We start from the raw sequence: 288358 nt of genomic DNA, 5'->3' as shown, positions 1-288358 counted from the left end.
ACTCGCGGTGTCCTTAAATGTTCGTACATAAACAAAATGGGGGTGTCCTGAGGACGCTGTCCGTATTGTACTCTGGCAAGTTGAATGTGTTCTAAGAACACTCGCGGTGTCCTGAAATGCTCTGATTACTTATCGGTTATCTTCATTACTCCTACTCCTACTCTTACTCGTCACAGTACTGACGACCCTCCTCACCCTCCCTGCGGGGAAGGTCCCATGCTCCGGCTTGCTAATATGAAACTGAGTGATGTGGATGTGGGGGAGGAGTTATAGGAATTTAAAGAAATAGAAGAAGGTCCTGTGTCGGAGGCAGGGGCCTCATGAAGTAAGTACTGGGACGAGGAAGAGTGGACGTGGAGGTAATGTTTGCAATTAAACAAAATGGGGGTGTTCTGAGAACGCTGTTCGTATTGTTCGTTGTCAGGTTGAAAGTGTTCTAAGAACCCTCCTTATGTCCGTTGACATTACAATTTCCTATGGGCCTTATTCGACTTTTTGTCCACTAAGCAAACGATAAATCAGGCTGCTATGCGCCGACATTATGTGATAATCCTATCACTTGCCCCATCGACCTGGCTGACCTGCTTTTGCGACACTAAATCATATCTCTCGCCCTTAAGCCTGACATTATCAAAGCATTCATATTCCCCGTCTCTCTCCGTGACGGTACAGGGTGCGTAACCAAACGCGCCCAGTCATCTCCAGTCCTATGCGACTTTACACAGAACTCGGAAAACAACACAGATCATCTCACAACACAGCAGGCCACAATTCGGAATATGAAACTGTGATTTAAAAGCAAACAGCAAAATTGTACATTTTGTAAAGTACTTTTATTTGAGATCAAATGTTTAGAAAACATTCAGCGATTTGCATTTGTCTTTGCTGTCGATCCGCAAAAGTTCATCTTGAGTCACGCGCTGTTCCTTTGCGGTACACAGGGTGTTGGTTTATGATAAAAGAAGCACTATGGTCGCACTGATAATCAGAAGGCTGTTCCAACAACGAGGCATTAGACCCCCATAATGGTTGGTGTGTTGCTTCTAGCTGCCAGTACAGCGTAAGGGATTGCCCCATAAAATGGTGAGGGTCATGAAGTTGTTTAGAAGTAGCTGCACCTGGCAGTTAAAAAATCCATCGGCCGGGGTCTGAAAATCATGGCATGGACAGTACGGAAGGACGTACCTGTTTTAAAAAACAAATTAATCTCACCAGCCGATCTTCATTAAAAATATTAATTTTATTTATTGGGGCATGAAACTATATGCTAGTGAGGATAGTGCAATGGAGTATGTTAACTTATTCCTATTAACCCACCCTCTGTCCTCTGCCTTTTTCAGAGCCCTCTAAGCGACAGGGGACCAATTCGGCGGTGATAGTGCGCGGTAGAAAACACTATGCCACATTGACCGAACAAGTACAACTTAACCGGGCTTTAACGCCACACTATTGTTATTATATTCAGTATAAAATAATCTAAAGGGTTACTTACATTATAGTGGCATTTTCCATTGTCTAAGCGTAGTGCAGTCCCAAAATACGACTCCGTCTGTGCCAACGATCTTTCTCATAGTGATGTAATATATAAAAGTGGTTTTGTTTCAGAAATTTCATCCTTATCGTGTCTTACGTTTTTGCAGCACTCCTTCAAAAGAAGTCTTTTAGCACGATCCCTGTCTGTCAAGGTCAAAAAACAATAGAACCTTATAGTGCGAGGCGTGGGCCTCTCCGGCACGCAAGCAAAAAATGGAAGCAGCTGACCTTCACTGTAAACGACCATAAATTCTTAGTTTGCAACATTCTGTGTACAGCCATCTCTGAGAAAGTGCTTTTACACTCCATCTTTGTATATTGTTTGCGTGCTAATAAAAAAACTTTGTTAAAGGGATGTTATGGTTCCAAGTAAAACCGAAAAACCCCTGAAATTCGCCAGTTATGGTAAGCTAAGCAACCATAACTCGTGCCACCACTATGCACTGCTAAGACTAACACCCACGACATCAAAGATGACATCACAAATCTCATTGATGACATCACTGATGACATCACATGTATATGTACTTTTCATGAAATATGTGTACAAGGGATTCTTATTATAATGTTGCGAAAAAAGTGTCAAGGATCATTGCAATAAATATCATACCCTAATTAGTGCTTTGAACGATGCATTGATATAAATAGCATTCTATTATGGGTTTCTATCTAGTATACTAAGCTACTAATGCAGAAACATAGCACTGTGTGCAGCGTACAAGATGAAGGTATAATATTTGTAATGTTAATATGTTGAATAATGAAATGATAATTGTTTTCTTAATAGATTTTTGTGTACTGTGAAATATGTAATAAGTAGCTAATAAAACCCATGTATTACATAATTGCATTACTATAGAGAAAACACAAAGAGACAAGAACACATACCAATATACATATACATAGGGTAAATAGCAGCTTTGGAACAGAGAAATCATCATTTATTTGCTTGAAAATAATGCTGTCTTTAAAGCTTGTGTCTTCCCCTATGTATATGTTTCATATGATGTGACTGGACTCTAAGGGAATTACTATAAGAACCTACTTGTAGGATACGTCTACAAATAAAATACAATTTTTAGTTTCTGACTGTTACTGAAGAAAACCATGTGGCCTAGATATGTCAGCAAAAGAAAAAAGAATGAGCCAGAAGAACACTTGCGGTGTCCTGAAATGTTCGTACATAAAGAAAATGGGGGTGTTCTGACGACATTGTCCGTATTGTTCGCTGGCAAGTTGCATGTGTTATAAGAACACTCGCGGTGTCCTGGAATTTGTGATGTCATCTTTGATGTCCTGGGTGTTAGTGTTAGCAGTGCAAGGTGGCGCGAGTTATGGTTGCTTATCTTACCATATCTGCCGAATTTCAGGGGTTTTTCAGTTTTACTTTGAACCATAACGTCCCTTTAACAAAGTTTTTTCACTGATATTTATATATATATATATATTGCCGCTTACTGCAATCTATTCACTACATAGCTAGCCTCAAGAATATGTTACTTATCATTGATACTTTCTTTGGTGCTTATAGGATAACTACGTTCTTTTGTCTCTGCATCTCTTCTGGGTGTGTCAGTCTTGCTTCGTGTGATGTCACCAATCTGTTCTTTTACTCATTTTTCACACCTCTTATGATATTTCTTTCAGATGACCATCATACTGTTGTGTGCGCGATATGTATTTCTTAATGGGAATCTTGCTTCTAGGATTCTCCTCGTATTGGTGTTATCACTGGTATTGCACGTACTTCACATTCTGGTTCCCAACATATAGGCAACATGGGCGAGACACTTAAGGTGGGGGTATTTAGCTCCTTCTCTATAAGAGAGTGGTGGTTGTTCCCTTTCTTCGGCTCACTCCCTCCTTTGGAACAGCTTCTGTAACGTTCACCTGGTATCCACGGGGTCGTCACTCAGCCTGTTCTGACCTCTTACAACCTCGAACCCTTCCCTGGAGTCTACTCGACTGGAGACTGGGCCTGAAACACAGGATTGGTAGAGTTTAACTCCCTATTGTCTCTGTGTGCTTGAACCCCTTCTTCCCCAGGGTCCAACCCTTCGCTTTGATCCACAGCTCACCTTGTTTTCTTGGAAAGTGTGCTCTCCGTCCTGTTTCAGCGCAGGGGCATGTTGATTGATGCGGGCTCGTTGCTGCCTAGTTACTTCACTGGCAAGAGTCTGACAGGTAAGTATAATGAGTCTTTTGAACAGTTCTCTAACTTCATTCCTTTCCTTCCTTAGATGATGGCCGGTGTCCGGGGATGGCGACGTGCTGCTGAGACGAGTAGCGCTGAAGGTGAGTGAGAGCGCGATGTGCGATGTGACCCTTTTGTATTTGTATTGAACTGAGTTCTTTTTCTGTGTCTTTTAGGTGTCGCGACATTTTCAGCGTGGATGCCGGTTATGAAGAAGAAATGCGGCGAGTAAGCGCAGTATGCGGCGCCTCTAGATGTTTCCACGCTAACCTGGAGTGTCTTTTTCCTCTTGCAGATGGATGAGAAGTTCCAGAGACAGAGTTCCCCCAGAGCGGCTGGGATTCAGGTAAGCGTTTGAAGCTCGTACAGTCTTTAAAAATAAGCGAAGATTTGCTGAATGCTAACTAATGCCTTTTTTCTGTTCTTTTCCCTTTTCCTTAGGAAGCGGCGTGCCAGGATGGGAATGACACCGCCGAAGATGCCCGCAGAACAGAAGGAGTGATGAATGATGGGCAGAAGCGCCGCAAGGTAAGGCTGTTCCTAACGGTGTTCTTGTTCTTGCAGGAGCTGAGCGCAGAAGAAAGATGCAGGCCTGCTGGAGACCAATCCAAACACGGTGAGTGTCACGCTGCAGGTGCAGAAAACACAAAGCATGTTTCTCAGCGGGCGTGGCTTAAATAGTCTCTGGGTATCCCAGGTGTCTCTGGGCTGAACTACACCCAAAAGACTAGACTGCACATGCAGTTCTGGGAACTGAAATATGTGGGGGCATCCATCTTGTCCCCATCAATGCACTACAAGTCCAATCCCCAATGTTATTCTATGGGAGTGAGTGAGTCTGGTGCCACAAGCGCCAAGTCTGACTCAAAGTGGGTGTTTGGAGGGATGGAGAGGCCCTTGAGGGCCATGTAGGTGATCGTAGCCGGGCTCCAGCCTGACATCTTGGAGGGCTGGGGACATAACGGGCAGGCATCATGACAGCATTCCCCCCCCCGTGGCCTCTCTCAAGGTGGCTCTTCTGATGGTCCTGGTTTGTTTGGATGGTTTTGATGAGATCGTCTAAGCAAGTGAGGTGCATGGATGTACTCACAAAGCTCCCATGTCCTGTCTTGTGGACCATACCCCTTCCAGTCTACTAAGTAGTATAATTTGGATCTGACGTACTTTGAATCCAGGATTCCTTGACTTCGAATTCTGGCTCCCCGGCGAATACTACTGGCTGCGGTGGCGTTGCTACCTGGGTCCCAGGCTGAACAGGTTTAAAGAGAGACACGTGGAACACAGGATGAATCTGCATGTTTGATGGCAAAGGTACTCTGACCGCGACAGGATTTATCACGGAGGTGACGGTGAATGGACCCAGGTATCTTGGACGGAAAGTTTGGGTTCCTTTAATGGACACGTGTTTAGACGCCAGCCAGACTTTGTCTCCCACTTGGTAGTTGGGGGCCTTTGCTCGGTGTTGATCAGCAAACTTCGTTTGGCGATTCTTAGCTTGAAGTAGATGTTCAGCTGCCCTTTTAAAGGTTTGAGAAATGGTTGTGTGCAAGGTTTTCACTGCTGGCATTTCCAGGGTTGTAGGAACGTCCAACTCAGAAGTACGTGGGTGTCTGCCATACATGGTATAAAAGGGTGTCTGCCCAGTGCTGGTGTGTAGGGAATTATTATAAGCATATTCAGCAATCCATAATAGGTCGAACCAGCTTTCTTCAGCTTGGTGTAATATGCAACACAGATACTGCTTGAGCGTCTGATTTGTCCTCTCAGTTTGACCATCCGTTTGGGGATGGTGACTGGTGGATAGCCGGATGTCGATCTGGGCCATAGAGCAGCATTTTCTCCAGAAGTTAGATACAAATTGAGTGCCTCGGTATGAGATTAAAACTGAAGGAAACCCATGGAGCCGTACGATGCCTTCAAGAAATACCTTTGCCAGAGTGGAAGCATTTGGAAGCCCCTTAAGAGGAATGAAATGTGCCATTTTTGAAAATAGGTCCACGACCACAAGAATAGTGTTAAACCCTTGACTGGGTGGTAAGTCAGTAATAAAATCGAGGGACAACGTGTGCCAGGGTGCTGGTGGGATTTCCAATGGTTGGAATAGCCCAGCCGGTTTCTGCTTGGATGACTTGTTTTGAGCACACACTCCACAAGATAGGATGAATTGGATAATGTCTTTACGCCACGTGGGCCACCAATAATTTTGTTTTACCTTGGCTAGGGTTTTAGCGATTCCTGGGTGGCCCTCGATCAAGGAATCATGATAACCGGACATGACTTGTTCTCGTAGTTCTTACTTTGGTAAGAATAAACGATTCCTGAAGTAGGGCAAATTATCTTTTATCTTGTAATGTTCTCCTTGTGCACTCCACGCTTGTAATTGCTCTGGATCAGGTTTTGGATTTCTTCATGTAATTCTTTCTGAGTTATGGTTGCTGTGATTCCTAGGAGCTTGTCACTCGGGATGATTGCTATTGGGTCAGGGCTCTGATACCCTTGCTCTTCCACCCCCATACGGGAAAGGGCATCGGCCTTCCCGCTTTTCACCCTTGGTCGAAATGTAATCACGTAGTCATATTAAGCAAAAATAAGAGCCCGACATAGCTGTCGTGAGGATTGGGCCTTTGCCATTTTTAGGTACTGAAGGTTCCGGTGGTCAGTTATTACGGTGATTGTGTGTCTGGCGCCCAAGAGGTAGTGCCGCCATGCCTTAAATGCTGACTTAATGGCCAGGAGTTCTTTGTCTGTGATTGCGTAATTGAGTTCAGGGGGGGTGAATTTACGCGACAGAAGGCAACAGGGTGTAACTGGCCCGTTTCGGGGTCCTTTTGTGAGAGGACGGCTCCCATAGCCATGCTTGAGGCATCCGTTTCCACCAGGTATGGGAGATCAGGGCGAGGGTGGCGTAAAATTGGGGCAGATGTGAATCTTGCTTTGAGTTCCTGGAAAGCTTCATCAGCTTCTGTTGTCCACTGGAACTTTTTGTTGATTTTCATTAGCAATGACGTGATGGGATGCACGATTTGTGAAACTCCTGGGATGATCCGGCAGTAGAAGTTTGCGAAACCCAGCATACTTTTAACCTTCTTGAATGAATTTGGGGATGGCCAGTTCAGGATAGAATCTACCTTGTGTACATCCATTCGGATTCCATTTGGGCTGAGAATAAAGCCCAGGAATTCCACCTCAGAGATGTGGAATGAGCACTTTTTGAGCTTGGCGTAGAACTGGTGTTGACAGAGTTTCTCCAATACGGATCGGACGTGTTTAACGTGGTCCTGCTTTGATGCGGTATATACTAGAATATCGTTGATGTACACTAGAGCACAGACATCAATTAATTCCCGTAGGACATCGTTCATGAAGTATTGAAATGCTGCAGGAGCGTTGCAAAGGCCAAAGGGCATTACTTGATATATGTACAAGCCGTGTTTGGTGCGAAAAGCGGTTTTCCATTCGTCCACCTGTTTTACACGAACAAGGTGATATGCCCCCCTCACGTCTAGTTTTGTGTAGATTTGGGCATCTTTGACTTGATCAAGCAATTCAGGGATCAGTGCCAGGGGGTAGCGGTTTTTTACAGTAATCTGGTTCAGTGCGCGATAGTCGATGCACGTTCTCAAGTCCCCCTCCTTTTTCAGTACGAAGAATAGCAGAGTGGCTGCTGGAGACTTCGAGGGACGGATGAACCCGTTGGCCAGGTATTGGTCAAGATAGGCCTTCAGGTGCTGGTTTTCTGGTTCCATGAGTGCGTAAATTTGCCCACAAGGGATTTGTGCGCCGGGTATCAGGTCGATTTGGCAATCGTATGGTCTATGCGGTGGCAGGATATTAGCCTGTTCTTTCTGAAAGACATCTTGAAAGTCCTGGTATTCACTTGGTAGGGTGCCGATTGCCACAGTCGCAAGCGTGGAGGTTCTGGTGTCTATTGGTTGTTTCTCTTGGCGATAACATGTGTGGGCACAAGTTTCGGGAAAGGCCAATTCTTTTGCTTGCCAATCGATTCGAGGATTGTGAGCTACCATCCATGGCATACCCAAAATCAACCGGAACTGTGGTGCCTTAATGAGGTCGAAAACGATAGATTCTTGGTGTCCATCCTGGCACAGAAGGGTTAAAGCTGCAGTGCATTGGGATACTGGACCAGAAGCTATTTCCGTGCTGTCGACAGTGGTAACAGTGTCGGTGGTTGATTTAGGGCGTAACGGAAGCCCCATCTTTGCCGCAAGATCCTGGTCGATGTAATTCCCAACGGCTCCACTGTCAATGTGCGCTCTTACTGCGTGCATCCAAGATGGTTGTTGGTGATTGATCAAGACCACAGATAGTGTAAAATGGGAGGTCTGTAGTTCACTTTCTTCGCTCGACAAGTGGACCCCTACACTTGCCGGGCTGGGGAGTTTTCCAATTCCTTGATGGTATCTTCCTTGTCCGTGGCCCCTACCGTCCTCCTCGGTGGCTTCACAGGGCACTCTTTAAGGAAATGACCTGAACTTCCACAGTACAGACATAACTGCTGCTGTCTCCTTTTATCCCTTTCTGCTTTAGTCAAGGGGGATCTGACCCCCCCCGATTTGCATTGGTTCTCCTGAACCCTCCATTGTGGGGGCAATATTGTCCTTTCAACGCACATACATAGAGCGAGGGTCCGGTATGGTTCGATCTGCTCTTAGGTCCTGCAACCTATGATTCAGTTGAACAACAAGGTCGATGAATTCTGAGCAGTCTTTTGGGGGGTTCACTGCTTGTGCGAGAACATCCTTGAGCTCCCCCCGCAACCCCCGATTAATAATGTGGTTCTCTTCTCCATTGGCCATTCTGCTTCAACTACGAGTCTATTGAACGTGGCTATGTATGTCAATAGGTCTTGATTCCCTTGGCGTAGGTACAGAAGTTCGTTGTCTAATGCCTGCCCATGAGTACGACGGGCGAACAGCTTTTCTATCTCCTGCTGAAAGCCCCTGAAGTCATGCAGCAAAGGATCATCTTGGGCCACAAAGGGTACAGTCCAGTCCGCGGTGCTACCACTCAGGTAGGATAGCACAAAAGCGCCCTGTGATTGGTCATTCGGAAAGGCCCCTGGACTACAAAGGAAGTGCAGGCGGCACTGGTTCATGAACGTTGCAAACATCTTGGGATCCCCCGTAAATCGTTCGGGCGGGGCCAAGGTAACTGCCCCAGGAAGGGTTATCTGAACGGGATTGGCTGATGGTGCTGGCATCGAGGGCACGCTTCCCAGCAATGGTGCATGCCCTGCTTGTGACTGGAGAAGTTGCCGGCTTAAATCATCAGTGCGTTCTTTGGCTACTATCAGCTCTCTCCTCAGGGTGTTGGTCTCCTGCCTGGCTGCATGTACTTCGGAATGTAGCTGCCCCAACATGTGGGCTAACTGGTCGGTTTCTGATGTTTCCATGACACCCAGGTGGATTTTAATGTGAGGCGTTGTGTTCTGTAACGCTCACCTGATATCCACGGGGACGTTACTCAGCCTGTTCTGACCTCTTACGACCTCGAACCCTTCCCTGGGGTCTACTCGACTGGAGACTGGGCCTGAAACACAGGATTGGTAGAGTTTAACTCCCTATTGTCTCTGTGTGTTTGAACCCCTTCTTCCCCGGGGTCCAACCCTTCCCTTTGATCCACAGCTCACCTTTTTTTCTTGGAAAGTGTGCTCTCCATCCTGCTTTCAGCGCAGGGGCGCGTTGATTGATGCAGGCTCGTTGCTGCCTAGTTACTTCACTGGCAAGAGTCCGACAGGTAAGTATAATGAGTCTTTTGAACAGTTCTCTAACTTCGTTCCTTTCCTTGCTTAGATGATGGCCGGCATCCGGGGATGGTGACGTGCTGCTGAGATGAGTAGCGCTGAAGGTGAGTGAGAGCGCGATGCACGATGCAACCCTTTCGTATTTGTATTGAACTGAGTTATTTTTCTGTGTCTTTTAGGTGCCGCACCGTTTTCAGCGTGGATGCCGGTTATGAAGAAGAAATGCGGTGAGTAAGCGCGGTATGTGGCGCCTCTAGATGTTTCCACGCTAACCTGGAGTGTCTTTTTCCTCTTGCAGATGGATGAGAAGTTCCGGATACAGAGTTCCCCCAGATTGGCTGGGATTCAGGTAAGCGTTTGAAGCTCGTACAGTCTTTAAAAATAAGCGAAGATTTGCTGAATGCTTACTAATGCCTTTTTTCTGTTCTTTTCCCTTTCCTTAGGAAGCGGTGTGCCGGGATGGGAATGACACTGCCCGCAGAACAGAAGGAGCGATGAATGATGGGCAGAAGCGCTGCAAGATAAGGCTGTTCCTAACGGTGTTCTTATTCTTGCAGGAGTTGAGCGCAGAAGATGCAGGCCTACTGGAGACCGATCCGAACATGGTGAGTGTCATGCTGCAGGTGCAGAAAACACAAAGCATGTTTCTCAGCGGGTGTGGCTTAAATAGTCTCTGATTATCCCAGGTGTCTCTGGGCTGACCCACACCCAAAAGACTAGACTGCACATGCAGTTCATGGAACCGAAATATATGGGGGCATTCATCTTGTCCCCATCAATGCACTACAAGTCCAAACCCCAATGTTATCCTATGGGAGTGAGTGAATCTGGTGCCACAAGCGCCAAGTCTGACTCCAAGTGGGTCTTTGGAGGGATGGAGAGGCCCTTGAGGGCCATGTAGGTGATTGTGGCCTGGCTCAAGCCTGACATCTTGGAGGGCTGGGGACATGAGGGGCAGGAATCATGACAGCTTCCCCCTCTTCTTCCGTCTTGAGTCAGTTCTCTTCAAGTTCTGCAAACACTTCAGACTTTCCTTCCCTCTTCTTCCTTTTCTCTCTCCTGCCTGTGCTAATCTCCCACAGTCGCTGTGATTGGCGGCCTGGGCCCTTAAGAGTCCTATTGGGTCCTGGTCTTCCGCCCAATCGCCAACTGCATCCGCTCTACCTTGCATTTTCCTTCGGGCCGTTTCTGCCCAGTGGTGTTCCTTAGGTCTGCACTTTTTGATTTGGCTGCTGACCTTCCTCTTAACAGGTGGTCATAGCTTCACACTTACCTGTTGCCACTGCAATGGGCATTCTGGCACTACCCCCCCTGGGGAGGCCCTCCTACACTTACCCCAACCCCTTTCCTTTCTCTCTCTCTTTCTCTCTGCACTTGCACACTCTGAATGTCACAAGGCCTAGTAGGACCGCTGTTGTAATTTGTTTTTCATTGTCATTTTCTTCCATTGTCAAGTTTTGCTCCCTTGTCCCTTTCCCTTTTGACTTGTGGCGCTTTGAAACACTTGCCTAAGTGTAAGAGCACCTATAAATGCCCAATGAAATAAATACAATGCCAGCACTTCACTACTTCTGAAGGTGGCGGGCGGGGTATGCCCCAGTGGAATACCCATTCTATCCTTGGCCTTGCTGTCCTATCCCTGAACCGCCTGTTAGCCCTGACCTCCTATCCCCCCAGGCCTGTGCATCCAGCCTGACTCTCCCCGAAGGAAAGTAGAAACTCTAAGCTAGGGCCAAACACGTGAGAGCAACAAGGGCCCCCATCTCCAATTACTGCCCTGCTTTTACTCAAACTATTTTACATGCCTCTGACTAAATGTGAGTGGCGATACAGGTGAAAGACTACTCAGACCAATTCTCAAATTACCTGAATACTCTGGGCCCTGAAGTGACATCCCAGTCTGATGATGTCATCGACCCCAGCACCATGAGCATCAGGTGAAGGGGCCGCCCCACCCACTTCACCACCGCACCCGATCTGCCCAATGACAATGCAGCTTGTCATTGGATGGGGCTTTAGTGCCACCTATATGCGAAACTATTGTATTAAGGTAAATGAAGTGAGAAATGTCATTTGAGGAGGGACACAAAACCTATAGGCATTGTTTAGGTATTTGCCCATCCATTGACTGCCCATAATCATTCTAATCCCTATGGCCATTCCCACCCAGTTCCTGCCCCTCCCCGCCCAAAATACCTCCTCATGGGAACTCTTTGAGCTCACTTTATTCAAGCCTTACCATCAAACTTTGCAATCGAAGGGCCTGCTAGTGGTTTTTCAAAGTAGTCTTCTAAGAGTTAATGTCTTAATTGAAGTTGTAAACACCCTACTGATGTACTAAAATGTCTTGACGAGGTCCAGATTTACCCACTCTATTTGTAAGCACTATGCGTGTCCATCACAGAAGTCTTGTTTAAACAAGCATTGGCAAATCCAACAGTTTTGACTTGTGTTTAAATATTTTCCAGGCACTGCTATTAGAAGCCCATGTACTTACACCATTTTGCATCAACATAAAGGTGTACCTCTGTGTGTTTCTCAAGGAAATAAGCTTTGGGATAGATCCTTCAATTATGGCTGTCTTTCTCTTGGTACTGGGCCTTCTCAGTTATAGATCCCAGAGGTAACCACGTGTATGTACTCCAAAACTTGCACATTTAAACAACTAGTCTAAACATAAGGGGGTGGGGCTATATATGTATAGGGTATGACATATGGTAACTGTCCAAAAAAAACTCAAACTAAGAGTTAACCATGATTTTGATATCTACTTTTGGGGATATCATAAAACTTACACTTTTCTGAACTTGACAAACAATGAAAATACATGAAATTACATAAAATAGTCTTGAAAAAATTATTCATAAATATGCATAAGGTAAATCAAAAAATCCTGATTAAATTAATCCAAAGCAATACATACCATGCATAATGAACGTGTGCAAACAAATGTACAAAATAAAAAACAATGAAAGCAAAAGAAAGCCAGTGGTTGTATCAGTCGTTCAGTACCTTCTCTTGTATAGGAGAGGTTCTTTAAGCCTGTACTAACCATTTATCCAAATGTCTCCTAATCTCCCATCACCTGAGTTGAATTGTTCAGGTGCTGGGCGACTGTAGCCTTAATGTATGCCACAGGTCGCTGATCCTAAAATTCCCAAAATAGGATAGGGGAGACTGTTGAAACCTGTAACCTGTCTTAGTTAGTCTAAAGAAGGTTGCCAGGAGCGTTCATTAATCCTGTAAACTGCCTATGTTAGTGCAGAGAAAGTTGTCCGGGTCTTTGTGCTTCCTTCACGGAGGTCCAGTTAAAGACAAGCTTTGGCAAAGCCAACAGTTTTGGCTTGTGTATAGTTGCCAGACGCTGCTATTAGAAGCCCATGTACTTACAACATTGTGCACCTACCACCATCAATATTTAGTTAATACAACTTCTGGAGTGCCTGGTAAGTGCCTTTCCCATGCCTACCCAAAGCCCAACCTGTTGGCATTGCCAATGCCTGTTTTCAGTGCTGTGAGAGCCACACCATTCTGACATGCTCGTTGTGGCCCTTTGAGGCGGCTAAATCAAGCATTCTACTCGGTTCTTAATAACATAAATCCATTGGCCCGTGGTTCTGAAAAGCTGCTGATTCAGTTCGCAGATGAAGGCCTCTCCCTCCCTTCCCCATCCTCCCCCCTGCTTGCTAGTGGGCTGGCGAGCTGTCTTTCTCCTCCTCATTCCTCCCAACTGCCTATCACAGGGGGGAGGCCCTTTTCTCCTCTACTCATCCTCAAACACTGCCTGCCACAGGTATTGAAGGGCTATCTCTCCCATCCTCATCCTCGCTGTCTATCACAGGGATTTGGAGGGCTGTTTCTCCTGTACACATCCTCAAACACTGCCTGCCACAGGGATTGGAGGGCTCTCTCTCCCATCCTCATCCTCAAACACTGCCTGTCACAGGATCAGGAGGGCTATCTCTCCTACCCTCATCCTGAAACACTGCGTGTCACAGGGATTTGGAGGGCTATCTCTCCTTTCTCATCCTCAAATACTGCCTGTTCCAGGGATTTGGAGGGCTATCTCTCCTATCCTCATCCTCAAACACTGCTGTCACAGGGATTTGGAGGGCTATCTCCCCTTTCTCATCCTAAAACACTGCCTGTCACAGGGATTTGGAGGGCTATCTCTCCAATCCTCATCCTCAAACACTGCCTGTCGCCTGTCACAGGGATTTGGAGGGCTATCTCTACCATCCTCAAATACTGCCTGTCACAGGATCAGGAGGGCTATCTCTCCTACCCTCATCCTCAAACACTGCCTTTCACAGGGATTTGGAGGGCTATCTCTCCTATCCTCAAACACTGTCTGTCACTAAGTCGCAGTCTTCAAACCAGCGACTGTATTCCGAGATGTGATTAAAATGTGCCGACAACGCATGATATGCCCTGTAGTGCGCCTGCGTCCAGGAGTCGCCATGACAACGGCGCCACGGCCGCCCTGCCCTGTTGGCCCGTGCACCATTGGGGAACCTATTAGACAATTCGGGGTCCGTTGTCACTCTTCCTAAGAGTCCCATGGGTGGCGGAGGAGGTGAACGGGTCACTCTCTAAAACAATCCGAGAGTGACCCACGGGCAACGCCCTTCGTCTCAGTGCCCTTCGGGTATCGGGGCACAGACCCCTGACTCCACACGGCTGGTGGTGAGGGTCAGGGGAGCTAGGCCCCTCCCTTAGAGAGAAATCTTGTATGGAACACAAGGCATCGGGCCAGGCCCCCACTGACCTTCTGTGCCCCCTCGAGCCCTCCAAGGCCCTGCCAGGGCTGGAACTGTCAGTCAGCGCATCTGAAGGCCCCCTCTCTACCGCCTTGGGGTAATTGGGAGGTGGGTTTGCTCTCTGGAGACCCGTCACCTCCCGCCTTCATTGGATCAGAGACACGCACAGAGTGACGCGGACAGAGGGCCGGCGGTGTGGTCATCGCCCCCACCTAATCCACATACCCAGATCCTGGGTGGTCTCCAGCCCAATCTGGGCTTACCCCACTAATGGCCTACGTACACGTATTTAACTAGGAATATACAGTTGTGTTATGTTATTTTTAAATATGGTACCATCAAAATCAGGACGGGTAAAAGTCCTTCATTCAATGACTAAAGACCCACGACACATAGACTCCCCCACCCCCACCAGGAGAATACACGGCTTGAATTCGAAAGTGCATTTTATTTACACAGCTCGACTTTGTCACAGCATTGCGGTTGTTGTCTATAATGCACCTGTAATTTTTGTTGTTGTAATACTCTGCCTTTTCTTTTCATTTTATTTGTATACAGTTGTACAACTTTTAAAAAGAATTCAGTTCATCCATTCACATCTCAAAACAGTACATCTAATAGTAATCAAACTATTCCTATAAGATGTTCCTTAATGAAAACAGTACATCAAGAATGGCAACCATCTTCTCCCAAATGGTGATTGCAGCCTTCCTGATTCCCATCCATGACAATGACCCACACCTCAGCAGGCGAAAGTGAGGATTGAAGGCCTGCCCCCTCACTGCAGCGAGACAAGAGCCTCACAGTCCTCACAGTCCATTGGCAAGTGTTTGCTGGATTCGGTACAGCCTCCTCCACATAATCCGCGAGATCGGTCACAGCGAGGAATATTAGACCAGGCCCCAGTGATTTCAAGAGATTTTACACTATTGATATGATATGGCATTTATAACGCGCCTATACACAAGTGTCTCAAGGCGCGACGGGGCAAGGAAGGGGGAACAGAGGGAGGACAGAGACAACAATCTTACTAGGCCAGGTGACATTGAGATCGCACAAGTGCAGGGCAGGGTGAGGGGAAAAGTGCCAGGGAAATGGTGTGGGGAGAAGTGCTGTACATGGGACCACATAAATAACAAGAAGTGCGGCCAATGGGTGGCAGGTGCAAGGATAAGTGCAGACAGCAAGTGTCCAAAGTGCTGGTAATGGGTCTGTAGGGATGCAGATACAGATCCAAGTGCAAGCGATGCCGGGGGGCAGTGCGGGTGTGTAATTGAGCCGGCAGGGACCTGGGCCCGAGATCAGAGGGTAGCCAGGTGACCAGTGCAGTTTCAGGCAGGAATCAGCAGGGGAGAGGAAGAGAGAAGGCAGAAGCAAAGAGGAAGGTCTTGCGGCACTTCCGGAACCAGAGATGGTTCTCCTCAAGTTTCGGAAAGGCAGGGAGGCTGTTCCAGACAGAAGCCCCAGTTGAAGAAAGAGATCTACCACCAACTCGTTGCTTGGAGAAGCAACTGACCCTGAGGGAGTTGGAGGCGGTGGAGCAAAGAGCTCGAGTAGGAAGGTATTTACGAAGAGAGAGTGGGAGGTATTGAGGCCCCAGGCCCCAGAAGGCCTTGTGGACAATGCAGAGGGTCTTGCACTTAATCCTTGCAGCCACTGAGAGCCAATGCAGAGATTTGAGAGCTGAAGAGATACGATACCAGGGCTTGAGGCCAAGGACAAGTCTCGCAGTCCTGTTCTGGATGAGTTGCAGAGGGCGGAGCGTAGAAGCAGGCAGATTTAGAAAGAGGCTGTTGCAGTAGTCCAGCCTAGAGAGAACCAGAGCTCTGGAGACAGTGAGCTTCTGGTGGAAGCTGAGGAAAGGGAGAATACCTCTGAGGAGGTGCAGCTGGTAGTGTGACTTCTAAGAAACGTCAGAGATGTGAGGAGAGCAGGAGAGTGTGGAATTGAAGATGAACCTGAGGTTCTTAGCCTCACAGGTGGGAGCAGGAAGAGGGCCAAGGGAGGCCTGCCAGAGAGTGACAGGGAAGGAGGGTGCAGGTGTGACGATGCGGCACATCACTCCTGGATAGCAGACAGACATTCAGAGATGAGAGAAGGAGAGGAAGTGGCAGAAGGGAGCTGAGTATCATTCGCTTAGCACTGGAAATTGGAGCAGAGAGCTGCAATGCGGTGTGCAAGAGGTGCCAGGTATTGGTTGAACAGCCAGGGAGAGAGTGTAGACCCCTGGGGAACACCTCAGGTAGAGAGTGAGATAGAGGAAAGGAAGGACCTGAGTTGTACCAGGGAGGGTCGATCAGAGAGGAAAGAGGTCAGCCAGACCAGGGTCTGATTGAAACCCAGGTTATCACTGAGACGATTGAGCATGATGACATGGTTGACCGTGTCAAAGAAGAGAGATCGAGTAAGATGAGGACAGAGGGGAGATTAGAATCGAGGTTAGAGAGCAGATCTATACAGATATTCAGGAGAGTAGTTCACGTGGTTCTGGCAGCTCTAAAGCCAGACTGATGGTCCTGGAGACAACCAACAGATTCAGTATGAAGATTAAGCTGGGAGATGGCCAGCTTTTCCAGGCGTTTTCCCAGGAAAGGAGTGATGGAGATCAGGCGATAGCTGGGCAGGAGGGGTCAGCTGAGGGTTTCTTGAGAAGAGGGTGCACAAGAGAGTGCTTCAGGGGGGAAGGGAAGGCTCCAGGGTGAAGGAGCGGTTGCAGAAGTCAGTCAGGGCAGGAGCAAGGGTGTCAATGTGGTCCTTGATGATTTTGAAAGAACAGGGAAGAACCTGTTTTGACGAGACATAGATCAGACTTGTCTAGAATCCTCATCAGGGGAGAAAAGAGGAAAGGCAGAGAAGGAGGGATGAGAGGTGGCCAAAGGGTAGCCAGAGGTAGAGCAGAGAGAAGGGGAGGAGGAGGAGAGGATGAGAGAGTGGACAGGATGTCCTGAGTGTTAGAGATGAAATGAGAAGCCAGGGCCGTGCAAAGGGCCTGGGAGGGGACAGGAGAGTTAGAGACTGCAGCAGGATTGGCCAGCTCCTTGCAGATTTTAAAGAGTTCGGCCGAGATGTTAGATGCCGCATAGACGCGGGCTTGGATGTGGGCTCTCTTCTTGGTGCAGACAGAGAGCTCGTATTTCCTTTGGAGCAGGCGGCTGGCCAGTTTGTCAGAGGATGCACAAGAAGCATGCAATTTCCTCTCAGCCATCCTGCACTTGCGTTTAAGGGTGACAAGCTCTGAGTCGTACAAGGAGTTGCAATTGGCTTTGGGCTTCAAGCGGATCCTCATGTCAGGGGCAAGGATATCAAGAGTATCAGAGATAGAAGAGTGGAGCATGAAGAGGGCTGTGTCAGGGTGTGAGTCAGCCAGCGGAGGAGGAGGGAGAGAATAAGTGGCAGCAAACATGCTTCATAGGTCGGATGACCGAGAAGGTAGGTGGCAGTGCTGGAATTTGCTTGGCCTGAGGGTTACAGCGGGAGAGATGGGAGGAGAGGAGAAAGTGATCACTCCAGGAGAGCTCAGTGGTGAGAGGGATAGTGAGAGGGAGGTCTGAGGAGATCAAATCAACCATAGTGTGCCCTGCAGAGTGAGTTGGGCAAGAGGGGAGAATAGAAATAGAGAGAAACAGTTGCAGGGGTCGCGAAAGAGTCCAGAGGAAGGACTGGAAGCATCCAGGTGGATGTTCAAGTCCCCAAGAAGGACGAGTTGAGTGGTCGAGGCCAGGAGGGAAGAGGAGAGGTGTGCCCACTCAGAGAGGAAGGAGGTGATCTGTCCAGGTGGGCAATAGATAGTAGCCATGGTAAGTGATTGGCCAGGAGAGAGAGAAAGCCTGCAGACAAGGCATTCGAAAGAGGAGTAGGCCTGCGTAGAAATGACAGAGGCAGAAATCGGGAAGATCAGGGCTACACCCCCTCTGGAACGGTTGGATCTGGGCGCAGAGAAGATCTTGTAGCCATCAGGGAGAAGAGTGTCAAAGCTCATGACAGAGTTTGCCGTGAACCATGTCTCAGGACATTGAGGTCAATTTCTTCCAGGAGGCGTCCGATGTCAGAGGAGTGTTTGAGAGCTCAGCGAGAGTTGAGAGTGGCAATATGGAGAAGGTTGCTATCCTTGAAAGACTTCCGGGGAGGGGTACAATCAGAGGTATGCCCTGCAGAGGTGTAGAAGGAGCCAGAGGGGGGGCAGACGAGGAATGATGAGAGGGCAAGGTAGCCAAGGAAGAGAAAGAGGGGGTAGGCAAGGAAGCCGAGGAAGGGAGAGAAGGGACAGCAGGGGAAGAAAGGAAATTGATTAGGCGCGGGAAGCATCTATCAAAGAGCAGAAGGTTGGCCTGAGGGCCTTGGACATCACGGTACCATTCAATTCAGGTATACATTAATGATGACCTTAGAGGAGTGGAAGGGGGCCAGGAGGGCCTCCCATCTGGTGCCACCATTAATGGGAGAAGTGAAAGGAGAAAGCACAGAGACCATATGAAGAGTCCATAGGTCTGGCGAGGGAAAGGCAATAAGGATGTTGGTGAGGGTCTGTTTGCAGGAAGCACTGGTATAGTTGTCAGCGATAGGGAGGCCTGTGTTGGAGACCAGGATGTCCTTTTTAAACTTCTTCCTTCCAGATTTAGTGAGGAGAGCAGGATAGTCGATAGAGAAGCAGTTTGAAAAGGTATGAGAAACAGAGAGCACCATGGAGTAGGTTGGGGGAGAGGAGAGAGGAAGAGGGGTGGAGGGGAAAAGTGGGGGGAGACACTAGGGGAAGACAAAAGGACGGGTGCAAGCAGATGAGATGAGAGAGAGGGACAAGACAATAGTAGACAATTTACTAAGGAGACAAGCGCTCAGATGCAAGAGCGGCAGAAACAATGCAGTCCGATAACAATCAGGTTACCAGGGCATCAAGAACAGAGCAGTAGCTAAAAAAGAGTACCTAGAGGAGGGTGGAGCACAGCATAACACTGAACAATGTGAAAAAGGACAGAGCGATCAGCAAATGTAAATCTGTAGGAAGGGAGAGTGCAGCGGAACACACAGCAATACAATGTAAGACAGGGCAGTCAGTGAGGAAAAAGTACAAAAACAATACAAAGCGCAGAGTACTGGACAAATGATGACCTAGAGGAGGGCAGAATACAACTGAACAAAAAGCAGTACAATGCAAACAGGGCAGTCAGAGCAATGTACAAGAGCAGAGCAGTTGACTATTGAATTTAATCTTAATGTACTCCCAAATCACATGATTTCCTACACAGCACTTGATGTAGCCAGGAACCATACTACGTGAGAGGTGAAATTCAAGAAAACCACCTGCCCGAGATTTACCCGCCGCCTATTCTTACAGTGCTCAACTGCCTCTAAGTCTAGGACTGATTTTATGTGGTTTTTACATTTGGGAAAAGGGCAATCTAAGATGTCATTAGGTTCTCTAGTCAATCATGTATTACCAAAACTCAACGTGTTCAATACATTGCTAGCTTGCATAAATGTTGTTCTGGATTAAGTGGTCTTATTTAAAAGACCCAACGCGGAGTCATCCATAGCAATATGCATTTTTCAGATAAGACATAAACAGCGTGTTCTCAGTTTAACATGAATAGAGGTGACGTTAAATTCTAGATACAGCATTTCAACAGGTACATCCCCACCTAATCGACGTAATCTTCTGAGATATTTCCCATGAAGCCTTATCATGCTCTCCACACAATTCAGCGCCCAGATCTCAGCACCGTAGAGAATAGATATGCTATCCATTTTTTGTATTACCAATATTACTTTGTTGTTAATTAGACTCATTTAATTTCAGTGCACTTGGAATATTTCGATCAAGGTTAGAACTGGGACGTATGTATCCAATCAAAGGGCATCCCTGGTGATGTACGGTGATATGTATCCAATCATAGGGTCTCCCTAGAGATGTACGGTGATATGTATCCAATCAGAGGGTGTCCCTTGAGATGTACTGTGATATTTATCCAATCAGATGGTCTCCGTGCAGATGTATGGTGATATGTATCCAATCAGAGGGTCTCCCTGGAGATGTACAGTGATATGTATCCAATTAGAGATTTGCCCTCGTAGTGTTTGGTGACATGTATCAACCAGAGGCTCTCACTGGAGGGGAGGTGTGTGGCCATATCTATCAATTAAACAGTCATCCTAGTGGTGCATGGTGATGTTTACCCATTCAGAGAGTCGTCCTGGTAGTGTATGGTGATGATTTTTTCCAATCAGCGAATCTCCGAAGACGTTTCTGGCAATGTTTAAGCAATCTAATGGTCTCTGTGGTAGTGTGTGGCTATGTGGACCAATCAGAGGTTCCCCATTGGGGTTTATGGCAATACTAATCAGATCAGAGAGGCAACCTGCCGGGTTTATGTCGATATCTAGCAATCAGAGGGTTTCCTAGATATGTGTGGTGATTTCTAGCAAATCTGAGACTCGTACTGGTGGTGTGTGGTGAAATGTATCAATCAGTGTCTCCCTAAAGATTTACAATGATATGTATCTAACCAGGGGGTCTCCATGGTGGTGTATTTTGATATGTATCAAATGAGAGGTTTTCACTGGAGGTATATGGTGATGTGTGTCAATCACAGGACCTCCCTAGTGGGATATAAAGACGTGCAAACAGAGAGTCGCCCTGGTGGTGTATAGTTATATTAGCCAATCAGAGGGTCTCTCTGGTGGAATATAGAGAGTCACCTTGGTGTTCTATAGTGATATGTGCCAATTTGAGAAGTGCTAGTATGCGTCTGGGCATAACAGCGGGTACAAAGATATGAATGGGGGCCATGTATTACACTTTAATATGATGGCTACGAAGGCTACCCATTGGATTTCTCTTAGAACAATTGTGAAGGTTAGTCAGTGTTTCGCACTTTAAAGAATCTGTTATTGTTAGCCCATGTACTACACATAGAAGAATGGTAAAGTTAATCCCTCTATTACACTTGAACTTATTGCAATTCTTCTATGTGTATTACATGGGCCAACCATAGTTGATTCTGCTAAGTGCGAGGCATTCGCTAACCTTCACAGATCTTCTAAGAGCAATACAGTAGCTAGCCTTCGCAATACTTTAAAGTGTGGGTAGCGGCTTCCTGGTGGTGTATAGTGATATGTGTGAATCAGAGAGTCACCCCGGCGGTCTATAGTGGACAGTATCAATCAGATGGTCTCCCTGGTGGTGTATAATGATGTGTGTCAATGAGCGAGTCTCTACAGAGGTGCATAGGGTTATGTTTGTTTGTTTGTTTGTTTATTCACTTTTTATGTGCACCAGACCCGTAGGTAACAGGGCACAGCAGTAGGAAAATGCAAGGCTTACATGGTTACAAAATATTCAAAATATACAATAAAGGCTTATATGATTAAAAAAATATGCAATGTACAAATATACAAGTTACAAAGAGACACAGAATTTAAATGAAAATATTAGGCGAGTGGGACTAAGCTGATCTAGGTACGGAGTTAGCCCAAAGGCTAGGAGACTAGGGGTCATTAGAGATGAGGTGTTTGATAGCATTTTTTCTGAAGTGTGGGTAGGGTTGGTCTGCTCTTAGGTCTTTAGTGGCAGTAGGTTCCCAAATTTAGCAGCCTTCACTGGGAAACTATTACCACCAATTGTGATAAGCCTGTATCTGGGTATAGCCAAGCAATTAACATTGCCAGCTCTAGTTGGTGTTACACTTCAGGCTTCCCCGTGGGCCTCCTTACAGAATACGTCTTCTTTACAAGCTCCTCTATGGACCAGATACAGGCTGCCATGGCACTTGTACAAACTGCGACGGATTCTGGGTCAGCTGACACGTCTTGTACGTGGAAGACGTACGGCAAGACACACCACCTTACGACTATAAAACCACTGTCTTCCAAGGGGCTTGTTGCTGCTAATTAGCGTTACAAGCTACACGCGGTTACGTCCGTTACCTATTCGTGTCTTCCCACACGATTCCTCATCTGAACTCCTGGTTTTGACCCTTGCCTGACTACTGGATTGGCTTGTCTCCTCCTCTATTCCTGTCGTACTCGTCTGGCCTTTTTGACTCGGAACGTTACTGGATCCGGCTCCCTTCTGTCTCTTGCGGTACTTCATTCCAGGTTGCCGCTTCTGCATACAGAACCAAAGCTGAGAACTTGCTGTCAACTATTCGTAACTTATTCTACATCTACTCTGGATACATGTATCCTCAGGTACATACTTAATTGGTAATTCCCATTTCTACTGCTATTTCTCTCCATGACTTGTTTGGATAATTGTCTCCTGTTGGATTCTGGGACATTGAGTGCTATCCTGTGAACTTGTCTTCAAGTGCATATAAACGCTCTGCAGAAACTGCACCAACCCGGCACTAGTGTGACCCTCGTGCCGTCCGGGGCTACTTCCCTATACTAACATTCCTGTTTGTTATTTTCTCCTTTCGTTGTCTTCTGTGTCCTGGATTCCTTTCCTCAAAATATCCTTTTTCAGGTTAGTTGTTTCTTTCCAATTCGATATATATATATATATAAGTTGGAACTGATACCTTAAAGGCTCTTTAGACCATTCCCACTCATTTTGTGTTATATTCCTTGTAGATCCACCCCGGGGAAGCTCCACTCCAATACCTGTCTAGGTAGTTTCCCATTTAATTCAACTGTTCTGATTATTTGCCTAAACTTCAACACTGTCTAATATCTTTGTATTCCTTTGCAGCATTGGTATTGGCGGTGTGTGTTCTCCCCGCTCTTTTATTCAATTGACACCTCTGTCTGTCCCAACTGAAACAGCAGAGAGGTATATTGTAGAAAAGAGCCCCTCTTTGAGGAAGCCTGAGTCTTGTACTCAGGGGAGCTGGGATGGAAGGCTGAATATCGATTCTTGTACCACCATCTTCTCCAAGGTCACTCCTCCTCATCTTCGGCCTATTTCAGAGTGGTGAGTAACAGAATTAGCAGCCACGTAAAATGTCCACGGAGGCCAGTGATGCTTTGACTCAAATCGTGCAAATGGCCACGGATCTACGGACCGACTTGACCAATGCACAAGAGGCACTGCGCCAACGTATGAACGCCATTCAGGCCTTGGTTACCACACCAGCGCCACAGATGGCCGGTGCTGGTGTTACAGCATCAGGTTCAGGGTTTCAACCTCCACAGCAGGAATCAAATCCGATCATGCTTACAACCCAGTTCCCACTAGCTCCTCCTGAAGCTTCCTAGGCGATCCTAAACAATACCGAACATTCATTAACCAATGCAAATTGCATTTTTTGTGCCGTCCCGCTTCTTTTCCAACCTCTACAACTAAAGCGGCTTTTGTCTTGTCACATTTAGGAGGCACTGCAGCCGCATGGGCTAACCCATTGTTAGAATTCAATAATCATGTTCTCTACAATTGTGATGCCCTTCTTGCTATGATGAGTAAAGTATTTGATACACGTTATACTACTCACGCTACTGACTTGGAACTCTTAAAGCATCGACAAGGGAACAATTCTTTATTGGTTTATTTGGCCCGGTTCAATCAGTTGGCAGCAGAGACTGACTGGCCTGAATAAAAGAAAACAGCCGTCTTCTATCAAGGCCTCTCAGATGAACTAAAGGACATCCTCTCCACTGTTCCTGTAGTCCCCACGGCATTCGGGGAACTGCTAGATTTAGTCCTTCAGATTGATGCCCGTAAATCCGAAAGACGTGGTGAAAAGAAACTAGCATTGTTTAGCATGGTTTCAGCCGAGGCCTCGTCTTCTTTACTTCCTGCGCCAGAGCCTATGCAGATTGGTGTGGTTGGACCACTTACCTCTGCTCAACAAGAATATCGTAGATCACACAATCTCTGCATGTACTGTGGGGCCTCTGATCACTTATTGCCTGAATGTCCCAAAAAGCCCAAAAGAAAGGCGGGAAATGCCAGATCCCAACAGTAGATAGAGTACATATGTCGGGAAATTCACCTTTGGACTCTACATTACAGAATCCAAGTCATCAAGTCCGCCTACCTGTTACATTTTCAATAAATCAAGGTGTTTCATTCCAGACAACAACCGTGATTGATTCAGGTGCAACAGGTAATTATGTTGATCAATGCTTTGCCTCTATGTCAAGAATACTACTGGTTCACAAAGCTATACCTGAAACAGTGAATGCAGTGGACGGTTCAATTCTTGTTTCAGGAATGGTAACTCACCAAACGGTTCCATTACATATGAGTACCAATGAAGGCCATACTGAAGAGATATCATTCGATATTATCAAAGCACCAGCCTACAAAGTCATTCTGGGTATCCCATGGTTGAAGCTTCATAACCCTGCCATCGACTGTTCGACATCTCACATTCAGTTCCCTTCCAATCCAATATATGCAATACCCAATGTACTACATTACTTGGTATTACCCAGGATAGTCCGGTCAGGGCACTGGTTTCTCCTACTATGCATATTGAAACTGTTTCTAAAAATGTTGTCCCTGTGGTACCCTCTCAATATGCAGATTACGCAGATGTCTTTGACAAAGGGATGGCGGAGACTCTACCTCCACATAGAGCCTATGATTGCCCAATAGACCTAATACCAGGAGTAAAGATACCATCCAGCAGAGTGTATTCCCTCACTCTCAAAGAAGATGAAGTACTTAAAGATTATATAGACAAGGCCTTAGCCATGGGATTCATTCGTCCATCCAAATCACCAATTGCATCACCACTTTTCTTCGTTCCTAAGAAGGAAGGAGATTTACGTCCCTGTATTGATTATCGTGCTTTCAATGCAGCAACCATTAAACACCAGTACCCTCTTTCTCTGATCTCTGTCCTCCTTGATCAATTGGGATCTTCCAAAGTATTTACTAAACTCTATCTCAGAGGAGCTTATAATCTCGTCCGTATGAGAGAGGGGTTGAATGGAAGACCGCTTTCAAAACACGTTACGGTCTATTTGAATACCTTGTCATGCCCTTTGGGTTATGTAATGCCCCTGCCACCTTTCAGGCATTCATGAATGATTTGTTTTATGACATCCTTGATCATTTTGTTGTGGTCTACCTGGATGACATTTTGATCTATTCACAAAACCAGGAAGATCACGAAAAACATGTCAAAACAGTGCTCCAACGCCTGAGAGATAACAAATTGTTTGTAAAAGCCAAAAAGTGCATATTTCATGCCTCAGAGGCGTAATTTCTGGGATATGATCTTACCAACCATGGGGTGCGCATGAGGCAGTCCAAAATTAGTGCTATCCAGGAATGGCCTGTGCCCAATTCAGTCAAGTCTTTACAATCATTCCTGGGATTTGCAAACTTTTATAGACGCTTCATCAATGGTTTTTCTGAAATCTCTGTACCTCTTGCCTCTCTGACAAGTGCCAAGGCGCCATTTGTATGGTCTTCAGAAGCTCAGAAAGCTTTTGATCAATTAAAATCAGCCTTCACTTCCGCCCCTGTCCTCAAACATCCTGATCCCGAGCTTCCTTTTTTTGTTGAAGCTGACGCTTCGGGTTATGCTCTTGGGGCGGTGTTGTCACAAACCTGTCCTCATTCGGGCGAGATCCATCCTATTGCCTACTTCTCTCGTTAATTGACAGCTTATGAAAGAAATGATTCCATCACGGAACGCAAACTCTTAGCCATCAGAGACGCGTTCTTGGAATGGAGACATCTTCTTCTGGGGGCTAAACACCTTGTAACAGTATACTCGGATCACTGCAGTCTGTTGGCCTTCAAATCTATGAAATGTCTTACAGCTAGACAGGCGCGGTGGCATTTATTCTTTTCACAGTATCAATTTATTATCACTTACCGTCCTGCTAAAGCTCAAGTTTCGGCTGATACTCTCTCTCGCCTGCATGCGGATGGCCAGTCCCAACAGATCGAAGCACTTCCTCTCCTACCGAACAAAGTTGTTTGTGGTTGTTCGGTTCAGCCCTCTTTGCGTTCAATCATCCTTGATTGGGTCTCAACCCATCCAAAAGAGATCACTGACTTCAATCTGGAAGTAATTCAGGGAATGCCATTCATTCAAGGGCGCATCTATATACCCTCAGGTCAAGCTAGAGCTTTAGCGCTCCAGTGGTCTCACGATTCTTTGATTGCTGCACATCCAGGAAGTCAAAAGACTCTTGAAGCTTTACGGCGTTGGGTCTGGTGGTCTTCCATGGTTCGTGATGTAAAGGACCACATTTTGACTTGTTCCATATGCACTCAGTGTAAAACCTCTAGAGCCAAACAAGTAGGCTTGTTACAACCTCTTCCTGTTCCGTACAAACCTTGGCAGATGCTGTCAATGGATTTCATTGTGGAACTTCCTGATGTTCAGGGCCTTGACACCATTTGGGTGATTGTTGATTATTTCACAAAATATGCATTGTTCATACCTTGCTCTGGCTTGCCTGTGGCTCCGGAATTGGCGAGACTGTTCTTGACGAATGTGTTCCGTTTCTTTGGATTACCCTCGGTTATTGTTTCCGACCGTGGTACACAATTTACGTCACAATTCTGGAAGGCTCTTACAGTTTCTCTCGGTATTGAGGATAGGTACTCCTCGGCTTACCATCCTCAGACGGATGGGCAGACTGAGAGAACTAACGCTACTATCGAACAGTACCTACGCTGTTTATGCCTTCAGTTCCAACAGTCTTGGTTTACTTCTCTGCCTTATGCAGAGTTTGCATATAACAACTCTATGCATACATCAACTGGGGTTTCTCCCTTTTTTGCCCTGTATGGTGGTAATCCTAGGGCACTCCCACTTGATCCGGTATTGCCGGCCGTTAATCCAGCAGCAAGAGATTTTATATGAGATCTCGATAAGATTCATCGGGATGTACGCTGTAATTTACTCCGAGCTCAAGATCGTGCCAAGAAGTATGCCGATGTGCATCGATCACCTGCACCAGTCTATCGGAGTGGCATGAAGGTGTGGTTGTCGTCCCGTAATTTGCGAATTGCAGGCAAACACTTGCTTCTGCCCAAATACGTGGGACACGATGCCATTATTGATGTTATCAATCCCGTGGTGGTCAAGCTCTCCCTGCCGCTCTCATGGCGGATACATCCAGTCTTTCACGTCTCCCTGGTCAAGCCTTTCATCCAAGGGACCCGTCTGCCTACACGTCCCTCACCAATCTTGGTGGATGGAGAGGAGGAGTATGAGGTCTCGTGTATCCTGACTGCAGAGTATGTAGGGGTACGTTGTTCTACCTTGTGGATTGGAAGGGGTATGGGCCTCAGGACCGTACATGGGAGCCTCTATCCAATTTACATTGTCTGGATCTTCTGAGGAGTTTCCATTCCGCCAGGGGGTTGCCGGAGTCTTTGGGGGAGGATGCTGTTACACTTCAGGCTTCCCCGCGGGCCTCCGTACAGAATACGACTTCTTTACAAGCTCCTCTATGGACCAGATACAGGCTGCTATGGCGCTTGTACAAAACTGCGATGGACACCGGGTCAGCTGACACATCTTGTACATGGAAGATGTACGGCAAGACACGCCCCCTTACGACTATAAAACCACCGTCTTCCAAGGGGCTCGTTGCTGCAAATTAGCGTTACAAGCTACACGCGGTTACGTCCGTTACCTCTTCGTGTCTTCCCACACGATTCCTCATCTGAACTCCTGGTTTTGACCCTTGCCTGACTACTGGATTGGCTTGTCTCCTCCTCTATTCTTGTAGTACTCGCCTGGCCTTTTTGACTCAGAAGGTTACTGGATCCGGCTCCCTTCTGTCTCTTGCGGTACTTCATTCCAGGTTGCCGCTTCTGCATACGGAACCAAAGCCGAGAACTTGCTGTCAACTATTCGGAACTTATTCTACATCTACTCTGGATACATGTTTACTCAGGTACATACTTAATTGGTAATTCCCATTTCTACTACTATTTCTCTCCACGACTTGTTTGGATATTTGTCTCCTGTTGGATTCTGGGACATTGAGTGCTATCCTGTGAACTTGTCTTCAAGTGCATAAAAACGCTCTGTTGAAACTGCACCAACCTGGCACTAGTGCGACCCTCGTGCCGTCCGGGGCTACTTCCCTATACTAACATTCCTGTTTGTTATTTTCTCCTTTCGTTGTCTTCTGTGTCCTGGATTCCTTTCCTCAAAATATCCTTATTCAGGTTAGTTGTTTCTTTCCAATTCGATATATATATATAAGTTGGAACTGATACCTTAAAGGCTCTTTAGACCATTCCCACTCATTTTGTGTTATATTCCTTGTAGATCCACCCCGGGGAAGCTCCACTCCAATACCTGTCTAGGTAGTTTCCCATTTAATTCAACTGTTCTGATTATTTGCCTAAACTTCAACACTGTCTAATATCTTTGTATTCCTTTGCAGCATTGGTATTGGCGGTGTGTGTTCTCCCCACTCTTTTATTCAATTGACACCTCTGTCTGTCCCAACTGAAACAGCAGAGAGGTACATTGTAGAAAAGAGCCCCTCTTTGAGGAAGCCTGAGTCTTGTACTCAGGGGAGCTGGGATGGAAGGCTGAATATCGATTCTTGTACCACCATCATCTCCAAGGTCACTCCTCCGCATCTTCGGCATATTTTGAAGTGGTGAGTAACAGTTGGTCTGAGAGAGATTCTTCTATGAAGTTTATCTGTAAGGTAGCTGGGGGCAGCGTTATTTAGAGCTTTGTGGGTCAGTGATAGCGTCTTTAGCTATATTTTGTTACCAGTAGACAGCCATTTATGTTGGCGTCTAATGGAGTAGATACGGGTTCTTTTGTTTATGCCGAGTGCTGCTCTCAAGGCATTATTTTGTAATGTTTGGAGCCTCCTGATGGTGATTTTATTAGCACCACTGTATAGGGCATTACAGTAGTCAATTCTGGATAGTATTAAGGCTCTGGCCAGGATCAAACAGCTGTCGTTAGAGAGGAATGGCTTGCCAGCTCTTATCAGCTTGCAAGTGTAGGCCGTGGTGGAGGCCAGGGATTTTACATGTGTCAATCAGAGGGTCTCCCTAAAGGTGCATAGGGTCATGTGTCAATCGGAGGGTCTCTCTGGAGGTGCATGATGATTTCCAATCAGAGGCTATCCCTGGTGGTTTATTGTGCTTTCCTTCTGGAGGGTAGCTGCATTTTTATAGGGTGCCTTCCACGTTTTTAAGCCGTATTTCCGTTCTAGTCTTCCGGCTACATTATAATCTATAGCCCCTCCCCTGCCAACCGCATACACTTGCAGACATAAGATGGGCCATCATAGGTAGCTGCTGTGTAGAAATAACACACCTAGAGTCAAGGCTCTCTTTCTACAAAAGAGGCCCAGCAATGTCCTATACTTATACCGTTAGTATTGCAATCATCCAGCTTCTGCATGCTACACTGAGCAAGCTTCATCCACTGCAAGGCACAGTTATGCATTTCCCCCCAACTATCTGGTATATGTACCCGAAGGCAGAGGAACGAGAGATGCACTTCACTCCTAGACCCTTCCTCACCATGGTTGAAGCATCGCAGATGTGAGAAACGTCACTCGCTCAGACAGCCATTTAAACCGTACCTGATCGACAACATGGAGGAGATGCAGTTTTTGTCAATTAAACACGTTGACGGACTGTAACCTCCAAGAAACTGATGACATCACCACTGACATCACCATCATCACTGACATCATGCGTTAGACATGAAGCATATAGACATACATGCACGAAGCTACACAAACACTTTGAGTGTATTGTAGTTTATTGTAGATAGATACGAAACAAATGCTTATGACTCACTACTGTTAGAGGACCGACATACTTACACCAGTAAATGTTAAGCTACACTGAAACAGCAAGACGTCTAAGAATACGTACAACTAGCCTGCTCATGCTTAATTGCGACTAACATGAACAGCCATAAGAACAAAGATGGATGCCATAGGTGTATTGTAGTGAAGGGAGAAGCAAGGTGAATCTCAGAATACAGGGGAAGGCAGACAGCCTGCTCCAGCTAAAGCAGACAGACAGCGCTTTCAGTGCAGACACTGTGTGCAGCTTTTCCAAGGATGATCAGAGACTGAACGTTTCCAGTTTACCCCGGCGATAAGACACTTGCAAGGAATATGGTCTAAAAATCCTCAAAATTACAAGCAGGAGAGCTCCATTTTGTTTTCCCTACACACGTGACCTGGAAGAGTAGGACAATGCCTTTTCCATCAGGATAAATGGAGGGAAGCTGTTCCCATTGATCCAGAGGTGGGAAGATACAATTACTATACAGGTTCAAAAGCTGGATGTTCGTTCACAGGGCTTAGGCAATCAGAGATGACAACATGTTGGGAACATACCGCAACTTGATGATCGTTCCCATTACCTTGAATTGTTTCACTGAGCATGGTAGCTGTGCAGGGTCTGAACTCTGGGAAAACAGAATCTGTCCAATCCTTAGCTCTTTTATTTTAAGGCACACTATGTTGCAGGGACCAATCATGTCTCTACTAACCCCTATGCATTACATATATAGTTTTCCTAAACAGACTATTTCCGTTCCTTGATAGGTTTTGGGCATGCAACTTGTTTTTGTGATGTCATTTACAGTTAAATCGATGTGACACACGTTGGGAGGATGAGCGCTTTCGGAGACGAGATGCTCTTCAATTGCGATCCCTATCATTTTGATTGATAATAAAGACAGTTAACTCTGCCCTATGGCTGAGTCTTGCGTTCTTGCGGCTGGGATTTTTTGGGGACCCAAGCCCTCCTTCTGGTAATCGGGGTAGCTGCTAAGAGAGCCCCTGGTGCTCCCTTATGGTATGCAGTTCACTGTCACTATCTGCATGCTTCACAGAGCAAGTTTCATCCCCTGCCAGCCACAGTAAGTAGCTCCTTGCCACTATCTAGTAAATGTAGAATGCAGCTTCTGCATGCTACACGGATCAAGCCTCATCCCGTGCCAGGCACAATAAGCAGTTCCCTGCCATTATCTGGTATATGCAGGGCCGGACTGGGAACCAAAAGAGGCCCTGGAAAATGTTGTCAAAGTGGCCCAATAATTTGCTGAACGAGCGAGCATAGCGCGTGAGCCCAACACACTGTGCATTAGACAGGCCACGAGACACCCGGTCCCGCACCAAAAGGGTGTTAGGAAACCTGCTATTATTAAGAGTAGGAGATTGAAATTAACAGGAAGAAGGAACACCTGCCCTCCCCTGCTTCCAAGATGGTGCCAACTGAAGGGTATTTCTAGGCACTTTAAAAGGGCTAGGGTCAATCCCCAGGCCATGAACAAGTCCGGTGTTGTCTTCCCCTGGACCTTCCTCTGGTTCTGTGTTAACTGACTCGTAGCTTGGGTCCTTTGTTGGGCCAAAGCACAGGTAGGCAAATACGAGCTGAGGCTGTTAGGGAAAATGGGCACCGTGAAATCAATGCCAACTGCTTAGTGCTTCTGGGGCCCCTGGCCATGGCACGGTTGTCCCCCATCCCCTCTCCAAGCCTAGCCCTGGGCTCTGGCAGATGTAGGCCCCCAGGGTGTGTGGTAGTCACTAGTCACATTCTGTGAAGATTTTCATTGGATCTGCTATTTGCTCTCACTCTAACTGGCTTTGTGAGGGAAGATGAAAACTCTGTACACTTTTCCCTGCACATGCTTTCTGTGCCCCAATGTGTGCAAACAGATAGGAACTATGTGAACATGATTCTGAGGGCCCTCTCAATGGGTTAACGTGTGCAAGGGATAGGAGCTATGTGTAAAGGCTTCTGAGAGTGCTATCAATAGCACAGGGTGTGCACAGAGATAGAGGCTGTGTGTACAGGCCCCTGAGAGCACTCATACAACAGTACCATGTGTACAGGGTGATGGGGGCTATGTGTAGGCGTCTGAGAGCACTCTCAATAGCCCTGGGTTAGTAGGGAGGTAAGCGCTATGTGTGCTCCCCTGAGAACGCTCTCAATGGCCGTGTGTCTTTATAGAGGTAGGTGCTATGTTCACAGGCATGAGAGACAGCTCTCAAGTGATCTGTATGAATGTAGGAGCTATGCACACATGTAAGTGCTCTTGTGGGTGAAGGGAGGTAGTAGACATGCATAGAGGTGTGGGACTGCTTGCATGGGGTCTGGGTATGAAGGGATGTAAACAGAGTCCTGGGGTGGTTTCCTAGTGACCCTGTGTGTGCACGCTTGTAGGAGTCATGTGCACAGGCCACTAATAACTCTGTGTTGTGGGGTATGCATGGCAGTAGGTGCTATGTACACAGCAGGACAGCTGCTTGAACACATTGTACCCTAGAGGCAGGCAGGCCAAGGGCCAGTGCCACGCCTGTTTGCCCACAATCCACAGTGCACAACGTGCAGGAAACTGGTATGAAACACACATGACGTGATTTAGGCTTGGTGCCCCAGCCAGCTCCTGAGGGTGTTTGGGGGGAGCTTCTGTGCTATTAATTCCCACCAGGCTTTGTGGATGTGCTGCAGGGACAGGGCACTGGGCACGCGCATTAGACAGGTCCCTGGATTTGAAACACAGCAGGCAAAGTTTGTGTGACAGGGCAGTGTGCAAAGAACGGGCAGACAATGTGCCCAAAGGCCTGCCTCAGGGCACGCAATGCAAAGTGCATGGGAGGGAAACTAAAGTGCAATTATGCAATCCTCACTGTGCAAGGATTGGTCAAAGAGATCACACTGTGGAAAGAAAGATGTAGGGACACTGAGTAGGTCATTGGTACAGGAAACGTAACCAAATGTGTAAAGTGCATCCACTGAATACATACTATGTTCAAGGGCCAAGAACAATTTGGGCCTGTACCCATTAAAAAACGTTTTGTGATGAATCATTCCCATTGCGTAATAAACAGACTTTGGGACACTGTGTAATGCTAATGCCCACCCATTACTTAGTTATGTAATGCCAACGCATGAATTGCAAAATATACACGCAGGGGGCGCGTCTCCCGTGATTTGCACCATGCACACAGTGGAAATACACTCCTCCCATATAATTTGCAAAATGTGCATTTCGGAAACACACTTAGTAAGTGCATATGATATGACTGGTGATATACACGGACTTCAGGAATACACGGACTCCACACCCTCATGGCCAGTTGCACCCACGTGCCCTAGTTTCACTGGACCAAGTTGGTACATTTTACTGTTGGCTCTAGAAAATAGACTGTGGGGGCATGGGAAGGATCCAGAAGAGAGGAGGGCAGGTAAGCCTGGAGAGGAGAGGAAAGAAGGAGGTAAAAGTACCAGAGAAGAACTAGCAAGTGATGGTCACTCAGCAGTGTTACCCAAAATACTCATCCGAGTCTATCTGTCGTCACCACTGCGACCTTGGCATGAACAGGCGTGTGCTCCTTCAAGGAGCTGACTTTGACACTCCCTTCTGACAGCTGTGGCTCTCCTCTGCCCCATTTCAAAATGTGCTCTGCGGAAACTCTTTCAATAACTCTAACAACTCAAGGACACCACTACAACACGTGACTGTGTGGATTGCAAGTTAGAGCCACGAAAATTGTCTACCAAACCCCGACTAACAATATAACATTATGTCAAAAAACGAAAGTCAGGAAAACACAGCCAAAATGTGCACATCAGTGAAAACCACAAACAAGTAAAAATGAACCTACAAGTACGTTTTAACTATTATTTTACATTGGATAACATGGCAATGCACCCATTCATTTAACAAAGAATGTATGCGAGGATCAATCTAACCTGGTGTGATACCTCAGTCAAGCAAATGGTGGCCTGATTTGAATCGGTGTCAGTGAATTGGCCATTGTGGATACAGGTGGTGTATCCACAATGATGCTGAAGCAAGATAAGCAGATATTACGCATATTTCAAGCTTGTTAACATGTCTCCACGAATAACAGCAGCTGTACACTTATGTTTCCCATGTGCTTAGGTTTGTGTTAAGTGTAAATGGTCTGGGTATTCCATGTACTTGTGTTGTAGGTTCTTTTGTGAAGGGTGTGGTTGATTACTTTTCTCCATGTGGAAAGTAGGTCTTGTTTAAAGTGTTCTTAATGTGACACCAGCCTTGTATCAATCAGTGGTATCGTCGGGGGCTTCATTGAACTCTCAACCTTAATTACACTCGTCCAGAGTTCGAAAATGTAACGTCCAGTCACTTATGTGAAGTATTGACTCGGATTAGTGTTTTTTAGATTTCAGTTTTTTTTCTTCCCTTTTTTAGCCAGTGCTTCAGTGAAACGTGCCATTCAGTAAGTTACACTACATCCATATCTTAATATGAGGATAGACCCCGCGTTAAGCCTGCGGGCAGTGGCATTACATTGCCCCTTGTGTGCAACTACACTCAGCAGAAGATACAATGGGAGAGTGGGGCACTCGGCACGCAAAAATAATTCTTACCTTTCAGTCGGCAGTCTGGCTGCTGCCCTCAGCTACAGCCTCCCTCGAGTCGCCTCCTGCTTCTGCTGTCTGCTGATGGATTAGGGTGACCAGATTTCCAAAACAAAAAACTGGGACGACCAACAACATAAAAGAGGGAGTAACACGTTGCAGCCCACCAATTACCGCCCCTCCCCAACCAGTGGCGTAACACATGGTCTGGGGGCCCCCCTGCAAGCCATGCTGAGGGCCCCCCCCCAACTCGGCAACAAATCACGGGTCGCTCCACACGCTGGGCCGGCCTAGATTACCACGCCTGCGCAATACGCACAAACGTGTTGATGAAGGGGTATACCACACACTGCACTAGAAGAAAGATATAAATATGTGTTTTAATGCTATATACAGCACACTTTCTGAGAAAAATTGGCTAAAAAGCCACAGTGTTTGGTATTGTTGTGTAGGGTAACAGCAATCCAAAACATGCAAGTCACCAACAGTGTACATGAACATTAGTGCTTTGCTATTAAAAATGCCATGCCACAATGAAAACATGTCCAACTGGCTGCACAATGTAGACCAGTGTAGACACACAATAACATTACAGTAAAGCATGCCAGGCCACATTAAGACATGCCTAGACTGGTTGCACCAAAATGCCAGTCGAAGCAGGAAGACTCAAAGAAGAGAGCACACATTCAAGCCTGCGCCTCTGCGGCCTCTAACAACACAGCCAAACTCTTTAAAATCTGCAAGGAACTGGCCAATCCTGTTGCGGTTTCTACCTCTCCTGTTCCCTCAACAGGTCCTCTGTACAGCTTTGGCCTCTCGCTCTCCGCTAAAACTCAGAACATCCTGTCCACTATCTCCTCTTCCTCTCCCTCTTCCTCTCTCGGCCCTCTTTGGCCATCTCTCCCTCTCCTCCTCCTTTCTCCTCTTTCTCTCCAACACCTGACTAGGTTTCTAGACAAATCCCACCTATGGAATTGTCGGCGAAACAGGTGCTCGCCTGCTCCTCCAGAACCATTAAGGACCACATTGACACCCTTCATCCATTTCTGTAATCATACTTTTGCCACCGGAACTTTCCCCTCTCCCAAACTCTTGGAAAAGCTGGCCAACTGCCAGCTTACACTCCAAACTGAATCTGTTGGTTTTCTCCATGACCATCAGTCTGGCTTCAGAGCTGCCAGAGACACTGAAACTGCTCTCCTGAACACCTGTGAAGATCTGATCTCTAACCTTGATTCCAGCATTCCTTCTGTCCTCATTATCCTGGAACTTTCCTCTGCTTTCTACACGGTCAACCATGCCATCCTGATCAATTGACTCTGTGAGAACCTGGGCATCCTGGATCAGGCCCTGGAGTGGCTGACCTCCTTCCTCTTGGACCTCCCATCCCAGGTCCAACTTGGTCCCTTTCACTCTGTCACTTCTCTCTACATGTAGCGTTCTCCTGGGCTTTATCCTCTCACCCTGGTTTTTCAACCTCTACTTGGCCCCTTTGACCCACCTAATCACTACCTTGTCCTCTAATTTACAGTGTTATGCGGATGACACACAGCTTTCCTCAGGCTCCCCTCAGCCTCTCCTCTCTCGCTCATTCCTGTTGTCATCTTCAACTCCACTCTCTCTCTCTCCTCACATCTCGGACGTAGCCATGAAATCCGACTACCAGCTGCACCTCCTCAACTGGACTGTTACATTTTTCACTTTCCCCCAGAAGCTCACTGTCTCCAGAGCTCTGGTTCTCTCTAGGGTGGGCTACTGCAACAGACACTTTCTCAATCTGCCTTCCTCTACTCTCCGCCCTCTGCAACTAATCCACAACAGGACTGCGAGACTTATCCTTGGCCTCAAGCCCAGGGACTGTATCTCTCCAGCCATGAAATCTCTCCACTGGCTCTCGGTGGCTGCAAGGATCAAGTTCAAGACCCTTTTCATTGTCCACAAGGCTTTCTGGGGCTGGGATACGCACTTCATCCAACGCTATCTGCCAAAATACCTTCCTTCTCGAGCCCTAAGGGTTAGATGCTTCTCCAGGCAGAAAGTGGGGGGGGGTAGATCCTTCTCCCCTGCAGGTGCCTCCCTCTGAAATGGCCTCCCTGACCCTCCCAAACTTGAGCCGGACCACCTGACGCTCTGGAAGCAGCTCAAAATGTTCCTCTTCTCCTCTGCTTTCTCTCTATGCCTCCCCTGCTGACCTACCTGTCCGCTGTGCCAACTGGTTGCTTGGCTACCATCTGTCTCACTGAGTCCAGGCTATTTCTTGATCAGTCACCCTTGCACTGCCTCCAGGCCTACCACGCATTTAGGGGCTGTAACTGTAACCCTACAGTCCCTTGTTCTCCTTGCACTACCCAGAACCATGCTGCCCTGGCGGCACTTACTCAGAGCATTGCTGCCGTGTTTTCCCCTCCCCTCTCCCTTGCACTTCCCCCCTCCCTTTCCCCTTGCACTTCTCGTTCTCACACTTGCACGATCTGAATGACACAAGGCTTAGTAAGATCATTTGTCTTGTCCTCCCTCAGTTTTCCTTCCCTTGTCTTGTCGTGCCTAAAAACACTTGTGTACAGGTGTGTTATATATGACTTATCATATTATAACATATCATTTTATCACAGATGCCCAGAAAAATATACAGTGCCGCAGTAAGAAACTGCTAGACTGGCAGAACCCAAATGTCAGTCTAGCCAGGAATTACACTTAGCAGGAATGCTCTATCAGAAATGCCCAGTTAAAAAAAAGTCATACCAAACTGAGGAATGACTAGACTGGCTGCACCAAAATGCCTCTCTAGCCACTAATACCACATATCATGCCTGCATTGCATGGACATGGGCGACCATTATGATTTATTGCACAACCCCACTCCCCACACATACCTTCTCCCTTCCAATCCTCTACCCTAACCTTCAAAAGCAGCTCATTGGCCCAGAATTACCTGCATGTCCCTCTTCCTTGTCCCAGTGCTAACGTATGAGGCTCCTTGCCTCACTGGTAAGTACTGGGATGGGGCAGAGTGGGACTAGGAATAATGAAGATTACAGGTAGCTAAGTCAGGCATTACCTTCATGTACCTCTACCTTATCCCAGTACTTGTGCATGAGGCATAGTGCCTCATGCACAAGTACTGGAATGAGGAAGAATAGGCATAGGTGAAAGATGATTACCAATAATTAATTAATTAATCAAGGCATTAAACACAAGTAGTGGTGCAACACCATTGAGCTGACTGGGTTTCAGCACTCCCTCCCCCCACTGAAATTGTGGGCTATGTTGACTTGACCTGGCTGACCTACAGAGCAGTTGCCGGACAGAAAAGGACACAGATGTTAAACGGCACCTGGGTCTTGCCGTTAACAAGGACCCGGCCCAGCAATTACTAATGTACAGCATTTCACTGTTAGTACCTGCATTCAAATACCAATTTTTTTAAGCAATTGAAATTGTGATGTGGGTTTAGTACTTGCTTGCCAGGGGAGTGATTGGAAGGGTAGAGAGGAAACAGGAGACCAGTCATTCTCACAGCAGCCCATAAGTGGGTGCTTTCAGACCTAAAGGAGAGATTTAACTGCTTGTAACATTGAAGCTGCACTACAATAGTCTCATTAAAATGCGTAAAGAAGTTAGATGCCGCCACATAAATACGTTTTCTCCTCCCCACCACACGTGAAGTTAGCGCCTCTCCAAACATTTGAAGGGTTAGCCTCCCTGAAATGTAGGTTTTGTTGTGCCCCTGAACACAAGCACACACACCATTCACCATATATACACACACCCAGCCATCCATATATTTAAGAGTGCACTCTTTCACCATACAAGCACGCCGAGGCAGCCACCCGTACATTTAAGTGTTCTCCCTTTCACCACACAGCCACACACACCCAGCCACCTGCCCATACATTTAAGTGTGCACCCTTTCACCATACAGGCACACCCAGGCAGCCACCCATACATTTAAGTGTAAGTTTGCATCCTTTCACCATACATGCACACCCAGCCACCCATACATTTGTGTGCACCCTTTCAGCATACCCTCACACAGTCAACTATACATTTAGGTGTGGACACTTTCACCATACAGGCACACCCAGGCAGCCACGCATACATTTAAGTGTACATACTTTCACTGTACACACACACACACACACATAACCAGCCACCCATACATTTGTGTGCACTCTTTCACCATACACTCACACATGCACACGTCATGGGTTGAGGGGAGCCATAATGCTTCAAAAATTCATTTGACCTCATTAGGACCCTGGCGGTGACGGTATGAACGGTGGCGGTAGGGCACCGGCACCGTTCATACTGTCCCGCCGCATTATGAGTTCTGCTCGCAGGTTCCCGACCTGTGTGGCACCAGCGAGCATAACTCGTAATTGCGCCGTCACCGTTAACAACGGTGCCGGCACAACCATGCTCCCCACCCCCATTCTGCCCTATAGGGGGATCGTGAGCCCGGCAATACCGCCACCCGCGAATGGGAAATTACCGGGCCATTCAGCTTGTAATGGGCCGGTTATTGCCTATTCGCAGGAGGCGGTGCCATGCTCGTAATGAGGCCGATTGTTTCTTTTTGAAGTCACTCTGACTTCATAAAGAAATTATTTCTGTTAAGGACTAAACCATAATGGAAATAATTTCTTTATGAAGGCAGCGTGACTTCAAAAATAAACTATTTATTTTTGAAGTCATAGGCTTCCCCCACCCCATGACATGGAGGCCTCCAGCCTAGGGTCTTCATGTCATGGGGTGGGGGTAGCCACCAGACTTTTTGTATTCACTCTACCCTTAATGCAGAGTGAATTAAAAAGAAAATGTAAAAAAAAAGGTAAAAAAAAAAAGTAGACATTTTTTTTTTTTTTTTTTTTTAACATAAGTGGGGCCCCCTTCCAGAACATGTGGTCGTGGCCCACAGGGGCACCGCGGAGGTTGCGGGGGCCCCTGTAATGCCAGTGTCCCCAACAACCCCCACAACCACCACCCAATCATATTTCCAGCACTTCTCGTTTTTATAAACTGTATATGATCTGATTTGTGCCGTTTTGTCTGTGAATCTTGGCATGTTAATTCAAAACAAGCGTTTGCTCTCAATCATATTATATGGCTTGCTGTACAGCCATTTTCAATGCAGTCTCGGTGGCACAGTTAATAAGTGCTGTGACTTATACCTGAAAGGTTGGGGGTTCCAGACAAACTTCCAGCTCCAACATTCTGAAGTGTTAACTACAATTTTAATTACCATAGTCGCGGCGCTTCCACGCCAAAGAGGCCCTGCAGACAGAGGCTTACTGGTCCAGCCCTGGGTATATGTAGCATGCAGCTTCTGTATACTAAATGGAGCTAACCACATCCCCTGCATGGCGCATTAAGCAGTCCCCTGCCACTATCTGGTATATGTAGCATGCATATTCTGCATGCTACATGGAGCAAGCCTCATCCCATGCAAGGCACAGTAAGCAGTTCCCCGCCACATTCTGGTATATGTAGCATGCAGCTTCTTCATGCTACATGGAGCAAGCCTCATCCCATGCAAGGCACAGTAAGCAGTTCTCCACCACATTCTGGTATATGCAGCATGCAGTTTCTGCATGCCTCATGTAGCAAGCCTTAAACCCTGCCAAGAACATTAAGCCCTTCCCTGCCACTATCTCATATTTGCAACTTGCAGCTTCTGCATGCTACATGCTACATGGAGCAGGCCACAGCCCCTGCAAGGCGCAGTAAGCAGTGCCCCTGCCACTATCTGGTATATGCAGCATGCAGCTTCTGCATGCTACATGGAGCAAGCCTCATCCCATGCAAGGCGCAGTGAGCAGTGCCCCTGCCACTATCTGGTATATGCAGCATGCAGCTTCTGCATGCTACATGGAGCAAGCCTCATCCCATGCAAGGCGCAGTGAGCAGTGCCCCTGCCACTATCTGGTATATGCAGCATGCAGCTTCTGCATGCCTCATGTAGCAAGCCTTATACACTGCCAAGAACAGTAAGCCCTTCCCTGCCACTATCTCACAGCTTCTGCAGGCTACATGCTACATGGAGCAGGCCACAGCCCCTGCAAGGCACAGTAAGCAGTGCCCTGCCACTTTCTGGTATATGTAGCATGTGCCTTCTACAAGCTACACAGAGAAATCTTTAGCCCCTGCAAGGCACAGCAAACAGTTCCCAGCTCCTATCTCATATATGCAGCTTGCATATTCTGCATGCTACATGGATCAAGCCTTAGCCCCTGCAAGGCACAGTAAGCAGTCCCCAGCTCCTATCAGTAGGGTGCACCTTGCGCATGCCACATGGAGCAAGCCTCAGACCCTACAGAGTGCAGTGCACAGTGTCACGCTCCTGTGTGCTATATATAGTGTGCACTGTCGCCATGCACACTAAGGCGGCCCAGACTCTGCCTGGTATAAGAAGGCCCAGCTTGTTCCTGATAAGCACCTACAGATTGGAATGGCCCATGTTGGCAACTACGATTATATTGACCAGGTATCAGCCTCTGCCAGGCACCCCGAATAGCCCACCCCTTTAAGGCAGTAAGCGGCAGTCCTAATTTAGTACATGTAAAAGGTTTCCACACCTGCCTGATACACTGACCAGACTTAATATCTGGCAGGCGGGCCTCCGTCCCTCGTTACTACATGGACCGGATGCCAGTTCTCGCCTGGCACCCTGAGAAGCCTGGCCCAGTCCTTGCCTGCTATATGGAAGAGGCCTCAGCCCCTGCCTGGCACACTCAGCAGGTTTAACCTCAGGCAGGCCGAGCCTCAGTCCCCCCATGCTGTATGGACCGGATGCCAATTCTCGCCTGGCACCCTGAGAAGCCTGCCCCAGTCCTTGCCCGCTATATGGAAGAGGCCTCAGCCCCTGCCTGGCACACTCAGCAGGCTTAACCTCAGGCAGGCAGGCAGGCAGGCCGAGCCTCAGTCCCCCCATGCTGTATGGACCGGATGCCAGTTCTCGCCTGGCACCCTGAGAAGCCTGCCCCAGTCCTTGCCCGCTATATGGAAGATGCCTCAGCCCCTGCCTGGCACACTCAGCAGGCTTAACCTCTGGCTGGCAGGCAGGCCGGGCCTCAGTCCCTCGCTGCTGTATGGATCGGATGCCAGTTCTCGCCTGGCACCCTGAGAAGCCTGGCCCAGTCCTTGCCTGCTATATGGAAGAGGCCTCAGCCCCTGCCTGGCACACTCACCAGGCTTAACCTCTGGCTGGCAGGCAGGCAGGCCGAGCCTCAGTCCTCCCATGCTGTATGGACCGGATGCCAGTTCTCCCCTGGCACCCTGAGAAGCCTGCCACAGTCCTTGCCTGCAATATGGAAGATGCCTCAGCCCCTGCCTGGCACACTCAGCAGGCTTAACCTCAGGCAGGCCGGGCCTCAGTCCCTCGCTGCTGTATGGACCGGATGCCAGTTCTCGCCTGGCACCCTGAGAAGCCTGGCCCAGTCTTTGCCTGCTATATGGAAGAGGCCTCAGCCCCTGCCTGGCACACTCAGCAGGCTTAACCACTGGCTGGCAGGCAGGCAGGCCGAGCCTCAGTCCTCCCATGCTGTATGGACCGGATGCCAGTTCTCGCCGGCACCCTGAGAAGCCTGGCCCAGTCCTTGCCTGCTATATGGAAGAGGCCTCAGCCCCTGGCTGGCACACTCAGCAGTCTTAACCTCAGGCAGGCAGGCCGAGTCTCAGTCCCCCCATGCTGTATGGACCGGATGCCAGTTCTCGCCTGGCACCCTGAGAAGCCTGCCCCAGTCCGTGCCCGCTATATGGAAGAGGCCTCAGCCCCTGCCAGGCACACTCACTTAACCTCTGGCTGGCAGGCAGGCCGAGCCTCAGTTCCCCCATGCTGTATGGACCGGATGCCAGTTCTCACCTGGCACCCTGAGAAGCCTGGCCAGTCCTTGCCTGCTATATGGAAGAGGCCTCAGCCCCTGGCTGGCACACTCAGCAGGCTTAACCTCTGGCAGGCAGGCAGGCCGAGCCTCAGTCCCCCCATGCTGTATGGACCGGATGCCAGTTCTCGCCTGGCACCCTGAGAAGCCTGCCCCAGTCTGTGCCCGCTATATGCAAGAGGCCTCAGCCCCTGCCTGGCACACAAAGCAGTCTTAACCTCTGGCAGGCAGGCAGGCCGGGCCTCAGTCCCCCCTTGCTGTGTGGACCGGATGCCAGTTCTCGCCTGGCACCCTGAGAAGCCTGGCCCAGCCCTTGTCTGCTATATGGAAGAGGCCTCAGCCCCTGCCTGGCGCACAGAGCAGGCCCCTACCGCCGCCGCCGCCACTCTCCATCACCCGCTCTGCGCCATCCGCCGCGGAGCTCCGCGAGTTCCGGGAAGCGGGCACTTAGCCGTGTTAATGGCCGTCTCGGGCGGAGGTTACAAGAAATGGATCTTCACAGCCAGCTCGATAAGAGGCACGTGGGGAAGGAGGAGGGGAGGGGGCCTGTGGGGCGCGGAGGGTGCCTGGGTGTCATCGGTGCGCCTCTGCTTTCCTGGGTACGGATCCCCCCCCTCCTACCAGAGGAGAGCGCCACAGACGCGGTGGTGGGTCGAGGATCGATAGCAAACGCCCCCCGGCCCCCCTCTAAAATAATGCTGAGACTGGGGTGTAGGAGGGACAGCCACCTGCGCACAATTTCATCACATTAAAGGCCAGCATGCAGTTTGCCATGTTACATATGAATAATGCTATGTTTGATCTGCCGCCTGGTGACGTCATAATGAGCACAGGAGCTCAGGCGATAGGCAGTGTTTGCCCAAGGTCACAAGGCTGCACTGCAGGGAATCTGGCGCCGAACGCTTCCTTCTCTGGCGAGACAGCTGCTGCGGTTGCCTCTGTGGGGCTGTGCACGTACAGCATCACTCTGACAGCACACATCTTAATCCCATCCCGCTGGGCAAGCGCCTCGAAGCTACTATAAGAACACAACAGATCTGACCTCTCACTCTCTATAACCCCGATTATCGGTCACAGGAAGTTACACGGCCTATTTCCGGGTCGCAAGTCCTAAAATAAAGTGGCTGTTCAACTCAGACTTGCGCTATGGGAAATGACGTCACGGAACTGACATGTCCCAAAGTCACATATGCACCTGTCATCCATTTTAGCTGTCCCAATTGAAAAAAAGTGCACGGGATAAATACGCATTTGCACAGAGAACAGGTTTTCCAATATCAGGAGTCTGCAACCTATGGCTCTCCAGATGTGTTGAACTACAACAGCTGTGGACCCTCACCATAAACTATGCTGGGCAAGGATGCTGGATTTTTATTCCAAAACATCTGGACAGTGAAAGGTTGCAAACCCCTATCCCATAACATTGCTGGCTAAGTATAAAACGAGTGCACCTTTTATATCGAATAACCTGCAACAATCCATGTCCTGTACAGCAACAAGTCAATATGAGCCTTTTTAGTCTCCCGGCGATAGATTCATGTGGTCACGTGGCTAAGTCTGCCTTGACAGCGCACCTGGGTTCGAATCCCGGCCGCAGCACTGTTAACTTCCTGCGGATGAAGCAAACTATTATGATATATTTGTTTAATGCTTTAAAACACACGGGGGCCCGCCGTCCTTCCTATGAAGAAAGTTGTACCCTGGCTGGATCCCCAGCCATACAGTGTGAACCTATAATACACCTGGAAATGCAAACGCATCCTTTAATGTATGTCTCTCTTGCTGCCTCCCCTTCTTACCCAACTACCCCTCAAGATATCTTTTGTGAGTTTCGATCTATAAATTGCTATAGATGAATACAAAAAAATCTCGGTTTTCATATGGTAGTGAAAACAGAGGTAAGGACCCTCCGACTGAAGGGGTGACCGGGTTGGGCATGCAGGGGCACCCGGAGCGGAGGAACAATGGCGTCCCTGGCACCCTGGGCCTGCGGCCATCCCCTCCTCCCCTCGCGGTGCAAAATGATGCCATCACGATGCCAGGACCTCGGCACCTGGGTGCGCCGCAAGAGGAGGCGGGAAGGCTGTGGCTTGGGGGTGGCGCTGACTTGCGCAGGCTTGGCTGTGGCTGAGAGGGGGTCAGCGGTGTAAGGGACCACCATTTATGGGCTGCCAGAGGCGGGTGAGGACATTGACTGCCTCCTTCTCGAAAGCCCTGCCGCTGGCCCAACTCCTTGTCGCACATGCCGAGTCCCGCCAGGAAGCTAAACCTGCCCCCATCTTGCAAGGTATACTCACTTGGCAGATTGCTCCGGAAGTAAAAGATCTGGAAGGAAAAGTGTGTGGATTTGTTCGCTTTGTTTGACCAATCAGTCCCAGATGAGTCTAAAGATAATATGGGGAGAGTAAAGATACGGAGGTCCCTGTGGAAAGAACAGGACTGAATTGGGCAACAGGCCTTGCAATTTCTTTGGCAACAATGGTGGACAGGTATCCCGAGCTGCATCCCAAACTGTATGCATACCTACACTTGTTTTTGCCCATGAATCGTGAGTATGTTCTTGGAGCATGGCTAATGTATGATGAAAGATTCAAGTGGCACCAAGGCTGGTGGCGTTAACTTAGACCGGGCCACTAAGTCAGCTGCTCAATGCGAGAACACACACCCCAAGGGTCAGGGTTTTCCACATTCGGACAGCCCAATCGAGCAGCTTCTCAAACAGCCAATAATGAGGGGAACTGTTGTGCCAACAACAGTGTGACGATATATTAGGCGACAATCTCAACTCAGGGGTTTCCTTTTCCCCTAAGCAAGGTGGTGTGCACCCAAAGCCCTTATACTGATTCAACTTTAATGAGGCCTCCAACCCGTCTCACACCACCCCAACAAATACCCTCTGTACCACCAATGAGCTAGGAACCAGGCCGGTGTATAGCAAGAACATATATTAATTTAAGGTTTGACAAAATTGAATAGCAACCAAAACATCAGCCACCAATGCTGTGGCACTACACAATATCAAAATTCTAATTTCTTGCACCAATTGACTGACTTATATTTCTAATGAACCTACAGATACTACAACACACAGGTACAATTTAGAGATGGACAGTTATCGCTTTTCATCAGATTTCTTGCAATTTCACCCACAAACAATATAACTCACCCAGTGATTTCTCAGTCTGTTATCAAGCTCTTTTCTCCCAGCAACCCCTACCCCAGACATCAGTTATATATGACCCCTTAAGTTGAAGGCAAGGGACAGGCAATGGGAATACAGTAGCACAATCGTTTTGGGCTTTTATTTGCATGAAATGCACGGCTTTGGGGAATCGTTTTGGGATGCAAGTAAATAAATGGAACATTTTGTTTTGCACCCTCTACGTTCACTTGAATAGCAGCCATTTATGGTTAATTATTTTAGGATTATGGACACCCACCTTCAGTACAGAAGACAGGGGTTTCAGAAAGGTGGAGTCACCCAAATACTTATTTTTTTATTTTTTTATTTTTTATTTGAACTTTTACTTATTTACAGTAAGTTTTATCACAATTTCGCCTCATCTGCAGCCAAAAGAAGAGAAAGAAAAAAAGAAAAAAAAACTTCACCAACTACATAAACCTCCCACACTAACTGGTACGTAGCAGTGGCTGTTATATGAGAACAAGGAACTAAAAAATAGCCTTTTAAAATCGACGCCCTATGCCACACCACCCTCGGGCCCCTGGCGATTTATCTGTTCGAATAGTTTGACCAGTGCAATGGTCCATCTCGTTTTTTCGCCAGAGATCAGTCTGTTCCACATATTGTCAGATTTGAATATCCATAGGTTTTCCACCAGCGATGGGAGGTAGATGTTTCTGTTTGCGTTGGTTTTAGAGCAATCAATCACCATGTGTTTAAGTGTTTCAACAGATGAATCCTCCTTACATAGGCGACATCTCTTGTCGGTTGTGGTTCCTCGAGTTCCTATGATCTCTCGGGTCAACAAAAGGTTCAATCTTGCTTTCATGGCGTATATTCTCATCTTCTTGTCCGGAAATTTTTGGCAATAGTTCATCGGTAAAAGCCGGTGGCAGGTGGCTTAAGGGTTTGTTCCCCACCGCTTTCTCTATTGTCAGGATCCAGTCCATCTCTTCCATTTTTCTTTTGATTCGATGTGGGTTTTCCTTCAGCTCTACTTCTGTGCATACTATTAGTGCTAGATCGGCCTTTCTGGCCATGACCCATTTTTTTAAAGCCTCACAATTGCCTGTTTCAATTTCCTCCTTCATGAAGTTAAAAATGGGTAACGTATCCAACTTGATTATTCTCCTGTACAGTCTCATGGCGCTTTGATCTACCATCGACGCTAGTGAGACTAGCCCCAGCTCTCTCCTGATGGCCGGCATGGCAGTTGATTTCGGAAGGCCCAAAAGTGTTTTCCAAACATAGCCCTCTAGTTTGCTCCAGAGATGGTGTGGTATGTACAAAGAAGCTTCCATTCCATATGTCATCGCGGGAATGACTTTAGCCTTATAGAAGGTTATCGCTGGTATTAAGGAGAACTTTCCAAACTTGGAGTCAACCACTCTTGTCTGGGAGGTTAGACATCTCACTTTTTCCCACAGTTGGTTTTGCGCACTCATATCTGTTCTTGAGCTGTCCATCTGGACCCCTAGATATTTGATATTTTTAACAATTTCAATTTTGGTCTTGTCGAGAAACCAATTTAGTTTTTTCGTTGCTTTGTTGGTTACTTTTTCAACTACCAAAATTGAGGTCTTTGTTTTATTTATCTCCAATTGGTTTTCAGTGATGTATTTCTCCAGGTTTGCTAGTTTTCTTTGAAGCCCCACTTTGGTCTGATCTATTAAGATGACGTCATCGGTGTACAGAAGATGTGGGATTTCCATTTTCCCGATTTTAGGAGGAAAAGATCTTATTTTACTTTCTGAGAGCTGGTAATCGGATAGAAATGCTATGAACAGGGCCGGGGCCAAAGGGCACCCCTGCTTGACCTCGCTAGTCACCACTATCTCCTCGGAAAGTGCGCCTTGGAGGTTTAGTTAAACTCTGATTTTTGTGTGCGAATGAAGAGTTTTTATGGGGTTGAGTATTTTTTTTGGACAATTCCAACCTTGAAGTTTGAACCACAATCTGTTCCTGTCGATCCTATCAAAAGCTTTCGATAAGTCAACAAAAGCCAAGTAGATCTTTGGTGCACCTTCTTTGACTTTGGCTTTCAAGATGTTTATTATCATTAGGTTGATTGTTGTACAGCCATTTTTTTGAAAGCCCGTTTGTAGATGGTCTTTGGAAGGGCCGTCTTTTTCCCAAATTCTGAAGTGAGCTAACAGGAGGGTTGCTTAGATTTTCCCTATTATGTCCAATAGGGCTATTGGCCTGTAACTCTCAGGTTCGTTTCTAGCTCCTTTTGTGTAAATCGGGACTATCACAGCTTTCTTCCATGACTCAGGGATCATCTTTGTTCTACCGCTTTCGGCGAAAATCTTGCTAATCATTTCCGACCATTGCTTTGGGAACATTTTTAAGTCCACATTCGTCAACCCATCAGGACCTGGGGCTCTCGATGTTTTAAGTTTCCTTATGGCTACTTCGATGTTTTCTGCGTTCGACAGGTCTTCCCAGGGTGTATTGAAAACCTGGTTGATCATTGCTGGGTCTTGATTTATGCCTTCAAATTCCGTTGTAAAATAGTTGATCCACCTTACTTGCGCCACGGCATTACACTGGACTGCACTTGAGGGCTATTCTTTGCTTTTATCAGAGTCCAAAATGTGTTGGATCTTTTTGTTTGAAATTTGCTCATCATATTCTCGGCATCGTTTTGATATTGAGCTGCTCTGCGTTCTTTGCACCAGGTGTTAAAGCTTTTCACTTCCAGGTGCCATTTTTCCCAATCCTCAGGGGCATTTGATTTCTTTGCTATTCTTTTCGATCTGCGGCCCACCTTTCTTTTCGCAACCAAGTGTTTGTCATAGGTATGGTTCATATGCTCAGGTTTTGTTAATTTCTTCTTGCCCCTTACTTGGAATGACAATAGTAGAGGCAGGTAGTTCAGTCTATCCTTCGTTGCATTCAAGACGTCACCGTTGACCCTCTGCTCCCAGGCCTGTTTAATTAGCACAATATCTTGTTCAGTCAATCGTAGCCGGGTCTGTTGGAGATTTGTTTCAATGGCCAGATCGTAAGAGCTTGGCTTCAAAATTCTTGTTTGCCACGTACACATCAATAAGTTATGATCACTGTGCACCGTTTCTTGCACCTTGAAGCCCATCAGGTCTTGAATCAACCCGTTAGAGACAAAAATATAATCAAGAGTTGCTTTTGAAGAATCACTCTCCCATGTCGGGATGTTCACTTGGTTTGGGAACAAGGAGGCGACATTTTGGATGTTTCTTGAGGCAATAACTTCGTCCCACGCCTTGCCTCTCTTGATGGTACGATCAGAGCCTCCCTGTGGTTGGACAGGTCTTTTGTTGGTCGACCGCCGTAACCGAGCATTTGGCGTTGAAATCACCACAGATGATAAGCTCAATTTTGTCAAATTCAACGTAAAGCTGGTCTATCATTGCACTCATTTTGGAACAGAATGTTTTTATCGACATCCGCTGTGGATTCCAATAGAAATTGGCTATAGCCAAGGGATTTCGCAGACCGTTTTGGTTCTTGTCGTTCAATTCTGGCTGCGAGGTCAGGATGATCAGCATTTCTTAGGACTCTTTCCACTTTATGGGTTCACTCAGACCCGTTCCTGTTTTGATAGCAGTTAAAAGACCCGATGATGGTCGGGTCTTTTCACTGCTGGTTATATCGTCACTGTGAAGCCATCGAGAGCTGGTTGGTTCAACAACCAGGTCTCTTGCAGACAAACTATGTCGAAAAGACCCAGATTGACATCTCCAGGTGTTGTGAGGTGAACATGTCCTCTCGTATTCCATGAGCCCAGACTATACTTTTCCTTTACGGGTCGCTCGATTTCTCTCTTGCAGATGTTGTTGTCGAGTCGGGCTAACCCTGGTCGTTGCTATTTGCCAGTATTTTTGTTCCAGTTTGACATTAGCCACTTCCAGGGCCCTTTAGGTTGTCTCAATCCTGATGTCTCTTGAGTATGTCCATATGAATTTCTCTTCTTTTCTGAGTATTTGGGACCTAATTCTGTACGGGGAGAGGGCTGCTGGTATTCCTCTCTTTGGGATCTAGGTCCCTTGCAACCCGATTCAGGATGCTCCTGGTTGCTAGGGCTTTGCCTTTGTTTTTTTTTTGGAGAGTCCTTCTTAGTTGCCTCAAACCAACGCTTCTCAGCCCCACCCTTCCAATGAGATCTTCTGCTGGATTCATCAGACTCCTGAGACCTGTAACATCGATTATTGCGGTACAGGTCCTCCGTTTTTGATCGATAGTGCTTTTGGATTTTGTTCCTTTCTTTTTTTTCAACTTCATAATCTTGTCTATCAGTCTTTTTATTTCCGTCAGACGGAAGCCCAAAGATTCAAGCTCTTCATAGGCGCACTCATCAATATATTGAATACCTGTCGATTTCATATGTAGAAAGGCTTTTGCCTTAATTTCCCGTTGGTATGGTTCCACAAGCTCAGAGTCCTCTCTTCTGATTTTTTCAATGTTTTTGTTTTCCGTGTTATTTGCAATACTGTCGGTCTCTTCAATATTATGAAGTTTTTATCTGCTTCCATTTGCTCCAATTTAAAAACTCGTGTCTCTTCTTTTCCATTTTTTTTTATGGTTCTCCACTTCAACCCTTTCAGCTCGGTATTTCCACGAGTTTCCTCGTTTGTCTGCCTCCTTTCGTTCATATCGGGGTTTCGATGGACACCTTCTTGCTCTACCCTCATAGCTTTTTTCCTGCTTTTCTTCACAGCTTCGATGAGGTTTGGTTTTGAGCCGGGCCTCATTTGAATCCGGCTGGGAGGGACCGCTCTTGTTATTCCAGACGTCTCCCTCTTTGGCCACTTTATCCGTGTCTATAAAGGAAACATCCTGATCCTTGCGTCTCCTTTTTTCGTTACCTTCTGTTTGGTCCTCCTTGATCTCCTTCCTCTCCTTTTCTGAGTGTATAGAAATATTCATTAAGTCCGAGCAGACTAAAAAATCTTCCGCTGTTCTTGGCGATCTGGGTGCGTTGTTTTCTTCAGGCTGTATCAGTGGCTCAAGTTGGTTGACCTTTATTAGGGGCGCTCCAGTTCTACCGTCTGATTTAACCAACGTTTCAATGGTGTTCTTGAAATTAGCGTTTATCTCAATCTGGGGGGTTATCGGCAGCGGGGTCTTTTTAGGTTTTGCGGAATGGCTCCCTTCATTTGACACTTGAGGGAGCTTTGGCACACTTTTATGCTTTCCCTTTGGCTGCACCTGAACCTCTTGAACTATTTCCTCGTGCACCAGTGTTGTTGATTTTTGAATTCTGTTTTGTGTGTCCATAAATTCAATCTTTTTTTCCAGGGCTAAAATGTTCCTTTCCCAACAGGTTTTCTGATTGTGCGCTTTATCTTCAATTGCTGTTATATAACTTTCTATCTTGGCTAATTTCCCTATTATATTCGAAAGGATTGCAGTGTTGTCATGCACATTTTCTTTTATAGCTTCATTTAATTTTCAGAAGGGTGCTAACACGATGGTCATGGCCGACATGATAGCTATCATGTCAGGTTTTTAATTTGGCGATTAATTTTGCATAGCCACTACAATGTCCACTAAGTCGTCTCTTTTTAGGCGATACTTAGGTCTTTTTGGATCGCCTTGCGGGTATTGATGAGTCCAAAACCAAGCCTTCCACTGGGGATCTTATGTTCCAATCCGAATTCACCCGGTTTCTTAATGGTTCATTTTTTAAATGAGGGTTGTCCCAATTTGCTTTTAACTCTTGTCCTTTCGTAGTCAGAGAAGAGATCAAATGGCCCGTGGACAGATGGGGCTTTGTCCATGCAAGACAGAGCTTTTTTTCCGGCGGAGTGATGGACTCACGATTTGAGTCCCGGGCTATTTGTTCAAATTTCTCCCTATCCTCCTCCCGTTCATCCTCCAGTATCTCAATCTCCTCTATAGTTGCCGGAATCCCCTTCGATGCCTTTTGAGTCTGGGCGGTGGGGGCCATCCCTCTTGATAGGTCTTTTAGACTCAGTACCGATGTACCCAGAGCCGATGTATCCAGACTCCCTGCTGCCGTTGGCTTTTCTGTATCATTGCTCAGTTCTTTAGTAGCTGTATTCTTTTTCTCCTTGGGGCTTCCGGCCTCTCGTGCTTCAGTTTTCCTCTGCTTTAGAGCTGGCTGTGTTTCATTTGCTATTTCAAGCATTTCCGCATCTGATACTTCCGTCTCTATACTGTTTCCTTTTATGTTGTTGGGTAAAAAACGCCTTTAACGGGCAAGACAGAAGTGGATTAGGCAGTCCTTTAGATGTTTGCCCCCGTCTTCTGATGCTTTTTTTTCTTTCGATTCTCCCATGGAAAGTTTATTGAGGGCTCTCATGTTTGCCGTGTTTTTTGTCCCTTGTTGCCTTGCTTTGGCCGGGGTATTGCTTTTGTTTCTCTTTTTTCTTTTCACTGCGTAACCAATTTTAAGTTGCTCCCCATCCATCTCCTTGTCCTCCGGCTCTCCCTCCGTTTGTTTTTCACTTTCTGAGCCAAATTCATCTGATTCCTCCTCTTTGCTTAGGTCAGTGTTTCTCTCATTTTCACTGATCTCTATAACGGGTCTGGAGACCATTGATTGCCTTTTACCCTGCCTTTGTATGGGATCATCGCCTTCATGGTATGTATCATGGAGCATAACTTGGATGCGCACCGTATTTAGGGCTAATTCGCTGTCTTCAGCTCTACCTGGTGGATAAGTCAGCACTACGGTGCTATGCTGACGGGACAGCCCCTCTCCTGCCAAATGCTGTTCTGGTGTCTCGGAAGTTTCAAGACCTACTGCCGACTCTATGGTCCCCAGTTCGAACCCGCTGCGCGGGTCCTGTCCCCGGGTGGACACCGCATCGTTTCCAGCTGGTTTCTCCAAGAGTATGCGTGCCTCCCGATCCTCCGGTCCCTCTAGTTCGGGACTCTCCTCCACTCTGCCGCCCGGCGGCCACTTCGAGTCAGGCGGGCGCAGTCCTCCGACCGCGCCCGGACGAACTCCACTCACCACCTCCGGTGACGGCGGACCGCTCCCAGTTTGGTGTACTATAGCCGAGGTAGGCGGGCGCTGCCCCTCCTGAGCCCCCTCTGCCTCCTTCTCTTGGGCGGGTAACTCCTCCTGCTCAACTGCAGATGCCGTGGACTTTTTCACTCCAGCGGACTCCCGCCCATTACTTCGTGGTTCAGGTAGGAAATTATTTTCTTTTTTGCTTCTTTTGCCAAGTCCATGAACCGGTACCTGTGGACATGTCTGTCCGGGCGCTGTCGATAGAAGGTCCACCATTGTTGATGTTAAGGACGGTCTTGGTGCTGAATCAGACTTACTCCTCCTGCTGTCCATTGATCCCGGGGCCATCGCCCCCTCCGGCTTGGTTATTTTGGTTGACAGCGAATTTCTTAGGAGTGGTCTCAAGAGTGGTTTCAGTGAATTTAGAGGTCGAACCTCCGGCTCCATACGGCTCCGAATTCACGTCTGCAGCAGACTGCTGCAGACTGGCTCTCCACCTCAGGCTCTCCAACTCGGCTCACCACTCCGTGGTGTATTGAGGCACTTATAGGCACCTCCTGCAGAATAGCGTGGATGGGCTGCACAACACTGCAGACTGGCTCTCCACCTCAGGCTCTCCAACTCTACTCACCGCTCCGCGGTGTATTGAGGCACTTATAGGCACCTCCTGCACAATAGCGTGGATGGGCTGCACAATGCTGCAGACTGGCTCTCCACCTCAGGCTCTCCAACTCCGCTCCTTTATTGTCTATACCGGCTCTAACACACTGGGCATGTAGTTTCAAACTCTAACAACACTCATCCCATGATTTTCTATTTGGAAATTAACTGATTGAACTTCAATTCAATGCACCAAAGCTCTACACAGCTCCCCCTCCCCACAATTGAAGGGGAAGGATTAAGGCAGGCAGTTCCCAACACAATTATATTTAAATGAATAGGGTGATTTTCTATAGTTGAATTCATTTCAAGTACCACCCCCTACCCGCTATCCGAGATGGAGATTAAGGCTGGCAGATTACTCCATTAGAATTTGTGTTATTTACTTTCTATCATAGGTAGAGATGAATCTACAAGCTTGTTTTTCTGTACATTTTAACATACACCACTTCTTATCACAGGGTCACGCCACTAAAGGGTTTCTGCTATCCCTGTGTTTTGTTTTAGATACTTAAAGTCTTTTGCATAGTCAGGTAAACGATTCATTTTCCTCCATTAAATATAGACAAAGCTTTATTTAGCAGTGATGGCTGGAGCTCATAGTGATGACATATCCTCATATGTCTTCATACTGATTTTACTGTCTTTTCAACTTGTTTGTGTGAACAACATGTGTGGAGTATGTATTGATTTTTGATTTATATTTACTTTCATGTTCCATATTTTGATGTGCTATCACATGGTGATGTAATATCATATGTATAGTGTCCAGCCCTGAAGATGGACTAAGTTCCGAAATGCATTGGCAAAAACTATTGGGACACACATTTCTTGGATGCACACTGCATTTTATGCAATTACAATCATTGGGAAACTTTAACTGAAGGAAATATGCACTATCATTTCTGAAATGTTAATAACATTACGTGGATAATTGACATACAGCTGCAACGTATCATAAGGACAGTATGAGAGCGTACCACGGACTAGGGATTTTTTCCTAGTTCTTTTCAGGGTTTGACAGGCACAAGGAAAAGAAAAATCAGTTTGCTTTTTTATTTGAAAGGCAAAGTCAAGAAAGGAACTCAATGGGAACATGGTCTTGGGCTTTTAATTTGCATGAAATGCAGGGCTATGGGAAAATCATTTTGGGATGCAAGTAAATAAATGGTAAATTTCGTTTTGCACCCTCTACATTCACTTGAATAACAGCATTTTAGGGTTACTTATTTTGGGATTATGGACACTCCACTTTGGTACAGAAGACAAGGGTTTCAGAAAGGTGGAGTCACCCAAGTACTTTATGGTCTATACCGGCTCTAACACACTATGCATTCACTTTGCTAGTTTTGTACTCCGACAACAATCAACCTTGTGATTTCTATATGGGAATTAATTGATTTCATTTCAATTCAATGCACTAAGGATCTTCACAACTTTCCCTCTCACCACAATTTAATGGAAAGGATTAAGGCAGATTAGATCCCAACACAATTCAATTTAAATGGATAGGGTGATTTTCTACAGTGAAATTAATTTGAATTGGATTTAATAAAATGTGCCAAGGGTCTCCTCAGTACTAGCCCCTACCTGCTATGTGAGATGGAGATTAATGCTGGTAGATTACCCACCACACTTTTGATTGCTTTGGGATATATCTACTTACATCGGAAGCCTTAATTTTGGGGCATCCAGGGAAACAGTTGGGCTCCTCTGAGGACAGCACAGATCTGGTCAAAGGCTTCGGTCAAGGGTAGTCCCCAGCACCCAGAATTATTCTGGCTCCACAAACGGCAGACCCAGCTAGCTTCTAAATGCCCCAGTCTCTCTCTGCCACGCAATGTTTAAGGCCCAGCAATAGAGTGGGAAAGACAAGGGTAAAATCAAAAGTCCAAAGAAAGATCAGCAAGCCTGTCCATCTCAGATAGAAAAGTCCTCTCTTATGGAGCTGGTGACACTCCATTATTATCATATTTCCCACACTACGGATTGGCCAGCTGTCTCCCTTTCCCTCCCCCCAATACACCCACTGCCTGGTAATAGGACAAGGAGTTAGGAGGAGTGAATGATGGAGGCTGAGGGAGGAGAAAGATTCATCATCCCAAAATGACAAGTTGCTTTAACTTCTTCATTGTCTTTAAAATCTAACAACATGACAGCTAACCCCATTTTTCAGATAATTGCAGGCACATACTTATTTTTGAATTCTATGGCAAGTCGGAAAATACAAATTTGTTTTATTTTGACACGCCTTTCCTGGGCAGAGCTACAGTTTTTTTTTGCGATTTGCTCCTGAGCCGAAATAGTCACGATTCTGCAACATCCTGATTCAAACCTTACTTTCATAACCTATCACCACAACAACTTTCTATTCCCTCAGAATTACGAGAAAGCTGGAATCATAATTTGTATCAGAATTCAAGTTGTATCCATCACATGGGCTTTCTATTCCCTGTAATATGAGTCCTGGCTGAGCACACTTGGACACACGGTTCTCTTTTTATTTAAGAAAAGGGAGCTGAAAGTTAAACGTATTGCACTGCATTATTTGAGAACTAGTTTCATATCTGGCCCCCATCTTTACCCCCTTAAGTTGTCCTTTCTCTTTGGGCATGTGACCAGGCCATCTGTTCACGCCAATGTTTTTTCTACCTTCTTCTTCCTTGGCTTCAAAGGACCCTGTTCAGCTAATGTTCAGTTATTGGGAACATTTGACCTTAAGGGTCATTTCTGCCTGCAGGTTTATCTGTAATCTCCCTCGCAACATTTCCTTATATTTTTAACCAGTTATATGCACAATTCTTAGAAATAGCATTTAAATCTAAGAAACATATTTACACATGACATTTTGTATTGCACCCAGGGTTGCTGGCAAGAAATAAACTCTTTCTGTACAGAATACTGTCCACTCCTGGTATTATTTACACAGATAGGCCATTGTTAACATAGGAAATCAGTGTTCACTTTTAGAAAAAAGGAATTATGCCTTTCTCTTTACAGGCTGTCATGTTATGTGTTGGAAATGAAGTCTCTTTATTCCTGATGAACGCAATCTGTCACTTGACATTATTTCTTAAATGTCCGGCACCATTCCTCCATTTTATCTTCGAAATACGCAGTGTTTCAAATGTGTCCTTTCTTTCCACGTGCAGTGCTGCAGTTTTGCATCATTTCTTTCCATTACACTAGGCCTTATGTCGGAAATCACTGTTTTGTACTGGCTTTTATATTTCAATGAAACTCTGCATTAGCTAGCTTCACTCTCACAATAGGAACCTAGCATGGCCTCTCCATCTCTGTTGCTCTGGGGCTGTCTTTTCACCCCGCAACAGGAAAGCCTTCATTAGGTCAACCTACACATTTGAGCACACATGGGCATTATGCAGGGTTAACTGGCACCCACAGCTGCAATGCATCAAGTGTGCAAAAGAGAAGGAGAATACGTGAGGGATGGTTTGGGCAGGTGGGCTCCCCAAAGGAAAAAAGGATCCCCAAACCAGTGCGGGTGGATTTGTTGTGGTTGTGGGTGTATGAATTGCCTAAGGGTGATGACACTATATTTATATAGTAAACGGCTTCTCTTTCAGTTTTTCGTATTCCGACTCAAGGTTTGGCCATTCCAGGTGTGCCAAGGAATAATGTTTCTGCCCTCAGGTCTGAAGTGGTGAGGGAGAAGGTGGAGAAGGGGCAGTGGTCAAAGTGTGCAAAAAGAGGTAGTGACTATGTTCTCTGCTGGCCTGCCCCCGCTCCCCACAAATCCCATTGCCACACCCGCTCCCACATGCAAATCAAAACCCCAAACAAACACCTGCTGTTTAAGGGTATGTCTAGTGCAGTGCAATCAAGTGCTAGTTTCAACTTCTTCTTACACTTATTTTAAAACAAAGTAATTCCTGAAATATTTATTTTTAAAATTAATGTATTGGAGCAATAAAACTTTTTTTAAAAAACTAGAGGGGCTCTGCTCCCAATCGCCACCCCCCTACCGACGTCGACCACTGGGAAGGGATGGGCACTGGGGAGGGTGGCAGAGACCTTTTTTACACCCCTTATGCTGAATTCTTATTCTCGCCTCTGAGCTTAGTACCAATGAAAGAGATGGGGACATTTCGGCTGATGCATAACATATCTTTCCCAACAAGGGCTTCAGTAAATTATGCTATTGGTGAGCCTGCTTGTTCTGTGTGCTATGCAACATTTGAACGGGGCATTGGAACAGCCGTGAAAGCTGGGTAAAGGGGCTCCCTTGGCCAAGGCAGATAACGTGGCAGCCTTTTGGTTACTGCCGGTGCACCCGGTTGACTACCCCATATTGGGCTCTCAGGTGGAAGGGCTCTAATATTACGATAAGTGTATGCCTATCGGATGTTCCGTGTTGTGTAGTTACTTCGAGAAGTTCAGCACTTTCTTGGAATTAGCTACTGTGAAGGGATCTATGTGATCACTGCGCCGCCCATAACTGCGACGGCCGAAATGCTGACGCCAGTTACGATGCGGCGCAGTGATCACATAGATCATTGTGCCCGCTTCCCCGGCCTGCTTTTCCCTTCACGGCGGCACACTTCTGTGTGTGTCGCCTGCACTCTGCTATCCCTGCGGCATCAGCTCCTCCCACTAAGGTGGGTTAGAACTGATGCCGCAGGGTGCTTTTCTTTTTTTCTGTCTTTCGTGTCCGGGGGACACCCCGCAACTCCGACTCCTGTTACGGCACCCAAGTAGAGTAGGGGACACCCCCTCAACTCCTGCTCTGCTTCGGTGCAGTAAATGTCACCCTCATTTTGTGCGCCCCCAAAGTCGCAGTAACTGCAGGGGCACACAAATGAGGGTGACATTTTTATACGATTCCCTGTGAAGGCATGCAAGGCTGCCAGGGTACTACACTAGCTGGACGACTTTCTGTTTCTGGGGCAGCCAGGCATGAGGGAATGTGAGTTGGCATTGAAGGCCTTTCAGGAGGTAAGGGATATGCTAGGGGTCCCATTGGTCAAAGATATGACTGAGGGTCCGGTGACCACATTGACCTTTCTGGGCATTAAAATAGTCTCCCCCCTAGGGGAAAGAAGTCTGCCGATGGGTAAGGTGCAGGAGTTCAAGGACTCAGTAGAGTTGTGCTTGCACACAAAGAAGGTCACGCAGGGACAGCTGCCGAGGCTGGTGGGCCACTTGAACATCGCCCTCTGTGTAACTCCTATGGCTAGGCCCTTCGGCAGGCCTATTGCGGGGGCTATGAGGGGTTTGAAGGAGAAACATCACCACACGAGGCTCTCACCGGAGGTGAGGGAGGACCTCAGGATATGGGCGGCATTCTTGTCAGACTTTTACGCGGTGATGGTTTGGCCCGCAGAAGAGTACTCCAGTGTGCAATTGGGGCTCCACACAGATGCAGTGTGGGTTTTGGGGCCATTCTAGTTAACAAATGGGGCAGGGCTCAGAGGCCTGGTGATGCTTAGAATGTGGTTTAGTGCGCAATAAAGCATTCCTGGAACTCTTCGTGATAGTGCTGGCCATCAGGATTTGGGAGGGCGAGTTGCAGGGAAGATCTTCTGACCGACAGTATGTCCGTGGTGCATGCTGTCAACAGGCAGAGGGCAGCTTGTCCCGTGGTGTTACGGTTGCTGAAACAGCTGATTTGGCTGAGTCTAAACTCAACATTCGCCTTCATGCTAGACCTGTGCCAGGTGTAGATAATAACGCTGCTGATGCCTTATCTCATTTCAAGATGCAGGCCTTATGGTGGTGGCTCCAGGAGCAGAGCATAGGATGACTGCATTCCCGGAGATTCTGTGGCGGTTCGGTGCCCAGCCGTCTCCCTTATGAATGGGGGCTCCAAAACAGTGCATACGAAAAGGCTTTGAGGCAGTTCAGGGGTCCTGCAGGGAACTGGGACCCTTATCTAATTTTCATACTGAGTGGCTCATCTGTTACTTAGGACATCTGCATGCGCAGGGGGCGTCCAGTGGCTTGGCCCGCAGGCGTGCAGCCGCATTACAGGATTGCAAGGGGTGGCCAGTCCATCAGTGGACTTTGCTGTGCGGAAGGACATGTCAGGGTGGAGGAAGATGCAAGTTCACGAATGGACGGTAGGTGACCCCTGGATCCAGCGAAATTGGGGCTTATGGTGCAGGGTTTGAGGGTGGTTTGTTGGGACAGCTATGAGGAAATATTGTTCAGGGTTGTATTTATAACCACTTTCTTTCAGGTGTTGAGGATTGGTGAACTTGTAGGGCCTTCCACTGCAGATCGCAAAGGGGGGTTGTCACGTGCAGGTGTCAGTCATTAATGGTACATTAGATCAGTTGTGGGATCAGCATTCAAAAATGGATCAGGAGGGACGGACTGCTAGAGTAACATTGCATGATATGATATGAGATGGTATTTATAACGCACCTGACCTCTTGGCAATAAGGGGGGGCTATAAGGGAGAGGGTGCGGGCCATTGTTTATCCACCAGGACAGTTCCAGTTTGTCCTGTTCCCAGTTTATAACATTTTTTGAGAGCACTCTGGTGGCAACAGGGTTGGACGGTCTGCGGTACGCCCTGCGGAGAAGTCTTTTAGGATAGGGGTAGTCATGAAGTTGAGATAATGGAAATCAAATGCCTTTAAGGGTTGCATATGCCCACATTTGGCATGTTGAGGGGTGCAGGCGGTGATGGGGACCCAAGGAGGGGTGTAGCACTTGGGCCGGGTGTCGCTATTCGGTGGGAGATGGGGCAAAGGGGGTATACCAATGTCATGTTATCCCACGTGTGTCTCTTTGTTTCCCTGTAGTGAATGGCGGCAACGAGAGTGGTGTGGGTCGTCGGCCACTCTTTTATCACAAGAATGGGGCGGTGTGTTCACTCTCGGCCAGCTGCACTGGCGACCGCTGGAGTCTCTACCTCCAGGGGGGGTGAGGTGGTCAGCGTTTGCAGCAAGTGTGTAAGGTGTTAGTCGAGGAGAGCGTGCAGCGGCGGCTGCCGGAGCCAGACCTGGTGATTGTGCACATTGGGGGAAACGGCTTGGTTCCCGCGGGGAGGAAAGAACTGAAGGAGGGGTTAGGGTTCCTCTTCTCTTGGTGGCCAGATACTACTCGTGTGCAATTGTGGCTTGCACACTGATCATCACGCCAGCTAGGTGGGGATCGTACAAGGAAGCTCTCCCCTTGAACATTTCAGCCACAAAATTGAACAATGAACTGCTCGGGTGGCATCACGCCATGGGCGCTTGAGGATTATTGCAATTGGACTGGTGATGGTGAGCATCACATTTTCACTCGGATCGGGTGCCTCTGTCCAAACAGGGAACAGAACTCTTGTGGAAGAATTCTACGGCTTTTATGAACTTGGCTTTGGTTGGGGGGAGTGGCCCAAACCGGGGAATGGTTCAGGTCCTTATGGCAGGTGGCAGAGGTCCAGGAGAATGCTGATTCGCCCCTTTGGGGCCCCCAGGGAGTTACTGGCTGGCATGGGTGTTGCTAGGTCTGGACAAGACCTGGGGCTATGCTGATGTTGAAACTATTGGGCCTGGGGGCTAGCTAGCCTTTTGGCTGTAGCTCCTGAGATTCTATCCGGGGCTACAACCAAAAGACCAGGGGCTATAACCCTCTAAGCCCCCCCTAGCAACACCTCTGCTGGCTGGTGATGAAGGCAGGTGACCTCTCAGCAGAGAGTTTCGGGATGTTAGGGGTCATAGAGCTGCTGGGTGGGATCAGGAGACAGTCAGTATAGGTACGGTATATGGGGCTTCCTGGTACCACCCCCCAAAAGGCCATGATGGGTTGGCTGGGGGTCACCTCATCACCAGGCACCGCTCACGTGGGGCGGATGGTCTACTCGCTGCAGGGTGAAGGAATTCATGGCAATGTTGTATTGTTTTATTTGAAATGTTAAGTGATTGCATAACTCTTTCTTGGGACACATTCGTGGGTTTGCGGTTACTGTGAATACATATGGTCTTTTACTTCCAAAATGGACTATGGTGTGTTGCATTGCTATTGCGCGCTGCCCTCTGCTCAGCCCACTGAGCACTCTTAATGATGACTGATAAAGAAATGAACCCCACAGAGAGGAAATGATATGCTCCGGATCACACCGTCCGGACAAGCGTGAAAACACGGCCCACAATGTGAATGAATGTCTCCCTGATCCACTTCTGACCAATGAGCGACTAGATCACTTTTCCTCTCTTCTTTGCATCACTGATTCTGCTTCTTCAAACGCAGCTCTTCCAGGACACCTCTGTCCCATGTAATAGCTCCCGCTCATATTCGAGTCAAGGGAGCCACAGCCAGCTCTGCTAATGCAGCTCTATCCAGATGGGCAGCACCAACCGATCCTCCAGTTATGGGACGACCAGGCAGCTCCAGCAATGCACCTCCTCTTTGGCAGGCTTCCTCCCTGTGATCCTGTTCTGCTGCATGCACATTCTGACATGCACCCCCTGCGAACCTGCAAAACAGCGGGACCTGCACAGCTCTGCCAATGCACTGAAAAACGCTCATGCAGTACCCCAGGCTTTCCAGTAAGCCTGGGTGAACATTTTCGTGCACAAACAGAAAGACCAGCACTGTGAGCATTTCTGACAAATCATGCTGCTGTTCCGAGCATTATCAGTGGTTTGAGTACATTGTTTCAGGTGGTGTTGGTTAGAATAGAAGAGTAGAACATGTGTGTTTCATGTTCAGCATCAGTCTTCTTGGAACGAAGCAGGTGGTTGCCGGAGCAGTTATGGGAATAGGAGGAGAACAACCTTCAAATAGGACTCAGATGAGAAGGAGGTAAGACATTCAAATAGGACATTAAAACTAAATCTCTGTGACTACCCTGCATGACATCAACACACCACACGTGCCGGTTCTTGTCATTGTGAATCTTTGCTTGGGGGCAGGGAGGGCAGTACATTCAGTGGCAGTACATCAGTATGCTATTTTCTCCTGGCCAGACAAACTACAGGTTGCTTGTGAAATTGCAAATAACAAATCTTCGAATTTTATTCAGGCAAGAAGCCACTCAGTTTCTGTAAGTGAGCACCCCATATTTTGAAGCAAGACACAACACTGCCTGTCGAGAAACAACCTATTGTACCGGTAGGCAGGAGCCATGCACCGTCTCTTAGTGGCCAGGCCAAATCGATGTCACAAGTTGTGAAGGTGAAAATAGGAAATGTAAAAAGTGTTGACAGTCAAAAGAGCGCATTTAGTATCTGTAACTGAGTGAATCGTCTTTTTGCGGCCAGACCATATACTAGTTGCAGAGAATTTCTTTTATAATTCTTGGTAGCCAGGAATAGATTATGTTGAGTGCCTGTAAATTAGTGCACGGTCTTTTGGAGGCTAGACCAAACACCTGTCGCAATTCGGGAAGTTGCAACTAATACATCTTAGAGTTTATTTTGGACAGGCGGTGCTTTCAGTGGCTGTAACTGAGTCGGCAGCATGCCATCTTCTTGCGGCTGCACACAAGTGGTCCTTCTGAATGCCAACATGTCAGGAATACGGGCAGAGTGAGGCATGCAGAGGGGATTCGGCTCACTGTCTCTTGGGCAGAAGGGAGCCAGAGGCTACAGACTATACCCAAAGATAGGCCAGGAGAGCCAAGGGCAGGGGCACCGGATGTGGGGTGTCCCTGGCCTCCCTCACTGCTGCCCACAATCCTTGATAATGAGTCTGAGAATAATGATGAGGAAGCTGATGATGAAGAAGATGCTCAAGGCAAAAGTAATGACCATTCTGAGTCGAGGCAGGAACGCATTGGGCCTCATTATGAGTCCGGCGGTAGCCGTGGCGGTAAAAATTGCACAGCTGCCGCTGGAGTCATGTTTGTTCGAGCGCCCGGCAATGGGGACTTACCGGGGCATTACAGCCCCGGTGGTCCCTGTAATTGCCCATTGCCGGGCACCAGAAAATATTACACCCATTCCCATTTGAGTCCCATTGGACTCAATGGGAATGGGGAGGACGGATGCACCGGCACCGTTCATGAATGGTGCCGGTGCCTCCGTCAAGTGCAGCGGGCGTGTGCCGTTCAACCCGCCAGGTCAGACATGGTGTGGAAAGGCACCCAGCCACAGACCTCATAGTTTGCTGGTCCGGTAGCAATGGTGCCGGTAGCTTACAGGCACCATTGGTACTGGACCAGCAACCTTGCAATGACCCCCATTGAATTGGAAACCAGTAACGAAGAGAAACGAAAGGGGTAGGATAATCAATTTTTCATAACACGCTTAACACCGGAGTGCAGTCTCTAAGCACCAACCGGGATTCAAGAATTGTGTTGCTCTGCAGTGTCTTGCTTTCAAGACAATCGCGTTGCCCCTGAGCTCTGCTCCCAGCTCACAGCAACAGAGAGATACGGAAAGGATAAAAGCTACACTTCCTTCTTTGAAAAGAGTCTTTACAATACAGCCTGTCAGATATGCAAGCACAGAACCCTGCCACCATCCGCACCTTTGTGCCTGGAAGAGTGCAGACTGGCATGTTTGCTTCTGCTAGCAAGACAGTCCAAGGTGTTTACTCCCATCATACTACTGCAGGCCAAAGTGCAGCAGTATCTCAGCACCTATAAGCTGTGAGAAAAAATTGTGCCGGAGGGTGAGTTTGCATCCAAGATGGATACCGGCTTTGGGGTGCTATATATGGCAACCCCATGCTCAGGACTGGGGATAACCCAGAAGACGTTTACTGCAGCCTTCCCACAAGTAATCAGTCACTACACTCCCACAGTATGTATTGTCCCCCAAAAAATAGTGCTGCTGTTGTGCCTTCGCTCCAATGACTTACTGCAGATGTGCTGTGGACTGACTAGTTATAGTTGTGATTAGTATTTTTGCTGCAACTGTTTAGTTATTTTTCCATGTGCCTCCCTCTTCTTTGACATCTGCAGTAATGACATCTTCCAAAAGGGCGCTCGGTAGAACCCCATGTCTTTTCTTCATCAAAGACTTCAACCTGGCAAATGCTCAGACCTGACCACGTGTGATCTTCCAGCAGTCGTGCTAGCCTACCCGTTGTGTATTATCACCTCCCCTTTGGCTTTGGCGTGTACTTCAGTGGTGGCTTGATCCACTGGCATACAACCCACCATCTCAAATCCAGATTCTCCATTATTTAATTCATGACATACATTTGAATAATGCAAGGGTCTGGACATATGTAAAGTAGTAACAGTTGCAATATAATGAAATGGATTTCTACCATCCGAGGGTTTATAACAGTGCACGTTTTCAAATCACAACCAGGTGCTTTCACAAGCCAACCTCTGAACCAGTCATTGTGTTCCCATCTGGACTAGCTCACGTCACCCCAGTTACCTCATTGACTAATTTCTCAACATGTTCACCTACGTGGCTACTGCGATGCATGTTGATCATATTGCAGAACTCCTGCTATATTTGTGGGCTATCACTCCTGCTCTTACTCCGAGGGTAGCCACTAATCCTGCGCTTGCCCAATCCTCTTGCCCAAAAGCAGTCGCCACCTACTAGAGGATAAGGTGGCCTTCAAGCATTTGCCCATCCATGGCTTCCTTCGCTGCCACAGAGGATCAACACTCATCAACCGGCGTGCATATGGACATAGTGTGTGCCACCGTGGGGCATAATTGGGCCCATCTCTGCCTACCCAAATAGTGGCACACCCAGAGAGCTACCTGCACCCACAACAAGGTGTCTGCAGTTATAAGGGTGCTGCTGGTTGTTGGTGACACTGGTGCCATAGGCAGAGAGGGCAGAGGTGCTTTGCAGGACGAGACGAAGGGGGCAGTGTGCTGCGTATGCCAGTTTTTCAAGAACCAGAAACGGAAAAAGGTGTCCTCCTGTGTGGACACGCCCTCATTGGCATTCCCACCGCTGGGGGGTTACTGTAATCTGGTTTCCACTCATGAGGGCAAGCCAGGCCCTGTGTTAGTTTTGTGAGCCTGTGCATCGCCTTGGTCCACCAGGTGCAACAGTTCTATAATGTACGCCACTTCACTTGGGTCTTGTATATGTTGCATATTACTTTGCCCTTCCCCTTCCACAAGCTAAACTGTTCTCATCTGGACCTGGGGCTGAGATGTCCCCTGTCCCTACAACAAACACCTTGGGGGAGGTAAGAGGATTGTTAGCCCGGTTCTAAGCACATCCTCAAACAGTTTAGGTGAATCCTTGAACAAGAAACATAATAGTGTTAAGGGGCTTATCTGTTCCCTTATCGGTATGAGTCCCGGTGCCTAGAGCATCAATCAACAATTACAGCTAAGCAAAGCAAAAAATGTGTTCACAATGTCAACAAATATTAAAAGATTCAATATCCAGATCATTGGAAACAGTGCAAGTACAAATAACAGGCACCCCTAAAGGTCATAAGATAAACCGGCAGAGTGAATACCAAACAAGATACAAAAAATAATAAATTGTGTGTAAACCAAGAGTAATCCAAAACTAAGGTCGCTCTGAGGTAGTGTTGTGCAAGTGCCACCAAAATCATCAACTTATTTCTACACTACATTCATTCCAATTTCAATTCAAGCATACTCATTCTCTCATCACATTCCCAACATGTTTCTTTCTGATCGTGTGTGTGAACAGTGTAAACAGAAATTCATCAGGGGTAGTCTGCCGTCTACCAAATCAATTGTAACCAAAGATAGTTATTTATCAGGGTACATTTCCTCTAGTTTCATCCACAATTAACTATTGCAAACTCTGTATATAGAGGCAAGCCAATGTTCATGTGCATAGGCTTCATGCAAAAGTTCATGTGATTAAGTCGGCCAAAGTTTACAAGTCCTGTGAGTAGTCCATGGTTCGTTTGGGGCCCAACAGCGAAAGGGATTCCATATCTGAAAAGGGAACAGATCAGGGTATAAGTAAAGGATGCCCAAATTACTTATTCTCTACATGTAGAATTAAGTTAGCATAAAACTGACCTAGTCATAAACAATGATCAAGAAAGTGGTGCACAAACCCTAAGTGGCAAGTGCACTACTAAAGTAGTCCAGTGACAACAGTGACATCAGTTTCAAATTGTTATCCACTCTGTGAGAGAGTGAGCAAAACACCAGCGATATTACCACAATATATGTTAACGACAGAGAGTGGGGCAAGCAGAATAGCTAGAATATACGTTTGTAAGCACGTTAAACTACGTGTACAATTCACCACTTACTCTTAAGTGGAATGATCCGGAAGCTGTCTGATGCTCAGTCTCTGGGGTCTCACGGTCCTTGGTCCTGTGTTTAGGGTCAGGCACCAAACCGAGTGGAACTAGCTGTCTTAGACTATGGGAGACACAGGAGTACATAAGTATCAACTATTTATTGATATGTTCTAATGTTAGTTAGGCACTTCTGGTTCTGTTAGTTTGCAGAGCTTACCACTCATAGTGTGTATGGAAGCGTGAAGCTGGTCAGTGCAGTGCCTTCTGGTTTCGCACGATCGTATCATCTCGCATTCTGTTGAGAAGTAAACAGACCCGGGAAGGCCGCCCTGTAATGTTCCTGGCTGGCGTTTGCCTTAGGCGGAATTGCGGTGCTAGGCTGTTGCCTGTGTGGTAAAAAGGCACAGATAGGCATGGGTTGAATTGGGTGGATGAGCCCATATTACAAAAAGTCCCTATTTCTGTTACTCATTATGCGCAAATTTTCGGTTTTACTAGTGAATTCCGGGAGTCCGACTTACTTCCATGGTGCTTGTTTTAGACGTAAAAATTCTTAATGGGCCATGGCTGGGTCGGGTCTACGAAAGTGTAGCCGGGTCGCTCCAGCGAGGGAAGTAAGATTTCTACTTTGTTGTATTCACAACTGCAGCCTTCCGTGATCTCTGTGAAGCGTCAAGGAGTTATAACCTATTAGGAACGTGTCAGAGTGGCGGAAAAAGGAATTCTTGCAGCTACGCATAAGTCCGCCCAATTCTCCCTCTTACCGGAATAGCATTGTCTTCCAGTTCCGTTGCCGAATTCGTTACAGGGTCACCTGATTTTTGTACGCTATTGTGTGCGTGTCTCAACGTCATGCGTGCAGTGTGATTGGAGTGCAGGTATTGTGGACGCATTACCATTCAAATACTGATGTTGTGTATTGCTACGTCACCAATCCCCTGTGCATCAAGTCAGTGTCTCCCTTTTGCAAGGTGAATGAATTACCACAAAGCAGCCGGAGATAAAACGTTGGTCAAATTCAAGCGGCATGAAGTGCTACGTAAGTTTCTTACTTGGCTCCATTCGTTTTTTCCGTGTTTCACCTGAGAGGGTCTCATGCGTCTACAAGTTCCAATCCATTTTTTCGTTTAGACCAGTAATTGAGCTCTTGGTTAAAAAAATGAGTTGCTGTTCTTTCCTCAGTAGAGTCGTTCTATCTTTATTGATGTCCAATGTTGGTGTTAGTTTATAGATTACTGTCCATTTCAGATCTTCTAATGAGTATTGATGTTCCACCCAATGATCAACCATGTCCCCTGTCCCACCAGAAACCCAGCAAGGGATGCCTTTTCATGCCTTCTCCCCTCTGAGAGAGCAGGTACAGCTGAAGACATCTCTGTCTATTCCTCGTCTTGGGTCATGTGATGGGGGACCATTATGTCTCCTCCAGTTGTTGCTCTTCCATCTTCTCCTGCACCCCAACCTCCACCCTCTCCTTTGCATGTCTCCATGCTGCTCAACACCTCGGCTGCTCCTTCGTCCTGTCTTACAACCATCTACTCTCCAACATAACAGATGATTAAGGCATTGGCCGGCTACAAGTGCAGTGTACCTGCAAAAAGTATATGGCCCATTGTGTACACATAAGAATCGACCACTGGTTCTCCCCAGCCACATCCATCACGTCTGGCACAAGGAATCCCGTCAATGGCCCTGCCTCTTCTAACTCCTCCTCTGCCTTCTTTTTCTCTGTTATCAGCCCTGCTTCCTCCACCTCTTTCACATGTGTCAGTGGAAATCCCTCGGTTGTCAGGCCTGCCCCCTCTCTTCCTGAGCTTACCCCCAATGAATGACTGTCTCACATCAGGCCACAGCTGTCATGGCTGTGAGCGACTGGCAGCTACCCCAACAAACACAGTAGCCACAATATTCTCCTGAAAGGTCTTTCTGCTACATTACATCAACTCCTTTCTAACAAAGGACTAAAACTTGATAAAAACAACCAAGACAGGAAAACTATGGAGGGACATCTAACATAACAGGTGTATTTGTAGAGCTCAGGTTCACCCTCAGAGGGGTGTAGAGGAGCAGATGATGTCATCTCTAGTGCCCGCCCCCTAACCTCTGTCATACTGGAATTAAAGCAGGAAGACTCTGTGCATGGCACCAGGTATCATCCCAGGTATCATCCCATTACCGCACCGAAGATATGAGAGTTGTTATGCACTCAGACAACCGTATCAAATGTACCCTCACACTGATGTGTTGGAAGGATGTTGGGAAACACCATTGGACATAGAAGAGCTGTAACAGAAGTCAGATCAGAGTAAAGTGACGTCATGAAGAGAAGATACTAAGACGTACTGAAGCGATATGCAAATACTCAAAGAATGATAATGTAACTAAAGTAACAAGAGAAACATGTATTCAGAGATGAAGAAACTATATATACAAAAAGGATAGTTAACCAGACGAGTAGTGAATGTATATATGCAGAAACGCAGGGTAGATGAGATAAATAGAAGCTTGCTGCAGTATCAACTATAACATGAGGAAAGCGACCATGATGGAAAGATGGACGTTGGATCATGTCAAAACTCCCTCAGAGACAAACCAGGGCCAGAGATCAGAAACCCTGCAGAAAACAGCTTCATTCAAAGAACAAAGAATATCTGTTTCATTGAGACTGGGGATAACACATCAAGACAGAATTGGAAAGCCCAAAGGGAGTTAACTAGGGTTAGTTTTGTGCAAATGGCACATTTCTCTTGCCAAGTATTGGACAATCAAGGGTGCAGAAAGCACACGTAAGACGGAGCAAACAAGTCTCCAGATGCTAAGAGATGTAATAGCAGCCAGCATAATTAAATCAAATAGCAGTGAATAACAGGTCGGAAAAGACACATTTGTGGTCCACTGACACGTGATGTAAGACTTGATAACAAGGTCTATTCATTAAGCCTCAGACGAAGATAATGGTGTACCCTAACTCCCTTAAAATTCCCAGAGAAGAAACTCGTCAGCAAGGTCAACTACAAAGGAGAAGACTTGGCTCATGGTCTGGCTGATTAGAGACGGTAGGCTAATTGACCAACATGGGTAGTGGTTTGATGTTGTTACCCGCACCTGGGTTTAGTTTTGCTTACATGCTGCTAACAAGCCGAATAGCCAAAGTTGAGATAGTATGCCAACCAATCATGAGTGGTTATGTAGCAACATACCATACAATGTTGCACAGGCCAACCCGCTGCTGTTTCTCTGCTATAATCTGTATTATACATATTAAGAGGTGGTTCAAGGCGTGTCTACTAATCCAATGATATTACTAATACTTCTATGATATATAGGTATATACGTTCCCTTAAACAATCCCTCCCTTAAATAGGTTTTATTGTTTGCCATGTAGGATGACGTAATAGATGACACATGTTGAGCTGTAAAGCCTTTGTGTAATTGAAACGTAAGTGTGAGTGTGTGGGCTTCATTTTGTTGTTTGCCAGATTGCCCTACTTTATATGAGCTGATCATAAAGTAGTACTTTGCCATATTCTTTGAGTCTGTCCGGTTATTTGGGTCTGTGATCATTATTGCTCATTCCATCGAGCATCCCAGATGCTCCAAGGTGCAAGTGCACATTTTGGTAGCGGTGCAGATGGTTCTGGTCCAGTCGACCTGGGCCCAGATCCAGACTCTCGGACAATCAACGACTTTCACCATTTGCCAGTAGATTGTGGAACTTTCTATGGCGAGCAGCAAACCATATACACGTTTGAAAATAATCGGTCGGCAGGTATCCCTTTGAAGAAATTCCTGTCTGGTCCCCACAGGTGCCCCGCAGCCGGGAGGCGAACTGGACAATTAGGGAAGAGTCAATGCCGAAGGACTTCGAGCTGAGCCATGGATGTAAGTAGGACCGCAAAAGTGGCAAACATGAGGGGAGGGACTGTATCATAAATATATGTATATAAGTAGTCATATTTTTTATAGATTAGAAAGAAAAGAAATCAATACCTCAATTTCTGGTACGAAGAGGAGCGGCACTAAAACTACAAGTGGGGGTATTATTTAAGGATTTCTGAGGCAAGGCCAAAAAGAAGAGTGTGTATCAAACTCCAAAAAGGGGTAAAAAGTTAGATGAGATACATTTACTAGAGATAGCACAAAATTACAAGTGCACATGTGTATGGGGTTATAAATATGTCAGTGTAAAATGTTACCGTGTCTAGATTAGGAGATATAAAACGATAGTCAAACATTAAGGTGATCAACAGACTTTTAAATCAAGAGATGGACATCAATCAGGAGAATAAAAAACCAAAGTGTCAATAATATAACAATGAGACAGCAGAAATTGATAGAAATTGTAAACAAAGGAATAAAAACAACACTGTTCGATAGATTTTTTAAATTGGTTAAAAAACAGTTTTTTTGGTAATCGGCTGTGATTAATAATGCTTGCTCAAATCAATCAGTGTTGTATATTTGATAAAGTAAATAAAAGATATTGACAGTCGAAATCGACTTGTCACCATTGGGGACACTCCACTTTTACATCTATGCAGGACACTGCCAAGAAGTACACCCAAAATAAGGCAGTATCACGCAGAGTGGTTGATGGGCACGACTAATCAAACACTTATGCCATGGCCTCAAGAAGGTTTGCTTTCAAAAACAGTATTGCGATATATGACAACATACTTGCATGCTACACATAAGCGGAAGAAGTTAGAGAAAAGGTTGGCCTTTTTAGGATTTTGGAAGATGTACCAGAGTGAGAAAGAAGATCTGCCTGAGAAGGAGTGGATGCTTAATCAGCATAAAGGGGAGGATGAAACGCCTTCAGCTCCTTTAACCCCTACTGAAACCAAGATGCTGAGAAGCAGTGATTTTATCATTTAAAGGAATTGAAGGCAGCAGCGGGGTACGTTAATCCGACATACAAGCTCCCGCTTATAACAGTGAGGACAACATGGAAGAAAGTAAACGTAGAGAACGCAATTAAACATCAACACGCTATGAAAATAAACAGTGTGATGAGAGAAAAGACAGACAGAGACAGAGGAGGAAGCAAAGAGACAAACAGAAGTAAAGGACAACACTAAGGAAGGGACGATAGCACATAATGAATGGATGGGAGAGCATATATTACTCAAACTAGATGACAAGGGTATTGATAGGGTTAGAGAAAGAGAATAAAGATAAGGGTGGGAAAAGAAGGAAAGAGAATGAGAAAAATCATGCAAGGAAGGGAAGGAAAACAAGAAGAAGCGAAATGAAGAACAAAGAAGGTATGAGGAAAGAAAAGGAGAGATAAGAAGAGTAGAAATGAGAGGAGATAGAAAAACAGAGATGAGAGAGATGAGAAGAAGGGAAGAAGAGATGAACAGGAGTGGGGGATAAAGGGATGATGAAATAGATAATGTATTCAATAGAGGCATGGTGCCGATCGAAGCACAAGAATGATGGGAAGAAGAGAGAGGGTCAAAACAGCTCTGCAGGGAGCTGCAAGGGATACAGAGAATACAAACGTGGACTGACAAGCATGAAGCTGAAGACATAGGGAAGATAATTGGGTATTTATATAGGCAAATAAAGGATAAAGATGGGTATTGAACAAAGAGAATTTTTTTAAAAAAACTTTATTTTATACTGGCATGTTAACATTATAGGAAGATCATGTTTTACTTAAGACAGTACATTATCATTGCATTTAATTGGTGTAAAGTCCATTCATTTATGCAGCTATTTGGGGTAAGTGAAGGGGAGGAGGGGGGAGAGGGGAGATAGTGGGAAGATGACAGAACTTAGTGGGTCAAAAGAGGGCGGGTTACAGTTCTCCTGGTCCTTGTCTTGTCTTCTTCTGCCATTAAATATGATCTGAGGGTGGCCCATATGTCTTTAGGCCTCGAGGTGGGCTGAACCCCTTGGACGTAGGATTCTTTGCATTCCTGTGTTCTGATGAAGTCTCATCCAGCCCTGGTGTGTTGGGGGGTCTTTAGATTTCCATTTTCTGAGAATGTTTTTTTGGCCACTGCACCTCCCACGGCAAACAGCCTGCGGGTCTTGACCAATGCTTTCCCTATGTCTACCAGTAGGTACTTCAGCGCAGTGGCCGCAATATTTGTGTTCAGGATCGAGTTCATAGTTTTTTCCATTTCTTTCCAGAATTGTCTGATTGGTGGACATTCCCAATACATATGCATGGCTGTAGCATTAAGTGTGCCACATTTAGGGCATGACCGTGGTCTGGAGGGATCAAACTTGGAGATTTGCTTGGGGGTAATGTGCAGATGGTTTAGAATTTTGAATTGGATAAGTCTGTAATGTGCGCAGAGGGAGATAGTTTTTGTGTATATGCAGTATTTTGTCCATTGCTGTTCTTCTGTCTGGATGTTCAAGTCTTTTTCCTATTTGGTTTTTATTTCGTTCTTGGATGGTTTGTTGGATTGTGATATCCTGTATAGCATGGTAACATTGCCTGTGAAGCCTTCTTCAGTACGGATTTCCGTTAGGAATTTGTGGGTTGGAGGGCCCTCCGGGAAGGTCGGCCATTTCTTCTTGCCGGCAGCCTTTAGTCGTTGGTAATGTAGAGTCGTGGATAGGTCTTTCCCTTCCCTATTTTGAATTTCTGTCAACTTGAGGAGCCGGCCCTCTGGGAATAGGTCTCCAACTTTGGCATGTTTTCCAGGATCCCAAGATGCTTGTATGGAGCGGTCCGTTGTGGGTTCTAGACCTGGGTGGTGCCATAGGGGTGAGTGTGGCCAACATGCATTTTCACAATCTACTCTCTTAAAGATCTGCACCCATGCTCGCACTGTTGATTCCATCGGGTCTGCTAGTAATTTTTCTCTAGGTACTTTGGCAAACATCATGCTTTTGAGTTCCAGGGGGGATGCAGCGAAGTTTTCTACATGTATGTGTGCGAATTGTTCTACTGTGTTGGTCCAGTATTTTGCGAAGTGTGCCTGCGCCGAGTAATAGTATAGTTGAAAATCTGGGGCTGCGAGGCCGCCTGTGTCGTAATTCTCACATAGTTTGGACCAGTTTATTCTGTGACACTGTCCTCTCCAGACGAATCATGTGGTGAGTTTTTGTAGCGTATCGAAGAATTTCCTGCCCGGGCAGATCGAGATTCCGTTAAATAGGTATAGTAGCTTCGGGACTACCAACATTTTCAATAGGGCTATGCGACCGTAGAGGGACAGAGGCAGCCTGATCCATGCATTGAGTTTACATTCCAGTTGTGTCAGGAATGGGGCGTAGTTGTTGGCAAATAGGGTTCTTCTGTCCGGTGCCATTATGATGCCCAGGTATCTTGCGGTGGTAGGGGACCAGCGTAGGCATTCTATAGTTGCGGTCTGGATAGTGGATTCGGTCAGCGGGATTATTTCAGACTTGGCTTGAATGATTTTATACCCGGAATGTCTGTTAAATTCGGCTATATCTCGTAATACCGGTGCAAGATGGGTGTCGGGGTTCCTGATGTATAACATCGTGTCATCTGTATAGTGGGAGATGAATTTTGGGGTTCCCAGTATATGGATTCCTCTCCAGGCATGATGATGTCGCAGATGTGCGCCATTCCCTCTTTCCCTCTATTGTCAGTGCAAATATCAGCATGGAGAGTGGGCAGCCTTGTCTGGTTCCTCTTTGTAGTGTGAAGGTGGACGACAGCATTTTATTGGTTTGTACTCTAGCCGTACGGTTATGCTATAGTATATTTATGAAGGAACGCTTTTTCTGCGTCTAGTGTGACTGCTACCGTCTGTGCCCGATGGTCTAGTTGGGAGGTGATGGCGAAGAAGCGCCCGGGAATAAACCCAGATTGGTCCGGGTGTACCAGTTTGGTCATGTATGGATTAAGTTTGTTGGTTAGGGCTTTAGCGAAAATGTTTGTATCAACATTAATGAGGGATAGCGGCCTGTGTGAGGAGGGGGAATGCGCTGGCTTATTCGGATTTAGCAGTACGGTGATTATGGCTTCTCTCATTGCAGGGCTGAGTTTTCCATATTCAAGAGATTCTTCCCATACTTCCAGGAGCCGTGGGGCCAGTTCGTCTGGAGCGCCATTCAAAAAGTGTTTGCAATGGGCTTGTTGTTTCTTCCATTTTGTAGTATTCTTTTCCTCATTGTACCCATGCCAGGGTTTTCTCATTTTTGTACCAACAGGTATTAACTTTGTGAACATTTTGACAACAAAACTTCGCCCTGTACTGGCAACTGGCCAGTGTTATTCTCATCCCACCACCCTCACCCTCCCCCCAATCGGGCGGTGTATCCCCAGAAACCACATGCAACTTTGCAAGTAGGAACTAAACTACAATGGAGGAGGGGGCCATGTGGGCCTATCCTGTTACGGTACCATGGCTTTGTTTGGCTTGTAGATCGACGTATTGCTGTTTTGTGTTTTTCTGTGCTTTATGGGAATTGTTGTCCTTATTGTGGCTTTACTTGGAGGCTTATGCGTCAGGTCTCATTGGGTGCTTCCGGAATGTGGTGCTCGATGAATGACATAGCGTCTTCTGATGACTAAAAGAATTGTGTTTTTCCTGCGTGCTGGATGCATAGCTTGGCGGGGAATAGCATTGCGTAGATTACTTTCCGTTCCCGAAGTGTTCTTTTCACAGGGTCAATGGATCTTCGTACAGTTTGTACCCCCATTGAAAAGTCTGGATAAACATGGACGCGATTGGACTAAAACGTTAGTGGGCCGTGTTCTCTTGCCAGGCGGGGAATGAGGTTGCGGTCTTTATAGCTGAGTAGCCTAGCTATAATCATTCTTGGTGGTGCTCCGGGTTTGGGTGGTGGAACTGGTGCCCGATGTGCTCTGTCCACCAAGAATTGCTTTGAGAACTGTGCATCTGAAAATAGTGAGTGGAGTAGCTCCTCCAGGAATTGTTCCATGGGGATATTGGACTTGCGCTCTGCCACCCCGACCACTCTTATGTTGTTCCGCCTAGATCTAGATTCTAAATCTCCACATTTGTTTTGGAGGGTCTTAACTTCTTTTTGGATCCTCTCCAGGGTTTTGCTCTGGGTGCTCATTGTATATTCCAGGGTAGAGACACTATCCTCCGCTTCAGAGACCCTCGTGTTTAGTTTTTTAATATCTGTGCAGATAGAGGCGATGTTGTCGCCAATGTCATCTAGTTTGGCATTAATGGCTGCAAATCCTTTTTCCATGGCTGCTATGTAAGGGGCCATGCTTTGTGTTGAGGGTTCCGGGGGTGGATTCTCATATGATTCAGTAGATTCAGCGTTGTGTTCTTGATGGGGGTAGTTTCAAATGCGTCCATGGGACCTTTTTTCTTTTCCTTGTTTTTGGTGATGCCTGCCATGTTCATGTGATAGGTGTGGGTTATTTTAGATATGTCACTCAGGCCTGTGGGTCTATAGTTGAGCTTGGAAGCAAGTTGGTGACCTGACTTCGTTGGACAGCATCCGTATCTGGTGCCAGGAGATCAGTCTTTTTGTTAGCACCTTGGCATGTCAATGTGTATAGCTGGATGATGTAGGGGAGGATTTGTCTTGGCTCTATGTTCCAATTTTCAATCTTACAGTTTTGGAAGTTGTAGGGCTTTGGCAAGGAGGCAGCTTCACACCATTACTGTTGGCATTATGCTTGAAGAACCTCTTTGCGTCATAGATGGCGCCGTGGGTAATTTTGCCCCACGTGTCATACAGCAGGATGGGGACACATAGAGTACCAATCTTGCTTGGCAGCTACCCCCTTGCCCCGTGTCGATGGGCCGTTAGGAGGAGGTTAGGGTGAATTGTTTTCTATTTGTCCCTTTGTTTGATGCTCACAATAGTGGGTTGTGGGAGTAGGGGGACCGCGGCCTGTGTTTGTTGTGGGACCGCGGTGTTGCCCTCCCCCACCCGCGTACCTTAGAGGCTGCTCCGAGCCAGCAGCTGCCTCCAGCGACGTGGAGTTCTTATCCGCCTCCGGGGTGCGGTGTGACTTGAGCGCAATAACATGCTCGGTCTTGTACTAGAGGCCCTCTACTACTCGGAGTGGCGATGTTTATGGAGCTTGTGTCGGGAGTCCTCGCCGTCCGCTGGTGTTTTTGTCATCCGGCGCCTGGTGCCCCTCAGTGCAGGGTAGTATCTGGAGGTGGTCCGGGTCTGTTGCAACTGGGGGACCACTGCAGCTCTCACGCCGCACACAAGAGCGATGAGGCTGCAGTGGAGGGATCCCGCTTGCTGCTATCAGGCTCCTGACAGGGGCTTCGGGAGGATTTCGGCACACAGGTGCCAAGCGGGACGTCCGGGCTTGTAGACGGTGTTTCTCCGCAACAGGGCTTCGGATGGCTCTGTAGTTAGTTCTGGTTGTGCAGGAGACATTCATGCACCTTCTAGCTTGTAAGGTAGTGTCAGCTGTCGCGTCTCTCTGCAGGATTTCCGCTTCAGGATTTCTGGTGCCATGGAGCTCGTAGATCAGGCGGCCATCTAGTTTGGCGCGTCACAGTGCCCCCAACAAAAGAGAATGTTGATGGATCTTTATTCAGGGAAACTGGAGGATGGTCAGATGATGTAATAACAGATTAACATAGAACTCTGTCTTTAAATAGATCAGATCTTGATGATGTCTAAAGGGATGGAAACCATACAAGTTGGGGCTTAATGATTTCAGAAGAAGAAAGGGGAGAAAATGAGAAAGTGTTAAGAGAGGGCACATGCAGTTTTTTTAAAAAAAGACTCAAGTGAAGAAAAGGGGTAAAGTGTTCTGACTTAGAGGATCCTAAAGAAAAAAAACACCAGAACTGACACCATACACTGAGTATGATTGTGCAGTACAGGGGATATATCCCTGCCTTATGTAAGCAGATTAAGGTCCCTGTCAGGATGTAGACGAACTGGCAAGACCAGCCCCACCTGGAAAATAAGACATTTAGCTGGCTAAGAGTATGGACTAGGATTTACACAATTCCCATTATTAGAGAAAGGGGGAGGATGACCACAATATATACTGTGGTCATAAATGGACATGGTTAATTTGAAATGTAAATGACCTAGTTTGACTTCAGGTACAGGAAAATGGATTTATAATTTAGAGAGAATGACATCAAGAATGACATTAGCAATAGGCGACATAAAAGGCCTGCTAGCAGCCATTATAGGGGAGAGGACTGACGACATTTGGAGACGAGTGGGTTATGTGAGGGTGACTGCACAAAACACAATGCATGACAGAGCACCATTATATAATTGCAGATGTATGGTGGGTGCTCAGGGTACAATATCTTGATACCTCAGACATGGGTGTGATTATGACTAGGAAATTGGGTGAGGATGAAGATCCTTTTGCCTTTGTTCAAGATATTCAAGAGTGATGGCATCTTGAAATGAGAGAACCATGGGATAAAACAGTGACATTTTTTTACCACATTTTATGTCAGGAACTGCCTCAGCCAGTACAACGGCAAATGAAGAAACAGATAGGGATGGAAGCAAAGCCATGGGCAGAAATACAATTGACTATCGTGCATCATTTTGTTTGTTGCAGGAGAAAAATAAGAAGAAAGCTGTGAGTAGAAAACAGGGGGAGGCGAAGTTAGTTCAGAAAAAATTGTCAAAATTAGCCATAGAGTTAGCAGTATTGATGACTGGTGAAGGTGTGACGACACAAGAGATATGGCCAGCGCAGCAAAATTATGTAGTGTACCCTCTGGATCAGAGAGTGGGTGCAAAATCTGCCCACGAGAGAGAACGGCCTAGGTGAGGATGAAGTGGATTTCAAAACCCTCAGAGAGGACAAGGATTTAATGGCAGACAGCCACAACAATGTTTGGCAAACTCCAAGAGGAGGGATGGGATATGTTCCACAATATAATACAAAACCACAGGAGTATTATGCCCAAGATCACATACAGGATCAGGCATGTGCGCCGCAAACACAGAAAATACAAAAAGCTCCATTACAAATCTAACCACCACAAGGGCATCCATGGCAAGTGCCTATGCAAACTCAACAGATACAAACTCAGCAAGCGCAGACACAATAGGCCATGGTACCACGTTTGAATATGTATGCAGGAGTCCTGCAAGCACCCACACCTAGAATAGGGAGTGTGACCGTGGTAGGCGGAAATACTTTCACAGGAACATGGATGAATTTATATCCACAATAGGATAGCCCACAGAGTGATCTGACGTGTTTAGTACTATCAGTGACACCAGACCGCCAAGAGGAACCAAGGGTCAAGGTAATGATAGGAGGCAAGACATTTTTGTTTCTTGTAGATACTGGAGGGACTTGTTCCTATGTTCGTGAAGGAAAATATCCAATGTCAGGCATTGCCATGAACACACAGGGATTCTTTATGGTGATGAGTTTAGATCCTTTTGAAGACAAATTACCAATCTCTATAGGAGAATATGACGTGTCTGTGCCAGTATAACATTTTTCGGCAGACACCAGTTAACATATTAGGGCGTGACTTGATGCCAAAACTTAACATGACTATGGGCCTCATTATGAGGTAGGAGGTAGCCATGGTGCTATTAGCACCATGGCTACCCCCTTACCGCATTCCGGGTCCGGGTTCCCGAAATAGGGACTTACCGGTTCATTCCAACCTTGGAGGACCCAGTAAGTCCCCATTCCGGGAACCATTCCCCATTCCAATTCGAGCCCCCATAGGGCTCAATGGGGATGGAGCTAATAATGGTACTGCAATTTGCGGTACCGTTATTAGCTCTGAAGTCCCTTAGCGGGTCCCTTCCATAACGCCTGGTAAAACCAGGCGTTAAGGAAGGCAGCCCCTAAGGGACCTCGGAATAGGGTGGTAAGGGATTACCGCCACCGGTGTCCTTACCGGTGCCGGTAATCCCTTACCACCTACCTCATAATGAGGCCCTATATCTTTACTGAGAAAGGAATAGTGGGTTCCACTCCAGGGATACACTTCATGAATGTGAAAGAGTTTATATTAGCCTTTAAAGTTCAAAAGGCATTATGCAGTGTCCCTTTAGATCCAGAGATTTTTTTTGTATGGTATGACTGTTTTATTAATGTGGTTTCACAGGATGGTAGGTAAAGTATTGAGAATACCTGAAGAGTCTTTGTTTAGACCAGAAACACCTATGGATAATGCAGAAGGACAGGTTATCCCTTTAGAGTTAGAAGCAGCAGTGGTAAGAGAAGAAAGGGTGGTTGTTCATGGGACAGATGATGAGGGAAGAGGATGGAGAGCATGGGTAGCCCTCAGGGAAGGATATAGGGTAACAGACTTGACAGACTAAGAGCTTTTCAGGGATGATTACGCAGATGATGAGTTAATATGCTTCATAAGTCTCACTTATTAGATTAAAGTGGAGAATAGAGAAATACCACAGAGAATGGCAATGGTAGAAAAGAAACTGTTATTTTTCAAGGAAGATTTAGAAAAAGTGCCAAATATTTTATGGACTAACAGTCCATATCAAGCGGGTCTATTGTAAGGAGTAGGGACAGTAAAAATGTGCTTAAAACAGGAGCAATATTGACACGAGCAAAACAATATCCCATTTCCAGAAAACCGGATGAAGGTATACTATTTCCACTTTCATGGGGGGATATGAATCCCCATGTAACACAGCTGTTTACCCAGTGAAGAAATCAACTGGGGGTCATGGAGATTCATTCAGGATCTTGGTCCCCTAAACAATATTGTTGAAGCAGCGTTTCCTTCAGTTCCAAATCCCACTACAATATTATGCAACATCCCATCTAAGGCCAAATATTTTACAGTCATAGATTTAAAAATACATTCTTCTCAATTCCCCTTCATGAGGACTCAGAAGCTTTGACTTCATTGTCGTACAGAAATATGTGCCTAGAACATACTCGTTTGTCTCAGGGGTACTGTGAGCCCCCCCTCAATCTTTAATAGGGTCCTCCAGATGGACCTAGGTAATGTACAGCTTGAGAGTGCAATAATTCATCATCTAGATGACATAAATATATGCAGTGAGACAGAAGAAAGATGCAGAGAAGACTCAGTTCGATGTATGACCATATTAGCAGAGAAAGGGGGAGGAGACAAGGAGAAGCTACAATATTGTCAGGAAGAGGTCCTGTTTATAGGACAGTTAATCACTCAAGAAGGGAGAAAATTGACATCTGAAAGAGCAGAAGCAAATATGAAGACTTCAGAACCTAAGATGTTGAAGTAAGTGCAATACTTTGGAGGCTTAGGTCATTACTGCAGAGCCTGTGGTTTGGATTATAGCACATATATTCGAGCACTTTTAAAAGGACTTAAGGAAACACAGGTAGACTAAAGTAAGATAACATGGACCGATTAAATGACTGTGCTAGGAATTCCAGATCATCATTACCTATTTTCACATTCAAATGGAGAAGCTATGACAGCAGTTCTCACACAGAAAACGTCATTAGGACATGAACATAAACCATTGGCTTATTATAGTGGGATTTTAGATCCAGTAATGTAAGGGCATTACCCTTACAAACAAGTGTTAGCTGCTGCTGCGTTTGCTTTTCAAAAAGCTTCAAGTTCTACAATGGGGTGTTCAGTGACATTATTTTTGAGCACGCATTATTCGCCATTCTAGAGAAACCCAAAAGTACATGGACCGCACAAAGGGCATCAGGCTACAAGTTAATTATTTCAAACCCAGCTATCACAATTGTTAGAAGCAGAATAGCAAACCCAGCAATATTTAAAAATTGGTGACAAGACAGGAGCTCTGTTGCCAGTCAAGTTTTCCTGCATTAGCCTCCCTGAAACTCCTCAGCCTCCCTGAAGATTGATGAAGTCATGAAAATGTGCGTTAGGAGGAGAAGCTAAAGACTGGTAACTGAGCGCCTGCCTTCACACCTTTAAACATTGTTCCAGGAGTCCCAGGCTCACAAGGCAGTAGCAGCAGGGCCATCATGCCTTACATTGGAGAGCCAGAACCATGGCTTTCACCCTCCCCTCATCAAGGGGAAGATTTGTGCTATGGAGGGAGTTGTTTCCAGTCATCTGCCAGCAAAATCAAGTGTGAAAAATACAAGTACCAGAATCCTCAGAGCTAATTAACTTGTCACACCTGAAACAGAAATGCAGACCCGCCTGAAAAAACAAAGAAACTCAGCCTCCCTGAAGATTGATGAAGTCATGAAAACGTGCGTTAGGAGGAGACGCTAAAGACTGGTACCTGAGCACCTGCCTTCACACCTTTAAACAGTAAACCCAGCAACATTCATAGCAGAGCTGGTAGGAAAGAATGATTATGTACATGACTGCACAATGTATATTGAGTTCTATGATGATATTCCTTGTGTTGAAGAAAATGCTCTCGGAGGGGGGACATCCTTTTTATTAGTGATTCTTCAAAAATTGACCAAACAACTGGGGGCATACTGGAATAGCAGTAGTAAAGCTGAACCATTAGGGTGATTTTGAAGTGGTGTCAAGTGCAAGATTGCCTTCACATTGCTCTGGTCAGGCTGTAGAATTACTGGCACTTATTGCTGCACTTCAAAGATACGAGGAATTGACAATGTACTATGACTCCTCCTATGTGACATCAACCGTACATGCAGGTTTTTCATGCTGGAACAGGAGGGGCTTTCTCCACGCAAACGGCACACCAGTACAACATGCGTCCCTATTGGATAAGCTTATTGATTGAGGCAATAAGACACCCATTTGCTATCACTATCGTGAAATTAGCAACCCACATTAAAAAAATGACATACTTTGTCGCACTAATAAAGCCACAGATATAGAAGCCAAAAAAGGCAGCATATTTCCCAAACATTTCTGATTTTGAAGTAAAAAGTGCTAAACAAATGTCAGGACGGTGTATGATGGTAAAGGAGGGCTTTAATATGTTGTCTTTTGTTCAGATAATTTAGTTACAAAGTCGAGCCCCACAAGAAGAGACATATGTAGGTAGCAGGGGTGTTGTTTAGCCCCCACTGAGGCTATATGGAGACAGGACAGCACTGGAAAGCCAGTTATGCCTCTAGCATTACTGAAGGTGGCAATGCAGCTGCTTCACTTTCCCACACATACGACTCAAGAGAGTCTTCCTGCTATAATTGTATAATATTGGGTTTCACCAAATTTATTAGACTGTGTGGCACAGATTATTGTATATTGTATCATGTGCAAGAAATGTACAGCAGGGCCCACTCTGTGGACAGTAGAGGAGCAATCCCTGTACCCAATGTCCCATTTCAGCATCTCCAAATAGATTATGTGGGTATGTTGCAAACTTGCAACGGTTGTAGGTACATGCTGGTAGTAGTATGCCCCTTCTCTAGATGGATTGAGGCAGATGCGTGTACGCACCCTGATGCCACATGGGCTGCCAAGTTCCTTGTGCATGAAGTGTTTCCAAGATGTGGTGTGTGCTAAGTATTGCTGGCTGACAATGGACCGCATTTCGTAAATGAACTATTAGAGCAGGTCAGTCTTATTAGGAATAAAGCATAAGTTCTCTTCTGTCTATCATCCTCCTGGTAAATGGGATTGGTAAACATTTAAATGGACTCCTTAAACACAGGATATCTAAAATCAAGATTACTTTAAAGAAGGGTTGGTTGCATTGCCTACCCCTTGCATAATATGCACTGAAAAATCAGCCTTGCTCAGATCACCACATAACTCTGCATGTGACTGGACACTGTATGAGAATACCTCTTGCTCTGCCTACAAGGTTAGAAAATAATGCCCATAGTGTAGCGAAGATATTCAGTGATGAGATGCATGATTATTTTGCAGCTAAGACCGCTGGTGTCTCTTTCATTTCTCAACAGACCATAAACCGGAGGGTGAGGATCAAAGAGGATTGAAGAAGACAGCCAACCAATTGATCTAGACAATCTATTGAAGCAACTTAATTCATATCCAGGGTAGCAGGTGCTGGTACGAAATTTTGTTCGCACTTGGATTAAAAACCCTGTTTTGGAGGACCATACAAAGTAGAAGAAGTTACTCCCACAGCTGCCATGCTACAATGACGACGAGCCTGGCTGTACTTCCATGACATCAAACCACATAAAGGAGAGACATTTCCTCCTGCTTCTGCAGGAGGCAAGAGAAGAAGTTCCACACATGCAGACCAGATCATCTACCAAGAATAAGGATAAGGAATGAAGGGATCAGCAGCTGTTCCAGAATTATTTTAGATAGAAGCAAGAGACAATGTATTGATGTACTGGATCCAAAGGAAAACAGCACACTCCATCCTCTATGCTGTCAATCTTAATAACATTACACACTACACATATTGTATGCTGTTTTTACCTATATATCACAGCCCTAACCAGCTCTGATAAGACAACACGTGGATATTGTGAAATTTCTCGGTATCCCTAAAAGCAGTCATATTATTTTCAGAATCATTGTTGCGATCATTCTACAGTCCTTGATATAAAAGCGTGATTTACAAAAGATAAACAGAATTACATATTGTATTAAAACAAGATGGGAAGGTTCCAAAATATAAGAGACTCACTGCCATCAGGAAGAGCGATGAGTTCTTCTAGAAGAGCGATGAGTTCTTCTGGAATGGTGATTGAGATTTAATTCAGCGTTATGCTTTGTCTTCTCTTCCTTATTATTATGGCATTTAGACACATAATGAATAAAATTGCAAATACAATGGTTGGCAATTAAATATTTCTTATGATTCCTAACAAAAGCACTAGTAGTATTTTTCCTAATGTTTCTAAACAGATTGTCCGAACAAAAATAGATGCTGCAGAAGATCATGAGGACATAAACTCATATCTTGATTATTCTGCCCATTTAAAGAATAACATGCGGTATCAGCACATGAAGGAGGTGGGGAAGAGAACGTCAGAGGAAAGCTGCTATGTGTTTTCTCTCATCCCTTATGCCATGAGTTCAGCCAGAACATTTATTGTAAAAGAAATACCCTTACATGATGCAGAGTGTGTCAGCCTGTAAGAGGATTCAATTCAGCACTACAGACAAGTTAACGCCTAGTCTAGAATACTGAATGAAAACCCTTATTGATATATCTTTAGGTCCAGTTCATGCGTTCTGGATGACTACCCTTGTATAACACCCCTCTCTTGGAATCCCCCTGACCCCACTGAGCCAAGAAGCGGTTCTGTTTTGCAAGTTTAAAAGGTTTATTTGATAAATTAAAATATAGATATCACACTTTATAATAAATTAATAATTGAATATCACACTTTATCTGATATGGGAAATATTAACAACGGAGAATCTGGCACTAGCACACTTCTTTATAATGACTAATGAGTGGACATGAAATGAATAAGGTAGCACACTGGTAAATGGTACAACAGAAAAAGGTGGTAAAGAATGCTTTATGTAGTTCAAATGGATATAATGTTGAATAAAAATGCAATACAGAAAATACTCAATATGATTTCAACAGACAATGTAATCACTTTTCTCTGGCAAGCCCTTCCCCCCCTTTTTATGCAATGCAAGGAATGGAAGGAAGCACACAGTTCTCAGAAATGCAATCAACTGTAATTCAGTTCACCCCAGCAAGCTTAAACAACAGAAAACAGATAGGAGTTTTGAAATCACAGGCCCAAACTGCTTTGATATGTGCTGGCAATGAATGAGAAATATGCTAAATTTGCTTTTAATTCCCCTTTAGAGGTTCAGGATGAGTGGTATCTAGTTAATATTAGTCCAGGCTCACACTAGCAATGATGCCGGAATGATTATCAGGTCAAACGAATTTCTAGCAAATGGAAATCAGCATCAGCAGTTTTTTTACATGTGAAGAGATTGCAAATCGCGGCAAAATTCGCGGGTGCGTGTTCCGCGATTGCGGTAAAACTATAAGGGGTAGGGATGTGGTTCTAGGTTCCTAGGAAAGCCTGGGATCTCAGCTTCCAAATAAAAGTTATTGCAAGTCTCTAACCCAAACGGTTGCGGAGATATGAGCAATTTAGTAAAGGTCGTTTTTGGTTTTGTAAATTTTAAACGCACACTTTTTCAAAATGACAAGTGACAAATTTTTGCAGCTAGAATGACAGGTGACAGCTAGGAGGCAGTTCTACTTGGGTTAAATAAATTGAATTAGATGAATTCAACTAAGAGATGTGTTCTGAGTTTGCTAAGTACTCACAAGAGATTTTGAACAGGAAAGCGACTTGTCACGATCTGGTCAACAGTCTGGTCAGGTCTTTCCGGGTTCTGCTCACAGCGCCTGGTCTGGTCTCTCTGCTAGGCACAGCACTGCTTTCTCTCTGGGTTCTGCTCACAGCTAGGCACAGCACTGCTTTCCCTCTGGTCTGGGTTTTGAAGTCTCTAGTTTGGCTTTCAGGAGGTTGATGAATTTGAAGTCTGGATCTCTGGATGTTGTCTGGTCCAGCAAAGTGCGCTGCAGCAAATGGATTTTCAGCCCCCTACCTAAGTTTCAGTGGTCCATTTATATGTTCTCCAAGTGGGTGTGTGTGTCGCATCACTAGCCTTGCCCCTCTCCACTTGCCATTGGTCCAGCTTTCATCCCTTACTTGATTGGGGGAATGAAATGAAGTGTCATCATGATGAGGTCTGTTTATGATACAGAGAACCCACCCCTGTCAACTTTATACACAATCTATATCTGACCTAAAAACATATTTGCACAGGTACACATTTGATTAAAATCACATATACATGGTGTGGCTGAATTTAGCCATGTCTCTGTCCAAATGTGTTCATCCTAAGAGCTTGCATTCAAAAACGGCCACTTCTAGCACTTATTCATGTGCTGCACAACATTGGGTCTCCATTAATTTTTACACAACTGTTCCTCACATATCTACCCACATACCAATGCATTTTCGTTTGTCTAGCTGAAACAGGGAGTCTGTAATATTAATAAACAATGGGGTTTTGCCCCAGAACATCACTCAAATTCGAGTTTGGCCTTGAATGAAAGGTACATTTTCTTAATTAAAGCTCTCAAAGTTATACATTTCTGTCATTTGATTACAAAGAGTTATCAGTGTTTTTGTAAAATATATATTTTACTTCCAATTCAATCCTCAGAGTGTTGAGGTCCGCCTCCAAGACTTGGGTGGGTCAGTCCTCTGGGCAGGCAGGGCTTTGTTGACATTAAACAGTTCAGAATTAACATATTCCTTTCAGAGGAAAGGGTCCTTTGTGTGGTCTCTGGGAAGCTCCCAGCCAGTCTGCCTTCTATCAATCAAGAGGTCATGTGAGATTCTAACTCCTGGTGTGAAGCTTCTGGAGGTGAGAGGGTTTCCCAGGCTTCAGGCCTCTGGGAACAGCATGTGGCTAATTTTTTAATTAAAATGCAGCCTTTGAAGTCAGCTGAGTCAAATCCCTTTGTACAGCAACTGCACTCAGTTCTCCAGTCAGAGTTTAGACCGCTAGTGCCGCCTAGAGGATTTTGTTGGCACTGCATGCAACTTTGGGATTTTCTTGGATTAATGCATTCTAAACACACACAAAAAGGGTTGAATCTTTAAAGTGGTCCAATGAGTCACGATTTCAGCAACTTTTTGACATCAGTAAAAGTGGATTTTGTCAACAAAGACCTTTCTTTACACTGGTGGGTGGCAAGTTAGGTAACCATTTTGGTGTGCGCACAACTGCGCAGCTGTCCTGGATTCTGGGATGAAATGATGGGCGGCGACAGCGCATCCCCATCTTTACCCACTCCAATTATTTATTTTTGTTCTGGGGCAAAATGATGGGCAGCGACAGCTTAATCCCCATATTTACCCCGTCTAATGATTCCACATGGGTCAAAACAATGGTTTCAGACTACTGTGCGGGTAGTCCAATGGTGGTTTTAGGCAGCGTCCTTCTGTGCCCATAACATCGGCAAAAATGGGTGGCAGCCTATTCTTCCTGCATTTCCCGGTGCATTTTCTGGGAAGCTCTGGTCATCATGATGTTTTCATGTCAGTACTGCACAGTTTTGAGGTAGGGCTAGGATGCATGGGTAAATACATCCCACAAGCCCCCCTCTTGCGATGGCCATCCTATTTCACGAATGGGACTCGCAAGATCTGGGATGTTTCCTCATCTTCTTCCAATAGATGGCATAGTTCAGCATCTTTTCCTCCATCCGGTACTGATCGATCGGTTCTCCTCGCCGGTCCTGATGGGAATATTGGGCGGTACCCCGAGCCCGTTGCGTCTCAGCTCCCGGTCTCCGGATCGTCCTCCTTGGCCCGTCTCAAGGTTTTCTTTCTCCTAGGACGACAAAGGAAGAGCGGCAATACCTACTCATAGACGTTTTTCCACCACTGTTGAGATGGTGGGACAGCATATGCATTTCATCATGACAAAACATTACATTCTTATTTTGATAAAGAAAACAGTATAACTAAGAGACAGTTTCATGCAAATCACAATATTTTAGAGACTAGATGTGGTATGTTTTATGATTGGAACTGAATTAGTCTGATACAGTACCCGCTAGGATTCCAGAGGATTCCTCCAGTTGTTGCAGAGTGTGCCTGGGATGGCAACACTTCAACTGGTTTATGTGGACCCACTTGTCTTCCCCCTCTGCCGAACCACCTTTGGGGATGCGGATCTTGTAGGCCACCGGAGAGATCTTATCGACGATCTCAAAGGGTCCCTTCCATGTAGGCAAAAATTTGCGCTGCTTGGCCTGGTTCCTTTGGAAGTTGTATAGATAGACCCGGTCTCCCACCTGATATTCCTTCCTGGAAGTTTTCAGGTCATAATGGGTCTTCATGCTATCAGTCGATCTTTCTAGATTCCGCTGAGCATAAGCAAAAGCATGTTGGAGGTGTTTCCTTAAATTCTCTACATACTCATGAGTAGTGGAGGCATTTATCAGTGTCTGCTCTTGGGTCCTGTAGAGCAAATGCTGCGGAAGCACCATCTTGCGCCCAGTCATCAACTCAAATGGTGACATTTTGGTTGCAGATGAAGGGGTAGATCTGATGGCCATTAGGACCAGAGGTAATCGGATATCCCAACTTGGCCCAGAATCTGCCACAAACTTCTTTAATATGCTCACAATTGTCCGGTTATATCTCTCTACTGCCCCAGAAGAAGCTGGTCTGTAAGCAATATGCAGCTTTCTCTTGACCCCCAGTATCTCCCACATCTTTGTCATTACTTCACTGGTGAAGTGGCTACCTCTGTCTGACTCAATCCTTTGAGGTAGACCAAAACGGGAAAAGATGTGGTTAATCATCAAGGCAGCTGCAGTTTCTGCCTTGCAATTTGGGGCTGGGAGACATTCCACCCACTTGGTAAACAAGCATGTCACAGTCAACATGTACTTATTCCCCCTAGCCGAGCGAATCACAGGGCCTACAAAGTCGATTTGTAAATCTGACCATGGCAGTGTCATTCCCCTCTTTTGTAAAGGCGCCCGGTGCGTGAGTGATGTCGGCTGAAATTGTGCACACACAAGACAACCCTTCAAGTACTGGTCGAGGTCCTGCCCCATGTGTGGCCAGTATGCAACCTCTCTTAAGATTTCCAATGTTGTGTGAAACCCCCTATGACCGGCGGTGGCCGCATCATGGGCGTGACTTAACATCAGGCTTCGGAATGAGGTAGGAACCACCCACTGATCATGGCCAGCTTTGGATTTCCTTACCAACAAACCGTCTTGGATCCGGAACATTTTTGGACATTTCATCAACACTCTTAGGTCCTCTTTCCCAATGTAATCGGTATCCGTCAGGGGAAAGTTCTCAGGGTCCTCAAGGTGCTGGTAAAATTTACCAATTATTGGATCCCCCTTCTGAGCAGTAATCAAATCAGCATCAGGGGTCTCCTTACTCCATTGTGCAATTGAGAGGTCGTTGTGAGCATTTGTCTGGGACCTAGTGATAGCAGTGACCTGGATTTCCCCCAACAGGGACTCAATCTCAATTAGATCCCCTTGGATGGCCCCGGTTTTGGCCAGCTGATCAGCTAAGTCATTTCCAGTTTTGTCTGGTCCCTCTACTTTGGAATGACCCTTGATCTTTTTCCAATAGATGGTCATCTCATTCGAGGTGACCAGATCATCAATGTTTTGGATCAACTTCCCATGTTTCAAGGGTTTGTTGTTAGCACATAACATGCCTCTGGTTTTCCAATTAACCAGGTGCTCCACGAACCCGTTCCGTACATAATCCGAATCTGTGATTATGACCAGTTCGTGGAGTTGATGCTGGACAGCAGTGAGGATGGCCTGATGCACAGCCATCAATTCTGCCACCTGACTACTTCGGGGACCAATTTTGTATCCAGCGGAGGGTCCTGGGGACTCATTCACCCATGCATTCCCTACGCCAGCCACCAGTTCTTTCTCCCCGTTGTTGTCAACATGGTAAGAGCATCCATCCACATACACAGTGGGCATTCCCTCACACTTGTCTTCTTCAAAGACTTTGTGGGGGGAATTAAGGTATGCCTCCATGTTGTCCTTTATTTTTAGACTTTCGTCCTCGAGACAGTTTTCTCTGGCACAATCATGCAAGTCAGCCAGACCTTGCGCGAGTGGACTCTTCTTGTTTTGGCCATATCTGACCTCCACAGGAAAGCCTTGCATTGACAGAATCCAGGAAGTAATTCGGGAATTACTCACATTTCCGGCCCGGATTCTGTCACTTTGGAGATATTGCAGAGGCTGGTGTGGAGTCTCCACTATGATGTGTTCCCCCTGGATAAACGGGCGGTAATTCTTCAATGCCCACACCGTTGCCAGGAGTGCCTTCTCACAATCGTTGAATTTTTCCTCCACAGAGGATAAAGTTTTGCTCGCATAGGAGATTACTTTATTGACCTTGTCATGCTTTTGATATAATACTGCCGTCAAGCACGTATTAGAGAACCCCGTCTCCAGGAAGAACTCCTTGTTTCTGACAGGGTAAGCTAGGCAAGGCGCTTGTGAGAGGCTTCTTTTGAGTTGTTTTACTGCCTCGGCTTGTTCTGGACCCCATTCCCACTTGACCCCCCCCTTCAGGAGATGAATCAGGGGTCTGGTGATCTCTGCGTAGCCCTCAATGAACTTTCTGCTGTAATTAGTCAGTCCAAGGAGGCTCCTTAGTTCCCGCAGAGTTGTGGGGTCTTTCAGTTTCTGAAGTGCTTCCACTTTCTTTTCCTGGGGACAGAGACCCTGAGGAGTAATCTCATGCCCCAAGAAATTAACACGGGTTCTACACCACTGTGCTTTCTGAAAGGAAAGTTTTGCTCCGGCGGCCCTCAACTGTGTCAGAACATAACGGATCTCTGCTATGTGTTCCTCCACAGATGAACTTTTGATGAGGACATCATCTACATAAGCCAGGTTACCCCTCGTACCCAGGTCGGGCATGGCCTTATGTAGGAAAATATTGAACTCATTACCGGAGTTAAGGTATCCGAAGGGAGTCCGGGTCCATGTGTACTGCTGGCCCCCAAAGGTAAAAGCCAGCTTGTATTGGTCCTCCCTACTGACAGGCACGGTCCAGTATCCATTGGTCAGGTCTATTGCAGTGAATACCTGTGACCCCTGGATCTGGGCCAGCCCTTGGTCAATGTAGGGCAGAGGCCATCGGGAAGTATGGACCCGTTTGTTGAGCTCCCTGAGGTCGGCGCAGAGTCTCCACTGGCCGTTTGGCTTCAATATTCCCAGCACCGGATTATTGAAGGTGCTGTGGACTGGACGGATTATTCCCCGGGACTCAAGGTTCTTAATTATTTCAGTAAGGGACTCCATTGATGCGAGAGGCAAGCGATATTGCTTCACAAACACAGGAGTCATGCCAGGGTCCGTGGGGATTGTTGTGGTGTGGATGTCGGTGCGACCACAGTCATATGAGTCTACCGCAAAGAGATCTTGGAAATCCAAGAAAACTTGTTTCAACTTTTGCTTTTGTTCCAGAGTCACACAGGCATCAGCTAGGTTGACTCTCTCTTCCACCATCTGCCTGAAGCCTGGAAAGACTTCTGGTTTGGCTATCTCCGCGGCCTCCTCCAGCTGGGTGGAGAAGTCCCTGGTCAGAGTGCTGATTTGGACCGGAGGCTTCAGGTGGGAAAGGCAGCCCTCATGGACTTGGAAAATCACCTCATCCCTCCTGAAGTCACACGTCACATCTTCCTTACCATAGGGGCAGGAAGTGTACACCAGGAAGTTCCCCCCATGCCGGGTGAAAATCCTGTCTGGTGTTGTATTGTCCTCACTGTCACTGTCAACACAGTCCTTGGGGATTGGTCCTAACAGTTCATTTACAAGATCAATGGAGAAATGTCGGTCATCAACCGCCATTCCAATAATGGTGCCTGCGGCTAGAGTAATACTCTTTAAGTCGCTGTTATCCACCTCTATTAGAATGGTGTCATGTTCTATGTTGACTAATGGAGTCGGGTTTACCCCCAACCCTTGCTGTTGGAGAGAAGCATTTGGATGTATGTAAGCATCAGGGTTTTTCAACTCTTGTCCCCTTTTAACTTTCACTTCCAGGGAGAATTGTCGGGTCCTTTCTGGGATGGTGACTTCCTCTTTAACCTGAATTTCAACCGCATAAGGTAGCAATTGAGCTGACCTAAATGCTTTTTCTGGATCATCAAAGCCCATGGGATTATCCGCTAATCGGGACCAAGCTTTGAAGTTTATTAGGTCCAAACTAATGGCAAAGCGATTGAGAATGTCACTGCCTAAGTAAAAGGCGGCAGGGACGTCTCGCACGACCCAACAATTATGGACTATGCTCTTGTTGCCAATGGAGATTTTGAGCATACACCTGCTTGGCAGGAGATGTTTTGAATTGGGTGCTTCCAGGTCCATTTCCCATTTGTCTATCAGTTTGAAGGTGGGAATGGTTGGATCTTTTGGGAGTTGGCGGAACATGGCTTCGCTGATGAAGCTCTTACCGTTGTTCACACACACTCGAGCGAGAACAGAGTCCTTCCCATCATTTAACTGAACAGGGATGAACAACTGCTCTCCAATTTGCTGAACATCAGTCAGGCTTTGAGCTGATTTCACATCTTCCTGGACTATAGGAGTGGGAGTTTCTGATTGTGGATTGGTATAGAATTTCAGAGTGTTTCCTTCCAGCATGGAATACCACTTTAGACTGGAAGGAAGGTTGATTTTCAGAAATAGAGAGGACCCCCCATCACCAGTCTGTTGTCCTACTGCTATTACTGTCACGTCTGGAATTTGGTTGTTCTGGAAGTGAAATTCTACTTGGTCAGATTTTTGTTCAACCATGTGGCATGTGCCGTTTAAACTAACATGGTTGACACTCTGTTTTAATTTTATGGGTCGGCTAGTCTGAGTCCAGAGGACCTTGTTTACGCAATCTATTAGGGGTGACAACCTTCTCAGGAGGTCATTCCCTAGTAAACAAGGGGTGCCCTCTGGGGTCACAACTATGACCGGGTGTTTCAACTTATGTCGCCCGATCTTAATGTCCAAGTCTGCCGTCCCCTCGACGGGAATTTCCTTCCCGTCAAAGTTCTGCAGTTGTCCAGGAAGAGAGGTGAGAGGAATTTGGTAATTCTCTCCCCTTCCTGCATTCAGTTCGTCAAAGGCCCTTCTGGACAGAAGGGTAGCTTGAGATCCAGTGTCCACCAGTGCTGAGATTGTACCCTGCCCCTGTACTTGTACCGGGGCATAATATCTTCCCTCCTTCTCCTCAAGGGGGCACAGATAATGTACATTTTTGGACAACTGGTGGGCTAATTTTCTGGTTTTGGACATCGCTAGCGAAGAGATTTGGGCAGAATCTTGTGGAGAGCCTTGGGAATCTGGAAGAAAAATTTTGCAACTGGAGATCAGAGCCATTGTGGGTTCCCCTGGCTCCATTTCTGGGCCGCCCCCCCCTTTTTGGAGGCAATCCCCAGGATGGGTTTGAACCAGGGGATTTTCTTGCTGTTGGTTCTGGGATGAGATGGTGGGCGGCGGTAGCTCACTCTCCACATCTCCCCAGTCATGATTTGCATCCCTAGGGACCCATTTTTCTTTGGGAGGAGTTCCCCCCTCTCTGAAGGAGAAAATCCTTTTCCCAGGATCCTCTGAGGATCCCTCTCCCTCAAATTGGAAGATCTGTACCTCCTCCTCAAACTGAGTCTGTTTGGGTCTTTTGTTTCTCCTACCCCCCCTCTGCTCCTTAGGAGGCAGACTTTCAGGGGCAAGAGATTTTGTTTCCGGTTCCTGGGTTTCCAGGGGCTGTTTACAAGTGAGGAAGGAAGCTTCCTCCAAGGCTTTACACCCCCCTTCCCTTTGTGCCTCCTCCCTGGGAACCGGTGATTTATCGGGGTGCTGCCCCCGTCATTGTTCTGGAGCACCAGGTCCAGAGTTGGGTGCGTTCTGCGCTGGCACGCCGATCTGAGGGTTCTGCTGCGCCCTCAGTATATGACCCATATCCCGCGCCATGTTTTGAACCTGGCGCTCTAACTGGGAAACCCGCTCAGGCTGATACGGGGCCCTGTTTTCTCCCCTGGGCTGATCCCGGGAAGGGTAGCTATCCCTCCTTTGGTAATACCCCGGGTTGGGAAGATTTTGGTACCCCTCCACCCTTGGCCTCCCCTCTCCCGGATTCAGTGGTCTGGGCTCAGGGAATTGAGGAAAGAAGGATGGATGATTTTGGGGTTGGAAGTCGGGTGGATATCTGGGGAAAAAGTTCTGCCCAGGGTTTGGTACATTTCTGCCCTCCTGTGGGAAGTTTGGAGGGAAGTTCCCTGGGTTTGGTGCTTGGCTGGATCCCCCCCCTTGGGCTGGAGGAGTCCACACATAACCCAGGATGGGTCTGTTACCTTTGTAGCGAGGACTTACATAGTCAGGAGAGCGAGGGACCCCATTTGTGGGGCTGCCTCCCTGGCTCCCTGTCTGTGACTGGCCCGAGGACCTTCTGGGCCTAGCATTATTCGGTGCAGGTAGGTTTTTAGGCCCCCCCATCTCCAAATCCAAAACGGGGGTGACCTTTACCTCTGCCACCTTGGCAGCAGCAGGGGTGCTGTTGGCTTTGGGGTTTTTCTGGGCATTGCTTTTATTTTCTATGGGCTTCTGCACCTCATAGATGCGGGTAGCCTGTTCAATGACCCAGTCTAAAGATCTTTTCTCGTGAAAATCCCTCACGAGCTGGGTCATGATATATTTGGGCAAGGCATGGAAAAACGTGTTGATAAAATCACGGCTATCCGTGCGCACCCTTCTTGTGGTCTGTGCAAAAGCCCGCTTTAACTCCTGCACAAATTCTTGTGGGGCCTGATCCTCCCCACATTGCAAATTGTAGGCTGCCTTGCGAGCCTCTTGAGGATTTCTGTGAACAGAAAAATGTTTCAGGATGGCCGCCTTATAGGTGGACCATCTTAAATGATTTTAGTCCTCCAGCCCCGCAAAGAAACTGGAGTATTCCGGGGAGAAGGTCCACTTTACGTATTGAATGCAGCTTTGGCTGTCCTTCAAATGGAAAGTCTCCATCATTTGTTCAAACAACTCTAAGTGCTCCCAAACAGAATACTTAGAGTTCTTATGGTAAGGCGTGATGACGCTCCTGATCGCCTTAATCTGCTTTAAGGGGTCCTTAAGCAAGGCCCTTTTTGCCTTATTGGCCTTTTTGGTTCGGGTAACCCTTGTCCATTCTTCGTCGGACTCAGAGGCACTGCTCCCAGAGGTTCCCGTCTGTTCTTCCAGGTTTTCCCGGATTCTGCGAGCCTGGGAATGGCTGGCAGAATGTGGGGACCTGGTCTCCTGTGTCCTGCGCAGTTCAGAGGAGTCTTCAGATTCCTCCTTGCTGCCAGGATTGGATGGGTACCCCCTCCACTGACCTAACTGGGCAGAGGTTTTCAGGATGCCCTTAATGGGCCTACTCTCCTGGGGTTCCCCACTGAACTGTATTGTACTTGGGTGCCCATACCCGGATGCCCACCCCTCCATTCCTGAGTGGTCCTGGCCTATGAGCCCCATGCTTCTGGCTGGATAGTAATCTGCCATCCCTGTGGCCCTGTGCTCATGTGCGCCAGGGGACATGGGGGTGGCAGAGTTCAGGGACTGGGGAAGATGAAGGCCCCTGGTGTTAGGGCTCCTGCGGTTATGGTCAGGAGTCTCTCTTTCCCAGCGGACCTCATCTCTATCCGCCCCTGCTCCCTGTTGCAATGCAAGAGCCTGCATTTGTGCTTTCAGTTCCTCTGTTAAGGCCTTACTCGACTCTATCAGTTTCTCCTGCATCGCTACCTGCTGTTGGAGCCTATCATTGTGTTGGCAGAGGGCCTCATTTTCCCTCTGTGCTTCCTGGTTGGTCCTGGAGAACTGGGCCAGTCTTTGCTGCAGGAGGGTTACCTCCTGGGCAATGTCCCTATTGGCCTGCTCCTTTCTTGCTAGAGCATCCTCCACCCTTCTGGTGTGCTCTACCAAGTTCTGGTTTTCTTTTTGGAGGTCACCCAGTCCCTGGTGGGCCAGGTGATTTTCTTCCATTTTTCTTTTTAAATGGCAGACTTCCTGGCCTATGGCGTCTCTTTCCTGACTAAGAGCCTGCATTTGTGCCGCCAGGTCGTCCCTTTGCCGTTGAAAGGCACCAGCTTTCTGGCGCTCCTCATCAAACTCTGCCTGGGTATCCAGGTCTTTCAGAATTAGTTTGTTGCTCTCTGCCTTCACTCTATCTAGGTGGCCTTGCAGGGTGACTACCTGCTCAGCACATACCCTGTTGAAGTCTAGCTGTTGCTCCAGCTTTTTCTGGCTTTGCAGTAGGGAGTCCAAACCTTCTTGGTGTTCCTTCTGCAAGGCCAGAAATCTGGTATCCTGTTCTGACTTTTCCTTTTGCAGTACATCCATATCCTCCTTTATTTTAGTAATGTACAGTCTGCTGTCATTTTCTGACTCCTGGCTCCTCTGCAGCCTCTGCTCAGAAGAGTCCAGATCAGATTGGACCTTCTGTAATTCCATCTGTTGCCTATTTGCCAGATTTTGGCTTTCAGCACATCTATCCTGCATGTCTCCCATATATAGGTACAGGTATGCTGCTATCCTGGCAATCTTATTGTGTTCCTCTTTGGCTTTAGGAGCCATATATAGTTCACTCAGGGCCTCATGTAATGGACCCTGATCTCTCCATAGGTCTGACCCTGTTTCCGTGACCTGTTGCATGATGGCCTGCAACCAGACTGTTTGGTCCTGGTGAGTCCACTCACCTCTCACAAATAACTTATGTAAGAAGTGCTCTCTGGCTATTTTCATGTCTACTAAGGCCGTCATTCTAGAGATTGGTCTCTGTCCTGACTTACAGAAGTTAGTATTTTATTTTTGCAGAACAGAACTTTTCTTGGAGTGTCCCTTTTGAGGAATGCTTCACAGCGTAATGCAGCGTGGTGATCCGACCGGATGTATGTATCCCGTCAGTTAGCACACTGTATTAAGCTGCACAACTGGTAAATCTAACCCAACGTCTCGGCTCGAGCCCCCAATTTGTAAGAGGATTCAATTCAGCACTACAGACAAGTTAACGCCTAGTCTAGAATACTGAATGAAAACCCTTATTGATATATCTTTAGGTCCAGTTCATGCGTTCTGGATGACTACCCTTGTATAACACCCCTCTCTTGGAATCCCCCTGACCCCACTGAGCCAAGAAGCGGTTCTGTTTTGCAAGTTTAAAAGGTTTATTTGATAAATTAAAATATAGATATCACACTTTATAATAAATTAATAATTGAATATCACACTTTATCTGATATGGGAAATATTAACAACGGAGAATCTGGCACTAGCACACTTCTTTATAATGACTAATGAGTGGACATGAAATGAATAAGGTAGCACACTGGTAAATGGTACAACAGAAAAAGGTGGTAAAGAATGCTTTATGTAGTTCAAATGGATATAATGTTGAATAAAAATGCAATACAGAAAATACTCAATATGATTTCAACAGACAATGTAATCACTTTTCTCTGGCAAGCCCTTCCCCCCCTTTTTATGCAATGCAAGGAATGGAAGGAAGCACACAGTTCTCAGAAATGCAATCAACTGTAATTCAGTTCACCCCAGCAAGCTTAAACAACAGAAAACAGATAGGAGTTTTGAAATCACAGGCCCAAACTGCTTTGATATGTGCTGGCAATGAATGAGAAATATGCTAAATTTGCTTTTAATTCCCCTTTAGAGGTTCAGGATGAGTGGTATCTAGTTAATATTAGTCCAGGCTCACACTAGCAATGATGCCGGAATGATTATCAGGTCAAACGAATTTCTAGCAAATGGAAATCAGCATCAGCAGTTTTTTTACATGTGAAGAGATTGCAAATCGCGGCAAAATTCGCGGGTGCGTGTTCCGCGATTGCGGTAAAACTATAAGGGGTAGGGATGTGGTTCTAGGTTCCTAGGAAAGCCTGGGATCTCAGCTTCCAAATAAAAGTTATTGCAAGTCTCTAACCCAAACGGTTGCGGAGATATGAGCAATTTAGTAAAGGTCGTTTTTGGTTTTGTAAATTTTAAACGCACACTTTTTCAAAATGACAAGTGACAAATTTTTGCAGCTAGAATGACAGGTGACAGCTAGGAGGCAGTTCTACTTGGGTTAAATAAATTGAATTAGATGAATTCAACTAAGAGATGTGTTCTGAGTTTGCTAAGTACTCACAAGAGATTTTGAACAGGAAAGCGACTTGTCACGATCTGGTCAACAGTCTGGTCAGGTCTTTCCGGGTTCTGCTCACAGCGCCTGGTCTGGTCTCTCTGCTAGGCACAGCACTGCTTTCTCTCTGGGTTCTGCTCACAGCTAGGCACAGCACTGCTTTCCCTCTGGTCTGGGTTTTGAAGTCTCTAGTTTGGCTTTCAGGAGGTTGATGAATTTGAAGTCTGGATCTCTGGATGTTGTCTGGTCCAGCAAAGTGCGCTGCAGCAAATGGATTTTCAGCCCCCTACCTAAGTTTCAGTGGTCCATTTATATGTTCTCCAAGTGGGTGTGTGTGTCGCATCACTAGCCTTGCCCCTCTCCACTTGCCATTGGTCCAGCTTTCATCCCTTACTTGATTGGGGGAATGAAATGAAGTGTCATCATGATGAGGTCTGTTTATGATACAGAGAACCCACCCCTGTCAACTTTATACACAATCTATATCTGACCTAAAAACATATTTGCACAGGTACACATTTGATTAAAATCACATATACATGGTGTGGCTGAATTTAGCCATGTCTCTGTCCAAATGTGTTCATCCTAAGAGCTTGCATTCAAAAACGGCCACTTCTAGCACTTATTCATGTGCTGCACAACATTGGATCTCCATTAATTTTTACACAACTGTTCCTCACATATCTACCCACATACCAATGCATTTTCGTTTGTCTAGCTGAAACAGGGAGTCTGTAATATTAATAAACAATGGGGTTTTGCCCCAGAACATCACTCAAATTCGAGTTTGGCCTTGAATGAAAGGTACATTTTCTTAATTAAAGCTCTCAAAGTTATACATTTCTGTCATTTGATTACAAAGAGTTATCAGTGTTTTTGTAAAATATATATTTTACTTCCAATTCAATCCTCAGAGTGTTGAGGTCCGCCTCCAAGACTTGGGTGGGTCAGTCCTCTGGGCAGGCAGGGCTTTGTTGACATTAAACAGTTCAGAATTAACATATTCCTTTCAGAGGAAAGGGTCCTTTGTGTGGTCTCTGGGAAGCTCCCAGCCAGTCTGCCTTCTATCAATCAAGAGGTCATGTGAGATTCTAACTCCTGGTGTGAAGCTTCTGGAGGTGAGAGGGTTTCCCAGGCTTCAGGCCTCTGGGAACAGCATGTGGCTAATTTTTTAATTAAAATGCAGCCTTTGAAGTCAGCTGAGTCAAATCCCTTTGTACAGCAACTGCACTCAGTTCTCCAGTCAGAGTTTAGACCGCTAGTGCCGCCTAGAGGATTTTGTTGGCACTGCATGCAACTTTGGGATTTTCTTGGATTAATGCATTCTAAACACACACAAAAAGGGTTGAATCTTTAAAGTGGTCCAATGAGTCACGATTTCAGCAACTTTTTGACATCAGTAAAAGTGGATTTTGTCAACAAAGACCTTTCTTTACACTGGTGGGTGGCAAGTTAGGTAACCATTTTGGTGTGCGCACAACTGCGCAGCTGTCCTGGATTCTGGGATGAAATGATGGGCGGCGACAGCGCATCCCCATCTTTACCCACTCCAATTATTTATTTTTGTTCTGGGGCAAAATGATGGGCAGCGACAGCTTAATCCCCATATTTACCCCGTCTAATGATTCCACATGGGTCAAAACAATGGTTTCAGACTACTGTGCGGGTAGTCCAATGGTGGTTTTAGGCAGCGTCCTTCTGTGCCCATAACATCGGCAAAAATGGGTGGCAGCCTATTCTTCCTGCATTTCCCGGTGCATTTTCTGGGAAGCTCTGGTCATCATGATGTTTTCATGTCAGTACTGCACAGTTTTGAGGTAGGGCTAGGATGCATGGGTAAATACATCCCACAAGCCATTTAACAGCTTTCACAACAGGAGGACAATTCGAGGGAAAATTGGTAACCCTAAGATGGAGGTCAAGAAAGACATTCCTATATGAAGATGAATATGTGAAGACACAGAATATGTAGAGGGAACTAGCATGGATGAGCTGAATGAATTTAGAGTCAACACCAAGAAAATGCAGATTATTGTGTACACCCCAACAAGGGCTGGTTCCAAACGATATCTTTAGTCGATCAATCAGGTTGAACTGCAAAGAGTGGCACATTATACATACCTGGAAATGTGTTTTTAGGGTAGTAATAATGTGAGAACCCAGCTGGAGTGGGTGGAGAGGAAACTTGACACAGTCATAGCTCAAACAAAATTAATCATGTTCAAATATGGAAAATTTTATATGGGTTGGAAACCCTTCCAATTTCTACTCTTTTTCAATTTGACCGATAGGAAGCCAGATTTTGGAAACAGATTCTCTTTCTCCCAGGTTGTGTGCCGCATGCCTGGATTAGGTACAAACTGGGTCTTGTTTCCCTCCAAGCACTCTATGACTGGAGTCTCTGTTCCCTCTTCAGGAAATGTCTCATATCAACCATTGATGATGTTACACTGCGGTTACTCTCTGCCTATATGTTTGGAACAAAAGATCGGTTCATGACAACCTGGGTAAATGGTTTGTCAAATCTTGGGCACTGCTGACATAACCATTGAATTGTTGGTCTCAAATCCTGATAAAGCTAAAGAGAAGTTATATTGTGCCGATTGGATCAATACTTGCGATTTATGTATGCAATATCAAGCAGGTGACGCTAGTAAATTTCCACTAAAATCATTGCGCATCCTTCCTCCCTATTTGTTGAGAGCACCTACACGAGCCTATAGACTCGCAATTACATGTTTACGGTTTAACTTATGGCACACAAAGGAGGTGCTGACAAAATGGCACCTAATGTTACCTAGTGATAACTTCTGGCGCTTCTGTACCATAAAGAGGGGTTCCAGAGACATTAGAACATCTGATAACCCAGTGTCCGTGCCTGAGGAACAGTAAACAAATTCATTTTGTGAAACATTGTAAACATTTGGGGAATCTTGAGGAGAAAGCGTGTTGGTCTACTATTATGAGTTGCTCTCAACTATCGATGCAATTGGCCACAGTGAATTTTCTAGCAAGTTTACAACTGGTACCAGATTCCAGTGTATAGTGTACCAGAATGTGATTGTTGCACAAATCTCTAATGTCTAATCAAGTAGTAACTATTTCGGAGCAGGTGCTAGAAGTAATTGATGACCGTTTCTAGAAATGCATCCATATGGATATGGTATTTAGACTTAGATCATGGAATGTGATGACATGAGATTGCTTTTTTTGTTGATTCAATAATGTGTATATACATATATATATGGTTTCAATATGATTATGAATATGTATATGAAAAAAAAAATTGAATGTTTTGCTTTTAGATTATGAATTTGTAAATTTTTATGTAATGATATTGTAAGGTTGATTAATTTCAACTAAATCAATAAAAAATTATAAAATGCTCTTGTATACACACAGTGGCATGTCTGGGGACCAGATAAGGATAGTTGAGCACAAATTATTTAATTGTGCAGACAATTGGGAAACACCAGAATTGCCACGATGTTGGGAAAGACAGAAAATGTTGGTATGAAATGAAATGATATTTTATTTATATCGCGTTCGTACACAAGTGTTTAAGAGCGCGACCAGGCAAAAAGGGAGGGAAACAAGGGAGAGAAAAAACAGCGATTTTACTAGGACCAGTGACATTTAAGAAAGCGCAAGTGCATGGGAAAGAAAAATTGGGGAAAAGTGCAAGAAGGGGGGCGGGGGGAGTGGAAAGTGCAAAGCAGAGGAGAGAAAACATAAATAAATATCAAATAGAATACATAATAAATAAGGGTTTTAAACCATGGTAGTGCAGCCAGCAAGTGGCAGGTGAAAGTTAGTCAGAAAGGTATATCTGATATGTGCAGATGAAACGTGGGAGGGGGACTGTATGGGTACAGATACAGAACCCAAGTGCAGGTGGTGGCCTGGAGACAGTGCAGGAGGGTTGCAGGGTGAGCAGATACCTGGGCCCGAAAGAACAGAGTGTGGCCAGGTGCACCATGCCATGAGAAGAAACAGATCAACAGGGGAGAAGGGGGGCAAAGGCAGAGGCAAAGAGGAAGGTCTTGAGAAGTTTCCGGAACCAAAGATGTTTTTCCTCAAGTTTCAAGCTGGCCGGGAGGCTATTCCAAAGGGAGGCACCAGCCGAAGACAGGGATCTACCCCAGCCCATTTTTTTGCAAAACGTCTAACCCTGAGGGAGTTAGAAGTAGAGGAGTGAAGGGCTTGAGAGGGGAGGTATTTACGGAGGGATAGTTGAAGGTATATTGGACCCAGGCCCCAGAAAGCCTTATGGACAATGCAGAGGGTTTTAAATTTAATCCTTGCATCCACTGGGAGCCTTTGAAGGGATTTCAAGGCTGGAGAGATACAATCCCAGGGATTGAGGGAAAGGACAAGTCTCGCACACCTGTTCTGGATTAGTTGTAGAGGGCGGAGAGTGGAGGCAGGTAGATTTAGGAAGAGGCTGTTACAGTAATCTAGTCTGGAAAGAACCAGAGCTTGGGAGACAGTGAGCTTTTGAGGGAAGGAGAGTAAAAAGTAGAGTACCTCTAAGGAGGTGAAGTAAAAAGTTAGATTTTTTGGAGACATCAGAGATGTGTGCGGAGAAGGAAAGTGTGGAGTCAAAGATAACCCCAAAGTTCTTAGCCGTGGCCTCCCTTGGCCCTCCTGGGGGTGGGAGGAGGGCCAAGGGAGGCCGGCCAGAGAGTGAGAGGAAAGGATGGAGATGGTGTACCAATAAGGAGGATCTCAGTCTTGTTGGCATTTAGACATAGATCATTGGCGGCACACATATTTTGAATGGCGATTAGACAATCGGAAATGAGGAAAGGAGAGAAGGAGGCTGAAGGAAGCCTGAAAATGAGTTGGGTGTCGTCAGCATAGCGCTGGAAAGTTAAGCAGAACATTGAGATGCAATAAGCGAGAGTTGCCAGGTATTGGTTGAAAAGCCAGGGCAAGAGGATAGACCCCTGGGGAACACCACATTTGGAGAGGGAGATAGAAGATAGGAAGGACCCAAGTTGTACCTGGGAGGGTCGATCAGAGAGAAAAGAGGTCAGCCAGGCCAGAGCCTGATCAGTGATACCAAGATTGTCACAAAGACGATTGAGCAGGGTGGTATGGTTGATCGTGTCAAATGCATAGGAGAGGTCAAGTAGGATGAAGACAGAGGGAATGTTAGAATCGAGGTTGGAGAGCAGGTTTTCACGGATGTTCAGGAGAGCAGTTTCCGTACTTCTGGCAGTTCTGAAGCCAGATTGGTAGTCATGGAGGGAGACAACAGAGTCGGAATGGAGATTAAGCTCAGAGATGGCCAGCTTTTCCAGAAGCTTGCCCAAAAGGGGAGTAATTTGAAATTGGGCGGTAGTTTGCCGGACATGACGGATCAGCAGTGTATTTCTTGAGGAGAGCATGCACAAGGGAGTGTTTAAGAGGGGTGGGGAAAGAGCCAGAGGCAAAGGGGAGGTTGCAGAAATCAGCAAGGGCTGGCGCAAGGGTGTCAATGTGGTCCTTAATGGTTTTAGAGGAACAGGGATGGACCTGTTTTGATGAGGTTTTCATAGATCGGACTTGTCTAGATATCTCATCAGGAGAGAAAAGAGGAAAGGAGGAGAAAGGGGGATGAGGGGTAGCTGAAGGAGGGTCAGCAGGCTGAGAAGGAGAGGGAGGAGGAGGGGGAGCGGAGGAGAGGGTGGGCAGGATGTCCTGGGCTTTAGAGATAAAGTGAGAGGCAAGGGCATTGCAAAGATCCTGGGAGGAGAGAGGAGGGATGGATACTGCAGCAGAGTTGGCCAGCTCCTTGCAGATTTTCAAAAGTTCGGGCGAGTTGTTAGATGCCGCAGAGACGCGGGCTTGTATGTGGACTCTCTTCTTAGCGTGGACAGCAAGTCGGTATTGCCATTGGAGCAGGCGGCAGGCCAGTTTGTCAGAGGATGAGCAAGAAGCCCTCCATTTCCTTTCCGCCGCCCTACACTTCGTTTAAGTGTATCTAGGTCAGAGTCGTACCAAGAATTGCACTTGGCTTTGGACTTCAAACGGATCCTCATGACGGGGGCAAGAGTATCAAGAGTAGCAGAAATAGAGGAGTAGAGAAGAGAGAGGGCTGTGTCAGGGTGTGAGTCAGCCTGGGGTGGACGAGGTGGGGAGAAGGTTGCAGCAGAGGCCTCGACTGACACACGCTTCATGAGCCGGATATCTGAGAAGGTGAGTGGACTTGGCTTGGGGGGAGGAGATGGAGAGATGAGAGGAGAAGAGGCAGTGATCACTCCAGGAGAGAGGAGTGGTAAGGGGGTAGAGAGGGGGAGGCCAGATGAGATCAAGACATCAAGTGTGTGGCCAGCCAAGTGAGTCAGGCTGGAGGGAAGGATGGAGAGGGAGAGTGTATCGCAGAGGTCGCGAAAGAGTGAAGATGAGGGACAGGTAGAATCAAGATGAATGTTGAGGTCACCAAGGAGGAGAGGTTGAGTGGTGGAGGCCAAGAGGGAAGAGGAGAGGTCAGCCCACTCAGAGAGAAAAGAGGTGATTTAACCAGGGGGCCGGTAGAGAGTAGCAACAGTAAGAGAGTGGTTAGGAGAGAGAGAGAGCCTGCAGACTAGGCATTCAAATGAGGAGAAAGCTTTAATGGGAATGAGAGAGGAAGGGATCCACTCAGGGAAGATAAGGGCTACACCCCCTCCATGCCGATTGGATCTGGGAGCTGAGAGGATCTTGTAGCCGTTGGGGAGGAGAGTGTCAAAACTCATGATAGAACTGGCTGTGAACCATGTCTCGGTGAGACCGAGGACATCAAGGTCGAGTTCTTCTAGGAGGTGACAGATGTTACGCAAGTGTTTAACGGCCGAGCGAGAATTTAGTGTGGCGAGATGGAGAAGGATGCCAGACTTAAAGACCTTCCGAGGAGGGGTACAGATCGTAGGTACGCCCTGCGGAGGTGTGGAATGACTTTGAGATGGGGCAAAGGAGGAGGCGGAGGAGGGCAAGGTAGCCAGAGGACGAGAGTAGGGGACAGCTGGAGATGAGAGGAAGTTGATGAGGCGAGGGAACTGCGAGGAAGAGGAGGAGGTTAGCCTGAGGGCCTTGCACCATGACAGTACCATTTAGATAGATGTTAATAAAGACTCTAGAGGGGGGCGTGGCTGGCGCGCATGGCTTAAGGACGAGACTTGCCAGCGCTCCTGCCCGGGATCCTGATACGGACCGAATGGTTCGACAAATACTCAACGAACAGTCATGAAATTAATAGCACCACAGATAGGAACTGTTTTCCAACACTCAACACACGCAGCGACGCGGAGCAGGCAGCCCGTGGGGGGAAGGGAGCTCAGGCGGCTACCCTCAAACTGACCCAACAAGGGCTCCCTAAGAAGCACCAACGACCGCCGCGAGGAACGGACACTGTCCAGCGGGACCCCTGCTGACGAGGTGTGGAGGGAGAGCCCGTGCTGCAAACGCCCGGAGCGGGCTGGAAGAAGAAACCCGCCGGGATGACAGGCCCAACAGACCTGCACAAGAGGCGGATCGACCTCCAGGGACCGCAGGAGGTACGGGCGGAGACCGAAAAAAGGACTGCAGCCCAACACAGAACGGTGAGCCTGGCTCTGGCCGCATCCTGCTAGGAAACGAGGAGGCCAGTAGAGCGACAGAACGGAAGGGGCCCGGGCGTAATCCGGATAGCCCGGGGGGGCGCTGCAACAACGTAGCAACGTACGTGCAGAAGGTAGGCCCCACACGAGGATTAACCCCTATGTTGCATAAACTCCGGCAGCCCGCACCCTAAACCCCAAGAACATGGCCACCATCCAACGGACGGCCCAGCAACACTAGCGCTGCGACAGCCTGGAAGTAGGAAGACACAGGCACCAAACCTACCACCTGGGAACGGAAGGAAAGCGGCACCATAGGGGGCAAGACACTGAGAAAATCAAACCTCTTCAGAGGGCTCTGGGCCCAGAAGGTTAGCGCACCCCAGGCCCACAGTAGCAAAGGCTGAGACAGCAAGGGGCTGAAGCCACGACTGTCCAGCTACAGAAAGCAATCGCGGCTGCCGCCAATCCGGAATAACACTGTTCTGGGCACGCACAATAGTGTGGAGAAGCAACACACTTCAGCGGCCAATAACACAATGACCACCTGATCCTGAAGTGATAGCTGTTGAAATCGCAGCCAGTGGACGAGCGAGCACCACCAACACGAGGTAGCGAACTGAATGCCCAGAGACAGGAGATGTCACCCCCCAAGGGCAAAGCGAAAACTGCAACAATGGACTCCTACACGACGGTTAGACCCAAACAACAGCAGGAAGCAAGGACTGCAGAGGAGCTACCGACCCAGGAAGAAGAACCTATGAACGCGCAAGTACTGCAGGCCATAGCAGCGTTACGCACCTCTATTGAAACTAGAATAGATTAAGTAAAATCGGACATGCAGTTGATAAGGCAGGATGCCCGCAATCTCACCGAGAGAGTGACCACAGCGAGGCTGCCCTACACGACAATGTAGAAAGCACGACGGATCTCAAATCTAAGGTCCAGGACCTGGAACTGAAGGTAGCATGGCTGGAGGCGAGGTCGGAGGATGCGGAAGGGCGAGCCCGCCGCAACAACATTCGAACCCTGGGGGTCCCGGAGGGAATGGAGGGCCCGGACCCAACAGAATTTATTGAGACAATGCTACAACAGGAAATTGGGGCCAGCAACCTGACCCAGGGATTCTCGATAGAACGAGCCCACAGATCTCTGCCAAAAAGACCTCCCCGGGCTCACACCCACGCCCAATGATTGCAAAAGTCCTACATTTCCGCGACAGAAAGACAATACTGCAATTCTCGAGAGAAGGAGGGGAAATCAAGAGACAGGATGCTAAGATACTCATGTATCTGGACTACACTCCCATAGTGCAAAGGGCAAGGAACTCATTCATCCCGGTGAAAGCAAGACTACGAGAACTGAACCTCAAGTACATGCTAATGTACCCGTCGCGCCTCAAGGTAATATACAAAGGAAAAGCCATCTTCCTAGAAACTCCCGCGGCGGCGAATATGTGGCTCGAGCACAACAACCTTGCAGATGACAAAGAAAGGACAACGAAGGAGATCACAGGCCACTGAACAATCAAAAGCAACAGGAAACGACTGATGCTCGCACAATGCAGGAAAAACTGCGGCACCACACCAAGAACCACAGTAATATGAAAGCAACACCGGGCAGGAGCGCACCAGCACACACGAGCGCCGATGATGTCGACACACCCCTTCAGGAAACGTGGAGGCCAACCACCAACACTCAACCCGCACCGGGAGGCCTGGAAATGCGCTGCAAGTTCGAAGCAACTGCTGGGGGCAGTTCAAAGTTGCACAGTTTGTTGTTCTCATTCACTAGAATGAACGTCACTATTGTTGGTAAGTCTCCAGATGGACCGGGGGAGAGGAGGGGAATTGAATGGAAGACGGGGGGTCTGGGCTATAACCCACGTACAGGAAGGGGCTTCAACACCAGAGCCGCGACCACAAATGAGGCAGAGGGGGATGCAGGACAAACGTAATATCTCTTTTGAACCACCATGACATCAACAGCAATTAAATTAATGACATGGAATGTGAGGGGTCTGAGAACATACCTTCGCAGAAACAGAATTAAGACCTACCTATATAGAAAAGGGGTGACAATAGCACTGCTACAGGAGACCCACTGCACGGCAGACTCTGTGACTAAACTCCAAACTCACTAGGGGGGACAGGGATTTGGCACCACTTATTCCAAATATGTAAGAGGAGTTTACACCTGGATACACCCACAGCCCCCATACCGCCTGGTCAAATCAGAGATAGACCCGGAAGGCAGATTCGTGATGTTATGGGGGCACATTGAACAGACGGAATTATGCATCATGAACTCCTACTTCCCCAACAACAACATACCGGCCCACTTGAACTCACTGTATCCCAGAATTACGCAACACAGAAGCGGCCTGTTCATCTGGGGGGGAGACCTCAATTGTGTACACGATCCAACACTGGACAGGTCCATACCCCATTCGAAAAAGGCCCACCGGCAGCAACAACAGCGCTGTCTGCAATGATAGACAGGCTGGATCTGGCAGATATATGGCAAGAAACACATCCAGCAACGAGAGGCTACTCATACTACTCGTCCCTGCATAATCTACACACAAGATTAGACTACATCCTTATAGGCAGGGAACACTTACCCCAAGTGGAAGAGGCACATGACATAGGGAGAACCATCTCTGACCACTCCCCACTTTTAGTGACATGGAACCACAATGGCCCAAGACCCCCGATTCCCATGTGGAAAATGCCTGTAGATGCCCTGATGGACCCAGCCTTTAGAGAGGGATTACAAGAATCTATAGACAACTCCGAAGTACAGAATGGGACGCTCTAGAAACAGTGATAAGGGAGGAAACCATTGCAAAGGCCGGGGGAATCAGGAAAATACTCAGGAAAGAATTACACCAGGTGGAGAATGAGATTGAAAGGCTGGAGGCCACCCCCACAGGCACTCAGCAGGGAGAAATTGAACTCCAGAAACTCAGGGAGAAGAATGCAACCGCTTGGAGCAGGCTAGAAAAGTTTGACTACACTGCCAAAACAAACAGAGCACATCTAGAGGCGGACAGACCGGGCAGGCTACTGGCCTGGCTCTGCCAAAAGGAACATCCCAGACACTCCACCACTATACTGCGGGACGAAGAGGGGATCAATCATCACATACAGCAGGACATAAATAACACCTTTATATGCTTCTACGAGCACCTATACTCCCACAAAGAACAGATAATGGAGACACTGGACGAGAAAGGGCTCCCCAGGGTGTCCCCGGAACAGCCAACACACTAGAAACAGACATCACACCCAAAGACATAACAGAGGCCATTAGGTCCCTGGCCACACGCAAGGCACCGGGCACAGACGGATTTCACTCGCAAATTTTATAAAGCTTATGAGGCCTCCCTGACGCCCCTGTTACATGAGGTATACCAGCAAGCATACGAGAGGGGGATACTACCTGAGAGCATGTGAGAAACACTGGTGGTCCTGATCCTCAAGCCCAATAAACCGGTGGCCCGATGTGACTCCTACTGCCCACTAGCGATGCTTAATTATGATGCGGCTGTCCAGAATTATAGGAGACATAATACACACTGAGCAGTGCGGCTTTGTACCGGGCTGCAATACATCCATGAACTTGGGTAGGCTGCAACACATTATAGCGCACAACGACAACGATAAGGACTTGTGTGCACTACTATCCCTGGATGCCATAAAGGCGTCCAATTCCATATATTGGGAGTGGCTGGTGGCTGTACTCAAGGAATTTGCCTTTGGAACAGGGTTTATTAGATGGATCCCAATACTATACGCTAAGCCGACAGCAAGGGTGAAATCTGGGAAACACGTGTCAGAGGCCTGGGGCATACAAAGAGGGAAAAGACAACAGGGTCAATTGAGGCTCAACGAGCTGGGGTGGCAACTGCCTTCCCAAACCGTAGGAACGTACTGGTACACAAAAGACGGTTCACTGGGGAAATTTTTTTTAATCAATTTGCAAGGCTAGGTGGAACACAAAGTAGTGATGTTTGGGAGGAGGTCCTACTCGTTGGACACAGGATAGGGAGCTATTCTGGCCCTCTGTTGAGACACCCGGACTACACCGGTGGAGAACCAAGGGGTCGAAGGTGGTATATGATGGGTAGTCTAACCACTGGCGATGATGGATGTGATGCCTGTCTGGAGGGGAGGGGGTGACTAAGTTCTACTGTGTGTCTGTGGTAATTTTGCTAGCGTGAGTGGTAAAGTCGCCAGTAGCCTGCCAGATGGTGGAGGGAGGAGGGGGGGGGAGGGAAAGGCAAAGGTAGGGCAACCAACGATGTTGAGAGGAATTGCGAGAGGAGGATTAAATCTCGTGGTCAAAAAACCTTGGGCACGAAGCCACAGAGAATTGTTTTCTCCGCCCCATGCGGCCCCCTTGGACTGTGCACCCACCTCATCCAGGATCCCTACGCAGCCTGCCACCGCTGCCCTACACAGAGGACAGTCACTATCAACTAGCATATGAAGTTCGAACTTGTCCTGAAGAAGATGGTCGATAACCACTGATACACCATCGAAACCGGTCGACCTGACCAGTTGTGGCTCCACCACAACTTGTTTACAATATCCCCAAGACCAACAGGGGACACCACATGAAACTACACTCAAAACCCAGAGAGCATGGGCTTTGAGCACATTCCATAGCCAGTGGGACTGTGCGTTTTTAGAAAAAACTTGATTAAGTTTGATCCACACCTTTGGGCAACCACTCATCTGGAAAAGAACTCTTGAGCCACCAGGGGGAGGTTTTTTGACCACGAGATTTAATCCTCCTCTCACAATTCCTCTCAACATCGTTGGTTGCCCTACCTTTGCCTTTCCCTTTCCCCCCCCTCTCCTCCCTCCACCATCTGGCAGGCTGCTGGCGACTTTACTACTCAAGCTAGCAAGATTACCACAGACACACAGTGGAACTTAATCACCCCCTCCTCTCCAGACAGGCATCACATCCATCATCGCCTGTGGTTAGACTACCCATCAGATACCACCTTCGACCCCTCGGTTCTCCACCGGTGTGGTCCGGGTGTCTCAACAGAGGGCCAGAATAGCTCCCTATCCTGTGTCCAACGCATACAAAGAGGGACCAGGCAGGGCTGCCCACTGTCTCCAATGTTGTACATACTGGGACTGGAGCCCATAGCCATTTACTTCAGAAAGCAATATTTCGATGCCAGTATAAGGCTGTGAGGGATAGATCACGTCATCGCACTTTACGCAGATGATGTACTCATATACGTTAGGTCCTGAGTCATGAGGACATGGAGGCACTCCCGGCAGTGGGGATAAGATGGCAGACCACCTCGTTCCGATATCTCGGAATCCAAATAATGGACACCCCTGTACTGATGCATGAGCACAACACAAAAGCAGCACTCCCAGCTCTGCGTAAATCAATGAACTTCTGGGCGAAACTCCCCCTGACAATGATGGGACGGGCCTCGATAGTCAAGATGATTGTACTACCAAGGTTCTTGTACGGGTTCCAGAATGTGCATTACTATATTAACAAACCCTTCTTTCGACTGCTTGAGACGTTAATAAAAGGGTTCCTATGGAGGAAAAACAGACACAGACTAGTGCTGTCGTCGTTAGCCCTACCACACAGCCAGGGAGGAATCCAACTTCCGAATCTGGAAAAATATTACCTCGCAGCCCAGCTAAGCTTTGTGACAAAATGGCTAGCCGATGAGCCCACATCTGAAACGCCCTGCTGCAAGCAATGATCCTTCCGTACCAACTGAAAGAACTGGTCTGGACACCCTCACAACTATTGGGAAACGTACCACCCCAGCCGCCTTGGGGAAAAAGATATGGCACAGAACGAAAATGCTCACCCATTCACGGAACACCTATGCACCAGAAGTACCACTGCTCGCAGACCTTTGCCAAACGGCCACAGACCTGAAACAAATCAGATTATGGGAAAGAGAAGGGGTCTACACCTGGGGAGACCTCTGCAAAGAGGGCACCTTCAAAGAGTTTGCCTCACTACAAGAAATAGACGGCATCCACACAGGCCAGTTCCTATGGTATCAAAGGGTTTGCAATACAGCACGACGCAAATGGGATACGTGGCCTGAAGAACCGGACTCGGACCCATTCTTAACGATGCTATATAACCTGGGGAGGGCAGCAGACCAATATCCCAAATATATGGCCATTTGAGTGACATACCCAACCGCCGGAGCATGGAAATGAAAAACAAATGGGAAAAGGACATAGGCAGAGAAATGACAGAGGGGGAGTGGAGCAGAGCGCTCACATTTCCCAAAGAAGTCTCAAGAAACCACAGATTCAGACAGATACAGCTGAACGTACTGCACCGAACTTACCTGACCCCACACCGAATAGCCACATTTAACAAGCAAGCTCAGCCGAACTGCACCTGGTGCATGGGGGAAGAGGCCGACCAGATACATATGTTGTGGGAATGCCCCAAAACAAGGTTGCTGTGGGGCAAAGTAAAACAAACGTGCGAGAAGGCAGGCATGACCAAATACAAATGGACACCAGAGGAGTGCCTATTAGGAACTTACCCCAGATTGGCCAAGCTTAAGCACACGGTACGACTCATGGACTTGGCATGCATAATGGCCAAAAGAACCATTGCCATGTCCTGGAAAAAAACCAGCGGGACCACAATACAAAATATGGCACAGTGAAACGGAGCGGTGGGTGTTAGCTGAGATCAAAGTTTGGGAGGATTGCGTCGCCAGATCCACTGATGAATCCAGCAGGGCGCGCGAGGCATGGAGAGAACTCACCAGACATATGTTCTACCCCTCTGACGATAAGCCCCCATGAACTAAAGGCCCAAGGCTAAGCATACCCGCAAGATAAAAAAGGGCAACACAGGCGAGGCCACTGGAGATAAAGCTGGCCCTCTGAGGACATCCCACTGCCCCCTTAAACCGTCTGACTACCCCTCCACCCCCTCCCGAGACAAGAGACACGGAACTGTAAGAACAGAACATGGAGACAGTTGTTGTTGTTTATAATAATGTTTAATGTTAAGTTAAGATGTATGCGATCATATATGTGCACGGCGCTTTTGAATGTCATGTAACTGATAACACTGAAAAATGCCAATAAACAAATTTAAAAATAAATAAAGACTCTAGAGGAGTCAAAGAGATCCATACGTACTTCCCAGCGGGTGCCACCATTAAAGGGAGAGGAGGAGACAGGACAGAGCACAGAGATCATATGAAGGGTCCAGAGATCTTGTGAAGGAACGAAAAAGAGGATGTCAGTGAGGGTTTGTCTGGCAGAAGCGCTGGAAAAGGTATCAGCGATGGGGAAACCAGGGTTAGAAACCAAGATATCCTTTTTGAATTTCTTCTTACCAGACTTAGTGAGAAGGGAAGGAAAGTTGATAGAGAAACAGTTGGAATAGATAGGAGAAACAGATAATGCCATGGGTAGGTAGAGAGAGGAGGCAGTAGGAGAAATATACAAGATCAGAGGTATGGAGCGGTCACTGGGCTAGCAGGTAGCAATGTAGGTGAACAAAAACATACCCAAAATTGACTTTCGCAAAACACACCCAAATTTGAATTTCCCAAAAGACACCCAAAATTGACTTTCCCAAAACACACCCAGAATTGACTTTCCCAAACACACCCAAAATTGCCTTTCCCAAAACACACCCAAGTTTGACTTTCCCAAAAAACCACCCAAGTTTGGCTTTCCCAAAACACACCCAAGTTTGACTTTCCCAAAACACACCCAAAATTGACTTTCCCAAACAAACCCAAAATTGACTTTCCAAAATTGATATGGATATGGACGAGTGGCAACAAGTACAGGATGGGAGGATGGAATGTTAGCTTGCAGTGCACATTTATTGATGACAGCACCAGTGCAGATTGTACAAATAGTGAACGACAGATGTCTGAAATCATGAGCCAAATACTCAAAACTATTGACTTGGGTCAAGGATGAAGCAGGACCTGTATCCATATTGCCAATAAAGAATGCTGCAATGTACTTTCGAAATAGAAGACCGACTAAAGTTGGACAAAATAAAGAATGCCAGCAGATAATTAATGTGCCAGGGATGAATGTAGATACTTCCGTGTTGATGGACCACTATTGGGTTGTGGTATCAAAAGCTTATAGGCAGCTGCCCAAAAGTAGGGGAGGGATATGTTCCATAGTGATCATATATGTATGTGTATTGGTGATTCCCAAACGGGATCTACAGATTGAGAACTTTCCAAACATTCATGCCCACCAAAGAAAGAAGAGGTTGATTATCCTTTTTCGGCAGAAAAGAGAGAACTATTTCTCATAAAACCTTATGACAAGATTCCAGAGGAGCATAAACTATTCAGCAAGATAGAAATGATACTTACATCTATGTTCATGCCAGGACTCCAGACTGCAGTGAATGCCAAGCAGTTACAGATTGCCAAATGGGAGCTGCTACAAACAATTAACAGAACAATAAAATAATTTAATGTGATTCAAGAAGAACTAAGAGCCATTCGATTGATGACCCTCCTGAACAGGTATGTTTTGGTCTTGATTACATCAATGGAAGGAGGCATTTGCAACAAGATCGGGCCTTCTTGATGTACTTACATTCATGCCCATGATGGAGAAAAAGGAACCCTGACAGAGACAATAACGATGTTGTCAATTAATACATATGAAAATGGAAGAAGAAGTAGACGAGACTGAAGGAGATCATAGTTTTCGTCCTTGTTTTCATGGATTCTGACATGGATGGCAAATGCTTTCAAATTATTAGGAGCAATACTAGTGTTGGTGATGCTAGGTTTCGGCATTGTGAGAATCATCATTTGACAATGTCAAAAGTGAGCAAAGAAAGCTATTAAGATGAAGATAATGAATGGTATAAAGGCTGAAACTGGTCAACACATGCTAAACGAGAATATCACCCATGAAAATATAAACAGAAGTCCCCTGAAACCCCCAGGAATGAAGTTCTACTACGTTATGGATCACAAGAAATATATAGGACATTGGGTATTCTGTTCACCATCCAGGGAGTGCTGCCATATGACTTGGCGTGTGAATGAACACATAAAGAATGCAGGTCACCTGAGGGGGGTGATGAAGATATGGATCCCAAAGAAGCCACAATGTGAAGAGAAGGTGGAGAACATTGAAGAGATGGTTGAGGACTCGAACAGAGGGGGGAATGTCGAGGAAGCAGATGATGTCATCTCTAGTGCCCGCCCCCTAAACTCCACCGTCATGCTGGAAGCAAAGCAGGAAGACTCTGTGCATGGCACCAGGTATCATGTCAATACCACAGTGAAGATATGAGTGACATTATGCACTCAACAACCGCATCAAATGTACCCTCGCACTGATATGGTGGAAGGATGTCGGCAAAAACCATTGGACGTAGAAAGCTGTAACAGAAGTCAGATCAGAGTAAAGTGACGTCACGAAAAGAAGATACTAAGACCTACTGAAACATTATGCTAAGACCTACTGAAACATTATGCAAATACTCAAAGAATGATAATGTAACTAAAGTAACAAGTGAAACATGTATGCTGAGACGAGAAACCATATATACAAAGAGGATAGGTAACCAGACAAGTAGTGAATGTATAAGCCGGTCAAGTGGCACAGCGAGTAGTGCGCTCACTTTGACATCCGTGCAGGTTCGAATCCCTGCGGGACCAAACTCAGCCTTTCATCCTTCCGAGGTCGATAAATGAGCACCACACACTGTGGGTAGTAATAAGCAGCGCTCAGATACCTGATGGTTCGTAGTGCTATATAAGTGCCAAATTATTATTATTATTATATACGCAGAAACGCAAGGTAGATGAGATAAATAGAAGTTTGCTGCAGTATCAACTATAACGTGAGGAAAGAGGCCATGATGGAACGATGGACATTGGATCGTGTCAAAATGACCTCAGAGACGAACAAGGGCTAGAGATCAGAAACACTGCGGAAAACAACTTCATTCGAGGAACAAAAAATATCTGTTTGCTGAGACTGAGGATGACACAACAAGACATAATTGAAAAGCACAAACAGAGTTAACCAGGATAAGTTATGAACGAAGAACACATTTCTCTTAGATTAAGCAAAAACATTTGCAAGTGCCAAGTAATAGACAATCAAGGGTACAGAAAGCACATGTAAGATGGAGCGGTGTGCAGTTATAATGTCGACTGCAAAAAGTCGGAAAAGAAATGTAAAAAAAAAATCGAATGTGTTTTTTTTAATTAGTATGTTTTTTTGAGTTTAGCTATAAAAAATAAACAGGGGGTTGGGGGGAACCCCCCATTAAAAACAAAAAACAAAAAAAAACATTTGACATTTTTTTCAACATGATTTTTTTCGACATTTTTGTTTTCGACATTTTCACTATAAACCAGATGGAGCAACCAATCTGCTAAGAGGAGTAATAGCACCCAGTATAATTAAATCAAATAGCAGTGAATAACAGGTCGAAATGGACAAATTCGTGGTCCACTGACACATGATGTAAGACTCAAAAACAAGGTCTATTCATTAAGCCTCAGAGGAAGATAATTGTGTACCGTGACTCTCATAAATGTCCCAAAGAAGGAAACAGTCAGCAAGGTTAACTACAAAGGAGAAGCCTTGGCTTATGGTGTAACTGATGAGAGATGGTAGGCTAATTGATAAAGTGGGCAGTGGTCTGACGTTGTTCCCTGCACCTGAGTTTCATTTTGCGTACATGCTGCTATAGAGCCGAAGGCCTAAAGTTGAGAAAGTATGCAAACCACTCATGAGTGGTTATGTAGCAGCATGCCATACAATGTTGCACAGTCAACCCACTGCTGTTACTTTGCTATAATCTTTATTATACGTATTAAGGGGTGGTTCAAGGCGTGCCCACTAGATAAGGGACAATAAGTGATATTACTAATGTAATACTTCTATGGTATATAGGTATATATGTTCCCTTAATCAATCCCTCCCTTCAATAGGTTTTATAGTTTGCCACGTAGGATGACATCATAGATGACGCATGTTGAGATATAAAGCCCTTGTATGATCAAAACTTAAGTGTGAGTGCGTGGACTAAACTTAGTTGTTCGCCAGATTGCCCTTCTTTATTTGAGCTGATAATAATGTAGTACTTTGCCATATTTTTCAGAGTCTGTCCGGTTATTTTGGTCTGAGACCATTATTGGTCATTACATCGAGCACATGACACATGAGAAGCTCCACGGTGCTAGGGCAAAGGGGCATCTAAAATAACAGATTTGTATTCATTGTTACCCAACTTAATGATACTAATTGTATTGCCCTCTGAAGGATGAAGGGCTGAGTGGACCTGACAGGATTCGAACCTGTGACCGTGAGGTCAAACCCAGGATCCTGCAGTGGATGCAAAATATGTGGGAATACACATCTAATGCCTCCCCGGGGGCCATTAGCAGCATTGTTCATCTGTGGGTGTCAAGGATGAGCACAGTCAGCTCGTTTTTTGACACCCACGTTCAGATGAATCTGGGGAAAAAGCGGGAAAAGAGGCTTATGTCCCAGCTTTACATATCTATTCACCCAGCTTCATGGAGTCGCCATTGTGGCACGCACGTATGACTGAGGCAGTTCGGACGACACACAGCAACAAAACCTACATGTCTGCACACTAGTTATACATGATGGTTCTTCTGACAGGATACTCCCCTAAATGTTTAACATGCCCAAGGAAAATCTCTCCAAGCCAATTGCTGGAACAGTCCCCTAAAATAAACATTATTGAGGCCATAATGAGTCCCACGAATCACGGATCTCGTGAATGAGGGAGACGTGGTGGGCGATGGAGGCGAGACATTTGCCTTTGTATCTGGCGATCTTCTGCTTGCGCCTGGAGGAAAGTTAAGAGTCTCTGCATTCAGACAACCCCATTCAGAATCCGTAGCGTGAGCCTTAGGGAGAGAATCCGCCGGAAATAGACAGTCCGGTAGATGCTTTGGCAGTTGGGCTATTCCCTCGGCAATCTTCCTAGTCAGGAGAATGAGAATCACAGAATGTGTCGAGTGCCACTAGGGTACAGCTCAACACATGCTGAGGGCCTGTAGGGTACGACAACACTAGCTGAAGACAAGACGGGTACATCTCAACACTTGCTGAGGGTCAGTACGGTACAGCTCAACACTTGCCGAAGGCCAGTAGGGTACAGCTCAACACTTACCGAGGGCCAGTGGGTACGAATCAAAACTTGCTGATGGCCAGTAGGGTACAGCTCGAAACTTGCTAAGGGCCAGTAGGGTACAGCTCAACACTTGCCGAAGGCCAGTAGGGTACAGCTCAACACTTGCTGAGGGCCATTAGGTTACAACTCGACACTTGCCGAGGGCAAATAGGGCACGGCTCGACGCTTGCTGAGGGCCAGTAGGGTAGAGCTCAACATTTTCCGATCGCCAGTAGGGTAAGGCTCAACACTTGCCGAGGCCAGTAGAGTACAACTCGACACTTGACAAGTGCCAGCAGGTTACAGTTCAACTCTTGCCGTGGGCCGCTAGGGTACAGCTCGACACTTCGTAGGGGCCAGTAGGGTACAGGTCGACAATTTACGAGGGCCAGTAGGCTACGGCTCGACACTTGCAGAGAGGCACCAACAAGAACATGTTTTTAATGTTGGCCAAGTTGAATCTAATTGAAATAAAAAGTAGTGCGAAAATCCCATAGAATAACATAGATGAGATAAAGGTATAAATAACTTGAGTTAAATATACAAGTCAGTAGAGTTTGTTAAAGTCTGTGGGTCTTGCTCGGAAAGGGAGCTCCTGATTGCCATAGCAGGGCATCCAGTTGGGATGTAGCTTCTGGATCCTGATCCTTGAGCGCATGAAGCAGCCGACATGGCCTACATGAGGAATACGCAAGAGCCTTGCCCTTGTCGTGACAAAGTCTCAAGTGCACCGTGCTTTTGCAGTGCAGCAAGGCACATATTCACTTCTATAAACCTGCGGTCTACCCACAGGCATATCATTATGCCCTATCTTCCAGGGCCCATTTCCTTTATTCCATAAGTATGGTCGGGCCATCATACTGCCTCCACCCTTTCAGTGCAGTAATGCAGGAGGGTATGAACAGAGCTCGCGATGGTCCTAGGAAGGGAACTTGCACCACTTCTCTTCTACGGAGGAAGGAGGCCTTGCAGACTGATCTCTAGGCCTGGGGCTTTCTCAATCTGGAGCAAGGCTCATATCGAGAAGGGATACACCATTGTAGACCCACTCTTCTTCCAAAGCCTGATTAGGATAGTGGTGTCCATGGCCAGCATCCAGCACAAAACCCACAAAGGGCACAAAGACAGCGAAGGTTCTGCGGCTGTGGGTGCTTCAGCGAGCACAGTTGTGGAGTGAGCTTATCAATAGCAATGCAGTTTCTTGGAGCTACTCAAACTCGACATGGAATCTTGAACCGCCATTGACCCAAGATGAAGATTATTTGAGGTCTATCAGCAGCAATGCTGTGATTATTCACGAGGAATCTAAAGTTCTAGCCGAGAACCACAGGTTTGTATCATAAAGCCAGACTTTGAACTCCTTCATTCAACTAAATGGACACAAAGGATATTCATTCATTTGTTCTAACTTGAATTATCCTTAGAACCTGGCCAAAGAAGTCCTTAGGTGATGTTCTTATGTGTGTATGGGCAGTCATACACACACACACCCCACCCCACATGGCGACCCCTTGCACCTGGGAGAATAAACGCAGGTGGAGAAAAACTGTGGTAAGCCTCTTTTCCATTTTCCCCGCATTCATGGGAATTCATTGGTTAAAGGATATCCTGACTCTTCCGCACTGACACTCATGGTTGAAGAGTGGGCCAAGGACCCCTGGTTTGGTTTTTGAGTAAGTGCAGCGTGATTGCTTCATCAGTGAAAGAAGAAACACCGATGGTCACCGATTCACACAGGGCAGCTCTAGTGTTCCTGGTACTGGAATAGCTTGGTGGGCAAGGGGGTGACTTGTATTTTCAGGAAGGTGATCCAGGGTGTGGATCCCGGTAAATGACTGTAAGGTACCGTGATTGTCATCTGCCTGTTAAACCCCACACCTACATGTGTTCAACTCACCCACAATCCACTATGATAAAATGTACTAAATGTCTGCATTTCTGCCCAGAATTGCTTAGGCCAAAGCTCTTGATGCCACGAAATTGAAAGCAACAAATTCCAGGACCGGCAGATGGATAATGTTTCTACCTTAAAGAAACTCATTCTAATGAATAAAGTGCAGGATGTACCTAGTGATTAACAGGCGGATGAGCCCCATCCATTGGCACCCTCAAGTGCATATCATGGTATAAATAATGCACCTTGAGGCATATATCGCTTGTGTGAATTATTATAAGTGATATAAGGTGCTACTGTGCCACTCTCCTACAAAGGATCATTATTTTACTGTTCAGCAACCACATGTGTGCCGGCTCACGACGAATGTAAGGATCAAAGCTTCTCCAAATTTATTCACTTTCAAAAACATTTCATTTTCACATTCATTTTAAAAAAAAAAAATCCATGTTTATTTTCTTCCAAAATCATTTTTAAACTTGGAGCTTAAAAGTAGTGTTCAGGTAGCTCTTACTGAGTAAAAACAAAGAGGTGATAGGTGGAAGGTTTAGACTGAATCTTAACCTCTGGCATTGCTCTGGGCAACCCTCCAGACCATCGTTCTTCGCCTGCCAACCCATCACAGAAGGGCAAAGACCATATGCAAGTCAGGCTTGATACCACCCAAAAAGGGGCAGTCCAGCCCAAACTGCTAGGTCACATCCCTCCTGCACGAGACCACAAGCATCTCCAGGCATGTTTAGCCTTGTTGGGCCTCATCAGTGAGGAGTAGCTTGGGTCTCTAGCAATATTCCGTCTAATTATTTTTCTCTATGTGCGAAACCGGTTGGCTGTTGTGCGCACATTATTTTCCATGTGCGCAACTGACTAATGAGGCAAGCCAGTTTGTGAGCTACCGTCTCAGAAGAGAGTTTGCAAAGGAATTTCCTATTCCCAGCCTCTGCAATTCTTTAAAAATCTTACAATACTTTTTCCAAACACATAGGCTAAAATAAAATGCGTCCTTATACAGAAAACTCATCAACCAGTCCAAGACTTCAGTATCTGCCACAGTACCTTGCAAACGTACTTCGGAGCAGAGAAAAATGTCGTCCTCATCACGAGTTTGGCGTCAAGTGGTAAAGTTGGCGGTAACTCCAATGCCACCAACTTTACCACTACGTCAAATTACGATTTCGGGCCTGGAGTGGAAGATTTGCCTCCAGCAAATCCTGGAGGTAAATCCTCCAACTTAATGCTGAAACCGTCAGAATGTCTGCTGCAGTAATCCCACCAAAAAGCCACATGTATTCCAATGGACTCCATATGGACTCAATATGGATGCGGAATTACACCTCCACCGCCAGTTGTAATCTGGTGGAAATTCCTCCAGACCAAGTGGCAGTGACCGTAATTAATTTGGGTGGCAATCTGGCGGATTTACACCGGGACACCGGCCCAAGACTTAATGAGGCCCTGTATGTTTTATGCCACTGGAAAATCACTATTTTGTATTACAAAAAACAAATATCTCTTAGTTGTGTTTCCAGATATCGCGCACAAACAATGTTTATTCTTAAAGAAATTTTTCTTTGTATTCTGATTTTTCAAAAAAAGGGATTTTATTCTTGATACGATAATCTTGTGGTAACCCGATACGTGTTTCGACTCAAGGGGTCTTTATCAAGGCTGGTGCACATTATTGTTCCTTGACCGTTAGGTAGGTTGGCTCTTGGTGGTGGGTCGGGGTAGGTGGGTTCCACTCCTTGAATAGACTGACTTGTCAGCCTGTTACTGCTGCGAACAACGACCCTGGCGGTTGTGGCCCTCAAATATCTCTTGTCATAACTGAAGTGGCTGTCAAGAAACTCACACAGGATACATTTTTGGCGATGGATTAATGGCAATTAAAAGCAATGTGTCAAAAATATACTAAAGGAGTTCAAGTGCCACTTTAATGAAGTAATTCAAGGGCCAGGACAACATGTTTACAATAATTTGTGCAAGGATGATAATTGCATCAGAATAACTGCACCTTATAATATGATGATCCAAAATCCCTGTGCCTCTGCTTACTATCCACATTACGTTCTCCTGTCGGTAGTGATAACACCAGCCTTAGAGCTAAGAGACCTATGCACCATGCATTTTTACTCCCTAAAAAAGGAAAACGTTCCTAACAAAAATGAGAAACAATGAACATATCATTGCGTCAACTCACAAAGCTCCACTGTTATTTTTTCGAATTAGTGACCAGCAGAGCAGTGACATAGAACGGAAGGAACTAATAATATTAATGCCCAATCTCACAGGGAATTTTATGGGGAAAGAACATCTTCTAATAAGCAGAAAGTATCCCTACTGGCAGAGCTAATTACTTTTTTATTCCCTGAAAAATCATTTGACTCCAAGTAGGGAGCAAAATCTGATTAGAGCCCTGCTTGTCCCTCTGACATAGGGAGTTAAATGCCAGGACACATAATAAAGTGCATAGGGTTGGCCACCCTTCCACACCAAAGCCTAGATAAAATTAAACAAGAGCCTTGCCGAGGTTTATTATGGAGCCCTGTTGAAGAAAATCACACATATATGCCTTTTAAGTTAACTGCATCAATACATCAGAGATACAACTGATTGAGTGCCTTCTTCTACATCTATGGATCCCTCCTCTGTAATTCTTTGTGATTAGTTAAATAAGATGCAGGGAGATGCTAGAGACTCCACACACAGAACACATGGTTACATTGAAAAGCCCTCAGCAGTGTAGCATAGAAAGAAAAATAAGGTGCTGTTGTCCAGATGGGTACTAGAATTTCCTATTCTTTAGCAAACTCGCAACACATTTCCTTCAGTGTACTGCCGAAACGTGTGACTTGGTCTTTCTTTGAAATTTGCTGCTTTGTTCATCACGTGCTAGGAGTGATGCTTCCACCTGTACCCTTCCTCGGCCCCTGTGCTTGCCTCCAATACTAGTTGAAAGAGCACTGTAAAAAGTGAGGGATTGTGGCAGGAAACACTCACTGGGATATTTGCAGACCCACAATACTTTGCAAGCAAGGTATATTTAAATGCCACAACATATGATGTGCACTTTAAGAATGTCATGACTCTGCATGTACACAATTCTTTTGCAGTGCATACAAGATTGTTTGCAACATACCCCGCCCTCATATCATTGTGCAGGATGACACAAGTGCTCAGTGAAACTGTTTTTCTTTAGAAGCAAGTTACCATATAATGTGTAAAGGTCCATACCCAAAGGTACTCTGAACACTTGGAAGTGATGCAGATTGTGTGAAAAGCATTCTCCTGTCTGAATATCCAGTGCCCTGATACTATCGATAAGTAATGCCAGGCATAGTCCTTATCCCTTGTAGGCTAAGGAAATGATATTGCAAAGTTGCTCTCTACTTATAGGTTAATGTTAGTAATGCTAAAGTAGGAGACGCTGAGCATCACATTTGTCTGTTCAAATTATTTAGAGGGCAAATTAATATTTGAGTTGCATAATGCGCTAACTCACAAGTGGGCCGCTTCAAAGCACTTGTGTGACATGTGTACAAAGAAAAGGAAGTATGGGATTTGCTTACACATCCAAGTAGCCTGCATACTTACAGTCAGTATCCGATATTTGAGCTGGTAGTAAGATTATATAATGTGGGTGATGCTTTTGGTAAGGCACAGTGAGTAAAAGAAATTCTGGCCCATGAACATTATTCATGTTAAAAAACAAGTGGCTGTAGGTACAAGTCTGCAAACCTCTCACAGAGCCATGAGAGGAAGAGTCAAGGTTGTCCGGTAGTATCTTAATGTACTCTCAGGCAGAAGTTAGAGTCATAAGGTGAAAGTGTGGTAGAGTCAGGTTTAGGAGTCATGGGTGGGAAGAGAACATTTTTGGTTAATGTGTGCAGGCATAGCTTTATGATTCTTCTGTTCATGGAGCCAGTTTTTCATATTAATTTTAACTTCTTGTGTTGTATTTTGCTGTTAGGGATTTTAGGTGCATAGTTATGTAATGCAAATTAGCAGAATATCAAGAATAGTTGCTTATTTTAAGAGAAAGAAAATTTCAGTTAATTATGTGTCTTGTGCTTTATTAAATCTTCTTGAATAGGTGAGAATGTTCTGTGTGTGCTGCTAAAAATCTTCTGACTGGCACCCAGAAGGAGGCTGGGCAAGCGCACATGTGCACAGCTTAGAGGGAACATTGTTCTCTAGGCCCAGCAGGCACGGGACCCACGTCTGGGCATACTCGTCCCATTCGGGGTGACAAAGCAAAAACAAAGAGGTGATGGGTGGAAGGTTTAGAATGAATCTTAACCTCTGACATTGCTCTGGGCAGCCCTCCAGACCATTGTTCTTTGTCTGCCAAGCCATTACAAAATGGCAAAGACCATATGCAAATCAGGCTTGGTCCCACTCTAAAAGGGGCAGTCCTGCCCAAACTGCCAGGTCACATCCCTTCTGCACGAGACCACAATAATTCCCAAACATGTTTCAGCCTTGTTGTGCCTCATCAGTGAGGAGTAGCCTAGGTCTCTAGGCCCAGCAGGCACGGGACACATGTCTGGGGATACACATCCCATTCAGGGTGACAACGCAAAAAGAAAGAAGTGATGGGTGGAAGGTTTAGAATGAATCTTAACCTCTGGCATTGCTCTGGCCAACCCTCCAGACCATCGTTCTTCACCTGCCATGCCATTACAGAAGGGCAAAGACCATCAGGCTTGGTTCTACTGCTTGATGGTAGGATTTGTCCCTTCTATCGATTGCAGAGGAAAGGGATGGCTGTTTCCTGAAGCCACACCACCAGGTCAAGATGACACAGAGTGACTTCATGTCTGCCAGAAGAGGGAAGAACCCCCCGAACAGAAATACCTCCCCAAGAATGAGCAGGCGTAGAAGCCGGAATCCAAGTCAATGAGGTATGGTGTACCCCAACATGGAGACAGAATCTGCCTGAATAGCAGAAGCGCTGTGATACATGTTGTTTAAATCTCTGGCCACCTATACAGCAAGTGCTGGTCACAGATGCGAGAAGGTCCTACTCACTCATTGTCACCTCGGTTGCATGGTTGGTAAACAAAGCTGGAGCAGGTACAGAGTGTTTATATTGAATCCTGTATATTCAATCCCCATATATCGAATATTTTATCTTGAAAACCTTTATAGTGAATGTATTTAGGGTAGTGTAAAGGGTTACTTTTTTTGGGGGGAAACGGTCGGGATGAGTTTTTAGGGGTGGGAAATGGGGGTTTAGGGGGCCCCCCAACAAACAAATAAAATGCATTCACTATAAATGTTTTCAAGATAAAAGTTTTCGATATAAAGACATGTAACCGCTGGACCATTGTAAGGAGAACATAGCGAGCGCGTTACCTTGCGCGTACTTGCAGGTTTGGTTGGATTCTCTCTACTAATGGGTTCTAATTTCATTTGAAGATCTGCATCGTTGTTAGACTTATTTAAGGGTCGTGAAATCAGTAGATATTGAGAACAAGAGCTGGTTGCTGAGGGTAAATCACCCATACTGACACTCCGGGTATCAGCGAATCAGTGATCTTCTTTTTAATGACTTTCCCAGAAGTCATCGTGAAACCATGGTTGCTAGGTATCACAACACAGTTATTAGATTGAGACTGTAGGTTAACAGGAGAGTCTGATCCATAAGGACCTGAGCATTACATAGAAGGAGCACGGGGAGACCTCAGGGTGTCCATTTCTTTACTCAATTCCACCAGTTTATAAAGTTGTTTACTTCTCAAATAGTACATTTGCAAAACTGAGGTGAAAAAAGGATCGGAAACATGCTTGTCTGTCACCCCGCAATGATGAACAAAGCAATACCTCAAATCTGCTGTGGGGCTGACTCCACACCTCTGCCACAACTTTGCATGCTTTGCTTTGCATGCATGCTCTTTAAAGAGATTATCCAAGCTTGCCATGGTCTGTCAGTCCACAGAGTTTGGTATGCGCCGCAGTGCCCACAGACTGGCACCGACTGCACTTAGCTGTGCGCTTCGCGGAGTGTTTTTAATGGGAGCCTCCTCTTCCTCTCAGAGCAGTTCACAGAGCTGCCAACAGGGTGAAAGGACTACCAGTAGTCCATTAGTGGGCCGGCTCCCAAAGAGAGTAACATGAAGGCAATCATTTTCCCATGGGAAGGTCAGAGATCCGCCACCTCGCTGCCACTAATTGCACTTAGCTGTGCACATCGCGGACACTTTGCGCCACACAGCATTTTTTATGGGAGCCTCCTCTTCCTCTCAGAGATGTTCCCAGAGCAGCTAGCAGGGGGAAATGACTACCAGTATCCACTCATGAGCATCGGTCCCAAACAGAGTAACGTGAAGGCAAACAGTTTCCCACGGGCCCCCATGCCACCGACTGCACTTATCTGTGCACTTTGCTGGAATAGTAATCCTGTGGTTGGGATGTAGTGTGTGGTTGGCTTGGTCAGCTGCAAGTTCACTGTGCAGATTTCTATTGGTTCTTGCCAGAATGATAATGCTGTTGTTGGGATGTAGGGTCCGGTTGACTTGGTCCGCTGTTGGTTCAAAGTGAGTCAAAAGTAGTGTTTTTCTAAACATAGGGCACAATCTTTAGGAGCGAATCAGAGTAAACCATAGAATACATTATTGATCACAAGACGTCAGGTCTTAATTAAGTTATCAGAATGTCAGCACGTGCATGTCATGGGAGGGCTTAGTTTGCATTCTGGTATTTGTAGTGAGCTGACACAGAGTTTTAGGTAATTGCAAATAGGTTGGGGTTTTCAGATGGAAATGTTTCATCACAGTGTCAATTACCCTAGATATTTATGCATAAGAAAACTGCTGCTGCTAACAATTGAATAATTACATCTTTTCCAGAAGTAATTGCCAGACCTTTGTTAGAGTTCTTCCCCAGATATAATCCATTATAAGTGTCCTGTCCTACGTAGGACAGCTCTGCAGGTGATGGTGGTGCAGGTTGGGAACTGGAGAGGGGGGGAGGGCAAATAAAAATGAGCCCATTGTTGTTGCACATCTGCTCAATACCCAACCACCTCTGACTCTCAGTAAGCTTCCCTTCTCTTCCTACCAGTGTTTGATCAATTCCTGGATGGCTTGCTTGAGGTTTCCTGATCATTTTCATCACAAGTTGGACCATCTTCTCACACTGTTGCATATTGTATAAACATACTTCTGCTGGTTACACCCTGGATGCTCTCATCTCAGCATGCATCACTCTCTCCAACCCTCTAACTACTCCTCTCTTCTGGTCTGATAACTCTCTCCTCTCCTCCCATTTGGAGCTCCCTGGCCGCCGGACTCTGCCCGCACTGCCAGCATCCTCCTCTGTCATTCGACCAATTAAGTTTGTGTCAATCGCAGCATTCCTCCTCCCACCCCCACTGTTGACTCTCATACCAACTCAACACTTGCTAACCTCCAGCTCTCCATCTCCAACACTCCGCACCTCCTTGCACCTGTCATGAGGATCCGCATGAAGCCTGCCTCCAGGTACAACTCTTTGTATGACTCCAACTTAGCCGCTCTGAAACCAAAATGCAGAGTTGCTGGATGGAAGTAGCAGTCCTCAGGCACATCCACTGACAAGCTGGCCTGCCACCTTCTCCAAAGGCAATATCGACTCTCCATCCACTTTAAGAAGAGGGCTCAAGTCCAAGCCCACATTTCTTGGGCCACCAATAGGACAGCTGAACTTTTCAAAATCTACAAGGATTTCACCAATCCTTTTGCAGTCTCCTCTTCCCTCCGAGGCCCTCTACACTGCACTGGTCTCCTACTTCTCCACCAAAACTCAAGACATCCTGTCCTCTCTCTCCTCTACTCCACTCTCCACTCCTTCCTTGCGGCCTCCCTTGGGGAGTTTGCTCTATGAAAGTCTCCTCCAAACAGGTGCTCACCTGCACTTCCAGAGCTATTAATGACAACATCTTCTCTCTTGCCCAGGCCTTGGCTGACTTCTGTAACCATTCCTTCACCACTGGTACTTACCCACAACCCCTCAAGCACTCCCTTGTGCACCCTCTCCTAAAAAAGCAGTCTGCAGACCCTTCCTGACCGGCTATTGCCCTATTTCCATCACCCCCTTCTTGGGCAAACTCCTGGTGAAGTTGGTCATCCCCCAACTTACCCTCAACACCAAATCTGTTGGCTGTCTCCATGAGCACCAGTCCGGCTTCAGAGCAGCCAGAGGCACCGAAACTGCTGTCCTGAACACCCATGCAGACCTGCTCTCAAATCTTGATTCCAACTCTCCCCTTGTTCTGATTCTCTTCGATATTTCTTCTGCCTTTGACATGGTCAATCATGCCATCCTCATAAATCATCGCTGTGATACCCTTGGCATCACGAAACGAGCCCTGACTTAGATGACTTCCTTCCTTTCTAACCGACCTTCCCATTTGCAATTGGGCTCTTTCCTCTCCTCGACCTCACTCTCTACCCGCGGCATTCCTCAGGGATCTATCCTCTCACTGTGGCTTTTCAACATTTACCTGGCCCACTTGATCTCCACCTTCTCTCCTCACTTCCGGGGCAATGTTGAAGACACACGGCTCTCCTTTAAGCTTCCCTCCACTGCCTCCTCTTCTTCCTCTCTCCTTCCAGACTGCCTGACTTCTATACAGGCATGGAGTTCTGCTAATGATAACTGACTAAATGCCTGCAAGACAGAGATCCTTCTCATTGGGATGACTGCTCCCTGTTTCCCTCCCACTCCCTGGCCACCCTCTTTGGGTCCCCTCCTCTCAGCCACTTGTGAGGCAAAAAATCTTGGGGTTATCTTCGACTTCTCTACCTCCTTCTCCCCTCACATCACAAACCTTGCCAGAAGTCCAACATTCTGCTTCACCTCCTCAGAGGCATTCTCCATTCCCTCACCTTTCCCCAGAAGCTCATTGTCTCCAGAGCCCTGGTGCTCCCTAGGCTGGACTACTGCAACAGCCTCTTCCTCAATCGCCTCTTGCCTCCCTTCGCCCTCTTCAACTAATCCAGAATAGGGCTGCAAGACTTACCCTTAGCCTCAAGCCCAGGGGCCGCATCGCTCCACCATAAAACTCTCCATTGGCTCCCAGTGGTTGCAAGGATCAAAGTCAAGACCCTCTGCATCATCCAGAAGGCTTGCTGGGGCTTGGGACTCTGCTACATCCAACTTTCTCTCCATCAATACATCCCTGCTAGAGTCCTTTGGTCTGCTAGCTCCAACTCTCTGCAGATCAGACATTTCTCCAAGCAGAGAGTATGGGGGTAGATCTCTTTCTGCGGCATGAGCATCCCTATGGAACGGCCTTCCTGCAATTTCAGACTTCAGCCAGATCTCCTTAACTTCCGGAAACGTCTCAAGACATTCCTTTCACCTCCTCCTTCCCTCTACCTCTCCCTCGGTAAACTCTTCCCCTTCCACTGTGATTTGTGCCTGGACCCTTAGGTGCCGTACGGGGGCCAGGACCTCCTCATCCAGTCTACCCCATTCCCCTTACCATCACTTGCCTGAATCTGGTCCACCCCTTCTCTGCACTATCTTACCCTGACCCCTTGCTCCCCTGGCACTTGTCCTCCTGGTCCCCCCCTCAGTACTTGCCCAGCCCTGGGTCCCCTGCTTTCCTACACTCCTCCCCCCTTCCCTCAACCCAGCCCTACCACTCTGACCTGCCCGCTCCCAACCACACTTATTGTCACTGCACTTGCACAATCTGAATGCCTCAAGGCCTTGCAGGACCGTTCCTTACTGTTATTGGTTTTCCTCTGACCCCCCACCCCACACATCCTCATTGTCTTGAGGAACCTAGAAGCACTTGTCTATAGGCACCATGCAAATATTCAATAAATAATAAAATAAATAAATAAATACCTGCATTGAATAGCTCACATAAACAAGACAAGCTGTGTACGCCTGGAACCTATGTGAATTCATGCCTAATGAATTTTCAACATTTTAGAAAACACATTGAGAGATGCATTTCCATATGTGAGTTCAACCTATTGGATTTGACACGTTTTACTGGCAAACACAGGCAACTCACACAAATCATAATGACATATTTGCAATTGCATTTGACACTGATTGAAGTGCACATGAGGAGCCGGCTGCAAATGACACTTCAAAGTAGTGAAATAAACACTGCAGCTCTGTTACGCTTAAACTCTATTTTTGTAGCAAACTATGCAGAGCACAAGGAGAACTATAAGAGGTACCACTTTTATTCTTCTATTGCTCATTCATGTATCACACTGTGAAAGCACGGTTCTGTGTTCAACACTAAATTAAGTGTACACTGAATGGCCATTACCTGCTCTTCTATTTCAATTGTAACAATAGGAATAACACGAATTATAAAACATAGCAAAGCTATTTTGTCTCTGGAGGAAAGCTCAGGGGCAATGTGCTCGCCTTGGAAGCAAGATGACACAGAGCAACACAGGTCCGATCCCTGGGTGTGCGCTTAGAAAACTCTGGGTATTAAGCGTTTTATCAATAACCTATCATATCACATCAAACACATGTTATTTTGAAGAGGTTCATTGTGACTTAAGAATATTGTGTTTGCATTCTGAGACAGACCACAACCTAGAAAATTGACAGTTGACTAATTCTAATTTTTTAAGATTGATGTTACCATAGATCCTGAGAATCTGCCATTTTGTGAATATGAGAGCATTGAAGAGAACATGTTTTAGTCATTAGTGTGATTCTTATGAAGCAGAAACTGAAGGGCTGTAATTACAATGAGCAGGTCATGTGAGCCCTTATCTGAAAATGTAATGTAAACATTTTCGGGAAATCAATGTTATTCAACGAGGCATAGACCTTTGGCTAAGACTAGCTTCATGAGAAGAGTTGACAAAAGACTGCAGTGGAAAGGCACTGCTTCTTGGGGTCATTACTAAATGGATGCAATTTGAAATGTTAACTATATTTAAAAAACGAATTTTGTCCTACAAGACACAGATCTTAGAACTAGCAGAACGAAACACCATAGCACGCCGGGTTGCCATTGTCAATTTCAAAAACAGAAAATCTGGCTAGTTGTTCACCCGTTTTTAGATATGAAAGAGGCACTTACATACCATCATAACACACTAACAGTCTAGATGGAGGCAGTGGACAGCAGCACCTCGCATTGAGGACGGAGGTTGGAGTGCGACTGCGCATGCTCACACAGTGGCCCGTGTTGGGATGCCACCGATGTCCACACTCTGCTGCACTCGAATAGAGTTGTAGTAAATGTCCAATCACCACATATGAAATGTCATGATGTACTTCGCCCTGAAGAAGGCTGGGTTAATGGTTTGCAATCAACCATGTAGCTGAAACTCGAGCTGGCAGTTATTTTTTGAACATTTGTTAAGTTGACTAGCCATAGTCACGCAAATGTTGTTTGTGTAGTTAGCTGAACATTCCATGCAAAATAAGGGCCCTTGGTTGTTATTCAGTACAGCTGTTAATGGATCAAAACTGATATATTGCACATTAAATTGCATCCGTTTTACACATTATGTTCGTGTTTTTCCGGGTGGTTATAGTTGTCTGCTGTGGCGTTACTCTTTTGGTAACATTGACTGTATTTGTTTTCAGAATTGTGACACATTATTGTTTGTACAATTGTTGACATCCTGTCATTAATTACTTTACTTTATTTTACTTTAATTTATTTATAACGCGCATCCATAAACCCGTAGGCATGAGGGCGCAACAAGACAAACCAAAACAAATAACACGTCGAATCCAAGAGGGTGGGATAATTTCTGCCGCAAGGAGAGATCGAAGAATAGGCTATTTAACAGAACAACCAGGTCTTGAGCTCTTTCTTAAATAGACTCAAAGAAGACGACAATCTCAAAGAGACTGGTAGTGAGTTCCATGATATGGGAGCTACGCCAAAGAATGCTCCACCCTGAGCCTTCTTAGTTTTGCATTTAGGTAGAAATAAAAAAAAATGGTTACTGGATCTTAGACTTCTGTAGTTGGGTTTGTCGCTAATGAGATCTTGAAGATAGAATGGCATAGTAGCCATTCTACATTTGAATGTGATTACCAGTAGCCTGAAAGTGGTACGTGCGTCTACAGGGAGCCAGTGGAGAGCGCGTCGAGCCTCCGTTACATGGGAACGCGAGGCTACACCTGTGACGACTGTAACTGCACCATTTTGGACCACTTGGAGTCTATTAATAATTGCTTTATGGCTCCTGCCAGGAGACTGCAACAGTAATCAATTTTGGCACCTATTATTGCCCGCGCAATGGCTTCCGCATTGTCTTGGAAAATGTAAGGTCTGAGATGAGCTAACAGTTTGATGTAATATATAGCTTGTGGGATGTATTTACCCATGCATCCGAGCCATACCTCAAAAACTGTGCAGTACTGACATGGAAAACATCATGATGGCCAGAGCTTCCCAGAAAATGCACAGGGAAATGCATGAAGAATAGGCTGCCACTCATTTTTGCCAATGTTATGGGCACAGAAGGACGCTGCCTAAAACCACCATTGGACTACCCACACAGTAGTCTGAAACCATTGGGAGTGGCAATGCTGATTGCCAAAAGCAAACCCATAACTGTTGGGAATTCATTTTCTTAAATCCCAAAAAGGGGTGCAGTACCAGTACTCACCACTATCCAAAAGCCGGCGTTTTAAAACCACCAGATTTTGTAGAAAACTGAATAAATGAACCCAAAGCAAGCCAAAGAAAGACTTACTGAGAGGTGGATCCAATGTAAAGTTATATTCTGAAGTGACTTGAAGGTTTATAGCAAGACTGGCTGAGCTGTGGATTTCAGCAGTTTAAGTAAATTTGGACTGAAAGACACTAAAAAAATCTAAATGTTTAAATTGACTGAGTGACCTACTTTTGTGTGTCACATAGGTTTCAATTGTTTAAATGTCATAGTTTTGAACTTAGAATCAGCATTCTAGCTGCATATGTAAAAATGTTTAGTTTTATTTGAATGCAGAAAACTGGGGAACAGAAATGACATGTAGCTAAAAACTGGCTTAAAGAGATTCCAATTTTTCCTGGCAACTACCCCCCATCAGAAGTGAAACTTGAGTCACAGCTGTGTTCCCAGGCCTATCTGCCTTTTGCTGGCCACACTAAGGATATGCCATCTCTCTGATAATTGAATTAAGGGGAGCCCCCACAGAATACAGGAGCTCTGAACAAAGCCCTGTCCTGACCCAGGCAGATGGTTTATTGCGGCAGTCGTAAAGGGAGCTTCCTCCTGGAAGTAAAGGGGAGGGGCACTGCCTGTGAGAGCAAGCTGGCTTGGCAGAACTGGAAAATCCAGAAATTCAACCTTGTGCTGAGGAAAACCACACCCCTTTGGGGCCAGAACATAACTCTAAAAAGATGAATAACTCATAGAGCGGACATGTGAAAATTATTTAAATGACACCATAATTCTTGTGATTTTTCTCCCCACATTTTAAGAGGTTTTTAGAACCGGTGGCATGTTCAGGGGGGTTTTAGCGGAAAAGAGGATATTACTCAAAATGTGTGCATGTGAAAAATCTGACACTCCATCAGCTAATGTCCATACTCCTTGCGCACATGTGTGTACATTTGGGGTAATGTCCGGTATTGCAAACCAGTTAAAAAGTGCAAAATATTGCCATTTCTGAATGCAAGCTCTCAGGAAGAGCAGAGTTTGAACAGGATATACCTCCTGTAATGCAGTATGGGTGCATATGATTTTAAAACAATATGTACCTCTGCAAATATGTATTTGGTTCAAATCTAGATTTGTGTGCAAGTTGACAGGAGGAGTGGACTTTCTGCAGGCTGTAAAATGACATCACTCTGACACAACTTGGCTCCCCCAATCAGGGGAGAAATGAAAGCTTGGCCAATGATAAGTGGAGAGGGGCTGGCTAGTGATGCTGCTCACACACACCCATTTTCAAAACACATAAAAGCATAGAGACAGGACAGATAGGGACCTTCAAATCCATTTGCAGCTGGAAGCTCTGCCGGGAAAATCCATACTTTACCTCCATCAACCTTCAGAGACCCAGACCAGACCAGCAGAGTAGAGCTGACCTGTTAGCAGAACCAGAGAGAGCTGACCCAGATCACTGTGAAGTGCAGAGACCAGAGTCTAGTCTAAAACCTGACCAGATCCGTGGCGAGGCATATTTCAAAGATATAGTGTGAGTACCTAGCAGAACTGTGCAGAACCAATCTCCTAGTTAAAATAATATAATTCAATCTATTTTAATCTAAGTAGAACTGTCTCCTAACTGTCACCTGTCATTTGTAAAGCTGTCACTTGTCATTTTCTAGTTGCAAGCTGCACTTGTCTTTGTGAACTTTAAAATTTCAATCTGAAAAACGACCTTTATTCAATCGCTCATATCTCCGCGACCGTTTGTGCTAGAGACTTGCAGTAACTTTCATCTGGAAGCTGAGATCCTAGGCTTTCCTAGGACCCCAAAAACGATATTGATAGCCCTTGTAGTTCTTCTGTAATAGCGCCCGGCGCATTCGCGAATTTTGCCGCGATTTGCAAATTTCTTCACGTGTAAAAATCTGCTGCTGCTTGCCTTCCATTTGCCAGAAATTCGTTTAACCTGCTAATTATCCCTGAATCATTGCTAGTGTGAGCCTGGACTAATATTAACTAGATACCACTCACCCTGAACCTCTGGAGGGAATTAAAAGCATTTTAACATATTTTCACTCCATTGCCAGCACATATCAAAGCATTTTGCCTGTGTTTTCAACTTCTGTAGTCTAAGTTGCTGGGTGAACTGAATTACATTTGATTGCATTTCTGAGAACTGTGTGCCTTCCTTCCATTTCCTTGCATAGCATAAAAGGGGGGGGTGAATTGTACAAGAAAGTGATCACGTTGTCTTTGCTGAAATTCTATCAAGTTATTTTCTTTACTGCATTTCATTCCACATTGCATCCATTTGAAACCATAAAAGTATTGTTGCTATCTTATCCATTTCATGTCAACTCCTTAGTGATTATAAAGAAGTGTGCTAGTGCCAGATTCTCCGTTGTTAATCTTTATCATATCAGATTAAGTGTGATATTCAATTATTAATTTATTATAAAGTCTGATATATATATATCTATTGTTTAAATTATCAAATAAACCTTTTAACTTGCAAAACAGAACTACTTCTTGGCTCAGTGGGGTCAGGAGGATTCCAAGAGAGGGGTGTTATATAGGGGTAGTCATCCAGAACGCATGAACTGGACATAAAGATATATCAATAAGGGTTTTCATTCAGTATTATAGACTAGGCGTTGACTTAGCTGTAGTGTTGAATTGAATCCTCTTACAAGCTGAAGAAACCGCCGGGCCCACATATGGTTTCCTATTCAAAGCCTGGTCAGTAAAAACTCCTAGGATTATGACCGTAGGGAGTGTGGAGATGTCTGTGTCCCCTAACTGAAAATGCTTGTAGGCCGGGTCCAGGTTGGCGAGTGCACCTACAGAACCCATTATCATAAGTTTGGTTTTTCCTCGATTGAGCGCCAGATTATTCTGCATCATCCAGCATTCGATAATGGAGAAAATTCTATTCTGTTCCCTTTCATCTTGATGGTAACACCCTGTAAGCGGCATGACGCATTGTGTGTCATCTGCGTAGTTAGAGAATAGGACCACTTCCTGTTCAGGATGAACAAAGAAGGGGGCCGTAAAGATGTTATAAATGCACGGCGACATGCAAGCACCCTGCGGTACTCCAGAAAGCATAGAGATAGGCAGAGCCATTGCGTCATCTGCAATAAGCCTACTTACTCTATTTGAAAAGGAAGGATAGCATCCATTGAATTGCTGCTGATGAAAAATGTACCACTTCCTTCAGACGCTCTGCCAAGATGGTATGGTCGACAAGGTCGAAGGCGGCGGATTGATTGAACGAAATGAGCATGGAGGTGAGACCTTTATCCATTCTGTCCAGTAATTTCGATTTTACGTCTAGAAGAGAAGTTTCGGTCCCATAACCCTGTCTGAAGCCCGATTGCAACGGGTTCAGGATAGAAAAACGGTTGAGATGTTGCGCAATCTGTGAGTAGTCGACTCGATCTAAGATTTTAAGGAGAAATGGAGTATTGGTTATAGGCCTATAATTAGCCAGTATATTTTGGGCCAAGCCAGGTTTTTTTAGCAAAGGGGTAACCCAAGTCTGTTTCAGATCGTCCCGAACCATGCCAGTTAAAAGAGATGAATGAATAAATGTGCAGATCGACTGAACAAGCATGGGTGGACAAGTCTTGATAATGATAGAAGGATCGCCCGTGCATTTAGTGGCCTTAACCTTGGAGATTACCATAGTTAAGTCTTCTGTGGTGATTGGACTAAAGTTTAATATTTGGATAGCCTTGTCTCTAACAAAGGCTTTACACTCATTAATGGTCTTGTTACCGGCAGACAGGGCTTTTTTATTTGAGATGCCTTCTTGAATCCTCTCCAATTTCAAGGACATCACATTCTGAATTTCAAGACACCTTTTGTCGTCTTTGACAATAGTGGATGCCTGCAGTTGGGGTGTGGACTCCTGCTCTTTGAGAATCTTAAACATTTCCTTCGAGTCCGATGTAGCCTGAGAGATTCTCAAATTGGGGTTCATCTTCTTAGCCGCTACTATGGCAGCCTTATATTTCTTAGAGGCGCTTTTGAAGTTCATTAGCGCTGATGGAGTTGGATTAGCCTTCCAGATATAAAATAGCTTAAGAGAATAAGCTTTCAAAAGGTGCAATTCATGGCAAAACCATGGTTTACTATTTTTGACATCAGATGACATCTTTTTTAGTTTTGGTCGGGCCAGGGTATTCACAACAAGTTCCAAAGTGGTCTTGAGATTCAGGCCCATAACATCAGTCGCCTTTGCGCCTGGGAACCCTGGTAAATAAAGCAAAACCGGTTTGATTATTTCACAAGTCAAGTGCTTTACATTACGCACTAAGACAGAGTGGTCGTATTTAGGCTTTATTTTAGTGGGACATGGTACTGTGAAAGAAAAATGCACAAACGCATGATCTGACCAGGGGCAGGGGGATACCAAAATATCAAGACATGCAATATTAGCAACCAATATCCAATCAAGAGTATGACCCATAATATGAGTTGGTGCATGTATAACTTGAGTCAATCCAAGGTCTGGAAGTGATTGTAACAGCTCAGAGGCCATCGGGTCATCGGCATGGCCTCGCCAATAGTTAAAGTCCCCCAAAGCCGTAGAACGTGAATTAAGCTTTAAATGAGGGAGCAGATAGCTAGAAAGGGCTAAGATGATGTTTTCTGTAATCAAAGGAGGGCGGTAAATTAGTATGATGTTTACTGTGGCTACAGCGTTCATGCCAATTTTAACATGCATGAACTCAACCCCGTGCATGAGATGACCTTTCACTTCTCATGCAGAAAGCAAATCTTTAAGAATTAAAGCGACCTGTCCTCCCCTCCCTGCAGTTCTATCCTGTCTCAGCATATTGTAACCCGCTGGAATGGATAGATGCAAGGCCGGGCTAGCAGAGCTAGATCTCCAAGGTTCTGTTAGAGCGCATATGTCTAAGTGGTGGTGTTCCATATAATCTGCCACCTCGTGAGCATGTTTGACCAGCGATCTGGTATTCAGTAACATGCATCATAAGGTGTCTACAGGCAAAAGTGCCGGACGCAGGGATTTTGAAATCTCGTCGGATATCTCTGGCGGATGGCTAATCAATGGTGCATCTAAGTGGCCTAAGATAGAAGATGAGTAGGTTCCTCTTGAGGAGTAGGGCAGTCTGTTATGTAACTGCCAATAACCTGCACTGATGATATAACAGTAAAGACAGGGGAGACTGTCAGTGAGGTACTCACTCTCAACGAGCTGACAACGTCTGGAGGTGGGCTGGAGAAAATATTTCTAGCTGCGTCGATCGCAGCTAGGACCTCCTGCAGACCCATATCTGACCGCGGTTTAGAACAGACAGCCGACACTGCAGCACGTCCGGCCAGACCAGCACACACCGGCTAGCCGCCTTCGCGCCGGGGCGTTTGCGCTGTGTTTCTGGGTAAGTAGTGCTAAGAACTACAAAAACCAATGGGAGTTGTAGTTCACTCCCGTTCCGTGTGCGTGCAGGAACAGGGATACTTCCTGATTCAAATCTCACAGTGGAGCTTTATAAATCTGAAGATTCGCATACTATAATAGGAACCAACACTCTAGTTGGTAAGTGGACCTGAAAAGACAAAAAATAGCATTAAGCCGAACGTGGCGAAAATTTTAAAAAAAGTTAAAAACAGCTTGCTAAGTAAAAAGACAATCACCCCTTTTCTACAATCAATGGAAAGGATTCACATATGTTTTTCTTTACCACAAATTGTCCATTGTCCATCTCGTTATGATGATTAATCCTTGCTGTTTACCCTTTATTATGATTATTGATATTAAAATCGTCAGTAAAATATTATAAATGAATTTATATTGAAGTGATGTTTTGTTTGTTTAAATTTTAGACATAGGCAGTTGCTTTTGTTCTTAGACCTAAGGGCAGTTGATCAAAATTGGTGATTGATGGAGTGACGCCCACAAATCAGCATTGGTTGGCAAGCTTGAGGTAAAATCACCTACAAGTCAGGATTGGCTCGAAAAGAAATAAGGGTGGGTCAGTTGAGTATAAGGGGTGGGTCTATACACTGTATCGTTACCTGCCCTAGGCTGGTAGAAGCACATGGGCCGCCGAGGGAACTGGATGTCACGTTCCTGTGTAAGCCAGAAGGGGCAGAGTTGGAGGCCTAGCTGATTCACAAGACTAGACCGCATGGGTAAGAGAAAGCAAGCAGAACTTACTGAATTGGCCATGACAGAAGATCTGTCTATGTGCCTTGAATTGTCACTTTGCCAGTTGTTCAAATTCTGACTACGGTTGCTTCAACTACATGGAGGTAAACTAATCTATAGGGCTTACCGTTTTATCAAGAAGAAGCAGCAGCTCAGTTTTCAAATGCCTTCACAATGGGACCGTATATTTTCTCCTGGGCCAATGGATTCCATTTTTTGACAGTTTCAATATTTTGTGGGCTGAAATAAGCCATTTCAAATCTTTTTATGTAGAATACATCTCTTTTCCATGATTACACCACTGAGATACCATGATGTATTTTTGTCAGGTAGCCTTTCAACTGTTCCTGTGCTGGTGGCACACTGGGTGTATGTCAATACTGCGTTCCAGCTCCCTGCTGGCTACCTGTCCCAGGATAATCTGCAACTATTAACCCCCTTGCTGCATTCCTTTTGCTCCATTAGAATGTAAGCATAACAACGCTGCCTCAGAATGTGTTCCCAGTGGTAGACAAAGGGGCCTCAAGCATTATGTTGAAATGGGTCTCCTCAAGCCTTGACAGATCTTCAGCCGGCACTGGTGCTCCACAACATCTGTCCAGTCCAGACACCCTCTTCAAGTTGCTCAGTGCAAATGTTACTTTCCTTTGAATGCAACCAGCTCGATTTCATATGTTTCCACATTTGCAGAAGGGCTTCCAGGAACTATTTCTGGATTTAGTTGCCGTTCTTGTACACGTACTTTTACTCCATTGCGCATGCTTGTGGACTTTACTTTTGAGTACATGACCTACATATGTTTCCGTCTGGGTGTAAATGTATATGCATGCTAAGTTGCCTAGCTTGCCAAACACAGAAAGAGGCCCTTCTTGTATTCCCAGGTTTCTGCGAAATCTTGCATTTCAGTTCACGTGACTGTTTTAAGTTGTGGCTCATCGGAGTCACTGTAGCACCTCTAGAGGAACAAAAAACGGATCTGCGTTGTCTCCCCGCGAAGGTTTTGGACTGCCTGCAGTATGACTGCTCCGGCTCCCATTTTGACCGTTCATTAAAAACGGGGGCCCAAGCAATTTGTGTACCCTGCCGCCAATGTTAAGGATGCAGGGGACATCCCTGCACCCTCCAACCCCCAAAATACCGAATATGGGGAGCCGGGCGACACCCCTGCACTCCCAGCTCCTCATCTTTGGCAGTTTCTGCTGCAACCAAAACGGTAGCACCCATATTGAACAAAACGTGGACAGTTTCTTTCGAATAAATTGGGTGTTACCCAAATAGCCTACCTTAGAGATGTGATGTTCTCCTTTGTTTTGTATGCTGTTGACTTTGTGATTTGCTGAACGCGGAGCATTCTGGGAGTGGCTTTGTTGCATTCGCTTGCCTCAGTTGTTAATCTATGGATAGAACTGCAGGTGTGCAGACAGTGCTTGATGTTCTCTACGTGTGTATGCCTGTTTTATGGTAAGCACTTTACTGCCTGTCATCATTTGTTATGGTGCGAGCCTCATTGCAATCATGGCATTATGTATATTGGGGGGAACACGTACTGGCCTGGAAATCCCTAAACACTTTGTTGTAAGTTGCTTATGGGCAGAGGGAGTGGGCACTTGTTTTCATGCGCCACAAATCAAGTGTTAATGGCTCAACAGCACTTTGATTTACCAAGCAGTGTTCCTTCTATGCTCTTTGTTTAATCTGTTCTCATCCAGGAATCCTGCTGGCTCTTCTTCGTGGAGTTCTATTGTAGCACACCATGCCAGGGGATAGGATGGCAGCAGTCAGGCTCTGCTTTATGTGCCCCCTGGTGTCAGGAGTGGAGTTAAGTAGGTTGGATGTGCCGTACCGCGGATAGCATGGCCTTCCTTAGCACATGGGGGCTTGGTGACCAGTGATGGCGGCTCCCACTGTACACCCCCATTCTCTAGAGCTCATGCCAGACCCCCACCATAGGCCTACCCCCAAAAGTATAACACACATTGAAATCAATCAGATCCCTCTGAAATCTGTCCATGAATGCACATGCTGTGAAAGTCCACGTGGGCCAAGCCACGCAGCAGCACAGATGTCACGTTGCTGTCTCATGTCTTGGAGGCACACCAGAGCCCGACGCCTCCGGTTGCCATGGTTTCTGTGCTGCTGCCGGCTCTGCTATTTCTATCTCCTTCTTTCATTCATAACGCGCTCAGTTTGACTCCACGTGACATGTGTCTTCTTCCTTGTGAATAGCCCGGCATGAACCAGCCTGAGTGGGAGACGTCTTCCGCCCAGCATTGCCGCCTGGATGATGCAAGGACCCGGCACTGCGCTGCGCCCGATAGATCCGGTGTTTGTTCTCGCCGACTTCACTCCCTCCCCCACACACCCATCCTCCTGCTGTGTGTAGTTATATGTCTACCATTGCAAAGGCCGGTGCAGGGCTCCTGGGGAGACGGCATCGCCTCTACTGGAGGCATAAGGGCATACGTGGGGAGCATGGACGCCGAGGGGCGGTGGGTTGCTGGGTGGGTGAGTTAATAGGTATAGCTTACACGAATGAAGCGGACCCTAGCTCCTTGCAGCTGCTGCTTAGTGCGTGAGTCACTGAGGGTGGAGAGGACTGGGGTAAGAGGGCCTGTGTTTGCTGTACCCGCGGCTGCAGGTGGTCTGGTTACTCGCAGATGGTTGCCAATGTTGGGCGAGTCAAGAGTAGTCTATAGACCGATGTGTGAGCCGGTACACGTGTGCCCACATTTGCAGACGCGTGTGCAAGCACTGTGCTGCGTGTTTACCTTTGCTAGTTGCTGTGTATTGTGTTGGGGCCTCGGTTGTTGTGGGGAGGCACTCGGCGGAGGTGCGCAGCGCTCACCATGTGCCCCCTCAAGACTACATTCAGATGGGTGAATGGGTCGATGGGAAGGGGGAGGGTAAGGAGGGACGGCGGCTGCTGGCTGCTCTTTTTGGGTCAGCGTGGCATGCACTGTCTCATCGGGGAGGAAGCAGGGGATTGGTGCATCCGAGTGTAAAGCGATGCTTCACACGGGATCACACCGTTTACACGTGGCAATAGTTTTTAAAGACAGCACGCAGAGCCATCAATACATTGAAAGGGCTGGCGAGGGTGGCAAGTGCTAATGTTTAGAGCATCTTGTACTGAACAGAGATGGGCGTTGGCAGACAGACACGAGGGGTACGTAGATACACACGGCCGCATGGGGTCTCGAAGTGGACTTTGCAGGTAGAAGCGCTTATCCAAGCGGCCAATCAAGCAGCACCTTGACATGGGACACTGCATGAATGCCGCATCCATGTGGATGGCTTCTGCAATGCTTGCCAAGCATTGGCAAAGCCAATAGGTTTGGCTGTGTATATCCACACACCATGCACTTCCCACCCTACTGAGACTCAGTGATCTGCTCCTCACTGTCTTCCCCCCATGCTGCCAATGGCCCACCCTCCCGTTAGCTCCCTGCGCTTTTTCTCTCTGCTTCCCTCACTGCGTTCTTCCTCCTATGATTGTAAAGCGCTCCGTTGCTTCCCGAAGCCAGGTCTGTGCCGAATAAATAGCATTAATAATAATAATAATAATAATAATAATAATAATAATAATAATAATAATAATAATGTCCAGATGTGCACACTCTGCTGCTTTGGGAATAATAATAATGTGCAGAGGAGCACACTCTGCTGCTTTGGGAATAATAATAATGTCCAGAGGTGCACACTCTGCTGCTTTGGGAATAATAACAATGTGCAGAGGAGCGCACTCTGCTGCTTTGGGAATAATAATAATGTCCAGAGGTGCACACTCAGCTGCTTTGGGAATAATAATAATGTGCAGAGGTGTGCAATCGGCTGCTTTGGGAATAATAATAATGTGCAGAGGTGTGCAATCGGCTGCTTTGGGAATAATAATGTCCAGAGGTGCACACTCTGCTGCTTTGGGAATAATAATAATGTCCAGAGGTGTGCAGTCGGCTGGTTTGGGAACAATAATAATGTCCAGAGGTGGGCTCTCTGCTGCTTTGGGAATAATAATAATGTCCAGAGGTGCACACTGTGCTGTTTTGGGAATAATAACAATGTGCAGTGGAGCACACTCAGCTGCTTTGGGAATAATAATAATGTGCAGAGGTGTGCACTCGGCTACTTTGGGAATAATAATAATGTCCGGAGGTGGGCACTCTGCTGCTTTGGGAATAATAAAGTCCAGAGGTGCACACTCTGCTGCTTTGGGAATAATAATAATGTCCAGAGGTGTACACTCGGCTGGTTTGGGAATAATAATAATGTCCAGAGGTGGGCACTCTGCTGCTTTGGGAATAATAATAATGTCCAGAGGTGTGCACTCGGCTGCTTTGGGAATAATAATAATGTCCAGAGGTGTGCACTCGGCTGCTCTGGGAATAATAATAATGTCCAGAGGTGTGCACTCGGCTGCTTTGGGAATAATAATAATGTCCAGAGGTGCGCACTCGGCTGCTTTGGGAATAATAATAATGTCCAGAAGTGGGCACTCTGCTGCTTTGGGAATAATAATGTCCAGAGGTGCACACTCTGCTGCTTTGGGAATAATAATAATGTCCAGAGGTGGGCACTCTGCTGCTTTGGGAATAACAATAATGTCCAGAGGTGCACACTCGGTTACTTTGGGAATAATAATAATGTCCAGAGGTGGGCACTCTGCTGCTTTGGGAATAATAATGTCCATAGGTGCACACTCTGCTGCTTTGGGAATAATAATAATGTCCAGAGGTGGGCACTCTGCTGCTTTGGGAATAACAATAATGTCCAGAGGTGCACACTCGGTTACTTTGGGAATAATAATAATGTCCAGAGGTGGGCACTCTGCTGCTTTGGGAATAATAATGTCCATAGGTGCACACTCTGCTGCTTTGGGAATAATAATAATGTCCAGAGGTGTGCACTCGGCTGGTTTGGGAATAATAATAATGTCCAGAGGTGCGCGCTCTGATCCTTTGACGAAGTCCCATGTTTCGGGCTGGGTGACCACGGGACCAGGGTGCCACCACCTGCCCCGTGATGTTGGGTCTGAGGAGGTAGACGGAGGATCCCCCAGGCTCACCAGCCCATCACCAGCCATGAAAAGAAATGTCCCATTCATTCCCAAGGGACCCTAAATAGGAGGAAAGAGAGTGTTAGGCTGAGCCATGTCGTGCATTCAGAAGGCAGGCGTCACCTATTCAGCATGAGGGGGCAGGGAGAAGATCTTAATGACTCTCCTCCTCCAAACTATGGGTGAACTCCAGGACCCCTATAATAGATTAGGTTCACCCGTTGGCTGGCCTAACTCATTAAATGCCTAGATTCGCAATCCTAATGTGTTCCCATAACTTGCTGTACCACTTAAAGGTGTCCCCGCTGATGACTTCTACTCTCTGAATGCCCTTTTGTAGGGCCTGCAACCTTTGGCTTTCCAGATGTTTTGGGCTGCTCCCACCAGCCTTTTCCACCATAGTCAATGATTACGGATCATGGGAATCGTAGTCCATAACATCTTGAGATCAATGCTGGATGACAGAGTTCATGAAGTTGATGTTGAACATGAGTAGCTGGGTGCAGAAGGTGACAGGAAGTGAGCAGGACAGAAGGCCAGACGGAAGAGAAGGAGTAGAGGGCGGAGGGTGGATGAGGAATCACAGGGAGTAGGAGGCAGAAAAGTTAGGAAGGGAGTGGGGGGTGGACAATCCTGGAAAGAGAGGCCTGGGAGAAGATGAGAAGAAAGGAGGGAGACAGAAACAACAAATAATGGAGTAGAAGTAGCAGGAGGAGTAGGAGGTAAACATACCAGGCCTCTTAATCAGAGGAAGGTAGAAGGAACTTATTGGAGGGGAACAAGGAGAAGATAGAAAGAGATAGACCAGGGGACAAGGGCATTACAATAGAAACACATTAGGAGACTGCAAGGAGATAAGAGGGGGAAAGAAGAAAGAACAGAGGATGGAGAGAGAAAAGAAACATCCTGAAGGGAAGGAGGCAGGGAGAAGATTGCAGAGGCGGTAGATGGGGGAAGGGTAGTCTCAGAACCTGGAGCACTAATCAGAGGCAGGGAGGGCTGTCACTGGGAAGGGGGAGGAGAGGCAGGGTCTTCCCCCATGGGCGACTGAAATGGAGCACTGCAACACTAGATATTAATACATCCAAGGGCCAAGCAGGCAGAGTACCTGATGGAGTCTGCAGGCTCTGCGCTGGGAGCGCGAAGCAGCAAATATGCTTTCTAAGCCTCCCTAGATGGAGACTCTTGCACCCTTAGTCTCCCATCCTGCAATTCTTTCTCTAGTCGTGTCTCCAGACCCATCAGTTGATTCTCCCCTTATCACTGCTTTAAACGCGTCCAATCTTGCTGAGTCAGTCGTAGAGTCTGCACCATTCTTTTAAAATAACCTAGAGATCTTATGTCCTCCCTGAGGACAGCTTCTCTAAATAGTTCTACCGGGAATGACCAGCGGGACAAAGAGTTTCTCTTCCTGGGGATATTCATTTCCATCGATACCAGGCATGGTCAGCCAACAATAGCAGGCCAACAGTGACATCTTCTAACCTACCCAGGAGAGTAGTCGAGACCCAAACAGAACCTATCTGCGATTGTGTTTTGTGTACGTTGGAGAAAATGGTGTAACCGTTCTACATTTCTTTCCTCCACCTCCAACCACCTCTCAGGTGTACCCTGCAAGGGTCTATTTCAGGGAGTTTGATACGGATCACCCTCCTTGTGCCCTACTCGAGCGTCTATCCAACTCCTCCGATCATGTCAAATTGAAATCCCCCATCAATATTATCTTCCCCCCTGTGAACACTTCCAGGACCCTATGGACATTCGTAACGAAGCTTTGCTGCCCAGCGTTGGGGACATAGATGGAAGCTACCGTGAACATAAAACCACTTACACACCCCCTCACCAAAACATATCGGCCAGTCCTATCCTCCATTGTTTTATCAATCCGAACATCCATTCCCTCCCTGGAAGCCGAAAGGACCACTTCCCTTTTGGGCGTAGTCGAAGCAAGCACTGTATGAGGGTATTTTTTCCTTGGTCTCGTGGCAAGAGATGTATTTCCTGGAGTGCTACTATGTCGGGTCCGTGATCCCTAATACAAAAACTCCAGTGTAGTCTTCTTGAAATAAAAAACATACCCGGAAATGTAAATTATTCAGTGAAATGCACCCAGCATGCAGGTGGGCCATCGCACAGGTGCAGTAGGGAAAACTAAATCAAAAACAATTTAGTAAATGAAAACATATTTGGCAAAACCCACACGATGACCAGCTGCATCCAGTTGCAACTAGGCTGAAATTACAGAATTAAAAACATTCCAGGAAATGAGAAACAGTTCACAAAATGCACAAGATGTTTGGCTGCACTCAACACACAGCAGGGCCACCGTGCATGTGGAATAGTACGAAAACATCTTTTGCAAAATTAAAAATATTATACGAAAGCCAGAAGATGATCAGCCGCACACAGCACAGAGTAGAGCAGCCGGACATGCGCAGTAGGGCCGGAGGGAAACATCACAAGGAACAAAGGGTGATTTGCCACACCCAAAACTCAGCACGGCCACTCTGCACGTGCAGTAGGATGTGGAGCCACAAACGGGCCCAAAATAAACCCCGGCTTGTGCTTTTCATTTTGTTTTGTTCTTGTAGATCAGTTAGAGGGACATTAAACATGCTGGGGGCGGGGAGGAGGGTCAAGCTGCGGGCAGCTGAGGATAGGAACGAAGGTCAGGGATTGGATGGTCCTGGAAAGGGTGTGAATGGCTGAACATCAAGCCAAGGGATTGGGCTGGCAAGTCACGGACGCCAAGGACGGCCCAGAAAGTATAATGGCACTAGGGCGTCCAAACTGGAAGCCTGCCAAAATGGGGAAGGAACTCTTCAGGGGTGAAGAGAGAGAGAGTTGGCTGTTATGGGAATTAGATCAAGATAAAAGGGAACAGTAGCGTGTAAGAGAATGTGGTCGAGGAGAATAACCTAAGGACGAAGCAGCATTCTTTAGACTTGGAAAATAGTGTGTGTGGCCGTCTTTCCTGATGTTTGCGCAAAGGAGTTAGCCCAGTATGATGTTGCCAGGATCCCCTAATGTGTTCATACCCCAAACTCCACTCTACTCAGCACCCTACTCCAATCCCATGTCTTGTGTCTGTCTGATCGTGGGTTTTTTCTGTGTGTGTCTGTATACACTGGCCGCAACAGCCCAGGATCCTGGGTTTTTCTGAGGTGTCTGCACCAAGGGGTACTCGCAATGGGGCAGAGCACGCAAGGACACCCAGCTTCTTCAGTTTTACAAAGAGGTTTCACGTGTGCACACACACTCCCAAACCTTGGGTGCAGAGGCAGAGCTGTGTTGAGTCTCTCTGCCGCTTAATGTCCAGAAGTGCATCTTTGAATTCTGGCGCCACGTTAAACAGAGTGACCCATACAGCCAGCAGCACTAGCCCTGCATTAGCACACTGGCTCCCCCAGAGAAAGGGGTATAGTCCTAAAAAAAGTGGGAGGTCTCTGACAATCGTAGTTGGAAGTTAAGTCACAGGAAGTGCACATCTCCTGCAGGGAAACATACCAATTATGTTCAATGTGTCTTTTCCAGTTAAAGAAAGTGCACTGGGCAAATAAGCATTTGCCAAAAAAACAGATGTTTGCTTAACATTGCTGGCTAAGTATAAAAGGTGTGCACCTTTTATGTCGACAAATCTGCAACAACACATGTCCTATAGAGCTGTATGACAATAGGAGACATTTTAAAGTGTCATAATTGTGGGGTGCATTTAAAGGCCCGAGACAGAAATCCCTTTTACCTGAAAACCTGCATTAAAACACTGCACCAAGAGCGGCCATGCTGTTCTTTCCCTGTCACATGAGTGGCAAGCAGATGAACACTGTAATCCAAAAACTGCCCTGCGTCGCTTGTATTTCACCTAAATGAGCTATGATATGATATGATAGTTTATTTATATAGCGCCTATACACAATGTGTTTCAAGCGCTTCAAGGCAAGGGAGGGAACAAGGGAAAATACAATGACATTCTTACAGGACATGAACAGTAAGGAGGTGAAATTAGCTAGCGTACTCGGCCTGACGACATTGCAAGAGCTAAGACATAGATAAGGAAGGGAAGGGGAGAGTGGGAAGGAAATGGAAACAGACAGGCGACTACCGTACTAGTACTGGTGACATTTCTGGTAGAGCCGGAGAAAAACAAAAGTTGAGGGAGAGGGGTGCAGAAAGGGAGGGGAGGAACAAAACAAGTGACTATCGTACCAGGCCTGGTGACAGGTGGGGAACAAGTAAGGGAAGGGGAAAGGAAACAGACAAGGTTGCTATGATACTAGGTCCAGGGACAATTCTGATAAGTTCATAGAAGAAAGTAAGGGGAGGAGGGGAGGAGATAGGAAAAGGGAGAAAGGGAGAGGAGGAGAGAACACAGATTAAGCAGTCAAAAAGAGTGGAGACTAAGAGGGGAGAGCGAATACAATTGCAGAAGTCAGTAGTAACACATAATGTTGCAAGCCAGGATACAAGAAGAAAATGGAACAGCTTGATTCAGGGCCACCATGAGTACAAGATGCAAAGGAAGTCCAGCATGAGAGTTGAGAGTTGAGAAAGGGTGACGCTCCGTGAATCAATGAAGTCCATAAAAGTCAAATCCAGCATTGGCTACAAGACGGTGATGGTGAAACCAGAATGTATCAGGACAGACTCCTGCAGAAGTAGGCTGGAGGGGGAGCATGGTAGAAAAATGAAGCAAAACAGGCAGCACCTGTGTGTGAAAAGAGGAGGCACAAGGGAACATCACGGAGGGACTAGACGGGGTGGGGATGGCCTGTGGTGACAGAGGGAGTGAAAACATGTTGGTGCATGCTTGCCTGCTGTCTGAGCAGAGGGTCGGGCCCTGGGTCCTCCTGGTCCAAAAAGGTCCAAACAGGAATTGCCCTTTTCTTTGTCTGCCTTTCGCTTTGGACACACGGGCGAGAGACATCCTTGATCTAAGAGTTAAGAGTTAAGAGCAGGAAGGAAGAGGCAGGGCTAAGAAGGTGGGCAGGGCTTAGGCCAGGTGACCTAGATCCACTTGCACCTGCTTCCCATCTTCAAAGGAAAAGATTCTGGAGGGCTCATTAAGTAGGGAAAAAGAGCGGCAGCCAGGAAGGCACCAGGTGGGCAGGACTTAGGCCAGGTGACCTAGATCCACTTGCACCTGCTTCCCATCTGCAAAGGAAAAGAGGCTGGAGGGCTCCTTAAGTAGGGAAAAAGAGTGGCAGCCAGGTGGGTGGGGCTTGCTAAGTGAGGATAAAGAGCGGAAGCCTAGAAGACACTAGGTGTGACAAGAAGTTATGCACTGCATCCAAAAGCAGCCCGGCTTGCTTTTATTTCACCTAAATGACAAGAAGTTATGCACTGCATCCAAAAATGGCCCTGCGTTGCTTTTATTTCATCTGAAAGACACAAAGTTATGCACTGCATCCAAAAGCGGCCCTGCGTTGCTTTTATTTCACCTAAATGACAAGAAGTTATGCACTGCATCCAAAAATGGCCCTGCGTTGCTTTTATTTCATCTGAAAGACACAAAGTTATGCACTGCATCCAAAAGCGGCCCTGCGTTGCTTTTATTTCACCTAAATGACAAGAAGTTATGCACTGCATCAAAAAATGGCCCTGCGTTGCTTTTATTTCATCTGAAAGACACAAAGTTATGCACTGCATCCAAAAGCGGCCCTGCGTTGCTTTTATTTCATCTGAAAGACACAAAGTTATGCACTGCATCCAAAAGTGGCCCTGCGTTGCTTTTATTTCACCTAAATGACAAGAAGTTATGCACTGCATCCAAAAGCGGCCCTGCGTTGCTTTTATTTCACCTAAATGACAAAAAGTTATGCACTGCATCCAAAAACGGCCTTGTGTTGCTTTTGTTTCACCTGAATGACAAGAAGTTCAGCACTGCATCCAAAAACAACACTGCGTTGCTTTTATTTCACCTGAATGACAAAAAGTTATGCACTGCATCCAAAAATGGCCTTGTTTCACTTTGAATTCACATGAGGGGCAAGGATTTCAACATTACAACCCGACACAGATTTTGCTTTCCATTTCACTTGAACAGCAGCCCTTGAAACGCTGCAAACGAAAAATGGCTTGGCTTTTTCTTTTGTTCATGTCAAATCCTAGAACCATGTGGAGAGGGGCCTTCCCCTCATTGTCAATGGGCCAACAGTAAATGCAAACCCACTCCCAAAAGAAGAAATTAAAGAATCCCATGACATACAAGACAGGATTTCAAACATTAGATGCAGAAATGGCTTGCCCACGCGTAAAAAGAATAATGACTTTTAAAAGGCCACCGTGAAAAGATAGTACTGCTTGCATTGAAATGTTAGGGAAATATGCTATGGGAGGTTGACTAAGCAATGCACATTATGTTCCCAACCACAAGACTCCAATCACCTTTAAAGAAGCTCATAATACTGGAAAAAACTGTTTGGGCTGAGAAAGGAAACTTCACAAGTAAAAGCCCCACTTTCCACTTGAAGTCGAACCTACCAGTGAACCATCCCACAGTCAAATGTGATGTTACTGAGGGTGTCATAAGCAAGTGTGGCTAAAGCTTGACTAGGCGGTATGAGCTCCTTCCTGCACCCACTACCAAGAACAAACTGACAACTTCAAAGGGGGTCATGAAAATCTCTGGTCACCGGCTGTGGGGGATGAAGCACCCATCCCACAGATGGGAATGATGCTCCCAATTGACATTAAAGGACTGATTTCATTTTAGGTATTTTTCACAGCAATTAGATGATAAATAATTTAGTTTTATGCTATGTTTTTATGTAATTTCCAGGCGGTTTTAAAGAGAAGAAAGTGCATTTTCTAGGACCTTGGAGACTAAAAGGGCCAGTTAGAACAGTTTTCTATATGTTCTAAAAATGGAACAAATATGACAATTGGTGGAATGATGGGGAATGAGATTAGGAACATGCTTGATCATTTGCAGAGTTCTAACTGTTATACATTTTGTGAAAATGACAAATTTGTGCCACCGTACAAAGTTGGTGATTGGATTACCTAACTACCTTTGACCAACTAAAACCACATATCTAATTCATATGTCAGGGGCTTGTAGAATTATGAAGTTTTGCAAAGTTATGAACCAATCATACCAGGGGGTGAAGGGAGGAATGGTAACCTGTCCTATCTGAGCGGTAGGTGTAATTACAGAGTACTCCCACTAGATTGTAAATTTGGTGATGTCATTTGTGCTATATAAGGGGGACTGTGCTAAGTAAAGTGACACACGCAAAAATCCAGGGAGACAGAAGAAGGGGGGTGGAGAGGAGGCGGCTGAACCATACCATCTTTGAGAGTGCAGAGATGAGACCCTTTGTCTAGCTGTCCAGGGTGTCCTGAGATCCAGCTGGCTGTCCAGGATCCCAAATCAAGGCAGAGTGCAGTGACCAGACGCCTTTCCTAGCTGTCTAGAGTGTCCTGAGATCCAGCTGGCTTTCTAGAATCCCAAACCAAGGCTTACTTTCTACGTAGCAAATAACCCCAGCCCTAAATTGCATAAGCCCTTCCTTTTTGTAGCATTGCACCCAATAATTCCCCCATTGAAGACACCTTTGAAAACCCCAAATTGCTAGCGTAATTCAGTCACCTTTCCATAGAAGAATCTGTGTTTAGCCTGTGTATGTTTGCATATTTGCTTAGGTAAACCTCTCAGTGTCTACAAGTCTATCTGTTATGTTTCTCGTTCCTTGTCAGTGAAAACCGATTTTCCTTTTCTGGTCTAAAACACTTCCTTACGCGGCCTGTCATTGTAAATCCAGTGTAAAACGAATTTCCGTTTGCCACTATATTTTTCGGTTTTGCATTTGATTTCTCCCACACCGATTTTTCTATTTCATTTTTACTTTGCCCTGGTGTACTCATTAGTATTCCCTAAGCTTCCCTATCTCCTAAAGGGTAAGCAATACACATTTCCTTTAATTCTGTCCCCTAGCAGTTGTGAGTAATAATCAAAATCCCATTCTGCCATTTTGCTCCAAAAAGAGGTTTTCACTTCCTTTGCTAGCTTCCCATCGTGTGGTGGTGTGCTTTACCGTACATACGATTTTCTCTCTATATTCCCACTCCTTGCCAGTGCCTTCCGTTCAAAGGAATCAGGTTTAGCTGTTGTTTGGGGGGGAAGTGTTGCAGAGGGGAATGCTAAACCGTTGGTGTTATCTCTTTATCAAATTGTTCCTTTTCTGTGTTGCCATGATAGCCTGTGTGAATTGTAATAGGAACTCTTAAACCTAATTGTTTTGTAGAGATTAGTGCACTTTGTGTTGCCACAACATTGGTGGCTGTGAAATTGTTTGATTTTCCTTTTTTCATTAAATAATAAATTAATACATCTCTTCTTGATACACACCGGCCTGATTCCTTGTTCATTGTGACACGAGATGTTTGTGGAAGTTGGGTGCGAGACAGGTTTGAGGCCTTCTAAAAAAAAAAAGAACCCATGGTTTATCAAAAATAAAAAGCTAAAAAGCACTTTATTGTATGGCACATTCATTATCGGGGAAGGAGTCCCTGGTTGAAGTGTGCTGTGTACTAAACCCATGACATAATAAAAGACTTGCGTGGTGATCGGGTTAAGTATCAGGCCTCAGTGCTGTACAATTTATATTTGAATCCAGCTCCCCATGACGTGGGCTCAAATCCGACTCCCACAGTGTTTACTTCAAATGGGTACAGCAATTTTAGTTTTGTATTCCTTGAAAACACAAAATGAGGGATCACCGTCCACCCTCAGAAAATAAGTGTGCGGACGCCAGATACCCGCATATTTCTTCCTCTTGTGCCATATGTGTACCCCATGGGGGCATGCCTTTTAGGACTTCAGGGGGCAGGGAAGGGACCAGAGCTAAGCAAGAGGTATACCTTCTCCCCTGAGGGGGTGTCATGATCTGCTGCACTCGGCTACTGTCAGACCCAAACATGTGGGGGTCAGCTTTGTGCAGGATTTCTGGAGGGGGGCTGCAGGGGAACAGGAATGGGGGCTTTAAGCAACCCACTTTAGCACAGCACATACCTTCCTCTTTCCTGCCTTCTGCACCCCCTTTGCAATTCCCCTGTGAGGCTGCTGTTCACCTACCATCACACACAGGGGCGGAAGAGGAACAAAGTAACCAGGGACGTCATTTAGGGGTCACCAGAGGTTGCAACTGCGACCTCTGAGGTCTCCCTTGCAACCTCTGTGGTCTCCATTGCGACCTCTAAAAAAAGAGCAACATTTTTGTTTTTTATTGCAAGCTCATGGGCTGGCCAGCACTATGTTCCCCTTTACTTCTGGAGGGGCTGGCTTTCTTGTCCAGGCCCCTTAAAAAACGAAGTAAAATAAGAACAGGAGTGACACAAGTCTAAAACTTTCAACACTGACCCTAAATAAGAAAGAATAGGAATCCCACATAATGAGTCTTTCTGGAATTCTATACAATAATTGCTAGACTCGTTAAAGGTTTATTTCAGGCACACTTCAGGGGTTGAGTCACTGATTTAGTCTGTTCTTAAACGCCACAACTCAGCCTTTCATCCTTCTGAGGTCGATTTAATGTGTACCAACACAGGTTAGGTGATATTGAGTGTATATTTTTTCTATATAAAGCGCGTAAGCGTAAGTGCTACATAATAACACATCATGATCATTTGGTCATGGATGTCTGCTTGCATTCACAGTAATTTGGTAATAAGAGCCTATACACACGGTTCTTAAGGATACATATGGCGATCCATTCTTGTATGAAATGTACATCAAATTATAGTGATATCGTAAGCATATTTTTCGTAGTGTACAATGCTATGTGATGCCACTTAGTGTTTTGTCAACGAGTGAAAGGTCGTGCTCCATCGCTTCCCGCGATATCACTTCGGGGTGGGTCAAATGACATCACTTCCTGTGCTGTCATCAGGGGTCAAGGATCGTGTGATGTCACTTCCGCTACCCCTGGCATTTTGGTGAAATGACGTACCAGAAAGTAACTAGTGGCACTCTGACTGCAGCCAAAAAAGAAGGAGTGGGATGTTGGGTCAGATGGTGGGGCTGTGGGTGTGGGCGGGGGTGAGTGTTCAGGGAATGTTAGGAGGGGGCAGGTCAGGGTTTGACCCTTTGTTTTAATGTTCAATGGATCTTTTTGTATAAGGGCCGGAATTTGCCTGGAATACTAAACTAATGGCATTCATATAAAAACAATATATTCATGAATAGAAATCTGTGCTACAACTGTGCATGCAAAGTAAACAAGATACTCTCTGACACATAACTCTTTCGAACATCTGTATTAATGTTATCTGTGAATCAACATTTACACTCGAATACACAATTACAATTCTAGTATAAACATAGTTTGATTGGCAATAAAATGTGACTGTGATATCCATTGTCAGTAGGTAAACTGTCATTTTCCTACATGAAAAGTAGAGGAAGTTAATCCATCTATGACGGGTGAGAGTTTAGTGTTCATTTTAATTCTTATGGAATCATTTTATTTGTCAGTATCAGTAATTGATCAAAAGAGAAATTCAATACTGTGAGCAAGCCCACACCCGTACCTGAAACTCAATACACTTGCTAGTTGCTAATAATAGTTTGGATGCAGTCACTGTGAGGAATCAACTTGCAGGGCACCAACGGTGCAGGGATGAATATGGGTTTCTAAACCATCATCAACCCTACACCTCTAGTACACCAGAAGGGAGCCCAACAGATTGGAAACACAAGTCTATTATAAACCTCCTTGTACAATTTTGGTAACGTGGACGGAACGGCAGGCTTATCTTTGCAAGGTCATGGATCCTTGGTTAGTTGTAACACAGCAAAAGTACACAATGAATGATAAAAGGGGCTGTCCACTCAAGGTTGTCTGAAAATATCTACTTTATTATTATCACAACAGACAGTTCTAGCACACTACAAAATACACCCCACCCTGTAAAGGAATGCAGAGGACAGACAGTTTCAAGAAGGAAAACACATGCACTCTGGATGCTGACAAGAGGATAGTAAGTAAAGTAATTCATCTCAATAGTTCAAGGATACTTGGTTTCAGCACAAAGAGACAATGGGTCACAGAATGTCACTAGGGGCCTTCGCAGAAGGACCAGGGGGACAGAACCACCATGTACCTTGTGCTGGAGATGTTCTTGGTGCTCGACAGGGCCAAGTCAGTTTCAAGGAGCTTTGCAGCTTTTGCGGCAGAGTTCAAGATGGGAGTCAGATGCGGTATCAGGCAGCAGGCAGTTCGGCGAGCGAGGCTGGATGAACAGCTGAAAGCTGGCCTAAACAGAGGCTCAGGGTCAGGAATCGCTATCTAAGTGCTGGTTGCTGGGTCTGAAGCACTGGTTGATGCATCTCGGACAGCATGAGTGACTGCGGCGTGACAATAGCCAGCGGTGCAGTTGGTTGCAGCTTGAGTGGCTCGACTGTCTCGGAAATGTCCTTTAAGGTGGACACTGGTTGATGTTTGTCGGTGCCCTCTTCCTAGCTTCTTCACTGGGCTCATGTTGTCCTTTAAGCCAATTGGCCCAAAGCTGAGGAGAGTGCATCAGGCAACAGGCTTGTCCTTCTTTCGGTTCAGAGACTCTCTGGCACTTCCGACATAGGAAGCTTGCTGCAGAGCCTAGCAGGCCATGCTTTGTACTGGCTGGGGACAGGTTCTGGAGCTGCTAGAGGGTCCTCAGGATTCAGTATCTCCCTCTTTTCCCTGGGATATGTTTAGGGAAGGGATCTTGCTTCTCTCTTGGAAATCTTGGCCTTCCTTCACTGCCGGAAACTGTGAGGAGACTGTGCCTTCAGCCAGGGTACAAATGACTTCTTCTTGCTAATCCTTTTATGAAGTTTTCAGATGATCTGCTAGGAGAGGGGCTCAGCCCTCTTTGAAAGCCAAATGGGCCCCAGTGATTGGTTCAGGCTAAGCCACCTTGATGAACCAATCCTGGGTCCCCACCAACAATCTTCTGTTATGCGTGAGGTCTTTACCAGAGTGCTTTGCAACAGGAAAGGTAAAGGGGTGAAAACATGTACTACTAAGTCACACCCATCTACCCGTCTGTTGTGGATCAAAGTGTGTCTCTGGTTATTTGAGCTCTCTGTAGTCGCTGATCAAAGCGCAGGTCTCCCTTGAAGTTATGGCAATAACAGATGTTCTGTCTTCATCAAATCACATCCTTCTTCCTTCTGGAAGGGAGTCGCCCTGCAGGGGATGCTCATTGTAAACAGCTGTCCCAGACATGACATTCAATGCCCTTCATACTAAGGGGCGTGAGCTGACTTCAAGTTGACACAGATGCATATGAAAAGGGTGTTGGACATCCTGTCCTTTGTCTGTCCTGCGACCAGGCATCCCACAGTCTGCTTCAATTGACTCTCATCAGTATGCGCTGGCAACAGCAGGTGCACAAAGAATAGGGCAGATCCATGGAGCCTTTGATATTTAATTAGGCCATGGCCATGGCAGGAGGAAGGTGTTGCCCACCTCCTCTTGATGCTTTTATCTACTCCTGGCTGTCACATTCCAACTGAATATGACAGGAAAACTGGAAAACTGCGCCTGTAGGCTGTGTCCACCCAAAGTACATATGACTATGTGTTTGTTGTGCGGTGAACATAGGAAAATGCGTTCGGTTTAGCCCCACACATTTTACAAGGTTGATCTCCCATCATTCAATTTCTTTAAAAAAGATCAAAAAAGCCCAGGCGAGTGCACACCTGCCGTGCGGATGGTCGAATTTCTTTCAGATACGCTGTGTAAAACGCAAAAAACGAGTGGTTCGGCATACCAATGATTCATATTACACGTCCATCTCTGATCCCGCCAGTTAGTTAGAGAGCTACATTAGTATAGAATTTCTAGGAGCTGGGTGATTTGTCACAGAGAGTTGTCACTTGAATAGTTGTCCCAGTACCTGATTATTGGGGCACCATTTTGTACCCTCCAGTGGGAGAAGACAGTCAGGGCTTACTGGTAATACTACTGGCAGAATGCGAGGAGCGGGCCAAGGAAGTCCTAAGGGTCAGGGGGGTAGGGCCGGGGTTAGGTATCAGGTATTAGGATAGGCCGGCCTGTCCCCCTAATCCTTGGGTGAAACATTTAGGGGTGTTGCCACTAAGTTGAGCTACTCTGTGGCCGAGTGACAGCAAGTGGTATGGCTCCCAGTTGGACCTACCCTTTCTTGCTTATGGAGCAGTGGGACCATTTTTTTTTAAAAAATAAGCCGTGAAAATGTGTCAATAAATCTGTGACCATGACAAATGTTTGTCCTCTGAGGCAACGTGTGTCTGTGGGACCCCTTACTTTCCCCCTTGGGAGACCTATGGGAAGTCACATACAGTAAGACTCATCTACCTGGAACCTAAAATAGATCATAAAGAGCGACGGGCACGGGTAGTATAGGTCAGTGGCAACACGCTCTTCTTGGAAGCAAGACGACGCAAAACTACACCGGTTCGAATCCCGGGTCTGCAGCTTAGAAACCTCTTCGGTATTAAGTGCCATATAAATAACCAATTGGAATTCTAAAAATTGCTGCAAAGCCTTCTGGGAGACCCAGCTTGGGCCCTTTTAAAAAACATTTGCACAAGACTTAAAATGTGCAGAATACTTAGAAGGATTCCTAGGGCACATGCTCACCAAATACAGACTGAGTGATCAAAAACTGGAAATGAGACTAATCAAATCAGGAACCCAGAGGGGCCACAATCTACCAGACCCCTATTTATCCTCTGTCTGCGTAAAAGTTATTTTGTCTACACCTTTCACCTCCTTTTTGCACCCTGCTGTGCAAACGTTGAAAATTTTGTGACGGGTATTCATTTTATACTTGGTGCAAACAGGTCCCGGTCACACAAATTTCAACGTTTGCACAGCAGGGTGCAAAAAGGAGGTGTAAGGTGTAGACGGAATCAGCTTTGACATCAGCGTGTCTTTACATAACCTGCTAATCCGGAGACTTTTGGTGCACGGACAGCCGAGAGTGCAGCACTAGGGTGTAATAACCCTTCTTTCTGTGGAGCACGCGGAGTGCATCGGCGTATCCCTTCTTATCCGGTGACTGTTGGTGCACGGACAGCCGAGAGTGCAGCACTAGGGTGTAATAACCCTTCTTTCTGTGGAGCACGCGGAGTGCATCGGCGTGTCCCTTCTTATCCGGTGACTGTTGGTGCATGGACAGCCTTCAGTGCACCACTAGAGTTTTTAAACCTTTCTTTCAGCGCGGAGCGCGCAGAGTGCCTAGGAGTGTCTTTGCAGTGCTGAGCAGTGCCTTACTTTCACAGTTTGCTGGCGGCTGGATCGTGCTTGTGTGTTACTCGATTGCCTCGTTGTACGTGAGGAGAGTGAACGCAAGTAGGTTTATGGATGGCTTTTCTTGCAATTTACCAGTGAAATGTCGGGCGAACGTCCGTCAGGATGGCAAATGGCGGGTACTGCTCTTAGTGGGGATGATCACCCAGCCCAACCAGGGGATGGAGAGGAAGGAGGGACAAACTATATGGCCCATCCACAGGGGGCGAGGGGGCGGAAGCACATCACAGGGGGGGTGACAAAGAGGGAGCAGGACCAGAGAGGGTGGTGCTCCACAAGGCCCCAGGGACCCTGGGTGCACCCTCTTGGTCCTGCTCTCCCAGCTCAGAGGAACCCACCCACTCTTCACTTGTTTGATGCATGGTCATGTCACGGTCCTGTAATGCTCTTTTCTCTTCCAGAGTGGCCCAGTGGATGTTTCATGGTGATCCCAAGAAAACGCGCTGACAGATCCCACAAAAGGGACTGTGCAGCCAATAGCTTAGAAGTACGGTGCCCAGGAATACTAGTCTCTGGGGAGGTCTGGGGAAAGGGGTAGGAGTTAGGGGGCTCGGAAGTCCTTCTAACTGCAATGCAGAGGGGAGGGGGAGGAAAGCTAGGGAGAAGGGAAATGAAAGCAAATGGGGGAAGGGAAAGTAATGGGAGAACGGAAACTGGGGCAAAGGGAGGGAAAGTAGTGTGGGACGGAAAGAATTTGGTTACAGGAAGGATTGTGAAAGGAAGGAAAGAGTTTGGGGAATGGGTAAGGATGGGGGGATAAGGAAGGAGTTGGGTAAGGAAAGAATTGGGGGAATGGGAAGGAGCTGGGGAATGGTAGAGTTGGAGAATGGGAAGAGTGGGGGATGGAAAGGCATTGGGGGGAGTAAGGATTTTAGGACTGGAAGGAATTGGGCGGTTGGAATAGACTTGCTTGGGTAAGGTGGTACTGGAAGAGCCGGGGAAGGAAAATGGGGGTACTGGGGAAGGAATCGATTAGCAATAGGGGCAGGCAAAACCTTTGGGGAAATAAGATGTGGGGCCCAGGAAGAACCTGGGGAGGGAATTGATAGGTAACTTGGGGAATAGAAAGAACTGAGTGAGGAAACTTTGACATTGTGTGGACATTGATCAAACCGAAGGGGATGATCAAACCGAAGGGGATGAAAGCACTGGGGGAGTAAGAAGAGATTTGGGAATGGCAAAAGGGGCGATGGGTTAGACGGGGGGAAGGGGCACCTAGTGTGGAAGGAAAGAAATGGGGAAATAGAAAGAGAAGTAAGAACAATGAAAGGAAGGTAGAATGTGAAGAAAGAAACTAATGAATAGAAATAGAAGGATATAATGTGAAGAAAGAATGAATGAATAGAAGGATAGAATGTGAAGAAAAAAGTTCATGAATAGAAGAAAAGAAAGAAGAAAGAAAATAACAAAAACGTAAAAATAAAATGAAGTAAAGAAATGGCCTGGGGTAAAGAGGGTATGACTAGGGAGGGAGGGGTCTACCTGGCAGGGTCCTCTGGACACTACTGCAGGGGGGGGTGGTGCTTAAGAAGCCACACCCAACATAGAATAATCCTGAAATGCAGTGGAGAAACATATCACTGGATATCACTGGTAAGATAACTCCTGGTTTGAAATCTTGCTGCAGCATTTGTGACTTCCACCTTTTAAAACTGGTCCTGCCTCCTGAATTTGGGGAATTCTCAAGAGGTCCTTGTGTGGAGGGGGAGGAAGAGTCGGTCAAGGGGAAGGTCTAGTATGATGAATGTGGCGGTGGATGCCACAACCATGGGGGGGGTGCAGCTGTGGGCTGTCCCCACCAAGCCAGCCGTATGCCAGATTACGGGCTAGAAGCAAAGGATGCAGAGCATCACTTATAGGGAGCAAAGCCTCCAGCAGTGGTTTCATGCGTTGAAATGATTTATGTAGCCTGCTTTCCCGACAATGTGGTGAGATGCTTGCTTCCACGCCGAAACCATTTACATTTACAACGTATGTGTCGCCAAAATCTGCTCTGCCGGCCCCTCAGAGGCATAGACAGGGTAGGGCCTGAGTGGGCATTCAATGCTAATGTCACTGCCGTGGGCCCAGCTACATTAGCCCCAGGACCCACTTGTTAGACAATCCTGGCTACGCCTCTGCGGTCCCTCCTGCTTAGCCACTGTCCTCTGAGGCCTTTTTTAGGGGAAACTTCTTAATGGTAGCTGGGGGAGGGATGTCAACGTCAGAGACGGCACCCACTGAAATAGGGGCTGCGGTGATCTTGGACAATTCCTATCAAGCTTTGTTACCAGCAAGCAGAGGTCTGTTGAAAGTAATTACAGACTTGGAGCTCATATTAAACTGTGAGCAGGGGGAAGTGCGGGACTATGTAGATGACAACGCTTCCAAGGAGAGAACTACTTCGCCCGCCTTAATCTTTTCCAGATCCGCCTATGAGAACGGCTTATGTGGAGAAGGAGGGGCCTCTGCTGCAGTGTTTACTAAGGCATTAACACATTGCCCAGAATCTAAAAAGAGCTGGCATGAGGTTGAAGAATGTATACCAACAGATGGTCAAGAACTTGATTCCACGCCTTTGATGGAGTGTGAGCACGCCCCCATGCCGGCACACGGGACAGTGACTCCGCAAGGGTCTGAGGCAGAGGTAGCAGCCCCCTCCTTCTCCTCTCCTATGTTGAATGAAGTTCATTGTAACATTGGGAATTGCACGGTGGTTGAGCCTGCAAATGTCTTTATACCACCTAAGGGTTGTTGTAAATCACAGAGAACCACTTTGAGAGGTGTGTGTAATGGCCCTTCCACTGGCATCGGTTCGTACTGCTTTACCCCTCCCTATTTCGACAACTACCACAGTCACTCGTGACCCTCCACACATTGGCGGAGCAAAGAGCCTTGTCTCTCCGTCGCCTAAGATGGGTGGGCCAAAGAGTTTCTGTAATGGATCTCCCTCTTCGGCAGTGGGCCCCTCAAAATTAGATGGAGTGGGTCCAGATATGCTTCAGCGATCAGGCGAATACCAGGAGGTTACCTCAGCGGCCCATTCTTTGAATTCAGCTCTCTCCACTCTGCTCAAATTGCATGACAAGGCAGACAGCGCCCTAAGTGAGCAAAGCTCCATGACTGCTTGTCGGACATCTACATTTGCTTTCAATAAAGATTTTATTACTGGTATTAGAGGACTCCCCAAGTTAGATATAGTTGGGGTGGACGTTCCAGCACTGACGGATGAAGGTCTGAACAGGGGTGAAGTATTTGTACAGACAGAGGAGGATGTTGAGGGAACGGAAAGGCTTCAAATTTCCCTTTCTCTTGTAACCGGGAGTTTCTTTGAGGAACAAAATTGACTCCAATAGTTTTGTCTCCCCCAACCCCGTTTAAGTATTGTGTGAGTGGCTGAGGGATTAATGGCTGAAAATGGCCAATGTAATGTAGTGGAAGAGTAATTGTAATTGATTATGGACCCAATGATCAAACCTGTGTTGCTCTACGTCATCTTGCATCCAAGGCGAGCGCATTGCCCCTGAGCTATCCTCCTGAGACCAAATGAGACAGGCAACTATCCAATATTTTACCTGAGAAAATCAAGGGAAGGAAAGGAAACCCTAATTATATATTTTGTTTAAATACAAATAATAAGGCTGTCAGAAAGAACGCCTCAAAATGGTATAGAAAATTCTTACGGAATTTGAGTACGCCACCAGTCTCTACCGTAGTAGCAGATGTCCAGTCTCCACCTAGTCAACCTAGGGGTAACAGAGTCCCTTAAGCCTACTGTCTCCTTCAGACCGCTGTGGAATCAGGAAGTGTACGCTCTGTGTGAATGTGTCGGCTCCTGGAGCGACATTCCCATCAATCGTTAACTCCATTGGTACGCACTCTGTGTCAACGCAGTCTGATTTGGTGATTTGGGAGCCAGCAAATGAGCTAGGATTGACAAATCAATGTGTGTTCAACCAACAGGAAGTGCAGGGGGGGTTGTGCGATGGGCTCAAAACGATGGAAAGGGCTCCTAAGTCAACAAATCTAATGAGGGATCTGTAGTATTCACTGTAGGAATATTACAACGGAGGCGAGCAACTTGCCTAGCCAAGGGCTTGAATAACCAAATGTTAAACAGCGAGGCTGTCTCCGACACCTACCTCCTCAATCGTCTAATTTTTGAGAAGCTACCTCTAGACCAGGAAGTTATAGGTTTCAATAGGGCAAATGTCTTATCCCTACTGAAGATAGTTCTGGCGCTCGCCCAAATCGATACTAAAGATATTGCATGGGTGTAATCCTGGGACGATTACCATTTAGTCAAGGTGATCCTACACTTTAGATTTTATATGGCAATGGATCGAGTGGCTGACGCAGAAGACTGCGTAAGGTCATAGGGGTCTGACATCTCCATATTTGTGTCAAAACCTAGAGTGTGTCCCCAAAATAAGTGTGACCCAAAAGAAAAGCAGCAGAGGACCTGCCCCCGAACCAGCACTGCTTTTGCAGAGTAAATGCAGATAATGAGTACATTTAGTGGTAGGCAGCTAGCCAAGGAAAATCAACTACTTCTCAATAACAGGGGGTATTACCCTTGAGCTGAAAAAATTCACTTTATTTCTTGGAACTGTATGGGTTCTTCCCACCTGCTCCAAAAAGACTGTAGATTTGTCTGCTGTGGACAAGTTCTGTTTGCCAGAGAGCCGGCTGCAGGAGGCGCCTGGCGCCTGGATGGTTCTTCCGTGTTACTTTGCCTGGCATGCAAGGGGGATAAAGGGCGTCCTGCCTCTGGTTTACTGTTTGGTGTTAGTAATAGACTCCATGAGGAATCACGGCTTTATGCGAAGCCAAACACATTTGTTCAAGGATTTGAATTGGAGTGGGATGCTTCTGTTTATCCTTTGTTAGAGTTCAGCCTGATATTGAATTTGTAATGGAATCCTGCAAAGGTTTCACAATGTTACTTATTAGATTATTAGATTTCTTTTACAGCATTGATGCTATTATCTTTAATTGGCAAGTCCAAATAACTTCTGATACGATTGTTTTGTTTGGTAACTGGAACGCCCTGTGTGTCTCATTTCGAAAGGAGGAATGTTACTCACACACAAATGAGGCTGTTAGATCAAGGGGAAGGGCATGGATGTCACTTATGGTTACGTGGGGGGTCTGTACTATAAATGGTAAAGCTTTGGGTGATGAAACACCTCACCATACATGGTATAGAGGGCAGGGCTTTAAGTGGGCCGGGGCCTGCCGGGGCTGGGCCCCGGCAGGCTCCGAAATTTCGGTTTGAGGCGGAGCCCTGCCGGGGCCCACTAATCTCCCCTGGCAGCCCCGGCCACTAGACGAAAAGGCATTTTTTTCTACAGCCTGAAGCTCTCGCTCGTGTGCGAGAGCTGCAGGCTTCACAAAAAAATGTCTTTCAGCCATAATGGTGGCGCCGCACCTACGAGGCATCCCTTTAATCAAGTGATGCACGTGGGCCGGCGCCACCATTATGGAGAAAAAGTGAGGCCGCTGGAAGCAGAGGCCTTGCTTTCTAAATACTGAAGCTCCCGCGGATTCGTGGGAGTTTCAGTCTTTCGGAAAAAGCCCTCTGCGTCCAGTGGCCTCACCCTTTCAGCCTTGATGGTGACGCTGCCCCTCCCCAGCTGGCGAGGGGCAGCACCAGCATTAAGGCTGAATAGGCAAGGCGCTGTCCCCTGCCAGGCAAGCCTATAGAATATAAGTGCAGAGATCAGCACCCTCTCCATCATAGGGGAGAGGATGCTAATCTCCACAAAAGGCTGCCTGGCAGGGGTGCCAGTAGCCCATTGAGCTGGGGCTCGTCACGGGGGCGTGGCCTAATGGGCCATCAAGGCCCCGCTGTTAGGCCACGCCCCCTCAATGAGCCCCGGCTCGATTTGTAGTGCCACTTAAGGCACTGATAGAGGGTCACCGGCTAACATTCTGGACTACGGTTTTGTGTCAGACAAACGTTTTATAAATGTTCATTCTTTGAATGTTGAAGCAGTGACTGTGAGAAATCATTTTCCTCTTTACCTGAAGCCTGTGGCCCAAAACTCCTATCCGCTTGACCTGGACATTAGTCAAGGTAGGGACCGTATATCCTGGAACAGCCGTAACATTAAGATGTTTAACAACACCCTACCTGCTATCATTCCAGAGGAGTGGTTTTATGAACTATTAAACACAAATCCCTACCATGACATTATCAAAGAGGTCTACAGTTTGATGCAGCACCCTGATAAGACAAAAGTTGTCCATAAACATGCATACGATTCTGTGTTACAGTGTCAAAAAAGAGAATTGCTTAGAGCTTTGAGGAGAATTCCTATAGCAGACATAGCTCAGCGTAAAAGAAGACGAAATTAGTATTGTTATTGGAGACGATTGTACACGTATAAAGGTATGCTGAATGATTATGGACAATACTTGAGGTTATTGTCAGCAGAGAGTTATGAGATTTTTGGAGATAGAAAATTGCAGACTCAAAGTTCCTAACTAGTTGGCATGCATTTCCTATCTCAGACGATGAATGCAGAAGGCACTGCAAATATTAATGATGATCCAATCGAAAAACGTGATATGATGGGGGGATGTCTGGAAGCTTGAAAAGGACTTTGATGTTTTGAGTGGCATCATTTCCCGTAGCATTAATCCCAGAGTACCAGGTGCAGACGGCCTCTCTACGATGGTCTTGAAGGGAAACATGCCTTTTGAGGAAACACCCACTTAATAATTTCTCAAAGGGTCTTGGTTTACAAGAGGATCCCTGATTCTTGGTTAATCTTGACAATAGTACCCATTTATAAAAAGGGAGCTAGAGTTTATTCAGCCAATTATAGGCCAATAGCCCTGCTGGATGTCCCTTTGAAAATGTTTGCATCATTACTGCTGTGGGACTTGACAACATGGGTAAAGAAGATTGGGAGACTGGACATTTTCCAGACAGGTTTCCAGAAGGGGACCAGAACATACACAAATGGTTCTGTCCTCAGCTTGCTTTAAAAAGAAGTTGTGAAGATGTCTAAACCAAAATATATCATTTTTATTGGCTTCTCCATAGTATTTGACAATAAAGATAGAAATAAGCTGTAATGCAAACTCAAAAATTTGGGGCTGCTCAACATCTTTGCGAAAGTTGATTGTCGACCTGCATTTCTGGTACTGTTATTCAGATGAGACTGAATAGAAAGAGGCTTCTCTCTTCACTTATTCAAAGTAAGCACGGCCTAACACAATTGCTATAGCATCATTGCTTTTTAGTCTATTAATTTCGGATAGTGCCAGTGCTTTTAATGACACTCGTTTTCCACCTCGTCTAGCAGACACATCAATTAATTATCTTTTATACGTGGACGACATGTTCCTGATGGATTATATTCCCATGGATCAGTAACGCCTACTAGCTGTTTTAGAAGAATACACAAAGCAAAATAACCTTACTATTAATGTAGATTTAAAAAAAAGGTTTTTTGTTTTCGATCAGGAAAGAAATCTCGGTACAGTAATTTCAAATGGCGTTTGGGAATGAATGAACAGGAAGGTGTCCACAATGTTCTTTATTTAGGCTTTTATCTACTTGAAGGGCCTAGTCATGCTGAATTGTATAATCAGTAATGATCCACAAAGTCTATGCTGTCAGTCCAAGCTATAGAGATATATAAGAAATAAGGGTTCTTCTCCCTTCTCCCTGTGATAGAGTTTTTCAATATGAAAGTGGTCCTGGTCTTTACTTATGGTGCAGAAACACTTTTTCTTACTGCCCCTGAAAATTGGGCTAAACATGAGGCCCTTTTCTGGTGTAAAGTTTTAAGTCTCCCAAGAGGAGTTCCTACTGCTGTCACTAGACAGCAGTAGGAACCACTTTCTGTTGCAGTGTGTGTTTTATGGGAGAATTTGGTCTTGTTGTCAAAGATTGTGTTAGCCGAGGAGCATTCAATCTAGTGGCAACTAAAAAAGCTCATGCCAAACTAGTTCTGTATCGCGTTTAATAATTTGGTGTCTAGGTTTGATGAAAAAAGACAAAAAATAAACTTTGGGAATTGGATTGGATTTTTACCCTCCAGGAAGTACGTAAATATTAGCTAGTATTTTGTTGGATGTGAGGTCTTTGGGGGTACTAAAAGAATATTTAAACAAATTCCTGATTGCGGCTAGGTGTTCCCAATTCCTGCGCTTAAGGCCTAACCTTTTTCCTACTAAAGCCATTCTTGGGGAAGGGAAGATATCAAGCGAGAATTCAGAAGCTGCGGATATTGCAAATAATAGGGGAGCATTGAGACAATCTACCGATTACTACTGGACTGTGAAGCCCTCACCTTTCACTGGATTTAAAAACACTGTCAAGCTGCCTAGTATGTCAATACATTATCATGTATAGACGGATGGCTGGTGATTTGCTGCATTACGTTTTTGAAAGGAATTGTTCCCGTAAGGTGACGTGTGTGTTTGAATGCCCCAAAATAAATTGGTGGTGGGTAAAGAACATCTTTACTGTGAATTTAAAAATATTTAATTATTGTATACGTGTTTTAAGTAATTGTTGACAAACACATTGTAATTAATTATTAAATGTTTTGGTTTTGATTCATAATATGTATTCCCTTTTGGAATGTTATTGTTTTTGTACTGAGAAAAAGTTAATGGGTGAACAATTGCCCTAATAAATAGTTTTAACATCATAAGGAAAGCGAGAGATGTATTTAGAAAGAGAACCTTGTTTTCTAAAAAAATTAAGGTATTCTGAAAAAAGAGAATGTGTATTCAGTTTCTCCATCGAAAATCTCCAATCTCTCTCAAAAAGTTTTTCTTTCACCCAGGTAGGGTAATAAATCAATTACCTCTCACTGGTATCAATTTTAAGCAAAAGATTGCTTTCTGTTCTAACAAAGTCGACCAATAAGGAAACAGTTGTATTTCTTATAGCTTTGTTAAGATCACAAAATAGAGCGCGTGATGGGGGATCTAACATTTATTTCATAAAAAAACAAATTTTTTCCTTTGAACTTTACAGTCCAATGATGTCAAACCCAATTTACAACGTGTAACTGAGTTTGGAATTGAATCTGAAAATCCCAAAAAAAAATTCCAGACCAAGATTTAAGGAAGACAGCTGGATCCAGCGGAAGTAACGGAATAATACATAGGCCATATCTAATAGGGGGGTCAAATTTCATACCGTAGTATTTGCTCATCGGCAGTAAGGAACATTTGCAGAGGCTTGTATAGGTAGACCTCATTTGGGCTTTCAAGTGCTTAATCCTGGCTCTTAGTTTTTGTACAGTGAGTTTACAGGACCAAGAGTTAGAACAAAAAAAACAAAGTAGTAAGGGAACTAACTCTGTCTAATTTGATGTTACAGACAGACCAATTCAACATTTTTGGTGACCTTTTGTTGGTAAAAATTCAATATCTTACATTTAGGTTGAAAATAACATTGAGATTTCTTTGCCGTCCAGCGGGGTACAATAAAAAAAAAAACACAGCCCGTCCGCAATAGCCCACCAATGCAAATAACTAATTCCCAATTTAACCAGTATGAAATTGTCATGTTCCCATAGGCCATTAATGTATGCAATGTACACATTCAAACCCATTGGTTCCAGGATGCAGCCCAACGTGCCTGTTAATGATTCTTGAGAAAGAGCCTTCTTTATTTAGTCTGACCTGCAGGTGAGTGTCCTCGTGATGTAACAATGTGAGCCGCAACAGTCCATCTGGAATGCCCACTGATTAAGTCTCCACCATAGTCTCTCTCTATCAACCGTGCTGAAAGTACTGGATGTATCCATGCTCTCTAAATAAATTATTTTAACCAAACCAGCACATTGTGCACCGAACAACGGTGTTTGAAATTGGTGAGCTGTCTGAGTAAAAATACTCGAAGGGTTGGGAATGGGAGCGATGGAGTCAGCTGTCATAATGGCAACGGAGGAGGTTTTCCTTTCTCCGTCGTCGCAGAGGCATAGCCAGGATTGTCTAACACGTGGGGCATGAAGCTAATGTAGTTGGGACCACCGCAGTGACATCAACATCTGTAAATGCCCACACAGCACTGCTGAGTGGGCAATAACAGATTTTGGGTGGGCCTTGCCTGCTTAGGCCCTACCCTGTCTACGCCTCTGCCTCGCAAAGGAACGAAGAGAGTTTTTGTTGGCTCAGCGGGTCTTATATCCACGTCGGAGATGACTCAGGAATACTCTCAATATGAGGAGCGAGGAGAAAAGATGTCTGTGCATTTGACTCCTTAAATTGTAATACAGATTGGAGCGGGTGGCATAATTGTCGGCGCCCACCAAGGGTAGGATAGGAGGAAAAAATGCATACCGTTATGGAGAAGCAGCGAGCATTCAAGACTAATTTGGCACAATCGCCAGTTCACTACACGTCCTCCGCGGACCACCGCAGGCCACACTTAGCCTGCACTTCGGTACCGCTCTCTGTGCATTCTTAGCAGTTTTAAAAGGTTCTCTCAGGCGTGTGTAACACCATAAACTGTCCTCCAGGCAACAGGAGTCTCGCCACAGTCACAGTCACTGCAGACCACACTTAGCCCGCACTTCCGTCTTTTGGCCGCCTATTCTGGGACCTTATTGGTCAGGAAGAGAAGTTTCAGTCCAGCCTTGACACGTCGCCACTTACCTACTAGAGGGAGGTGCAGCGGTGTAGCACTGCTGGAAAAAGGGGCAAACATACACCTGGTGCAGGAATACCTCTAGTAATTGGTGGTTTCAGTGGTGCGGTTGACACAGGACAGGGTCAGAGGCAGGAGTGAGACAGAGGGTTGATGTTCATTAATCAAGCCAGTACTCCTGGAAGAAACAAAGGAAAGGAGACATTTTCCCAGAACTTTGCCCAAGACCTCCCATATCATACATAACTGCCATGGATACGCATGGGCCGCCACAGAGGAACTGCTGATAACTTTGTCAATTAGCATAAAAACAAAGGAGTCTCCGGCCTTTCAGTAACACACCTCTAACACTAGGAGCAGGATATAAATAAAATATCCTATCATATCATATCACCTCTAACACTAGGACTACAGGCCCTAGAATGCACTCATCATTCATTCTCTCTGGTGCTGATTCACTCTACAGCGCTCACTCGCTGGAGATCTCAATCACAAGAACTCTACTCAAATTCAATCCCTCTAACCCTGTATTATACACGCAGCCTCTAGACCACACTCAGTCCATCACTCTTACACTTTCGTCATTTACGGGGTCTCCTATGAGGTCCTCGAGAGAAGATCCACCCCAGCTCCCCCTCACCTACAGACACACACACCCACTCCCCTGTTTTTGAAACGTGTATTTTTTTAGCATTATTGAATGCATTTATATTTTAATAATAGTTACGTGCTATCTTTCCAAATATGTAACATAAACATTGTCCTGCCTTTCTCTATCGTCACATATTCTCTGTCGTTCTCCATAGCTCACTCTATAACCCTCTTGCACTCATGCTCCAGTTTATATCACTCAAGCACTCACCATCACTCACTCCCTCGATCCCTCTTTTTAGCACTCCCGCTTTTGAGAACCATAATCCGTGGAGCCCAGAGCCGGCTGACCTGTTACCCTGGTTGGTGTCGTAAAATGACGACCTGAGGCATTGTCTTATGGTTGGCAATAAAAAGGCAGTGGTTTTCATTGCAACAGTATAATCATACAACTCTTTTTGGTAAATGTATTTAACCAAAGCACACAATGATAAACAACTGTTATCTTTTGGGTACCGGGCCAGTGGCATCTACCTGGCACGTGCCGCCAACATCTTCCCATCCCATGACTTTGTGGGCCTCCTTCCTTGCCCTGTTCTTCCTTTCTTCTCCTTTCCTTTTGGGTGGGTGGGATTGGGATAGCACAGGAAGTCTCCTGCACGTGCAGGATGACAGCTGGTGCGCCGCTCGGAGTACCACAGAGAATGGATTTCTTTCCTCCAGTTCTCTCCTTTTATTCCACTTTCCATGCCTGCAGGCATTTCTCTTTCCAGGGGCTTCCTGCCCCTTTGGCCACTGGCACTGATGGCCATTCACACCTTGGTGTGGCCTTTGTCCCAACCTTCCTGCCCTGAGGCTGTACCAGTTTCCGCCCCTTTGCTGCTGGCACCCTACTGTGTGGCAAGTGTTTAGGTGAGTGGCCGGTCTGTGGAGGAGGCGCTGCCTAACCTAGCTTGCTTGAAGGATGCATTACCTTCTGGCCTCTGTGGAGAAGACGCTGCCTAACCTAGCCTTGCTTGCAGGATGCATTACCTTCTGGCCTCTGTGGAGGAGGCGCTGCCTAACCTAGCCCCGCTTGCAGGATGCATTACCTTCTGGCCTCTGTGGAGGAGGCGCTGCCTAACCTAGCCTTGCTTGCAGGATGCATTACCTTCTGGCCTCTGTGGAAGAGGCGCTGCCTAACCTAGCCCCGCTTGCAGGACGCATTACCTTCTGGCCTCTGTGGAGGAGGCGCTGCCTAACCTAGCCTTGCTTGCAGGATGCATTACCTTCTGGCCTCTGTGGAGGAGGCGCTGCCTAACCTAGCCCCGCTTGCAAGATGCATTACCTTCTGGCCTCTGTGGAGGAAGCGCTGCCTAACCTAGCCCCGCTTGCAGGATGCATTACCTTCTGGCCTCTGTGGAGGAGGCGCTGCCTAACCTAGCCCCGCTTGCAGGATGCACTACCTTCTGGCCCGCCTGATTCCGCCACTTGCCCATTCTCAGGAGTATGGACATGTTTTACAGTGGCAATGACGGAATGTATATAATTTGGGCAGGACTCTAGATTTTCTTTAGTCACACCCGACTTAAAGGGGGACAGGGAGGGGGGGCGTGCTGGGACGTGTCAAGGCAACTTCCCTCACTTTGGAGTCATGGAGGGGCCATATTGCTCTAACCAACGGAAATAAAGGCGGTAAGTCTAAACCAAAACAGATGTAGGCCCTGCGACCATGTTAATGCTCTTACGTCATTCTGACATATTATTAGGTGTCAAGTGTTCAAATTCAGTTGTGTTGCACACGTAGGCCCTGTCCCAGCGGCCCTAGAGGTCTGTATAGGCCACACCCCCAATGTCGTGGCCCCACCTTGGTGCTGTAACTTTTCAATGTCTTGAGAAGCACCAGTGTGGGACCTCACTCTTCCCCCCGCACCCAGGCCGCCCCCACGGCTCCCGTGCCCAGCAGCAAGGCCCTGGGCTTTTCCCAGTGTTCTGCTCTGCCGGAAAATGGCAGGAATGCGCCGCCGCTTCCTGTTTTCCTCCCCCTCTGACAAGGTCAAGTCAGCCTGAGAAGGCGCAGCCCTGGTCCCTGGGCTCCGGGAACTCTCTCCGAACCCTTGGCCTGTCTGTGCCTGGCTCCCGGACCTCGGATGCGGACAGATCCTGCCTTCCGAGGGTCCCATCCCCCACTCTCCCAGCTTAGCCACTGGTCGGTGCCACACCTGCCTGCTTCATGGGAATGGCCCCCAAAGCGGATTTATGCATGGTGTGTTGCATAGGGTCTATGTAGTGGAGCAGGGTTTGACGGCAAGGCGTTTCTGGTCTTGGGGTGCCCTGCACGTGCAAAGCTGCCAGGTGTTGTGCCGCTTGCCCTGCTCTTTACACTCCTATTCCTGTGGAATCTTCTGCGCTGCTGCCATCCCGACCATTCTCTCATTTGTACCACGTCCCTCGCCTCTCCCTCTCTTTAGGGCTATTGTCTTAAGTATGTCTCTCTCTTTTCATAGCACCCTCTCTGCACTCCTAATCTTCCTCTCCCCCTCTTCTCATGATCTCTCGCTTCATTCTCCCCACCCCATTGTCCTTCCGCTCATTTTAGAATGTCTCTTCTTTTCATCTCCCGGCCTCTGCCCTCATTTCATCCCTCCCCATCTCTACCTCCGACCCATCTCTTCTTTGGCTCCACTCCCTGTTCCGCATCTCATCTGCCACCCCACTCCTGTTCAACCCTCTCTTCCATTCCTTGCGCCACCCCTATTCATCGCGAATCTCTCTCCTCCTCGTCTCATTGCTCTTCTCATATCTCTCCCTCTGCTCAAGTCTCTTCGCTCCTCATTTCAACATCCTCCCCTACTCCTTTTTTCCTTTTATTTTCTCATCTCTTGTTTCCTTCTCTCTTCCCTTCGCGCCTTCGACCGTCGCTCTCTTTTTTACGCCATTCCTGTACTAATCCCCCTTTCTCTCCTTGCTGTATCCTTCCTGCGCTCTACCTCGATCACCACTCCCCCTCCCTTCCTCTTCTCATCCTCTTCATCTCACGTTCGTTTCTTCTCCTTGTCGTTTCTTACTCCACATTTTACTGCTGTTTTTGTTAATTCAGAGTTTATCACAGACGTCATTTCCTGAATGTTATTGTTATTTTGTCATTTATTGAGCACCAAGGAGCACGGGAGTACTCAGAATTAGTCGGGGGTTGGGGTGTTATGGCCTGCTCCCGGGGCACCAGAGCAGGACATTAGGTTGGCGGGATCAACCGGATTACAAGGCATGCTGCGATCACGCAGCAGACCATAGCGGGCACCCTGTGGTATCCAGATCACCGGATAGAAGGCAACGCTGGGGACACCCAGTCAATAGCTAGGACAGGGGGCACCCTATCAGTCCGTGGCTACACGGACACCTTCATGGCCTGGGGGCACCCAGGCCGGCACATGATAGGCCAGGGTTGCCCATCAGGGGCCCCAACCTCGGGAGGCAGAGTTGCCCAGCAGGTGCTCTTCTTCTGCAGTTCACCATGGGGGACAGCGTTGCCCAGCAAGGTTGCCGTCACGTGGTTACTGCCACGTGCCCCTGGGTGATACCAAGCTCCCAGGAGGGGTGACCCATTACAGGGCGGTGCTTGGAATCCTCACAAGTAGACCTGAGGTTCTAGGCGGTGAACTCTTTGTGGGGGTATGGGGTGGGATCAGTCTCAGTAATGCGGGACAGCCTAATGATCAGAGGCGAGAGGGGGGAACGCAACTGAGACGTCTGAGCCCCCAGACGTTGGGCTCTATGTTTGCAGAAGGGGGTTTAGTGAGACACCAAACCACCCAGCGGCAAGCCCTCCCCATCGCCACTACTCTGACGCCAGATTAAAGAACCTTTGTACTGGCTCAGGAGCCATTTTGAACGACATTACCACTTGGGCAAAGTTGCCTTAGTGCAAAAACAGTGTTCAATGCATTTTGCACCAGGGAAAAGCGCATTGGACGAACCTAATCAAGATAACAGGTATACATCGAGAACCCTAGCCAGACCGGCGGGTAAGATACCGGGCTCATTCAAAACCGGTAATGGGGGATTGGTCCTAGTCATTTTTAAAGAACCCCGCGTGTATTTTTGAGGGGGCCACAACTTTGGAGGCAACACTAACCAGATGTTTCCTTTAGGATCGACTTTCCCCAGAAATAGTTTGCACTTTTAAACATTATTAATAATAGGATAGAGGCAGCCTAACAGCCTAACAGCCTAGCAGCCTAACAGCCTAACAGCCTAACAGCCTAGCAGCCTAGCAGCCTAGCAGCCTAGCAGCCTAGCAGCCTAGCAGGCTGTCACTATCCTGTATTAATAATGTTTAAAAGTTCCTTTTCGCTTCCGCTTTCTCTCTTCCTCTCCCCCGCTGATGTCCCTGACTGCTCTGCACACTGGTCACCTGCCCCCCCCCCCCTGAACTCGGGCCTAGGCTCCAGCATGCCTGACTGCTCTGCACACTGGTCACCTGCCCCCCCCCCTGAACTCGGGCCTAGGCTCCAGCATGCCTGACTGCTCTGCACACTGGTCACCTGCCCCCGCCCCCCTGAACTCGGGCCTAGGCTCCAGCATGCCTGACTGCTCTGCACACTGGTCACCTGCCCCCCCCCCTGAACTCGGGCCTAGGCTCCAGCATGCCTGACTGCTCTGCACACTGGTCACCTGCCCCCCCCCCCTGAACTCGGGCCTAGGCTCCAGCATGCCTGACTGCTCTGCACACTGGTCACCTGCCCCCCCCCCCCTGAACTCGGGCCTAGGCTCCAGCATGCCTGACTGCTCTGCACTCTGGTCACCTGCCCCCCCCCCCCTGAGCTCGGGCCTAGGCTCCAGCATGCCCAGTTGCCCTCACACTGACTCGAGGCTCCCCTAGCACGTAATGATCAGCATCTGCAACCCTGCAGTCCCTTCACTTTGCACTTAAGAGTCACCCTCTGGCAGCACATATTGAGTCACCTGCACTTCTCCCCCTCACCCCATACCCCCGTCCCCCCCTTAGCACTTCTCCCCTCCCCGCTTCCACACACTTGCACGATCTGAATGACACAAGTCCTTGTACCTAGTAAGGTCCCTGTTTGTCCACCTTCTGTTTCGCCCTCCTAGACTTGTAGTGCCTAGAAACACTTTTGTACAGGCGCGTTATAAATGATCCAAGGCAAGATGTAGCGTCTTTCTTGACCTTCTAGCATAATTACTTGTGTGTCATTGTGGGTCACTCTGGGAGCTGGGCTGGGTGAGGTTCGCAGGCTCTTTCACACTGGAGAGCTGGCATGACTAACATCACAATGGAAGGTAGTGGGTGGCAGACTGGCATCACACTGGGAGTGACTGGTAAAACAGTGCGATCTCAATGGAAGCTGAGATTTCAGACTGGCATCGCACTGGGAGGGGAGGTACTGGGGGTAGCCGTATTACAATAGGAGCTGACATAGCTGACTGGTATGACACTGGGAATTACTGGTGAAGAGTAGATTGGTATCAGAGTAGGAGATGAGATAGCTGACTAGTATCACACTGGGCGTGTATGGGGACAGGGTGGGATCATATTGGAAGTTGACACAGAAGACTGGCATCATACATAGAGCTATTGTCGGCAGAGTGGCATTCCAGCTTACTGGTATGGTAATGGGAGTTACTGGGGAAAAGTAGCATTACATAGAGACGTGAGATCGCTGACTGGCATCACACTGGGAATTACTGCTGAAGAGTGGTATGATGGTAGGAGCCGAGATAGCTGACTGGCATCACGCTGGGGTTACTGGTGAAGTGTGTGGTCACAGTAGCAGCTCGGATAGATAACTGGCATCACACTGGGTGTTACAGGGGGAAGAGTGGGATCACGTTAAGAGCTGAAATAGCTCACTGGCATCACACTGGGAGTTACTGGGAGCAGACTGATATAACAGTGTGAGCTGGTACAGCTGACCAGTTTCGCATTGGGAATTACTTGGGGGAAAATGGGATCACAGTATGAGCTAAGACAGCTGACTGGCATCTCACTGAGAGCTACTGGGGAATGAGTGGTTTCTCATTAGGAGATGAGATTGCTGACTGTCATCACACTGGGAGTTACTGGAGAAGAGTGGAATTGCAGTACTAACTGAGACACCCAACTGGTATCACACTGGGAGTTACTGGGGAAAGAGTGGCATCACATTAGGAGCTGAAGTAACTCACTGACCTCACACTGGGAGTTACTGGGGAACGAGTGGCATACCATTAAGAGCTGAAGTAGCTCACTGGCACCACACTAAAAGTTACTGGGGAAAGGGTGGCAACACATTATGAGCTGCAGTAGCTCACTGGCACCACACTGGGAGTTACCGGGGAAAGAGTAGCATCACAGTAGCAGCTGAAGTAGCTCACTGGCATCACACTGGGAGTTACTGGGGAACATGCGGCATAACATAAGAAGCTGAAGTAGCTCACTGGCACCACACTGGGAGTTACCGGGGAAAGAGTAGCATCACAGTAGCAGCTGAAGTAGCTCACTGGCATCACACCATGAGTTACTGGGGAAAGAGTGGTTTCACAGTAGCAGCTGAAGTAGCTCACTGGTGTCACACTGGAAGTTACCGGGGAAAGAGTAGCATCACAGTAGCAGCTGAAGTAGCTCACTGGCATCACACTGGGAGTTACTGGGGAACGTGTGGCATAACATTAGGAGCTGAAGTAGCTCACTGGCACCACACTGGGAGTTACCGGGGAAAGAGTAGCATCACAGTAGCAGCTGAAGTAGCTCACTGGCATCACACTGGGAGTTACTGGGGAACATGCGGCATAACATAAGAAGCTGAAGTAGCTCACTGGCACCACACTGGGAGTTACCGGGGAAAGAGTAGCATCACAGTAGCAGCTGAAGTAGCTCACTGGCATCACACCATGAGTTACTGGGGAAAGAGTGGTTTCACAGTAGCAGCTGAAGTAGCTCACTGGTGTCACACTGGAAGTTACCGGGGAAAGAGTAGCATCACAGTAGCAGCTGAAGTAGCTCACTGGTGTCACACTGGAAGTTACTGGGGAACGTGTGGCATAACATTAGGAGCAGAAGTAGCTCACTGGCATCACATTGGGAGTTACCGGGGAAAGAGTAGCATCACAGTAGCAGCTGAAGTAGCTCACTGGTGTCACACTGGGAGTTACTGGGGAACGTGTGGCATAACATTAGGAGCTGAAGTAGCTCACTGGCATCACACCATGAGTTACTGGGGAAAGAGTAGCATCACAGTAGCAGCTGAAGTAGCTCACTGGCCTCACACTGGGAGTTACTGGGCAATGTGTGGCATAACATTAGGAGCTGAAGTAGCTCACTGGCATCACACCATGAGTTACTGGGGAAAGAGTAGCATCACAGTAGCAGCTGAAGTAGCTCACTGGCATCACACCATGAGTTACTGGGGAAAGAGTGGTTTCACAGTAGCAGCTGAAGTAGCTCACTGGCATCCCACTGAGAGTTACTGGGGAAAGAGTAGCAGCTGAAGTAGCTAACTGACGTCACACTGGGAGTTACTGGGGAACGTGTGGCATAACATTAGGAGCTGAAGTAGCTCACTGGCATCACACCATGAGTTACTGGGGAAAGAGTAGCATCACAGTAGCAGCTGAAGTAGCTCACTGGCATCACACTGGGAGTTACTGGGGAACGTGTGGCATAACATTAGGAGCTGAAGTAGCTCACTGGCATCACACCATGAGTTACTGGGGAAAGAGTAGCATCACAGTAGCAGCTGAAGTAGCTCACTGGCATCACACTGGGAGTTACTGGGGAACGTGTGGCATAACATTAGGAGCTGAAGTAGCTCACTGGCATCACACCATCAGTTACTGGGGAAAGAGTGGTTTCACAGTAGCAGCTGAAGTAGCTCACTGGCATCACACTGGGAGTTACTGGGGAACGTGTGGCATAACATTAGGAGCTGAAGTAGCTCACTGGCATCACACCATGAGTTACTGGGGAAAGAGTAGCATCACAGTAGCAGCTGAAGTAGCTCACTGGCATCACACTGGGAGTTACTGGGGAACGTGTGGCATAACATTAGGAGCTGAAGTAGCTCACTGGCATTACACCATGAGTTACTGGGGAAAGAGTAGCATCACAGTAGCAGCTGAAGTAGCTCACTGGCATCACACTGGGAGTTACTGGGGAACATGCGGCATAACATAAGAAGCTGAAGTAGCTCACTGGCATCACACCATGAGTTACTGGGGAAAGAGTAGCATCACAGTCGCAGCTGAAGTAGCTCACTGGCATCACACTGGGAGTTACTGGGGAAAGAGTGGTTTCACAGTAGCAGCTGAAGTAGCTCACTGGTGTCACACTGGAAGTTACCGGGGAAAGAGTAGCATCACAGTAGCAGCTGAAGTAGCTTACTGGTGTCACACTGGAAGTTACTGGGGAACGTGTGGCATAACATTAGGAGCAGAAGTAGCTCACTGGCATCACATTGGGAGTTACCGGGGAAAGAGTAGCATCACAGTAGCAGCTGAAGTAGCTCACTGGTGTCACACTGGAAGTTACTGGGGAACGTGTGGCATAACATTAGGAGCTGAAGTAGCTCACTGGCATCACACCATGAGTTACTGGGGAAAGAGTAGCATCACAGTAGCAGCTGAAGTAGCTCACTGGCCTCACACTGGGAGTTACTGGGCAATGTGTGGCATAACATTAGGAGCTGAAGTAGCTCACTGGCATCACACCATGAGTTACTGGGGAAAGAGTAGCATCACAGTAGCAGCTGAAGTAGCTCACTGGCATCACACCATGAGTTACTGGGGAAAGAGTGGTTTCACAGTAGCAGCTGAAGTAGCTCACTGGCATCCCACTGAGAGTTACTGGGGAAAGAGTAGCAGCTGAAGTAGCTAACTGACGTCACACTGGGAGTTACTGGGGAACGTGTGGCATAACATTAGGAGCTGAAGTAGCTCACTGGCATCACACCATGAGTTACTGGGGAAAGAGTAGCATCACAGTAGCAGCTGAAGTAGCTCACTGGCATCACACTGGGAGTTACTGGGGAACGTGTGGCATAACATTAGGAGCTGAAGTAGCTCACTGGCATCACACCATCCATTACTGGGGAAAGAGTGGTTTCACAGTAGCAGCTGAAGTAGCTCACTGGCATCACACTGGGAGTTACTGGGGAACGTGTGGCATAACATTAGGAGCTGAAGTAGCTCACTGGCATCACACCATGAGTTACTGGGGAAAGAGTAGCATCACAGTAGCAGCTGAAGTAGCTCACTGGCATCACAATGGGAGTTACTGGGGAACGTGTGGCATAACATTAGGAGCTGAAGTAGCTCACTGGCATCACACCATGAGTTACTGGGGAAAGAGTAGCATCACAGTAGCAGCTGAAGTAGCTCACTGGCATCACACTGGGAGTTACTGGGGAACGTGCGGCATAACATAAGAAGCTGAAGTAGCTCACTGGCATCACACCATGAGTTACTGGGGAAAGAGTAGCATCACAGTCGCAGCTGAAGTAGCTCACTGGCATCACACTGGGAGTTACTGGGGAACGTGTGGCATAACATTAGAAGCTGAAGTAGCTCACTGGCATCACACCATGAGTTACTGGGGAAAGAGTGGTTTCACAGTAGCAGCTGAAGTAGCTCACTGGCATCACACTGGGAGTTACAGGGGAAGGAGTGGCATCACATTAGGAGCTGAAGTAGCTCACTGGCATCACACTGGGAGTTACTGGGCAAAGGGTGATATCATAGTTGGAGCTGAGATAGCTGACGGGTGTCATCCTGAGAGGGGATTTTTCTGGGGGATGAGCCGTATCAGAGCAGGAGCTGTGATGCATGGCTGTCATCACACTCAGAGTTACCGGGTGCTAGTGGTGCATCACACTGGTAGGCTTTGAGATCAAGGTGTGTATTGCATGTGGAGCTGAGGATGGCAGACTGAGAACACTTTGGGTGTTATGAAAAGGTAGATAAGTGTCCCATGAGACATACTGTGATCAGACTGGGAGAGACTTAACTGTGAGTGCAGGATCACACACACTCCTAGATGCATGTGGTTGGAGGTCTTTAATTCTCACTTGCACTCTCGCAGAATTCCTCCTGTTGGCGAAAGATAACATGTTGAGTCTTCAAAGGTCCCCAGTGTCCAGTCCAGACCACCCCATGATGCACTGCGTTCACTGACTGATGAAGTGAACACGCCCATACTGTGCAAACTCACATGAGTGTGGTGTGCCTCACACTCCCACCAAAGCAGCAAGTCCAGGCCCCACTACATCACGGTGACAGCCCCACAGCTGCTCAGAGGACTAGAAGCCGGTGTACACATCTGTTGCCTCATGAGACAACATTTCCCTTGTAAGCTCCAGGAACTTTGGTTTTTCAGGAAGCATGTCCGGCCACATCTCAGAGATAGACCCTGTGAATCAGTCTGGGATAATTCTGCTACGTTTCACAGAAGAATATGCTCGCGAGAGTTGGCCTTCTGCAGAATCAATGCATGCATTGTGGAGGGCCACGAGGGTGAGAGCGGAAGACATCTCTGAAACTGACGCACTCGTGCAGGTTGAGAGCCCTTGGCCCTGTCAGGACCGCACTGTGGTGTCTCTGGTCATCGGCCACTCCCTGCTCTGGGCCGCGAAGGAGTGGAGTCAAAGAGTAAATAGAACAGGGGCGCCTGGGAAATGGGGCAATTGGAAACTGGGAGAATGATAATATTAGGGACAAAAAGGCGCAGAAGGCAATCAAAATTGGTGGAGAAATCCCCCGATAGTGTTTGCTGGACAATTGTAATAGAGTTAAAAGTGCATTTTTGGACTCATGACACTATTTAATGTTCCCAATTGCCCAGTTACCGATTGAGGTAACCTTCAATATAGACACATTGGGGGCCATTAGATTGGAGTTGACTGAACAAAAAGGAAAGGCAACTACAAGTCAATGGGGAGCGCTCATGACTTGGTTGGAGAAGGCAACAGCATAAATAAATGACTGTAAGGTTTAGGGATTCAGGGAATCAATGATTGCGGGCAGATAAAGTACTTAAGGTAGAAAGAAGCAGGGAGACAAAGTATGCATTTATGCCCTCAAATAGTGGAGGAGAAGGAGAAGAATAAAGAAAATAACATGGTGGTCGAAATCCGAGAGGAAGGTCGAGAGAAGCAGTGGAAAAAAGTACGCATTGACGCCTCAAATCGTGGAGGAGAAGGAGAAGAATAAAGAAAATGACACAGCAGAGGAAGATCAGCGAGAACACAATAGTGCATCGCCTGAGGACATCATTGAATTGCTTCCTAGCATGCGAGCCGCAGTGAGAGCCGGACAGAGGTGCCCACAACTGGGAGCTCAGGTGCTGGAGTGGGCTCCAGTTCCGCCTCCTTTGTCAGATAATCCCTTGTTCCCAGAATTTCCACCCTGAGAGATCATGGAGCAGCAGGAGAACACATGTTAATGGGTGCACCACGCTCTAATACGCTGTCTTTGAATGTAAGGAGAGATTTATGGAAGAGACCCTAAGGTCTTTCAGGCGCCACTCAGAAAGGTAATGAGGGAGACGGTTAGCGACAGCCACCTCGTTACAGTCCACGTATTATTTGACGCCATGGTTTATAGGAACCGGGTTAAGGAGTACCCAAATATTAGGCTGGAACCACATCGATTTGTAGAAGAACTAGAAACTTTATAATCTCCCGTATTATAATCCTTCTTGTGCAGCAAAGCACCTGTTTATGAGACTAATGATGCCACTGGAGCTTAGGAAAAGGCCTGTAGGATGTGCCATGTGGCCAGCCCAGGACCCGGGATAGGGGAATCCCTGGTTCAGGCAAGGGAAAGGATAGTGTCAGTGATCCCTGAAATTTGGACTAAAATAGGAAACTGTAAGCAAAAAGAAGAGAGTCCCCGGGAGATTATTTAGACAGGTTGAAGGTTGTACTCATGCAACATTCTGGTATTACCAAGCCAGACGGGACAGCCGCACAGGAAGCCATAGCTAACTCTTTCATTAACGCGCTTTTATTCAAGGTTGGCGCACAACTCAAGAGCGTGTGTATTGGATGGCAGACTAAGCCACCGGTGGAGCTGATGGCAGCTTCCAATCATTGCGATGCATGGCAGCAACTCAAGAAAGAGACATTTGAGAGTACATTGATGATTTATAGATGCAGAGCCTGCAGGGACAGGGACATATGCAGAACATACAGGTGCTCGCCCAAAAGAGGGTAGACAGGGGAAGAGAGGTCCAGGGAATGCCTACAGGAAGATTAGCAAAGCAAGAGGCAGAAGGTGGTTATCCAGTCCAGCAGACCCACCTAAGACAGTGCGGTCTGCCGGATCAACACAGACAATAGGGTCCATTGGATCAACGTAGGCCATGGGGTCCAGTGGATCAACATAGGCCGGTGGGATAGACAAATCAGCGAGGTCCACGACTTCCTATGCCAGGTCCCTTAGTATGCAATTATTGATATGGAATAGAACACTGGAAGAATGAGTGTCCATATAGAGTGCAGCACCTGTAACTCTGTTAGAGAGAGATCTAATATGTAAACGTAGATGCACCATACACTGCACCCCTGGCAGGGTATTCCTGAGTGTGCCTTCTGTAAATGCTGACACTGTCCTGGCATCCCGACAGGAGGAGACGGAGGAGGAACCATAGAGAAGGGAGATAGTGTGGTTGGCCTTTTAGAATCATTGGCTGTCTTGGTAGATACCGTCCTCTGGTCCTCTCATGATAACGAGGTTGGGTATATTCATACTGCAGAACCGGCCAGGACCAGATCCTTTAAGACATTACCTTGCATCCCGCACTATCCTTTGTAGCCCGATGTTGGGTTTGAGATTTCTACCGTCATTGAATCCCTCTTGAGCCAGGGAATTACTGTCCCCCCTAGCAGCCCATGTAATGCCCCTATTCTGCCAGTGAAACATCCCAGCAAGAACATTTACCATTTTGTTCAAGAGCTGTTAATTTAGTAGTGCTTCCATCCTTCCCTGTGGTACTGAATCCTGCTACCATCCTTTCATGTAGTCCATCTAAGGCGGTTCACTTTTCAGTAGTGGATCTGTGTTCAGTGTTTTTAATTACACCTATACACGAGGTTAGTCAGGATCTGTTTGTCTTTGCACATACATGAGTCCAGTATACATGGACGAGGTTTCCCCAGGGGCGCACAGAATCCTACACCCTCTTCTCACTGCAATTGAAAATAGACTTAAAGTTGCCTGATAAATCAGTGCTCTTCCAGTGTGGGGACGACTTGTTAATGGTGTCACGCTCGTACGAAGCTTGTAAACATGAAACCCAAGTGCTACTAACCGCTCCGACTGAAAATGGACACAAGGCTTCCAACTAGAAACTGCAACTGTGCACGCAAAAAGTTCATTACGTAGGGTGTGATATTATGAAAGGTTGCCGCAGGTATCTCCTAGAAAGGAGGCTGTTTCCAAAATCCAAAGCCTCTGACTATTACACACATGAGAGTGTTTTTAGGGCTCGTCAGAGACTGCCGACAAAGGATTTTAGGCTATGCTGAGATAATAAAACCCCTCCAAAGCTATACTCCAGTTAATAGTGGCAGCAGAAGCATTCACAGAGTGTGGAATTTGCAAAATATCCACACACTGGACATCTTTCAAAACACTCTCAACGGAGGACCTGGTAGAGATTCTGTTGCCCTCATAGCCACATCGTATACAGATAACATCCTCCCAGCATCCATTCTCAAGACCCTCCCTGCAGAATCTCTCCTTCCCTACCTGGAGATCATCAACAGCTCCATAACTCAAGGCACCTTCCCATCGACCCTAAAAACAAGACAAATCCTCCCTCTACTAAAGAAGTCCATTCTGGATCCTGACAACCTAGATAACTATTGCCCCATCACTCATCTTCCCTTCCTAGGTAAGATCATCGAGAAAGCGGTAGCCGCACAACTGCAGCAACACATCGACACCAACCATCTCCTCTAAACCTACCAATCCGGATTCAGACCCTGATAGAGCAAGGAGACAGCAACCATACGGGGGTCGATGACGCCCACTTGCGACTTAGTAGGCGCTTACGGACACCCTACATCGATGCATGGGGATCAGCAACCTTGTCCTACGCTAGTTCAAGTCCTACCACGCCAACCGCAAGCAGTTTGTTCATATGGACTATGCTAGATCGCCAATGCTCTCCTCGAAGGCCTCCTGTCATCCTCCGTTGTGCCCCTGAGAAGTGTCCTACACGTGGCCACATGCCTCATCAAAGGTCTACACAGATACGACCCCATCATCCCGGCCCTCATCGACCTTCACTGGCTTCCGCTGCATGGACGAATCAGATCCAAGTCTTGCTGCATCATCTGTAAGGCAGTCGCCTCCAGTCACCCGGATACCTTGTGGAGAAACTCTGCATCTCCGGCAGACAGTGCACCACCAGAAGCCAGGACATGTGCAAACTTGAAATCCACTGCTGCAAAACGGAAACGATCAGAAAACAAGCCTTCTCTGCCTACACCCCAAGACTATGGAACCTCCCCCCTATTGGCATCAGACTCGCCCGCACGCTCCTACAATTCAGCAAATAACTCAAGACCCACCTCTTCAAGGAGTCTCTCCTCCTCAAGACCTAGGCCATCACGTCGCCCCTTGTGCCACCTGACTCGCAAGATGCCGGCTGCCCCTATACTCCCCTCCACCCGGTACAGCTGTACCCCTCTGCTATCCCCCTCTGTATCCTACGCCCTGCTATATATCTGTTCTGTTATTACCACTGAAAAGCACTCTCTTATGTATCTATATTGGTGTATACCTCTGTAAAGTGCTTTGTTGCTTCTCAAAGCTAGGTCTGTGCTCAATAAATACCATAATAATAGAAATATGAATTATAATCTTTATACCCAGGCTGAAGGTACAGGCTGCCGTACAGCTTCCGCCAGTGAAGGAAGGTACAGCTTCCGCCAGTGAAGGAAGGTACAGCTTCCGCCAGTGAAGGAAGGCCAGACAGCCAAAGAGGGAGGCAAGATCCCTCCTTTTAACTTCTCCCAGGGAACAGAGGGAGAAAAGAACTCAGCAGGGCCCCCAGCCACTTCAGAACCAGTACCCAGCCAGCCCACAGCATGCCCTGCTAGGCTCTGCAGCAAGATTCCTGGATAGGGAGTGCCAGAAGGTCTCTGAACCCAAAACCAAGGACAAGGCAGCTGCTTGCAGCAACTCTCGATCTTTGGACCGTCCACCTAAAAGGATGATGCAAACCTATTAAAGAAGCTGGGAGAAGTACAACGAAAATCATCTACTGTCGTCGGCCTTAAAGGACATCCTCGATCCAGTCAATTTCCTCGATCCACAACCGAAAACACTGATTGCTGTCAAGCTTCGAGCAACCGATGTCAAGCCACGTCTCGACCAGTGCTTCAGAACCACTGATCAGCACTGAGACAATGATTCCTGACTCTGAGGTACTGTGTCGGCCAGTATGCAGCCGTTCATGAAGCTTCGCTCACCAAACCATCTTGCTGCTTGATACCAGCAGTTGACTCCCATCTGAAACTCAGTCATAGAAGCCTGTAGAGTGCCCTGAGGCTGACTCAACCCAGTCGAAGACCAAGAACATCTACAGCAAAAGGTACATTATGGTTCTGTCCCCTGTCCTTCCCAGAAGGCCGCTAGAGACATTTAAGACCCTTTCTCCCTTTTGCTGAAACCATGAAACCTTTAAAAACGATGGTGGTTTTTAACCATACCAACTACCCACCTGTCAGTGTCCAGAGTGCTTCCCTTTTCTTTCATAGAAACTATCTGTCCTCTGCATTCCTACACAGGGTGGGTTGTAATTTAGTATTGTGTTAGATTGTCTGTTGTGATACTAATAAAGTACATATTTTGTATAAAGCCTTGACTGGACGCTCCTTTTATCATTGGGTAATAATTATATTTGCGCTGTGTTGCAACTAATCAATGATCCACAACCTTTAGAGGATATAAGCCTGATGCTCCATCCACATTACCAAAATGTATAATTTCAATTGAATGCTTGCTTATTCCAATCTGTTCGGATCCATTCTGGTGTACTAGAGGTGTGGGGCTGATTGATGCTTTAGAAACCGATAGTCGCCCCTCGACCACTTGTACCCTGGACTTTGATTCGTCAAACACAGATATACTCCTGCTTTGCAGAAGCACCTTCTTTGGGTTTACGAGATTATAAACATTAGTTTACACTATATTGCCATGAAAGAGATGGGTTTGCTTTGGCTGTATCACTTATTACAGCAAAGAGTTAGATCCTGTAGCTGCGGGAATGCCATCCAGTTTGAGATCAGTGGAGGCAGCTGCATTGGTAGTGGAGCAAAGTGAGAAGTGTTATGATCACACCTGGAAGTAGCTGTGTCTCATCGTATTGTCGCTTTAATGTGGAAAACTAAGACACAATGTATGCCTTTTTCACGTGCCAGTAAATATGAAATGTTCCTTTTGAATTTGTCAAACATTATACTGACCCTATGCTCATTTCTGAATCCCCTGCTCCCTACCCCTCAGCACGGGGAGATCCATGATACTATCCGTCATGACAGTGTGGCTGTCCCTGTTTGTTTGCTGTCACCACTTACTGATCTTACACCTTTGGCTGAACCATACCTGGTGCACTTTGTTGATGGTTCTTATTATAGGGATCAAAATGGGTTGAGGGGTATGCCGGTTGTCTAGGTGCAGCGCATCCAGTCAATGTATACCCCAAATCGAGGTACATTTTTGGTGTAGCACACGATTTTGGCCAACTTTGGAATCGGCAAAGGTACCTGACATTCACTGGAACCCCTGCAAAAAACTGTCTACATGTGCATGCCCTGTTTGATGCCATGATGTTACCTGACAAAATAGCATTGATTACATGTGCCGCTCATCAGTCTTTAGATGATTCGATCAGTTGTGGCAATGCTTCTGCTCAACACCTTGGCTAATTACCACCCACGTTAGACACTGCAAAATTGTAAATTTTGTCTGTGAAGACCATTCCTGATCCATCCTCAAATAGGACCTCAGAAAAATTAGCCCTAATGCAGGAGAATGCCACCCCAGTGAGAAAGACAATTAGATTCGAAAAGGGTGTTGATTACATGAATACTCGCTGTGGAGAGATGGCCAAGGTGGGTTAGTGGCTCCCAACATATTACTATCGCACCTTGTTAGATTGTGTCATTGTCAGACACATGTGGCTCCGGGTGACATGGTTATGACCCTTAATTGTTCATGATTTGCACCTGACTTTGTCAATATGGCTCAAGAGTATCATCAGCGATGTGTAAGATGCTTACAGAACAACGTAGGAAAGACTGTACTCTCCATACAGGGAGAACATCCACCTCCTTACGGTCCCTTTGTGGGCCTTCAGATATATTTCTCGCAACTATCACACAGCAATAACTACCAGGATATACTTGTCATTCTGGATGTATTCTCTGGGTGGGTAGAGACTTGCCCATGTACGAAAGCAGACACAGTTACAGTGATTAAAATCTTGGTGAGTGACTTTGTTCCAAGGTTTGATGTGCCTATTAGTATTAATAGTGATCAGGGCTCCCACTTTGTGAATAATGCTGTAAAGTTGCTTCTGTCTACCTTGAAAGGTCAGCACAACTTGCACTGCCCTCACCATCCTCAGTCGGCAGGAGCTATAGAGAGAAGGAATGGAGTTTTTAAGAATACACTTGTGAGGGGGCGTGGCTTGGAGCGCTAGCGATGCAGTCGCTCCTCTGATGCCGCCCATGGGAGACCCGCCGCCGCCACAAATATGACGCGGATCCCGGCAAGTAACTCGATCGCCGAGGCGACCCAAGGCGATCGGAACCACTGAAGCACATCTGAGCCGTGGATGAACTCCTAACGCGCGTGCATCGTGCCCAAATCCACCCTCCGAGCCCACCACCCAGCGCCCTCCGTAACATCCAAGATGGCGGACGTTCGGGAGACCGGAGTGAGGAGGCGAGCGACGATCGAGTGAGGGGGTGCGCACTGACACGCGCCGCCGCCCCAGCAGCAGTGGACCCAGCGGTGGACCCAGCGACAGGAGACAACCCAGGAACAGCTCTGGCGGACGTTCGGGAGGCCGGAGTGAGGAGGAGAGGGACGACCGAGTGAGGGAGTGCGCACGGACACGCACCACCGCCCGAGCAGCAGGGGACCTAGCAGCGGACCCAGCGACAGGAGACAACCCAGGTACAGCTCCGGCTCCGACCTCCGCCTGAGCGGTGTGGGGACTGCAGCGGCGGCCGCAAAGGAGCCCCCACCGAGGATCCTCCCGATTTTCGGAACTCCGGCTGGGACATACAGCCCCGGGGTAGACTGCCTCCCGCCTCCCCCCTCTCGACTCCCGCAGTAATCCGGGCCCCCTAGCTGAAGACGCCGGGGTCCGGTCCATATTGGGGCCCAGGGGTGAAAGCCCACAATACGGGAGATCAGCGGCGACACCCCGCGCCCCTGCCGGGGGGCACCCTAACGGCAGCAAGAGAGACCAGCAGTTCCCCCCCGACGAGGGGCGGGGGACCAGAAAGCACCACGAGTCACCAGGAGGGCCAAGAGTAGCCCGTACCAACAGGCCCTAACACTCGGAGCCTCAGGAGGCTGAGTCGGCCCCCGCAAAACACCCGGGGGGCCCCACGACAAACCCGGCCCGCCGCATAAGCGTCACCAAAGTAGGCCTGAGGCCCGGCCACACTGCCAAACACCCTACTCAAGCACCTAAGAACGGGCCCCCTCCCCAATGGCCGCTTAACGCAATCCTGCGCACCGTCCCCGTCAACCAACGGCTGCAGAGGAGGCGCCCCCACGACAGCAGAACCTACGCAAAAGAAGGACAATAGAGGCACGGACACAACCTAGCCTCTCCAGCTAAAAATCCCATAACCACTAACACGTGTCCACCACACTCTTCCTGGGGCGCCCCGGCCCACTCCATTATTTAGCAAACCCACGCATCACTCGTCGTAACGACCCCCCCACTCACCTATCATGTCCAGGCAATCGAAAGCTAACAAAACAACGGACATCCCCACAATGTTTGCTGGCGCGGACAAAAACAAAAAACTAGACACTACCAAATTGACCCCGCAAAAACAGCTAGAAGAAAAGGATGCTCTAGCCACCAGAGGGGACCTAGTAGCCTTTATGGCGGACATTAAAGCTGAATTCCGCTCCTGCTTAGCCGACCTCACCTCTAAAATAGAACAAACGGATCAAAGAATAACAGAGGCGGAACAGAGGCTGGGGGAGGTTGAAGATCGATCACAAGCTCATACTACCACCCTTAAGGAGATCCAACAAACTATCCATACAATGCAGGACAAATATGAGCTGCTGGAGTTTAAGCAGGAGGACCTGGAAAACAGGGCACGCCGCAATAATCTCCGGATTCGGGGGGTCCCATCCTCGGTCCCCGACAACAAGCTAACGGAATACATAGGCGACTTCTTCCAGGCCCTATTACCGGATCTAGACAAATCCCAGCTCCTGCTGGACCGAACCCACCGGCTGCGCCCGCGCCGGGGCATGGACTCAGACCCTCCCCCGGATGTGATCACCAGGGTCCATTTCTTCACAACCAAAGAGGCCATAGCAGCAATCAGCCGTACGGGAGACAGTCTCTCATTCCAAGGTTCCCCCCTCCAGATTTATCAGGATCTCTCGCTACTTACCTTACAGAAACGAAGGGCGCTCCGCCCCCTGGCGCTTTTTCTTCAAAAACAACAGGTTCGGTATAGATGGCTGTTCCCCACGGCACTGCAATTCTCATACAGAGGCACCCTCCGACGGATCAGCCACCTGGAGGACGCAAATTCAATCATGCAGCCAACTTCACCCAGTGAGACCTCCTCGCCAAACCTAGACAAAGCTGGAGACTCTGAACCTCCTCCCTCCCCAAGGCCCAGGCGATCATCCTGGTCAAAGATCCAGCGAAACCACAAGAAACGATAACTAAGGATGACGCACACCACAGAAACAGGACTTCCCACGGACTCTGGTCCCGACAACATCCACCCCGGACACCTACGACCTTGCCAAAATCTAGATCCGCCTCCTTCTCGTTGAAGGAACAAGCCTTTCGAGCAGCGGCGGCGGACCATTCCCGTGGTTCGTACCCACTCCAGGGAGACTTTCCAACAGCGGCTCCCTGGATACCCGTAGTTCTCAAGACGAGATGGGACAGTTGGCCCCGTTGGCCAGGGAGAGGCCCATACCCGAAAGGTCGGGCCCCCCACAAGTTAAAGTTGCGGCCCCCCGTTGGGGTACCGCTTTAAAACCTCAAGTGCAGAACGATACCATAGTAGCTCCCGACAGACATGGCAGCTGAAGCAATAACTCACGACCCCCCCCCAACCCAAACATCGGAACAAGTGACCCAAACGGACCACCAGACCCTGCGGATCCTCTCCCTAAATGTGAATGGGCTAAACTCCCCCAACAAACGGAGGGCAATTTTACTAAAACTCCAAGATGAAGATGCCATGATAGCCATGCTACAAGAGACCCACCTGTTGCCGGCGGACGTAACGCGGCTCCGCTCCCGGCTGTTCCCACTTCAATTCTTCGCCTCTGGAGGAAGCAAAAAGGGAGGCACTGCGATCCTCTTTCGAAAAGACTTACACCCGCAAATTCTAGAAACAAAAACGTGCCCGGAGGGCCGGTACATAGCGGTCAAATGCCTTCTTAGGGGAGACCTATACACCCTGGTCTCAGTCTACGCCCCCAACACGGGACAATCCCTCTTCTATGACTCGCTGGGCACAGCGCTTGCTGACTTTGTGGAAGGCCAAATAATCGTAGGGGGGGACTTCAACGGGGTACCCGATCCCACCAAAGATAGATCGCACCCCCCATCTCCAGGTGACTTTGCTCAGGCTCTCAGCCTCCTTCGGCTCTTCAGGTCCCTGGACATAATAGATTCATGGCGAGTGTTCCACCCCAACGAAATAGACTACTCTTTCTATTCATTTGTCCATCGCACCTTTTCAAGGATCGACTTGTTCCTGCTCTCCCCGCAAACTTTCCCCTCTGTCAAGGAGGTCTCCATTGGCACCAGAGCCATATCCGACCACGCTCCAATGCTCCTGGAACTCCGGGCACAGAACCCCAATCCTCTTGGCCCACGTAAATGGGCACTGTACGACCCGATCCTCAATGACATGGCCACCAGAGACAAGATCGCAATAGGCATAAGAAATTTCTTTGAAGAAAATCCCGCCTCAGACACCTCGCTAGCGAACAACTGGGACGCCATGAAGGCGGTAATAAGAGGCTCTCTAATAGCCCAAGGGACGGCTTACCACCGAAACAGGCGCCAAGCCCGAATAACCCTAGAAAATGATCTAAAAGAGGCAGAGGCAATACAAAAAGAAAAAGGCTGGTCCCCTAAAACGCAACGGCTCATACGCACAGCAAGGAAAAGACTGGAAGCCCACTATGCGGAACAGACCGCTCAACTGCTGGCGAAAGCAAAGCAGTCGTATTACGCAAAGGGCAACAAGGCCAACAGGTTCTTGGTAGCCAAGCTAGCCAAACGCCGACGTAGTAACACGATCGCCAGCCTGCGCGATCCTAACGGAGTCATGCACTACTCGGAGCCGGATAAGCAACGACTCGCAAAAGACTACCTAGCCCAAATTATGAAGGCAACCCCACGGAGCTTACCGCAACAGATGGAATACTTACAAGAGGCAGCAGTACCTCAACTCCCCGAGGCAATGAAAGACGAACTGGAGGAGCCCATAACGGGGGAGGAGGTGGAACAAGCCATCAAATCACTGAAATCACGGGCCCCTGGGCCAGACGGCTTCTCAACTAGGTTCTACAAACTGTTTAGAGCCCAACTGACCCCGCACCTGGTTGCCCTATTCAACTCCTTCAGAGAAACTGGATCGGTGACCCCGTCGATGCAGGAATCGACCACTATCCTCCTGCCTAAGCCGGGAAAAGATCCGAGAAACCTGACCTCCTACAGGCCGATTGCCCTCCTAAACATCGACGCAAACATATACTCAAAAATCCTGGCAACCCGCCTGAATCATATCCTACCGAAAATCATTCATCCCGATCAGGCCGGTTTCATTCTGCATCGGACAGCAGGAGACAACATACGAAGAACACTGAACCTAATAGACCTGCCTCCCGGAACTCTCAAAAACTAGTGTTGGTGGCGCTGGACGCAGCTAAGGCATTTGACAGGGTGGATTGGACATTCATGAAGCACACCCTTAAAGCCTTCGGCTTTGGACCAAACTTCCAAACGATGGCTCTAGCCAACTACAACAACCCAAAAACCAGCCTAAGAATCAACGGCCACAATTCGGACCCAATCCCCCTGTCATGCGGAACCCGACAAGGCTGCCCGCTGTCGCCCCTGCTTTTTGCACTTACCATGGAGCCATTCGCCCAAAGAATCAGACGAAACAACCAAATTAAGGGCATACAGAGTGGCCCCACGCAACACAAAATCGCCCTATACGCGGACGACGTTCTGCTCACGATCTCAGAGGCCCACGCATCCCTAAAACACGCGACCCGTGAAATCGCCACCTATGGAGAAGTCTCTGGCTTTTCAATAAACTTCGATAAGTCATCGGCTTTGGGCATCGGCCTCAATTTAGCGGAGCAGGAGGCACTGTCCAAGATATGCCCAATAACATGGGGAAAAAAGGCCATCCCCTATCTGGGGGTCCACATCCCGGCAGACCCGAGAGACACATATAAGGTCAACTTTCCTCGACTCTTCACAGAATTGGAAGGCGACTTGAAACGATGGGAGACCCAAGAGATCTCACTGCTAGGGCGCATCACGGCATGCAAGATGAACCTCCTCCCCAGATTCCTGTACTCCTGCGCCTCCCTACCAGTAGCGATTCCCACACCAACGCTCCGAGGTCTCCAAAGGACAATGCTGAACTTTATCTGGAAAGGTAAGAGAGCGAGAATCCCTCTCAGGACGATGCTGGGGGGTTCCAAATTAGGAGGGCTCGGGGTCCCGGATCTGCAAGCCTACAGAGTAGCGGCACAACTAGCACAGGTGCAGGCATGGCAAAACATAACAAATCGCCCTAGATGGGTTGAGCTGGAACAATCACGAACTCCCCTGCCCCTACGATTCTTGCCACACATCCCACCCCCCCTCAGGTCGCATTGGGGAGACCTCCTCCTATCAACTAAACACACCCTCAGCTCCTGGGACTGGGCACCAAAACGGAAGGGAGTGCCAAGGGGGCTGAGCCCACAATCCCCAATCTTCCACAACCCAACTTTCTCACCGGGAGCGAATCCCCGCAACTTTCAAAATTGGATAAACGGGGGACTAGAGACAGTGGACCAGCTATACATAGGAGGGAGACCACTCACATTCGACCAATGCAAGGAGAAATTCCAACTCCAGGAAAGAGACAGATTTACCTACATCCAGATACGCCACTGGTGCTCGCACCCCCAGACCCTCCAAGCGGCGACACGCCCCCCGACCGCTCTGGAACTCACACTGAGAGACCTCCCCACCCGCGGTAGAGTATCCACCCTATATAGACGCTTTTTAGCGGACTTCCTGACCACAAAAACTCGATGCATGGCTCAATGGGAGGCGGACCTGGGACACCCAATCGAGGACCAAACCTGGGTGGACATATGGACCAGAACTCACACCTCATCGACCTGCATCACCAACAGGGAATGTGCATATAAGGTCACACTCCGGTGGTATTACCCGCCCCTCCGACTCCACCACATGAATCCGCAATTGGACCACTCCTGCTGGAGAGGATGCGGCCACCCAGGCTCCTTCTTCCACATGTGGTGGACCTGCCCAAAGATCCAACGGTTCTGGAGGACATGCCTGGAGACCATCTCGCAGATCACCGGAACGACAATCCCCCTAGAACCAGAAGCAGTCCTGCTAGGAGCTCCGATCCCCACGATCTACCCACGCTCCGGGCCCAGAGCGAAACTACTAACCCACTGCCTCCTGGCAGGGAAAACAGTGGTGGCACGAACTTGGAAATCCCCGGAAGGCCCTCACGTAGCCCAATGGTGGACCAAACTATGGGACATCCTGATCGCGGAGAAAGTGACGGCGGCACAAGCGGGTATACTTCACAGGTTCCGGAACATTTGGGCCCCAGTGCTAGAATACGACCAGCGCTTCCCCGCCCTAACTTACAAACCGACCCGAGCCCGCTGGATCCTGGAAAACCAAGGGACCCCCGAGGCAGAACCATAGACGCTGAGGCAAGAAGTGGACAACCTAGGAGGGAAGATACCACCTCCAGAGACTGAGGAGCAAAAAGGCCGAAGAACGAGGAGAGGGAGGAAACCCAGGGGGGGAGATAAGAGACTGGGGATCTATATACCTAAAGAATCACTGCCGATACTGTTTGTAATTTATCATTCTGCCTTGATTGAAAATAAACAAAGTTAAAAAAAAAAGAATACACTTGTGAAGCTGTGTCAGGAGACTGGCATGAAATGGCCTGTATATTATATTAGTCAGTTTAAGAAGTAATCCAAAACGGAAAACCAGGCTCCATCCCTATAAGGTCTTTTACAGAAGGTCAATGTGATTGCCCGCGTCTCCTCCAATACATGCTGTGTCTAATGACTTGCACTTAACTTGTCACAAACTGCTAGAATATGTGAAATCTATGTTTTTTTCTGTTAGTCTCGTCCATGCTCAGGTCAAGTCCACCTTACCTGAGAACCTTCTGCTCTGGCCATTCATTGCAATCTGGAAATTGCATTTTAGTAAAGGTGCACCAGCAGAAATCTTCCTTACCCCCCTCTGCTCCCCGTTGAAAGGGGCCTACCTTGGTTTACTCACAACAAACTCTGTAATAAAGGTGCATGTGTTCTTTTCACAAACTGCAAGTGGGTGGTAGCCAGGTGGTAGCCTCTGCAGACTGACATGGTTGCTGTTTGTAGTCTGTATTTCTGTTTTGCTGCATCGTATTCTATCGTCTGCTGCACCCAATGCCTCTGTTCCTCGGCCTGTGAGGAAGCATACATGGACTAATATGCGGTGCATTGGCAGGTGGGAAACTGAGGGTTTGGAGGGGATTGGCAATATGGAGTTGATAAGGTACTTATCCCTGTGAATCTTTCCCAAATGGGATGAGCAATGAAGTCTACCTCCAAGCTCTGAATGCAGAATTCCAAATCTAATCTGTGACCTTTTCCTCTGATACTAGCACTAAAAGTGAGGCAGTAGTCATTGGATGGACTCAGGCTCCTGAAACCCTGAATCCTACCCTGAAACATCCCATGCGTCTCAACTCATTCATTATTGTTACTCTGTTTTATTCCCTAGGAGAAGAAATTGAGTGATCTTCAAGACTTTTTATTGGTATTCTCAAGTGCCAGGTTCTACAGTAGTGACTTTGAGAAGGATGTAAGATGGTATTGTGGGCGAGACTGCAGGCGTGGTGAACTTGCCCCTCGGCATGCTCTGGGCAGTGGTGCTAGGATATTAGGACGTGGATCTGAGTATGTTGCCCAGCAGGAGTTCTGGATGGTCTATGCAGTTAGAATGCTATTTATATACTCTGCTAGATTCTAGGAATGATACCCAAATGACAAAGCTCTGTTCAAATTTCTTTTATACTCATTGCCATTCTGTCCTGGATTTACAGATGTCCCTTGAGGTTAAGCTTAGTGCATGTGTGAACTATACTCATATAATGAAAGAATGAAAGAATCTCCAACGCCACCTCAGAATCCAAAGAGCTCTTCGCCATCTTCAAGGAACTCTCCACACCGGCCACTAAGTCACAAGAGATTGTCAAGGACCAAGCCTGGTGTAACACCATACAAACCGCCCTTCTAAAAAAAATCGAACTCCTCCAAGCCAAAATCCTAAACCATCACAAAAATCTCACTCAGCAAATCTTAGCTGCATCCCCTAAGGAAACAGTGATTGAGAACAAAAAGATAAGTCACATCACACCCTTTAAATTTAGAGAAGTCTCAGAAAAAGAGGTAATCGATATCGTTAACAGAATCAAACCCTCCAACTGCAAAGGCGACGCTTGCCCCGCCAAACTAGTCAAAGACTGTGTTGAGACACTAGCACCATTCCTCAAATCCTTCATTAATGCATCCTTCAACTCTAACTCAGTCCCAACCAGCCTAAAAGAAGCCTGGGTGCGCCCCCTTCTCAAGAAACCCACTCTAGATCCAGAAAACGCCAACAACTATAGACCCATTACAACAGTTCCCTTCCTGCTCAAGATCCTCGACAAAGTCGCCTACTCACAAATACAGCACTACCTTGAAGAAAACCACATCTTAGGCAAAAGGCAATCGGGCTTCCGCCCGGGGCATGGGACCGAATCTGCCCTTCTAGACCTTAAAATTCAACTTAATGACATCATGGACAAAGGCAAACCGGCTCACCTCCTACTATTAGACCTATCTGCTGCCTTCGACTTGGTCAATCATGACATTCTAGGCACACAACTTAAAAATGAAGCTCACTTCTCGCCGGAAGCCGTCTCCTGGGTCAAATCCTTCCTAGAGGGTCGACTTATGAAAGTCTTTTCTGAATCTGCAAACGCTACCCCAACCACCATCCACTGTGGCGTCCCACAAGGATCCTGCACTGCACCCACCCTATACAACATTTTCACCCTCCCTCTGTTCAATGACCTCGACCATCACCACATAGCTTACACCAACTATGCTGACGACACCCAAGTCCTGCTCCCCCTTACTGGCTTATATGAACAAGACGCCGCAGCACTAACTAAAATATACACAGCCATTCAAACCTGGATGGCAGCCAACGGACTCTGCCTTAACGGGGACAAAACAGAGATCCTACTAGTTGGCACCAAAGAAACACTAAATAAACTCCCGCCTCTATACAAATCCTTTAACGTCGATAACTGCACCATCACAGTCTCCACTGCGGTAAAAACGCTAGGAGTATACCTCGACTCCACTCTCTCCATGACACGGCAAGTCAATGCCGTAGCCTCCTCTGCTGCATTAACCACTAAGATAATCAACGCCGTTAAACCCTTCCTATCCCCTAAAAACTGCCTGAATGTAGCCAGAGCCACAGTAGGTACCAAATTGGACTACTGCAACGCCCTCTTCCTGGGCACATCTGCACAAAACATTAAAAAAATGCAAGTCACACAAAACAATGCTCTAAGAGCAGCCCTAAGCATTCCAAAAAGGGAGCACATCTCCCAAGCCAGAAAAGAAGCACATTGGCTACCTATAAAAGAACGCATACTATTTAAATCCATGGCCACCACACACAGATGCCTCTCTGCTAATGCCCCACCCTATCTTTCTGAAAGGATCACCCTCCATACCTCCTCTAGACCTACCAGGTCACACCTGACCAACCAAACATATGTACCCACTTTCAAAAGAAGCAAAGCCGGGGGGTCCAGCTTCCAACACCTAGCACCCAAAAATTGGAACGCACTCCCCACCGCCTTAAGAAGCGAAAAATCATACCATGCCTTCCGTAGACTACTCAAAACCACGCTGTTCCACTAACCCCGCCTCACCTGTATTCTCACCACTGTAATTATGGAAATAACAGCAAATGTATGAAAAAACGCGTCTATGCTAATCTGTATATCTGTATACTCACCATGTATGCCTGTAACAAGTAAGAATTCTTAGCGCCACGATGCCCCCGGGCAGATGTGCGCTCTACAAATCCAAATAAATAAATAAATAAATAAATAAATAAATACTGAGAAAAGCAGCCAGTCTCTTTGGTATCACACATTCTCGAAGTTGGATGGATATCTTGTTTTGAATACCACGTTGGCCACAGTTATGTTTACTCTACCACTGTCTGCCTTTCAGGTTATCACACACTACTCCAATTGTACCGACGGTGCGGTAATACAACCCCAGCAGCAGAGTGACGGTATGCCCAGAGGACAACAGAAAAGGGAAGTAGTAGATACGGTCAGGAGCGGGCGAATACTGCACTTGCAGTGTAGTGCATATATGAAGGGCAACACTTAGATGGTTGTATAGCTCTTGTAGAGGAAGCCGCCATGCCTTTTTTTCTGGGGCAGAGTTTTCTAACAACAACACTAACATTGGCAAACTGCAGTCAATCGGCATGCTCTGCTGTTTGACCAGAGAGCCATTGCAGTAACTGAAGAAGCGTGTGCTGACAGCAAGAGTCAAGTTGTAGTGGGACATGATGCGCAAAGAAATGCAGGATTGCCTGAACTCAGAAGTGTCTTGCATCAGCCCAGTGCAACAGCTGCCCAAGGCTGTTGGGTAATGACTCAGGAGTGATAGAACATATCTGACCATGGAGAAACCTATGGCAATTCAGTGGTTGGTTCTGTGGATTGAAAGGCTGCACCAGGGGAGTTGCTAGGTCTGGAAAAGACCCGGGGCTAAGCTGATGTCGGTACTGTTGGGACTGGGGGCTAGCTAGTCTTTTGGCTGTAGCTCCTGAGATTCTATCCGGGGCTACAACCAAAAGATCAGGGGCTATAGCCCCCTTAGCCCCCCCCTAGCAACGCCCCTGGGCTGCACCCTCACAGCCAAGAGTCCAACCAATGGCTCGTGGGCCCTAGTAAGCAGGATCTTACCTGGTCTATGGGCTGAATGCAATTGGTACTGGGCGACACACTGAGAAGTGAGGGAGGGAAAACCTCATTGTGATGTTTCCCGTTACCTGCTCTCTGCCCCAGCATGAATTCCTGATTTGTGGTTTGGAATTGCTCTGCTTGGAAGTGTGGCCTTTGCAGCCGCCCCAGTTGCAAGGCATAAGAAAGTAAGAGCAGATTATGTTGCTAGGAAACAGGATTTGTTGGGAAGGGGAAGTGTCAGTGGTTTTTTCGGTCTGTAGAAGGTTCTTTCAGGGAAAGGATACATGAATAGACCTTGTTTTAGCACCAGTAACTGACGTGCACTTCATAGTGCACACTGAGAGTAGACAGTTTAATGTGTTCTGGCCTGCTCTTGAAATTAAGTCAAGAGAAACTCATATAGAGTTTCTGAGCGAGTGGCCCAAACTAGTAGCCCGAAGATTTGAAGAGATAGAAAATGCAGAATCAGAAATGAAAACGATAAAACATATGCAAAAGGTCTAAAGGTGAAAGAGGCAGCGTCTAATGAGCAGCAGCCTGCCACTGAGATAGCCCACAGAGCAGCTACTTTGTGTAATTTGTGTGCAGTTGCCCAGGAAGAGCATGTTCCACGGTGCATTGCCACCAGCATTTGTAGAAACATTTTCTTTCTCATTTTGGCTGGTATGCTCCCCTGATGCCGTGGTCCTGCCCCAGCTCAGCTCACCTTCGCCCGACCCCAGATGTGTACTCCTCGTGTGCTCTCCCAGAAGTACACACAGGGGCAAAGGCTCATAAGTGCGATTTGGGAGACCTTTTGAGAGCCCAAGACGTATCTGGTAATGAGTGTTCATACTTGCAATTCTAACAGAAGCGCCATCATGGACTAGTGTTAAAAGTACTCCCTACGCAAACGGTAAACAAAAGAAGAAGAACAAAGTCGTGAATGAGGGTCTGTGCAAAACAGGAGAATCTTGCAGAGTAGTAAAGATAGTTGACATTAGAGATATAGGACCTGATTCACAGAATCATTTTATAATGCTGCAATCCCATAGGGAAACTCTGTGAATCAGCCCCATAGTGCCAGGGGGGGTCTGTCACCGTGACACCCTCTTCTAGCAGTATGGAAAGGAAAATTGGCATCATCATGAATGCCAAGCTGTCTGCGGGAGGGCACATGAATATACTGGGAGGGGATTTGAGTGACCAAAACATTATGTTCCCTTTTGAATGCCTGTGCCACACCCATAGAATCCCTGCCTGAGTGGTTTTCATTTTTTATTAACTCTCAGCAGACTTTGGTGAGGGTGTTCCCTGGACTTGTTGGCTTTGGCAATACTTGGATAAACTCGTTAGTGGAGGATGAGCAGTGTGGGATGCTAAGCTCAGAACCTTTTGGATGATTAGTGGCACTAGGAGAAGGGCACCCAGCCACCATGTTTGGACTGAGCCGGTTTCATCAGGACCTAACAAAGAGACTTTCTTTTGGAGCAGAATTGCATCAGGGGGTGGGTGGACCTCTGCTCCTCACCTGAGGAGGACGAGCCTGGAAGTGAACGGCAGGACTGCTCTGAGCTGGACATCATGTGGTATCTAGAATGTGCTAGGAATGGAAAACGAACTCCAGCAAAGGGGCAGAGGAGCTACAGTTTGTACTGATAGGCCTGTAGAGAAAGTGGTGTCCCATGTCTAGTGGGGTATAAGGAGAGCTGAGTTTGGGGGCGGGGTGAGTCGGGATGGCTCTGGGTGTGCGGGGTCAGAGTACGATGCTGTCCGTTCTCTTGTAAAAGATGGAATAATAATTTAAAAAAAACATGGCCTGTTCATCTCCTGGACCTTATCTGACTGGTCTCCTGTCCCGTTGATACATTCGCTGGGAGTTATTCCTGTTGGGGAAAGATAATATGTTGAGTGTGTGGTTTCTTCCAAACGTCTCCATTGTCCAATCCAAACAACCCATGATGCGCAGCATTAACTGAGTGATGCAGGGAACTTGCACACTCTATGCAAACTCGCATGAGTGTAGTGTGGTTCACGCTGCCACCAAATCAACAAGTCATGTCCCAGCTGCATCACAGTGGCAGCTCCAAAGCTGGACAGAGGACAATAAGCCTGGGTACACATCTGTTGCCTCATTAGACAACGTTTGCCTTGTAAGTTCCCTGGGACTTTGGTCCTCCATGAAGCATTTCCTGCCACATCTCAGAGATAGACCCTGTGAATCAGTCGGGAATAATTCTGCCACAGTTCACAGAAGAATAGTATTTTTATTGTACTGCTTATAGCATAAACCCAGCTCAAGAGCAGTGGTGCGCTTTACAACAGGAGGGTGCCAGATCTGGGCTTGGCATTTTATACAGTTGTGCAGTACTGTTGGTGGCGGAAGAAAGGGATTTTTATATGTCCAGCAGGTATTGTCGAAAGAGTCCGGTTTTTTAGTGTTTTGCAGAACCGGAGGATGTTCAGTGCATTTTCAGCCTCTTCCGGGATTGAGTTCCAGATGGTCAGGGCATGGCAGTAGAAGGACTGCTTGTGAGTCTTCTCTCTGCAGGCTGGCCTTGACTCCAACCTTTTGATGGCTTTGCTTTGTGAGGTGTGAGAACCTCCAGAGGTGTGGAGTTTAGCCACCAACTATATTGGTGTTCAATATGAGACTGCTTTGTGGGTGATACATGCAGTTTTGAATATGATCCTGGCGGGGAGGGGTGCCAGTGAAGCGTGCACTGTGTTGGAGCGATAAGGTTCAATTTGCAGGAAGCTGTAATGAGGTGGGGTACAGCGTGGTGGGCTGCTTTCAGGGGTGTCAGATGTGTGGCTGGATAACCCAATCAGGAGGACATTTTCCCCCATCAATGTTTGAGGACTTGGACTTTTGTACAGAATTCGTTCACATGAATTAAGAGTTCAATTGGCAGAGTGTGTGGATTTGTAGCCATGCAGTTTGTGCCTTTTTGGCTATGTGCTTTTGGAAGGAAAGGCTACTATCAACAATGGATTCCAGGGATGTGGAGTTTGACAGCTTAGGGGTGAATCCTTTCATGCACATGTCATCCACCCACAAGAGTCAGACATCTGCAAAATTAATACTTTCATTCTGTAGGGCCACAAGGTTTAGGGAGCCAAAGAAATCTGTGAAACTAATGCACACATTGAAGGTGCCACCATGTTTGGGGAACCAAGGACATTTGTGAAATCAATGAATGCACTGTTGATGGTGACCAAGGTTAATGGACCATTGGCAGCACATATGAAATAAATTCATACATAGAGTAATTTCACAAGGCCAAGGATCTGTAAAATCGATTCATGCATTGAGGATGGCCAGCAAGTTTATCACGGTGAAAGAACAAATGACATTTCCTTTGAAATTGATGCACACTTGGAGGATGTCTGCTTAACTCATCAAGGTCAAAAAATCAATGTCCTCTCCTGTGAAATCGATGCACAGATTGAGGAAGGTCACCACGGTCACCAATCTCAAGAAACCAATGGCCTTTCCTGTGAAACTGATGCATGCATTGATGATGACCACCAAGGTCACCAATCTCAAGAAAACAATGGCCTTTCCTGCGAAACTGATGCATGCATGGATGATGACCACCAAGGTCACCAATCTCAAGAAACCAATGGCCTTTCCTGCGAAACTGATACAAGCATGGATGATGACCACCAAGGCCACCAATCTCAAGAAACCAATGGCCTTCACTGCAAAAGTGATGCACGCATGGATGATGACCACCAAGGTCACCAATCTCAAGAAACCAATGGCCTTTTCTGTGAAACTGATGCACGCATGGATGATGACCACCAAGGTCACCAATCTCAAGAAACCAATGGCCTTTCCTGCGAAACTGGTCCACGCATTGATGATGACTACCAAGGTCAAAGAACCTATGTCATTTAATATGACATCAATTCATAATTGAGGCATGTCACCATGCCTAAGGTTCCATGTCCTCTCCTGTGAAACTGATGCATGCATTAAGGATGGCCAGCAAGTTCACAAAGGTCAAAGAACAAATGACATCTCAAATGAAATTGATGCACACTTGGAGGGGGGCCACCTAGGTCACCAAGGGCAAGAAACCAATGGCATTGCTTGTGAAATGAATGCATGCGTTGAGGGTGGCCGACAGAGTTACTTAGGTTAATAAAGCAATGCCATATCCTGTCAAAGCAATGCACACATTGAGGTCAACAAGGTCAATAAACCAATGGCATCTATATGGATGTGGGTTGATTGTTTATGTTTTTTTTTTATCGCTGCAAACTGCCCGCAGTGCAACTACTCGGGCCCACGTTTGAAACGTTCATATTTTTTTGTCCCCCACCGTCAATGTTAAGGAAGCAGGGAAACATAGTGGGGCGGGGGACATGCATTCATACACTCATTTAAACATTTATTTTGTGCAACATGAACATATATCAAGCATATGGTAACATTTACCAAGGCCACCAAGGTCAAGGAACCAATTACTTTTGCGAAATTGGTGCACACATTGAGGAGGGCCACCAAGTCAACCTGGTCAGAAAACATCTCCTGTGAAATCAATGTCCACGACTCGATGTAGGTGGTTCTCCCTTCTCGTGGCTGCAAGTCAACACCACAGCCCCCCAGGACATTGGTGGCGGAAGGGACACAGCCACGAGAAGGGAGAACCACCTACATCGAGCCGTAGACAGTTATACCAAAAGCAATGGTTATGAACAACTCTTTGGGTTTGTTTTTGCCCAAAGATTCTTCTAATGTTTATAAGCTTCTTGTCACGGTTTTTTGACCGCTCATGTTGACAAATGTGCTGGTGTAATTGTGCTTGTTTTCTCTGCTCCTAATGTGACGTTAACACCCCATTCCAACGGCTGGAAGGAGGGTGGGGGGGGACCGGCCCGGCAGCCCAAGTTACTGGCCCAAGCAAAGCAAGGACAGTTAACGAGGACTCCAAGCCGTTACCCCCATTCCAGCCCTTGGAATGGGGTGTTAACGCCATTAGCACCCTGGGTTACCAAAGTGGTAACCCGGGTTGCTGAAATCCAAAATGATCCAAAATGGCCACCATGGTTGAAGAAGGCGGGCTCTATGCAGAGCCCCTCTTCTATTACCATTGCAGCCAGAAAGGGGAGGAGGGATGCTGCTGCAGCGGCAGCACCAGCCACTGCAGCAACAATAATGTAAGTGGGGCAGGGGAAGGGGTTGGGATTGTTTTATTGATTGTTTTATTTTTTAAAGAAATGAGAGGGTGGAGGGATGATGGCGGCCTGTGACGAGAGAGGTCGTCTGTGGGTTTTCTGGAACGCGGGCTAAGATTGGAGATTTCAGCTTGTGTTCTGCAGAGCCTGATAGGCTGCTCCACCTGCCCCAAGTGCTAAAACTGCATGGCCACACAGTGTGACCTGGACTACCCTGCAGGCACCCCCTTAATGCCATGGGATGACCTTACTCCTGTGTCTCCTTATCAGCCCACCTTTCTTGTGCATCTGTTTGGGCATTTGGCACTGCTAGGTCCCCCAAGGCAACTCGTTACCTAGGCGTCCCTTGGTCCAGTTGCCTCGATACCTTCCTCATTGAATGCGTGGGATCTGGTCCCAGAGATTATGGGCCTCATTACGACCCTGGCGGAATGGGTTAACGGGTGCCGCAAAAGGATGCAGACTCATTAAACCCGTTCCGCCACATTACGAGGTCCCCTCGCGGGACCCGGTAAGCACGCCTGGTAAACCAGGCGTGCTTACCGGGTCCCGCGAGGGGAAGAGGGAGCAAACAATGGGCCACTCGTAATCGGCCCGTTGTTTGCTCCCTCTCCCATTCCCATTCAGCCCTATGGGGGCTGCAATGAGAATGGGGAAGGTCCGGGTCCAGGTCCTTGGAGGGAGGAATTAGCGGGCCCTCCGAACTCGAAATAGCCTGGTAATTCCTCATTCTGGGAACCCAGACGCGATTTCGGCGATAGGCCATGCCGCCAATAGCGGTATGGCTACCGCTGAGGTCGTAATGAGGCCGTATCTCTGAAGTTCCTCTGAAGATGGGTATTCCACAACAAAGACTCTAGCTGACTGCCACCTCAATTTACTCTCTGGGAACTCTAAGGGCTTTAATTCCCTCACCTCGGACCGTGGAAGGCTCCAGACGATCCAGAGTTCGGACCTGATTCTGATTCAGGAAACGTGTTTGACGTATGCAGTGGGAATTGATGGATTTTCAACTTTTCAACAACTGGCCCTGCAACTGGGAGGGGAAGGCCAGAAGGGAGTATCCTTATTGCCTGCAAAAATGATGTCTTTGCCTTCTCTGTACTGCTATCTATAGAGAGACAGGGCATCCAGCTTGTTAGAGCGGGTTTGTCTGGTGGTAAGGCGGATGGGTGCTGGTTGGTGGTTAATTTGTATTGGAATCCTCAGGCCTCCAATTTATTTGAGTTCTGCAAGATTTGTCTGACTGTCTTGTTAAATTTTCCTCTATTCCCGGCTGATGGAATCGTAACAGCGGGAGATTTAAACTCTCAATGTGTTGATGTCATGGATAGGCCATCCGGCAAAAGTAAACCAAGTACAAGGAATGGAAAAATCTGGTTAAAATATATGAAGGAAAGGGACCTATAGTTGCTTAATGGGAATGTGGTGGGAGATCTTTTGTGTGAACCCACTTGGCATAGGGGAGGCTCTTTCTCTACCTTAGATAATTTTTTTGTAACCAGAAAGATCTTTGATAGCTGTTTAAAATCTGTAGTTTCCAGGGGGAACACAGATGATCATGACATGTTGATGGCCACACTGTCCTGAGAGAGGGTGAATGTACAATCAGTCTATTATTCTGAGGTTTCCCTAAATTCTGCTGGAAACCGTTTAAGAAAATTTGATAGAGGGGGTTTGACTGTAATGAACAACTTTTCCGAACGTGTAAAACAGCTGTCCGACGGTCGGCTCTCTCTTTGTCGTAATCCTGCTAATTTCCAGGTTTTTCTGTGGGAGCTAAGTCCCCAAACTGTTTATGGTAAAAAAAGTAGGTGCTCCATAACCATTCGTATGATACTCACATCCATGAACAAAAGAGGTTGAAACGGAATCAAAGGGCAAGGATGAAGAAAATGGGCCTTGATTAAGAGCTTCTTGATGAACATCTTAGGGTTATGAACAATTTATACAGGAAATGGGTTCGCTCACATAGACACTTAATATACCAGCAAGAGGGGGAAAAGATGCTGAGGGCTTTAGATCTTAGAAACTCCAGAAATGTTTGGGCTATAGTAGGTTCTTTGGACAGCCAACTAGCAGATAGTCAAGAAATGATATTACAGGAACAGGTTTGGGTTAGGCACTTTACTGAGGTCTACCGATACTCAGATACTCCAATTCCAAAGACAGAGTTGAGAGGGGCCTGGTCTCTATCTCGTTGCTGTGATACCACTGAAAATCTAGTTAAGCAATCATCCACTTCTAGAGCAGGTGGCCCAAATGGGCTTAGTAACTCTATTTTTAAAAGGAACACTGCCCTATGGGCGCCGCTCCTAAAATGTCTATTTGAAAATATCTTGTTGTCCAAGGAATTCCCAGTATTTTGGAGATCGTCTGTGGTGATCCTAATTTACAAAAGGGGGGCTCGTTTAGCAGCTTTAAACTACCGTCCCATATCCCTTTAGGTTGCGGATAGCAAAATCTTTGTAGGTTTGTTTTTGGCAGGGATGGAGACCTGGGCTAAACTGAAAGGCATCATTCCCAAACAACAAACTGGGTTTAGAAGGGGGTTGTAAACTTCCCTTAATGGACTAGCTCTAAATTGTCTAAGTGCGCAGGAGGAAAGGTGGCTCTTCCCTTTTTGGAGCCTGGATTGACCTCTCGCAGGCGTTCAACACCATCAACAGAAATTTGCTCTGGAAAAAACGGAATGCCTGGGGGCTCTGCCCAACCTCCCATCCAATTACCTCCAAGGTCCCTTTGCGGGTTCGTTTTTTAACACCTGCAAAAAGCAGACATTAAGTACCAACCCGCAATGGGAACTCGGAATAGAGCGGTAAGGGTTTAACGGCACCGGTCTCGTTACCGGTGACCGTTAACCCTTACCGCCCTACTCGGAATGACCCCCTATGTCTTGTCTAGGGTTAGCAGGAAGTGTTTCATAACAATTGGGCATTGACATTGTTGATATGCCATCCATTTGGAGATAGTCTTGGTGGTTCATTATTACTATATTACCGCCTTTGTCAGCCTCTTTGATGACAATACTCGTATTTTGTCTCAAGTTTGCAATGGCCCTTCTTTCTTCCTTTGTTAAATTCCAATGTACTTTCGTACATCTACGCCTGTCTGCTAATTGACGAATGTCATTCGGAACAGATTTGTAGAATACATCAATTACATTTTTCGGTGCTAATTGAGGTATGAATTTCGATTTAGACTTGAATTCCACATCTGTCATAGATCTCGGCATTACATTTAATGTGTGCAGTTTTTGAGTTATCTGAAAAGATTCCAGTTCATCAAGTGGTCGTAATAAATGTATATTTTTGATCTGTTCAATGCTGAGATGACTTTCTTGTCTCATGTTTTGAGATTCAAATGGTTTCTTCACTTGCATTGCAAAAATTCTTTTAAGTTTCAGTTTACAAATGTATTTGAACAGATCAATTTGTAGTTCAATACTGTTAAATTTACTAGTTGGCGCAAATGCTAACCCTTTGTTTGGTACTGATGTTTCTTCTGATGATAAACTTCTTCCAGAGATATTCATAACTAAGTCTTTTACTTGCGGTTCCTTGCAGCCTCTCTCGTGTTTGACCTCGTTTGTCTCTTGAATTCGTCCTCAGCGTTGGGATTTCTTACAGCTCCCTTGCCTCTTCCTTCCTCTTCTCCTGACAAACTTTATCCTGTCGGTAAGCTGGTGGGGATCCGAAAACTGACTTGTGTTGTAGACACATCTCTATTACCCTTTCTGTATCTACGTATTTGGTTGATAAAGCCTGCCTTTTCTTTTTCAGAGGTAGACACATTCTGGTTTGGGATTTCACTGAAACTTTCTTCCCCTTCCGAGCTTCCTCAAAATGTATTTGGTGTGCTGGCTTTTGACAGTGGTTTAGTGTATCTATTATATTTCTCTTGAAATGTATAAACCCGGTCTTCGAGGTAATCCCTCTCGTCACGTAGAAACTTACGAAGTTTCCTAATTTTTATATTGTCTTGGTACTCCTTTAAAATTTCATGTAACTTAAGGTAATTTCTTTTCGTTTGACACTTCAAGAGCATTCTTTTCCATTGTTTCTTTTTAATTGCTTCAATTTGTACCGTGGCTTTCTTATGTTCGCTTGTTGCATGCTCAATGAGAAGTTCTAACACGTTCCTAGAGCTTTTATTAAGATCGACTTCCCACTGCTCAGCAGGATCTTTATCACCATCATTGGTAAAATCAGGAAACATGAGAATTCGTAGACCTCTTGGTATCTGTTGATTAGTTATATAGTTTTTTAGTCATATGATTTTCCAATACGTATCAATCTCTTTTTTAGAGATTCTTTCCAACTTGATAAATTTGAATCTTAAATCTTCCGGCTTGCTAGTAGAACTTTATAGCGCCTGTGTGGTGCTTCAACGTAAAGTAAATAGGATTTTTGATTCCTCATCACGGTTCTGGAGGTATTCCGCCATTCTTGTAAAGGCGCGGTCAGCGGAGCTTGTTAGTGCATAAATATGATTTAACGAAAAAACTGGGAGTTGTTGCACCAACTTCTTTGCGCTTTGCGACCAAATATGTGAACCCTTTTTGGGTAGGTGTTGCAGTCTAAGGAGGGTCAAAGGTTGATACCCCACCTCTAAACACAAGTTAAAAGTTGTGTGTCACCCTCCACATCAACTTGCGCCACAATAGGATATATGTAACTCATCCAGTGCAGCAGCCTAATCCCACAAGCGCAAACCAGGCCCACCATACATCTCATATATCCCGAGGGAGGGGCACATCCTACATCAGTGATCACACAGGGTGTGGAGGTTTTGCAGCAATGTCGTCAGAAGATATCCCTGCAATAGTGTCTACACGCCGCTCAGAAACATTCCCTTTGGCCCAGAGCGACCCCATTCCATGGCAGGTCACAGTGGTGTTTGATCTAGCTGATAAAAGTAACCTAGATCCAAGGCGGGTCCGATGGGTGAAGGATGTCAAGGTCTATATAGGGGCTATGGGGAACGTCGATGATGAGAGGAAAAATAATTTGTTGACCCTGGCCGTAGGTTTGACAGTCCGAGACATCCTATATGAACTGATAAACAAAGAGAAGGCGACCTCCCAAGAAATCAATGAGTCCCTAGCTACATACTTCGATCCGCACACGAATGTTGGCTACAAGCGACACATATTCCATACTACAACCCAGGAACCGGGGGAGACCCTTGATAGTCTTGTCATGCACTTCTGCATGAAACACTGCGCCTTTCACCGATAGTACAACAATGAGGCACTCAGGACCAAGTAATATCGGGATGTGAGTCACCTGAGTTTCACAAGAAATTACTACAGAAACAAAGATCAGTGGACGAAATCCTGGCCACGGCCAGATCAGACTCAGCCATCCCCCTACAAGTCCAAAACATGGGAAAAATAAAAAATTGTGACCTCAACCAAAGACCGTAAGTCAGTCCAAAAACTGTCACTGACACAAGGGGAAGGTGCCAGGAAACCCAAAAGGACGTGCTACCGGTGTGGCTTTGAATACCCACATGAGGGTACTTGCCCGGCTCTGGGGCAGAAGTGCGCAGCCTGCGGGGGAGAAGATCACTTTCAAGTAGTATGCAAAAATGCTCCCCAGCCTTTCCTGTAAAATCCCTTGCCATCAGGAAGCAGGCAACACCCAAAATACTCAGGGAGGAACGCAGAAGCACCCAAGACCCCAGAAATTACAAAACAAGAGAAATGGATCATGACAAATACTATGAACGGAATCCCCAAAGGTCTCCTGAGAGAAGGACGGCCCGCCACCCCAGATGAAAACTTTGATATGTGGCGGCAGTTTCACAATCCGAGAGTGATTCATCAGGTTCATCAGCCGAACCACGGAAGAGGGGCTACATGTGGGCCCTACATAACACCACAGCCAATGAACACAGCCCAATGCTCACACTACAAGTTCTCAATGCGCCCACAGAATTTCTCATCGACACCAGGGTGATGGTAAATTTCATGAGTGAAGAGACATACAAGAAACTCCTGTGACCCCCAAAACTGAAGCCAACAACGGTGGACATCTACCCATAAGGGTCCGACACCCTGCTACCATGCAAAGGGGTATTCACCACTGTCTGCGCACACAAAATGCACACGGCCCTCATCCAACTGCACCTCTCATCCACAGCGGCAAACAGTGGGTGTATATTGAGTGTCAAAACGGCACTGTACATGGGCCTGGTCCACACCTTATATCGCATTATGGCGCACAAATATCTGGCACCGGATGGTGATGTTGGCTTAGGTACACCAGAGGGAATGGGGTCACGTAACAAGCTCACCGTTCGCTCACCAAGGGCCCAACAAACCCTCCCTCAGTGCGCAGATGGAGGACTCAGCCAAGGGCAAGTTAGAAGCAGACAGGGATCATACAGGACATTGAGAATCTCCTGAAGTCAGCTCTCTTGTGCCCGTGCCGGGCAATTTTGTTCAGATAATGCGTCACAACATGGGGCTCTACCCCAAAAACTATGGGGGTTCATGATTGGACAGTTGTGGTGGTAGTGCCAATAAACAGCACCTATAGAAGTTACTCTATTGGACCTTGCATGTCAGGTTGCTTCCCCACAAAACAATCTATTACATTGATGCAGAGTCGCATCATTACCATTGGCCCTTGCCCTCTGACATCCACCCTGGATCTTTGTTACCTGATTGGCTGGAGCTGATCTCCCGAGGACTGGGACCCAGCTCTGTTCTCAGCGCTCAGTGCATCTTCTCATTGTGTTCCCAGTGTAGCTGTTAGTATTACCACTTTGCCTTTCAGAGTGCCTGCAGGGTTGCAATGTTGTTAAAGAATACATGTTTAACTTCATGTCTGTGTCGCTGGGAACTGCTCATCTTCCCACCGCGGGTGAATAACCATTGTCTGACTCGGCCGAACCATGTGATTGAGGACCACAAAATCAAGCTCTCTAGTCTACAATTTGTGAGGATTTATTCTGTTTTTCTGCAGATGGCTCCTTATCACTGAGCTTAGGAATGTGCTGCTCACCTCTGACCTTGGATGTGAGTCCTGGCTTGCTGTTTCGTGCAGCCTAATTCTGCTCTTCTTCGTCTTTCGTCCCGAGGCTCGTGGCCTCATGCATGTAGCCTCACTACGGTTATACTATGATTTCTATATATCTATTGTGCTATTCTTCTTATAGATTAGTAGTATTTTGGTTTTTTCTGGCTCCTTTTACGATCCTGTAGTTCCATAGAGTTAGTTGCAAAACGCATCTGCAAGCTTGCTCTGCATCTCTTTTTTTTGCCTTGCGTTCTGCGTTTCTGCATTTGGCTAATGATAAAAAATAATAAAGGCTTTTGATAGCATGTATATGTATCTGTCTTCTATCTACAGAGCTGTGTAAGCATGTTATTTGTGTGTGCACATGTGTGTCCGTGTAACTTTGTGCATGTCTGCGAGTTTGCTTCGTGACTAACAATGCTATGTCATGGTGTCACTAATTACGTCAGCACAATGGATTCTCGGTATTCAGTCAATCTGATCCACTGAGGTGTTTGAATCCATGATCAGTGTTGTGGCACCTGTATCCATAAAGACATTGACTGGATAATGTTTGAGTGGTTGTCTGAGAGAATATCTGTTCACATATGTGGGTGTCACTGGCCCTCCTGGGGGCTCTACAAACAATGAGTTGCATCTTGCGTTCTTGACTTTTTTCGGCCTGTCATGTTCATGGGGGTGAGGAGGGGCATTCCAGGGACCCTCTCTTCAGTGATGTGGTCAATATGTTCCCCAACCTATTCAAGGGCCTAGGGAAATAGAAGAACGGCAAGGTCAGACTGCTCATAGACCCTACCTTCAAGCCAATCACCCAACACTACAGTGGAATCCCCATTAATATCCAGACACAAGTCGAAGAAGAACTCTGACATCTTCTGGACCTCAACATTATTGAGCAGGCGAGTGGCCCAACACTGTGGCTCTCCCCAATAGTCCCTGTGTCGAAGAAATCAGCAGAGGGATCCATTCGACTGTGAGTGGACATGCACAGACCGAACGAAACCATCCAAAGAGAGAGGCACCAGGCACCCAGGATAACCGACACGATCCACCTGTTGAACGGCGCCACTGTCTTCATCACACTCGATCTGAACAAGGGCTACCAACAGCTGGAACTGGCACCCGAATCCCACCACATCACGACTTTTGTTGTTACACATATGGGTTTGTTGAGCTACAAAAGACTCCATTTTAGTATTTCATCTGCGGCAGAAATTTTGCAAGACGAGTTACACCTGATTATAAACCATATACCAAATTACCTGAATTACAGCAACAGCATCCCTGTCTTCAGTAAATCCCTTAGCGAACACAATGACACGCTACACCGTGTCTGTCTAGCACTGGAAGCTGCTAGAGTCACTCTGAAAAAGGACAGATGCAAGTTCCAAAAACACACATCGAAATTTTATTGGACACCTCTTTTCAGAACATGGGATGAGACCTGACCCTAGAAAGTGGCAGCTCTGACTGAGACATCCAGGCCATCCACCATTCCAGACCTTAGATATTTTCTTTGATTGGCAAGTTACTGTTCCAGGTATTTGGAAAACTACACCACCATCAGTGCACCCGTCCGAGATCTCAACAGAGAGGGTCAGGAATGTATCTGGTCACCCGAGTGTCAGACCAGTTTTGAGAACATACACTTGAATATCGCAGTTGTGGCAGACATGGCCTACTTCATTTCGACAAAAGACACGGAGGTAACCGTAAAGTCCAGTGCCATACTGTCCAAATTTGACCCGAAGAAGTTGCACGTCAAACATGTGGTTGCATATGCAAGCAACGCCTCACCGAACAAAGATGTTCCCAGGCTGAGAAGGAGAGCCTGGAGGTGGTCTGGGCATGCAAATATTTCCATTTCTTTCTGTATGGCAAGGCTTTCACCATCATCACGTGTCACTAGGCCCTCCTCACAATCAATTGCAGCCCAAAGTTACAGATGCTGCCGTGCATCGCCATATGGGGACTCCAGCTGCAGGACTATAAATTCACTATTCAATACAGGCCAGGGAAGGACAAAAACCCAGCTGACTACCTGTTGTGGCACCAGCGGTTGCAGCACGGCAAGACCACTCTATTGGTGAAGAATACCTGCGCTATGTCATCCACCAAATGAAAACATTCCTCATCACCTCAAATACACTCCAGCAGGAATCGGAGGCTGACCAGGCTCTCACCATCCTGGCCCAATGCTTCTCAGGTGGTAGGATGAGACACGCCAAAGACATGGTCAAACATATGGATCAACCTGTCTGAGAGGTAGTACAAAACCTGTTTAGTCCAAGAAGAACTTACCGTCACAGAAGATAACATCATCCTAAAAGGCTGCAAGATTGGACTGCCTAGATCCCTCTGCCAAAGAGTCATCAACCTTGCACATGAAGACCATCCGGGTACCGCCTCGACTAAGAAACCACTTCGGCAGAAAGCATGGTTTCTCAACTTGACAGCAGGGTGGAAAGCACACTACAGAACTGTGCCATATGCAAGGTTGTTGCCCCCCCTCCAAAGCCGCACACATTGCAGATGTCCTGCCTGCCTGATGGTGTCTGGGAGGAATTGGCGATTGACTTCTTTGGAACTTTGAGAGATATCTCCCATGTATTTGTGCTAACTGATGAGGTCCAGATCATACCCTCCACCGCCGCTACAGCGGTCATCCCAACACTGGACCTGATCCTCACAGCCTACGGCATCCCAAAAGGTCATCAGGTCGGACAACGGACCGCCATTCATGAGTGATGACTTTGAAAACCGTGTGAATTATATGAATATTAAACATCGAAAGATAAGACCCCTGTGGCCACACGGCATGGCGGAACGGTTCATGTCCAGCATCAAAGAACTTTACAGATTGCTCATGTTACCGGCCAGTTATTTGAACAAGTATTATACCAATTATTGAGGTTACAGACATACCCTGCATTGCACCATGAGTGAGTGCCTGGCCGGTCTTGTGTTTGGCCGATGAATCCGGACGCGGCTCCCGCACAATCCCAATGAAGAAATGGACCAACCGGAGGACGGTGAGGTGAGATTATGAGATGCCGCCACAAAACAGACAATGAAAGAGGCAGTGGATTCCCCGGAGAGGGGCCAAAGAGTCTGTGCTGGATATTGGAGACTGTCCTAGTAAAGAAGGTGAATCAGAGGAAAAAAGGACTCCACATTCGATCCCAAGACACTGTGTCTCACCGGAATGGAACCATGATCACAGCAAGTGATGGTGAGGGATGGTCCATCCCGCGCAATGTGTCCTACTTCAAGAAAATAAAAGACGAAAGGCTCTGAGGCAGGAACACAGAAGAAGAGGCTCTGGGAGACTCTGACAAGTCATATCTGAGGGACAGTGGGGCGTCGGAGGAGGAATGTGATGTGATGAAGCACTCTCGACAACCCTCTCTCAAGACAAGTCCTGTATGCCGTCATCAGGATGCCCCGTGAGGGTCAAGATAAAGCCCACGAGACTGATAGAAGAAATGGAGTGAACCTCCATTGAGTTCAAGAAGGGATGGGTGTCACGTTGTTTTGCGGCTTGTTAGCCTCGTTATGTGGGAGGGGTAGTTTGGGGTGCGGGCAGGTAGAAGGGAAGTGAAGGTGACAGAACAGAAGTAGTCAGTTATGTTAAATAAAGAAACGTGTAAGACGTGCTGTCTTTGGTCTCACTTATTGCCGGCCCAACCCAACGTACGGGTGGCGGGCGGATTAAAGTTCCCCGGCGTAGATTAGTGGTGCCCCGCTAATCCTGACAGAGTTCATGCTTTGTTTATGTGTGCCGTTCATCCATCTCCCCCCCACTTGGGCAAACAATGGTGGGCCTAGGTGCTCTACCAGAGGACCTGAGGGGGCCGAGCGCCATGCCCCAGCAGCGGCACCCATGCCACGCTGGCCAGGGCTCGGCTGCTCCTTCAGGGCACACGGCATCCTTTCTTTTTTCCATTTATCCTCTGTGCCAGGGATGCAGTCAGCAGCAGCACAGACCTGTGGACCCTCGTCGCCAGTTGTCAGGGGGCCGGCCTGTCCGGCACCCATGTTGTGAGGATGTGGAGCTCATCGCACAGCCGGCAGCACACCAACACCAGTACCTGGCTGCAACTGCAAAGCGGGAGACCGCTCGGCACCTTTTTTTCCTCAGTCACATGCATGTGACTTTGCACACGTGATACTGGATAAGTCCTGTGGCTCAGCGGTGACATCACAACAATGTGCAAATAATGTAATTTGTAATAGTAGAGAGGAATGACCTCTCTAGAGCCAACTATAATTATCCTCCTCTATTGCTACCAGTGTAAATACATTTACATATTTCAAAATATATCCTCTTGAATCAACTGAAGACGAATTCCAAAAGACTTATTCATATACCAAGGAATTTTCAAAATAGTTTCCTGGTTTATTCAAACAATACTCAACGCGTTTCAGGACCATTTCACTTCATCACAATTCGCTGTCAACAATGTAGAAAACAAAATATTTTAGGATGCATAGCTGACAAAAATTAAAATAAAAAATTACATAATTAGTCGAGAATTCAGACCACATCTCTCACTGATAACACTTAAGAAAAAAAAGGTTTAAGTCCACATTTAAATCATTGATGAATATAGAGATTACACATTATTAAAGCAATCACAAAGAAAACCAAATCTGGTCAAACCAGTAACATGAAATGAACATTAAAGCATAAAAAGCTCAACATAGTTATCTCATGATAACCATGGAAGTCATTCAACTCCAAAAGCCGTAATAGATGTATGTACCTAACAATCAGCGACAATAAGCACCAGGAGAACATCTATCCTTGACGAGCAAAACTGGATGTCTGGATGAACCCAAAATGATTGTGGAAAAAAGGGTAGAACAAAAATGATATGTGATACAAGGTTTTTTTTTTTAATTGTTTCTTACAAGTTATATCCAACGAGTAGGGCAGTAATGAAATAACAAACAAAAGAGGACCTTCAATATTTGAAGAATAAATTCCAGATGTCCTCTAAATAAACACTAAAAGGGATCCAAACTATAAGTCAAGATAAAAGGAGAACATTTGATGTCAATAAAGTACAAGAGATCTACCAGTCAGATAACAGACAGAATGAATACTGATCAGAGTCTGATCCCAAAAGTCACCACAGTAAATCAGAAGTCAAAGCGGTCACCACGTGTGATTTAATATGAAATAGCCAAAATGTCCGAAGATGCGTAAAGGCGTAATAGATGAGACAATGTCATAAGCACGGTGATATTATTACGTCGATGACATCACAGCATCTCGTAACCCATGGCAAAGTTCGTGGGCAGTAGTAAGGCCAAATTGGAGAGAAAGAGAAAGTGATAAAAGATAGGACCAAATGAGATTAGGGCTCCATATTACTTGGATAACCTCTACTATAAGAAGCTATGAACAAGATGTGCAATTAGATAATAATTAATCTGGATCAAGGAAGGAAACAAAAAATACCAAAATAAATACAATTTGGGAAACCATAGTTCACTACCTTCAAAACGTCAATGTCAATATTGTAGACATAAACTCAAATAATATAATTGTTATTTCCATCATAATCACCTACAGTGTGAGCAATAATATGAAAACATCTTTATGTATATAACCTAATTTTTTATTTTGATCATTATAGCAAGTCATAAAAATCACCAAAAGTTAGTCAGCAGGATCCAAGATCACATTGCAACCAGAAGGATTATCAAAGATTAGCATAAAACAAAATTAGTTCGTATGTTCTCTCTACCATCCTTCCAGCAATGTTACATTGTTGCCACCCAATCTGCCCCATGACATTCAAACTGTCATAGATCACCCCATGTTGTTCTCCCAGTAGTGTCCCATGTCACTATTACTGACCCAGTTCTGCTGGATTTACTGTCATTAACCTGGGTCAGCCTTATGTCACACTCATCCGCCCCCGGTTTTTCTTAAGTGTTATCATTGAGAAATATGGTCTGAATTCTGGAATAATTATGTAATTTCTATTTTAACTTTTATCAGCATTGTGTGCTAAATAATTTTTCGTCTACATTGTTGATAGAGAATTGTGCTGCTCCTGACAAAGGAAAATGGTTCCCAAAATCGTTGAGTATTGTTTGAATAAACCTGGAAACTATTTTGAAAACACCTTGGAATCTGGATAATTACACTATGGAAATCTGCTTCACTTGATTTACGAGAACATATTTTGAAATATTTAAGTTTATCTACACTTGTTTAAATTATAATAGGACTGGTCCCTCCCAGTCTAAAGGTGTGCAGGGAACATGGGTATCACCTTAAATGTGATTAAATGTTTTTATGTATTGTGTGGCTTATGTTGCAGGGTTGTCTTACCTCCCCTGCATCCAAGTACACGTAAAGTATGTATAATCTTCCTAAATTGTTTAAACTATGGTGTGCAATTGTTCATTGTGGACGATACTGTACCCAATTAGAGAGATTTTAGGAATTCTCAGCCAAACGTTTTTTTTAAAAAAATGGGTATAAAAAGGTCTATATTTTAGCTTAATTATTTGGTGAAATGAGATAGTCCATTGGATTTACAAGAGTACAGACAGGGAATACATGACATTTTCCACTACTTCAGATGCCAGGTCATATTACCCTGTATGCCTCATTCACTCTCACTGTACCTTACTTTTGACCCAATGTTATGTAATTTGGCCCAACCGTGCCTCATCTTACACTATATTCAGGGGTCAAGTCCTAAAAAAAGAAGTGGGGGGCTCATTAGCATAGCTAACAGGAAGTAACCTTGCCGGACATGACATTGCCGGACATGACATCCTCGGACGTGACATCGCCGGATGTGAAATCGCCGGACGTGAAATCGCCGGACGTGACATCGTCGGACATGACATCGCCGGACGTGAAATCCCCGGACGTGACATCCCCGGACATGACATCCCCGGATGTGACATCGCCGGACCTGATATCGCCGGACGTGACATCGCCGGACGTGACATCACCGGACGTGACATTCGTTGTACTGTGTGCTTGTTACAGGCTACTGCAGACATCTGGGCACAGTAGACTGCATTTCCTGTGGTGCATCCAAGCCAGAGAAAACATCAGTTGGCACAGACACCCAAACCAAAAAAAAGCTTAAAGGGATGGTATAGTAAAAATTTTTATTTAAAAAATAGATAGGCCACATAAAAAAAAATATACTAGCATCCTCCGTTTTAAAACTTCCTATGTAAAATTTTGAGCTATTCAAGCTCAAAATTCGAAAAAGCAAGCACAGGGGCGCCGCCATTTTGTGAAATGGAGGCCCTCCTGTGCTGGCTTTTGCTTTTGCGGCACTAATGAAGGAAAAGCCAGCCAGCTGTAGTAAACAAACTCTACCGCTGGGTGGCTTTCCCTTCATTAGTGCCGGGACTCGGAGGACGCGGACCGGAGACCAGAGCAGGAAAGCTGCAGCTGAATCTCGGTAAGTGCTATTTATTTTTTTTACAAAAAATAAGCACTAGCTGCGGTTTTCTTTTGTACCTTTATTGAAATTCTATTGCGCTTAATGCCCAGGCGGTGTACATAGCAACCAATGGTACAATTTACATGAACAGATAAACAGAAAACCAAAGATCAACAAGGAGAATGTTTTTAAACAGGACTTGAAAAGAAGAAATAGAAGGAAGAGGAAGAGAAGTCCGGGTCTGGGGCAAGAAGAGCAAATGAACGAAACAGCCAACAGAAGAAGATTCAAAACAAAGTGAATAAGCTGTTGAATAACAAGAAACCACAGAAGAAAGATAAGGGCCGAGGAGAGTGATAAATGGAGCGAAGAAGAGCAAAATGAGACGCAGGAAGACCAAAAATAATAGAAAAACACTAGAAAAGAGAAGAAAATGCTGCAAAGGAGATGAGACTCTTAGCGCAAGGAATGGTATCACAGCAATGAGCTTTTACAATAATAAAGAGTTGGTAGCGACAGGAACGAGAAATAGAGGATATGAGTAGAGAAAGTTAGTGAAGAATCAAAAATAACATCGAGATAATGAGCTGAATTATTGACTATCAACAGAGTTACATGTGTTCCTGCAGGTGTCACATTTGGCATTACATCCTGTTTTATTGAATGTACACAAAATCAAAGTGTAGCATTCTTCAAATGCACTCATTTCCTCATCAGGGATATGTGCATGTTAACAAATGGCATCACAGAAACTCACACAAATCTGCATACCATATGGTATAGTGGGTTGCAGGATTTACTTTGCGTGACTGGTTATCATCTGCATTGCGAAGTGAAGACAGCCATCTCTTCACATATGGCAAAGGATCCCAAAGTGGCAGAGGATGGCCCATGAGGTTTACAAACATTAAGGAGGAGAGGCGGCTAATCCTAAGAGTATTCCTTACAGGTGACAGAATCAAGTACCTTGTACTGAACCCCCTTTCACAGTCACCAGATGTTACTGGCAGGGTGTTTACTGCCCTCATGATGAGTTGCAGCTGTTTGGGAACTTCATCCTCACTGTTGTCAATGTAGTCCAGGAAACCTTCACCTATAGATTTGTAATTCAGCGAAAATCTCCTGCACAGGATTTCCAGCTTATGTTCGCCCTCAAGCCGCGGACTGTCAATGTTGCTGGGCCACTTCTGAGAATTAAGAACATCTATCTGGGCAACAAGTGCCTCAAATCCATCAGCCCCAGGACTATTGGTTGACCTATTACTTGCAGTCATGGCATATAATTGTGAACGTAAATGATCTGCCAGATTCTGGTAAATTTGAGGAAGATTTATTCCTCTTGACTCTTCCTGGTTGATAGTCAGCCCTTTAAAGGACCCATTTTGAATGGAATCAGTTACTTCTTTCAGATGTTTACCAGGCACATTCTTGTATCTTTCAATGTCCCGCACGGTTCGGTGGATGAAATGTTAGGCTCTCGGAAGAGTCACATCATCCCTCTGCAAAGCTTCTGAAAGAACCCCACCTACTGCATCTGCAATACCAGCTAAATTAAGAAGGAAATGATCTGATGTTATGATTTTATTGTGCCCAATGAATGTAGCACGATGCTTGCTGTCACGTGAAGTACATGCGCTTGTCCTCAGGAAATGATTATGAAGTGCCAGCTATGACTCCCATACTGCTCGAATATCCCTCTGGCTCGAAGCAATCCACCTATTGGAAAAGATTTTACCAATCCTAAGAATTTGAGCTTCCAAATCCTTTGCACATTCTTAAAGTTCACATTGATTTTTGGGCGATTGGTGGTAGACTGCATCCAGTTTTTCAAAAAATGATGTCAGATGTTTCAGACCACGGACAGTCTGAACAGTGTCAGACACGCTCAACTCAATGCGGTGGCACAAACAGTGCCATTTCACAATGCTGAGATATTTTTCAGCTAACCTCTCAAGCACACCAGAGTCTCGTCCTAGCATAACACTTGCCCCATCGTTGCATACCCCTATCATATTTTCTGCAAGGAAATCATGGCAAAACCCATGTTTGGACAAACAATGTAAAAGTGAGGCTTCAATAGACTGTGCATCCCCTCCAGCCAATTCTAGCAAATAGAGGAACATGTAATTGGCTCTTTACCACCAATTGAAGAATGAATATAAACAATCAAAACGGAATGAGATGAAACAGTTGTGGATTCATCAATAAAAATTGATATTTTTGGAGCCCATTCGACAATAATTGAACAAAGTTTCCTACACATTTCAGAAGCAATGCAATCAGCTATTTGTGCTGGAGTGTATTGGCTATGTAGAATAGACCCCATGTCGGCTTCATTAGCTACCTGCAACCCAATTAGATCTGGAAAGTCTAAAAAAGGACGATTATTTTTGGCACAGAAATAAAAAGTGCAAACCACCATCACAGTTGATGTAAAACAATTTTTTTGGTGCTCAACAATGGCAGCCGGTAGCAACTCTTTCTTAGGAGCAGCTAGGATTGTACATGCCTTCATGTGCGCTTCAGATACTCTGTGCTTATGCATTTTCTTGCGTAGAGAAGTCAGCTTGCTAGCCTTTGTTGTGCCAGATGGGGCTATATTCCCAAAGACCCATTGCTTGGAAATGCTAACACCTCGGGACACCGACACTCCAAGTAGTTTAACCTCACTGCATATTGTGCACCCAAGAAAGCCATGTTCTACACTCAGCCATGGACACTTTTCCTTGAATTGCGCCCACTGATTCAGGTCCCAACACTCGAGCAAGAGAGTGTCCTTTTGCAGAATAGCAACCTCATCATGTTTGACCAATACAGCTTCTGTTTGTGGATACGCTGGGACATGGATTTCGCTGGACATGCTCCTCCCTGAATTTGACACTGCAGCATCTTGAAGGGACATACTAGGCTCAGGGAGACTGTCTGAATTTGAGCTTAGTTTCTTGGATGTTTTTGTAAAGAAATCCATAATAGTGGATTTACATTTCCACTGTGCTACACAAATTCGAAAAGACATGAAATAAGCATGGTTTTAGTTTCATGTACTAGCATTTGGCCCTCGATTATGGAGTTGCAGTCACGAACAGAAAGAAAATTAACAGAAAAATAATTTCTATGAAAATATCTAGGACAAATTGCAGACAATAGTACTTTGGCGTGTTATAGGAAAAAAAGGGAATTGCTAGACTTTCCAAGATTTTGTATGATTATCCAGTTCAATGCAATATTTATCTGTGTGTAGCTACTTCTATCAATAGTTATTGGCAAATACGTGCCATGGTTATACCTCTACGACTGACTAGTGCTGATGCCTCCTCCACGCCGGGGAAAGGCGGCAACGTGTGGGCGGGGCCAATGCCAATGCTTGATGGGACTCTCTGTTGACCTTTGTCATCTCCTGGCTGGGCTCGCAACCAGGCCCTCTCATGCTGCGGAGGAAGATGGTCCATGGCAGGGACATCTAGGTCTTCAGGGATATGTGCGTGGGCCTCCACTTGATTGAGTTACTGACCAAATAACCTGTTAAGCTGCATCACAAAAACACTAATATTTTAGAGTATGAAAGCTACGAGAATCTCTGAAAAGATCCTCCTTTCCTTGTAAACAAGTTATATCAGTACATTTCTTATTTGAAAATTAGTTCACCCAGTAATTTATTTGTATGCATGTTTGTTGCTGCACTGCCAGCTTCACTGCCAGCATAGTTGCTACTTTCCCCCAAAATAACTGACATTTCCAACACACTGAGAGTGAGCATCGAAGGATCCAGTTTATGTAAATTGTAATGGATAACTTCATGAAGCATCCCCTTAATATCTCCATTCCAAATAATTTGCCCATGTTTGTCACTTTCTCCACTACCTCTCTGCACCCACAAATCCCATCTCAACTCCCCTTGACTACTGATAATCATCATATTTTTGGTACAGGGGTACATATCTTAAATGTAGCCCCATGCATTGGAGAGAATTGGCTGTCACTGCAGCTGTCAAATGCCCACCTGCGACCTCTGAACCTTCTCTGTGCCACTGGAAAGCAGGCACTGGAGATCAGGATACTGATGCAATAGGACACAGGTAGACACCATAGCTATCAACCTTTTCTATCCTCAGTGCGGGTTAAAACACCCAATCTTGTATATGGTGGTTAAGTGTCCATTAAAGTGAATGAGCAAGTAGGGCCCTTGGAGGGTGAGTGAACTGTTTTCAGGGCAGGTGACACTCACCAAAAGCATGTGAGTTGAAACATATGTACACATTTAGGATGAAGTGTACTCAAGCTTTATAATACACACACATACCTCCAGAGGTCTTCCCAGATACTGTTAAAGTGTGATTCTTCACGTGTGAAGGGAATAGCTGTGGGCGAATGGGCACCTACTATAAGTGTGCTAAAGCAGCACATGAGGGCAAGTTCAGTTATTTTAAATGGTTCCCATGTTCAACAACTCAAGAGATATACCATTATTTTTGGGACTTGGAGCGGTTTGACCAGGTGAGGCTTGCTCTAGAAAGTATTAGCTGAACAATGATAAAGTTACACGCACCCAACTTGGGAGACCTGGACATGGTCTGCAAATCGTGTAGGATAGTCAAGGGAGTTAAAGATCCACACGTAATTCGTAGTGCCTGGGTTTGGATCACAAAGGGTTGTCATACCATCAAGCCCGGCTGAAGATGTGTGGGGCCCATTTCAACATGATGGTCCCCCCGACCCCTTTGTTTAGAGAGGAAAGCAGTCTGAGGTACCCGTGGAGGGCATACATTATAGTTATAATGTTTTTTTATAACGCGCTTAATACTGAAGAGGTTTCTAAATGCAGAATCTGGATTCAAACTAGTGTTGCTTTGTGTCATCTTGCTTCCAAGACAAGCACATTTGCCACTGAGCTATACTACTGGTGCAAAGAGGATAAAGATACGGTTAATAGCCGCCAATGATCATGAGATGGCGAACCAGCAGGGAACTGAAACATTGAATGCCCGCTGAATAGCTATGAATCCTTTGTAAGCAAGTGGCTGACATGGAGGAACCAGTGTTCAAAGGCAACAAGGTGATAACACTTCTATTTTCCCCAATGGGAGTGACGGCCGGACGGGCACTGGCAAATGCAGCTTGTAATGCGAGCGCTGTAAAGGGCACACTGTGAGCCACAGAACAAAATCTCTTATGTGGCTCTTACAATGCTGGATACTCCCCTGGGGGGGGGGAGGAATGGATGAGCAGCAAGGGGTGTTAGGTGCTTCTGCAGCTGTAATAAGACGTGCCGATGTATGGTGGACTGCTTTTAGGGGAACCAAAAGAGCTGCTCGAAGCCCCGTCGGGGGCATTTACCCCCTTCCATGTGGAAGGCCACAAGCTCTGCACTACGGTCCAGAATTCTTTTGTATGGAGGTAGGTACCACGACACAAACAGGCAATTTGATTTTTTGTATATGGTTTACCAAGCCATCAAAGCTCAGAATGGTAAAGCATGTGGTATATGGAAATACTGCAGGTTTTACCTTTACCGCAATACTTTCACTCGAGCAATGCGAGACTGCTCCTGGTTCATTCTTTGTAAACAAACACAACTTGTTCGCAGAGTCCACAAGATAATGGAGACCATTTGACTAATTTAGTGCTTCAGTACTTCAGTATTGTTTCTGTCAAACCAAACCCCTTGGTATGGGGACTCTTTCCTGAACAGCTGTAACTGCTGCGTGCATTCCATGCCGTCACTGTGCTCATTTCGCCGCCCTGCTCCGCATACCAGGCATGGGAATGGGAACTGAGTTTGCTTGGCTTTGGACGTGAGTTTAACGCTCTCAGACCTCGGCACAGGAAGGCCGCGTTTCACATGGACAGGTGCGGTGTTCACAGCCTTGCATGACAAGCCAATTTAATCTGACGAATGGAAGGCAACAGGACGCGTCCTTAGTAAAAGCTTTGTTGTCAGAGTCCGTGGGCAATTGTGCCTTTACTTTTAGCTTCCACAAGCTTCCCACCACGACCTCCAGTGCAGGATTGTGGAGGTGGGGGGTGGCGGGGTGCGAGGAGGGTAATCATGTTCATCAGAAGCACGGTTCATGGCAAGTACCCCATTGTAATCAAATGCGTCCTGAGCTTGCTTGGCGGGAGGGGGGGGGGGGGCTAATGGCGCCCTAGGGGGGGCATGGCACCTGGGGGTTCGTGCATTGCTAGGATGTCTATTGTGTGTAGATGATGTGCACGTGGACCCACCAGCAGCACCTCACACTTCATTTATGCAGATTACAGTGAGACAGGAAGGAAAGGATTTCACTGACCTACCCGCCGCCAGCCACTCACCTCAGCAAGGAAGGCCAGCCATAAGGTTGCACAAGTCCACTGTGCTTCTGTTTCGGCTCTAGGCCAAAGTTCCCCACGTTAACCAGCCACACCCTGGCTCAGTGCCACTACCAGATAGTGGTATCAAATCAGCTGCACGCCACAGGGGGGATGGCGTCGGGGGATGCCGACCACCCTCGTTTACCCTCGACTTGAGCCCTGACTATATTCAACCTATCTGCCCTACTTCACTCTCACGGCCCAGTTCATGCCCATTCTGGGGCTACTTCCTGTTAGGGTACATTTCTCTAACTGCTTTCTCTATATTTGTGAACTCCCGCAAACCTTTCGCTTTTGTTGCAGCATCCTGACTTGACTTTTGCCAATGGAGCACAGCCTACAGTTGCACTCCTGGGCTTTTGCTCATCATTATTGGGGAACCGACATGTCCTTCAGGCTGCCAGTACTGAGAAACTTTGTTACTCTTAGTTTCTCGACTTTGTTGCCATGTTTGGCAATTATATTTCGTTGCGAAAAGTACTTTACTGTACCGTGCAGTGGGGTTCTTGCATCTTTGGACCCTGCTCATCCACTAAGGATTTTTGGTAACTGAACAATATGCCTAGGAGTGGAATGGTTGCTTCAGAAGCTTTTTCGTGTATTTTAGTAACTTTTTACCGAGCCATTCCATGCTTACCGCATTTGGCTCATAACTGTGACTAGTGTCCATCAGGGTTGTACCACACGGTCATTTGTCAATTCCTTTGGTCATTTTGCCCGTTGTCCTTCCCTTGGTCTTTGTGACCCAGGAATTCCTTATTTAGGGGAGTGTAGTTGCCCGCGAAAGCATCCAGGAAGTGGTCTGCGACTGTCTGATCCCCATCCACACTACTGGTGGCAGGATTTCCGGTGTGCACGAGAGCATGGGAGCTACAGTAATTCCTAATTGGACCACTGCTGGTGTGCATGAGTGGGGGCAGATCTCCTCATTGCCCGGCTTGGTGCGAGCACTCACTGCCCTTGTGGATGTGAGGAGGGGTCCTGAATGCAGACCTGCAGATCAGAAACACGCTGAATCAACCTGTAGACAGAGCCAAGTATTCAGAAGAGCCGAGCAGACCAAAGGACTATCCAGAACTGTGCAGAAGAAGGTTGGCACCCTGAGCCTGTTGCTGTCCCGGTAGTGCCCTGCTTTGCACTCAATCTCTGAAGACCTGTCAAGGTGGTTCAACTCCTTGGAGAGGTGGGACCAATCACTCTCAATGCCAATGCCTCTTGGTTGCACTGCAAAAGTGCCTGTTCGGTGGTTTCCCTGAGCCATCCAGTGGACTGTCCAGCTCGAACCTTGGCACCTGTGCAGGAGCATTGTCCCATCAAGTTTTTCCTCAAACCTTTGGGGAATCCTAGCTTGCACTGCAAAGCACCTTCTTGCCAAATTTTGTCATCACAGCTTCTTTGAGCCACAAGATGAAGTGGGCGTCAGACCGCGAGACTTGGGTTCCTGCGTCACTGTGCGACACTAGCAGTCGCTGAAGGTGGTTTTCCCTCGTCCTTTCTTGTGCCCTGACACCAGCTGCATCAGTTTCTTCTTATGTCTCCAACCAAAATGAGAGATACAGCTCCTGGTGTAAACCGCACCCGCATCTGCACCCACAGCACCTGTGCACTTTGAAGCCAAGTCAAGGACAGGAAATCGTACCTCTGGTGACCCTCTCCAGACCTGCCAAGTTTGTACCCAAGCCAAGCTTATGGCAGTGAGTACTGAAACCTCATACTGGTGGCCCCTTGTTCGTCGATTGTATTTTATGCACTGGGGATCCCTTGTGGTCCTCTTTTTGGCTTGGGAGGCCTCCACTTCCTAAAGTCCTCCAGAAGTTGGAAATAGCTTTGTTCATCACAGTAGATCCTCCCCTGACTTTTGGAACCTGTTTTCACCCTTCAGAATCCTTTCTCTAACTTCGCCAGCTCCTTAGAAATTAAACTTTGTGACTTAACGCATGACCGAGCGATTCTACGCACGCATCGAACATTGAGCACAAGGCTCCATACACGGTAGGGCTGGACTTATAATGTTAGGGTTATCCATATCTTAAGTCTGCCATGCTATAATGTTTACCTGCTATTCTACCTTATAGGTTTTGGCGGGATTCCACACTTTTCCGCATTGACCAAAGTGACTGTATATAGGTGTGTTGTTTGAGTGGTGATTTTACTGTGCTTTTCAATATTCACTTATGTTTATTCTTCAACCCAATAAATTGTATATGTTTGTATACTACTGTCTAAGAGTAATTCTTGGTGCCTTAATGTGTGTGCTCTTCAAAGACTTCAGATCAGCCCCATTCCTCCTGTGGCTTAGCCGTGACTGCTCTCCAAGCTACAGTGAACTGTCCTGGCTAAGTTCCCAGATGTTTTCTCTGTTTCACTAACAAGGGTGGCCTCCTAAACATCTGTTCACCAGAGCACAGTTTAGAAATCCATTCCAACACTTCCCACTTCCTCTCTCATTTTCCTGGTAATGTCCCATGTTATTCACACTACCCAATTTCCCACCCATGGTGCTCTTAATGCCCCATTCTGTCCCAATGTTACTTCAATTGCTCCAGTTCAGTCCTGTCAACCTCATTATCACATTGTGCCAACCTTGCACACTCTCTGCCATCGTTCTGACCATGTTACATTCCTGCCACCCATCACTTTCAAACGGTCGCGAATCACCCGATGGTGTTCTCCCAGTAGTTTCCCATGTCACTATTACTGACTGTGAAGGCATCATGAAGGTTTGTACAAAAAGACTGTATCTAAACGTTTGCATGAACGAACAGTTCTACAAATGCTACCACCAAAGGTTTGAACACCAAACGTTTGAACCCTTGGTGGTAGCATTGCAGGTAAGTAAAAAAAAAACAAAAAAAACAGTGGCTGCGGGGTTGTCCCCTGCAACAGCCCGTTCACTATACTCTACAGTATAATGAGCAAGGGTTGTGGGGGAAACCCCTGCAGCCCTCGTAAAAAAAAAAGAAAAGAATAGGACCCTGCAGTGCCGGTTCCCGATCACGGAAGTGAAAGGGAACAGGCACTGCAGGGACTCAGCGTGAAGAAAAATGTAAGTGGGGTCTGTTTTTGTTGTGGGTGAGGGTGGGGATGTGTTGAGGGTGTGGGGTGTCATGGGTGTGGTGGGGGTGTGGGTGGGGGTATGGGTATGTATGTGTGTTTGCATGAGAAAGGTGCAAACCTTTGGTGGTTCGCACCTTTCTCATGCGAACTTTCCGGCCGCAGTAAAATCAGCCGCGGTCGGATCACGTAGATCCATCATGAAGCAAGATACAGACAACACATTCAAAGTTGAAAATATAATGATTTATTAACTCAAATGTCAGGATGGTAGAATACTTAGCTCCTCCTATGCTAAGGTGGATTTTCCCGCCCTGAACAAAACTAAGGAAAGTCTGAGTCAGGAAGTCCAACTTAAAAGTCTGTCTGTGTCTAAAACCTAGGCTTGCCCTCACAACTGAAGCTAGACAATGTGTAGGGATGTCAACAATAAAGAAATGGTGATCAAAACAAGGTTTTGAGGTTCTTCCAGCTCCTAGCCTTATTTTTAGCTCCCCTTGGTGTAAGAAAGTTCCACAAAAGTCTTGGGATTACCTTTCTCAAGTTCAAAACAGTTCCACCACTCCTTGGGGTTCCCTTCCCCAGGTTCAAGGCAACACATTTCGACAAATACTCGGGGTTCCCTTCCCCAAGTTCAAGTCAATGCAGTGCCAAAGAAAATGGTCTTGAGGCTTCCGTCCTCAAGACAGTATTGCCCTTCATCAAGTCTCAGAGTTCCCTTCCCCAAGACTGCAACTTGCCGACCTATACTTGGTTTCAGTCTTTCAATGTTCAACACAACTCCAGATCAACGTGATACTCCTTCTGGATTATTTCAACAATGTCTTTGGTTTTCACAATGGAGGGTTCCATGGTCTAGGCGCAGTTGCCAGATCACACAGTCTACCCACTACAGGTTGCGCAACCAGGAACTCTAGGCTCTTCAGCCCACACAGGTTCTTCTGTATTTGTCCCTGTACACAAATTCACCTTCACTTAGCTTCTCCTTATCGGCCTCTTGGCATTATGTGCAGGCTCACACTCGCTTGGCTTCTCCTGGTGAGCCTCTTGGCTTTGCCACTGTGTGTTACATATCCTCTGCCAGTCTATGGACTTGCTGTACTGAATTAATGCATAAAGTGCTCGTGGGGTTTTATTTCTTCCCCACCTTTCTGTCATGATCTTTTGCAAACTTCCACAATTGCTCTCTTATTTTGTACGCTGGTTTTCAAATGGGCACTTTCATAGTTAACTTTTATCAGATCGTAGCTTTGCCCATATAGTTTTCATTCGGTTCGGTATTCAAAAGTTTTCTTTCAGTTCGGTATTCAAAATTAATAAGGATTCGCTTCCCTGCTTAGTTCATTCCACTGGTGGCTTTAGGTTCATTTCACTTTGTACATTTAATTTTCTCCATTCAGCCTTCGTCTCACTTCCAGCAGCCTCTAGGATTCCCCAGCTTCCAGTCATATTCCCTTCACTCAACTGTCTTTGGCGTTCCTCTCGAGCATCTGCAACGCTCCACTTCTGCTCTGCCTGCTGCTTTACTTGGAGACGCGAGTCCGGTTAGCACTTCATATGCTTCTCTGCGCTCGCCGGCAGCTCTGCTTTCCTTTTGCAGATGCTGGCAGCAACTTTTTGTCTCTTTCGTAGAGGGCTGCTCCAGCAACGGCTTTCCAACCTTGAAGAGTCTGCGAGACCTGTGGAATTCTAACGGCCCAACTTCTAATGGCCCAACTAGCCCTGGGCTCCACAGGTCTTCAGGATCTTATGCCGGCGCGCTGCCTTACTTGCAGGACACACTGCGACTGCCTCCTCTCGAACAGGATCCCCTGCTGGTGTCTCACACACAGGCCTCCCTACTGCTCACTTTGCTGCTCTTTCCTCCCCTCTTATATACCTGCAACCACTTGACAGTTTGCAGGTGAGAATTGGACTTGCCAGACTGTAATTCAAGGCAAATGCCTGACCTTCACAGTACTCTGCAGGTATCTTCCTTGTCCCAGTTTTAGAGTGGTGAAATTAGTTACTTGTGTTCACTACTCCTAGTCGCCTCTTCCTTGTATCAGTACTGTCAGAATGTGGGAAAATGAGGGCAAATGTTTCACAATAGCCCATACAGGTCAGGGGAGGGTTAGGTTGGTTCTCAGTAGGGAAAGGAGTATACCATGCCTCACCAATGAGTACCCTCTTAAATCTTCTCTTCTTCACCCTCTTCCTGGTATTCTCATACTGGTAAGATCTCCTGGTGTTTTCTTGCTCAGTGGAACAGAGATAACAATACTCCATAACTGAATTTGGGATTGAGTGTTCCTCCTGAAATACAAATGAGGGCTGCCGCATTTCACCTAAGATCCTCTCATCCCCAATCTCCGGGGACCCACTACCCAGAGGATCCTTCCTCGCTTCTCCACCCCCAGGGTCAGTATCCAAAAGCAATGGCTTCTCCCTGGCCACCTGGGAAGGGGACCCAAAGGGAGTAGATGTGAGGACGCCCTCAAGATTTCTCACATGATCCAGTTCGGCCCGATTTCCTGTCATTACCCTGGGTCAACCATATGTCACACTCACTGCCTCAGGTCTCCACATGTTACTCTCATTGTGCATGTTATACGCCATATCGCACTCACTGTTCTTTCTTCCACATGTCACTCTATTGGGCCCAACATGGGCTCATATTAACCCACATCATCTCTGTGACGAATCAACTTCTGGGGCAGTAGTGGTCCAGGGATGAATATCGGTTTATAAACCATCAATCAGCCTCACACCTCTAGTACACCAGCAGGGATCCGAACAGATTGGAACACAAGTAGATAAGCCACCTCCTTGTCCAATTTTGGTAATGTGGATGGAACGGCAGGCTTATCTCTGCAAGGCAGAGGCGTAGACAGGGTAGGGTCTGCGCATGCAAGGCCCAACCAAAATCTGTAAATGCCCACACAGCAGCTCTGTTGGGCATTTACAGATGTTAATGTCACTGCAGTGGCCCAACTACATTATCTGTAGGCCCCACTATTTAGGCAATCCTAGCTACTCCTCAGCTGCAAGGTCGTGGATCGTTGGTTAGTTTCAACACAGCAAAAATACAATTATTGCCCAATGATAAAAGGGACTGTCCAGTCAAGGTTGTATAAAAATATCTACTCTGTTATTATAACAACAGACAGTTCTAGAACACTACAAAATACAACCCACCCTGTAAAGGAACACAGAGGGCAGACAGTATGGAAGGGATACACTCTGGATAGTGACAAGAGGATAGTCAGTAAATCAATCAGTCTTAACTGTTCAAGGTTATTTGGTTTCAGCACCAAGAGAGCAAGGGGTCGCAAATGTAACTAGGGGTCTTTGGAGAAGGACAAGGGGACAGAACACAAATGTACCTTGTGCTTGAGATGATCTTGATGCTCGACAGCATCAAGTCGGTTTCAGGATGCTTTGCAGCTCCTGTAACAGAGTTCAAGATCGGAGACAGCTGCGGATAACAGGCGGCAGGCAGTTCGGCAAGCAAGGCTGGACAGAGGCTGCAGGTTGGCCTACACAGCGGCTCAGCATCAAGAATCATTGTCTCTGTGCTGGTTGGTGGATCTGGAATGCTGTTTGAGGCGTCTCGGACGCCTTTAGTGACTGCAGCATGACAACAGTCAGTGGTGGAGCCAATCGTGGGTCGAGGGCTTGACTGCCTCGAAAATATCCTTACAAGATGGATGCTGGTTGTTGCATGTTGTGGCCCTCCTCCTAGCTTCTTTGCAGGGCTTGTGTTATCCTTTAAGGTGGACGGCTCAAAGCTGAGGAGAATGTTTGCAGGTAACGGCCTTGTCCTTTGTTCAGAGACTCTCTGGCACTTTCCACCTAGGAAGCTTGCTGTCAGAACCTAGCAGGGCATGCTGTGTGCTGGCTGGGTAGCAGTTCTGGAGGTGCTGGACGTATCCTCTGAGTGAGGTATGTCCCTCTGTTCCCTGGGAGATGTTTAGGGGAGGGATCTTTCTTCCTTCTTGGAAATCCTGGCCTTCCTTCAGTGGCAGAAGCTGTAAGACAGACCGTACCTTCAGCCAGGGTCCAAATGAGTCCTTCTTCTTACTCCTTTCAAAGTCGTCAGATGATCTTCTAAGTGAGGAGCTAAGCCCTCTTTGAAAGGCAAATGGGCCTCAGTGATTGGTGCTGGCCAAGCCTACCATAATGAACCAATCCTCGGTCCCTACGAACAATCTTCTGTTATGTGTGAGGTCAGGACCAGAGTGCTTTGTAACAGGAAAGGTAAGAGGTGGCAACATGTACTCTGAAATCCCACCCATCTTCATGTCTGTTGTAGATCAAAGTGCCTCTCTGGTTAACTGAGCCCTCTGTGGCTCTTGATCAAAGCACAGGTCTCCCTTGAATTTTGTGGTGAGAACAGACTTCTGACTCCCTCAAATCACATATTTCGTCTCTCTGAAAGAGGTCCGCTGTGCAGGGGTTGCCCACAGTAAATAGTTGACCTAGACATGCCATTCATTGTCCTTCAAACAGTGGGGTAGGAACTATCTTCAAGTTGACACATTGCATATCCAATAGGTGTTAGTTCTGCCTTCCTCTTGTCCATTCAGCGATCAAGCCTGACACAGGCCTGTTTCAATCAACTCCTATTAGTATGCACTGCCACCAGCAGTTTAGATAATAGTAAGGCAGATTCATGGAGCCTTTGATATTTTAATTAGGCTGCCCATGGCAGGAGGAAGGTTTCGCCTTCCCCTTTCCTGAGATGCTTTGATGTACCCATGGCTGTCACATTGCAGCTGAACATGACAGGGGAGGATGGCGCCTGTAGGCTTTGTCCTCCCGGAGTACACTAGAATTTGCATGCAATGAGCAGTGAAAACATGTGCGGAATGGACTCATACATTTTCGGTGTTTGATCTCCCATCAGTAATTTCATTTCCAAAAAAATCAAAAAAGCCCAGGTGATGGCACCCTCCCCGTGCAGATGGTCGAATTCCTCACAATCTCCCCAATATTCCTATGATGCCCCAGTTGTACCCCATGTCTCTCTCACTGCCTGTTTCATTCTCATGGTGCCAGTCCTACCCCATGCCACTCTTAATGTCCAAGTTATGTTCCCATGCCACTCTAACTGACCCAGTTCCATCCCCAAGCACTCTCACCTTCCCATGTGTGCCCATTTCATGCTAATTTCTCCAGTGCTGTCTCATTGTTGCTCTCATTTTCCTAGTGCTGTCCAATGTCACTCCCCTTGACCAGGTATGTCCCAGCATTGCAATCACTGTTCCAGTTCTGCCCCAGTCATATTCCCATTGGCCCAATTGTGCCCAATGCCACTTGCACTACCCTGTTCGTCTCCATGAAACTCTCAGTACATCAGTTCTGCCCCGTGTCACTCTAATTGCCCCAGTTCTGCTCCATGTCACCCCTGCTGGCACCTGTTCTGCCCAATCGCTGTCACTTCCTCATGCACTCTCATTGCCCCCATAACTGCCCATTGCCGTGAAACACATATGTGTACATATTCTCTCTCACAAACACAACACACACACACATACACATCACATTCGACACCCACCATTTTGAGTACTCGCACACATGGAAAGAAACAGATTATTTTGTATTTAAACATACCTTTGTTCATCACTGTTGTAATTGGCCAGGTCACATCCAGCGTCCCTGTGAGCCCCTTACCTCACACAAAGTCACACTTGCACATGTGTGGTCGGTTCGGGTGCCCGGTCGCTCTGTCGCAGCCAGTAACCCCCCCCTTTATTTATACTACACGCAGCGGAGTTCAACGTCACCCTGCCATGTGCATATGCCCTTAAGGGGGCAGACCACACTCCTCCTTTTTCAGAACAAACGCCCAATATAACAACACACTGCACACAATTAATCACAGTCACCCCAGTCCCATGAGTCACTTCCAGTCCATGGGCTGGTCCCACCAGTTCAGCGGTCCAAAACATAGTCACTCAGGTGGGCAGGCTTCCCCTCCCAACCATCTGGGGATACCTCCTGCCTGCCTCCCGGATTGGGCCCTTGTCACCTGAGCTCCCCTGAGCTGGGGAGCTTGGCGGATGGGCCAGGCCACCGACCTTGTCTGGCACATCATTCACATCCCTTCTCTGCAACACATCCGGCCAGGCTTCCCCAACCTTCTTGAAGAAGCTGGTGTTGCGGGTGACAGAGGCAGTCCCATCTGATGCTATTACCATGGAGCCGTGCACTGCCACCACGTCCAACGGAACAGGCACATATGTCAAGGACAACTTCTTTACAAGAACCTCATTGCTGGGGACAAAATGCTTAGTCGTAGTCCTCTTCTGATGTTTTCCTGCTCCATCCTGATACTCCTCTCCCTTTCCACCTGCTCGTTGTCGGTGACCCATGGCACTCTTTCTCCAGCCTCTGGGATATGGTCCCTCGGACACTGCCTGAACATTACTTCAGCTGGGGCCACACCAGTGGATGTGTGTGGGGTGGCCCGGTGCTCCCGTAGGAATTGGTATAGAGCCCTCTGCAAGCTGGCTCCCTGGCTCTGAGCGATGTAGAAGACTTTGTTCAGTGTTCTCATAAACTGCTCTGCTTCACCATTCGCCCGAGGCCACAGAGGATTGATTTTAATGTGATGGACACCATACTTCTCCATCAGCTGGGCAAAACTAAGGGTGGACCATTGTCGGAGCACAGCACCTGGGGCAGGCCGTGAATGGTGAAGATTTTCTCCATCGCAACAGCCACGTTCTAGAAGGACACCAACTCGATGAATTCCACTTCCGGATACCTGGACCATTCATCCACGACCAGCAGGAAGTGTGTGTCCCGGCCTGTGGATCCGAAGTCTGCGTGAACGATCTCCAAGGGCTTAGTTCCTCTCTGCATGGCCTCTGAACCGGGACGCCACCTGGCACCATGCACAGGCTGCAATGAACTCCTCGACCCGCCTCTCCAGATCTGAAACCACACCGTCTGTCGCAGGCGGGCATTGGTCTTGCAGATTCCTTGATGCCCTTGGTGCGCCAACTCAATCACCTGAGTGATCTTAAACTGTGGGATCACGATCCGGTCACCTCTGGGCAACAGCCCTGACTCTGCAAACGCCAGCTCATCCTTAACCCTCCATAACTGTTCCAGTGCTGACTTCGCTTCTTGGGTCCTCAGAGCCAAAGTCTCCACTACAGACTTCCAGGAGCCTTGTTGTAGGTCTGCCTTCAAGATGATAAAGCACTCATCCTAAGCTGCTGCCTGTCCCAGATCATGAACTGGCACTGAGTTGGGAGTGGTCGCCTCCACCACCAGTCTGACATGCTTTTTGGCCTCCTCTGCACTGATGCTATTCCATCCCTCCCGATCACCTCGCGGATGTCTGTACAGATAGTCAGCTGCATTGTTGTTGCAAGGCCTATATACGAGAGAGACACCATACCCGAGCTGTTCGAGCATCCACCTTTCAATCCTCACAGGTGGCTTGGACGACGATCCCGCCAATAATCACTGGTCTCCCAAGCACATAGAGAAGGAAGTGACGACACCCACACAGGACCGCCAGGGCCTCTATATCAATTGTGAGTACCGTTGATCCATCTTGGAAAGCTCCTTTCTGGCATAAGCAACCAGCTGGACCTCACTGTTGGCATCAGTCTGTGTGAGCACTGCACCTAGGCCAAATGGGCTGGCATCGACCACAATTTCCGGTTGTAGGGATAGGTCAAAGAAAGCCACAGCTGTCAAAGCCCCCTTTACATCTTCAAAGGCGGCTTGCTCCAGGGGTTCCCACTGCCAGGCAACATCATTCTTAGTGAGGGCCCGTAGCGGCGCCGTCCGGGATGCAAGGTTCTTGATGAACCAGCCACAATATGTGACCAAAGAACTGCTCATTACACAACCATAGATGGTTAACGGCACTTACTGTCACGATCCATGCCCCTGACCCCCTCAGGTATAACAGCCCCCTGGCAGCAGTGGGGCTAGAGCCTTCACACTGGCCCCAAGGGCCTTAAAACTCCATCAGAAACATACATTGAGTCAGTCCTGGCGCCTCTGGCATCAGGCTCATTATCAGGAATGAAGCAATACCAGTTTTGGATCTTAATACAACATGGAGGCCTATTACACAGCTCAGTTCTTTAGAACCAATCCATGCGGTCTAATGTTTTGGGTGTGGCTGGGCCTGGAACTACTTGGCCTGGAGCTACTTTACCTGGGCTATTTAAACCACACCCAAACAGCAGAACATGCTTCGTGTTATCCTGCACTCCTGCAGCGTAACACTCACCGTGTCCTGCTCCTCCTCATCTGCTTCTCCAACAGCCCAATCCTGAAGCCATAGATCCGGATTCCATTAATAACCTGGAAGAACAAGAACAGCATTAGCAAGCAAATCCTGTCAGCACCCTGCGCTTCTCTTACCTCGCCCATCTCTGGGTTTCACCGCAACCTGCAAGGGAGAAGGAACAAGGTCAGCATTAACAAAGCACTTACCTGGGCAAGCAGCGCCTTGATCGCTCATCACTCCGGAACATCACTGCAACCGGTACAAAGAAGAGAAGAGAACACAGGTTAGCAATTAACACCAATAAGCAGCGGAGCGCTCCACGCATCAATAACTCACTGTGGTCTTCGCCATCGGCGCGGCAACTCAGGGATCGCAACCATCCCTGTGATAACAAAAAGAGACATTCTTAGGGAACAGCATAGTGGAGCAAGACACCGAGAAGACAGAGGAAAGAAAGAGACGGAAAATACATTATAACTCACCTGGAAGACAGCAAGCAGAGTCAGAGTCACAGCAGTCTGGACCTGACATAAGGGCATACGGACCAGTGAAGCAACTAGGTCCACAGAACGCCCGCACCATCCAAGCACCCCTGCACAGAGACGCAGGACGGAGAGTTCAACGCAAAAAACCTAAGGTGAGAAATACCCCCAAGGGAGGGGATTTGGACCAGAGGGAGGTGGGAGTCCACCCATAACAGAACCAGTATCTTAACCCTCCATTCTCATGTTATAGGCGCTACCCAACGTCCGGCACATAAACAAGCAGAGAGGGGTCCGGGATAGCGCTGAGACCTTCATCCAGTATCGTGTGGCGCCCCCGTGGATACCAGATGAGCGTAACAGAACACAAAGCCTTTATTAAAACATCCACCTGGTCATCATGGAAACATCAGAGACTGACCAACTAGCCAAGTTACTGGGAGAATTACGGACCAAGGTGCACTCCGCCCGGCAAGAAACCAACGCCCTTAGGAGGGAGTTGATTGTCACCAAGGACCACACTGATGAATTAGCCAGACAATTGCTCCAAACACAGGCTGGGCAGGCTCCATTGCCAGGAAGTATTCCGTTGGTTCCAGCAACATCTGTCAATCCAGTGAAGGTGGTCCTCCCTAGGCCAGTTCCTTTGGCCCCACCGGAATGTTTTATGGGGGACTCAAGAAAATATGCAGTATTCATGAACCAGTGCCGCATCCATTTTCTTTGTAGACCCGGAGCCTTTCCTAATGATCAGACGCGGGTTGCCTTCATTCTGTCATATCTGAGTGGCAGTGCCGCAGATTGGTCCATACCATTAGTAAGCCAGGATGACCCAGTCCTGCGGGATTTCAGGGCGTTTCAACAGGAGATGGAGAAGCTGTTCGCCTGACATACCCAGGGCCAAGCTCTGGATAACAGAATTCTGTCCCTCCGCCAAGGCAGCCAAGATTTGTGAACATATATCGCCACTTTTACCAGACTTTTCGTTGAAACTGGGTGGCCTGAGGAGAAACAAACAACGTTATTCCATCGAGGATTACAGGGGGAATTGAAAGACGTCCTAGCTCAGGTGGTAAACCCGCCAAAAGGCTGTGCAGAGTTCATCAACCTAGTGGTGCAGCTAGACCACAGGCTGCAAGATCGGAGGACAGATCGAGCCAGAACGGAGAATCGGACTTTGTGTGTATGCTCAAAGGAGAACAGTCCAATTTCATCAGAAAACACTTCGGAACCTATGCAAATTGGGGGGGTACAGAGCACATTAACCAAGGCCGAGAGAGACAAAAGTAAACAACTGCAATTATGCCTGTACTGCGGGAAATCAGGTCACTTCCTCAGAGAATGTCCCGTAAGACCCTCTAGGAGAACGTTTGGAGCTACAGAGAAAGAAGGAGGATAACAAGGGTTGGAAAACTTCCAGGCCCGGCAAGCGTAGAGGTCCGTGTGTCGAGCGAAGGAAAAGAGCCGCAGACCTCACACCTTGCCCTGCCTGTGATTTTGATCAGTCACCAACAACCGTCTCGGATGCATGCTGTGGAGGCATACATAGACAGCGAAGCCGTTGGTAACTACATACACCAAGGCCTGGCAACAAGGATGGGGCTTCCCCTCTGTCAGAAAACGACAACTGAGAAGGTCACCACTGTTGACGGCACAGAGATAGCTTCTGGTCCTGTAACTTAACGCACAGCAGAATTGACCCTTCTGTGCCAAGACTGACATTGGGAAGCCATTGCATTCGACCTTATCAAGGCCCCTCAGTTCCGGGTGATTCTAGGGATGCCATGGTTGGTGGCTCACAATCCTAACATCGACTGGTGAGCCAAGAAATTAGCCTTCTCCAATGAGTGTGCTCATGCGTGCTACCAAGTGGATATGCCATTGTCTGACCCAGAGACACCTGTCCAAGATAAAGAGGCATTGGTACTAGGTGTAACAAGTACACTACCAAGTGAATACCTCGATTTCCAAGACGTTTTCCAAAAAGAACAGGCTAATACCTTACCCCCTCACAGGCCATATGACTGTCAGATCGACCTCGTACCTAGTGCACAAATCCCGTGTAGTCGAATTTATGCACTCACCGAACCTGAAAATCTCCACTTGAAATCACATCTGGACCAATACCTGGCAAACGGTTTTATCTGCCCGTCCAAATCCCCGGCAGCCTCGCCCCTATTCTTTGTACCCAAGAAGGAGGGGGACTTGAGAATGTGCATCGACTACTGCACACTAAACTAGGTAACAGTTAAAAACCGTTATCCTCTACCTCTTTTCCCAGAACTGCTAGACCAAGTCAAGGATGCCCAAATATACACCAAATTGGACCTCAGGGGGCATACCATCTTGTGCGTGTAAAGAACGGAGACAAATGGAAGACCGCCTTTCGTACTAAGTATGGGTTGTACGAATATCAGGTGATGTCCTTTGGGCTTTGCAACGCTCCCGCCACACTCCAGTACTTCATGAACGATGTACTATGGGAATTGATCAACTTATGTGCCCTAGTTTACATCGACAACATCTTGGTGTACTCCTCTTCTAAACAGGACCATGTCATGCACGTTTGCTCCATCCTTGCAAAACTCCGACAGCACCAGCTATATGCCAAACTTGAAAAAAGCTCCTTCGATGTCACCGAAGTTGAGTTCCTTGGTTTTGTCCTCACTCCCAGAGGCGTCCAGATGGATATGCGCAAAGTAAACACCATCATTAGCTGGCCATCACCGTCTTCAATCAAGGTGTCCAAAGTATGCTCAGCTTTGCAAACTTTTATCATTGATTCATCCCGGGATTCTCCCAGATTATGAACCCGATCACTTCTTTATTACGAAAAAACAACAAACTGTTCCAATGGACAGAAGAGGCGGAGAAGGCCTTCCAGGAACTCAAGAAAATATTTACCTCAGCCCCGGTGCTACGACATCCCCGCCCAGATCTCCAATATGTAGTGGAAACAGATGCCTTCAGCATGGCAATGGGGGCTGTTCTTGCCCAAAGATAGCCCGAAACAGGCCAGTTATATCCCGTGGCATTTTGGTCGCGACAATTTACTACACTTGAACTTAACTATGCAATAACAGACAAGGAACATCTAGCGATCAAGGCAGCCTTCAAGGCTTGGTGTCATGAACTCCTAGGCGCGAGACATACCATCACTGTAATCACCGACCATCGCAACCTACAATACATCTAGACAGCAAAGGCTCAATCATCCTGTCAACTCTGATGGGCTTTATTCTTCGCAGAATAGGATTACATAATCATGTACCGACCTGGAGTCCAAAGAGGAAAAGCCGACGCCCTATCCCGCATGGGTATTGATGAGAATGCATATTCATCCCGAGATCTGGGGGCCATTATTCCAGGTGACAAATTACTAGGACTTACAACAACGTTATCTTTGGACGAACTCCAAAAGGAAATTCAGCTCCTAATGAACACTGAGGCTCTACAAGACTGGACCATTCAAGGTGAACATTACACAACAAAGAACCAACTCCCGTATATCAGAGGGCGTTTATATCTACTGAATAAGGCACTACAAGAACAAGTCATTTCTGGTTATCACGACCCCTGATAGAAGGACATCCAGGAATTGCCAAGACCCTAGCCAAGGTGAAAAGAAATTATTGGTTGCCGACCTGGCGAAAGGACATTACGCAATTTATTCTGTCATGTGGCATTTGTGCACAGAATAAATCCCAGAAACAAAGACCTGCGGGCCTTCTTCAACCCCTGGAAATTCCACCTGTACCTTGACACATACTCTCCCTCGATTTCATCACAGATCTGCCTCCCTTTCAATGGTTGAACACTATCCTAGTGGTTGTTGACCTATTCTCTAAAATGGCCCATTTCATTCTGCTTAAGGGTATACCAAACGCATCCAGTCTGGCAAAGGTGTTTTTAGAGCAAATTGTACGATTAAATGGTTTCCCCTCCGTCCTGATTTCTGACCGAGGGAGTCAGTTTGTCTCTAATTTCTGGAGTAAGAGTTGTGCAATTGCCTAAATCGATATTCGTCTGCCAACTAGTCACCATCCCCAAACTGATGGCCCAACGGAGCGGACAAATCAGACACTACAGCAATACCTATGGTGCATTTTACATCAAGTGGAAGAAAGCTGGAAGGATGTGCTGTGGATAGCTGAATATGACTACAACAACTCGCTACACACCAGTGCCGGACAGAGTCCATTCTATACCGTATTGCAAGGCACACACGTACTTCCGAATTAGCTACCCCCATAGCCCTGGAAATGCCTGCAGTGCAGGCTTTACATACGACCATCACTCAAGCCTTCAAAAAGGCAGCAGAACACTTGATCCAAGCCAAAGAAAGACAGAAAAGATTCTCTGATCAACACTGAAGAAAAGCCCCAGACTATCAAGTCGGAGATGAAGTCTGGCTGGCGTCTTGGCATGTGCCCATAACAGGAACATAAACATTTCGTCCCAGATATCTAGGGCCCTATACCATCAAGGCTATTATAAATCCTGTGGCAGTAAAACTAGGCTTACCACCAAATATGCAGATCCATCACGTATTCCACGTGTCACTCTTAAAACCTATTCAGCCTGGAACTCTGGTCAAAACACCACCAAATCCGGTACTGGTTAACGGAGAACCCGAATTTGAAGTCAAGGACATCCTAGATTCTAAACTCACCAGGTCCAAGTTATATTACTTAGTGGACTGGAAGGGATACAGCCCTCAGGACAGGACATGGGAGCCTAGCAAGCAGGTCCATGCACCATGCCTGGTAAGACGATTTCATCAGAACCGTCCGACCAAACGAGGGCCAGACGGAAAAAATACCTTGAGAGGGGCCTTAGGGGGAGTGCTGTCACGATCCATACCCCTGACCCCCTCAGGTATAACAGCCCCCTGGCAGCAGTGGGGCTAAAGCATTCACACTGGCCCCAAGGGCCTTAAAACTCCATCAGAAACATACGTGGAGTCAGTCCTGTCGCCTTTGGTGCCAGGCTCATTATCAGGAATAAAGCAATACTAGTTTTGGACCTTAATCCAACATGGAGGCCTATTACACAGCTCAGTTCTTTAGAACCAAGCCATGCGGTCTAGTGTTTTGGGTGTGGCTGGGCCTGGAACTACTTGGCCTGGAACTATTTTACCTGGGCTATTTAAACCACACCCAAACAGCAGAACATGCTTTGCGTTATTATGCACTCCTGCAGCGTAACGCTCACCGTGTCCAGCTCCTGGTCATCTGCTACTCCGGCGGCCCGATCCTGAAGCCCTAGATCCGGATTCCATTAATAACCTGGAAGAACAAGAACAGCATTAGCGAGCAAATCCTGGCAGCACACTGCGCTTCTCTTACCTCGCCCATCTCCGGGTTTCACCGCAACCTGCAAGAGAGAAGGAACAAGGTCAGCATTAACAAAGCACTTACCTAGGCAAGCAGCGCTTCAATCGCTCATCAAGTGCTAGGTTTAAGGCAGCAGACAGGGTAGGTCTGATAAGTGCAGGAAGAAAAAAGGGGGGGCTGTATGGGTACAGATACAGACCCCAGTGCAAGGGGTGGCCCGGAGGCAGTGCGGGAGGGTGGCAGTGTGAGCAGGTACCTGGGCCCGGAGGACAGAGGGTGGCCAGGGTCATGGTGCCAAGAGAGAACAGATCAGCAGGGGAGAAGGGGAGCAAAGGCAGAAGAAAAGAGGAAGGTCTTGAGGTGCTTCCGGAACCAGAGATGGTTCTCCTCAAGTTTTAGAGTGGCAGGGAGGCTGTTACAGAGGGAGGCCCCAGCCGAAGACAGAGATCTACCCCCAGCTCGTTTCTTTGAAAAACGACTGACCCCGAGGGAGTTGGAGGTAGAGAAGCGAAGAGATCGAGAGGGGAGGTATTTGCAGAGGGATAGCTGAAGGTATTTTGGACTCAGGCACCAGAAAGCTCAGGCTCCACCAACCTCAAGCTGCCAGGATCAGATGAAAGGCATGGGCTGCAGAAAAACACACTCCCATGAGGACCCCGGACCCTACGGCAAGGGCAGTTTAAGAATGAACTACGACAGGCAAACATTACCACTTGAGGATTGCCTTAGACAGTCCTGTGCCAGTGGTAGGCATTTTGAAACACTTTTTATTTCTTATTTATTTTTTTATTTTAATTTTAACAATGCTTATAAAGCACACTATCACCCGGAGGTATCTTGGTGCAAGAATATCACAGGGCAGGCAACTTGCAACAGGCTAGAAGAGAAAGGTCATCAAGGAGCGTCCAAACTCCCAGAGATTAATAACACATCTTAGTGGCTGCGGTAAAGCATTCCAGAGTTGGTACGCGGCCACAGAAAAGGCCTGGCCACCCACTCTGGTATGCCGAAAAGTGGGAACAGAGAGCAAACCAGCAGACTGTGAGCAAAGATCGCGGTTTGGGAGATAACGGACACATTTGTCCCATAGGTATTCAGCCCTGTAACCATGGAGTGCACGGTGTACCAAACAAAGCGATTTTAAATTAATACGTTGAGTCACCGGCAGCCAAAGTAATGACCGTAAAACAAGAGTGATGTGAGCTCCACAGGGGGAACCGGTAGCAACTTGTGCTGCAAGATTTTGAAGGTTCTGCAGTCGCTGAAGTAGACCTTTAGGCTGGTCCAGGTATAGCACGTTGCAGTAGTCCAGGCGACTAAGAAGCAGGGCTGCAACAACCGGAGGCTGTAAATGAAGTGGGGAAGCACGTTCTGCAAGATCTTAAAATGTAAATGCCCCGCCTTAAAGACAGCTGAGACCTGTTGAGCCATAGATCGAGTGGAGGAAACCACTACCCCAATATTGTTTACGGTTGTGATTGGGGTGTGGAGACACCCCAGTGAAGATGGCCAAAAAGAAGTCACCCAGAGTGACGGCGCGGTAGGGCCACCCACCACTAGAGCCTCCATCGTGTCTCCATTAAGCTTCAGCCAAATGTGGTTCATCCATTCTCCCACGGCTACTAGGCTTCGACAAAGGCAAAACTACATCCCAGCCTGATCAAGATCTAACCGGATCAGGATCTGAATGTTGTCGTCATAGGAAAAGCCTCTGATGCCGAAAGAGCGGACGAGATGCACAAGAGGCTGAATGCAGATGTTCAAAAGTGTAGGGGACAAGGCAGAGCCCTGAGGGACACCACAAGAAAGAGAGCAAGGAAGTGAGGGGAAAGGGGTAAGTGAGAGTACTTGGCCACTCTCTGTCAGGAACGAGGTGTACCATTCCAACACTGGGCCGGAGATGGCGGCATGGGCCAGGCAGGACAACAGGGTGGGGTGATCCACGGTATCAAATGGTTCTGATAAACCCAGCAAAATCAGGCCGCCCATCCGTCTCCCATCAGCCAACCTGGTTAATTTCATCCAATACAATACCAGGACATTCTCTGTGCCCTGGACGGAATCCTGACTGAAAGGGGTCAAAGAATTCTGAGGTTTCCAGAATAGCTGAAAGAAGCGGTGAAATGAAAGCCTCCAACAGCTTCATAAGAGAGGCAGCAAGGAAATAGGGTGAAAGTTCGAAGGAAGTGAAGGGTCCACAGTGGGTTTCCTCTAAGAGCCGGATGACAATGGATTGTTTCAGCTCCTTGGGAATGTGGCCCGACTGGCAGGATGCATTAATGGCCGGGGTAATCTCGGACATTAGCCCAGTAAAAATGTCCTTCATCCCAGACAGAAGCACTGGATCCAAAGGGGCTGCCGATTTATTGACAATCTGATCATCGATTCTGAAAATAGAGGGGATGACGACCATTTGGGGGGACATACAGATAACGCTGCAGCTGGAACTGTGCTAACTGGTGTGGTGACCCGAGTAGCCAGCGAGAAATTAGACCGAATGGTTTCAATTTTAGTGCCAAAATACCTAGACAAAGAGTCACAAAGTTCCTGTGACAGAGTAACAGAAGTAGTCAGATTGGTGGCTGGAGAGGGCGACCTTACCACTGAAAATGACTCCCTAGGTTTAATAAGGTCTTCATCAATTTTCTGTTGGAGAAAAGCCCTTTTGGCTTCCAAAACAGCAAGTAATCACCAGTGGCACATTGCCTATATGATATGATATGATGTTATTTATAACGCCCGGAGGTTACTAAGCGAAGACCCGGGGATCAAACCTGTGGTGCTCTGTATTGTCTTGCTTCCAAGGCGAGCAGGTTGCCCCTGAGCTATCCTCCCATGGAATGCTCTTTCCATAGTTCCATCGGTACGGCGCCATCTGCGCTCAACCTGCCTAAGCTCCAGAGGAGCTGCCTGGGATGTGTCTGAAAACCATGACTCGGAGGGTCGACTCTGCAGTTGAATCCACCTGAGGGGGACTACCGTGCCTGCCAGCACTTCCAACGAGTGAGTCAGAAGAGAGAGGTGGACCTCATGGGCTAAACAGCACGTGCTTTATTTGGGATATCAGCACGGCCATTGCTAGTTCTGGACTCCTGGGGTCCTTCATGAACACTTGTGGTCACATATAATCCTTCTTTCTGTTGTGTAATTGAAGAGTTATTTCCGTTTCAACAAAGGCGGCGCAGCCTGTAAAGTAACATGGACGTTCAAAGAAGCTGAAAAATGAAATGACCACTGGTCAAAAGAATGGCATATGTTATGCACCCTGTGTGTGTACATCGGCAATATTTGTCTAACCTGTTGTGCCTAAAAATGATCTTGTAATGATCTGTATTGTATTCTATTTGGAAGTTTGTCTGTTTATTTATATAATTATCAAAGATGTAGGTTCATATACGGCTGCTCCATTCATACCAGCAAACTGCCCTCGAAGAAGCCGGCCAAACGCAGGCGCTCAGCATTCCCTTCACCAGCACACTCGGGACATCACTCACGCTGCACTCAGTCAGCACTCATTCTGCTCGACCAGAGAGAGGTTTTGCTTTTTTATTTTTATTTCGGGGGCTACCATGTGTTGAAGTCTTTAGGACTTTGAAAGCGAATGCGTTGCACCACCTCAGGATAGCATTTTCAGTTAGTCCAAAGCAAGGTATCAAACCTGCATGTCTGTGGTTGCAGAGCTGCAATAACAGTGAGAGACCAATGAGGCACAAGATGGCGGGTGGCTGATGAGCGCGCGCGGAACAGCAGGTGAATGAAAGTTGAAGAATCTTGGGGCCAGCTGGTACCAGGAATGCAGGGGAGTAGGAAGCCCTCCCCCATTCCTCTCCTCTCAGGACAGGGTGCAGAGTGGAGAGGTGTGTGCTGACACGTCCTGTCCTCCCCGGCTCGTGAATAACTTCCTACTCTTGCAATAAATGGGCCCGGAGGAGTGAGGGGATAGGAACGAGTGAGCAGGAGCCAAGAGGGGGGAAATAAGCCTGGCCACAGCATGAAACAGAGCCTGCCAGCCCTCTTCGCCCCTAACTCTGAAGGGGCCATTACCGAAAGTCAAAGCACAGGCACACATGCACCAATTAGAAACTGAGTGAAGACAGACCGAAACCGATCATCCGTGGAGGAAGGATAGGATGGCCCACACCGTGTTCCGGGGGGCATGGGGGGTAAAGGTTGAGGGACACTTTCTCCTGTACTGTCCCACAAACAAAGACAAAGGGTCTCATTACAAGGTTGGCGGTATGGGAAAAAAGTGGTGGTAATTCCGTTATTGCCACATTTTCTGTACCGCCAAATTATAATTTTTGGAGGATTTACTGACTGCGGTATTGCCACACGTGTTAAACCTGCTGCTGTTCAGAGGCAAAGTAGAGGATTCGCCTCCAGCTTTTTGCTGGTACATCCTACACTTTGTCTCAGAAAATCAGTGAATTTACAGAGGTAATTCCTCCAGTGGTACATCTGACATAAATCCCCAGGTAGTCCTATTGACTCAAACATTGGGGAATTCCCACCACTTGTAATCCTGTTTTAACAAACAGTGATTGAGTTTGGTGGTATTTTGGCAGATTTACCACCAGGATACAGCCAAACTCGTAATGCGGCCCAAAGCCACTAGTACTGTATTATACTGTGCAAACGGGAGGCTCTGTGCTGACTCTTTCTGTGAGCACGCTGGAAACAGGAGTGGAAAAGGTGCCATCTGAAGGGATTTTGAGGCCTGGACACAGACACATTTCAGACACTCAAACCAAATAAATTAAGGGATCCTCAATCTCTGGTACACCCCCAAACCTCACAGTATTGCTGTTACAATCTACAGCTTGATAGCCATCCCCGCAGGGGAGTTTCTAGGTCTGGAAAAGACCCGGGACTAAGCTGATGTCAGAACTGTTGGGGCTGGGGGCTAGCTAGTCTTTTGGCTGTAGCTCCTGAGATTCTATCCGGGGCTACAACCAAAAGATCACGGGCTATAACCCCACTTACCCCCCCCCTAGCAACGCCCCTGCCTCCCCGCCAGGAATAATCAAAATAAATATGGGAGTTCCTTTAAAGGTCACGTTACACTATTCAATCATTCTGGAATCAGAACAATAAACAATTGCCATTTTAAGGGCGACCCTAGAAATTCACGATCAGGGTACCTGTGTTCTAGCATAGGTACAGGACACATTTAAACAATCAATACCACAATGAAGGTTTGCAGGCTTTAGCATAGATGCAGAGCACAGAACAGTAGCCATTTGAAAAAGGCATACTAGACACAGAGCTCAGATTAACAGCCTCAAGAATGCACAAGTGCTTAAGCATGGAGACAGCAGGCAAACTGGACATGTGTGTGTTTACCTCCAGACAAAGGGATGCTGTTAAGCATCTCTTGACACGATGTCCCAGGCTTGGGTGCAACTGGGGCGAGTTTGGTCTTCATCCCTGAAGACTTGGTGCTTCCGAAATGTACCCTCACCTGTCCTTGACTGAAGACATTGTCCTTTGTCATGACAACCTGGACTATCGTTGGCATGAATAGACAACTTGCTGTCGTCAAGCATGGCGACCTGATAAAGCCTACTGTGAACACAAGCAAACACGCCTGTGGTTGTCAAGACATATGTACACAATACTGTCCTTGCCTGAATAAGTTGCACATGTGGTGGCAACATGGGCCATCGTTGACATTAACACATAACTCGCTGTCGTCAAGACACTCGTACACACAGCTGTCCCTGCCAGAAGCATGTTAACATTATACAACTTATGGTGAACACAAGCAAACACCCTGGTTGTCAAGATATTTGTGCTCACCGTTGTCTCTGCCTGGAAACATTGCATTTGGTGGGACAACCTGGAACTTGAGATAGTCAAACCAGGCTCTGTATAAAGTCGTGCAGGGGGAAGGGAAGACAGAGACCCCATCTGCCTGCCTTGAAGCGCTTGCTTTCACTGAAGCATCATCAGGGGAAGAGTGGCAACCTCGGGTCTAGGGGACAAGTATCGTTTGCTGACCCATGCTGTGGTGGTCAAAGGCTACAGCGCAGGGGTCTGAGCTTCCAGAACAAGAACATTCAATACCAACCTCTCTCCCTCCCACACATTTTCAAGAATATATAGAACATATTATTGGTGTTACTTTCCTTTTATGCAACCTGTCTTCCAGTTATGCATGTGTGGTTTCTTGGAGATCCAAACCACAGGAAACATTCCCACTTGCCAAACATAGCAAAAGAATTTCACCAGGATAATATAATTGGTGAAATGGGAAAGTTGGGATTTGAGCCGTGCATTCATTGTGTCCCAGTTTGCAATTTGACAGCAGCCCACATCTCCTCCCATTCCATTTGTAGCTTTAGACCAATGTAAAGAGATGGCAAAGCTGGAGATTGCATTGGTAGAGCCGTGCCATTGCTGCACCATTGGGGCTGCCTTGCTCCAGCAGCCAAACATGAGCTGGTATGGCAAAATAGCCCTATGTGTCGTCCTGCCTCCCCAGCCCACAACACAAAACCCATACCCGCTCTCTATCTACAGATCCCCCACAACATGAGACCCTCACTCGGCATCCTGTCTCCCTACCAGCAGGCATTATATACATGGTTACAATTATGAACATTTCTGAAGGAACACTACAGATAATGCACCCATAAGGGTAAGACTTTTTCTACAGATAGTTAAGGAAAATTAGACAGTGATGAGAAGTGATTCGCGCAGGATCACACAATGTATAAAGTGTGTACGATAAGGATTTGAGCTCCCTCTCTTCCTGGTTTACAATTTAGAAACCAGGGGAGACTTAATCTCCTCCTTTTCCATCTTCAATATTAAAAACAACAAAACGCTTTCTGCAAAGTTGTTATTCAAGGGCTAAACTAATACGCTGTTCAATAAAGGCAGCTTTTAAAGCACCAATGTTTCTACAAAGAGGAATTCTATTCATCGTTTGTATTGCGAATCCAATAAATCTCTGAGTGCACACAATTGTACAGACTAAGATAATAATTGTAAGGAAAACTGATAATAATTATAATCTTACAATACCGCCAAAGCAAATATGAGATGTCGTAATTGAAGCCTGCGTTGATGAAGCAAGTAGGCACTACTTCTTGAAAGGGCTTGCGTCAGTCTCCCAACCGGCTGAGGTGGCATGCAGATCAGGCTAGTGTGCACCACTTCTTCAGAAAGAAGAAAGGGCTTGCACCAGTCCCTCTATCTGGTACGGTGACATGCAGATCTGTCACAGATTTCAACATCAATCAACCTGCTGACCTACTTTCCCAGACATCTACCCTTGTCTCATGTATTCTTTTTTCCTCACCCATCGTCTTCGAGGGTCCTTCCCTTGCACCACATTTGTGATGCTCCTGTTCTCTACAATTCACTTTCAGACCTCTGCTCCCCTCTGATCCTTTAGCCTTTAACTCAGTTGCCTTCCTTTTCCTTGCAAACACCCTTTCCCTTGCCCACATTGCTCAGTCACCAATTCCTTACCATTCACCCCTTTTACCGGACCATCTCACCAATCCCATTCTCTGCCCATTGTTGATGACATCTGCTGCCCTAGCTTACATGTAAACAGTAGACCACCTTCATTTGCCAGTCAGCCTCTGTCACACACGACAAAAATCCATGGTTGGGGGCTTGCTGGTAATAGCAGTGATGGGGTCTGCACTTTAACAATTAAGCAATATAACCCGAGCGGCGGGGGCATTACCGACTCAGGTAATGTCCCGGGACCCATAGTTATAGGCCCGAGCGAAACGGAGTCTGTCTTCCCTTTCCATGGCGGCCATCAGGAGCGGACGCTCTGGGAATACAAGTGTTCCCAACGCGTCCGCTCCCGAAAGAAAAAAAAAGAAGCCGAAGGTAAGTGGGGTTGGGAGGGAAGGAAATAAATAAATGAACGTACCTGCGTCCCCGGCGAGGGACGAGGGAAGCCTCCAGCCGCGTGGAGGCGCGGAGCGGGGATGGCCCAGCTCCAAGTCTCCACACGGCTGGAGGCTTCCCTCGTCCCTCGCCGGGGAAGCAGGAACAAGCAGGTAAGTGGGAGTAGGGGGGAGGAGGGAGGAAAGGGAGTTTAAAAAAAAAAAAGCCTTACCCGAGTCCCCGGCGGGGGGCGAAGGTAGCCTCTCAGCCGCGGGGAGGCTCGGAGCGGGGATGGCCCCGCTTCCAGCCTCCTCATTGGCTGAGGGGCTGCCACAACCCCCGCCGAGGCCGAGGCGGCTGGAATCCCGTCCGAGAATCGAAGGATTCTCGGCCGGGTAAGGACCCGGCGAGAGCCAATCAGAATGCGTGTTGCATTCTGCTTGACTCTCGCCAGGTACTAATACACGGTAAACAACACAGAGGGGACTGGGCTTTTATTGTGGTCCCAAGTTGCACTTACTTAAAAAGTCGGCTGCATATTTCAACTCATAGGAGCAGAGGGAACTGCAAAGAGTATCTGGTAATGGAGCATGGGTGTCCTATTACATTTATTGCTTTATCGAGGAAGGTGATGTGCGTGTGTGTGTCTGAGTTTTAGCTTCTGTGGTGATGTGTTTGAATGTATTTGTAACTGTGTAAAGTATAGGTGCAATGATGTAGCTGTGTTTATCGGACTGTGTATCTATACATCTGAATCCGTTGTTGAGTTGTTGATTTGAATGTGTGTCTTTTGCTGGTCACATAAGATAAGAGGGTTCTGGATAATACAATGAAAAAACGATTACAGACTTAGGGGGTCATTCAGAGTTGGCTGATGATGGTAAATCATCAGTTTTGGGCAAACACCATCAGTGGTATTCCATGGGAACATTAGTGGCAGTATATTAGGCTGACGTTCCGTAGAAAATCCATCTATTTATAGCTGCACAGGTGAATGTAAATAATCAAAATTAGTCCCATTTTAAAAAAAGAAAAACTTTACTGTAAACAAGGGAAATGCAGATACTTCCATTCAATGGAGTGAAAACACGTTTTTGCAAAGGCTCATGCTAAGGGGGTGAAAAGGTGGGCAGCTGTGATTACCCCCCTCTCACCACCATACCCATTTAATCCAAACAAGCATCAGAATTGCAGAAAATGTGCACTAGTGGTATGACACAATAGTTTGCATAATCCATTCCTACTTTCATATTGAAGGCGAAAAGGGCTAGTAAAAATGTTTTTAAAAAACACCTTTGTACATTACCACCTGTGGAGGCGGTATTTCTGAAATAGCTCTGTAGGTATTGCAAAAATACAACCTCCGCTGGTGGTAAACTTTGAATTGCATGGATTTTCCGAAATACCCCTAGACTGGTGGTAAACTTTGGATTGCATGGATTTTTGGAAATACCACCTCGGCTGGTGGTAAACTTTGAATTGTGTGGATTTTCAGAAATACCACCTCCGCTGGTGGTAAACTTTGAATTGGGTAGATTTACAGAAATACCACCGACGAAGGTGATAACTCTCCAGCAGTATTTGATTAGAAAATCCACCCAATTCTGAATTACCACCTTAGTTTGTGTCCTAATAATAATTAATACCTGAATGTTACATTTTTATGTGAGTGTTTTTGAACTGTGGTCAAAAGTGAGTACCACAAACAATCCAACCGTTATATCTATAACCACCATATAGTAGCCTCCATGGGTTCTGATCAGAGTGCTATGAAACTCTTTATAATGAACTCACTAGTGATTAAGAAATCCACCAGAACATAGGGGAGCATTCTGACGGAATGACATCAAGGGCAAATAAAAACGTATGGATTCTTTCTTCCTTGCCAAGTAGGAGCCGTTACAAGCCTGTGAGGATGGTAACAGACCAGTGGTGTCTGCGGAGCAGTGGTGGCAACATCACCATGCAGGGTACACATGTTAATGTGTACATCGCCGCATGGCAGTATGTACCTGCCACGCCAGCCAGGACTCTTCTCCCTCTAGCTCACTTTCTGCAGAAGCCCATATGTGGGGGCCACCCAGGACGGAAATCAAGACGAGTGCCTCACCCCATCTACACAGAATCCCAGAAGGCCTTGCAGCACTCGGTTCCTACCAGTCAGGCTGGCATCTGAAAGAGTTGGGATGTAGTGCCAGTGCCTGCGTGCGTTTAGATGTGATGTGGCAGCGCAGGTGGACTGGCACCTATAAGGAAAATGCACGCATCCATGGCGCACGCCTCTGCCCCTAATGGGTACTGGGGCTGTGGCAGAGTCAGCCACATTCCAAGATGTTCTGTCGGAAATGTCCCACTGGCCCTGTAGGACAGTCTGGCACTGGTTGTGCCAGGTAGCCTTCTGCCTATGGCAGGCTGCCGTCTTTTCCCTTCTGCTGGTTCGCACCTTAGAAATACCTTATATGATCCAGCCTCTGCTGCCCGCTCTCCATCACCCTGCTCAGCTAAGAGGCGTTATGATATCTGCTGGCAGTTTATTCGCTGGAATTGACAGATGGGTCGAGGGCGGGGTTTGTTGACAAGTGAAATGGATCATTGTGCAAATCTTTATTCCTGTCAGGTAATGACATATATTTAACCCCTTAAGTGCCAAGGACGAGTATGCTGGTCCTTTTTGCATAAACCTGCATAATAGCCTGGCACTGAAGCAAATGGCCTCTCCCCATAGAAAAGCAGGAAGGACTAGGGTGAGAGAAGAGGGACTGTGACTGTCGCTCTGACCCCATAGGTCACAGGGCTTTGATGTTGTCTTGTGTTAGCTCACGCCTGCCTGCATTCAGACATGTCGGCAGTAGAAAGCGTGATGAGTGGCAGAAAACAAAAACAAAAAATAACATGCTGTTTTTTGAACCTAGTGCAAAATAGAATTGCCAGTTGCCATGGCAACTACATGTTCTATTTCTCAACACTGTTTCCCATCGTTCTGCTCTCTGCAAAATAGTTTTGGCCACTAGGGGCAGTAAAGCAGCCTACGACCCACAACCAAAATAAAAAGACAAAACTAAGGGCCCGATTCATGGAATTTTTTGATTGTAAAACGGGGATTTGCGTGCGCTTCTGCCCGCAATTCCCTGTTTGACGAATGGCACGCAAATCCCCGTTTTGCACGCAAATAATTCCATGATTCGGGCCCTTAGGGGCTGAGGTGGGTAGTGATGTGTTTTGGGTCATTCACTCCAAGCTTTATAAAGCCTGCCTTCAGGCTGTACCGGCATTATGGGCCCATAAGAGGGACTTAGTGTTTCGAGTGCAACACAGGCATGTATGTAGGTTTATGGGGGAGTACCCTGGTGCGACCCAAGGGCGGGATCTGTAAAGCTATTTGTACCTTTTTCACAGGTGCACCTTTGCAATCTGCAAACTAGCTGTAAAGTGCATAAACGGATCCACACGGTGGTCCTTTTTAGTTTGGGCTATTGGGCAATGCTTCAGCACAACTTGTGAGATGAAACTATTGCATTGGAGTACAGGTAGGAGGGAAATGACATGTGAAGAGGGGCGCATAGCTTGTAGATGTTTAGTTATTTACCAACTCATTGACTGCCCATAGCCATCCGAAGCCCTATGGCCATTCCAATGCACTACTTGCCCAACCCAATCACAAATACATCCCCTGGGATCACTATGAGCTCGCTGTATCAAAAAGTAACATCAAACGTTGTCCTGCCAGAGTTATTTCGAAGCCGTCTACCGAGAGTTAATGGCTTACTTGCATTTGTGAATAGCTACTGGTTGAATAAAAATGTTTTAACCAAGTGCGTCTTCAGCCACTTTATTTATATCAGTTCCTTGCACTGAGTGCTATCAAAAAAGAAGCACAGACAAAGCCATCAGTTTTCGCTTGAAGAATTGGGTAGGCATTTGCCAGTAACTGCCATCATATGCCCAGATAATCACTCCATTTTCCAGCTGTTGTGATACTATGGCTAGGTAGTACCATTACATCAGTGCCTAGAAAATGCCTATCCCATGCTTACCCCAAAGCCCAGACTGTTGGCGTTGCCAATGCTTGTTTATTAATATACTGTGAGAAGGTGGAAAGAAGGGGCACATTTCAAGGGAGATGATATTGTTTTACGATGACTGACGAGCAACACCGCCACCTAGAAGTATACATGGAAGTGGACCGAGAAGGTCTTGCGCCAACCTTGGTAGTGATGGCCACCTAGTGCAGTAGAGATCAGTCAGAAGGTAGCGCTGGAGCCCTGGAAAGCGAGGGAGTATATTGGGTAGACCCGGCGTGCTGCTCTCGCCATGCGTGTTTAGATTCAGGCACTCTGAAGGCAGGGACGCGGCATCTCTGGGCCCACCACTTGCTGCGAGGGCCTATCAGAAGATGGCGGCTCGGAAGCACGAGGCATCGCGGGGGGCACAGGATGCGCACAGTCTGCAGGCTAGGCGAGATGTGTGGGCTTTTCCATCTCATACAGACCACAGGTTGTCCAATGGGGATGAGGAACACTCTCAGGCTTATAACTAGCTCTCCAAGACCTGCAACACAAGTTGCATCTTATTTTTTTGGGCACTTTATGGGCCCAAATGGGTGCCCAAAATATAGAGGCTGTAAGAGTTGTAAATTCGCCAGAGTGCCCGAACTTTCTGCCTCCAGGGTTATTAATAGAGTCTAACAGGCACTGCTTCAGTGCTGGGGTTCCCTTAACAAGGGCCTGATTTAGTCAACACCTTTCTGCTATCAGGTCATCAGCAGACAATCATGGGAATGGGGCATTTGCATCTAGATGGCAGCAGGAGAGCCCCAGTTCACTACACATCCTGAGCCTTCTTCCAAGGCAATTAAACAGGTCTCATTTAAGCTTAGTGTGTGTATATTCATGATGTCTGATATTAAACAGACTTTCAGGCTTCCAACACTACATTCTGGAATTCAAAGACTTTCATTCAGGATGTGGAAAATACATCTCCAGTCATAGTCTCTTTAAAATATGGATTTATAAATTGTCAGATTGATGATTTCTGCACTTTGCAAGCAATCACCATAATACTGGAGTAGTGCAGTTCTTGCAAAGCGAGAATTACATATTTGTGCCATCTGGAGTTCATCAGGTGTGTGCTCAAATGCCTGCATTTTACAGCAGTTCCAATACTGCCTTAACTGCTTAACGAAAGTATGGTGTCCTGGGAGAACCATTCAGTCTCACTGGGCTACCGTTTTTAGAAAGTGCATGCAATTTTCCACTTTTGTAAAGTGATGTGCAAAAGTGAGACATAACCATATTACACCTCGGTTATGCACTCCATTTCACCAAACGGCGAATGTCGTCTGCGTGGAGGAGGAAACATACTTCCCCTCCCTCCATCTCTCACTTCAAGTGAGGCATAAAAGGATGACACCTTGGCTTTACGCCTCACTTCACCAGTGTAGGACGGTTCCATGTAGGGACAGGGACATTATTATATTCAACCTGCGGCGGACACCCACCCAACCCCCAACACCTTGTTTCTTTCAAGAGGGGCGGGGGACACCCCTGAAGCCCTCGCTCCCCTTGACCCCATATATATGGTCACCATATATAATGTCGCCACAACCTTTCCCTTGTGAAATCATGTATGGCGACCATATATATAGGGGGATAATATTGCCAGATACCTGCAGGACATAGAACCTGAGCCCACTGGGTCTTATCAAGCATTGGCTGGAAGTTCCTAGGAGTGGTTAAGTTCAAAGTCTCTCTTACAATGGGGCAGATTTCATGATTTTAGGGATCGTCAGGGGTCCACATGCTCCTCTGCTAGTGGTCCCCTCACGCTGTATCCTAGAATTGGTTTATTGTAGCACAGAGTTACCTGCCACTTGCTTTAGCAGGAGGATATGTGCATGAACTCACCAGCTTGTCCGGTCACCAGAGATTCTAGCCAAGACAGGGAACTTTAATTTCCTCCCTTGCTAGTGCCAGTCACTCACCAGAGTACCTTGGACCAGGCAGAGCTCTTCCCCACAGTAGAATGAGGAGACACGTGCTGTGCCCTGTAGTCATGTTGTTATTGGGTCTTGTGTAGCACAACTTCTGCCAGTGCATTGCCTTTTGGGGCTTCTGGGCCTGCAAGAGGTGGGGTATGATATGATAAGTCGTTTATAACGCGCCTGTACACAAGTGTTTCTATGGGACACACGTAGGTGCAGAAGGAGCAGGCTAGGTTTGCTTTGTTGTTAGGCTAATGTGTGCAAATCTGTATAGACAGGCCTCAGAGACAGATTTATTTCAAGTTGTCTGAAGCAGTTGTTATGTACGCTCCAGGTGATTTAAAATGTTTCTGTGGTTTTCAATGTTATGTTACAGCATGCTTTTTCGAGGTATGCTATGCAAGTGCACACATTCAGAGCCCACACGTTGCAGTCAGTTGCCGGATCCCTCCATTCTAATGGCCCACTGACACCTCAGAGACACTTCAACAATATCACCATTCAGACTTACATGGGATTATGGTACAACGCAGCTGGACAAGCAGCACAAACTAACAGGAAGTCCTTAGGCATTGCCTTGATGGGAGGATTGTTTTCTTCTTACAGGGGATGTGCAGGACCTGTCTGAGGGCCCGTGGCAGAGCACAGGGAAAGGAGGGTGATCACCCATACAGGCTCCTTCCATGTGAATCAATGTGCCGCCTACCACCTGCTTGGCCACTGACTTGCTTTGACATTGAAGTTTGCAACTACATGTGGGACGGTCCCAAGTGTTTTTGCAAACGAGAATGCATGCAAACAAAGCATGGTCAGTGGCGCATCATGACCTGCTCCTTGTCTTTGCTGATCTCCAGGCCCTTTACTTTCATTGGGGCTGGAGCCTAGAGGACGTTGCTGCTAAATTGCAGAATTTTATTTACATGCATTTACTTTCTGTAAATACCCAATAGAATCTGGACCCGCAAACCTACCTGGACATGACATAGATGTTTTTAAAAACGCACCCCCTCCAACTGGTCCCATGTTGCAGCTTCCGCTGGCTGCCTTACTGGTTTGTACCGGCTCGTGCCTCAACCAGAGTCAACAAGGACAATGTCTCACTGCACTGAAAAGGTCAATTTATAAAAAAGGGGCAACATTTGTTTGTGTATTTTCATGTTGTGATTGCAATGTGTGGGTGTGTGCATGCAAGACAGTTTTAATTAGTTTGTGTGTCTGTTTGCACCATTGCACCATTGAGTTGAGGAGCCGGTGAACCGGCACTGTGAATGTGAGGGACTCGAACCTTGAATAGGATATACAGTGGCATACTGGAGTACACTGAAGGCACCATAATTAGTATTTTACAGTAGTTATGCTGGCATATATTTTGGCAAAGGCAGCAAGAACATGTTAAACAGTAGCAGTGCTGGCAAACATTAGCATTTTGAGAGTGTTTTACGGTGGCAATATTGGCATATCTTTGGTTAAAGGCAACTTTGGTGCATGGTTTTCAAGTCAAATGTGGCATATACCATAGACCTAGGTACAAGAGCACCTGCATTACAGTGGCAATGTCAGTATGTATTGTGGGAACAGGCATCATGAAATGTCATACAGTGATCATGTGTACTGTTTGAGACCTGGAATTCATTTATTCATTTTTATTTTATCACAGAACCAATTGTAAATTGTAAGGCTTTTCACCCAGTATTTAATAAAAAAAAGTGCTAGTGTAAAATTCACCATTGCAACACATTATTTAAAAAACAAGATTCTTGTGGGGGAAGTCCCCCCACTAACCCTCTGAAATTGATGCAGCCTACCTCATAACTTTTGGTCAGTCAAACACAGTCAGGGAAAACATTCCCCCTCTCCCCATGAAAAGACCTACAGCCGTCACTAACTTTGTATCATTTATAATGGAAGTGCCTCTTCAGCATCGCAGTCCCCCGTCTCCAACAGCTGCCGCCATTACTGAGGACGAGCAGCACTTCTCACTGAGTAAGGACTGGGACAAGGATCAATGGACGTTGAGATAATAACGGCTGTCGCCCATGTTCATTAGGGTGAAAACTCAATTTGAAAACATTAATGTGCCCCGAAACATATACCCATGAATTAAAATAAGAGTGGGGGGCAGCAGCATAACCTTGGAAGTCCTACTTTCCTCATCTCCTCTTTACTCGAGTTTCAGTCTCCTCTCTTGTTTTTCCAATACAGTTTAGTTGTTTTTTTAAAATTATTTTTGTGTAAAAGGTGTGCTCACTTTTGGTTTTGATGACACTTGACTTATCTTTCATTAGAGTGTTTCTCAATAGCATGCTACATATCAGCCACAAACCTTGATCATACAACGGTCACCAAAGAGAACGCACAGATAGCCACCGTCTCTCAATTATCAAACAGTCTGCCTGAGTCTCTTGTGTTTAAGTAACACTCCCCTACAAGAGGTTCCCACATGCAATATGCAAAACCAGGACTGTCTGAAAGTGGGGCCACTAGGCAGCTATGCACCCTTTTTACAGAATATACTTCCATTTGGGGGCATCAAATACATGAAAACATTTCCCAGAGTGTGCACACTAAGGTTAAGGGATTTGGTTTTACAAACATTAGATAAGACATCACACACACAAGAGGCACTGACGGTTCTCCAGTTGTAGCAAATGTAGCATGTGCTTTCCTGTTCCATGACTCACTAACTCTATCCATGTCTTTAGCACTCTCCCCTCTATGTGCATCTAACACTGTTAGCAGTATGAAATTGTTTTACCGCGGCAATGGTAGCATATAGTCATTGGACAGGAGTCTGAATTTTCTTTGGGCACACCTGTCTTAAACGGTGGGAAGCATTGGCATATATTCTTGAGGCAACTTCCCACACGGTGCCATTTTCTATGACATTGAGACTACTAGAGGATATACATGTTCTAAACGCACTGAATGTAAATAAAGACAGTTAGGAACTGCTACTGTGTTCATGCTTGTGTCATGGACAAAACCGTTTTCTAAAACATTTTTTATTGGGTGGAAACCTTAAAATCACGTTTGGGGCACTCTTTGCCCCACCCCCAGCTCCACCCTAAAGAGTTATAGGACACCCCCCCATCTCATGACCCTTACCGTGGTGTTGCACCTTTTCAAATTGCTGCGAGACAACAGTGGGTTATAATATGCAGCAGAGCACTAAAGTGTGCCTTTCTTTCTCAAAGATTCCCATCTAGGGATCATGTATTCTTCTGAACTCCAGCACAGCGTGTTTGTGCCAGGTCACATGTGTCGCTAGCACTTTGTGCCAGGTCACATGTGTCACTTGCACTGCTGGACTGCAGAATACCCTTGCTGTATGCTATGTAAAACCAAAAGGTGATGACTGGAAGGTTTAGAATTAATCTTAGCCTCTGGCATTGCTCTGGGTAACCCTCCAGACCATTGTTCTTCACCTGCCAAGCCACTACAGAAGAGGAAATACCAAAAGGGGCAGTCCAGCCCAACTGCTAGGCCACATCCCTTCTTCATGAGACCAGAAGCATCCCTAGACTGGTTTCAGCCTGGTTGGGCCTCATCAGTGAGGAGTAGCTTTGGTCTCTAGGCCCAGCAGGCACGGGACCCACGTCTGGGCATACCCGTATCACTTGGGGTGTCTTTAGCAAGACCAAAAGGGGATGGCTGGAAGATTTTGAATCAATCTTAAACCTTAAACCTCTGGCACAGCTCTGGGCAAGCCTCCAGGCCATCCTTCTTCTCCTGCCAAGCCATTGCAGAAGAGGAAAGACCATATAATTCCGGCCTGGTTATACTGCAGCGTTTGTAGGGCAGCATACTCTGCACACATCTCTGTGGCTCTTTCACAAAGTGGGAGGAAGGTCACACCTCTGCACACTACACATTAGGACAAGGAGTAGGAGTCACCGATCCCCCAAGCAAGTGTGTACATATGCATGACGGAAGTAATACGACATTGGCATGAAGACACAAAGTAAATGCACTTAAAGCAACGTGCATCACTACGCGTGTGTACTTTATATCGACGGCCGGCATAAGGTTAAACACAGCATTTTAAAGTTCTTTCTTTCATTTATTACTGTCTTCTGTATATAAACATCTTCCAGACACTAGTGGGCAGGTCCTCCGCCCAGGCTTGTCGTGTTACTCTGGTTGGTGCACTTCCCCACACAAACGGGTCATGATTATTAAACGGAAGCAGCGTTGTGTGGATACATCTGGAAGCGCTTTTGTGATTGTGAGTTGGTCTCGTGGGGCAGACGTAATAGTTCCCATCGCCCGACCCTAGCGCCTCGCTGACACTAGCTCAAGAAACGCCGTGTAGACAGATCTGCTGCTAATCACAGGCGCGTCATCTACATACGTACACTGCGCACATGTAAATTGCCCTTGCGAGCATGTGGTTTAGCGTTTGTGAGCCCTGTGCACGCCTGCTTCCCTTGCGCATATGTCCACGAGTATTGTGAGAGGGTGTTTTCCGGTCTGTGGATGTAAAGTGGCCTGATGAAGGAGTGGAGAAGGCAGTAACCGGCCGCAACAGATATTATCTATTTAAAAATACGGACATAGGTGCCGAAACCATGAAGTGCGCTGTTTACAAAAGTGACAACAACGGTATGAGGCTTTAATACACGGCTAAGCAGTGTTGGCACTGCGTCAGTAGCTTGTAATACACGTCTGAGCAGAGCTGGCGCTGGATCAGTGTCTTGTAATACACGTCTGAGCACTGCTGTCACTGGGTCAGTACCTTGTAATACACATCCGAGCAGTGTTGGCTCTGGGTCAGCTTGTAATACACATCCGAGCAGTGTTGGCGCTGGGTCAAGCTTGTAATACACATCCGAGCAGTGTTGGCGCTGGGTCAGTAGCTTGTAATACACATCCGAGCAGTGTTGGCGCTGGAGTAGCTTGTAATACACATCCGAGCAGTGTTGGCTCTGGGTCAGCTTGTAATACACATCCGAGCAGTGTTGGCGCTGGGTCAAGCTTGTAATACACATCCGAGCAGTGTTGGCGCTGGGTCAGTAGCTTGTAATACACATCCGAGCAGTGTTGGCGCTGGAGTAGCTTGTAATACACATCCGAGCAGTGTTGGCGCTGGGTCAGTAGCTTGTAATACACATCCGTGCAGTGTTGGCGCTGGGTCAGTAGCTTGTAATACACATCTGAGCAGTGCTGGCGCTGGAGTAGCTTGTAATACACATCTGAGCAGTGCTGGCGCTGGAGTAGCTTGTAATACAAATCTGAGCAGTGCTGGCGCTGGGTCAGTATCTTGTAATACACATCTGAGCAGTGCTGGCGCTGGGTCAGTAGCTTGTAATACACATCTGAGCAGTGCTGCCGCTGGAGTAGCTTGTAATACACATCTGAGCAGTGCTGGAGTAGCTTGTAATACACATCTGAGCAGTGCTGGCATGGGTCAGTAGCTTGTAATACACATCTGAGCAGTGCTGGCGCTGGGTCAGTAGCTTGTACTACACATCTGAGCAGTGTTGGCGCTGGAGTAGCTTGTCATACACATCCGAGCAGTGTTGGCGCTGGGTCAGTAGCTTGTAATACACATCTGAGCAGTGCTGGCACTGGGTCAGTAGCTTGTAGTACACGTCTGAACAGTGCTGGCACTGGGTCAGTACCTTGTAGTACACGTCAGAGCACTGCTGCTACTGGGTCGGTACCTTGTAATACACATCCGAGCAGTGTTGGCGCTGGGTCAGTACCGTGTAGTACACGTCTGAGCAGTGCTGGCGCTGGGTCAGTAGCTTGTACTACACATCTGAGCAGTGTTGGCGCTGGAGTAGCTTGTAATACACATCCGAGTAGTGTTGGCGCTGGGTCAGTAGCTTGTAATACACATCTGAGCAGTGTTGGTGCTGGAGTAGCTTGTAATACACATCTGAGCAGTGCTGGCGCGGGTCAGTAGCTTGTAGTACACGTCTGAACAGTGCTGGCACTGGGTCATTACCTTGTAGTACACGTCTGAGCAGTGCTGGCACTGGGTCAGTACCTTGTAGTACACGTCTGAGCAGTGTTGGCACTGGGTCAGTACCTTGTAGTACACGTCTGAGCAGTGCTGGCACTGGGTAAGTACCTTGTAGAACATGTCTGTACAGTGCTGGCACTGGGTCAGTACCTTGTAGTACATGTCTGAGCAGTGCTGGCGCAGGGTGAGTGCCTTGTAGTATATGTATGAGCAGTTCTGGCTCTGGCTCAGTACCTTGTAATACACGTCTGAGCAGTGCTGGCGCAGGGTCAGTGCCTTCTTGTAATACACGTCTGAGCAGTGTTGGCGCTGGGTCAATAGCTTGTACTACACATCTGAGCAGTGTTGGCACTGGAGTAGCTTGTAATACACATCTGAGCAGTGCTGGCGCTGGGTCAGTAGCTTGTAATACACATCTGAGCAGTGCTGGCGCTGGAGTAACTTGTAATACACATCTGAGCAGTGCTGGCGCTGGAGTAGCTTGTAATACAAATCTGAGCAGTGCTGGCGCTGGGTCAGTAGCTTGTAATACACATCTGAGCAGTGCTGGCGCTGGGTCAGTAGCTTGTAATACACATCTGAGCCGTGCTGGCGCTGGAGTAGCTTGTAATACACATCTGAGCAGTGCTGGCGCTGGGTCAGTAGCTTGTAATACACATCTGAGCAGTGCTGGCAGTGGGTTAGTACCTTGTAGTACACGTCAGAGCACTGCTGCTACTGGGTCGGTACCTTGTACTACACATCTGAGCAGTGTTGGCACTGGAGTAGCTTGTAATACACCTCTGAGCAGTGCTGGCGCTGGGTCAGTAGCTTGTAATACACATCTGAGCAGTGCTGGCGCTGGAGTAACTTGTAATACACATCTGAGCAGTGCTGGCGCTGGAGTAGCTTGTAATACAAATCTGAGCATTGCTGGCGCTGGGTCAGTAGCTTGTAATACACATCTGAGCAGTGCTGGCGCTGGGTCAGTAGCTTGTAATACACATCTGAGCCGTGCTGGCGCTGGAGTAGCTTGTAATACACATCTGAGCAGTGCTGGCGCTGGGTCAGTAGCTTGTAATACACATCTGAGCAGTGCTGGCGCTGGAGGAGCTTGTAATACACATCTGAGCAGTGCTGGCGCTGGAGTAGCTTGTAATACAAATCTGAGCAGTGCTGGAGCTGGGTCAGTAGCTTGTAATACACATCTGAGCAGTGCTGGCGCTGGGTCAGTAGCTTGTAATACACATCTGAGCAGTGCTGGCGCTGGAGTAGCTTGTAATACACATCTGAGCAGTGCTGGCGCTGGAGTAGCTTGTAATACACATCTGAGCAGTGCTGGCACGGGTCAGTAGCTTGTAATACACATCTGAGCAGTGCTGGGGCTGGGTCAGTAGCTTGTACTACACATCTGAGCAATGTTGGCGCTGGAGTAGCTTGTCATACACATCCGAGCAGTGTTGGCGCTGGGTCAGTAGCTTGTAATACACATCTGAGCATACACATCTGAGCAGTGTTGGCGCTGGGTTAGTAGCTTGTAATACACATCTGAGCAGTGCTGGCACTGGGTCAGTAGCTTGTAATACACATCCGAGCAGTGTTGGCGCTGGGTCAGTAGCTTGTAATACACATCTGAGCAGTGTTGGCGCTGGGTCAGTAGCTTGTAATACCCATCCGAGCAGTGTTGGCACTGAGTCAGTAGCTTGTAATACCCATCTGAGCAGTGTTGGTGCTGGAGTAGCTTGTAATACACATCTGAGCAGTGTTGGCGCTGGGTCAGTAGCTTGTAATACACATCTGAGCAGTGTTGGCGCTGGGTCAGTAGCTTGTAATACACATCTGAGCAGTGTTGGCGCTGGGTCAGTAGCTTGTAATACACATCTGAGCAGTGTTGGCGCTGGAGTAGCTTGTCATACACATCCGAGCAGTGTTGGCGCTGGGTCAGTAGCTTGTAATACACATCTGAGCATACACATCTGAGCAGTGTTGGCGCTGGGTCAGTAGCTTGTAATACACATCTGAGCAGTGCTGGCACTGGGTCAGTAGCTTGTAATACACATCCGAGCAGTGCTGGCACTGGGTCAGTAGCTTGTAATACACATCTGAGCAGTGTTGGCGCTGGGTGAGTAGCTTGTAATACCCATCCGAGCAGTGTTGGCGCTGAGTCAGTAGCTTGTAATACCCATCTGAGCAGTGTTGGTGCTGGAGTACCTTGTAATACACATCTGAGAAGGACTGGCGCGGGTCAGTAGCTTGTAGTACACGTCTGAACAGTGCTGGCACTGGGTCAGTACCTTGTAGTACACGTCAGAGCACTGCTGGTACTGGGTCGGTACCTTGTAATACACATTCGAACAGTGTTGGCGCTGGGTCAGTACCTTGTAGTACACGTCTGAGCAGTGCTGGCACTGGGTCAGTACCTTGTAGTACACGTCTGAGCAGTGTTGGCACTGGGTCAGTACCTTGTAGTACACGTCTGAGCAGTGCTGGCACTGGGTCAGTACCTTGTAGTACATGTCTGTACAGTGCTGGCACTGGGTCAGTACCTTGTAGTACACGTCTGAGCAGTGCTGGCGCAGGGTGAGTGCCTTGTAGTATATGTATGAGCAGTGCTGGCTCTGGCTCAGTACCTTGTAATACACGTCTGAACAGTGCTGGCGCAGGGTCAGTGCCTTGTAGTATATGTCTGAGCAGTGTTGGCACTGGGTCAGTACCTTGTAGTAGACGTCTGAGCAGTGCTGGCGCAGGGTCAGTGCCTTGTAGTACACGTCTGAGCAGTTCTAGCGGTGGGCTACTTTGTAATACACATCTGAGCAGTGCTGGCGCTGGAGTAGCTTGTAATACAAATCTGAGCAGTGCTGGCGCTGGAGTAGCTTGTAATACAAATCTGAGCAGTGCTGGCGCTGGGTCAGTAGCTTGTAATACACATCTGAGCAGTGCTGGCGCTGGAGTAGCTTGTGTGATGCTGGAAATGCATCTGAGGGACAGGGCCTCTGTATCCTTGTCCTTTTTCTGTTTTTACCGTGTGTTCTGTTATGTTTTCTGCCTCGGAGTCCATGTGGGACTCCTGGCAGTGCAGCTCTCTCTTTTGGTTTGGTGAACAGACCCATGGGATACCCTTATGGCACCCATGGGTAGGGGTGCAACCCTGTGCCCCTAGTGTATGTTTTTGGGCACCTGTGGGTGGCCCCAGAGCAGGGTATGGGCTGGTGGCAGCTCCGTGCTGAAATTGACAGGTGCTCCGGGTGTCCTCCATTTGGGATACCCAGGCCCTGCCATTGGGATCTGTTGATTCCTGATAGGAAACAAGATGGCCCCTGTGGCCTCTTGCTTTCTATTGCCTGTTATCTTGTTTTCCCAAAGTCCTGGGAAGCCCTGTCTCTGTCCCTTCCCCTGACTGGCTGTTGGGTGGAAGTTCCATGTATGGTATTGTTGTGAAGGCCCAGCTAGACTGACTGGAGCCTTCCCAGTGACTGTATGTTGTGGGTACCTCCTGTGGGTGGGACCTGGGTGAATGGAGTGTGTGACCAATATACACTTCTTGTTGTGGTTGTCTGGTTTCTGGCATGAGAGACAAAGACTGAGACAACCCTGCCCGAAACTGGCCTGAATACAGTGTGTAGTGTTGAATGGCTGGGTACTTGTCCCAATCCACATTTCTTGTTGTGAGTGTCTGGAAGGGAGGAGTGTGGCCTGAATGCACTGTGTGCCTGATTGGCTGACTGACTGCATGAATGCCCTGCAGTATGATTGGCTGCTGAGTGTGTGCCAGCAGCGTGGATGAGAGAGAGGATAGTATATCTGGGGACCTCTCACCACTGGAAAAGTGTTCAGAAGGGACCTTTGGTTGAGAAGCGACCATTGTGCTCCTAAAGCAGCCAGGGAGCTGAGTCTCCACTCTACGAGTAACTGGAACTGCTGATCCTCGATGTCCAGCTGGAAGAAGAAGACTTGCTGTGGCATTTGCTTCAACCGATCTGAAGGCTGACGAGATCGCCGAGGGCTGACCCGAGAGAGGACCTGGTAAGGCGCCCTCTTCCCGTGCTCCGAGGGACCATCGAGCACCGCTCCATCTTCGCCGAAGCGCCCTGGAAGACAGACCCTCGAAAGGCTGTCGACCCGAGACGGGACCGCTGAGGAGATCGAAGTGAAGCACCCGGACATCGACGCTGTCGAAGTCCATTGCCGTCGACCAGGGTTCGCAGGTTTGTGTAACCGCTGGAGGCCCGTCGAAGTTGTGTTGCCCAGCCGTGGGAACCACTTGACGCCGTGCCGCCGACGACCGGAGCCGTCCACTCCTTTGCCTAAGAACATTCAATCGAAGGACTCTCTCGACCGCATCGTCAACCGCTTATCCTGCCGGAGAAAGTCGAGGCCGACCAACGCGCCGAGGAGAAACCTGCCGGTGGGTTTCCCGCCACCCGACGACCTCAAGGACTCGGACGACTCGACGCCCTTGCTGGGCTCCCGTCTCTACAATCTTTGCGGTCCAGAACTATTGTCATCGAGGTGCCCCGCACACCTCCGCCTTGCAGGACGCCGACGCCCCGACGCCGACGAGCACCGCTCGGACGAAGCTGCCACCTCTTCGACATTGTTCTACCTCGTTTGTCGACGGACGTTCGACGCCCCGTGCCTCCCGCTTGAAAGGGAAGGCATTCAAGAAGGGCCGTCGATTCCCCGTCGCCGAACAGCGAGTCCCTCTACGTTTGTCGACGCCTTCGAGGAGCTCGACTCCACCAGGTACATTGGGGGGGTAAAAACATTATAGGAGAGAATAAGACTTGCAGAGCAATATATGGACTGGGCTTGTGCTATATCTTTCTTTACAGGTTGCCCAGGTGGGGGGATCTCCACACAGAACTGTGCCCAGTGGTAGGGGCCAGTATCCTGCCTATTGCTCAACCATCTTATTTTCTCTCCTCTCTCTATTGCTGGTTTCACTCTATTGGTCTGTGTGACATCGTACAGTATTGTTCATGCACTTCAATGAGATCTAGGGTGGTACCACTTTAGGATTGTAAATATTTGTCATTGTAGATTTTGCCGGAGTACAAAGTGAGTTATCATGATGAATGTACATAACCTTAACTATTGATTATATAAAGACTGTGTTCTAACCAATACAGAGTGTGGATATTCCTTTGTGGGGGCTTGGGGATACACTGTACTTAAGAACTAGCCTGCATCACCTCCTGAGAAGCTAGGCCTTGATTGCTCGACCATTGCTACCGAATAGAGAATCTTGGCTGGGGTCTCCTGTGCCTCTCCTCCACCATATAGGGAGTGGGAGTACAGACACCCCCCACCGGTCGTTGAGGCCCGTCTCTCACAGCTTGTAATACACATCTGAACAGTGCTGGCGCTGGAGTAGCTTGTAAAACACATCGGAGCAGTGCTGGCGCTGGAGTAGCTTGTAATACACATCTGAGCAGTGCTGGCGCTGGAGTAGCTTGTAAAACACATCGGAGCAGTGCTGGCGCTGGAGTAGCTTGTAATACACATCTGAGCAGTGCTGGCGCTGGATCAGTAGCTTGTAATACACATCTGAGCAGTGCTGGCGCTGGAGTAACTTGTAATACACATCTGAGCAGTGCTGGCGCTGGAGTAGCTTGTAATACAAATCTGAGAAGTGCTGGCGCTGGGTCAGTAGCTTGTAATACACATCTGAGCAGTGCTGGCGCTGGGTCAGTAGCTTGTAATACACATCTGAGCAGTGCTGGCGCTGGAGTAGCTTGTAATACACATCTGAGCAGTGCTGGCGCTGGGTCAGTAGCTTGTAATACACATCTGAGCAGTGCTGGCGCTGGAGGAGCTTGTAATACACATCTGAGCAGTGCTGGCGCTGGAGTAGCTTGTAATACAAATCTGAGCAGTGCTGGAGCTGGGTCAGTAGCTTGTAATACACATCTGAGCAGTGCTGGCGCTGGGTCAGTAGCTTGTAATACACATCTGAGCAGTGCTGGCGCTGGAGTAGCTTGTAATACACATCTGAGCAGTGCTGGCGCTGGAGTAGCTTGTAATAAACATCTGAGCAGTGCTGGCACTGGTCAGTAGCTTGTAATACATATCTGAGCAGTGCTGGCGCTGGGCCAGTAGCTTGTACTACACATCTGAGCAATGTTGGCGCTGGAGTAGCTTGTCATACACATCCGAGCAGTGTTGGCGCTGGGTCAGTAGCTTGTAATACACATCTGAGCATACACATCTGAGCAGTGTTGGCACTGGGTCAGTAGCTTGTAATACACATCTGAGCAGTGCTGGCACTGAGTCAGTAGCTTGTAATACACATCTGAGCAGTGCTGGCACTGGGTCAGTAGCTTGAAATACACATCCGAGCAGTGTTGGCGCTGGGTCAGTAGCTTGTAATACACATCTGAGCAGTGTTGGCGCTGGGTCAGTAGCTTGTAATACCCATCCGAGCAGTGTTGGCGCTGAGTCAGTAGCTTGTAATACCCATCTGAGCAGTGTTGGTGCTGGAGTAGCTTCTAATACACATCTGAGCAGTGTTGGCGCTGGAGTAGCTTGTAATACAAATCTGAGCAGTGTTGGCGCTGGGTCAGTAGCTTGTAATACACATCTGAGCAGTGCTGGCGCTGGGTCAGTAGCTTGTACTACACATCTGAGCAGTGTTGGCGCTGGAGTAGCTTGTCATACACATCCGAGCAGTGTTGGCGCTGGGTCAGTAGCTTGTAATACACATCTGAGCATACACATCTGAGCAGTGCTGGCACTGGGTCAGTAGCTTGTAATACACATCCGAGCAGTGTTGGCGCTGGGTCAGTAGCTTGTAATACACATCTGAGCAGTGTTGGCGCTGGGTCAGTACCTTGTAATACACATCTGAGCAGTGTTGGCGCTGGGTCAGTAGCTTGTAATACCCATCCGAGCAGTGTTGGCGCTGAGTCAGTAGCTTGTAATACCCATCTGAGCAGTGTTGGTGCTGGAGTAGCTTGTAATACACATCTGAGCAGTGCTGGCACTGGGTCAGTACCTTGTAGTACACGTCTGAGCAGTGCTGGCACTGGGTCAGTACCTTGTAATACACATCCGAGCAGCGTTGGCGCTGGGTCAGTAGCTTGTAGTACACGTCTTAACAGTGCTGGCACTGGGTCAGTACCTTGCAGTACATGTCAGAGCACTGCTGCTACTGGGTCGGTACCTTGTAATACACATCCGAGCAGTGTTGGCGCTCGGTCAGTACCTTGTAGTACACGTCTGAGCAGTGCTGGCGCTGGGTCAGTAGCTTGTACTATACATCTGAGCAGTGTTGGCGCTGGAGTAGCTTGTAATACACATCCGAGTAGTGTTGGCGCTGGGTCAGTAGCTTGTAATACACATCTGAGCAGTGTTGGTGCTGGAGTAGCTTGTAATACACATCTGAGCAGTGCTGGCGCGGGTCAGTAGCTTGTAGTACACATCTGAACAGTGCTGGCACTGGGTCAGTACCTTGTAGTACACGTCAGAGCACTGCTGGTACTGGGTCGGTACCTTGTTATACATATTCGAGCAGTGTTGGTGCTGGGTCAGTACCTTGTAGTACACGTCTGAGCAGTGCTGGCACTAGGTCAGTACCTTGTAGTACACGTCTGAGCAGTGTTGGCACTGGGTCAGTACCTTGTAGTACACGTCTGAGCAGTGCTGGCACTGGGCCAGTACCTTGTAGTACATGTCTGTACAGTGCTGGCACTGGGTCAGTACCTTGTAGTACACGTCTGAGCAGTGCTGGCGCAGGGTGAGTGCCTTGTAGTATATGTATGAGCAGTGCTGGCTCTGGCTCAGTACCTTGTAATACACGTCTGAGCAGTGCTGGCGCAGGGTCAGTGCCTTCATGTATATGTGTAAGCAGTGTTGGCACTGGGTCAGTACCTTGTAGTAGACGTCTGAGCAGTGCTGACGCAGGGTCAGTGCCTTGTAGTACACATCTGAGCAGTGCTAGCGGTGGGCCAGTACCTTGTAGTATATGTCTGAGCAGTGCTGGCACTGGGTCAGTACCTTGTAGTACACGTCTGAACAGTGCTGGCACTGGGTCAGTAGCTTGTACTACACATCTGAGCAGTGTTGGCGCTGGAGTAGCTTGTAATACACATCTGAGCAGTGTTGGCGCTGGGTCAGTAGCTTGTAATACACATCCGAGTAGTGTTGGCGCTGGGTCAGTAGCTTGTAATACACATCCGAGCAGTGTTGGCGCTGGGTCAGTAGCTTTTACTACACATCTGAGCAGTGTTGGCGCTGGAGTAGCTTGTAATACACATCTGAGCAGTGTTGGCGCTGGGTCAGTAGCTTGTAATACACATCCGAGTAGTGTTGGCGCTGGGTCAGTAGCTTGTAATACACATCTGAGCAGTGTTGGTACTGGGTCGGTACCTTGTAATACACATTCGAGCAGTGTTGGCGCTGGGTCAGTACCTTGTAGTACACGTCTGAGCAGTGCTGGCACTGGGTCAGTACCTTGTAGTACACGTCTGAGCAGTGTTGGCACTGGGTCAGTACCTTGTAATACACATCTGAGCAGTGCTGGCGCTGGAGTAACTTGTAATACACATCTGAGCAGTGCTGGCGCTGGAGTAGCTTGTAATACAAATCTGAGAAGTGCTGGCGCTGTGTCAGTAGCTTGTAATACACATCTGAGCAGTGCTGGCGCTGGGTCAGTAGCTTGTAATACACATCTGAGCAGTGCTGGCGCTGGAGTAGCTTGTAATACACATCTGAGCAGTGCTGGCGCTGGGTCAGTAGCTTGTAATACACATCTGAGCAGTGCTGGCGCTGGAGGAGCTTGTAATACAAATCTGAGCAGTGCTGGAGCTGGGTCAGTAGCTTGTAATACACATCTGAGCAGTGCTGGCGCTGGGTCAGTAGCTTGTAATACACATCTGAGCAGTGCTGGCGCTGGGTCAGTAACTTGTAATACACATCTGAGCAGTGCTGGCGCTGGAGTAACTTGTAATACACATCTGCGCAGTGCTGGCGCTGGAGTAGCTTGTAATACAAATCTGAGAAGTGCTGGCGCTGGGTCAGTAGCTTGTAGTACACATCTGAGCAGTGCTGGCGCTGGGTCAGTAGCTTGTAATACACATCTGAGCAGTGCTGGCGCTGGAGTAGCTTGTAATACACATCTGAGCAGTGCTGGCGCTGGGTCAGTACTTGTAATACACATCTGAGCAGTTCTGGCGCTGGAGGAGCTTGTAATACACATCTGAGCAGTGCTGGCGCTGGAGTAGCTTGTAATACAAATCTGAGCAGTGCTGGAGCTGGGTCAGTAGCTTGTAATACACATCTGAGCAGTGTTGGCGCTGGGTCAGTAGCTTGTAATACACATCTGAGCATTGCTGGCGCTGGAGTAGCTTGTAATACACATCTGAGCAGTGCTGGCGCTGGAGTAGCTTGTAATACACATCTGAGCAGTGCTGGCACTGGGTCAGTAGCTTGTAATACACATCTGAGCAGTGCTGGCACTGGGTCAGTAGCTTGTAATACACATCCGAGCAGTGTTGGCGCTGGGTCAGTAGCTTGTAATACACATCTGAGCAGTGTTGGCGCTGGGTCAGTAGCTTGTAATACCCATCCGAGCAGTGTTGGCGCTGAGTCAGTAGCTTGTAATACCCATCTGAGCAGTGTTGGTGCTGGTGTAGCTTGTAATACACATCTGAGCAGTGTTGGCGCTGGAGTAGCTTGTAATACAAATCTGAGCAGTGTTGGCGCTGGGTCAGTAGCTTGTAATACACATCTGAGCAGTGCTGGCGCTGGGTCAGTAGCTTGTACTACACATCTGAGCAGTGTTGGCGCTGGAGTAGCTTGTCATACACATCCGAGCAGTGTTGGCGCTGGGTCAGTAGCTTGTAATACACATCTGAGCATACACATCTGAGCAGTGTTGGCGCTGGGTCAGTAGCTTGTAATACACATCTGAGCAGTGCTGGAACTGGGTCAGTAGCTTGTAATACACATCCGAGCAGTGTTGGCGCTGGGTCAGTAGCTTGTAATACACATCTGAGCAGTGTTGGCGCTGGGTCAGTAGCTTGTAATACACATCTGAGCAGTGTTGGCGCTGGGTCAGTAGCTTGTAATACCCATCCGAGCAGTGTTGGTGCTGAGTCAGTAGCTTGTAATACCCATCTGAGCAGTGTTGGTGCTGGAGTAGCTTGTAATACACATCTGAGCAGTGCTGGCACTGGGTCAGTACCTTGTAGTACACGTCTGAGCAGTGCTGGCACTGGGTCAGTACCTTGTAATACACATCCGAGCAGCGTTGGCGCTGGGTCAGTAGCTTGTAGTACACGTCTGAACAGTGCTGGCACTGGGTCAGTACCTTGTAGTACACGTCAGAGCACTGCTGCTACTGGGTCGGTACCTTGTAATACACATCCGAGCAGTGTTGGCGCTGGGTCAGTACCTTGTAGTACACGTCTGAGCAGTGCTGGCGCTGGGTCAGTAGCTTGTACTACACATCTGAGCAGTGTTGGCGCTGGAGTAGCTTGTAATACACATCCGAGTAGTGTTGGCGCTGGGTCAGTAGCTTGTAATACACATCTGAGCAGTGTTGGTGCTGGGTTAGCTTGTAATACACATCTGAGCAGTGCTGGCGCGGGTCAGTAGCTTGTAGTACATGTCTGAACAGTGCTGGCACTGGGTCAGTACCTTGTAGTACACGTCAGAGCACTGCTGGTACTGGGTCGGTACCTTGTAATACATATTCGAGCAGTGTTGGTGCTGGGTCAGTACCTTGTAGTACACGTCTGAGCAGTGCTGGCACTGGGTCAGTACCTTGTAGTACATGTCTGAGCAGTGTTGGCACTGGGTCAGTACCTTGTAGTACACGTCTGAGCAGTGCTGGCACTGGGTCAGTACCTTGTAGTACATGTCTGTACAGTGCTGGCACTGGGTCAGTACCTTGTAGTACACGTCTGAGCAGTGCTGGCGCAGGGTGAGTGCCTTGTAGTATATGTATGAGCAGTGCTGGCTCTGGCTCAGTACCTTGTAATACACGTCTGAGCAGTGCTGGCGCAGGGTCAGTGCCTTCATGTATATGTCTGAGCAGTGTTGGCACTGGGTCAGTACCTTGTAGTAGACGTCTGAGCAGTGCTGGCGCAGGGTCAGTGCCTTGTAGTACACATCTGAGCAGTGCTAGCAGTGGGCCAGTACCTTGTAGTATATGTCTGAGCAGTGCTGGCACTGGGTCAGTACCTTGTAGTACACGTCTGAACAGTGCTGGCACTGGGTCAGTAGCTTGTACTACACATCTGAGCAGTGTTGGCGCTGGAGTAGCTTGTAATACACATCTGAGCAGTGTTGGCGCTGGGTCAGTAGCTTGTAATACACATCCGAGTAGTGTTGGCGCTGGGTCAGTAGCTTGTAATACACATCTGAGCAGTGTTGGCGCTGGGTCAGTAGCTTGTACTACACATCTGAGCAGTGTTGGCGCTGGAGTAGCTTGTAATACACATCTGAGCAGTGTTGGCGCTGGGTCAGTAGCTTGTAATACACATCCGAGTAGTGTTAGTGCTGGGTCAGTAGCTTGTAATACACATCTGAGCAGTGTTGGTACTGGGTCGGTACCTTGTAATACACATTCGAGCAGTGTTGGCGCTGGGTCAGTACCTTGTAGTACACGTCTGAGCAGTGCTGGCACTGGGTCAGTACCTTGTAGTACACGTCTGAGCAGTGTTGGCACTGGGTCAGTACCTTGTAGTACACGTCTGAGCAGTGCTGGCACTGGGTCAGTACCTTGTAGTACATGTCTGTACAGTGCTGGCACTGGGTCAGTACCTTGTAGTACACGTCTGAGCAGTGCTGGCACTGGGTCAGTACCTTGTAGTACACGTCTGAGCAGTGTTGGCACTGGGTCAGTACCTTGCAGTACACGTCTGAGCAGTGCTGGCACTGGGTCAGTACCTTGTAGTACATGTCTGTACAGTGCTGGCACTGGGTCAGTACCTTGTAGTACACGTCTGAGCAGTGCTGGCGCAGGGTGAGTGCCTTGTAGTATATGTATGAGCAGTGCTGGCTCTGGCTCAGTACCTTGTAATACACGTCTGAGCAGTGCTGGCGCAGGGTCAGTGCCTTGTAGTATATGTCTGAGCAGTGTTGGCACTGGGTCAGTACCTTGTAGTAGACGTCTGAGCAGTGCTGGCGCAGGGTCAGTGCCTTGTAGTACACGTCTGAGCTGTGCTAGCGCTGGGCCAGTACCTTGTAGTATATGTCTGAGCAGTGCTGGCACTGGGTCAGTACCTTGTAGTACACGTCTGAACAGTGCTGGCACTGGGTCAGTAACTTGTACTACACATCTGAGCAGTGTTGGCGCTGGAGTAGCTTGTAATACACATCTGAGCAGTGCTAGCGGTGGGTCGGTACCTTGTAATACACATCCGAGCAGTGTTGGCGCTGGGTGAGTACCTTGTAGTACACGTCTGAGCAGTGCTGGCGCTGGGTCAGTAGCTTATACTACACATCTGAGCAGTGTTGGTGCTGGAGTAGCTTGTAATACACATCTGAGCAGTGTTGGCGCTGGGTCAGTAGCTTGTAATACACATCCGAGTAGTGTTGGTGCTGGGTCAGTAGCTTGTAATACACATCTGAGCAGTGTTGGCGCTGGGTCAATAGCTTGTAATACACATCTGAGCAATGTTGGCGCTGGGTCATTAGCTTGTAATACACATCCGAGCAGTGTTGGCGCTGAGTCAGTAGCTTGTAATACCCATCTGAGCAGTGTTGGTGCTGGAGTAGCTTGTAATACACATCTGAGCAGTGCTGGCACTGGGTCAGTACCTTGTAGTACACGTCTGAGCAGTGCTGGCACTGGGTCAGTACCTTGTAATACACATCCGAGCAGCGTTGGCGCTGGGTCAGTAGCTTGTAGTACACGTCTGAACAGTGCTGGCACTGGGTCAGTACCTTGTAGTACACGTCAGAGCACTGCTGCTACTGGGTCGGTACCTTGTAATACACATCCGAGCAGTGTTGGCGCTGGGTCAGTACCTTGTAGTACACGTCTGAGCAGTGCTGGCGCTGGGTCAGTAGCTTGTACTACACATCTGAGCAGTGTTGGCGCTGGAGTAGCTTGTAATACACATCCGAGTAGTGTTGGCGCTGGGTCAGTAGCTTGTAATACACATCTGAGCAGTGTTGGTTCTGGAGTAGCTTGTAATACACATCTGAGCAGTGCTGGCGCGGGTCAGTAGCTTGTAGTACACGTCTGAACAGTGCTGGCACTGGGTCAGTACCTTGTAGTACACGTCAGAGCACTGCTGGTACTGGGTCGGTACCTTGTAATACATATTCAAGCAGTGTTGGTGCTGGGTCAGTACCTTGTAGTACACGTCTGAGCAGTGCTGGCACTGGGTCAGTACCTTGTAGTACACGTCTGAGCAGTGTTGGCACTGGGTCAGTACCTTGTAGTACACGTCTGAGCAGTGCTGGAAATGGGTCAGTACCTTGTAGTACATGTCTGTACAGTGCTGGCACTGGGTCAGTACCTTGTAGTACACATCTGAGCAGTGCTGGCGCAGGGTGAGTGCCTTGTAGTATATGTATGAGCAGTGCTGGCTCTGGCTCAGTACCTTGTAATACACGTCTGAGCAGTGCTGGCGCAGGGTCAGTGCCTTGTAGTATATGTCTGAGCAGTGCTGGCTCTGGCTCAGTACCTTGTAATACACGTCTGAGCAGTGCTGGTGCAGGGTCAGTGCCTTGTAGTACATGTCTGAGCAGTGCTAGCGGTGGGTCAGTACCTTGTAGTATATGTCTGAGCAGTGCTGGCACTAGGTCAGTACCTTGTAGTACACGTCTGAACAGTGCTGCTACTGGGTCAGTACCTTGTAGTATATGTCTAAGCAGTGCTGGCACTGGGTCAGTACCTTGTAGTACATGTCTGAACAATGCTGACACTGGGTCAGTACCTTGTAGTATATGTCTGAGCAGTGCTGGCACTGGGTCAATACCTTGTAGTACACGTCTGAACAGTGGTGGCACTGGGTCAGTACCTTGTAGTGTATGTCTGAACAGTGTTGGCACTGGGTCAGTACCTTGTAGTACACGTCTGAACAGTGCTGGCACTGGGTCAGTACCTTGTAGTACACGTCTGAACAGTGCTGGCACTGGGTCAGTACCTTGTAGTACACGTTTGAGCAGTGCTGGCGCAGGGTCAGTGCCTTGTAGTATTTGTCTGAGCAGTGCTGGCTCTGGCTCAGTACCTTGTAATACACGTCTGAGCAGTGCTGGCGCAGGATCAGTGACTTGTAGTATATGTCTGAGCAGTGCTGGCACTAGGTCAGTACCTTGTAGTACACGTCTGAACAGTGCTGCTACTGGGTCAGTACCTTGTAGTATATGTCTAAGCAGTGCTGGCACTGGGTCAGTACCTTGTAGTACATGTCTGAACAGTGCTGACACTGGGTCAGTACCTTGTAGTATATGTCTGAGCAGTGCTGGCACTGGGTCAGTACCTTGTAGTACACGTCTGAACAGTGCTGGCACTGGGTCAGTACCTTGTAGTGTATGTCTGAACAGTGTTGGCACTGGGTCAGTACCTTGTAGTACACGTCTGAACAGTGCTGGCACTGGGTCAGTACCTTGTAGTACACGTCTGAACAGTGCTGGCACTGGGTCAGTACCTTGTAGTACACATCTGAGCAGTGCTGGCGCAGGGTCAGTGCCTTGTAGTATTTGTCTGAGCAGTGCTGGCTCTGGCTTAGTACCTTGTAATACACGTCTGAGCAGTGCTAGCGGTGGGTCAGTACCTTGTAGTATATGTCTGAGCAGTGCTGGCACTAGGTCAGTAGCTTGTAGTACACGTCTGAACAGTGCTGCTACCGGGTCAGTACCTTGTAGTATATGTCTAAGCAGTGCTGGCACTAGGTCAGTACCTTGTAGTACATGTCTGAACAGTGCTGACACTGGGTCAGTACCTTGTAGTATATGTCTGAACAGTGCTGGCACTGGGTCAGTACCTTGTAGTACACGTCTGAACAGTGCTGGCACTGGGTCAGTACCTTGTAGTGTATGTCTGAACAGTGTTGGCACTGGGTCAGTACCTTGTAGTACACATCTGAACAGTGCTGGCACTGGGTCAGTACCTTGTAGTACACGTCTGAACAGTGCTGGCACTGGGTCAGTACCTTGTAGTACACGTCTGAGCAGTGCTGGCGCAGGGTCAGTGCCTTGTAGTATTTGTCTGAGCAGTGCTGGCTCTGGATCAGTACCTTGTAATACACGTCTGAGCAGTGCTGGCGCAGGATCAGTGCCTTGTAGTATATGTCTGAGCAGTGCTGGCACTAGGTCAGTACCTTGTAGTACATGTCTGAACAGTGCTGCTACTGGGTCAGTACCTTGTAGTATATGTCTAAGCAGTGCTGGCACTGGGTCAGTACCTTGTAGTACATGTCTAAACAGTGCTGACACTGGGTCAGTACCTTGTAGTATATGTCTGAGCAGTGCTGGCACTGGGTCAGTACCTTTTAGTACACGTCTGAACAGTGCTGGCACTGGGTCAGTACCTTGTAGTGTATGTCTGAACAGTGTTGGCACTGGGTCAGTACCTTGTAGTACACGTCTGAACTGTGCTGGCACTGGGTCAGTACCTTGTAGTACACGTCTGAACAGTGCTGGCACTGGGTCAGTACCTTGTAGTACACGTCTGAGCAGTGCTGGCACTGGGTCAGTACCTTGTAGTACACGTCTGAACAGTGCTGGCACTGGGTCAGTACCTTGTAGTACACATCTGAGCAGTGCTGGCGCAGGGTCAGTACCTTGTAGTATTTGTCTGAGCAGTGCTGGCTCTGGCTCAGTACCTTGTAATACACATCTGAGCAGTGTTGGCGCTGGGTCAGTAGCTTGTAATACACATCTGAGCAGTGTTGGCGCTGGGTCAGTAGCTTGTAATACACATCCGAGCAGTGTTGGCGCTGAGTCAGTAGCTTGTAATACCCATCTGAGCAGTGTTGGTGCTGGAGTAGCTTGTAATACACATCTGAGCAGTGCTGGCGCGGGTCAGTAGCTTGTAGTACACGTCTGAACAGTGCTGGCACTGGGTCAGTACCTTGTAGTACACGTCAGAGCACTGCTGGTACTGGGTCGGTACCTTGTAATACACATTCGAGCAGTGTTGGCGCTGGGTCAGTACCTTGTAGTACACGTCTGAGCAGTGCTGGCACTGGGTCAGTACCTTGTAGTACACGTCTGAGCAGTGTTGGCACTGGGTCAGTACCTTGTAGTACACGTCTGAGCAGTGCTGGCACTGGGTCAGTACCTTGTAGTACATGTCTGTACAGTGCTGGCACTGGGTCAGTACCTTCTAGTACACGTCTGAGCAGTGCTGGCGCAGGGTGAGTGCCTTGTAGTATATGTATGAGCAGTGCTGACTCTGGCTCAGTACCTTGTAATACACGTCTGAGCAGTGCTGGCGCAGGGTCAGTGCCTTGTAGTATATGTCTGAGCAGTGCTGGCTCAGTACCTTGTAATAAATGTCTGAGCAGTGCTGGCGCAGGATCAGTGCCTTGTAGTATATGTCTGAGCAGTGCTGGCACTAGGTCAGTACCTTGTAGTACATGTCTGAACAGTGCTGCTACTGGGTCAGTACCTTGTAGTATATGTCTAAGCAGTGCTGGCACTGGGTCAGTACCTTGTAGTACATGTCTAAACAGTGCTGACACTGGGTCAGTACCTTGTAGTATATATCTGAGCAGTGCTGGCACTGGGTCAGTCGATTTTAGTACACGTCTGAACAGTGCTGGCACTGGGTCAGTACCTTTTAGTACACGTCTGAACAGTGCTGGCACTGGGTCAGTACCTTGTAGTGTATGTCTGAACAGTGTTGGCACTGGGTCAGTACCTTGTAGTACAAGTCTGAACAGTGCTGGCACTGGGTCAGTACCTTGTAGTACACGTCTGAACAGTGCTGGCACTGGGTCAGTACCTTGTAGTACACGTCTGAGCAGTGCTGGCACTGGGTCAGTACCTTGTAGTACACGTCTGAACAGTGCTGGCACTGGGTCAGTACCTTGTAGTACACATCTGAGCAGTGCTGGCGCAGGGTCAGTGCCTTGTAGTATTTGTCTGAGCAGTGCTGGCTCTGGCTCAGTACCTTGTAATACACATCTGAGCAGTGTTGGCGCTGGGTCAGTAGCTTGTAATACACATCTGAGCAGTGTTGGCGCTGGGTCAGTAGCTTGTAATACACATCCGAGCAGTGTTGGCGCTGAGTCAGTAGCTTGTAATACCCATCTGAGCAGTGTTGGTGCTGGAGTAGCTTGTAATACACATCTGAGCAGTGCTGGCGCGGGTCAGTAGCTTGTAGTACACGTCTGAACAGTGCTGGCACTGGGTCAGTACCTTGTAGTACATGTCAGAGCACTGCTGGTACTGGGTCGGTACCTTGTAATACACATTCGAGCAGTGTTGGCGCTGGGTCAGCACCTTGTAGTACACGTCTGAGCAGTGCTGGCACTGGGTCAGTACCTTGTAGTACACGTCTGAGCGGGTCAGTACCTTGTAGTACACGTCTGAGCAGTGCTGGCGCAGGGTGAGTGCCTTGTAGTATATGTATGAGCAGTGCTGGCTCTGGCTCAGTACCTTGTAATACACGTCTGAGCAGTGCTGGCGCAGGGTCAGTGCCTTGTAGTATATGTCTGAGCAGTGCTGGCTCTGGCTCAGTACCTTGTAATACACGTCTGAGCAGTGCTGGCGCAGGGTCAGTGCCTTGTAGTATATGTCTGAGCAGTGTTGGCACTGGGTCAGTACCTTGTAGTACACGTCTGAGCAGTGCTGGCGCAGGGTCAGTGCCTTGTAGTATATGTCTGAGCAGTGCTGGCTCTGGCTCAGTACCTTGTAATACACGTCTGAGCAGTGCTAGCGGTGGGTCAGTACCTTGTAATACACATCCGAGCAGTGTTGGTATTGGGTCAGTACCTTCTAGTACACGTCTGAGCAGTGCTGGCGGTGGGTCAGTACCTTGTAGTATATGTCTGAGCAGTGCTAGCGGTGGGTCAGTACCTTGTAATACACATCCGAGCAGTGTTGGCACTGGGTCAGTACCTTTTAGTACACATCTGAGCAGTGCTAGCGGTGGGTCAGTACCTTGTAATACATATCCGAGCAGTGTTGGCACTGGGTCAGTACCTTGTGGTACACGTCTGAGCAGTGCTGGCGCAGGGTCAGTACCTTGTAGTACATGTCTGAGCAGTGCTAGCAGGGGGTCAGTACCTTGTAGTATATGTGTGAGCAGTGCTGGCACTGGGTCAGTATCTTGTAGTACATGTCTGAACAGTGCTGGCACTGGGTCAGTACCTTGTAGTATATATCTGAGAAGTGCTGGCACTGGGTCAGTACCTTGTAGTATATGTCGGAGCAGTGCTGGCACTGGGTCAGTACCTTGTAGTACATGTCTGAACAGTGCTGGCAATGGTTCAGTACCTTGTAGTATATGTCTGAACAGTGCTGGCACTGGGTCAGTACCTTGTAGTACACATCTGAACAGTGCTGGCACTGTGTCAGTACCTTGTAATATACGTCTGAACAGTGCTGGCACTGTGTCAGTACCTTGTAATACACGTCTGAGCAGTGCTGGCGCAGGGTCAGTGCCTTGTAGTACATGTCAAGCAGTGCTGGCTCTGGCTCAGTACCTTGTATTACACATCTGAGCAGTGGTAGCGCAGGGTCAGTGCCTTGTAGTATATGTCTGAGCAGTGTTGGCACTGGGTCAGTACCTTGTAGTACACGTCTGAGCAGTGCTGGTGCAGGGTCAGTGCCTTGTAGTATATGTCTGAGCAGTGCTGGCACTGGGTCAGTACCTTGTAGTACACGTCTGAACAGTGCTGCACTGGGTCAGTACATTGTAGTATATGTCTGAGCAGTGTTGTCACTGGGTCAGTACCTTGTAGTACACGTCTGAACAGTGCTGGCACTGGGTCAGTACCTTGTAGTACACGTCTGAGCAGTGCTGGCGCAGGATCAGTGCCTTGTAGTATATGTCTGAGCAGTGTTGGCACTGGGTCAATACCTTTTAGTACATGTCTGAGCAGTGCTGGCGCAGGGTCAGTGCCTTGTAGTATATGTCTGAGCAGTGCTGGCTCTGGCTCAGTACCTTGTAATACACGTCTGAGCAGTGCTAGCGGTGGGTCAGTACCTTGTAATACACATCCGAGCAGTGTTGGTATTGGGTCAGTACCTTGTAGTACACGTCTGAGCAGTGCTGGCGCAGGGTCAGTACCTTGTAGTACATGTCTGAGCAGTGCTAGCAGGGGTTCAGTACCTTGTAGTATATGTCTGAGCAGTGCTGGCACTGGGTCAGTACCTTGTAGTACATGTCTGAACAGTGTTGGCACTGGGTCAGTACCTTGTAGTATATATCTGAGAAGTGCTGGCACTGGGTCAGTACCTTGTAGTACACGTCTGAACAGTGCTGGCACTGGATCAGTACCTTGTAGTATATGTCTGAGCAGTGCTGGCACTGGGTCAGTACCTTGTAGTACATGTCTGAACAGTGCTGGCACTGGTTCAGTACCTTGTAGTATATGTCTGAACAGTGCTGGCACTGGGTCAGTACCTTGTAGTACACATCTGAACAGTGCTGGCACTGTGTCAGTACCTTGTAATATACGTCTGAACAGTGCTGGCACTGTGTCAGTACCTTGTAATACACGTCTGAGCAGTGCTGGCGCAGGGTCAGTGCCTTGTAGTACATGTCAAGCAGTGCTGGCTCTGGCTCAGTTCCTTGTATTACACATCTGAGCAGTGCTAGCGCAGGGTCAGTGCCTTGTAGTATATGTCTGAGCAGTGTTGGCACTGGGTCAGTACCTTGTAGTACACGTCTGAGCAGTGCTGGTGCAGGGTCAGTGCCTTGTAGTATATGTCTGAGCAGTGCTGGCACTGGGTCAGTACCTTGTAGTACACGTCTGAACAGTGCTGCACTGGGTCAGTACATTGTAGTATATGTCTGAGCAGTGCCGGCACTGGGTCAGTACCTTGTAGTACACGTCTGAACAGTGCTGGCACTGGGTCAGTACCTTATAGTACACGTCTGAGCAGTGCTGGCGCAGGATCAGTGCCTTGTAGTATATGTCTGAGCAGTGTTGGCACTGGTCAGTACCTTGTAGTACATGTCTGAGCAGTGCTGGCGCAGGGTCAGTGCCTTGTAGTATATGTCTGAGCAGTGCTGGCTCTGGCTCAGTACCTTGTAATACACGTCTGAGCAGTGCTAGCGGTGGGTCAGTACCTTGTAATACACATCCGAGCAGTGTTGGTATTGGGTCAGTACCTTGTAGTACACGTCTGAGCAGTGCTGGCGCAGGGTCAGTACCTTGTAGTACATGTCTGAGCAGTGCTAGCAGGGGGTCAGTACCTTGTAGTATATGTCTCAGCAGTGCTGGCACTGGGTCAGTACCTTGTAGTACACGTCTGAACAGTGCTGGCACTGGATCAGTACCTTGTAGTATATGTCTGAGCAGTGCTGGCACTGGTTCAGTACCTTGTAGTATATGTCTGAACAGTGCTGGCACTGGGTCAGTACCTTGTAGTACACGTCTGAACAGTGCTGGCACTGTGTCAGTACCTTGTAATACACGTCTGAACAGTGCTGGCACTGTGTCAGTACCTTGTAATACACGTCTGAACAGTGCTGGCACTGTGTCAGTACCTTGTAATACACGTCTGAGCAGTGCTGGCGCAGGGTCAGTGCCTTGTAGTACATGTCTGAGCAGTGCTGGCTCTGGCTCAGTACCTTGTATTACACATCTGAGCAGTGCTAGCGCAGGGTCAGTGCCTTGTAGTATATGTCTGAGCAGTGTTGGCACTGGGTCAGTACCTTGTAGTACACGTCTGAGCAGTGCTGGTGCAGGGTCAGTGCCTTGTAGTATATGTCTGAGCAGTGCTGGCACTGGGTCAGTACCTTGTAGTACACGTCTGAACAGTGCTGCACTGGGTCAGTACATTGTAGTATATGTCTGAGCAGTGCTGGCACTGGGTCAGCACCTTGTAGTACACGTCTGAACAGTGCTGGCACTGGGTCAGTACCTTGTAGTACACGTCTGAGCAGTGCTGGCGCAGGATCAGTGCCTTGTAGTATATGTCTGAGCAGTGTTGGCACTGGGTCAGTACCTTGTAGTACATGTCTGAGCAGTGCTGGCGCAGGGTCAGTGCCTTGTAGTATATGTCTGAGCAGTGCTGGCTCTGGCTCAGTACCTTGTAATACACGTCTGAGCAGTGCTAGCGGTGGGTCAGTACCTTGTAATACACATCCGAGCAGTGTTGGTATTGGGTCAGTACCTTGTATTACACGTCTGAGCAGTGCTGGCGGTGGGTCAGAACCTTGTAGTATATGTCTTAGCAGTGCTAGCGGTGGGTCAGTACCTTGTAATACACATCCGAGCAGTGTTGGCACTGGGTCAGTACCTTGTAGTACACATCTGAGCAGTGCTAGCGGTGGGTCAGTACCTTGTAATACACATCCGAGCAGTGTTGGCACTGGGTCAGTACCTTGTAGTACATGTCTGAGCAGTGCTGGCGCAGGGTCCGTGCCTTGTAGTATATGTCTGAGCATTGCTGGCTCTGGCTCAGTACCTTGTAATACAAGTCTGAGCAGTGCTAGCGGTGGGTCAGTACCTTGTAATACACATCCGAGCAGTGTTGGCACTGGGTCAGTACCTTGTGGTACATGGCTGAGCAGTGCTGGCAGTGGGTCAGTACCTTGTAGTACATGTCTGAGCATTGCTGGCGGTGGGTCAGTACCTTGTAGTACACGTCTGAGTAGTGCTGGTGCAGGGTCATTGTCTTGTAGTATATGTCTGAGCATAGCTGGCTCTGGCTCAGTACCTTGTAATACACGTCTGAGCAGTGCTGGCGCAGGGTCAAGCTACTGACCCAGCAATACACATCCGAGCAGTGTTGGTATTGGGTCAGTACCTTCTAGTACACGTCTGAGCAGTGCTGGCGGTGGGTCAGTACCTTGTAGTATATGTCTGAGCAGTGCTAGCGGTGGGTCAGTACCTTGTAATACACATCCGAGCAGTGTTGGCACTGGGTCAGTACCTTTTAGTACACATCTGAGCAGTGCTAGCGGTGGGTCAGTACCTTGTAATACACATCCGAGCAGTGTTGGCACTGGGTCAGTACCTTGTGGTACACGTCTGAGCAGTGCTGGCGCAGGGTCAGTACCTTGTAGTACATGTCTGAGCAGTGCTAGCAGGGGGTCAGTACCTTGTAGTATATGTCTGAGCAGTGCTGGCACTGGGTCAGTACCTTGTAGTACATGTCTGAACAGTGCTGGCACTGGGTCAGTACCTTGTAGTATATATCTGAGAAGTGCTGGCACTGGGTCAGTACCTTGTAGTACACGTCTGAACAGTGCTGGCACTGGATCAGTACCTTGTAGTATATGTCTGAGCAGTGCTGGCACTGGGTCAGTACCTTGTAGTACATGTCTGAACAGTGCTGGCACTGGTTCAGTACCTTGTAGTGTATGTCTGAACAGTGCTGGCACTGGGTCAGTACCTTGTAGTACACATCTGAACAGTGCTGGCACTGTGTCAGTACCTTGTAATATACGTCTGAACAGTGCTGGCACTGTGTCAGTACCTTGTAATACACGTCTGAGCAGTGCTGGCGCAGGGTCAGTGCCTTGTAGTACATGTCAAGCAGTGCTGGCTCTGGCTCAGTACCTTGTATTACACATCTGAGCAGTGCTAGCGCAGGGTCAGTGCCTTGTAGTATATGTCTGAGCAGTGTTGGCACTGGGTCAGTACCTTGTAGTACACGTCTGAGCAGTGCTGGTGCAGGGTCAGTGCCTTGTAGTATATGTCTGAGCAGTGCTGGCACTGGGTCAGTACCTTGTAGTACACGTCTGAACAGTGCTGCACTGGGTCAGTACATTGTAGTATATGTCTGAGCAGTGCTGGCACTGGGTCAGTACCTTGTAGTACACGTCTGAACAGTGCTGGCACTGGGTCAGTACCTTGTAGTACACGTCTGAGCAGTGCTGGCGCAGGATCAGTGCCTTGTAGTATACGTCTGAGCAGTGTTGGCACTGGGTCAGTACCTTGTAGTACATGTCTGAGCAGTGCTGGCGCAGGGTCAGTGCCTTGTAGTATATGTCGGAGCAGTGCTGGCTCTGGCTCAGTACCTTGTAATACACGTCTGAGCAGTGCTAGCGGTGGGTCAGTACCTTGTAATACACATCCGAGCAGTGTTGGTATTGGGTCAGTACCTTGTAGTACACTTCTGAGCAGTGCTGGTGCAGGGTCAGTACCTTGTAGTACATGTCTGAGCAGTGCTAGCAGGGGGTCAGTACCTTGTAGTATATGTCTGAGCAGTGCTGGCATTGGGTCAGTACCTTGTAGTACATGTCTGAACAGTGCTGGCACTGGGTCAGTACCTTGTAGTATATATCTGAGAAGTGCTGGCACTGGGTCAGTACCTTGTAGTACACGTCTGAACAGTGCTGGCACTGGATCAGTACCTTGTAGTATATGTCTGAGCAGTGCTGGCACTGGGTCAGTACCTTGTAGTACATGTCTGAACAGTGCTGGCACTGGTTCAGTACCTTGTAGTATATGTCTGAACAGTGCTGGCACTGGGTCAGTACCTTGTAGTACACGTCTGAACAGTGCTGGCACTGTGTCAGTACCTTGTAATACACGTCTGAACAGTGCTGGCACTGTGTCAGTACCTTGTAATACACGTCTGAGCAGTGCTGGCGCAGGGTCAGTGCCTTGTAGTACATGTCTGAGCAGTGCTGGCTCTGGCTCAGTACCTTGTATTACACATCTGAGCAGTGCTAGCGCAGGGTCAGTGCCTTGTAGTATATGTCTGAGCAGTGTTGGCACTGGGTCAGTACCTTGTAGTACACGTCTGAGCAGTGCTGGTGCAGGGTCAGTGCCTTGTAGTATATGTCTGAGCAGTGCTGGCACTGGGTCAGTACCTTGTAGTACACGTCTGAACAGTGCTGCACTGGGTCAGTACATTGTAGTATATGTCTGAGCAGTGCTGGCACTGGGTCAGTACCTTGTAGTACACGTCTGAACAGTGCTGGCACTGGGTCAGTACCTTGTAGTACACGTCTGAGCAGTGCTGGCGCAGGATCAGTGCCTTGTAGTATATGTCTGAGCAGTGTTGGCACTGGGTCAGTACCTTGTAGTACATGTCTGAGCAGTGCTGGCGCAGGGTCAGTGCCTTGTAGTATATGTCTGAGCAGTGCTGGCTCTGGCTCAGTACCTTGTAATACACGTCTGAGCAGTGCTAGCGGTGGGTCAGTACCTTGTAATACACATCCGAGCAGTGTTGGTATTGGGTCAGTACCTTGTAGTACACGTCTGAGCAGTGCTGGCGGTGGGTCAGTACCTTGTAGTATATGTCTGAGCAGTGCTAGCGGTGGGTCAGTACCTTGTAATACACATCCGAGCAGTGTTGGCACTGGGTCAGTACCTTGTAGTACACATCTGAGCAGTGCTAGCGGTGGGTCAGTACCTTGTAATACACATCCGAGCAGTGTTGGCACTGGGTCAGTACCTTGTAGTACATGTCTGAGCAGTGCTGGCGCAGGGTCCGTGCCTTGTAGTATATGTCTGAGCATTGCTGGCTCTGGCTCAGTACCTTGTAATACAAGTCTGAGCAGTGCTAGCGGTGGGTCAGTACCTTGTAATACACATCCGGGAAGTGTTGGCACTGGGTCAGTACCTTGTGGTACATGGCTGAGCAGTGCTGGCAGTGGGTCAGTACCTTGTAGTACATGTCTGAGCATTGCTGGCGGTGGGTCAGTACCTTGTAGTACACGTCTGAGTAGTGCTGGCGCAGGGTCAGTGTCTTGTAGTATATGTCTGAGCATAGCTGGCTCTGGCTCAGTACCTTGTAATACACGTCTGAGCAGTGCTGGCGCAGGGTCAAGCTACTGACCCAGCAATACACATCCGAGCAGTGTTGGCACTGGGTCAGTACCTTGTAGTACACGTCTGAGCAGTGCTGGCGGTGGGTCAGTACCTTGTAGTATATGTCTGAGCAGTGCTAGCGGTGGGTCAGTACCTTGTAATACACATCCGAGCAGTGTTGGCACTGGGTCAGTACCTTGTAGTACACATCTGAGCAGTGCTGGCGGTGGGTTAGTACCTTGTTATACACATCTGAGCAGTGTTGGCACTGGGCCTGTACCTTGTAGTACACGTCTGAGCAGTGCTGGCGCAGGGTCAGTGCCTTGTAGTATATGTCTGAGCAGTGCTGGCTCTGGCTCAGTACCTTGTAATACAAGTCTGAGCAGTGCTAGCGGTGGGTCAGTACCTTGTAATACACATCCGAGCAGTGTTGGCACTGGGTCAGTACCTTGTAGTACATGGCTGAGCAATGCTGGCGGTGGGTCAGTACCTTGTAGTACACGTCTGAGCATTGCTGGCGGTGGGTCAGTACCTTGTAGTACACGTCTGAGTAGTGCTGGCGCAGGGTCAGTGCCTTGTAGTATATGTATGAGCAGTGCTGGCTCTGGCTCAGTACCTTGTAATACACGTCTGAGCAGTGCTGGCGCAGGGTCAGTGCCTTGTAGTATATGTCTGAGCAGTGCTGGCTCTGGCTCAGTACCTTGTAATATACGTCTGAGCAGTGCTGCTGCAGGGTCAGTGCCTTGTAGTATATGTCTGAGCAGTGTTGGCACTGGGTCAGTACCTTGTAGTACACATCTGAGCAGTGCTGGTGCAGGGTCAGTGCCTTGTAGTATATGTCTGAGCAGTGTTGGCACTGGGTCAGTACCTTGTAGTACATGTCTGAGCAGTGCTGGCGCAGGGTCAGTGCCTTGTAGTATATGTCTGAGCAGTGCTAGCGGTGGGTCAGTACCTTGTAATACACATCCGAGCAGTGTTGGCACTGGGTCAGTACCTTGTAGTACACATCTGAGCAGTGCTAGCGGTGGGTCAGTACCTTGTAATACACATCCGAGCAGTGTTGGCACTGGGTCAGTACCTTGTAGTACATGTCTGAGCAGTGCTGGCGCAGGGTCCGTGCCTTGTAGTATATGTCTGAGCATTGCTGGCTCTGGCTCAGTACCTTGTAATACACGTCTGAGCAGTGCTAGCGGTGGGTCAGTACCTTGTAATACACATCCGAGCAGTGTTGGCATTGGGTCAGTACCTTGTAGTACACATCTGAGCAGTGCTGGTGCAGGGTCAGTGCCTTGTAGTATATGTCTGAGCAGTGCTGGCTCTGGCTCAGTACCTTGTAATACACGTCTGAGCAGTGCTAGCGGTGGGTCAGTACCTTGTAATACACATCCGAGCAGTGTTGGCATTGGGTCAGTACCTTGTAGTACATGTCTGAGCAGTGCTGGCGGTGGGTCAGTACCTTGTATATGTCTGAGCAGTGCTAGCGGTCAGTCAGTACCTTGTAATACACATCCAAGCAGTGTTGGCACTGGGTCAGTACCTTGTAGTACATGTCTGAGCAGTGCTAGCGATGGGTCAGAACCTTGTAATACACATCCGAGCAGAGTTGGCACTGGGTCAGTACCTTGTAGTACACATCTGAGCAGTGCTGGCGCAGGGTCATTGCCTTGTATTATATTTTTGAGCAGTGCTGGCTCTGGCTCAGTACCTTGTAATACACATCTGAGCAGTGCTAGCGGTGGGTCAGTACCTTGTAATACACATCCGAGCAGTGTTGGCACTGGGTCAGTACCTTGTAGCACACGTCTGAGCAGTGCTGGCGGTGGGTCAGTACCTTGTAGTACACGTCTGAGCAGTGCTGGCGGTGGGTCAGTACCTTGTAGTACATGTCTGAGCAGTGCTGGCACAGGGTCAATGCCTTGTAGTATATGTCTGAGCAGTGCTGGCACTGGGTCAGTACCTTGTAGTACATGTCTGAACTTTGCTGGCACAGGGTCAGTGCCTTGTAGTACACGTCTGAGCAGTGCTAGCGGTGGGTCAGTACCTTGTAGTACATGTCTGAGCAGTGCTAGCGGTGGGTCAGTACCTTGTAGTATAGGTCTGAGCAGTGCTGGCACTGGGTCAGTACCTTGTAGTACACGTCTTAACAGTGCTGCTACTGGGTCAGTACCTTGTAGTATATGTCTGGGCAGTGCTGGCACTGGGTCAGTACCTTGTAGTATACGTCTGAACAGTGCTGGCACTGAGTCAGTACCTTGTAGTATATGTCAGAGCAGTGCTCTGCCATGTACTACAAGGTACTGACCCAGTGCCAGCACTGTTCAGACGTGTACTACAAGCTACTGACCCAGCGCCAACGCTGCTCAGATGTGTATTACAAGGTACTCACCCAGTGCCAGCACTGCTCAGACGTGTACTACAAGGTACTGACCCACGCCAGCACTGATCAGATGTGTATTACAAGCTACTCCAGCACCAACACTGCTCAGATGGGTATTACAAGCTACTGACTCAGCGCCAACACTGCTCAGAGGTGTATTACAAGCTACTGACCCAGCGCCAACACTGCTCAGATGTGTATTACAAGCTACTGACCCAGCGCCAACACTGCTCAGATGTGTATTACAAGCTACTGACCCAGTGCCAACACTACTCGGATGTGTATGTATTACAAGCTACTGACCCAGCGCCAACACTACTCGGATGTGTATTACAAGCTACTGACCCAGCGCCAACGCTGCTCAGATGTGTATTACAAGCTACTCCAGCGCCAACACTGCTCAAATGTGTAGTACAAGCTACTGACCCAGCGCCAGCACTGCTCAGATGTGTATTACAAGCTACTGACCCAGCAATACACATCCGAGCAGTGTTGGCACTGGGTCAGTACCTTGTAGTACACGTCTGAGCAGTGCTGGCGGTGGGTCAGTACCTTGTAGTATATGTCTGAGCAGTGCTAGCGGTTAGTCAGTACCTTGTAATACACATCCGAGCAGTGTTGGCACTGGGTCAGTACCTTGTAGTACACATCTGAACAGTGCTAGCGGTGCGTTAGTACCTTGTAATACACATCCGAGCAGTGTTGGCACTGGGTCTGTACCTTGTAGTACACGTCTGAGCAGTGCTGGCGCAGGGTCAGTGCCTTGTAGTATATGTCTGAGCAGTGCTGGCTCTGGCTCAGTACCTTGTAATACAAGTCTGAGCAGTGCTAGCGGTGGGTCAGTACCTTGTAATACACATCCGAGCAGTGTTGGCACTGGGTCAGTACCTTGTAGTACATGGCTGAGCAATGCTGGCAGTGGGTCAGTACCTTGTAGTACACGTCTGAGCATTGCTGG

Source organism: Ambystoma mexicanum, chromosome 2q, assembly GCF_040938575.1.
Source record: "Ambystoma mexicanum isolate Mex_15411 chromosome 2q, UKY_AmexF1_1, whole genome shotgun sequence".
Lineage (NCBI taxonomy): Eukaryota > Metazoa > Chordata > Amphibia > Caudata > Ambystomatidae > Ambystoma > Ambystoma mexicanum.
Note: the sequence above shows the minus strand (reverse complement) of the source record.